At 43.4% G+C, this 288,358-nt stretch overlaps 4 protein-coding genes across 9 annotated transcripts; 3 read left to right on the top strand and 1 right to left on the bottom strand.

The window, feature by feature from the left end:
- Positions 1-903: 903 nt before the first annotated feature.
- Positions 904-29,494, top strand: LOC121533715 (protein FAM163A-like). The gene is made up of 5 exons (XM_041839887.2): positions 904-1,544; positions 26,543-26,632; positions 26,944-26,967; positions 27,207-27,321; positions 27,446-29,494. Exons 4-5 carry the CDS (start codon positions 27,229-27,231, stop codon positions 27,827-27,829), a joined length of 477 nt encoding a protein of 158 aa, XP_041695821.1. The 5' UTR covers positions 904-1,544; positions 26,543-26,632; positions 26,944-26,967; positions 27,207-27,228; the 3' UTR covers positions 27,830-29,494.
- A 9,718-nt stretch (positions 29,495-39,212) lies between these two features.
- LOC121533712 (rab GTPase-activating protein 1-like) lies at positions 39,213-209,559 on the top strand. 6 transcript variants are annotated; one of them, XM_041839880.2, is made up of 25 exons: positions 39,213-39,299; positions 46,080-46,318; positions 46,542-46,731; positions 53,828-54,044; positions 55,632-55,806; positions 57,749-57,909; positions 58,055-58,165; positions 63,260-63,326; positions 63,585-63,687; positions 66,508-66,674; positions 82,574-82,700; positions 96,380-96,473; positions 97,216-97,366; positions 159,350-159,463; positions 164,936-165,010; positions 168,091-168,216; positions 170,741-170,884; positions 173,417-173,458; positions 186,326-186,454; positions 198,663-198,755; positions 201,574-201,789; positions 202,637-202,720; positions 203,281-203,352; positions 203,746-203,943; positions 206,821-209,559. In XM_041839880.2, the coding sequence occupies exons 2-25, from the start codon at positions 46,181-46,183 to the stop codon at positions 206,968-206,970; spliced, it is 3,144 nt and encodes a 1,047-aa protein (XP_041695814.2). In that variant the 5' UTR covers positions 39,213-39,299; positions 46,080-46,180; the 3' UTR covers positions 206,971-209,559. The 6 variants fall into 6 exon arrangements, with proteins under 6 accessions (XP_041695814.2, XP_041695816.2, XP_041695817.2 ...); XM_041839881.2 differs by lacking the exon at positions 39,213-39,299 and adding an exon at positions 44,390-44,483; XM_041839882.2 differs by lacking the exons at positions 201,574-201,789; positions 202,637-202,720; positions 203,281-203,352; positions 203,746-203,943; positions 206,821-209,559 and adding an exon at positions 199,044-200,298.
- Positions 125,080-130,124, top strand: LOC121533714 (G-protein coupled receptor 52). The gene has a single exon (XM_041839886.1). The coding sequence runs from the start codon at positions 126,916-126,918 to the stop codon at positions 128,032-128,034; it is 1,119 nt and encodes a 372-aa protein (XP_041695820.1). The 5' UTR covers positions 125,080-126,915; the 3' UTR covers positions 128,035-130,124.
- An 876-nt stretch (positions 209,560-210,435) lies between the features above and the next one.
- Positions 210,436-234,850, bottom strand: LOC121533711 (calcium/calmodulin-dependent protein kinase type IV). The gene is made up of 11 exons (XM_041839879.2): positions 233,859-234,850; positions 230,867-230,945; positions 230,723-230,785; positions 230,334-230,416; positions 229,420-229,492; positions 216,093-216,183; positions 215,411-215,485; positions 213,963-214,038; positions 213,558-213,684; positions 212,647-212,799; positions 210,436-212,199 (listed from the first exon to the last, which is right to left on the bottom strand). The coding sequence occupies exons 1-11, from the start codon at positions 233,963-233,965 to the stop codon at positions 211,687-211,689; spliced, it is 1,440 nt and encodes a 479-aa protein (XP_041695813.1). The 5' UTR covers positions 233,966-234,850; the 3' UTR covers positions 210,436-211,686.
- Positions 234,851-288,358: the final 53,508 nt, after the last annotated feature.

Here is a 288,358-nt window from a genome sequence, read left to right on the forward strand (position 1 = left end):
AGGGGACTCTCCAAATAAAGTGTCACCCTAGATCTACCTCTTTCAATATCGCCCATGTGCACTGTAGATTTTGTGGCCTATTATGGTTTAGGTCAGGGGAATGTAGTCTATAAGTGACAAACTCCAGGATGGATCCATTCCAAACCTAATCAGGACGTCTGTGCACATATGCCATCTCCAGGGCCATATTTAGTGAACTATGAAATTACTATAATGGGGAATGGAAGGGACATTGAACTGGAAATCGTATGTCATCAGAGAGTGTGTGGGGGAGTTTAACTCTTGATTTGATATGGTTGACCATTAGGTTTCCCATCAACTCAATCTAAAGGTAGTTGGGCACTGGCGCATATGCCTATTGGCCGATCTGCCTATTATATCACTCCTGTATCATGCAATGGTCGTGTATCATACAATTATTGCAAGTAAAAACAGTATAGGCCTATATCTACTCTGTGGCTGCATGTTGCTTACACAAAGTGAATTGCTGTCCAAGGCACCATTCATTGCTGGGCTCTTCAGGACCTTGGACAGCTGCCCCCACAGTCTCTTAACCACAACACCATCTCCGGTTTCAAATAAAGAGGAGGGTTGATAGCTCTGTCGATGTTTGCTGTGCCTTTATTTTGATTGAGTAGCCTAGATTAGCCTAATTAGTGCAGATGATTGATGGCAAATCAATCATGATTAGCCTCTTTTTGTAATTAAAGTTACTGGCATTACTTTAATTTATTGCTGAAAACTGCATTCCTGAGATGAATTGCAATTATCTCGCAATGCATGACTGTATATTTTGTCTCCAATGGGCATGGCACCAATACTACAATTTATGTGGTAGATACATTTGAAACAACTGTGGCCAGGGACATCATTTAAACAAAACCTCATGGCCACTAGGGCAGGGACTCAAATTTGCCCCCTCAATTCGTGACGATTCCTCTTTTACTTGCACCTAGGTTGGCTAATTTAAGTGGCATTGCACATTCATAGGTTGGCTAATTTAAGTGGCATTGCACATTCAATCTCTCTCTCACCAACCTAACCATTCACTCATCCACTCCTAATTTGTTGGATATGGATTTCCTTTTTGCGCAGAGAAGACAAGAGGTTCTCATGCATGACAAAAGGGGCGCAATATTGTAAGTTCCATCATTCTTTCCAAACAATAATTTGATGCGCATTCATTATTTGCTTTTCACTACAAGCCTGATCGCGTGCATTTCTGCCATATCCTTTTCGTGAGTGGGCTACATAATCGTGACGATACCTCTTTCTCACCGGATGATAGTGGCTATTATTGTACTCTGACCTCTGTTGAAATTACTATCCAGCACCAAGACGGTTGCGTTCTTCCAGAGACACCGCGCGCGCAGGCTACTCATTGGATGAACTTCTGCCGCAATCTGTAGCCTATTCAAGTGCCCTTTCCTTCTCTTCTTCTCGGAAATGCAATAACATTTGGGTTGGCTTTTGTCGTGGTAAAACTCAAGAGGAATACTGCAAGTTGAGGAAACGAACAATGTAACACTTACAGTGCCCGACAAGTAAGTATAGCCTGTTTTGTGATGTGGACTCAATTATAGGACGACGCGAAACGACACAACCTCGCTCAATTATTATATCTGTTCTGGAAAACCTTAACAACATTCCTACTTGGTCAAATAAATCCAGACGTTCGATTCAGGTAGGACCGCATTGTTTATGAACGGGTCTGGGTTTGCTTTTGTTTATTGACTTGACAGGTCGATAGAATATAGATAGATTATGAAAATGATTAATGCGGCGATGGGTAAAGAATTTCACTTTAATGTGTGCCACAGGGCTAGATAAAACAGTAGGTTATAATCTGGCTCTCTTGAGTCTATTCTTGCAGTTATTTGAACGTGAAATGCGCCTGTCATGGGTATCAGTAGTGGTTAATGGAGTCCAGGGCGCATAAAATCTACTGATTGTAGAATGTATCTGAGAATAATCTGAATCCATCACACAGGCAGCACAAATCTGAACTTTTTTTCAGTAATTGTTTTTTTTGACCAATCAGGTCAACTCTGAACAAGAGCTGACGTGAAAAGATCTGATGTGATTGGTCAAAAGACCAATTAGTGGAAGAAAGATCAGAATTGGGGTACCAGTGTAAACAGCCTATGCAGTGCTTGACTTGGACTGAAATAGGTGCCAGTATTCATTTTGGGTGCCAGTACTGTTTATATTTAGGTGCAGGAGCTCCACAATACTTTTGAGCTAATATTCTATAAGAGTTACAGGCGCTCAAGCAGTAGAACATTTCAGGTGCAGGTACTCCGATTCGGTGAGCTCCTGCCCAAGTCAAGCACTGAGCCTATGTGTAGGCTATCATTTCCCTTTATACCTCACACTCCCTTTATACCTCACACTCCACTTAAGTATTTCTGTGGTCGATTGTATGATGGGATAGCCTAACAGCACTAGCCTGTATTCTCTCCCCCCTAAAATTAGAAACATTTGTGTATTTTGGGTGTGCTGCTTCCATGACTGTTATATTGAAGAGGAAATCAGTTATGCACACACACACACACACATACACACACACACACACACCACACCACACCATACCATACCACACACACAGAGCCAAATGACGTGGTAATGCTGCAGGTTCGGATGTTGAGCCCACTGACCCATGCACACAGAGAGGGGGAAAAAGACAACTCAGTAAGAATAAGATTGATAAGGTCTCTGACTATCTCTCCATCTCTCCCTAATTCTTTCACCTCCAGCAGAGGCAATGCTGCAATAGACTGATTTCCCATGGGACTCTGCAGTGTGTCCATACTTGGCTAACATAATATGGAGATCAAAAGACCACATCCACAACAGAGAGAGAGGATGTGCCATGTGATACTGTACTTACAGTGCAAGCCCAGAGGCTTCTGTTGATGGAGCAGATAGCCCATGTCTTGACTGAGGGTTTATTTCCATTTTACCCGTCTTATATGGCACACTGCATCGCTGAGCTTTTTCACTATGTACCAATCAGTGTTTAAAGTTCAAGCAAGAACTTGATGCTGCAGTATTTATCCATGTAGAAACTCTCAAATTAGAAATGTAGTGAGGCGACCAGTAATTAGATCTTAATAACGATAATGTTTGAATACTGAGATTAAGGTAATTTTCTACTCCTCATATGAGAATTAATCACTGCCACTACTCACCAAATTCATGACATAAGCTGTCCTTCTTCTAAAAGTTTTATATCGCTCATATCAATAAATATCTCTTGCATTTTAAGTTCTGAGATCTCAGTGATGATTAAAAATACATACAGCACTTCAAGTAAAGTGAAAAGGCAGTCGAGTTAAAATGTCTCATTCACTAGAAGAGGAAACTCCAACACCAGGAGAGGGCTTCATTGACCACTGAAGCAGCTAGCTAGCTGAACTAATATGCACACAGAAATGCACCACCTTTTATCATACTCAGAAACCAAAGAGTGGAAAATCCTTTATTGCTGCTTTCAGTTGTCAATTTAATCAAGAAGTGTTTAATGCTGTATTTTGCCCAAGGAAATCTACATTATTTAAACTTGATGTTATCCCCTTCTGGTTTGGTATCAGCTATCCCCTATACTTGGCATAGAAAAGATATCGCCCTCTCACCTTGCATTTTGGTCATGTTTCCAAGCCACCTCTGGACGGTGCCATAGATGTATTCTCTCTGAGAACATGCAGAGATGAGTGCTTTTTCAGGGAAATGGAGGAGGGGAGAATCTCAGCTCGAATACCTGGCTAAAACTACCATGTGATGGACAAATATTGTTGCAGAAATTATATTTAAATGATTTAAAAGCCACATTTTTACAGTTGCAGGATCCTGGCGTTTCCAAGTGCAAAGTTAGAGGCGGCTCTATCAAAAGATGAATGTGATTATCTAACAGAGGAGAGAGGGAGACCTGGAGAGCTGAGGAGGAGCATTCAACACTCCAAAGACCATGATGAAACCATGTTTTAATGTAATTGGACAAAGAGTAACAATCCACTGTTATAGCTGGAGGGCTGCATGAAGGCAGAGGTGAATGGAAACAGAGTACTCCTGCAAATCAGTTCTGCGCTGTCTATTCCAACATTGCCACGACATGCAAAGTGCACTTAAGATTTGCCCCATCTCTATACGATGTAAACCATATAGAATATTTAACGATCAATCAACCATAGCTAACTGTAGTTTTTCTGCATTCGGGGTGAGGAGGTAGATCTTACCCATGGGAATGCACTTTGTGGGTTTTTCTTTTTCTGTTTGCACAGCAGCTTTTCGGGTTGGTGAACGTACCATGCTGCTCAGCCGAGTGCTTGGGGCGATGCGCAGTGTGAGGAGAGCAGCAGCACATTGAAACACGGCCAAGGCGAATGAAGCCTGTGAGGCCAGAGTTGGAGGCAACCTGGAGGTAGAGCTGGGGGCAGATCCCTGGCACAGCACCTCACTGGGACCTGCATTGCTCTTGGAACAGTTCTACTGTACTTGGGAGTTGCGCTTTTCTGCTAAAATAGGGTGACGTGACTCATCGGCCACACTCTCCAGTTCTGTTGCTGTTTTTACTTAGGAACAAGGAAGCCTTTTCAGAAACACTTCATTTGATCTATTGCAACGTTCAGTTGTCCTTAGCTGGTTTCAAACGTGCAACCCCCTGCTTTCCACATAGCTGATGTCTTGTGAGTGTTTGGGTGCAGAATAGCTGCCTATTTGTGCACCCAGTTACTGTACTGTGGGTGCTGGCTCCACATTTGTGGTAGTGGAGTAGGGGTGAGTTATCCACATGTAATCATATGTGATTTGAGAACTAGTGAAGCGCTATATCAATGCAATCCACCAAACGATGAATTTGTACCAAATGCCCAGGCTGTTGGTAGGGTTGTAATGTTCTAACTTAGCCATTTTGGTCGCTACACTATCCCCTTTTTCAGAACACTCCCTCTAGCTCACGTACCTCCCCATGGTAACGCCATCCCACTTCTGACACCAATAGGGGAGAGTGGGGTAAGTTGAGAAATGTTTTACATTCAGCATCACTCCATCAAGTGAAATATAGTAACCTTTCTAACAAAGATATCTACATATATTTCAGGATGTTGTATATCCCTGGAAATAATCAGAATTCATGTAAACATTACAGTTTTGAAAACATAGCTTGTCCAAAAAAAATGGTCTCTTGGCACAATTTACCCCGTGTATGAGGTAAGTTGAACTGCAGGACAGGGTAAGTTAAGCTACCTATAAATGTCTGTACTGAATGAAATATTACCATTATCTTTTTAAAACCATGTCTATCACAATCACTTTGTCTTTGGATAATTTTAAGTATATTTTAACACAGGCGTAACACCTAACAACACACTGTACTTTTAAAAACATTTTAAACATATTCCAGGCCCTCATATCCCAGCAATAAAGCCTTGCATTATGCCAGGGAAGAAAACACTACAATTTGCTCACTTTGCCATCGGCTCAACTTACCTCAAGGCAAACAGTTTGACTATATTAGCCCACACAGCTACAAGGATGCACTTTCATGCTAGGTTTAGGGCATCATATTGAAGCTTATAGAGACCCCAACTGATGTACAGAACAATCTTTAAATTATCTACTTTGGTTTAAATATAAGATACAAGCGTCATGAAACCTCTAACACAATAATTTAATTTGACTTGGTAAAAATCTGTTTTTTGGACCTTACTTGCGTACCACTTTTTCCATGTGGTTTCTTCTTTCACAGACTCCATGAAATGATGACCTCTTCCTAAATAGTTGGTCAAATGATACATTTTGTGTATGGTTTCAACTTGGCTCAATTTATCCCACTCTCCCCTATGCTGCAAAGTAAGGGGCTAGTTCTTGTCCCTAGATGGTACACTTTAGCTTTCTCACACATTAGTCATTCAATGTTTTGAAGATGTGGCCTCTAGAATCTTGATTTAAAGTCCAGGATATTGGCATAGTTTCAAGAGAAGACACTAATTCATGATGAACAATGTCCGTTCATTTTAAAGATCCTGCAACGTGCTAAGTCGTAGTTTACTCTTACTGCTGTTTACACCGTCAAGCTACAAGTGCATGCATATTTAGCTAGGGGCTGATTTAGCGAACTGCAGTACTTTGTGTGGAGATCTTTATAATAATAATAATATAATAATAATAATACCAGCCAGGATGTGTCCTATAAGCATTCCCATCTCATGGAACCTCACCGAGTTAAGCCCTCGAACCAGTCCTCTTCTTGGGGGCTCTTTGAGTAAACAAATGTGAATTAGGATGCTCTCAGGCGTGTGCTGAATAAGGGCTGAGCACTGCTTCGCTGCTGTACTGCCTGTGCTAGGCCCGACATCTGAAGCCGTCTGCTCGGCTAGTCGGCTGTCCTTGGAGTGAGAGAGAGAGACAGACAGACAGATGAGACGTGCACGCTGAGCAGAAGAAAGTCAAAACCAGCAGGGCAGAAAAACATTTAAACCCATTCTGGGATGGTTGCCGTCATGTAATTATTGGGACATCTCCCATCAGCATTACTGTAACATGGTCTGAGAATACCAACAGAATACCAATACTATTACAGTAGCAGTGGTTATCAAAATTGTTAAAAGGTTTTTAAAACAATTGTAATAAATGCAACAGTTGGACAATGGATGAAGATATTCCAAACTTTTTAGTATTTTTTAAAATCCATTAGATATTGACTGAATTATAGCACATAAAACATTTTATGTTCAGGAATTTTGGTGGGAATTCAGGTGTTTTTTCATAGAATGCACTCATACATTTTGTCATGGTATCAGGTATTTTATTTAAATATTTTGTGTTAAAATAAAGACCATTATATGTGCCTAATCTGCATAAATACAATGGGTGTATTTGCATATATGAATACATTTAACATAACGGTGTGGAACAGGGCTGCAACCACCAAAAACTTGTCTAGGCCTACCTGTACTCACCTGCGCTGTCTAAACTGCCTCGTACTGTTGTTGTCATGTTCTGTTGCATAATTCAACAAGTGTGTCAATAGCAGTATACCCTCGAATAAAAAATCAACACACTTGGCTCTAGATTACACCTATCTATACATACTTTACATTGTTTGCGAGATCAAACATGTTATTTAACCTTTAAAGTCATACTGAGACCAAGGTCTATTTTACAGATGAGCCATGAATTACATACATTACTGAAAATACAAAAGTCAAGCAGAAAGAAAAACAAGGTCATAAAAAACAAACACATTCATCACTAAAAACGTCCTCAATCAGCATTCTGAATTGCCCTAGAGGCACCAAAACATCAAAATTTAAGAACATTTGGAAGATTGTTCCACAAATTAGGTGCAAGAAAACTCAAATCAATCCAGCTAGATTTAAGTGACAAGTGGTTTTGCACCCATCAAACATAGGAAATAGATGGTTGAAAAAGACAGATCCTCAGCTGGGCGGGGCATGCACATTGCTAATTACAGTGGCAATAGAACCATTTGAAGCAGAACTCGGTAACGGGCTAGCATACAGCAGTGAGGAATCAAGGGTAGAGCCCAACAAAACAGAATGGAGTGTAGTAGAGAATAGCTTTACAGCGAGGCATAGAGCGGTCATAAATCTCTCTCCAGTGCCCTGTCGGCACATACAGCCTCAGCTGAGGCCTCATTTATAAACGTTGCATACACACAAAATATGCCCCAAAACATGTGAGCGACAGTTTTCACGCAAAAGTTGGCATTTATATAAACTGAACTTGACATGAGAATGTGCTTATCCTCCCGCAAACTTTAGACCATGTGTTTGCACAGTTTCTATTGGTTGAAGAATTGCATTGCAAGAAAGCAAAAGTAGCCTCAGAACAGCCTCAATTCATCGGGGCATGGACTCCACAAGGTGTGGAAAACGTTCCACAGGGATTTTGACCCATGTTGACTCCAATGCTTCCCACAGTTGTGTCAAGTTGGCTGGATGTCCTTTGGGTGGTGGACCCTTCTTGATACACACAACAAACTGTGAAACACCCAGCAGCGTTGCAGTTCTTGACACAAACCGGTGCGCCTGGCACCTACTACCATACCCCGTTCAAAGGAACTTCAATGTTTTGTCTTGCCAATTCAACCCTCTGAATGGCATGCACACAATCCATGACTCAATTGTCTCTAGGCTTAAAAATCCTTCTTTAACCTGTCTCCTCCCCTTCATCTATACTGATTGAAGTGGATTTAACAAGTGACATCAATAAGGGATCATAGCTTTCACCTGGATTCACCTGGTCAGTCTATGTCATGGAAAGAGCAGGTGTTCCTAATGTTTTGTACACTCAGTGTATGATGAATTATTCCTAACAAAAAAACTGGTATCTAAATATAATAACAAGGTGCAATCATTTGCTGTTAGTGAGAAGAGTGAAAATCAATTTATTTTATCTTTGCATTCTAAAATAATTATTTTCTATCTCCGATTTACAGTATTTATTTAATTTCTATGATCATTGCAGAATACATTCCTCACCTTTTCTGACTGTGATGGTTTCATACTCGTGAAATAGCCTATAGGCCAATAACAAGTTAGGATAGGCTACCATTCGTCCCATCTCTCATTTAGTTGGACCCACTTCACAGTAGTAAATAGATAAGCTACCGGCATTTAAAATATTTTGCTCTATGCGATCCGAAGCGCAGTTTAACAGTAGAACAGACGGTTCAGCTTTTCCATTGACATTTGTAGGCTACGTCTGAATACTGTAATGTCAAATTTCTCGAGTAGCCTAGACAATATTTCATTGATAAACATAATACATACAGTATATCATTACCATTGCACCTTTTCTGGTCATGATGAGTTCATATTCCCGAAGTAGCCATATAACAAATTACCATGCGTATCGCTTTTAATTGGGCCTATTAGATAGGCTATTATAATTTCAAGTTTTTGCTCTATTCATCCAAAAGGAAGCGTGTTTATAACATACCGTAGAATTGAACAGGTGAACACGCAGTTTATATTTTGCATTGAAGTGTGTAGGCTACCACCAAGTATGCCTACTGTAGTTTTAATTTCTTTCAGAGTAGACGTTTCAGAATTCGCGATCAGTGCAGCATATTTAGGTTCGGGAGGAAGTAAATGTAAAACATTATTAAATTCAAACGATCTGTTTAGAGGTCGACAACAATTTGCAATTGTTTTTATGTTTCAGAAATGGTCAGATACAACAAATGTCACTGAAACACCTCCAAAGACATTTGATCAAGTTCCCCATTGATATTTCCTTTAGATATACTGTGTCGGTCTAATTCCAATACTTCCAAAGTATACAGCAAATAAGGGCGTTATTGTCATTATAAAAGGTGAATGATGGGCGTTATTCAGACGGAGTTATAATCCTTGTTCACGCACGCATAGTTTTACGACAGGACTCATTTATAACAGGAAACAGCGCATGCAGATATTTAGTGTAAATGTATTTAGTCTACCTTTATTTGTGGTTAGCTGCCAATTACCTTTTGTCCTGTAAGATCAGCTCAGTCAATGTATCAGATGGGTCTTTATACAAAATAGATACCGTTAAACTGATGTTTACTGATGTCCACAAACTGAAACCTATTCAATTCACAGTGTTTGCTCCCTATCTCCTGGTGGTAGAATTGAATCCCAGGTTTACCAGTAGACTACCAGAAAATCTGTTACTACAGTAGTATGGCCTGCCCACACGAAAAAATACTACAGTTTACTATAGAATACTAAAGTACTTACTATAGAATTCTATAGTATACTGTAGAATACTATACTACACACTGTAGTATCCTTTGATCATGTGTAGTACTTACTATAGAATGTAGAATAATACTACAGTAAATACTACAGCATTATCCCCCCAAAAACACTAGTAAATACTACAGTAATGTCCGCAAAAACACTACAGTATACTACAATCCACAAACGCACTACATTAAATAGTAAATACTACAGTTTTCTTTGACTACAGTATTTTTATATAGTTAACTGTAAATACTACATTATAAACTGGGTGGTTCGAGCCCTGAATGCTGATTGGCTGAAAGCCGTGGTATATCAGACCGTATACCACATGTATGACAAAACATTTATTTTTACTGCTCTAATTACATTTGTAACCCGTTCATAATAGCATTAAGGCACCTCTGGGGTTTGTGGTATATGGCCAATATACCACGGCTAAGGTAGTGTTGTGTCGTGCCTACGAACAGCCCTTAGCCGTGGTATATTGGCCATATACCACACCCCCTCGGGCCTTGTTGCTTAAGTATACTACAGTAAATACTTCAATATTCACTGTAGTGTTTTTGCAGACTCGCAAACATACTTTAACACAAAGAAGTTAGAAGGAAGACGTGCAAAGAGAAAAGCCTACTGTAGCTCCTGATAACAGAATTACAGAAATTACATTAACTCTGTGACCATGAATCCCATTTGGGTTGTGTTTTTTTGTGTGAGATATCAAGCTCAGGCATCCAATACAGCGGCAAGGCTTGGAGGCTTCCACAATATAATGTGCTCCCAGCACCCACTGAGGGATTTAGGGGGATGCCACATGGTAAGTGGATTTTAGTTTGGCTCTAAAAAATGAAGCTGTTCGTTCGTAACACATTCCAGTCAGCTGTTTGAAGTAACAATTGAGGCCTATAAGAAGACAAGTCTCTGTCAATTAGTTAGGATTTGTAATGAAGATATTTATAACCCAGAGATGGATGCCAAGGTTTCTTTGATTGTGTCATCCCGCTAATGGTTAAACATTGATTGAAGAATAGTATGCAGAGCATTAAGTCGATCCATGGTTATTACAATTATGAAAGTATTGCGTTATTTTTTTTTTTTTTTTTTTTTTTGATGCTAGCTTTAGTGTGCTATGGTTGGAAGACTGGTAGGCTACCTTCTAAGGCCAAATAACCATAAGGATGTAGTTACGGTGATGGCCCAGAGAGAGGTTTGACTGACAGTCAAAGATATGGCAATATTCCCAGGGGGGAGCGCGAGAGACAGACAGACACAGAGAGAGAGGTTGTGTGTCTGTGTGTAAGAGAGATAGAGGTAGTGTGTGTTTGTGTGTCTGTGTGTGCCTGTGTGTGCGTGCATGTATGTGTGTGCGTGCGCTTGTGAGAGAGAGAGCGAGAGGTAATGTATGAGTGTGAGGGGGAGAGAGGGGTAATGTATAAGTGTGAGTGTGAGAGAGGTAATGTGTGAGTATGATTGCGAGAGAGAGGTAATGTATGAGTGAGAGAGAGAGGTAATGTATGGTGTAAGTGGGAGAGAGGTCATGTGTGAGTGACAGAGGGGTAATGTATGGTGTGAGTGAGGGAGCGAGGTAATGTATGAGTGTGATTGAGAGAGAGCGGTAATGTATGAGTGTGCGTGAGAGAGAGAGAGAGCGAGAGAGAGAGAGAGAGAGTGGTAATGTATGCATGTGAGTGAGATAGAGAGAGAGGTAATGTATGAGTGAGTGAGAGAGGTAATGTATGAGTGAGAGAGAGAGGTAATGTATGGTGTGAGTGGGAGAGAGAGGTCATGTGTGAGTGAGAGAGGGGTAATGTATGGTGTGAGTGAGAGAACGAGGTAATGTATGAGTGTGATTGAGAGAGAGCGGTAATGTATGAGAGTGAGAGAGTGAGAGAGAGGTAATGTGTGAGTGAGAGAGAGTGGTAATGTATGAGTGTGAGTGAGAGCGAGAGCGAGCACTACAGCACAATTGTGTATCAGCTCACAGATGCCCTTCTGCCCAGAGGCCTGGAGGAAGGCAGGGCTCCATTCACTGGTGTGGTAGTCAGGCATATGTCTCTCCTAGGAGATTAATGCTGTACCCTCATCTTCACTCCCTCACCATACAGCATACTGATGACAAAGTGATGGCCAGAGTACAGCACAGAGGTGCTCAGTGGTTCAGTTACACTGTTCCTACCAGGGGTATCATTGTAATTTCCATGCAAAAGACAAAATGTTAAACGGTATGGTATTATAGATGGCTATAGTAGAGAACACTGCTTGACTGCGCGGTGTAGGACTGTCGATATTGATCAGTGTCCTGTAAAAATGGCTTAGGATAAGGTTATCTTATCCTGCCTCGGTGGGCAGTTACCCCGGGGGGCTAGTTACCCCACGTTACCCCCCTATCTGGAAAATTCAGAAATATTCTACATGTACTTTAAGGCCAAAATGTAAATGACTTAACCAAGGTAGGAGCCTGCTTGGTTGTTACAGGAGTGGGTCGCAGTTCCGGAGCGACCCACTAGGTGTCATCCTCGACAACCATAGGCACCTCCTCACTCACAGTCGGGACTAATTACTGCCTATTGGTGTCACCTGTGGCTATCTGATTCACCTGTGTATTTATGCCCTCACTTCCCTGTGTTCCCTTGCTCAGTTTTCTCTGCTAGTTCCTTAATGTCAAGCAGTACGTATCAGTGTTGGATCACGTGACGGAGTTACAGGTACTCGAGAAGTGTTCTCTCCCTGTGTCATTGTGTTTTTCCAGTCAGAGTTAGTATTTCGTATTGTTGGCTGTCAGCCTGTTTTTTGGAGACCTATGTGCTCCTCATTTGTTTTCGTGTATAGTCCGTTGTTTTGTATCCTGGCTTTTGGACCACCAGTAAAGATCCTTGATTCACCATCTCTGCCTACTGCCTACTGTCTATCCTGCACCGCACCTGGGTCACACCTCACACCAGCCCTTACACTTGGTGAAACAAGTATATGAATGAGTTTGAATAGAGATTCACTCCAAACCCTGAAATGATAAACTTCCAGTTTCAGGTGGTTGTTATAAGAAAATACTAATATGTTGTAAGCTATTGGCTTTGGCCACTGATACGGTGTGATAATGTATGCCAAGACTGCTTTGTTGAAGGTGTGAGGGTGTGTTAGGGGCTGCAGATAACATCCTAGTGAAAGAGGAATTAATCTATACCAAAGTATGAACCCTTATCTGAGTGCATCTGTGCCGGTAGCCCAGCGTACCGGCTCGGTATGTGGTAATGTGATTATATCAGTGGAGGCTGCTGAGGGGAGGACGGCTCATAATAATGTCTGGAATGGAGTGAATGGAATGGCATCAGACATATGGAAACCATGTATTGGATACCATTCCACCCATTTCGCTCCAGCCATTATTATGAGCCGTCCTCCTCAATTGAGGTGCCACTAACCTCCTGTGGATTGTATGTGTCATGTGTTGATGTCCATGACCACTGCACTGTCATGTGATAATGTTCAGTGACAGTGTAACACCGCTAGGCCTATGTGGATGTGATGTTTTGTCATGTGATCTGGAAGTGATGCGCTTTTCTGTATCAAGTTTGCACATAGGGTCCGATTCCGACCTGAGTTAAGCATGCGTAAATGTAACGTCATTCCCATTTTATGCACTTTTATCTATATGGGTATTCTAACCTTGAACTTAAGCATGAGCATAGCATGCTATTCACCCGCTATTCGTTTGGGGTGGTGATCTAATAAATGAAGGTGTGGCGGAGGTGTGTCTACAGATACATCGTATTCTGACCTTGACTCAATTCCCTAGTAATTCCACCACCTTAATGCACAAGGAAACCATGAATAAGGTCTAGCGAACCTACCGGTTCCGAGTGGAAAATAATCGACTTTATTTTTTCAGATAGAAATAACACCATTCTCCATGCACTGTAATTTACATATTGATAAGAGCTATTGATAAGTGTTAGGTAATGAGTAATCCGTTTGGATAAGGGAATTGTAAATATAAATGACACTTGTTTTAGATCATTTTACCTTATAAACGCTGGAGACAAATGTGAAACCAGTCATATGGCAGCAAACTGAAGCATATCAACTTTCCCACAGTTCATGAAATGCTATGCCATTATGAAGAATTTAAATTGTACAGACTTTTAACTTGCAGGGATGGGCACTCTCAAATGTCTTAATTATAGGCTACCCCAACTTTCTGTTTCCTATTTCTATCATGTTAAATATTAGCCAATATCAGTATCGACCGTCAGTAAGCCTAATAACAACACATTTTCAACTGCCAATGTACTGTTAGTTCCCTTCAGTTGGTACAGACTACATTATCATTACATTTAATTACATTGTGTCGTTTACCTGCATTACCATGGGTTAAATAACTGAATGTGGCCATTTTCAGAATGAATCAAACCACCGTTTTGTTTCTTTTGTGCATAAATGTCTCCAAACCAGTTTTTTTTATGATTCATAAATACTTTCCTAAACCTAAATAATCTACAAGACAGAGTATTTTTAAATCTACCAATTTGTGCTGAAACGGAGATGAATATGCATATATTTAGATGACTTTCTTTGATCCCTAATATTCTGAACCCTTCCTCTCGATATATTCTATATAGACAAAATTAAGAGACAAAATTATAACTAAAAGGTACACCATATTTAAAGGGATGGCTTAACATAAATGTACTGAAAACCCTATTGAATGAAAACTCCACGAGAAAATATGTTGGCCAGCAAGTGGAAGGGTTTTCAGCGATTAAATGAAATGTATTCAGAGCGCACAAGGTAGCGCCTTTCACTAGGTCTTCAAGTGCTCTTATTGTTTTATAGGGGGAACACACCCCATCCACCATCAATGTGTAGGCCTAATACCTTAGCATGAATTGCTGAATAGGAAAGATGGGACATATCAGAAACTTTATTGGCTTGTTGGTTGTCTTAACCTTCAGTGTCTTATCCAATTAAATTCTACAGTTGGCTTGGGAGAGGACAGTTAGGTTTGTGCATCCCAAATGGCACCCTATTCCTTATATACTGTAGTGCACTACCTTTGGGTCTTGGTCAAAAGTACTGCACTAAAAAGGGAATAGGGTGCCATTTGTGACTCAGTCAGTCTCTTCTGCAGATAGTCTCTATAAAGAACAATAGAGACCATTGCTGTTAGTGTTCACCATAGAATGACATATAGAACTTATTTATAGGATCTCTGGGCTATTAACAGTATAAAACACATGATGTCACGTGAGAGATGTAAAGAGTGGGAAAACGATGGAGGAGGTGGAGGTGAGAGCAAGGGAACAGTGCTGAATGAAGAAACAAAAGGTTGATGGGATGAAAGATGGCGTAGGAGTGGGTGGGAGGATGGTGATGGAGGTGAAGAGGATGATGGGACTAAATTATAGGAGTGTGTGTGTGTGTGTGTGTGCGTGCGTGTGTGTGTGTGCGTGCGTGTGGCTGTTTAAGGAAGCTAGGCTTGGTCAGGGTCGAGGGAACATCTCCCCAGTGTCATCGCAACAGAAACGTGTGCGTGTCAGCTCATCGATCTGCAGACTCATAGTAGTGATAGAGGGAGAAAGATGGAGGGCTGTGTTGGCAGGGACCGAACCACACTGCCACACACACAAACACACACCAACATTAGCGTTATTATACTCTATCTAGGTTTTATTCACTCATGATCAATAATATAGAGACCTCCAGACATACAGGATTCCAAACGTGTAACCATGTCAACGTTCATATCCGTAATTGTCTCACATAATGACTAATGAACGCATTGGCAATGTTATTCCTCAATGGCTGCAGTGTGCATAGGCACTTATTCCATCCCAGCATTAACACATTGGAAAACTGTTCTAGCTCGAAGACATTGAAGATGTGTTAGTGCTGGGCTGGAACAAAAAACGACACACACTGCATCTCTCCAGGATCTGAGTTCTAAGCCCTTTCAATCTTTCATTGACACAAGACTTCCAGACGAGCTAAACCACTTCTATGCTCGCTTTGAGGCAAGCAACACTGAAGCATGCATGAGAGCACCAGCTGTTCCGGATGACTATGTGATCACGCTCTCCGTAGCCAATGTGAGTAAGACTTTTAAGCAGGTCAACATTCACAAGGCCGCAGGGCCAGACGGATTACCAGGACGTGTACTCCGAGCATGTGCTGACCAACTGGCAAGTGTCTTCACTGACATTTTCAACATGTCCCTGACTGAGTCTGTAAAACCAACATGTTTCAAGCAGACCACCATAGTCCCCGTGCCCAAGGACTCTAAGATAACCTGCCTAAATGACTACCGACCCGTAGCACTGACGTCTGTAGCCATGAAGTGCTTTGAAAGGCTGGTCATGGCTCACATCAACAGCATTATCCCAGAAACCCTAGACCCACTCCAATTTGCATACCGCCCCAACAGATCCACAGATGATGCAATCTCTATTGCACTCCACACTGCCCTTTCCCACCTGGACAAGAGGAACACCTACGTGAGAATGCTATTCATTGACTACAGCTCAGCATTCAACACCATAGTGCCCTCAAAGCTCATCACTAAGCTAAGGATCATGGGACTAAACACCTCCCTCTGCAACTGGATCCTGGACTTCCTGACAGGCCGCCCCCAAGTGGTAAGGGTAGGTAACAACACATCTGCAACACTGATCCTCAACACGGGGGCCTCTCAGGGATGCGTGCTCAGTCCCCTCCTGTACTCCCTGTTCACCCATGACTGCATGGCCAGGCACGACTCCAACACCATCATTAAGTTTGCCGACGACACAACAGTGGTAGACCTGATCACCGACAACGATGAGACAGCCTATAGGGAGGAAGTCAGAGACCTGGCCGTGTAGTGCCAGGACAACAACCTCTCCCTCAATGTGACCAAGACAAAGGAGATGATTGTGGACTACAGGAAAAAAAAGAGGACTGAGCACGCCCCCATTCTCATCGACGGGGCTGTAGTGGAACAGGTTGAGAGCTTCAAGTTCCTTGGTGTCCACATCACCAACTAACTATCATGGTCCAAACACACCAAGACAGTCGTGAAGAGGGCACGACAAAGCCTATTCCCCCTCAGGAGACTGAAAAGATTTGGCATGGGTCCTCAGATCCTCAAAAAATTCTACAGCTGCACCATCGAGAGCATCCTGACTGGTTGCATCACCGCCTGGTATGGCAACTGCTTGGCCCCCGACCGCAAGGCACTACAGAGGGTAGTGCGTACGGCCCAGTACATCACTGGGGCCAAGCTTCCTGCCATCCAGGACCTCTATACCAGGCGGTGTCAGAGGAAAGCCCTCAAAATTGTCAAAGACTACAGCCACCCTAGTCATAGACTGTTCTCTCTGCTACCGCACAGCAAGCGGTACCGGAGTGCCAAGTCTAGGTCCAAAAGACTTCTCAACAGCTTCTACCCCCAAGCCATAAGACTCCTGAACAGCTAATCATGGCTACCCGGACTATTTGCACTGCCCCCCCACCCCATCCTTTTACGCTGCTGCTACTCTGTTAATTATTTATGCATAGTCACTTTAACTCTGCCCACATGTACATATTACTTCAACTACCTCAACTAGCCGGTGCCCCCGCACATTGACTCTGCACCGGTACCCCCCTGTATATATACATTGAGGGAAAAAAGTATTTAATCCCCTGCTGATTTTGTATGTTTGCCCACTGACAAAGAAATGATCAGTCTATAATTGTATTGGTAGGTTTATTTGAACAGTGAGAGACAGAATAACAACAAAAAAATCTAGAAAAACGCATGTCAGAAATGTTATAAATTGATTTATTCATTTTATTGAGGGAAATAAGTATTTGACCCCCTCTCAATCAGAAAGATTTCTGGCTCCCAGGTGTCTTTTATACAGGTAACGAGCTGAGATTAGGAGCACACTCTTAAAGGGAGTTCTCCTAATCTCAGTTTGTTATTTGTATAAAAGACACCTGTCCACAGAAGCAATCAATCAATCAGATTCCAAACTTTCCACCATGGCCAAGACCAGAGCTCTCCAAGGATGTCAGGGTCAAGATTGTAGACCTACACAAGGCTGGAATGGGCTACAAGACCATCGCCAAGCAGCTTGGTAAGAAGGTGACAACAGTTGGTGCGATAATTCGCAAATGGAAGAAACACAAAATAACTGTCAATCTCCCTTGGCCTGGGGCTCCATGCAAGATCTCACCTCGTGGAGTTGCAACGGTGAGGAATCAGCCCAGAACTACACGGGAGGATCTTGTCAATGATCTCAAGGCAGCTGGGACCATAGTCACCAAGAAAACAATTGGTAACACACTACGCCGTGAAGGACTGAAATCCTGCAGCGCCCGCAAGGTCCCCCTGCTCAAGAAAGCACATATACAGGGCCGTCTGAAGTTTGCCAATGAACATCTGAATGATTAAGAGGAGAACTGCGTGAAAGTGTTGCGGTCAGATGAGACCAAAATTGAGCTCTTTGGCATCAACTCAACTCGCCATGTTTGGAGGAGGAGGAATGCTGCCTATGACCCCAAGAACACCATCCCCACCGTCAAACATGGAGGTGGAAACATTATGCTTTGGAGGTGTTTTTCTGCTAAGGGGACAGGACAACTTCACCGCATCAAAGGGACGATGGACGGGGCCATGTACCATCAAATCTTGGGTGAGAACCTCCTTCCGTCAGCCAGGGCATTGAAAATGGGTTGTGGATGGGTATTCCAGCATGACAATGACCCAAAACACACGGCCAAGGCAACAAAGGAGTGGCTCAAGAAGAAGCACATTAAGGTCCTGGAGTGGTCTCCAGACCTTAATCCCATAGAAAATCTGTAGAGGGAGCTGAAGGTTCGAATTGCCAAAAGTCAGCCTCGAAACCTTAATGACTTGGAGAAGATCTGCAAAGAGGAGTGGGACAAAATCCCTCCTGAGATGTGTGCAAACCTCGTGATTGCCAACAAGGGTTTTGCCACCAAGTACTAAGTCATGTTTAGCAGAGGGTTCAAATACTTATTTCCCTCATTAAAATGGAAATCAATTTATAACATTTTTGACATGCGTCTTTCAGGATTATTTTGTTGTTATTCTGTCTCTCACTGTTGAAATAAACCTACCATTAAAAGTATAGACTGATCATGTCTTTGTCAGTGGGCAAATGTACAAAATCAGCAGGGGATCAAATACTTTTTTCCCTCACTGTAGCCTCCCTACTGTTATTTTATTTTACTTCTGCTCTTTTTTTCTCAACACTTTTTTTGTTGTTGTTTTATTTTGACTTTTTTGTAAAAAAATAAATGCACTGTTGGTTAAGGGCTGTAAGTAAGCATTTCACTGTAATGTCTGCACCTGTTGTATTCGGCGCATGTGGCCAATAAAATTTAATTTTATTTTATTTGAAATGAAATCAGCATTCTTCAATGTTACGTAATTCTGCCTATCTGAGGAAATTTGGAACGGCTCACGTAAAGTCCTTACAATAGGTCCTTCCAGAAAAGTGTCCCCAAATGTACTCGGCCCATTGACAGAGACAGTGTGACTTGGTGCAGAAGCCTGTTTGTGTACTGCAGTCTTATCAGTGTATGGGCTCTTCAGGCAGTGTAAGGGGATTGAAGGCTGCGACGGGCCATGGCATTGTTTCTCTAATCTGGGCCCAGCAGTGGTGTGTGTGAGCAGTTCATCCAGCTCTCTCTCCCTCCCTCTCTCTTTCTATGTGTGTGTGTGAGAGAGAGTGCTTGTGTGTGTGCCTCTGTATTTGCCTCTGTGTGTGTGTGTGTGTGTGTGTGTGTGTATGTGTGTGCGCGTGTGCAAACACGTGTTGAATCTCAAACAGAACACCAATGTCCCATGAAATAAATACATGGTGAACTAGCCAGGATTAGCTCTGCAAATATTGAAAGGATGACAATGATGACATCATCAGATGGAAAGGATTGTTGCATACTGATGCAATGGTAAATGACTAAGTGGTCTCAGAATGACAACCCATATCTGTCTCCTTCATCCACCTTTATTGAGGTTGAGCAGCAATAACCTGGTGTCATGAAACTGTGTCTCAAATAGTCTAATATTCTTGTCTGAGATCATTCATCACCACTGATTTGTACCGATGCACCAAGTCTGGAACCAACAGGACCTTGGACAGCTTCTACCCCCGAGCCATAAGACTGCTAAATAGTTAACCAAATATAGCTACCCGGACTATCTGCATTGACCCCCTCTTTGCAATACCTCTTTTGACTCCACATACGCTGCTGCTACTGCTTATTATCTATCCTGTTGCCTAGTCACTTTACCCCTACCCGTATGTACATATCTACCTCAATTACCTCGTACCCCTGCACATCGACTCGGTACTGGTACTCCGTGTTTTTTTATTTGAAAGGAAAGAAAGTGATATGATGGCATGCATAGGAGCTAACTAAATGGGTGAATATCTTGCCTTAATATAGTTATATTATGTAGAGGAGGCATATTAAAAAGATTACCGACATCCCTTTTTGCTTCAATTAGCCAACTATTAGACACAGACACAGAGTTGTACACAAAAAAAGACGTTGCATCACCATCTGAGCAACTCATTGCCCCACAGCTTGAGAGACTATGAGGAAAAAATGCAAGTGGACAAAAACAGACATGACTGGGCACTTCCTGTTCCTGCCTCTGACAGGAAGTGAGTGTGCCCCGCGGAGCCTAGGACTCCTGCTGTGGCGGCGCAGCTTCCACCTGCTGCCGCCTGATTATATCTCATTAGACTGACTCCCTTAATCGAATCTGCCTTGCTGCTCAAACTCAATTCTGTCTGCCTGACTGGAGGCCCACACTTCCCCTGTTGGCACTCACTGCACGCACACACACACACGTATATGCGCACATGCACATGCACTGCACATACACAAACAAACACCTGCATTATGCACATGCGCAAGCACAGATGCGCAAGTGCACACACACACACACTGGAAGAGTGACAGTTTGTGTAAGTATGAGCAGTGTGTGAGACGGATTGTGTGTTTGAGAGATTCAGCGAGTGAGCATGTGACAGGTTGTGTGAGAAAATGTGTGTGTGAGTGTGTGTCACGCTGTGTGTGTCAGATTGTGTGACATGTTTATGTCACACTGTGTGTTGGAGTGTTTGATATTCTGCCTATGTCAGAATGTGCTTTAAGGTGTGATGGGATGTGTGTGAGTGAGTATGTTCATCAGCCTGTGCTCATGCACTGCATGTCAGCTTCTGCAGAATACTATTTTGTCTGTCAATGTCCTATGTTATCCTGTGCCCCGTTAAGAGTTTATCAGACAGTGTGTTTGTGTATGCCCATACGAAAAAAATATACATTTCAATATATTTAAACAATGTATTTCAAATATACTGAACAAAAATATAAACGCAACATGCAACAATTTCAAAGTTTTTACTGAGTTACAGTTCATATAAGGAAATCAGTCAATTGAAATCAATTCATTAGGCCCTAATCTATGGATTTCACATGACTGGGAATACAGATATGCATCTGTTGGTCACAGATACCTTAAAAAAAAGGTAGGAGCGTGGATCAGAAAACCAGTCAGTATCTGGTGTGACCTCCATTTGCCTCGTGCAGCGCGACACATCTCCTTCGCATCGAGTTGATCAGGCTGTTGATTGTGGAGTTGGAGTGTTGTCCCACTCCTCTTCAATTGCTGTGCGAAGTTGCTGGATATTGCAGAGAACTGGAACATGCTGTCGTACACGTCGATCCAGAGCATCCCAAACATGCTCAATGGCTGACATGTCTGGTGAGTATGCAGGCCATGGAAGAACTGGGAAATGTTCAGCTTCCAGGAATTGTGTACAGATCCTTGTGACATGGGGCCATGCATTATCATGCTGAAACATGAGGTGATGGCGGCAGATAAATGGCACGACAATGGGCCTCAGGATCTCGTCTCTGTGCATTCAAATTGCCATTGATAAAATGCAATTGTGTTCGTTGTCCGTAGCTTATGCCTGCCCATACCATAACCCCACCGCCACCATAGGGCACTCTGTTCACAACGTTGACATCAGCCAACTGATCGCCCCCACAATGCCATACTTGGTCTGCGGTTGTGAGGCCGGTTGGACATACTGCCAAATTCTCTAAAACAACATGGTAGAGAAATGAACATTAAATTATCTGGCACCAGCTCTGGTGGACATTCCTGCAGTCAGCATGCCAATTGCACGCTCCCTCAAAACTTGATACATTTGTGGCATTGTGTTGTGACACAACTGCACATTTTAGAGTGGTCTTTTATTGTCCCCAGCACAAGGTGCACCTGTGTAATGATCATGCTGTTTAGTCAGCTTCTTGATATGCCACACCTGTCAGGTGGATGGATTATCTTGGCAAAGGAGAAATGCTCACTAACAGAGATGTAACCAAATTTGTGCACAAAATTAGAGAGAAATAAGCTTATTGTGTGTATGGATAATTTCAGGGATCTTTTATTTTAGCTCATGAAACATGAGACCAACACTTTATATGTTGCGTTTATATTTTTGTTCAGTGTACATGTAGAGACATTTGCATCTTTGCTCAAATGCATGAAATGCCTGACAATATTCCAGAAATGCATGGCTATGACATCTAGTCTACTGGGTGGCCAAAGTGGTTCCTGGCTGCCAAGTGGGTGTGGTTATGCCCTCCCAGACCAACCCATGGCTGCACCCCGGCCCAGTCGTGAAATCCATAGATTAGGGCCTAATGAATTTATTTTAATTGACTGATTTCCTTATATGAACTATAACTCAGTAAAAGCTTTGAAATTGTTGCATGTGGCATTTCTATTTTCATTCATTGTAGTGGCGGCAGCCTATTAAAATACTTGGAGGCGTGGCTTGTTGGGGGCGATAGCCCTATTTAGTAAAATACCAAGTCCATATTATGGCAAGAACAGCTCAAATAAGCAAAGAGAAACGACAGTCCATCATTACTTTAAGACATGGTCTGACAAGGTCAGTCAATATGGAACATTTGGCAGTCGCAAAAACCATCTAGCGCTATGATGAAATGGGCTCTCATGAGGACCACCACAGGAATGGAAGACCCAGATTTACCTCTGCTGCAGAGGATAAGTTCATTAGAGTTACCAGCCTCAGAAATTGCAGCCCAAATAAATGCTTCACAGAGTTCAAGTCACAGACACATCTCAACATCAATTGTTCAGAGGGGACTGTGTGAATCGGGCCTTCATGGTCGAATTGCTACAAAGAAACCACTACTAAAGGACACCAATAAGAAGAAGAGACCTGCTTGGGCCAAGAAACACGAGCAATGGACATTAGACTGGTGGAAATTTGTCCTTTGGTCTGGAGTCCAAATTGGAGATTTTTGGTTTTTGTGAGACGCGGTGTGGGTGAACGGATGATCTCCGCATGTGTAGTTCCCACCGTAAAGCATGGAGGAGGAGGTGTTATGGTGTGGGGATGCTTTGCTGGTGACACTGTCTGTGATTGATTTATTTAGAATTCAAGGCACACTTAACCAGCATGGCTACCACAGCATTCTGCAGCAATACTCCATCCCATCTGGTTTGGGCTTAGTTAGACTATCATTTGTTTTCAACAGGACAATGACCCAACACACCTCCAGGCTGTGTAAGGGCTATTTGACCAAGGAGAGTGATGGAGTGCTGCATCAGATGACCTGGCCTCCACAATCCCAATTGAGATGGTTTGGGATGAGTCGGACGGCAGAGTGAAGGAAAAGCAGCCAGCAAGTGCTCAGCATATGTGGGAACTCCTTCAAGACTGTTGGAAAAGCATTCCAGGTGAAGCTGGCTGAGAGAATGCCAAATGTGTGCAAAGCTGTCATCAAGTTCAAGGGTGGCTATATGAAGAATCTCAAATATAAAATATATTTTGATTTGTTTAACACTTTTGGGTTACTACATGATTCCATGTGTTATTTCATAGTTTTGATGTCTTCACTATTATTCTACAATGTAGAAAATAGTAAAAATAAATGAAAAACCCTTGAATGAGTAGGTTTGTCCAAACTTTTGACTGGTACTGTATACACTGCTCAAAAAAATAAAGGGAACACAAAAATAACACATCCTAGATCTGAATGAATGAAATAATCTTATTAAATACTTTTTTCTTTACATAGTTGAATGTGCTGACAACAAAATCACACAAAAATTATCAATGGAAATCAAATTTATCAACCCATGGAGGTCTGGATTTGGAGTCACCCTCAAAATTAAAGTGGAAAACCACACTACAGGCTGATCCAACTTTGATGTAATGTCTTTAAAACAAGTCAAAATTAGGCTCAGTAGTGTGTGTGGCCTCCACGTGCCTGTATGACCTCCCTACAACACCTGGGCATGCTCCTGATGAGGTGGCGGATGGTCTCCTGAGGGATCTCCTCCCAGACCTGGACTAAAGCATCGCCAACTCCTGGACAGTCTGTGGTGCAACGTGGCGTTGGTGGATGGAGCGAGACATGATGTCCCAGATGTGCTCAATTGGATTAAGGTCTGGGGAACGGGCGGGCCAGTCCATAGCATCAATGCCTTCCTCTTGCAGGAACTGCTGACACACTCCAGCCACATGAGGTCTAGCATTGTCTTGCATTAGGAGGAACCCAGGGCCAACCGCACCAGCACATGGTCTCACAAGGGGTCTGAGGATTTCATCTCGGTACCTAATGGCAGTCAGGCTACCTCTGGGGAGCACATGGAGGGCTGTGCGGCCCCCCAAAGAAATGCCACCCCACACCATGACTGACCCACCGCCAAACCGTTCATGCTGGAGGATGTTGCAGGCAGCAGAACGTTCTCCACGGCGTCTCCAGACTCTGTCACGTCTATCACGTGCTCAGTGTGAACCTGCTTTCATCTGTGAAGAGCACAGGGCGCCAGTGGCGAATTTGCCAATCTTGGTGTTCTCTGGCAAATGCCAAACGTCCTGCACGGTGTTGGGCTGTAAGCACAACCCCCACCTGTGGACGTCGGGCCCTCATACCACCCTCATGGAGTCTGTTTCTGACCGTTTGAGCAGACACATGCACATTTGTGGCCTGCTGGAGGTCATTTTGCAGGGCTCTGGCAGTGCTCCTCCTGCTCCTCCTTGCACAAAGGCGGAGGTAGCAGTCCTGCTGCTGGGTTGTTGCCCTCCTACGGCCTCCTCCACGTCTCCTGATGTACTGGCCTGTCTCCTGGTAGCGCCTCCATGCTCTGGACACTACGCTGACAGACACAGCAAACCTTCTTGCCACAGCTCGCATTGATGTGCCATCCTGGATGAGCTGCACTACCTGAGCCACTTGTGTGGATTGTAGACTCCGTCTCATGCTACCACTAGAGTGAAAGCACTGCCAGCATTCAAAAGTGACCAAAACATCAGCCAGGAAGCATAGGAACTGAGAAGTGATCTGTGGTCACCACCTGCAAAACCAGTCCTTTATTGGGGGTGTCTTGCTAATTGCCTATAATTTCCACCTGTTGTCTATTCCATTTACACAACAGCATGTGACATTTATTGTCAATCAGTGTTGCTTCCTAAGTGGACAGTTTGATTTCACAGAAGTGTGATTGACTTGGAGTTACATTGTGTTGTTTAAGTGTTCCCTTTATTTTTTTGAGCAGTGTATATACACACACATTTTAAATACATTCCGTAATATATATATTTTTAAATACATTATTTGGCCAATTTTAAATATGCTGTATCATAATTGTTTTAATTAAAGAATATTTCACATAAAAAATATTCCGTATGGGTGTGTCTGTGTGTTTTCCTCTTCAAAGGGCTGTGTGTCCACATGCCTGGCTGTGCATTTCATTTTCTCTTGAAGTACTTGTGTGTGTGTCAGCTTGCAGTATGTCAGTCAGACTGTGCTAGGCTTTATTAGCCTGTGTGTTTGATATATGTTAGCCCCTGTGACATGCACTCTGTGACTGTAAGTCGCTTTGGATAAAAGCGTCTGCTAAATGGCATATTATATTATTATTATTATATTATGTCAGGCTATTGTGTGTGCTCGTGCGTGTGTGTGTATGTGTATGTGCGTATCACATGGATAGGTTGATCCCTAGTTATATCTCAACTCCTTTCATCCCTCTGATTAAAAGTCATTGCTGCTGTGAAATACACCCATGAGACCAGAGAGACAGACCACTAAATCACTTTTAAAGCCCCACTCTGTATTATAGTACTCCTAGTTAGACCATGGTCATAGACACTGCATGGCTGTTGAGACGTTGACCTAATGTCTGCGATTCTATCTTGGTTTGTGTGTGTGTGTGTGTTTACACACCCTTTTTTGTGTCCAGGCCCCCCTTGTTTCAGGATTGTAGTGTGAGTAATGCTTGGTGTGATGTCTGTGTTTCACCATGACATTGTGATAGAAATAATCTGAATTATTTGGACTTGAGTTTAGTGTTGGTTAAATAAAATGACAAAGCATGACTCAGAGTGAGAGCTCATCATTTGGATGTGAATTGGTCAATTGGCTGAATTTGACCAGATAATTCAAGACACATCTAAAGAAGATGGAGTAATGTGCTGCCTCTCTCCCGGGTCTAAACCACCTTCAGGGTATATATGTCTGCACTTGCACTTTCAAAAACTGTGTAATGACGTGAGCTACAGATTTTTTGGGATAAATGTTTTTTTCCCCTCTCCAGTTTTTTATTCTGTAGCCCCATCTTGTGGCAAGGATGTGTAGTTCAAGAGGAAGTGTAGCCAGGATACAGTAACACGGAGATTAAAAAAGATATATGTTTTACATATTACATGATATGACATGATATTGGATTCTGTATCTTGTTTGGTCAGAGAACGACGAGGCTGTGTATCTGTCCATCAGTGTCTCCTCCCACCTGTGACCTGGGTTTTCCTCTCCTGCCCTCCGAACACTCTTCTGATGTGAGTAGCCTACTTACAGGGGTCACTCTTTCACTATTTCTTATTCTCCCCCACATATATTATTGTATCAAAATTAGATGTCTTGAGCTGTCAGGCCAAACAGACAGAGTTAATCTCATTGAGAAAGTTGTCAGAAGAGGACACAATTTCATAGCATATAACAGTATACAAATCATCTATGAGGAAATTGCTTTGAACATTAAAATGATTGAAGCCCTAATTGTAAATATGGTAATTTGGATCAAAGTAAGTGGTTAATCCATCCAGAATTTCGCTGTTCATTGTACTGCCCATGGTCTTCTCTCTTGCAGGTGTTAAAGCACACTTTGCTGAACGTGAGTTCCATTTTATTCACTAGAACAATATATTACTGTTTTATGTTATAGTGCTTCTGGGTCATGTTCTGTTGTCAGAAAATGTTTTGAAGAGGAATGAAACGGGGAGGTAATACCTGAACTTGTCCAATTAGAACACACATTCTCAGTTTCCGCTACATTGTGTCCTACTGAAAACAACCCACGTTTCTGTTAGCCCAGTGGCCATGTGATGATGATGCCACTTCCTGTGCCTCCAGAGTTTGATGGAGAGCTGGTCGGATGACAGCTGGAACTGTTGTCATAACCGGAGGAATTCTCGCCACGGTGATTCTCTTGGTTATCATAGCAGTGCTCTGTTACTGTAGACTCCAGGTAGGTGTGTACGTGTGTGTGTCTGTGTATGAGAGATCTACTTAGACTCACTACAGTCTCTATTCACTAATTAATTGTCACAAATCACAACCTCTCTCCCTCTCTCTCCCCCCCTTTCCATCAGTATTACTGCTGTAAGAAGAATGGGTCAGAAGGGGACACCGGCTCCATCACGCAGCCCCACTTTGCCTGCAACGCATGCAGTGCACCCGGGGTGGATGGGGCGGCCGTCACCCCCCTCTTCACAGAGCCCCCTGCCTCCCATGCCACAGGGCCTCCCCGCAACTACTGCCCCACCTGCTCGCCCTACGAATCACCCTTCTACATCCGCACCACCGACGAGATGCGCAACGGCGGCGAGCGCATCACCTACATGCCCACGCACTATGAGAACCCAGCTCTCGCCCTGCCCTCCCTGCACGGCTCCCTGCTGAGCACCGGACAGCATCGCAGCAACCCAGCACCGGACTTCTATACCAACACTCGCGCTATAAGTACAGAGGTGTGAACCACTTCGTATGTGGTCCTGGTGGCTCAGTTGGTTGGAGCGCGCTACTTGCAACTCCGGTGTTGTGGGTTTGATCCCTGCATAGGCCATTTACTGTACACAGAATATTTGTTCATTTTCGCTTTGGATAAAAGAAACTGTTCAATTACCATATCTCTGCTGACCACTACAGAGGAGATGATGGAAAAGGAGCATTGAGAGACAACATGGAGCGTTGACCACTTGACCTGGTCAAACACTTCCTGGCTCTCTCTCTCTCCCTACACTGTGTCAGCTGGCTTCCAACTGGATTCGAGTAGACAAAAACTGTATTTTTTTTTTTTTATGGATGTTTGTTGTTGTTTAAACACCCCTAGGCTCCTGTAATACAGAGGCAGAGAGCATCCCTTAGTGTTTAATTGACTAAGGGGACAAGACCAAGACCTATACACTGTCTGGCGAGGTAGTGAGTGGGATTCCAATCTTCACTGTTTGAGGGCTATCTTTATTGTGGTTTCACCTGCACCTACTCTTGTCATTTCCCTGTATCTGCCAATAGAGACAAATAAAACGTGTATCTGGTATACTGTATGTTTTATTCTGAACTAGAAATTAAAGCTAACTGCATTTGAGTGATGGTAATCAGAAGATGAACAATCAAGAGTCTCCTAAGAGTAACGCAGCAAAAACAAAGAGACTACTTCAGAGCTTTCTCTATGCAAGTTCTATGCACTCAAACCCGAAACAGCTGGAGAGAAAAGCCTAACAATGCAGATGTCAATCGTGTATGTTTTTCTTTATCCAAATGTTTATCATATGTAACTGGAACTATTGAAAGACTGTTTGTTGTTTTCTGTTATTGAAAGATGTACTATGGCTACTTTTGAGACCATGGAATTTGATTCCATAATATAATGACTCGAATATTACAGTTAAAAGATAGTTTTAAAGTAAGGACAGAGGCATTTTGTAAGTGGGTGATGCAGAATTGCAGTTAATGATGATTTGGCACTTTGTCTCTGTAGCTGTGTTATTGAGTAGACTACCACTCTTTGCTCAGAGGACTGAAGCTACAGTACAGTTGAAATGAACATATTGTGTTTCTCTTTATTGACAGTGATGCAACAACTTGGAAATGTATATATTACCAAATGCATTGAAAGCATTTATATTTATTTGTTTGTCTCCTTGATTGACTGGCTGATGACTTTTGGGATTCGGCCACAATGTATTTTTAATTGGGACGTGCAAGTCTCGTATAATTTAGATGTAGTTTGTGCCATTTGGTGTCCACACTCTTCGGATCTCCTGATTGTTGATTCTATGAACTGTAAACATCCATGTCTTTACACATTTTAGTGTTTCTTTCAACTTGTGAAATATAATATTTATGTAATTGGTAACAAAATACATAATTATTAGCCCATTTATCTTATATGGCACTCATTTTAAACTAATATTAGACAACATTACTGGCCATGTATACTATTATTTTGCCCTCGCTGGTGTCTTTTTATGTTTTAGAGTGAAAAATATGTAAAAATTAGATTGGTTGAAACAGCAAAGCAAAAAACAAAGGACATCTATGATAGAGGTGATACTAATTTTGCTATATTTTTCTGAAACCGACCACATTTACTACTACTGTATTGAGCAGAAATGCCCTATGCCACATCATACATGTGACAACAGCAATGCTCATTAGATACAACAATACCAAGGTAAGCAGCCTTGGTATTAGGTCCCTACGCTGTTCCAATTCTTTGCACCAGTGCTAGTATTGTACTTGTTTTTTTGTCCAACATTGAATAAAGTAATACATATATTGAATACATACTAAAAGCAGAGGAGGTTGGTGGGAGGAGCTATAGGAGGACGGGCTCATTCTAATGTCTGGAATGGAATGAATGGAATGGATTCAAACGTGATTTCCATATGTTTGATGTGTTTGATACCGTTCCATAAATTCCATTCCAGCCATTACAATGAGCACGTCCTCCTATAACTCCTCCCACCAGCCTCCTCTGAGTAAGCTGTAGATTGAATCAGGAAGCTGTTATACAATTATTGGCCGTAAAAAAGCAGTTGTGTTAGGGTGTTGTTTCTGGTGTTTATGTATTCCCACGGGGGGTATGAAAAAAAATATATATAATGTATGCACTCACTAACTGTAAGTCGCTCTGGAAAAGAGCGTCTGCTAAATGACTAAAATGTAAAATGTAATGTAAATGTATTTGCTCCTTAAAAAGGGGTGAAATGTGTGTGTCTGTTCAAAAGCTTCTATAAATCCAAACAAAGACCTTGAATTAGACAATACATTTCAATTGAGAATATCTACAGAATTACATGCCCCATAAGGACACATTTTCATTCTTAATTTTTGTTGGTTTAGGTTATTCATAAAATAATGGATTTTTAGAAAATGCTTAAACAAAAGGATGCTGTATGAAAAGAGAAACAAACAAACAAAATATTTCACAGTGTTAACTTTTGACAATTAAAGATTTATAACTGCTTGAAATGCCTTTGTTGTCCATATTGTGCACACACACACACCAGTTTCCCTGCACATTGTATTTATGGTATTGGCACTGACCCTGGAACTTGCACCCTGTATATAGTTTACTTACTTTCTCATGTTCTTCTTATTTCTATTTGTTGTGTGTTTTTGTTCAACTTTTTTATTAATTTGTCTACAGCTACTGCATTGTTGGTTAAGAGCATGCAAGAAAGACATTTCACTGTACTAGTTAGTGCACATGCCAATATAAAATAGAAAACATGGAATACACACACACACACACACACAAGGCCTCCTCAAAGGCAAATAGCTCAAACAAGCCCATATAGGCGACATCCAACTTACCAGTAGCTCTGGTGCCACGGTGCCAGAACCGGTTGGTAACCTAGAACACACTGGAAAGGCGTTAGGTTAGTGGAACCCAGAGGTCAGGCTGACCGAGACTCCCAGACGTTCCATCCAGACCTTGGACGTGAACTGGGGACCTCAGTCAGAGTCTATCCTCTGGTACCCCGTAGTGCCGGAAGACGTGTGTAAATAGGGCCTCCGCAGTTTGCAGAGCCATGGGGAGACCGGGCAGTGGAAGGAGGCGGCAGGCTTTAGAAAAGCGGTCCACAACGACCAGGATGGTGGTGTTACCTTGGGAGAGGGGAAGATCAGTTAGAAAATCAACACTTAGGTGAGACCATGGTCGTTGTGGAACTGGTAAAGGTTGTAACTTACCAGCTGGGAGGTGCCTAGGTGCCTTACTCTGGGCGCACACTGAGCAGGAGGAGACATACACCCTCACGTCCTTAGCCAAGGTAGGCCACCAGTACGTTCCGGTCAGGCAGCACACTGTATGACCGATACCTGGGTGACCAGAGGAGGGTGACTTGTGTGCCCAGTAGATCAGATGATCACGGACAAGAGCAGGCACGTACTGTAGCCCATCTGGACACTGAGGTGGAGAGGGATCTGTGTGTAATGCCTGCTCTATATCCGAGTTCATCGCCCATACTACCGGCGCCACAATGCAGGAGGCCGGCAGTTGTCGCTGGGCCTCTCCTCTGTGTCATACAGCCGGGACAGTGCGTCTGCCTTCACGTTCTTCGTACCCGGGATGTATGATAGAGTGAAATCAAACCGGGTGAAGAATAGGGCCCACCTGGCCTGGCGAGGATTCAGCCTCTTCGCTGCCCGGATGTACTCCAGGTTACGGTGGTCCGTCCAGACGAGGAAAGGGTGTTTTGCCCCCTCGAGCCAATGCCTCCACACGGTCAAGGCTCGGACAACAGCCAACAGCTCCCGATCACCAACGCCGTAGTTTTGCTCCGCCGGGCTGAGCTTCTTTGAGAAGAACGCACAGGGGCGGAGCTTGGGTGGTGTACCCGAGCATTGAGACAGGACAGCTCCTATCCCAACCTCGGAAGCATCCACCTCCACTACGAACGGTAGTGATGAATCGGGGTGTGCCAGTACTGGGGCTGAGGTGAACAGACCCCGCAGTTTGCTGAAGGCCAGGTCAGCCTCAGCAGACCAGCGGAGCCGGGACGGCCCACCCTTCAACAGGGAGGTAATGGGAGCTGCGACCTGGCCAAAGCCCCGGATAAACCTCAGATAGTAGTTGGCAAAGCCAAGGAAGCGCTGCACCTCCTTAACCGTGGTTGGATTCGGCCAATTACGCATGGCTGAAATGCGATCTCCCGCCATCTCCACACCTGAGGTGGAAATGCGGTATCCAAGGAAGGAGATGGACTGCTAGAAAAACATACACTTCTCTGCTTTAGCATAAAGGTCATTTTCCAACAGTCGGGCCAGCACCTTGCGAACCAGGGACACATGCTTGGCGCACGTAGCGGAATACACCAGGATGTCATCGATGTAGACCACTACACCGCGACCAAGCATGTCCCGAAACACCTCTTTCACAAAGGACTGGAAAACTGAGGGAGCATTCATCAAACCATAGGGCATCACCAGGTATTCATAATGCCCCGTGGTTGTGCTGAATGCTGTCTTCCACTCATCTCCTTCTCGGATACGTACCAGGTTGTACGCACTCCTGAGATCTAATTTGGTGAAGAAGCGCGCCCCATGCATTGATTCAATCACTGAAGGAATGAGGGGGAGAGGATAACTAAATCTTATCGCCTCCCTGTTCAGTGGTCGTTAATCAATGCACGGGCGCAGACCTCCGTCCTTCTTCTTCACAAAGAAGAAACTCGAGGAGGCGGGTGAAGCGAAGGGACATATATACCCCTGGCGCAGGGACTCGTGACATATGTCTCCATAGCCACCATTTCAGCCTGTGACAGGGGGTATATATGACTCCTGGGAGGTACAGCGTCTACCCGGAGGTTTATCGCGCAATCCCCCGCCCGATGAGATGGTAACTTAGTCGCCTGCGTTTTAGAGAACGCTTGCGCCAGATCGAGGTATTCAGGGGGAATACGCACGGTGGAGGTACTGTCTGGACTTTCCACCGTGGTTGCACCAACGGAAACACCTAGACACCTACACTGACACTCTCGCGACCACCCCGTGAGAACCGTCTGTGGCCATGAGAAGGTGGGGTTGTGGAGTGCTAGCCAAGGGATACCTAATAACACAAGCAGGAGACTCAATAATGGAAAACGTAACGTGCTCACAATGAGTCTCCTGGGTAATCATGGTGACTGGTGCAGTAACTTCCTTAACCAACCCGGACCCTAATGGTCGACTATCAAGTGCTCTGATGGGGCGTGGAATTAATAGGGGAATCAATGGAATGCCTATACGGTGTGCGATAAAGTCCATAAAGTTCCCAGCTGCGCCTGAATCGACTAGCGCCTTACACTGGGGAACTACCATGTGCTCAGGAAAGGAGATGTGTATTTTACAGTGCGCAGCAGAGGGCTCTGAACGAGTGTGGGTGTTCGATACCTGGGGTGATGCGAGAGTGCCCTGCCTGCCGCCTCCAAACCCAGAAGAGCGTTGATGAAAACGTGTGGTGAAATGTCCCTTTGCGCCACCAGTGTGGCACTGGCGCTGTCGTCCTCCGCTCTCTCGGCTAGCGGTTCCACCCATCTCCATCGGTTCTGGATTCGAGTCGGCCGGGATGGAAACGGGCAGACTGTCACGATCGTCTGAAGAAGCGGACCAATACGCAGCGCGTGGAGTGAACATGATGACTTTATTTAATAAAGCAACCACAAAAAACAACAAATGACGATAGTGAAGTCCTCTGTAACACTGACAGAAACATGGAACAAAAACCCACAAATACAATGTGAAAACACACAGTTTAAATATGGCTCCCAATCAGAGATAACGAGCCGACAGCTGACACTCGTTACCTCCGATTGGTAGTCATATGACTAATAAAGAACAATTAACCCCAAACATAGAAATGAACAACCAGAAATCCCCAACATAGAAATACACCCAAACAATGAAAATGAACAACCCTGGCTCAAATAACAACGTCCATGGAGCCAGAGTGTCACAGTACCCCCCCCTAAAGGTGCGACCTCCGGGCGCACCAGCATACAGTCTAGGGGAGGGTCTGGGTGGGCGTCTGTCCATGGTGGCGGCTCTGGCCCAGGTCGTGGTCCCCACCCCACCTTAGTCACTATCCGCTTCCGTATCCCCCTCCACATGACCACCCCCAACTAAACCCCCACTGGATTAAGGGGCGGCACCGGACTAAGGGGCAGCACCGGACTAAGGGGCAGCACTGGACTAAGGGGCAGCACCGGACTAAGGGGCAGCACCGGACTAAGGGACAGTACCTGACTAACTGGCGGATCCTGGCTGGCTGGCTCTGGCGGATCCTGGCTGGACGGCTCTGGCGGATCCTGGCTGGCAGAAGGCTCTGGCTGATCCTGTCTGGCAGAAGGCTCTGGCTGATCCTGTCTGGCGGAAGGCTCTGGCTGATCCTGTCTGGCGGAAGGCTCTGGCTGATCCGGTCTGGCGGAAGGCTCTGGCTGATCCTGTCTGGCGGAAGGCTCTGGCTGATCCTGTCTGGCGGAAGGCTCTGGCTGATCCTGTCTGGCGGAAGGCTCTGGCTGATCCTGTCTGGCGGAAGGCTCTGGCTGCTCCTGTCTGGCGGAGAGCTCTAGCGGCTCCGGTCTGGCGGACGGCTCTGAAGGCTCATGGCAGACGGGGCGGCTTTGCAGGCTCAGTACAGACGGGCAGTTCCTGCGGCGCTTGGCAGACGGACAGTTCAGACGGCGTTGGGCAGACGGGCAGTTCAGGCGCCGTTGGGCAGACGGGCAGTTCAGACGGCGTTGGGCAGACGGACAGTTCAGACAGCGTTAGGCAGACGGGCAGTTCAGACGGCGTTGGGCAGACGGACAGTTCAGGCCCCGTTGGGCAGACGGCAGACTCTGGCCGTCTGAGGCGCATCGTAGGCCTGGTGCGTGGTGCCGGAACAGGAGGTACCGGGCTGAGGACACGCATCTCAGTGCTAGTGCGGGGAGAAGCAACAGGGCATGCTGGACCCTGGGGACGCACCGTAGGCCTGATGCGTGGTGCCGGAACTGGAGGTACCGGGCTGAGGACACGCATCTCAGGGCTAGTGCGGGGAGAAGCAACAGGGCATGCTGGACCCTGGGGACGCACCGTAGGCCTGATGCGTGGTGCCGGAACTGGAGGTACCGGGCTGAGGACACGCATCTCAGGGCTAGTGCGGGAAGCAGCAACAGGGCATGCTTGGCCCTGGGGACGCACCGTAGGCCTGATGCGTGGTGCCGGAACTGGAGGTACCGGGCTGAGGACACGCATCTCAGGGCTAGTGCGGGAGAAGCAACAGGGCATGCTGGACCCTGGGAACGCACATAAGGGCTAGTGCGGAGAGCCGGAACAGGGCATGCTGGACCCTGGGGACTCACATTAAGCCTAGTGCGGAGAGCAGCAACAGGACGCACAGGACTCGGGAGACACACAGGAGGCTTGGGGCGTGGTGTAGGCACTGGTGGGAAAGGGCTGGCGACGCGCACCGTATCCCTGGTGCGAGTGGCCGGAACAGGCCGGGCTGGGCTGGCGAAGCGCACCGTATCCCTGGTGCGAGTGGCCGGAACAGGCCGGGCCGGGCTGGCGCGAGCGCACCGTATCCTTGGTGCGAGGGGTCGTAACAGGCCGGACCGTACTGGAGGCACACACCACTGGCTCTACCCGGGAACTGGAACGGGCCGGACCGGACTGGATACACACCTCAGTCTCTCACGCCGTGCCTCTACATCTCCTTTCCCTACTTTTGCCAGTGACCCCGTAACCTGGTTGCCTCTTGAATTCGCCCCTTCTCTGCCTCCGTCAGTCCTGTGGCAGCCTCCCGCTGCCCAGCCGCTAAAGCCATGTGCCCCCCAAAAACTTTTTGGGGTTGCCTCTCGACCTTCCGACGATGGCCCTGCTGACGCCGTTGCTCCTCTCGCCGTCGCCTCTCCACCGTTTCGCTCCATGGACGGCGATCCATCCCATCCAGGATCTCCTCCCAAGTCCAGGACCCCTTTCCGTCCAAAATCTCCTCCCATGTCCAGGAAGCCTTTGGAGCTGGGTCCTGTTGCCGCTTGACACGCTGCTTGGTCCTTTGATGGTGGGTTTTTCTGTCACGATCGTCTGAAGAAGCGGACCAATACGCAGCGCGTGGAGTGAACATGATGACTTTATTTAATAAAGCAACCACAAAAAACAACAAATGACGATAGTGAAGTCCTCTGTAACACTGACAGAAACATGGAACAAAAACCCACAAATACAATGTGAAAACACACAGTTTAAATATGGCTCCCAATCAGAGATAACGAGCCGACAGCTGACACTCGTTACCTCCGATTGGTAGTCATATGACTAATAAAGAACAATTAACCCCAAACATAGAAATGAACAACCAGAAATCCCCAACATAGAAATACACCCAAACAATGAAAATGAACAACCCTGGCTCAAATAACAACGTCCATGGAGCCAGAGTGTCACACAGACCTCCTCCAGGACGTCCTCTGGTTGCCAGCAGGTTGTCCAAACGAATGGCCATGTCCACCAGTTGCGAAAAGGACAACATGGTGTCACGGCAGGCTAGCTCCCGTCGGACGTCCTCTCGCAGATGGCACCGGAAATGGTCGATCAGGGCCCACTCGTTCCACCCGGACCCAGCTGCCAGAGTTCGAAACTCCAATGCGAAGTCCTGTGCAGTCCTCGTCCCCTGCCTCAGGTGGACCAGCCGCTCGCCGGCCTCTCGACCCTCGGGCGGGTGATCGAAGAATGCCCGGAAGAGGCGAGCGAACTCCCCGTAGTTCTCCAATGCGGCTCCTCCTTCGTTCCACACCGCGTTGGCCCACTCCAGGGCTTTCCCTGAGAGGCAGGAGACGAGGGCGGACACCCTCTCCCACTCCGATGGGACCGGCCGGATGCTGGAGTAGTAGAGCTCCAGTTGGAGAAGGAATCCTTGGCACAGCGCCGCTGTCCCGTCGAACTCCCGTGGTCGGGATATCTGGATCCCTCCGGGTGGTGGCGGGATCCGGTTGGCCAGCTGGTCTCGATGGATCGGGCTCTCTCCTCTCCAGGTGTTGGACAACCTGAAGAACCCCATCCATCGCTTCACCCAAGCTGGCTAGCATAGTTGAATGCTCCTGGAGTCGTGGAACGGGTCAAATTACAGGTTTACGCAGAAATGCGTCAAACACACTCCAGGGCACAAAACAGGCGCACTGGAAAATACAAGGCACACGGGAAATAATCCCGTCGATACAAAATACACGAGCTCCACCGAGCTTCACTAACCTCCACAATAAACAATCAACCACACAGACAAGGAAGCAGAGGGAACATTTATACAATGACTAATGAGGGAATAAGGACCAGGTGTGTGTGATTAAAGACAAGACAAATGGAGTGATGATAAATGGATCGGCAGTAGCTAGTAAGCCTGTGATGCCGAACGCCGAAACCTGCCCGAACAAGGAGTGGAGGCAGCCTCGGTGGAAGTCGTGACAGATACCCCATTTCATGGGTGCAACATCCGTAGGCTAGGCTATACAGTGTAATATCAATGTCCAATACACACAATAGACTGACTGGAAAAGTGATTTCCCACAGTTAAAGTCCTGCAATAAGAGCTAAGACGCTAATATTTGTGTAAACTCTACACAGTTGTGCTCTGTGAGTGTCACTGAGTAGGCTGATACCCCATTTCATGGGTGAAACATCCATAGGTTAGGCTGTGCAGTGCATATACAGTGCATTCGGAAAGTATTCAGACCCCTTGACTTTTTCCACATTTTGTTACATTACAGCCTTATACTAAAATGTATTAAATAGTTTATTTCCCTCATCAATCTACACACAGCCTCGTGTCTTCTTGGGTATGACGGCACAAGCTTGGCACACCTGTATTTGGGGAGTTTCTCCCATTCTCCTCTACAGATCCTCTCAAGCTCTGTCAGGTTGGATTGGGAGCGTCGCTGCACAGCTATTTACAGGTCTCTCCAGAGATGTTCGATCGGGTTCAAGTCCGGGCTCTGGCTGGGCCACTCAAGGACATTCAGAGACTTGTGCCGAAGCCACTCCTGCGTTGTCTTGGCTGTGTGCTTAGGGTCATTGTCCTGTTGGAAGGTGAACCTTCGACCAGTCTGAGGTCCTGAGTGCTCTGGAGCAGGTTTTCATCAAGGATCTCTCTGTACTTTGCTCCGTTCATCTTTCCCTCGATCCTGACTAGTCTCCCAGTCCCTGCCGCTGAAAAACATCCCCACAGCATGATGCTGCAACCACCATGCTTCACAGTAGGGATGGTGCCAGGTTTCCTCCAGACGTGACACTTGGCATTCAGGCCAAAGAGTTCAATCTTGGTTTCATCAGACCAGAGAATCTGCTCATGGTCTGATTCTTTAGGTGCCTTTTGGCAAACTCCAAGTGGGCTGTCAGGTGCCTTTTACTGAGGAGTGGCTTCCGTCTGGCCACGCTACCATAAAGGCCTGATTGGTGGAGTGCTGTAGAGATGGTTGTCCTTTTGGAAGGTTCTCCCATCTCCACAGAGGAACTCTGGAGCACCGTCAGAGTGACCATTGGGTTCTTGGTCAACTCCCTGACCAAGGCCCGTCTCCCCCGATGCCTCAGTTTGCGGCCAGCTTTAGGAAGAGTCTTGGTGGTTCCAAACTTCTTCCATTTAACAATGATGGAGGCCACTGTGTTCTTGGGGACCTTCAATGCTGCAGACATTTTTTGGTACCCTTCCCCAGATCTGTGCCTCGACACAATCCTGTCTCGGCGCTCTACGGACAATTCCTTCGACCTCATGGCTTGGTTTTTGCTCTGACAAGCACTGTCAACTGTGGGACCTTATATAGACAGGTGTGTGCCTTTCCAAATAATGTCCAATCAATTGAATTTACCACAGGTGGACTCCAATCAAGTTGTAGAAACATCTCAAGGATGATCAATGGAAACAGGATGGACCTGAGCTCAATTTCGAGTCTCACAGCAAAGAGTCTGAATACTTATGTAAATAAGGTCTTTCTGTTTTTTATTTTTATACATTTCTAAAAACCTGTGTTCACTGTGTCATTATGGGGTATTGTGTGTAGATTAATGAGAAATCGTTTTTATTTTATCAATTTTAGAATAAGGCTATAACGTAACAAAATGTGGAAAAAGTCAAGGGGTCTGAATACTTTATGAATGCACTGTAAGTATGCCCCCTATACAATTCTAAAGTCTAATACATCCACAGTGCGATTTCAATAGATTTGTACTTTTATTGTGTTAAATGAACTAATTTTTGTCTTTTTTTTTATTCATATAACAACATTCCGACATTGTTTAGCATTATGTAGTCCAAATATGGCATGATTTCACTATTTGTATCCGTTTGAATCACTTTCAAATTGGGACTTTTATTTTGAAGGCAAACCGCTAATTCTTATCGTGGCAAGCTTCACACAGGTGTGCCTCACAGTGCTTGTCTTGCTGCTGCAACTTGACAGCTACTCATCCGGAGGCGGTCACTCTAAACAAGTAAGTTGTTATGTACATTCTGAAGACATTTAGCTTCGGCAATTGCGTGTGATGAAAAGGGCAATTTGATATTCTTACTTACATTTTAGTTACGTGACTTTGTTCTGACTTTTTCCCCCCGCGAGCATTCACCACTTAAATCTGGTGGGTGAACTGTTTTGAGTCATTTGCAGGCTAGCTAGCGTTAGCCAAACCATTAGCATGGCTAGCTAGTTCTTTATACCTCCTCAGTGGTTGGCACAGATAGCCAGCAGGCACCTCCTGTTGCCCAGTATGTGTGCTTTGACAAATGACGCTAACGTTAGTTCTGTTGTGACAGCCCTGGTTTTACATTCACGTTACATGGTATCTTAAGTGTTAAACAATTTCCCCCCAAATACATCATTTTGATGCAAACTCGCTCGCTAGCTTGCAACCTCACCATTTTGGCATGCTTTTCTACAAAGTATCTGCCAGCTAAGCTAGCCAACTGACTACTTTATTAGTTTTGAGAGGCTAACGTTAGCAAGCTAGTTGTCTAACTTAGTAGCTAGCTAGTTTCCTTAACCCATTCATAGACGCTAACTAGCTACCTTTAGCGCCTATTGATGAAGGTATATTATTCCCGGGGGACGTTTAAGAGCCCCCACGCTTGCTCTAAACGTTGACATAAATCGCTTGCGGTACGGTTTTGGGAACATAGAATGCTATCTTTTAATATCTGCGAGAAATCATTTAAAAAAGGTTAAATTACTACACACCTTTTTATAGGGTTAGTGTTCCCACACGGCCATATCTTCACGTTACAGCGCTTGTTTACGGAAGACCGAGGTGACCACCTGTGCTAATTAGCTATCTATATTTTGCTCAGAACACCTGTGTGTAACATGAAGCATAACTGGGGAGGAAGTGTAGTGTCATCTGGAGGCACACACAGAATATGGATCTGTGCAAATCTGCTACAGTAGCTAGCTAAGTGTATATATTTTTTATTTGTAAGATTATTTAATATATTTCTCGCTGATATGAAAGATAAGGGGCATATCAGCATATGTTTCGAAACCCGTTTTTCAAGCAATGATTATTGACGTTCCTAAACTGTTAAAACGCAGTCGGAATTGTAGTTCACATGCAGCCAACCCTGGGCAAAACTAACTTCTACGGGTTTTCGAGAGCTGGTAGGGTACATTAGTTTGTAAACATCCATTGTACTCAAGGTAACTAGCTAGCGAACGTTTGATATTAACTACAATACATGTCCTAATGTTATAGCTAGCTTGTCCTGCTAGCTTATGTAACACTGTTTGTGAGGGTATTGTAGAGGTGGGGAAAGTGTAGAACCTGACCAACACATAACCATTGACTAACTTAATAGCAAGCTAGCTAACCAGCAATTTGCTTTGCAGCTGCTTCAACTCAGAGTTGGACCTTATCATCCATTCATGTGACATTCAGGCTCATTATAAGTTGGTGTGAAATTGATCCTGGACTATCAGGCCTAGTGTGAAATGAACAAACTGGACACCTGATGTTGACTACTGGTATGTTAAAAAGTTTGGATTTTGGCCACACCTATACTTAGCTTAGTTTCACTGAAATTCACTTGCATGATCCATTTCTAGACATTGATGTTAACTGTCTACATTGTCCGTCTGTCTGCTGGTAGCTAGCTCATGGGAGGAGAGTGGTCATACACAGCTGAGAATGCACTATAACCTGCAAAAACAGTCTGTAGTGTAGGCATGTCATTTAAGATGACATTTATGAGATCATTCAATCCAAAGATATACAGCACCTAGCCCAGTTTTCTAGACTGGAGTGGAACTCGGGTCTGGTAACATATAACAACCTTGCAAGTAATTTGCCGCCCTGTGCCTGTGGTTGCTTGGCGACACTTTTCCCACATCCGAGCCTATATCCGTAATCGGTAGATGGTTCTGTGTTTCACACCTGTTTGTCCTAGCTAATCAGCCTCGCAATATGGGCAGTGTGGAGCGTTTGTGCGCAAACATTGACATCATGTTTGTTTTTGATTTTGAGGGGGGTGGTAGCATCTAACAATTTGGATTTAATTATTTATTGTGCACTGCTCGGCGCCGCAAACGAGGACCTCCTAATCAGAACAGTCTACAGATTACGTACATACCTTCCAATGCTAAACAGGTAGTCATTTGCCGCATCCTTAACTAGAACGCTTTTCCAATGTTATGAGATAAGACAGAATGTTACTGTATAATAACTGTACTTACTGTTATTAACTGTATACATGAGGATGGCGAGCTCTGTAGGACTACCTCAGCACCCTGACTGTATCAGGTAGTGCAAACAACAACGTTATTTCACAAGTCTTACAGTGACCTTATACCAGAAGAACAAATACAGTGGAGTTGTTTACTCTACTGAACACAAGCGACATTTAGCTACATATTTACTGTAGTTTCACACTTATTAAAAATGTTATTTACATTTCATTCATTTAGCAGACGCTCTTATCCAGAGCGACTTACATGAGCAATTAGGGTTAAGTGCCTTGCTTAAGGGCACATCGACAGATTTTCCACCTAGTCGGCTCGGGGATTAGAACCAGCGACCTTTCGGTTACTGGCACAACGCTCTTAACCACTAAGCTACACTTCTGCAGCAACTGATGTGTTTGCATTTTAAAGGGTTACTTCGGGATTTTGGCAATGAAGCCCTTTATCTACTTCCCCAGAGTCAGATGAACTCATGGATACTATTTTTATGTATCTGAATCTAGTATAAAGGAAGTTGGAGGTAGTTTTGTGAGCCAACGCTAACTAACATTAGCGCAATGCTTTGAAGTCTATGGTATCTACTAGCATTCTAGCAGTTACCATAGACTTCCAGTTACTGCACTAACGCTAGTTAGCAAATGCGTTACTGCTAGTTAGCAACTTCCTTCAAACGCAGAGACATAAAAATGGTAATGAGTTCATCTGACTCTGGGGAAGTAGATAGTGTGGTCGTCTGTAGCTCAGCTGGTAGAGCACGGCGCTTGTAACGCCAAGGTAGTGGGTTCGATCCCCGGGACCACCCATACACAAAAATGTATGCACGCATGACTGTAAGTCGCTTTGGATAAAAGCGTCTGCTAAATGGCATATTATTATTATTATTATTATTATTAAAGGGCTTAATTGCCAACATTCTGAAGTATCACTTTAAGTGATAACCACATTTGCAAAGTGTGTATCTCTCTCACACTCACAGACAGACAACTCAAGTTTAGGCTTAAATAACCTCACTTGGGTCAAGGAATATAGGATAAAGTCATGAGCAGACAAAGACTGAACAATGTTGTGCAAACCAGCTTAAAAGTTATTATTAGGGGAGGTCTCAACATTATGTAACCTAACCTAAAATAAAGAAAATATGGTACCCTAATATTCAGCTATTTATAAGTACATGGTCCTAGTAGAAGTAGTTCGCTATGCTTTGGAGGACCAAAAAAGTTTTCAGCATTGCTTGGAGAAAAGCTACATGCAGGGCTCATACTTAGTCAGTCTGCCTACCCTCTTCCTTTCCTTCTGAGGTTTCTGTTTCTCACCCTGTTTTCTAGCTAGAGGATGCACCCTTAGTCAAAACTGGCAGTGACAGGCCTGTGTGTACCCCACTGCACTGCAACCTATTTGCTAGAGGCAGGAAAGTTGCTGTCACCAGTTGCTGTAACCAAGCAGCTAGCCTCGCTCTCCACAGGAACTCAGGATGATGTCATAGCCCCGGGCTGTAGGGCTTTAGACATACATTCACCCATCATTAGATCACAACTGGAAGGAGATGCAAGGCCAAGGAGAAGTTGTTGCCCTACCTAAAATGATTCAGACTTGCCTTGAGTGACCTAGATGGGTCAGCTCAATCATTTTAGACGGAAGCCACATTTTGCTCTGATAACCAAAACAGAGTGAAATGTTTAGGCTAGATGACTAATCTTTGTATAATTTGTCCCTGTACGTGCAACAAGTTTAAGGAAGAAACCTGTAAGGCAGAAACTAAAGGCCAACCTCTGCCCACACAACCAGTTAGACTAGTTAAATGGCTCAAGTATTGTCTTATGTTGTAAGGTCTATTGATGCCAATTGCTTTCACCACTCCCTAGCCTAAACTGTAGTGTAAGATGGGTAGTTGGCCTACAGTAGCATGGGCTAGAAACAGTTTGCCGTTACTTCAGTTAACCACACACAGACGAGTCAGCAAGAATAAAGCTACTAGACTAGTTGGAAATGTTTAAAACTAGGCCCACAGAGGAAACCAACTGTCTGACAAGCCTAATATCTAGCCTGTCTTCTGTGCAGACAGATACAGCATATTAAACGCATCAGGGATTTATGCTGACCTTTTTTACAAGGAGCACGTTTGCACCTAAGTTGAAAAATGTAGGCGCACAAAAATAAATGTAGGAGCACAATGAAAGATGTTTGAGGTAATAAAGGTAAAACCCTTAATTTTTCTAGGCGCACCGGTGCTCCTAAATTAAAATTCCATATCGCACAGCAAAATATGAAGGCGCATATGCAAGTAAAATGGTCACACTGTAGAGCCCTGCACATACAATCCAGTCTTTAAAATTGTGTAAGTGAGTAGCCTTGACAGATCATGTAAAAGTGAATTGTTTGCTAAAGCTTCCAGGGCAAAATGTAGGACTGGTCAATAGCAATGCCCAAACCCTTTCACTTTCTAGAAGTGTGCTCGGCATAATAAGTGCAGCAGTCAGTCACAGATAAGAGGCAGGCCTACAGGTTAAATTGCTTGGAACTGTTCCTAATGTCCTATAAGAGGAAATAGTTTGTCCTAACCTGTCACACTGCTGTAACAGTTGAGTGCTGAACACCTACAGCATTTTGATATAGGTTAGGCCTAGTAAAATCTTTAAAAATCTTGGTACTTTAATTGCTTATCACTGGGAACATTCATCCTTTTACCCCTCTGCAGTTTGTAATGGATGTAATTGAATGAGTGTGATGGGAGCACATGACTCTGCAGCCACAGCGAGACAGTGGTGTATGTGTGCGCGCACGCTCTTTCACCAGTAAGGGTCAAGGACCCACTCACTTCACATAGGCTAGCCTATTCCACACGTCACACTTGGTTGGCCTGGGTGGCTACTGGCTAGCAAACTTGTGTTAGCAAACAAGCAACCAAGTAGCCTCACTCACCTGGCTGTCGCTGTGTCTGCTGAATTTCAAGGTAAATATGTCTTCAGAAGAAGGTCTTTGTATTAGAACAGCACTGCTATTCATTCAACAGTCACCGTAACAGGTCTTTGAGTTGAACAACCAGCCTAAGGTCATGACTACAGCGTGAGACCACGGCTTGTAGTCTTGATAGGCTTCATATGAGATTTTGTTCTCCAGTTAGGCTGTGTAAGGTTTCGGTTCAGCATTTTATCTAAAGGCCTAGCCTATTCCTGTCTGGTCTTTGGAATTCCTGTAAAGCAAGTTACAGACTTGAAATAGCTTTTTACTCCATCAGTGCACTGACTCTCGGCAGCCTATTCAGGTCAAAGTGATGACTCTTGTGGCGATACTACTGACGCTCAGCCAAAACCTTGGTCACCCAAAACAGGTTTGATTTGATCTTGTCAAGATATGAGAGTCAGGATAAACAACTAGGCTATCACATGCTAGGTTTTGCCTACAGCTCTTGTAAGAGCAGAAAAAACTGCAGTCCTCAAACAGGAATCGTGCGTAACAGTGTCTAAAATTGGTATATCATCCTCTAAATCTTCAAAACAAAGTGAAGAGCCAAGGCCTGTTTTGTTAAACTGATAGGCTTACTTCAGTGAGTTTTGAGTTGTTCAGCAAACGTTAGACCTAAGTGTAATTTGACTGATGAATCGACAATATCCATTTCAGATGACATAGGGCTTTGAGGCACAGTGAAATGTAAGGCTTGTGTACTCTTGTCAGCTAGGTGACTCCTGAGTGGCCACTAGAGATCCTGGTTCGAATCCAGGCTCTGTCGCAGCTGGCCGCGACCGGGAGACTCATGGGCGGCGCACAATTGGCCCAGCGTCGTCCAGGGTAGGGGAGGGAATGGCCGGCAGGGATGTAGCTCAGTTGATAGAGCATGGCGTTTGCAACGCCAGGGTTGTGGGTTCGATTCCCACGGGGGGCCAGTATATATAAAAAAATATGTATTCACTAACTGTAAGTCACTCTGGATAAGAGCGTCTGCTAAATGACTTAAATGTAAATGTGACTAGCGATTGTGGGATAACTTGGCAAATAGGGCTGTTCACTTTTAATATGATCCAGTGAGTCTGGATTTCTAGCGTCTTGGTTAGTCCTGAAAGGTGATAATTGGCAATTAATCTGATAATGCTTCTTCACTAGATACTGGGTCTCCCGAGTGGCGCAGTTGTCTAAGGCTGTACCACTAGAGATCCTGGTTCGAATCCAGGCTCTGTCGTAGTCTGCCGCGACCGGGAGACCCATGGGTCGGTGCACAATTGGCCCAGCGTCATCCAGGGTAGGGGAGGGAATGGCCGGCAGGGATGTAGCTCAGTAGAGCATGGCGTTTGCAACGCCAGGGTTGTGGGTTCGATTCCCACGGGGGGGCCAGTATAAAAAAGAATGTATGCGCTCACTAACTGTAAGTCGCTCGGGATAAGAGCGTCTGCTAAATGACTTAAATGAAATAAATAAATTAAATGAAATAAATGAAAGTTACCCCCTTCTTAAATGCAGAATGTTAGGCCTATGTAGGCTAGGCCTAGGCTATATGCTTCTATACCATAATGACAATCCAACTGTACTGAAATGCATTTGTTGTTTCATCCAGGGCTGCAGCAGCAGGAGGCTGAGCAGAAGACTACACTGCACTGTGAGGCGAAGCAGTGGACAGAGGGGCAGAGCGCTGGCCCCTGGGGCTCCTGGCTAACCATGGATGACACCTCCTCTCTGGGCAAAGTGAGCGGCTCCACTGAATCCGTGGCCACCGTCACCAGTGAGGAGTTTGTGCTGGTGCAGCCGTCAGCCGGAGGATCCCCCTCGGGCTCAGAGGGCAAGCCCAGACTCAAGGTGGGCCTCAGACACTCAAGACATACACACACATATCTATTCATTTGATCAGTCACACAGACAAAACACGCACGCACACACACATGTAATTGTAACAAACGGATTACTTCTATTGATTATTCCTATATAATTAATTGCTCTAGAAAGCAACTGTCCATTCTGAAAGCCAAACTAGTTCACACACTACACAGGGTTTCACCTCTCATACACTTCCTTTCCTTAGATGTCCTGCAATGGGAACGAACAGCTTGAGAGAGCCATGGAGGAGGTGCTGGATGACGACGTGGTGAAAGAGGAGAGGAGTGGAGGAGCAGCAGAGGAGAGAACAGAGACTTTTCAGGACTCATTGACCTCCACAGCCCCCGGGCCACAGACATGTCCCCAGGGCTTTGTGCTGGACCCCACACCTGCAGGTACTGTCTGCACTGAACCTCTCACCCCTTAGGGCAATGAATCAGTTCATGATGTATGGAAAAGTTAACGCATGAGCATCTCAATGTACAGAGTCAGACACGTCATATCGAAACATCTATGTAGATTTTATATATATATATATATATATATATATATATATATATATTTTACAAACTCAGCAAAAAAAGAAACGTCCCTTTTTCAGGACCCTGTCTTTCAAAGATAATTTGTAAAAATCCAAATAACTTCACAGATCTTCATTGTAAAGGGTTTAAACACTGTTTCCCATGCTTGTTCAATTAAACATAAACAATTAATGAACATGCACCTGTGGAACGGTCGTTAAGACACGCTAACAGCTTACAGACGGTAGGCAATTAAGGTCACAGTTATGAAAACATAGGACACTAAAGAGGCCTTTCTACTGACTCTGAAAAACACCAAAAGAAAGATGCCCAGGGTCCCTGCTCATCAGCGTGAACGTGCCTTAGCCATGCTGCAAGGAGGCATGAGGACTGCAGATGTGGCCAGGGCAATAAATTGCAATATCCGTACTGTGAGACGCCTAAGACAGCGCTACAGGGAGACAGGACGAACAGCTGATCGTCCTCACAGTGGCAGACCACGTGTAACAACACCTGCACAGGATCTGTACATCCGAACATCACACCTGCGGGACAGGAACAGGATGGCAACAACAACTGCCCGAGTTACACCAGGAACGTACAATCCCTCCATCACTGCTCAGACTGTCCACAATAGGCTGAGAGAGGCTGGACTGAGGGCTTGTAGGCCTGTTGTAAGGCAGGTCCTCACCAGACATCACCGGCAACAACGTCGGCTATGGGCACAAACCCACCGTCGCAGGACCAGACAGGACTGGCAAAAAGTGCTCTTAACTGACGAGTCGCGGTTTTGTCTCACCAGGGGTGATGGTCGGATTCGAGTTTATCGTCGAAGGAATGAGCATTACACCGAGGCCTGTACTCTGGAGCGGGATCGATTTGGAGGTGGAGGGTCCATCATGGTCTGGGGCGGTGTATCACAGCGTCACCGGACTGTGCTTGTTGTCATTGCAGGCGATCTCAACGCTGTGCGTTACAGGGAAGACATCCTCCTCCCTCATGTGGTACCCTTCCTGCAGGCTCATCCTGACTTGACCCTCCAGCATGACAATGCCACCAGCCATACTGCTCGTTCTGTGCGTGATTTCCTGCAAGACAGGAATGTCAGTGTTCTGCCATGGCCAGCGAAGAGCCTGGATCTCAATCCCATTGAGCACGACTGGGACCTGTTGGATCGGAGGGTGAGGGCTAGGGCCATCCCGCCCCAGAAATGTCCGGGAACTTGCAGGTGCCTTGGTGGAAGAGTGGGGTAACATCTCACAGCAAGAACTGGCAAATCTGGTGCAGTCCATGAGGAGGAGATGCACTGCAGTACTTAATGCAGCTGGTGGCCACACCAGATACTGACTGTTACTTTTGATTTTGACCCCCCCTTTGTTCAGGGACACATTATTCAATTTCTGTTAGTCACATGTCTGTGGAACTTTCTCAGTTTGTCTCAGTTGTTGAATCTTATGTTCATACAAATATTTACACATGTTAAGTTTGCTGAAAATAAACGCAGTTGACAGTGAGAGGATGTTTCTTTTTTTGATTAGTTTATATATATACATACGGTGGGGAGAACAAGTATTTGATACACTGCCAATTTTTCAGGTTTTCCTACTTACAAAACATGTAGAGGTCTGTAATTTTTATCATAGGTACACTTCAACTGTGAGAGACGGAATCTAAAACAAAAATCCAGAAAATCACATTGTATGATTTTTAAGTAATTAATTTGCATTTTATTGCATGACATAAGTATTTGATACATCAGAAAAGCAGAACTTAATATTTGGTACAGAAACCTTTGTTTGCAATTACAGAGATCATACGTTTCCTGTAGGTCTTGACCAGGTTTTCACACACTGCAGCAGGGATTTTGGCCCACTCCTCCATACAGACCTTCTCCAGATCCTTCAGGTTTCGGGGCTGTCGCTGGGCAATACGGACTTTCAGCTCCCTCGAAATATTTTCTATTGGGTTCAGGTCTGGAGACTGGCTAGGCCACTCCAGGACCTTGAGATGCTTCTTACGGAGCCACTCCTTAGTTGCCCTGGCTGTGTGTTTCGGGTCGTTGTCATGCTGGAAGACCCAGCCACGACCCATCTTCAATGCTCTTACTGAGGGAAAGATGGCCAAGATCTCGCGATACATGGCCCCATCCATCCTCCCCTCAATACGGTGCAGTCGTCCTGTCCCCTTTGCAGAAAAGCATCCCCAAAGAATGATGTTTCCACCTCCATGCTTCACGGTTGGGATGGTGTTCTTGGGGTTGTACTCATCCTTCTTCTTCCTCCAAACACGGCGAGTGGAGTTTAGACCAAAAAGCTCTATTTTTGTCTCATCAGACCACATGACCTTCTCCCATTCCTCCTCTGGATCATCCAGATGGTCATTGGCAAACTTCAGACGGGCCTGGACATGCGCTGGCTTGAGCAGGGGGACCTTGCGTGCGCTGCAGGATATTAATCCATGACGGCGTAGTGTGTTACTAATGGTTTTCTTTGAGACTGTGGTCCCAGCTCTCTTCAGGTCATAGACCAGGTCCTGCCGTGTAGTTCTGGGCTGATCCCTCACCTTTATACAGGTAACGAGTTCAAACAGGTGCAGTTAATACAGGTAATGAGTGGAGAACAGGAGGGCTTCTTAAAGAAAAACTAACAGGTCTGTGAGAGCAGGAATTCTTACTGGTTGGTAGGTGATCAAATACTTATGTCATGCAATAAAATGCAAATTATTTATTTAAAAATCATACAATGTGATTTTCTGGATTTTTGTTTTAGATTCCGTCTCTCACAGTTGAAGTGTACCTATGATAAAAATTACAGACCTCTACATGCTTTGTAAGTAGGAAAACCTGCAAAATCGGCAGTGTATCAAATACTTGTTCTCCCCACTGTATATAGGCTTTTGCTGGCTGTTCTGGTGACCTCAATGTAGAATAACATTTTATCATAACTACATGATTTGAAGAATAGTTTCACATGCTTTATGTACAGTAGGTGAAATCAGTAGAAAAGATACGCAATGTCATCCTATCATCAATTGTTACTGAGTAGTATCATAGTGTACTGTACTGGCCATACAGACTAGGCGATGTCAATGTGCCCTGGTACTGTATGTCACAGGGCTGGCTAACCAAAACACAGGCTACAAAATACAGTTACATTATCAGTGATGCATGTCATGTATTTATCTATTTGAGAACAAATTAACTTCTTCAGTCCAACCTGGTTGTAAGTAGTCTGCAAGTGTGGCACAAACATTTTTGGCCATGACTGTGCAAGTCAGCAGTTCACATCCAGGTGCTGCGGTTCTGTCCTCATTGTTTCACATCCTGTTGTTGAGTGTGAAAGTACAGGTTAGACATTACTTCCTCTCTCCACAAGTGGCTTCCTCAACTACAGAGGACTATCGTTGTGTTTTGTCCTCTGTATAAAAGTAACTTTGTTTTATGTTTGTTTTTACTGGTATTTTGTTACATTAACATTTTACATACATGGTACTTTTATACACAGTATGACATAACAGAAAAATAGTTTTTTGATATACACATTAAACATTACATTAGATGTGACAGATTACAGAAAGGGGGAGGAGTGGCTATATAGGTCAAATCTAATTTCATAGCGTTCCAATCTCTAAATATCTCTGTTCCCAAGAAATTTGAGCTCCTGGTTATAGATGTGTCCATAAACCAGATAACACATTTATTTGTTGCTGGGATTTACCGCCCCCCTGCTGCCATGGCGGATGCTATTGGTGCTGTATCTGAGTGTTTAAAGCCTTTTCTGTTTTATGTCCTCGGAGTTGGTCATTTTAGGGGATTTGAAACTGGATTGGCTATCCCCGGCCTCAGATCAATTTTAGAGTATATGCATTGATTTTAAACTTACTCAATTGATATCAAAACACACATGGCGAAATGTGAAAAACCCTGTTAACTCATCATTGATTGATTTAATTCTTACTAGTAACCCCCATAAATGTTTGTCTAGTGGTGTATTTGCATATTATCTGTGATCATTGTCCCATAGTATTAGAGATAAGAAACAGCAAAATACTAATCCTTGTTTAATTAAGAAGATACATTTAAAAAAGTTTTCTCCTCAAGGGTTTTTACATGACATGTGATTTAGCTTTTGTCTCCTGTATTCCTTACCCTAGAAAAATTATCCTCCATATTTATTTATCTGGCAGATAAATACGCCCCTTTTTAAACAATTCAGAGTCTAAGATGGATCTAACCCTTGGTTTTCTTCGGAGTTATCTGAACTGATTCAGATGCGAAATAAGGCCTGGGCCAAAGCAAGAAAAACTGACTCTGTAGTGGACTGGCAATCTTTCAGACAATTGAGAAACAGATGTACTATCTCGATTTTAAGAAAGCTAAATCAAGCTACTTTTTAAGCTCCATCTTTGACTCTGCTGGTGATCCTTTTTAAATTTTGGAAAACAGTAAATGCACTGAAGCGTACAAGTTCCTCTTCTTCCCTGCCTAAGCAAGTTCTGTCTGACTCTGGCGTAATAACTGAGAAGAATGGGAAAAGTGATGCTTTTAATCATCATTTAATCTCGGCAGGCTTTTTATTTGAGAGAAAGAGTGGTTTAATTGATCATGGTCAGTCAATCGACTAAACATTCTTGCCTAGCTAAAATATTAGAATCCTTGATTAATTCTCAGCTAAAAACGTTCTTATCTTTGAAATGTATTCTAAATGTACATCAGTTGGATTTTAGACCAGGTCGTAGCACTATCTCTGTTGAATCTGGTAATGAATGGTGTGGCTGTTGAACAAGTTGAGGAGACTAAATTACTTGGTATTACCTTAGATTGTGAGCTGTCATGGTCAAGACATATAGATTCAGTGGTTGTAAAGATGGGGAGCAGTTTGTCCATGATAAAGAGATGCTCTGCTTTTTTGACACAACACTCCACAAAGCAAGTCCTGCAGGCTCTAGTTTTATCTTGATTATAGTCCAGTCATATGGTCAAGTGCTGCAAAGAAAGACCTGGTTAATCTGCAGCTGGTCTTGCTCTTCATTGTAATCAGAGGGCTAATATTAATACTATCCATGCCAATCTCTCTTGGCTAAGAGTTGAGGAAAGACTGTGTCACTTCTTGTTTTTAAAAGAAACAATGTGTTGGAAATTCCTAATTGTTTGCGCAGTCACAGGCACTGACACACACTTACCCCACCAGACATGCCACCAGGGGTCTTTTCACAGTCCCAAGGTCCAGAACAAATTCAAGGAAACGGACAGTATTATACAGAGCCATGAGTGCATGGAACTCCCATCTTATATTGCGCAAGTAAACAGCAAACCTGGTTTAAAACAACAAATAAAACAACTCCTCATGGCACAACGCCTCTCCTCATGTGACCTACTTGTTGTGTGTATGTACTGACATGTACAGTGCATTTGGAAAGTATTCAGACCCCTTGACCTTTTCCACATTTTGTTACGTTACAGCCTGTTTTTTCCCCTCATCAATCTACACACAAAACCCCATAATGACAAAGCGAAAAGTTTTTTTTGAAATTTTAGCAAATGTATTAAAAAACCCTCAACTGAAATCACATTTACATAAGTGTTCAGACCGTTTACTCAGTACTTTGTTGAAGTACCTTTGTCAGTGATTAAAGCCTAGAGTCTTCTTGGGTATGACGCTACAAGCTTGGCATACCTGTATTTGAGGACTTTCTCCTATTCTTCTCTGCAGATCCTCTCAAGCTCTGTCAGGTTGGATGGGAACGTCGCTGCACAGTTATTTTCAGGTCTCTCCAGAGATGTTAGATCGGGTTCATTTCCGGCCTCTGGCTGGGCCACTCAACGACATTCAGAGACATGTCCCGAAGCCACTCCTGCGTTCTCTTGGCTGTGTCCTTATGCTTCCTGGTCACCTCCCTGACCAAGGCCCTTCTCCCCTGATTGCTCAGTTTGGCCGGGCGGCCAGCTCTAGGAAGAGTCTTGGTGGTTCCAAACTTCTTCCATTTAACAATGATGAAGGCCACTGTGTTCTTGGAGACCTTCAATGCTGCAGAAATGTTTTTGGTACCCTTCCCAAGATCTGTGCCTTGACACAATCCTGTCTCAGAGCTCTACAGACAATTCCTTCGACGTCATGGCTTGGTTTTTGCTCTGACATGCACTGTCAACTGTGGGACCTTATGTAGACAGGTGTGTGCCTTTCCAAAACATGTCCAATCAATTTAATTTACCACAGGTAATCAAGTTATAGAAACATCTCAAGGATGATCAATGGAAACATGATGCACCTGAGCTCAATTTCGAGTGTCATATCGAAGGGTCTGAATACTTATGTAAGTAAGGTCTTTCTGTTTTTTACTTTTAATAATTTTGCAATAATCTCTAAAAACCTGTTTTCGCTTTGTCATTATGGGGTATTGTGTGTATATTGATGAGGAAGTTGTTTTTATTTAATCCATTTTAGAATAATGCTGTAACAAAATGTGGGGAAGGGGTCTGAATACTTCTCGAATGCACTGTATGTAATTCCGGGCTCATCTATAAAAGAGTACAACTCAGTATTATCCCTGATAAAATAAAAGTTAAATAAAAAAAATTACCTCGTAATTTACCCGGTATACATACCCGGTATACATGATTAAATAGTGTTTTTTGGTCATAACTATTACAGATCATGAGCTTTAATCCCAGCCCTCAGCTACTCTCAGCCCATCCCACCTATCTCCGTAGACCACCCTCTCTTGATTTCCATTATCCTCTGTACTACTTTAGCAGTAAACTTTGCATCAGATTACTCTTATCATCAAAGGCTAAATCATAATAGCATCAAATAATCAATTAGTAAATTCTATCCCATTTCAGTTCAGGTACCATTTTACTGAGGATTTACCCAGGATTAGGCAACCTGTTTATTCCACAGAGCTACCCTTGTCTGCCCTATCATTCTAAACAATAAGTAACCTTTGACCTATTGTCTGTCTGCTCCCTCAGTGGAGTCAGTGTGTCTTCCCGCAGGGCAGGGCAGCCCTCCAGTCCAGGAGGAGGACAGTGTTCAGTTCAGTAAGCTGTCCTACCTGGGCTGTACGTGGGTGAAGGCCCCTCGCAGTGAGCCCGAGGCCCTGAGAGCCATGACTACGCTGCGGGCAGAGAGTGCCGTCCCCATTCCCATCACCCTCCATGTGCCCAATGTACCAGAGGGCTGCGTCAGGTCAGTCATATCGAGACTATAGTATGTGAAATGTGTGTGTGTGTGTGTGTGGTCTCTGTGGGTAGAGAGAAGCATCTCCATCATGTGACACCCTTTGTGCCCAACGTGCGTCAGATCAGTCATATACACACCAATGTACTGCACCAATGCACTGCAGTGTATATATGAATGTGATATATTTTTTCAGCTCTGGGTCATTTCTCCCTCAGTGGAGTCCGTGTGTCCTCCCGCAGGGCAGCCCTCCAGTCCAGGAGGAGGACAGTGTTCAGTTCAGTAAGCTGTCCTACCTGCTAGAGCGCGATGGGACAAGGAAATCCCGGCCGGCCAAACCCTCCTCTAACCCGGACGACGCTGGGCCAATTGTGAGCCGCCTCATGGGTCTTCCGGTCACGGCCGGCTATGACACAGCCTGGGAACGAACCCGGGGCTGTAGTGATGCTTCAAGTACTGCGATGCAGTGCCTTAGACCGCTGCGCCACTCGGTAGGCCCCAAATAAATAGTTTTGACGGTATTGAAAAACCATCCAGTGGCTTTTTCCAAATCTCCCGCTATACGGTATATACAGTATACTGCCCAAGATTTCTTGCAACATGTACTTGCTATTGTGTGTATGACTCCTGTCCAAGTCTATGCAACAAGTAGGCTAAACCTTTATTCATCTGAAATGGGCATCATTAATATTGCACCAACAACCAGATTGTCTTCATTGAAGCAAAAGTTGAAAGATTGAATATGCCCATCCTGGCAGTGTCATTTATAGACGTGAGCACCTGCTCTGTGGTTAAAGCAGTTTGACGAATATTTAAACATAGACACAACCACCACACAAGCCTGTAGTTAACCATGGAAAAAAGATAATGACATGAACTATGAAAATAAACTTTAATGTGTACACTAATAGATATTTCTCTACACCTAACCTTTCAAGGTTACAGAAAGAGAAAATTTAATGATGAACCATGTCTCATTGCGTTTGCCAGATGAGAAGCTCACACGTCGTTTGTGGGAAATAACATGACTGATAACAACAGAGGTAATTAGTGGAGCGTGTTGATGCGCCCTAAGAAAAAGTTGAATCAAAAACACTAACGTCAGGCCTCCCGAGTGGCGTAGCGGTCTAAGGCACTGCATCGCAGTGCTAGAGGCGTCACTACAGACCCGGGTTCGATCCCAGGCTGTGTCGCAGCCGGCAGAGACCCATGAGGCGGCACACAATTGGCCCAGCATCGTCCGGGGTAGGGGAGTGTCTGGCCGGCCGGGATGTCCTTGTCCCATCGTGCTTTAGCGACTCTAGCGGCTCTTGCGACTAGCGGCTGGCTTCCGGGTTAAGCGAGCAGTGTGTCAAGAAGCAGTGCGGCTTCACGAAATTGGGGAGAAAAAGGGGTAAAAAGTACAAAAATTGACAAATACCCTAACGTCAATGTGTATGAGTCTTAGGTGGCCTAGGCCTAACTAAACAATTTCTAACTCATAACTTACACACCTATGGAGAGTTGAGAGATTTGGATTGTTGCAAGACACATATCAATAGGATTTGCCAGGCTTATGTCTTGAAATCCTCTCCCCTGTCGTCTCCCCTGCCTCAGGATCGTGGACCAGGCGTCAGGCACGGAGATAGCTTCCTTCCCCATCTACAAGGTGCTGTTCTGCTCCCGGGGTCGCGAGGGCTCCATCGAGAGTGACTGCTTCTCCTTCACTGAGAGCTACCGTAGCTCTGAGGATTTCCAGATCCACGTCTTCTCCTGCCATATCAAGGAAGCTGTGAGTCACTTCTATTCTATTGAATTTCATTCTATTCTATTTATTGTTTGGATAATCATTATTGGTACAGCAGTAATGGAGTAAACATACACTTGATTTGGAGGTAGTCAAGATGGCGACCATGAGGTAGTCAGGTGAAGGTGATCCGTTTGGCATTCCCTCTCTTTATTAAAATATGCCTCTTAATAAGGAAAGAACTCTACTCAAAAGTCCCCTGTAGCTCAGTTGGTAGAGCATGGCGCTTGCAACGCCAGGGTTGTGGGTTCGTTTCCCACGGGGGGCCAGTATGAAAAATGTATGCACTCACTAACTGTAAGCCGCTCTGGATAAGAGCGTCTGCTAAATGACAAAAATGTCAATGTAAGAAATAACTGAAATGTTATGTATGCAACTGCATGTTATGGCAAATACTAGATAGAGAAATTAAGATAAACATACACAGCGAAACAACGCGACCAAGTAGCTGCCGACTTGACTAAAGTGAGTTTGTAGACACTACTCACAGAAATTCTCACTGGCAATGAGAAACTGTCACGAGAAGATCTCCAGAAAACCGTGGCTGAACAAAAAGGAATCATACCGGGGCTTACTGAAAGATTAAACGGGATGGAGGACCTCAGTCGCCGTTCAAGTCTTCGTTTCACAAATTTCCCCAAGAGCTGTGGAGCATCCGGAATGGAGGAATTCCTGGAGGGGTTAATACCACAACTACTGGTCCAGGAGAGCATCACACGGGCTCCCACAATCGAACGAGCGGCCCGAGAGGGGACACAAGCAGCAAACCAAGGGACATCATCGCAAAGTTCCTTAACTATAGGGACAAAGATTAAGTTATACGACAGGTCATCAAAGCCAAAAAGTCAGGAGTCTGACCTTTTTTGTATGAGGTTCATCGGATTTATGTGAACACCGACATGTGCAGAGACCTCTACATGAAACTGAGTGAATTCAACCCAATAAGAAAAAGTTGCATGAAGAACTAATCCCTTTCTCTCTGGTGTACCACACATAACTACGGGTCAAATGGAAGGAAAGGGACATCTCACTGAATAATCGAATTAGACTCCCAACATACAAATAACTCTATTAGAATGGTACGGGACTACAATACAGTTTTAAGTATGTCAGTGAACCGTGAAGACAATCATACTACCAACTATCACCATCTGGCGCTCAAAGAGATAATGAATATTATGGACACGTTGGATTTGACGACGAGGCTTAAAAACCCGGATCTCGTAAAATATACTTAAGCTAATTGGATTGATTATTTTCTGGTATCCGTTTCTATGGTGCCAAAAGTGAAAAAAATATGGATTTGAAGGTCAAACTGTATTGTTAGGGGATCTGAAAAACCATGATCAGTCAATGGGAAATATCATTATACTCTTGGGTGAAGTATTTATTTTTAGGGCAATAGCAGTAGAAGTGTTACAAATAGGGAGGTTCAAGACCCTCGTAAGACATAGTAAAATTATTGCAAAAGGAAATGGCAAAATGGCGTTCTACTGGGAAAGATGGGTTAATCTGTGGACATCGGAGGGTTGGAGATCAGAATGAATGGGTGAAAATCCAGCACTTGAAGAAAGAGGCAATTAGGATATGTATAATAATTTAACTACCTGAATCGTAGATGTGAGCGAAATATTGTAGATGTAAGTAGAAGTCTGTTAGTTTACTCCAAGTAGGGTAGGGGGAAAGTATAGAAGGAAAAAACATATTTAAAAAAATAAGAGGGATTAGAAATTATGCAAACAATGAAATTGATAATTGTAGGTTCTATCTGTAATATTAAAGCTGATCTACCATACACTTTATTTTATTTGAATTAATCAAGGATCAATTGGCTGGCTGTCTACCAGCCTTTAAACTTTCAATTCTAACAGACTATAAAGTACAATTCTATTCTCTCTTTTCCCCTCCTCTCCCCCTCTTCCTACAGGTGAGCCGGATCCTGTACAGTTTCTCCACAGCGTTCCGCCGCTCCTCCAAGCCAGCCCCTGACGTGAGGGACTCGGCCCTGCCCCTCTCCCTCGACAGTGACCTCTTCAACTTCACAGTCTCACTGGAGGTGCGGGAGGATGACAGCAAGGGAAACTACAGGTCAGCATGTAGCCACTAAACGCGCACACACACACTTATGCATGCTATGGGGTGGAGTCACTCACTCACTTTAACAGACCTTTAAGCCAACAACTTACTTTTTGTGTCTTTCCATCTTTATCTTCCCCCGTTCTCCTCTCCTCAGCCCAGTTCCCAAGGACCGGGACAAGTTCTACTTCAAGCTGCGGCAGGGCGTGCAGAAGAAGGTGGTGGTCACGGTCCAGCAGATGAGCAACCAAGAGCTGGGCATTGAGAGGTGAGGGGCTGCTGCCCACTTGATCCTTCTGTAAGGGCTTCTGAGCTGCATACACTAGACGGCACCACTGTCCTATACTGTAGCATGCTGTTCTTGTTATGAACAAGAACACACAACCCCTCTGGTTCATATAGGTAAATACAAGATGGAGACCGTGGGAAAGCTTGACATAAGGAAATATTATACAATAGACAAATATTTTTTTGTGCGATTTGACTTAAATGTATTTTTCATGCACAGTCATTGGAAATGAAACAATGAAGATAAGATTAGCCAACACAAATAGTCAATATAGAATTGCGCAGCGAGGAACCAGAAGAGCGAGTGTCCTCATTTCATGCTAGTCTATGCTGAAGTCATTGTGATGTGTGTTGAGTGTGTTTGTTTACAGTTTTAGACAGTGCAGCAGTTTAGCTAGTTGAATTAAGTCAGGTTTCTCACATAGCCTTCCTTCTTGTCACTCTGTTTTGTGTTTTCTGAAAGGCATTTAATAACCTTTTAGTTACAGTGCATTCGGAAAGTATTCAGACCCCTTGACCGTTTACACATTTTGTACATTACTGCCTTATTCTAAAATGGATTAAATAAAAAATAAAAATCCTCATCAAGCTACACACAATACCCCATAATGACAAAGCAAAAACAGTTTTTTTTGAAATTGTTGCTAATTTATAAAAATAAAAGAAAATAAATAACTTGTCCTACTGAAATTACTCAGCAGTAGCTGATGCATCTGCAGTGTGCACAGTGTGTGTCCTGATAATCGAAACCTAAACCTACAAATAGTCTATCTGAGCTGAAGGCTATGTCTAACGGTATCTGCCGGTAAACCATGAGAGAGAATAAATGACCTGATAACGAGAGAAATAGACGCCATAGATTACTAGAATAATCCTATATAAAATAGTCTGAAATAAACTCTTAAGAGACCTTCCCAAAAGAGACAATGAACGCTTGATCACTAACACTGATCGCCATGTGGGTGTTTAGCAATCCCACCACATGCTAGTATAAACAGCCCATCCAACACGGTGGACACTATAGCAGCCTTGATTAGTCATCGCATAGCTATACGACGTCAGCTTCCCCACTAATGTCCAGGGTGATAACTTAAAATCTGAGGAAGAAAGGTTAGGATTAGGTAGAAGTATCCATTTAAAATGAGGCTGTACTCCTGTGTGTATATACAGTGCATTCGGAAAGTATTCAGACCCCTTCCCCTTTTCTACGTTTTGTTACGTTACAGCCTTATTCTAAAATTGATTAAAAATAAAAATCCTCATCAATCTACACACAGATTCTTTAGCAAATGTATTACAAATAAAAAACAAAAATACCTTATTTACATGAGTATTCAGACCATTTGCTATGAGACTCGAAATTGAGCTCAGGTGCATCCTGTTTCCATTGATCATCCTTGAGCTGTTTCTACAACTTGATTGGAGTCCACCTGTGGTAGATTCAATTGATTGGACATGATTTGGAAAGGCACACACCTGTCTACATAATGTCCCACAGTTGACAGTGCATGTCAGAGCAAAAACCAAGCCATGAGGTCGAAGGAATTGTCCGTAGAGCTCTGAGACAGGATTGTGTCGAGGCACAGATCTGGGGATGGGTACCAAAAAATGTCTGCAGCATTAAAGGTCCCCAAGAACACAGTGGCCTCCATCATTCTTAAATGGAAGAAGTTTGGAACCACCAAGACTCTTCCTTGAGCTGGCCGCTTGACAGCCTGTTTGGAGTTTGCCAAAAGGCACCTAAAAGACTCAGACCATGAGAAACACGATTCTCTGGTCTGATGAAACCAAGATTGAACTCTTTGGCCTGAATACCAAGCGTAACGTCTGGAGGAAACCTGGCACCATCCCTATGGTGAAGCATGGTGGTGGCAGCATCATGCTGTGGGGATGTTGAGGTAGATATGTACACTGAACAAAAATATAAACGCAATATGTAAATGTTTGTCTGTTTCATGAGCTGAAATAAAAGATCCCAGAAATTTTCCATACTCACAAAAAGCTTATTTCTCTGAAATGTTGTGTACAAATTTGTTTACATCCCTTTTAGTGAGCATTTCTACGTTGCCAAGATAATCCATCCACCTGACGTGTGGCATATCAAGAAGCTGATTTAAACAGCATTATCATTACACAGGTGCACCTTGTGCTAGGGACAATAAAAGGCCTCTCTAAAATGTGCAATTTTGTCACATAACACAATGCAACAAATGTCTGATGTTTTGAGGGAGTGTGCAATTGGCATGCTGACTGCAGGAATGTCCACCAGAGCTGTTGCCAGAGAATGTTATGTTAATTTCTCTGCCATAAGCCTCTTCCAACGTTGTTTTAGAGAATTTGGCAGCACGTCCAACCGGCCTCACAACCGCAGACCACGTGTATGGCGTTGTGTGGGCGAGCGGTTGGCTGATGTAATCGTTGTGAACAGAGTGCCCCGTGGTGGTGGTGGGGTTATGGTATGGGCAGGCATTAGCTATGGACAACGAATACAATTCGTTTTTTAGAATGCAATTTCAATACACCGAAATGCTGTGACTAGATCTTGAGGCACATATTTTTTATAAATATTATCTGTGACCAACAGATGCATATCTGTGTTCCCAGTCATGTGAAATCCATAGATTAGGGCCTAATTAATTTATTTCAATTGACTGATTTCCTCATATGAACTGTAACTCTGTAAAATCTTTGAAATTGTTGCATGTTGCGTTTTATATTTTAGTTCAGTATACATATAAGTAAGGATAAAGTTACTAAGTAAAATGATAGACAATCAGTAACAGCAGTGCATGTGATGAGTCAAAGGAGTTAGTGCAAAAAGGGTCAATGCAGATTAAAAGTTAACCAATAGTTGCTGACTAACTATTTAGCAGTCTTATGGCTTGGGGGTAGAAGCTGTTCAGGGTCCTTTTGGTTCCAGACTTGGTGCATCGGTATGGCTTGCCATGCGGTAGCCGAGAGAACAGTCTATGACTTGGGTGGCAGGAGTTTTTGACAATTTTTAGGGCCTTCCTCTGACACTACCTGGTATAGAGGTCCTGGATGGCAGTGATGGACTGGGCTGCATGCACTACCCTGTGTAGCGCCTTGCGGTCGGATGCCAAGCCAATGCCATACCAAGCGGTGATGCAGCCAGTAAAGATGCTCTCAATGGTGCAGCTGTAGAACCTTTTGAGGATCTGAGGGCCCATGACAAATCTTTTTGGTGTTGTCGTGCCCTCTTCACAACTGTGTTGGTGTGTATGGACCATGATAATTCCTTAGTGATATGGACACAGAGTAACTTGAAGCTCTCGACCTGCTCCACTATGGCCCCGTGGCTGGGGGCGTGCTCAGCCCTCTTTTTCCTGTAGTCCACGTTCAGCTCCTTTGTCTTGCTGACGTTGAGGGAGAGGTTCCTGTCCTGGCACCACACGGCCAGGTCTCTGACGACCTCGAAAACATACTGATGGTGTTGGAGTCGTGCACAGCCACGCAGTCGTGGGTGAACAGGGAGTACAGGAGGGGACTAAGCACGCACCTTTGAGGGGCCCCCCGTGTTGAGGGTCAGCGTGGCAGATGGTGTCATTGCCTACCCTCACCACCTGGGGGCGCCCGTCAGGAAGTTCAGGATCCAGTTGAAGAGGGAGGTGTTCAATCCCAGGGTCCTTAGCTTAGTGATGAGTTTGGAGGGCACTATGGTGTTGAACGCTGAGCTGTAGTCAATGAACAGCATTTTTTTTATTTGTCATTTAGCAGACACTCTTATCCAGAGTGACTTACAGTGGTGAATGCATACATTTTCCATACTGGTTCCCTGTGGGAATCGAACCCACAAGCGCCATGCTCTACCAACTGAGCCACACAGGACCCAAACATTTTGCGAAGCCCATCAAGTCCCTGATTGGTGAACCACTGATCCATTCACAGCTCTTTGTCTATGGCAAGGTTAGGGATACTCACACACAGTGCTGATAACATACAGTGTTTTCAAACTACATATTTGACACATGTTTACATTGTGCATTTTCATAGTAATTATTATTCAACTTGTCCTCACCTGGGTTTTGAACTCACAACCTCTTGGTTCATGGCATTCAGATCTTCCTGCTACGCCACCATGTCTGTGTTCTCACGTAGGTGTTCCTTTTGTTCAAGTGGGAAAGGGCAGTGTGGAGTGCAATAGAGATTGCATCATCTGTGGATCTGTTGGGGCATTATGCAAATTGGTGTGGGTCCAGGGTGTCCGGGATGATGGCGTTGATGTGAGCCATGACCAGCCTTTTAAAGCATTTAATGGCTACATATGTGAGTGCTACGGGGCGATAGTCATTTAGACAGGTTACCATGGCATTCTTGGACACAGGGACTATGGTGGTCTGTTTGAAACATGTAGGTTTTAGACTGGGTAAGGGAGAGGTTGAAAATGTCAGTGAAGACACTTGCCAGGTGGTCAACACATGCTCTGAGTACGCGTCCTGGTAATCCGTCTGGCCCTGCAGCCTTGTGAATAATAGTAGCTTGCACGAGTATATCATGCCTTCTTATTACATCAGTAAGGTCATGTTTATGAAAGGTCAACCTTACGAAGGAGGGAGGGGTGAAATCAAAGCTCTTCCGATGAGTATCTTTATTCTATGGAAGCATAATAAATGGTTTATATTATGAAGTAGTGATTCTCACTGCAACCACTTGATGGCACACCTATCATAAGAAACAGGCACATAGTGGTCTCTGTTTCCAAGTGATATTACCACTGCTTTGCTGTAGTTCAATTTGGATTCTTTGAATTTATAAATAGAGCCATGCATATTCACCCAAACGAGCATTCGACTAGAGTACAGGATTCAGAATTGGGTCACTGTGTAACAAAATGTACCTGTAGCTTTGCTAATGCCATACTGATGGAGAAACGTTGAATTAACATTTTGATTATTATATTTTACAGCCACTGAGTCGCTCAGGAAATACCATTTTTCTTTATAATGAAACCAAATGCTGCCGAAACCCAAACTTTGGGTTTTATGAAATGATGAAAGGTGAGTTGCAGTGCCCCCTTTATCCATTGGCCCTGACCTGTGTTCCTGTCCCTCAGGTGTTTTGGGATGTTGCTGAGCCCAGGGCAGAAGGTTCGGAACAGTGACATGCATCTTCTAGACATGGTGAGCAGCAATCTGTGTGGTTTCCTTTATTCACATAACCAGGTTATAGAACAGCACTCAATTTCTATGTACTGAATTGAACTATCGCTATGAGACGTCATTGTGTCTTTTGTTGACTTTAGTATACTCTTTATTGGACAGGTTGAACAGAGTTGAATTGAAAATCGATTCTTTGGCTTTTGATTGGAATGGCTTTGGTCTTTGAGGCCTGTTGACCATGATTGTATATAATTTCTCAATATTTGTGCCTATGTGAAGGAGTCCATGGGGAAGAGCTTGGATGGAAAGTCATATGTGATCACGGGTACATGGAACCCCAACATGGCTGCCTTCCAAGTGCTGAATGAAGACACACCTAAAGGTGAGAATCATCCCCCAATCCCTCAACCCTGTCACCAGCCTATTTTACTTACGCATGGTATTGTCAACCAGCCTGACACATTAGCATACTGAAGCATGTCATTGTCAACCAGCCTAGCATACTGAAGCATGTCATTGTCAATCAGCCTAACACACCAGCGTACTGAAGATTGCCATTGCCAACCAGCCTAGCTGTCGCATTCGTAGCTGGCCAGACAGATTCATATGATTTTATGACTTCATCAATTCTAATGGACCTCTGCCTAATAAGCAGAAAACAACACAAATGAAAGCTCCTATACTATTATATTGTTTATCTTACGATTTTCATCTGAGGAGATGGATAGCTGAGATGGCAAATTAAAGTTTCATTTATGATAATGACAGGGGGAAGGCACTTATTTGCTTCTTTTTATGCCAGGCACTGTTTTCTCCACAGTAGAACAATAATGAGTCGTTAGGATGTCCCCGGGACGTCACAAAACGGTCGCCTGAAGTCGTCAGGACGTTGTAATGGTCCCCTGGAGGTTTTGTGTAGTTCCCGTCGCTTGATGGTCCCAAGAGAACGTTCTCTTGGGGTCCTTTGTGTAGTTCCCTGTAAGTTCCCAGGACATCACTGAGGGCCATGTCAGGACCTTTTTAGGACGTTTTCAGGACCGTCATGCCACGTCGTAAGGACTAGTAAAATGAAAGTCCTGAGAACGTCCTAAAAAGGTCCTGACATGGTTCTCAGTGACGTCCTGGGAACGTACATGGAACTAGACAAGGGTCCCCCAGAGAACGTTCCCTTGGGACTAACACTCGACTTTCTTAGAACCTTCTGATAACGTTGCGCCGAAACCCTTAAGGGACCTAATGGGAACATCACAGAATGTCCTCAGGATGTCCCATGTTTGCTGGGGAAAGCCTATTAGAATAGCAATATTGTTGTTGTGCTCTATCTATGATGGGTTTAGAGCGCTAGCAGCGTTCAACCTCAGTGGTTATCAGGGTCAGAGACTGAGGAAAGGGGATGTGGTAGACTTTACTGGTGCTGAGCTTTTCATTTGTGCTAATTGTAGCTAATGGTCCTGTCCAGGTGGTTCCAGACTTGACCTATATAGCTAGCACCTTTTTAAAAATGATTTATTTTGGCACTCAACCAACACTGGACATTATTTTAAAGGCATTTCAAGTGAAATGATGTAGTTGCCTAAAATTGTGGTAACATTTCTTACTTTGAACAGTCACAAAATAGTCACTGCCTCTAACATTTGATACCACCAATTCCCTACGAGGGCCTGCAAAATAAATAATATATGTCCCAAACCAAATAGGCTGTCTGAAAACGTGGGTGGTTTGGACACCTTTTCATATATCGGGTCCCAGTGTAATGCAATGTAAGATGCTGCCGAGCGGTGCAAGTGCAAGACCTCAACTCAATGAACTCATTATATCAAACAAATTAGCAGCGCTGCTGAGTTGCTGACTCGGAAGTCAGGAGAGTTTGACTTAAACCTATATGGCAGCTTGTCAAAGCAACCCAGCTCAGGGGAGTTAGGTAGTGTAAAGCCACACTTCCTCCACAAAGAAAACAGACCATTCGTGTGAATGATTCCACTCTAGGAGAAAAGGAAGTAGGTAATTACGATAACTGGCTTGCAGAACATGTATGTAAACATTGGATAATAACGTGTTTCTGTATGAATAATAAACCAGAGCCAGAACATTTAGGAATTATCCATATAGATTTTAACTGATTTACTGTAGCTAATGGTTTTTGAAATATGAAGCTATATGCACTGGAAGATTTCCCACAAAACATGAACATAATTTTTTTGTTATACAAAACAGCCTTCTACCATAGACGCAAGGCCATAAACCACACAGCTTACTTCATGTCAAAACTGGGAGAGACTAGACTTCTAAAAACAATGGCCTTAGCGGTCTCAACTAAACAAATCCTTCTTTGTTGTCAGCGATTCGGCACGCAGGAAAAGGTATTCCTGTGGTATCTGAAGCTTGAAGGGATGCCGTTTCCTAAAACATATTTCTAAACCAACATTTTATGCTTGACTTTTATCGTAATTGGAATCTATTTTTAGGCCATTCTTTACAAGGCAGTGTTGAAAACTTTTTTTTTTCTGGTTAATTACAATAATAAAACCTTCTCACTGTGAAATGGGTTATTTTTCCCTCTGTTTCATAGCTCGGCGATTGCTATCTGTTGTTGTTTATTTTTCTCACAATTGTTTTTTGAACGAAAACAATGGGATGTGGCAAGATCTGTTTTCCCAGACGTCACTTTTTCACTTGGATGAAGCTGGGGACACTAGAGGATAGCTTAGATTTACGCTGCACTACATACATATCACACACAGCTTGTCTCATGCTGTGATTTGGAATGCAGTTTCCTTAGATTCTAAATAATTAATAGATATTTAAAGATACTGAGTTTCTTGTTTGTAGTAATAGGATTCTAGTTTTTAAATGGGTCCATAGTCTCTTTCTCTGGGAATGGTGAGGTCAGAGAATAGGTGTGCTGCTGTCACTAGTTTGACAGTTGGTGGCAGTTGTGGGATCCAAGCCCTCTGAGGAAAACACGTTTGGTCTACCTAATAAAAACAGCAGGCAATATATTTTCTCTGTGTTCTATAAACATACAATTTAAAGCAAGTTAATAGCCTACCATTTCACTATATCCACTTAGTGTGTCAACCCGCAACGCCCACTTTTAATCCAGGCAGGTACAGATGCAGTATACATTCTGAAACTGATGTTGGCACTACAAACACGCCCTCCAGTGTGTGACCTTGTCCTCTCTGTGGTGGTCTCTCTCCAGATAAGCAGGTGTACATGACCGTTGCGGTGGACCTGGTGGTGTCTGAGGTGGTGGAGCCGGTGCGCTTCCTGCTGGAGACCCTGGTGCGCGTCTACCCGGCCAATGAACGGTTCTGGTACTTCAGCCGCAAGGCCTTTAGCGAGACCTTCTACCTGAAACTCAAACAGGTAAATAAATGGTCAGTTAATAAATATCCCAAATATCCCAACCTTTACCTCATCACATACGTAATAAATATCCCAACCTTTAACTCATCACACGCGTAATAAATATCCCAACCTTTACCTCATCACACATGTAATACATATCCCAACCTTTACCTCATCACACACGTAATACATACAGTGGGGAGAACAAGTATTTGATACACTGCCGATTTTGCAGGTTTTCCTACTTACAAAGCATGTAGAGGTCTGTCATTTTTATCATAGGTACACTTCAACTGTGAGAGATGGAATCTAAAACAAAAATCCAGAAAATCACATTGGATGATAAAAAAAAAAAAAAAATTTGCATTTTATTGCATGACATAAGTATTTGATCACCTACCAACCAGTAAGAATTCCGGCTCTCACAGACCTGTTAGTTTTTCTTTAAGAAGCCCTCCTGTTCTCCACTCATTACCTGTATTAACTGCACCTGTTTGAACTCGTTACCTGTATAAAAGACACCTGTCCACACACTCAATCAAACAGACTCCAACCTCTCCACAATGGCCAAGACAAGAGAGCTGTGTAAGGACATCAGGGATAAAATTGTAGACCTGCACAATGCTGGGATGGGTTACAGGACAATGGGCAAGCAGCTTGGTGAGAAGGCAACAACTGTTGGCGCAATTATTAGAAAATGGAAGAAGTTCACGATGACGGTCAATCACCCTCGGTCTGGGGCTCCATGCAAGATCTCACCTCGTGGGGCATCAATGATCATAAAGAAGGTGAGGGATCAGCCCAGAACTACACGGCAGGACCTGGTCAATGACCTGAAGAGAGCTGGGACCACAGTCTCAAAGAAAACCATTAGTAACATGCTACGCCGTCATGGATAAAAATCCTGCAGCGCACGCAAGGTCCCCCTGCTCAAGCCAGCGCATGTCCAGGCCCGTCTGAAGTTTGCCAATGACCATCTGGATGATCCAGAGGAGGAATGGGAGAAGGTCATGTGGTCTGATGAGACAAAAATAGAGCTTTTTGGTCTAAACTCCACTCGCCGTGTTTGGAGGAAGAAGAAGGATGAGTACAACTCCAAGAACACCATCCCAACCGTGAAGCATGGAGGTGGAAACATCATTCTTTGGGGATGCTTTTCTGCAAAGGGGACAGGACGACAGCACCCTATTGAGGGGAGGATGGATGGGGCCATGTATCGCGAGATCTTGGCCAACAACCTCCTTCCCTCAGTAAGAGCATTGAAGATGGGTCGTGGCTGGGTCTTCCAGCATGACAACGACCCGAAACACACAGCCAGGGCAACTAAGGAGTGGCTCCGTAAGAAGCATCTCAAGGTCCTGGAGTGGCCTAGCCAGTCTCCAGACCTGAACCCAATAGAACATCTTTGGAGGGAGCTGAAAGTCCGTATTGCCCAGCGACAGCCCCGAAACCTGAAGGATCTGGAGAAGGTCTGTATGGAGGAGTGGGCCAAAATACCTGCTGCAGTGTGTGCAAACCTTGTTAAGACCTACAGGAAACGTATGATCTCTGTAATTGCAAACAAAGGTTTCTGTACCAAATATTAAGTTCTGCTTTTCTGATGTATCAAATACTTATGTCATGCAAAAAAATGCAAATTAATTACTTAAAAATCATACAATGTGATTTTCTGGATTTTTGTTTTAGATTGCGTCTCTCACAGTTGAAGTGTACCTATGATAAAAATGACAGACCTCTACATGCTTTGTAAGTAGGAAAACCTGCAAAATCGGCAGTGTATCAAATACTTGTTCTTCCCACTGTATCCCAACCTTTACCTCATCACACACGTAATACATATCCCAACCTTTACCTCATCACACACGTAATAAATATCCCAACCTTTATCTCATCACACACGTAATAAATATCTCAACCTTTACCTCATCAGGACAATACAAAAGGGGATTTTGGTTCTTTATAGGAAGGATGTTGTATGTTCTGCTTACTAGCCCTTAGGGATTTGGACTCAAAAGATTAAAGCAATAGGACGCTTACTTACAACCAAAGTGGAGGTATCTGTCCTATTGTTTTTTTCTGTGTAGTCCTCTATGTTAAGTGAGCATTAGGTGACCCTGGGAAGACACAGGAAACAAAACCACTTAGAAGTACTCCCCTCTTCATTATCTAATCAGATAGCTACACTACAACCGAGCCTGTCTGTGTACACACACAACCAGGCCTGGAATTTCATGACTTTAGGGGCATGGCCATTTGGCCTTCAAGAGGTGCCCAATCTGCCAGGGCACCAAGGCCATTAACCAAAATAGGCAATTACATTGATTTGAAAACTGGAAAACAGTAGCTATTCTGTTAAGAAAAACAAAAGTGTATGTAAATGTACATGAATAATTAGCCTAAATGTCGAATTGTAGGTGATTGCCTATGCGTATTGTCGACAGTCTGTCATGTCCAGACCTATGCTGACATGAGGCGCCTGAAAATGTAGGCAAACTTTAATGAGTTTTAATTTTATATACAGTTGAAGTTGGAAGTTTACATAATGACAGGTTTGAGTCATTAAAACTTGTTTTTCAACCACTCCACAAATTTCTTGTTAACAAACTATAGTTTTGGCAAGTCGGTTAGGACTTCTACTTTGTGCATGACAAGTAATTTTTCCAACAATTGTTTACAGACAGATTATTTCACTTATAATTCACTGTATCACAATTCCAGTGGGGCAGAAGATTACATACACTAAGTTGACTGTGCCTTTAAACAGCTTGGAAAATTCCAGAAAATTATGTCATGGCTTTAGAAGCTTCTGATAGGCTAATTGACATCATTTGAGTCCCCTGTAGCTCAGTTGGTAGAGCATGGCGTTTGCAACGCCAGGGTTGTGGGTTTGTTTGGGGGCAGTATGAAATTTTTTTATTCACTCACTAACTGTAAGTCGCTCTGGATAAGAGTGTCTGCTAAATGACTAAAATGTAAATTGGAGGTGTAACTGTGGATGTATTTCAAGGCCTACCTTCAAACTCAGTGCATCTTTGCTTGACATCATAGGAAAATCAAAAGAAATCAGCCAAGACCTCAGAATAAAAATTGTAGACCTCCACAAGTCTGGTTCATCCTTGGGAGCAATTTCCAAAACGCCTGAAGGTACCACGTTCATCTGTACAAACAATAGTACGCAGGTATAAACACCATTGGACCACGCAGCCGTCATACCACTCAGGAAGGAGACGTGTTCTGTCTCCTAGAGATGAACGTACTTTGGTGCGAAAAGTGCAAATCAATGCCAGAACAACAGCAAAGGACCTTGTGAAGATGCTGGAGGAAATGGGTACAAAAGTATCTACAGTGGGGAAAAAAAGTATTTAGTCAGCCACCAATTGTGCAAGTTCTCCCACTTAAAAAGATGAGAGAGGCCTGTAATTTTCATCATAGGTACAAGTCAACTATGACAGACAAAATGAGAAAATAAATCCAGAAAATCACATTGTAGGATTATTAATGAATTTATTTGCAAATTATGGTGGAAAATAGGTATTTGGTCAATAACAAAAGTTTCTCAATACTTTGTTATATACCCTTTGTTGGCAATGACATAGGTCAAACGTTTTCTGTAAGTCTTCACAAGGTTTTCACACACTGTTGCTGGTATTTTGGCCCATTCCTCCATGCAGATGTCCTCTAGAGCAGTGATGTTTTGGGGCTGTCGCTGGGCAACACAGACTTTCAACTCCCTCCAAAGATTTTCTATGGGGTTGAGATCTGGAGACTGGCTAGGCCACTCCAGGGCCTTGAAATGCTTCTTACGAAGCCACTCCTTCATTGCCCGGGCGGTGTGTTTGGGATCATTGTCATGCTGAAAGACCCAGCCACGTTTCATCTTCAATGCCCTTGCTGATGGAAGGAGGTTTTCACTCAAAATCTCACGATACATGGCCCCATTCATTCTTTCCTTTACACGGATCAGTCGTCCTGGTCCCTTTGCAGAAAAACAGCCCCAAAGCATGATGTTTCCACCCCCATGCTTCACAGTAGGTATGGTGTTCTTTGGATGCAACTCAGCATTCTTTGTCCTCCAAACACGACGAGTTGAGTTTTTACCAAAAAGTTATATTTTGGTTTCATCTGACCATATGACATTCTCCCAATCCTCTTCTGGATCATCCAAATGCACTCTAGCAAACTTCAGACGGGCCTGGACATGTACTGGCTTAAGCAGGGGGACACGTCTGGCACTGCAGGATTTGAGTCCCTGGCGGCGTAGTGTGTTACTGATGGTAGGCTTTGTTACTTTGGTCCCAGCTCTCTGCAGGTCATTCACTAGGTCCCCCGTGTGGTTCTGGGATTTTTGCTCACCGTTCTTGTGATCATTTTGACCCCACGGGGTGAGATCTTGCGTGGAGCCCCAGATCGAGGGAGATTATCAGTGGTCTTGTATGTCTTCCATTTCCTAATAATTGCTCCCACAGTTGATTTCTTCAAACCAAGCTGCTTACCTATTGCAGATTCAGTCTTCCCAGCCTGGTGCAGGTCTACAATTTTGTTTCTGGTGTCCTTTGACAGCTCTTTGGTCTTGGCCATAGTGGAATTTGGAGTGTGACTGTTTGAGGTTGTGGACAGGTGTCTTTTATACTGATAACAAGTTCAAACAGGTGCCATTAATACAGTTAACGAGTGGATGACAGAGGAGCCTATTAAAGAAGAAGTTACAGGTCTGTGAGAGCCAGAAATCTTGCTTGTTTGTAGGTGACCAAATACTTATTTTCCACCATAATTTGCAAATAAATTCATAAAAAATCCTACAATGTGATTTTCTGGATTTTTTCCCCTCAATTTGACTGTCATAGTTGACGTGTACATATGATGAAAATTACAGGCCTCTCATCTTTTTAAGTGGGAGAACCTGCACAATTGGTGAAATACCTTTTTTCCCCACTGTATATCCACAGTAAAACGAGTCCTATATCGTCAACCTGAAAGGCCGCTCAGCAAGGAAGAAGCCACTGCTCCAAAACCGCTATAAAAAAGCCAGACTACGGTTTGCAACTGCACATGGGGACAAAGATCGTACTTTTTGAAGAAATGTCCTCTGGTCTGATGAAACAAAAATAGAACTGTTAGCCCATGATGACCATCGTTATGTTTGGAGGAAAAAGGGGAACGCTTGCAAGCCGAAGAACACCATCCCAACCGTGAAGCACGGGGGTGGCAGCATCATGCTGTGGGGGTGCTTTGCTGCAGGAGGGACTGGTGCACTTCACAAAATAGATGGCATCATGAGGAAGGAAAATTATGTGGATATATTGAAGCAAGATCTCAAGACATCAGTCAGGAAGTTAAAGCTTGGTCGCAAATGGGTCTTCCAAATGGACAATGTCCCCAAGCATACTTCCAAAGTTGTGGCAAAATGGCTTAAGGACAACAAAGTCAAGGTATTGGAGTGGCCATCACAAAGCCCTGACCTCAATCCTATAGAAAATCTGTGGGCAGAACTGAAAAAGCGTGTGCGAGCAAGGAGGCCTACAAACCTGACTCAGTTACACCATCTCTGTCAGGAGGAATGGGCCAAAATTCACCCAACTTATTGTGGGAAGCTTGTGGAAGGCTACCCGTAACGTTTGACCCAAGTTTAACAATTTAAAGGCAATGTTACCAAATAGTAATTGAGTGTATGTAAACTTCTGACCCATTGGGAATGTGATGAAAGAAATAAAAGCTGAAATAAATAATTCTCTCTACTATTATTCTGACATTTCACATTCTTAAAATAAAGTTGTGATCCTAAGTGATCTAAGACAGGGAATTTTTACTAGGATTAAATGTCAGGAATTGTGAAAAACTGGGTGTAAATGTATTTGGCTAAGGTGTATGTAAACTTCCGACTTCAACTGTGTGTATATACAGTGGGGAGAACAAGTATTTGATACACTGCCGATTTTGCAGGTTTTCCTACTTACAAAGCATGTAGAGGTCTGTAATTTTTATCATAGGTACACTTCAACTGTGAGAGACGCAATCTAAAACAAAAATCCAGAAAATCACATTGTATGATCTTTAAGTAATTAATTTGCATTTTATTGCATGACATAAGTATTTGATACATCAGAAAAGCAGAACTTAATATTTGGTACAGAAACCTTTGTCTGCAATTACAGAGATTATACGTTTCCTGTAGGTCTTGACCAGGTTTGCACACACTGCAGCAGGGATTTTGGCCCACTCCTCCATACAGACCTTCTCCAGATCCTTCAGGTTTCGGGGCTGTCGCTGGGCAATACGGACTTTCAGCTCCCTCCAAAAATGTTCTATTGGGTTCAGGTCTGGAGACTGGCTAGGCCACTCCAGGACCTTGAGATTCTTCTTACGGAGCCACTCCTTAGTTGCCCTGGCTGTGTGTTTCGGGTCGTTGTCATGCTGGAAGACCCAGCCACGACTCATCTTCAATGCTCTTACTGGGGGAAGGAGGTTGTTGGCCAAGATCTCGCGATACACGGCCCCATCCATCCTCCCCTCAATATGGTGCAGTCGTCCTGTCCTCTTTGCAGAAAAGCATCCCCAAAGATTGATGTTTCCACCTCCATGCTTCACGGTTGGGATGGTGTTCTTGGGGTTGTACTCATCCTTCTTCTTCCTCCAAACACGGCGAGTGGAGTTTAGACCAAAAAGCTCTATTTTTGTCTCATCAGACCACATGACCTTCTCCCATTCCTCCTCTGGATCATCCAGATGGTCATTGGCAAACTTCAGACGGGCCTGGACATGCGCTGGCTTGAGCAGGGGGACCTTGCGTGCGCTGCAGGATTTTAATCCATGACGGCGTAGTGTGTTACTAATGTTTTTCTTTGAGACTGTGGTCCCAGCTCTCTTCAGGTCATTGACCAGGTCCTGCCGTGTAGTTCTGGGCTGATCCCTCGCCTTCCTCATGATCATTGATGCCCCACGAGGTGAGATCTTGCATGGAGCCTCAGACTGAGGATGATTGACCGTCATCTTGAACTTCTTCCATTTTCTAATAATTGCGCCAACAGTTGTTGCCTTCTCATCAAGCTGCTTGCCTATTGTCCTGTAGCCCATCCCAGCCTTGTGCAGGGCTACAATTTTATCCCTGATGTCCTTACACAGCTCTCTGGTCTTGGCCATTGTGGAGAGGTTGGAGTCTGTTTGATTGAGTGTGTGGACAGGTGTCTTTTATACAGGTAACGAGTTCAAACAGGTGCAGTTAATACAGGTAATGAGTGGAGAACAGGAGGGCTTCTTAAAGAAAATCTAACAGGTCTGTGAGAGCCGGAATTCTTACTGGTTGGTAGGTGATCAAATACTTATATCATGCAATATAATGCAAATTAATTACTTAAAAATCATACAGTGTGATTTTCTCTGGCTTTACTATTTATAGGTATGTGTTTGGGTAAAAATAACATTTTTGTTTTATTCTATAAACTACTGACATTTCTCCCAAATTCCAAATAAAAATATTGTCATTTAGAGCATTTATTTGCAGAAAATGACAACTGGTCAAAATAACAAAAAAGATGCAGTGTTGTCAGACCTCGAATAATGCTAAGAAAAGAAAGTTTATGTTCAGAAATGAATATTTGGTCGAATAACCCTGATTTTCAATCATAGCTTTCATGCGTCTTGGCATGCTCTCCACCAGTCTTTCACATTGATGTTGGGTGACTTTATGCCACTCCTGGCGCAAAAATTAAAGCAGCTCGGCTTTGTTTGATGGCTTGTGACCATCCATCTTCCTCTTGATCACATTCCAGAAGTTTTCAATGGGGTTCAGGTCTGGAGATTGGGCTGGCCATGACAGGGTCTTGATCTGGTGGTCCTCCATCCACACCTTGATTGACCTGGCTGTGTGGCATGGTGCATTTCCTGCTGGAAAAACCAATCCTCAGAGTTGGGGAACAATGTCAGAGCAAAAGGAAGCAAGTTTTCTTCCAGGACAACCTTGTTCGTGACTTGATTCATGTGTCCTTCACAAAGACAAATCTGACCGATTCCAGCCTTGCTGAAGCACCCCCAGATCATCACCGATCCTCCACCAAATGTCACAGTGGGTGCGAGACACTGTGGCTTGTAGGCCTCTCCAGGTCTTCGTCTAACCATTAGACGACCAGGTGTTGGGCAAAGCTGAAAATTGGACCTTACTCCAGTCCTCTACGGTCCAATCCTTATGGTCTTTTGCAAACCTCAGCCTGCTTCTCATTGATGAAGGGCTTTTTTCTAGCTTTGCACGACTTCAGCCCTGCCCCTAGGAGCCTGTTTCGAACCATCCTCGCCGTGCACTTCACCCCAGCTGCCGTTTGCCATTCTTTTTGTAGGTCACTTGATGTCATCCTACGGTTGTTGAGTGACATTCAAATTAGTTGGCGGTCATCCCGGTCAGTAGAGTTGTTTTCGCCCTCTGCCGGGCTGTAGCTTTGTTGTCCCCATTGTCTGCTGCTTGACCTTGTTCTTATGAACCGCCGTCTTTGAAATTTTAAGGATGGAAGCAACCTGACGCTCACTGTATCCCTCTGCCAGTAAAGCCAGAATTGAACCCTTCTTTTCCTCACTCAAAACTTTCCTTTTCAACTCTTTTGGCATGGTCAATAGTATTTTTTTTATTCATATTACTTTTGAGGTACTATTAGCACTGTTTTTGCCATCCAGCTGGTCCTTATTGCAAGAGGATAGTGATGACCACAGCAGTGGTTTTTATACTTTTCCTCGTTAAAAAAGATTTGGTTCATGTGATCACCTAATCAGTACCTAATTCAGTAGAATGAGGTGTGCCTGTGTTGGAATTCAACAGACACTGGAATGGAATGGCTGTCATACATGTAGGTTTAGGAAAAATTTGCAGTGGCCTCTTAATTTTTTTCCACAGCTATGTCTGTCTGTCTGTCTGTCTGTCTGTCTGTCTGTCTGTCTGTCTGTCTGTCTGTCTGTCTGTCTGTCTGTCTGTCTGTCTGTCTGTCTGTCTGTCTGTCTGTCTGTCTGTCTGTCTGTCTGTCTGTCTGTCTGTCTGTCTGTCTGTCTGTCTGTCTGTCTGTCTGTCTGTCTGTCTGTCTGTCTGTCTGTCTGTCTGTCTGTCTGTCTGTCTGTCTGTCTGTCTGGCTGGCTGGCTGGCTGGCTGGCTGGCTGGCTGGCTGGCTGGCTGGCTGGCTGGCTGGCTGGCTGGCTGGCTGGCTGGCTGGCTGGCTGGCTGGCTGGCTGGCTGGCTGGCTGGCTGGCTGGCTGGCTGGCTGGCTGGCTGGCTGGCTGGCTGGCTGGCTGGCTGGCTGGCTGGCTGGCTGGCTGGCTGGCTGGCTGGCTGGCTGGCTGGCTGGCTGGCTGGCTGGCTGGCTGGCTGGCTGGCTGGCTGGCTGGCTGGCTGGCTGGCTGGCTGGCTGGCTGGCTGGCTGGCTGGCTGGCTGGCTGGCTGGCTGGCTGGCTGGCTGGCTGGCTGGCTGGCTGGCTGGCTGGCTGGCTGGCTGGCTGGCTGGCTGGCTGGCTGGCTGGCTGGCTGGCTGGCTGGCTGGCTGGCTGGCTGGCTGGCTGGCTGGCTGGCTGGCTGGCTGGCTGGCTGGCTGGCTGGCTGGCTGGCTGGCTGGCTGGCTGGCTGGCTGGCTGTGGCTGGCTGGCTGGCTGGCTGGCTGGCTGGCTGGCTGGCTGGCTGGCTGGCTGGCTGGCTGGCTGGCTGGCTGGCTGGCTGGCTGGCTGGCTGGCTGGCGGCTGGCTGGCTGGCTGGCTGGCTGGCTGGCTGGCTGGCTGGCTGGCTGGCTGGCTGGCTGGCTGGCTGGCTGGCTGGCTGGCTGGCTGTGCTGGCTGGCTGGCTGGCTGGCTGGCTGGCTGGCTGGCTGGCTGGCTGGCTGGCTGGCTGGCTGGCTAGCTGGCTCTAGGCTGGCTGGCTGGCTGGCTGGCTGGCTGGCTGGCTGGCTGGCTGGCTGGCTGGCTGGCTGGCTGGCTGGCTGGCTGGCTGGCTGGCTGGCTGGCTGGCTGGCTGGCTGGCTGGCTGGCTGGCTGGCTGGCTGGCTGGCTGGCTGGCTGGCTGGCTGGCTGGCTGGCTGGCTGGCTGGCTGGCTGGCTGGCTGGCTGGCTGGCTGGCTGGCTGGCTGGCTGGCTGGCTGGCTGGCTGGCTGGCTGGCTGGCTGGCTGGCTGGCTGGCTGGCTGGCTGGCTGGCTGGCTGGCTGGCTGGCTGGCTGGCTGGCTGGCTGGCTGGCTGGCTGGCTGGCTGCGCTGGCTGGCGCTGGCTGGCTGGCTGGCTGGCTGGCTGGCTGGCTGGCTGGCTGGCTGGCTGGCTGGCTGGCTGGCTGGCTGGCTGGCTGGCTGGCTGGCTGGCTGGCTGGCTGGCTGGCTGGCTGGCTGGCTGGCTGGCTGGCTGGCTGGCTGGCTGGCTGGCTGGCTGGCTGGCTGGCTGGCTGGCTGGCTGGCTGGCTGGCTCACACCTACTCATTCCAGGGTTTTTCTTTATTATTACTATTTTTTACATTGTAGAATAATAGTGAAGACATCAAAACTATGAAATAACACACATGGAATCATGTAGTAACCAAATAAGTCTTAAACAAATCAAAATATATTTGACATTCTTACAATAGCCACCCTTTGGCTTGATGACAGCTTTGCACACTCTTGGCATTCTCTCAACCAGCTTCATGAGGTATTCACCTGGGATGCATTTCAATTAACAGGTGTGCCTTAAAAGTTAATTTGTGGAATTTCTTTCCTTTTTAATGCGTTTGAGCCAATCAGTTTTATTGTGACAAGGTAGGGGGGGTATACAGAAGATTGCCCTATTTGGTAAAAGACCAAGTCCATATTATGGCAAGAACAGCTCAAATAAGCAAAGAGAAACGACAGTCCATCATTTCTTTAAGACATGAAGGTCAGTCAATACGGAATATTTCAAGAACTTTGAAAGTTTCTTCAATTGCAGTCGCAAAAACCATCAAGCGCTATGATGAAACTGGCTCTCATGAGGACTGCCACAGGAAAGGAAGACCCAGAGTTACCTCTGCTGCAGAGGACAAGTTCATTAGAGTTAACTGCACCTCATATTGCAGCCCAAATAAATGCTTCACAGAGTTCAAGTCACAGACACATCTCAACGTCAACTGTTCAGAGGGGACTCTGTGAATCAGGCCTTCATGGTCGAATTGCTGCAAATAATCCACTACTAAAGGACACCAATGATAAGAGACCTGCTTGGGCCAAGAAACACGAACAATGGACATTAGACTGGTGGAAATTTGTTCTTTGCTCTGGAGTCCAAATTTGACATTTTTGGTTCCAACCGCCATGTCTTTGTGAGACGCGTTGTAAGTGAACGCATGTGTAGTTCCCACCGTAAAGCATGGAGGAGGAGGTGTTATGGTGTGGGGGTGCTTTGCTATTGACACTGTCTGTGATTTATTTAGAATTCAAGGCGCACTTAACCAGCATTGCTACTACTGCATTCTGCAGTGATACGCCATCCCATCTGGTTTGGGCTTAGTGGGACTATCATTTGTTTTTCAACAGGACAATGACCCAACACACCTCCAGGCTGTGTAAGGGCTATTTTACCAAGAAGGAGAGTGATGGAGTGCTGCATCAGATGATCTGGCCTCCACAATCTCCCAACCTCAGCCCAATTGAGATGGTTTGGGATGAGTCGGACGGCAGAGTGAAGGAAAATCAGCCAACAAGTGCTCAGCATATGTGGGAACTCCTTCAAGACTGTTGGAAAAGCATTCCAGGTGAAGCTGGTTGAGAGAATGCCAAGAGTGTGCAAAGCTGTCATCAAGGCAAGGGTGGCTATTTGAAGAATCTCAAATATAACATATAATTTGATTAGTTTAACACTTTTTTTTTTTGGGATACTACATGATTCCTTATGTGTTATTTCATAGTTTTGGTGTCTTCACTATTATTCTACAATTTATCAAATAGTAAAAATAAAGAAAAACCCTTGAATGAGTAGGTGTGTCCAAACTTTTGACTGGTACTATATACAGTATCTGGTACTATATACAGTATCCCCTCAAAATAACTCAACATACAGCCATTAATGTCTAAACCGCTGGCAACAAAAGTGAGTACACCCCTAAGTGAAAATGTCCAAATTGGGCCCAATTAGCCATTTTCCCTCCCAGGTGTCATGTGACTCGTTAGTGTTACAAGGTCTCAGGTGTGAATGTGGAGCAGGTGTGTTAAATGTGGTGTCATCGCTCTCACACTCCCTCATACTGGTCACTGGAATTTCAACATGGCACCTCATGGCAAAGAACTCTCTGAGGATCTGAAAAAAAGAATTGTTGCTCTACATAAAGATGGCCTGGGCTATAAGAAGATTGCCAAGACCCTGAAACTGAGCTGCAGCACAATTGCCAAGACCATACAGCGGTTTAACAGGACAGGTTCCACTCAGAACAGGCCTCGCCATGGTCGAACCAAAGAAGTTGAGTGTACGTGCTCAGCGTCATATCCAGAGGTTGTCTTTGGGGAAATAGACGTATGAGTGCTGCCAGCATTGCTGCAGAGGTTGAAGGGGTGGGGGTCAGCCTGTCAGTGCTCAGACCATATGCCGCACACTGTATCAAATTGGTCTGCATGGCTGTCGTCCCAGAAGGAAGCCTCTTCTAAAGATGATGCACAAGAAAGCCTGCAAACAGTTTGCTGAAGACAAGCAAACTAAGGACATGGATTACTGGAACCATGTCCTTTGGTCTGATGAGACCAAGACAAACTTATTTTGTTCAGATGGTGTCAAGTGTGTGGCGGCAACCAGGTGAGAGTACAAAGACAAGTGTGTCTTGCCTACAGTCAAGCATGGTGGTGGGAGTGTCATGGTCTGGGGCTGCATGAGTGCTGCCGGCACTGGGGAGCTACAGTTCATTGAGGGAACTATGAATGCCAACATATACTGAAGCAGAGCATGATCCCCTCCCTTTGGAGACTGGGCCGCAGGGCAGTATTCCAGCATGATAACGACCCCAAACACACCTCCAAGACGACCACTGCCTTGCTAAAGAAGCTGAGGGTAAAGGTGATGGACTGGCCAAGCATGTCTCCAGACCTAAACCCTATTGAGCATCTGTGGGGCATCCTCAAACGGAAGGTGGAGGAGTGCAAGGTCTCTAACATCCACCAGCTCCGTGATGTCGTCATGGAGGAGTGGAAGAGGACTCCAGTGGCAACCTGTGAAGCTCTGGTGAACTCCATGCCCAAGATGGTTAAGGCAGTGCTGGAAAATTATGGGGATTTGTTGCCAGCGGTTTAGACATGAATGGCTGTGAGTTGAGTTATTTTGAGGGGACAGCAAATTTACACTGTTATACAAGCTGTACACTCAATACTTTACATTGCAGCAAAGTGTCATTTCTTCAGTGTTGTCACATGAAAAGATATACTCAAATATTTAAGGGGTGTACTCACTTTTGTGAGATACTGTATATATATGCTAAATGGCTGTCATTTTTGACAAATCTAATGTAGGATCATTATTAATATCTAAAGGCTTGATTCTGTCGACATACTTGAGGCACTGTTTGTTCAGATAGGAGAGAAAGGCACTACAATGTTACCAACCTTGCAATCTGAGCGGAGGCAGTCAAGATTTTGAAAGTATTTAACTGTAAAGAAAATTGTTTAAAACCTGGATGTTTTTTGTCATTTTATGAGACATGTCTTACCTTGTTCTGACCATAGGAATGTTAAGGGGATTATTTTATAAACACTTATTCATAGTCATATGCAATTGAAACAAGTATCTCGCTCATGTTCTCAACTTTCTTTCATTGTCCAGCAGCCAAAGACACAATCCTAGTCACCGATTGCATTTGCAGTGCACTTTTGAGAAGTGTTTTTCCGCTAATTGCATTTTTGAACATTCACGTTTATAGCCTACTGCAGTGTGCGCATTACTGCACTTATAATGTGAAGAAATGGCCTATTAGTTTATAAACGTTTTCAATTAGCGGGAAAACATCGGATAGTAGATTGACATAGTCTAGTGCTTTTGCTGTTCGTTACTCATCTTGTTGGCTGACTAAAAGTAAATGTGGACAGTTCTTACATCTTCAATATGCGAATTCGATAAGGACGAGCGCCGTTGAATCCCCGATGTGTTCGTCTTCACTTGTAGCCGACTTCGGAGCTGCGATGCCTGTAAAAAGGACACGATCACGTGACGGGCATTGGCTAATAAGAATTGAGATATCTGAGAGAGTCGTGAGTGAGAGGTGCTTCGGCGCAAGGCAATTGGCAGCCGGGAGAAGGGAATTATAATTATTATATTCAGCCCAAGGGCACAACGGTCACCTTGGCCGAAATGGCATGGATTTTTTTAGGGGCATTACGGCAACACAAGGGGGCATCGACGGCCATGACTGTCAATGCTGCCGGGAAATTCGAGGCCTGCACTTAACCACACCCAATCCATTTGGGCCGTGCCCCCCCCTCCGAACTCCTCCAATTAAAATGCATGAGAGCGACGTTGTTCTCGAAGCATTCAATTACCGCATCCAGCACACAAGTGCATCCCCGTCCGGTCCTTCCGCAGGTGTTTATAAAACCAAAACAAGCCCCTAAGTTGGAAACATAAGCCCCTTGCCCCCTTGTTTGAAAGGCAAATCTCCTCTCCACTCTGCTTCGGGGAGCCTGCAAGGCAGCAAAAGGAGGCTTTGGCTGCGTCCCAAATGGCAGCCTGTTCCCTATATAGGGCCCTGGTCAAAAAAGTGCACTATATAGGGAATAGGCTGCCATTTGGGACGTAGCCTTTGTATCATTGGGAGCTCTAATACGAGGCAGCCACTCATTATCACACTGTAGTAATTAGGGCCCTGCCTGAGTGTCTCTCTCTCTAGTTGTCTCATCAGCAGGCAGGAAAGAATGGCAGCTGCTGTAGTTAAAAGTTAATTAAAAGATAACCATTCTAGTGTTTACACGTGATTCTAATCCCAGCCACTAGCTCCAGTATTATTTGAGTACGATTTGTATTTGTTCCGGGGGCCTCTCATTAAGGCGTTGAGGAATTAGAGGAGTCATTGTTGTCGCCCTCTCTGAACATATTTTGTTCCTTGCCTCACGAGGAAATAGAAGGGTTTGGTGATTTGTTAGTGGAGGGTCCTACACAAGGGCTAAGTGGTATTATTGCAAACATTGCTTATTGTGACCCCCTTATTTGTGCTACCTTAATCTTAGTAAATGCCAATGTTGTCGTATATGTCATGTATGACTGTTGATAGCACTAGCCAGCTATGTTAATGTATTACCTATAAATGTGTTAGATGTATAGTCTTCAAATATGGCCATTGCGCTAAAATGTTAGCTTGGATCCACATGTGCTCACAGAGCAAGGGCTACATGTATAGTCCTTATATAGGGCCCTTGCGTTAGTGTTATCTTGGATCCACCTCTCACCACAAGTGCTGAGACCAAATAACCCCAGTAGCAACAACAGTGATACAAAACCCCCAATGTGCAATGTGACAAAGCCCAACTTTAGAAGTGACCTGCATAGGTGAGTGAGCCCAATCTCTCTGTGCTCTGATTGCAGCAGGCTCCCTGTGAACCCTATTACCAGACACTCTGGCCAAAACACGTCTGGTGCGATCCTTGGCGCAATCTGCCGCAGCTCGATTTAATTTCCTCCTGTACGTGTAATTATATTTTTCAGGCGTTCCCCTCGGGTGGTGGCAAAGGTGAGGCTAACTTTAGACAGTTTGTTTCAAAGGGAGGCACTCTGAAAATATTGAGGATACCCAAAGAGAGACTGTTGCAACAGCTCTCACTCTGAACAAATTCGTATTTTTTTCAGCATGTAGAATTGGCTCGTCAATGCTTCTGCGTTAGTAATAAGCTATGTATCACTCTGTGTTTCTTGGTATTGTGTCAAAATGAATCCTCCCACTGTATTATGTCTGCACCATATGTGACTTCGGTGTGTGTGTGTGTGTGTGTGTAGGGTGGTGAGAAGGGTGGCCAGGGTGATGCCATGTTGGAGGTGGTGAGCCTGCAGAGGGAGACTGAGAGGAGCAACGGGGGACGCGGCCGCCTGGCCTCTCCGGCTGAGGAAGAGGAGCCTGAGGAAGGTATAGAACTCTCCCTCTCTCTCTGTTTTAATCCTCTCTCCCCTCGTATCTCTCTCTTTCCATCTCTGACCTTCTCTTTTTCTCTCTTAAACCTCTCGCACTCTCTATCCATCGATCCATCCATCCATATACGTTGCCCTGAAGACTTATTAAGATTGCGTTGTTGTTGATTTGTTGGCTAGCCTTTCAATCACAGTCCAAGGTCAACATCAGAACTTGCACAGCTCCCCAGGTAAAATGCCTTGGCACATTGAATTCCATCCGCCTCGGCACATTGAATTCCATCCGCCTCGGCACATTGAATTCCATCCGCCTCAGTCACACGGACGACATAATTGTATTACCTAATATCGCTTGATTGAAAAATACACTACACCCACCCCCGAAATGCTGGAAAACTTGCTATGTTCAATTTCAAAGAAAAACGACCTGAGTCTTGGAGCTTACTTAGATTGCCTTTAGAAAGAGTGTGTACAAGGTGAGAGAGAAAAAGAAATAGATTGCTTTGGCACAAATGGCTTGTTGGAGGAGCATTTGTTTTATTTATATATTTCGGGCAATTGTTTCTCCTCGGTGGCGGGAACACCTCATACAAATGAGATCATCTGTCCAGATATTCCCCCTGAATTGAACGTTATCAACACGTTGGCTCACTTTGCATTTTCCTGAGGCTCGCCCCCCTCCTCGTATTTGGCGGCCATGAATCAACTGTGAAGTTTAATTTAGTTTGGGGGTGTGTGTGTGTGAACCGCTGTGAGGGGGAGGTGTTGCCAGGCGTGTTTGTGTGGGTGAACGTTTGTGTGTGTTTGCGCTTTTGTGTCTGTGTGTTTCAGAGGCGTGTCTGTGTGTGTGTACAATGTGTGTGTCTCAGACAGTGGGGAGGTTTTTTTTGGGCGGCGAGCGAGGCTGAGGCGAGACTGAAACTTCCAGAGGCTTTGGATGGGTTCTGGAGGGCTCACTGTTTTCACTGGAGCACAGTCCAATCCAGTTAAGTGGGGTTGGCTCATTGGTACCGCCGCACTGCTGCTGTGGCATAAGACCACCTGGTACCCATCTCGCCCTCCCTCCCCCTGGCTCTCCCTGCCTGGCTTGACTCAACACTACACAGCTCTGGAAGGAACACACTGCCTGCCACTGGTTTACTTACCGAAAGGATTTCACTGCTCATTTTAGGAATGATCATTGTGTTTTCCTATTTCCACCATCCTATTGAAAATATGAATATTGAATGAGTAAGGTTTTTAGTTTGGAAACTTAGGTCATATTGCAGTCAGATGCAAATAGAGGAGTAAGAAAACCAAGGGTTTTACATGGCATAGATACAGGACACGAAATGCATCCTCAGACTTTTAATGACTAGTGAAAGTAAACAAACATAAACAAACCCCCTTCTTATTACAGGACTCTGTAAGTACACTGCGTACATATCAAACCAGAGCCGCCAGAAAATGTGTAGCGAGCTGTCATTTCCCCCAGTACTTTTCAATCTGGCGTGGCGCCGCCACATTACTTTCAAAGCAGCAGCACAGAACACGTTTACCAGACATATTCATTAGTTAATGTAATAGAAAAACTTAGAAAAAATCAAGGAATTCTCTGCAGATCCTCTCAAGCTCTGTCAGGTTGGATGGGGGACCTGCACAGCTATTTTCAGGTCTCTCCAGAGATGTCGGGTTCAAGTCTGGGCTCTTGCTGGGCCACTCAAGGACATTCCGAGACTTGTCCCGAGGCCACTCCTGTGTTGTTTTGGCTGTGTGCTTAGGGTCGTTGTCCGGTTGGAAGGTGAACCTTCGGCCCCAGTCTAAGGTCCTGAGTGCTCTGGAGCAGGTTTTCATCAAGGATCTCTCTGTACTTTGCTCCGTTAATCTTTGCCTCGATCCTGCCTAGTCTCCCAGTCCCTGCCGCTGAAAAACATCCCCACAGCATGATGCTTCCACCACCATGCTTCACAGTAGGGATGGTGCCAGGTTTCCTCCAGATGTGACGCTTGGCATTCAGGCCAAAGAGTTCAATCTTGGTTTCATCAGACAAGAGAATCTTGTTCCTCATGGTCTGAGTCTTTAGGTGCCTTTTGGCAAACTGTCATGTGCCTTTTACTGAGGAGTGGCTTCTGTCTGGCCACTCTACCATAAAGGCCTGATTGGTGGAGTGCTGCAGAGATAGCTGTCCTTCTGGAAGGTTCTCCCATCTCCACAGAAGAACTCTAGAGCTCTGTAAGAGTGACCATCGGATTCTTGGTCACCTCCCTGACCAAGGCCCTTCTCCCCCGATTGCTCAGTTTGGCCGGGCGGCCAACTCTTGGAAGAGTCTTGGTGGTTCCAAATTTCTTCCATTTAAGAATAATGGAGGCCACTGTGTTCTTGGAGATTTTCAATTCTGCAGACATTTTTTGTTACCCTTCCCCAGATCTGTGCCTCTCTCCACCAGCTTCATGAGGTAGTCACCTGCATTTCAATTAACAGGTGTGCCTTATGTTAATTTATGGAATTTCTTTCCTCCTTAATGCGTTTGAGCCAATCAGTTGTATTGTGACAAGGTAGGGGGGGTATACAGAAGATTGCCCTATTTGTTAAAAGACCAAGTCCATATTATGGCAAGAACAGCTCAAAATAAGCAAAGAGAAACGACAGTCCATCATTACTTTAAGACATGAAGGTCAGTCAATGCGGAACATTTCAAGAACTTTGAAAGTTTCTTCAAGTGCAGTCGCAAAAACCATCAAGCGCTATGATGAAACTGGCTCCCATGAGGACCACCACAGGAATGAAGACCCAGAGTTACCTTTGCTGCAGAGGATAAGTTCATTAGAGATACCAGCCTCAGAAATTGCAGCCCAAATAAATGCTTCACAGAGTTCAAGTAACAGACATCTCAACATCAACTGTTCAGAGGGGACTGTGTGAATCAGGCCTTCATGGTCGAACTGCTGCAAAGAAACCACTATTAAAGGACACCAATAATAAGAAGAGACCTGTTTGGGCCAAGAAACACGAGCAATGGACATTAGACCAGTGGAAATGTGTCCTTTGGTCTGGAGTCCAAATTTGAGATTTTTGGTTCCAACCGCTGTGTCTTTGTGAGACGTGGTGTGGGTGAACGGATGATCTCCGCATGTGTATTTCCCACTGTAAAGCATGGAGGAGGAGGTGTTATGGTGTGGGGGTGCTTTGCTATTGACACTGTCTGTGATTTATTTAGAATTCAAGGCACACTTAACCATCATGGCTACCACAGCATTCTACAGCGATACGCCATTCCGCCTGGTTTGGGCTTAGTGGTACTATCATTTGTTTTTCAACAGAACAATGACCCAACACACCTCCAGGCTGTGTAAGGGCTATTTTACCAAGAAGGAGAGTGATGGAGTGCTGCATCAGATGACCTGGCCTCCACAATCCCCTGACCTCAACCCAATTGAGATGGTTTGGGATGAGTCAGACAGCAGAGTGAAGAAAAATCAGCCAACAAGTGCTCAGCATATGTGGGAACTCCTTCAAGACTGTTGGAAAAGCATTCCAGGTGAAGCTGGTTGAGAGAATGCCAAGAGTGTGTAAAGCTGTCATCAAGGTAAAGGTGGCTATTTGGTTACTACATGATTCCATATGTGTTATTTCATATTTTTGATGTCTTCACTATTCTACAATGTAAAAAATAGTAAAAATAAAGAAAAACCCTTGAATGAGTAGGTGTGTCCAAACTTTTGACTGGTAGTGTATGTTAATAAGATATTTACGTTTTTTTATTTTTAAGAAATATGCAAAAAATAAATCTAAACCTGTTTTCGCTTTGTCACTATGGGGTATTGTTTGTAGATTGCTGAGGATAAAAAAAAAACATTTTAGAATAAGGCTGTAACGTCACAAAATGTGGAAAAAGTCAATGGGTCTGAATACTTTCCGAAGGCACTGTAAACGCAACACGATTGCCTTAACGTGAACTCAAGCTACTTTGCCTGACTGAATTTGGAATAGAAAAGACATACATGGTTATATAATAGAATACATTGTACAGAGAGCAGACCATACAGTCGACTGCTGCAGAGTGGCACAGCTCAGCCATGACATAGCAGAAAACATGCAGTTTTACTAAAACGCAAAACGCGACTAAACGTTAGCTACGTACCCACCTTATCTAAATAGCAAAAAACATGCAGTATTACTAAAACCCAAATGCAAAACCACAACTAAATGTTAGCTACGTACCCACCTCATCTAAATAGCCTAATGTCCTACTGAAATTGCTCAGCAGTAGCTGATGCATCTGCAGTGTGCACAGTGAGAGTGACCTGATAATCGAAACCTACAAATAGTCTATCTGAGCTGAAGGCTATGTCTAACGGTATCTGCCGGTAAACCATGAGAGAGAATAAATGACCTGATAATGAGAGAAATAGACGCCATAGATTACTAGAATAATCCTATATAAAAGAGTCTGAAATAAACTCTTAAGAGACCTTCCCAAAAGAGACAATGAACGCTTGATCACTAACACTGATCGCCATGTGGGTGTTTAGCAATCCCACCACATGCTAGTATAAACAGCCCATCCAACACGGTGGACACTATAGCAGCCTTGATTAGTCATCGCATAGCTATACGACGTCAGCTTCCCCACTAAGGTCCAGGGTGATAACTTAAAATCTGAGGAAGAAAGGTTAGGATTAGGTAGAAGTATCCATTTAAAATGAGGCTGTACTCCTGTGAATATACAGTGCATTCGGAAAGTATTCAGACCCCTTCCCTTTTTCTACATTTTTTTTACGTTACAGCCTTATTCTAAAATGGATTTTTTTTTAAAATAATCCTCATCAATCTACACACAGATTCTTTAGCAAATGTATTACAAATAAAATACAGATACCTTATTTACATAAGTATTCAGACCCTTTGCTGTGAGACTCAAAATTGAGCTCAGGTGCATCCTGTTTCCATTAATCGTCTTTGAGATGTTTCTACAACTTGATTGGAGTCCACCTGTGGTAAATTCAATTGATTGGACATGATTTGGAAAGGCACACACCTGTCTATATAAGGTCCCACAGTTGACAGTGCATGTCAGAGCAAAACCAAGCCATGAGATCGAAGGAATTGTCCGTAGAGCTCAGAGACAGGATTGTCGAGGCACAGATCTGGGGAAGGGCGCAAAAACAATTATGCAGGGTATAAGATGCCTGCTTACGCACTATGTACAAACATGTATGAGAAAGCACATAACCTTGCTTACTACTATCCTGAAGGAACAATAGAGGAGCAATAGAGAACTTGTGCCCACACCCAACTTGTGCCATGTCTTGAGGATACCTGGATCACCTATTGAGATGTATTGTATTCTCCCGAGTGGCGCAGTGGTCTAAGGCACTGCATCGCAGTGCTAGCTGTGTCACTAGAGATCCTGGTTCGAATCCAGGCTCTGTCGTAGCCGGCCGCGACCGGGAGACCCATGGGGCGGCGCACAATTGGCCCAGCGTTGTCCAGGGTAGGGGAGGGAATGGCCGGCAGGGATGTAGCTCAGTTGGTAGAGCATGGCGTTTGCAACGCCAGGGTTGTGTGTTCGATTCCCACGGGGGGTATAAAAAATAATGTATGCACTAACTGTAAGTCGCTCTGGATAAGAGCGTCTGCTAAATTACTAAAATGTAAATGTAAATGTATTGAGAGGTGTTTAATAAGGTGAAAAGGAGACCGGAATAGGAATAATTACAGAAGAACACTGATGAAATAATATATTTTATAATTTACACATTAAAAAAAATTCTGTGTATAGTGTTGAATTAATCATTACAGAATAACACTGTAATCAGATGAACAAATAGGTTTTATGACAGCAAATGGAAAAAAATAATGTTCAACTTTCTTTTTTGTCCACTGCTTAAAGGGCAATTCCACCAATTTTCAACTGCATTTTCAGTATCTCCAGCACAATACCAGTGTCTACATATGTGAAAACTGTATGTTTTGTAGAAAAAAATAGAATGTTAAGTTCTACCTGATGCCATTGCTCAACAAAAAAAAATAGTCGTTTTTAAACACTGTGATATTCACTGTGACTTGGGGAGCAAGAAAATACCCCATCTCTGGCTACCCCATCTCAGTTTTTCTTACTTTTAATCAGTGGTGGGAACATAAATTATTTTTCAATCGTTTCATTCTGAACAGAAACATATATATTTTTTATTCCGTTCCACTGTTCTGACCAGCAAAATAAAATTCTGAACCGGTTCAAACCCACCAAAAAGTAATGGTTCATATTGTTCCATTCAGTTCCTTTTTAAACCTCTGAAATAAAAAATATTTAGCTCGACATTAAATTACTTCACCAATGGATAGAGCAGCTTGTTACGGAGCGGGAAAGTTATGTATGCATGCATTGGACAGACAATTGTAGTGTAGGGTGCGAGATGCGACTGACATTTCTCGGGTGAGGACAGCGCTGGGCATGAAGCGCTGGGCATCTTGTTGTTATGACATGCATTAGCTATCTGAATTAAGCCCACAGAATTATACCTACAGAGGAGCGGCTTCTATGAAGGAAATTTGAATGTTGTTGAACTTCAGAGAGTTGGCTTAACTAACGTTGGACCAGAGCTAGCCCTTGATCATGACTCTCACTTCAATTACATTACACATAATGCCGCCTAGAGTTTGAGAGCTAGACCAGCGCTAGCTAGCTAACAAGCTTGTGTGTTGTCCATTTGAAGTTGTTGTCTCTGGCTCTTTTGATATCATATTCAGAATGAATAACAACAAGGTTTGTGGTAGTTTGTAAGGGTTTGATCCACCTTAGGCCATGAGTGTTTCAAATTCATATGAGCCGACAAGAAAAAACCCAGCCGTATAGTCATAGCACAGATGAAAAGAGAAGCTTTATTTTTATTGTTATTATTATTATTGTTATTATTGTTATTATTATATTTTGTCATGAGATCAGGAAAAACTCCAGGCCCCAGAAAAGACACGTGAATTTTGCGGCACCACTTGAACATGTGGTTCCACCTCTGTATCAAACACCTTTAACCCCAAAAGGCTCGCTGTTGATGGCCACTGCAGGTTATAAGTTAGAACCAAATATTTTTTTGCCATAATTGGGCCTTTTTGAATGCGGGAAAAACAGGAGAAATAACATCACCATTTGGACTCCAAAGGTGCCCAGAACACACATTCCAATGATCCAACAATGTAAACAGAGGTGGCTTTTCTGGCTTCCCGCAAGCTCATCTTTTCCAACACGGCATTTCTCCATTTTTTCCGTGACAGCAAGCCGATTCTTACTTGATGGGTTCTTGATTGTAAGAGGTTGGAATCCTCTTTAAACAAGTTTTTTGTTAGCAAGCCTTGTTATCCAGGGAAACCTACAATAAGTACATTTACAGCGCATCAATACAGTCGGTTACAGCTTGCAAGTGCTCTGGGTACATTTTCTACATTCTACTGTACCTAACTCTGCTCTGCTGAAGTGGTACCATTCCATTGCAACTCCAAAAAGAATAATAGTCGCTTTTGAGTGAGAAGTCCGCCCACACCTGTCTTTTGAACCGTGTTGTCACCTCCTTGGCGGTAGAGAGGCGCTCTCCAAGGCCGGCGCTGTGTTAAAAAAGCCTTGCCAGGGAGGAGAAGCCATTCATATTAAATGTACAGGCATTTCTAAATGCTCTGCTGCGTTGCAGCTGTCGGTGGAGGCGGCGTGAAAAGAAAGCCATTCAGGGCTTTCTAGCTGGAGGTCAGCCGCCATTGTAGACTGGACTGAATGCTTTCCCAGTGTGTGTGAGGATGCTTCTGCCTGCACATTTCTCCCCAGTCACACGTGCACATGCATTTTCTTGTGTTCATGTAAATTACAATGTGCAGCAATGTGACCCGGAATGTCTCCCAACTGTTGCCATTTTGAACCATTTCATGTGTCTGAAGGTACAGATTCTGCCTTCCCGGTGGTCCCGGGAATCATGTGCACTATAGCCCTATCGTTCGCCAATCGGATGGCTTAGATGACCGTGTCTGCAGTAAAGTAGCAGGCATAAAAGAAAGCAACAGCAAAGTTGAGACTGTGTGAGATTTGAAAACGTTTAAAACCATGACTAGAGAGAGACTTTCAACGAATACAGCAAAGAGATGCTGTTTTTAGGAGTGAGTTCATGTTTAAGTTCTTACTCAGCACTGTCAACACTTTGTATTCAACACTTTTATAAGCCTTAAAATGTGCTTTCTTCCTATTTCCACTCAGTGCTACTACAAGCACTGCAGCAGAATAAAATCGATAGGCTTGCGTTGTTATTATTAGCAGCTTGCGTCTTTTTGAATATCGAGGAATATTTCACTTTCTCTGTTCATATGAGTAACGACATGAATTTGTGCATGATGCAGAAATAATGCGGTGCGACTTGAGTATTGCCGTTAGCTGGAAGACTGTGTCCCTTTTTGGTCAGTGTCAGTGGAGGAAATCGAGAGCGGACCCTTAGTCTGCTGCTCTCTCTCTCCGCTGAGACTGACCGTCCGATGTAGGCACCATCAGCCCAGTAAAATCAAAAGCAAATTATTTAAATGTATGGTCACTCAGCTGTGCCTCACAAGTAGTACAACAACGGATCTATTACCGGTGTGATCATATAGCCTACCTCAAGTTTTGAAATATAATTGGGGAAAAATGGCCCGAACAACAATACATTGGCAGGGCAATTCAAGCAAAGCCAATATGCAGTGATAATGTATTGGGCCTTTAGCTTACTGCGCAAACCTCATTGCTACAGTACTGTTTTAATTGGTTAATGTTGCATTGGCTTACGTTTTTTAAGTCATGTTTAAAAAAATCTGAGCGGTAGATCTCGGCTTGCATTTTGACTCAAAGTGATCTTGACTCAAAAGGTTGGTGACCACTGTTCTACAGTTTTCCCTGTTAACACTATCAACGTTTCCCTTTGCAACATACTAAAACAAAACTATGCAAGAGATTTTATTGTAGGCAGAACACATCAGAGTAGGATTTTATTGCATTGACACGCACGACTCAGCCCATACTCTACACAGACCGGTGTGGCATAACCAATCAGAACTGCAGTAGGCCTATATGCAAATAGACCATTGCCATATATGGATCTGTGCCGTTTACTTTGAACTGGACTGTGTTTACAGTATGAGCGGTCGTGAGTAGCTCTCGCTTGTTTTGAAGTTAAAGCGAGAGCTGCATGTAGCCACGTGTGCACATTTTGTTCATATCCTTTGCTAGTTAGTGAGTTGTTAGCCCAGTTATAGAACATTTGTAGGCAGCAATAGGGGAATGATTGATTCCTAGAAGAGCACAAAACGTGTACATTTCTAGACATCTTTGAAAAGAGAGTCAGGTAAATAGCTTTTTTTTTTGTCTTAAAGGGGCAGTGTTGCATTTTGAGACAGGCTTGTAGTAGCCAATAGGCAGAGGATAGCATAATTTGTCTTATTCTCTGTAATAATGGTATGGGAATAATAATGCATTTTATTTTGTAAATAGGTTTCTTGCATCAAACAACACAACAACATTTTCAGTCACCTCCTTGTCTGAATGACAAGTGGATAAACAGGTTAAGGTCAAGCCCTGCATGTTTTCTTCAAATGTCTCATGGAATGTAGGACTACATTGAGCACCACACATTGGCTGCTACTGTAGGCTGAATGATAGAAGAGCTATTTCCATGTTAAAATGTAATAGGATGCATTTTCTCCATTGTTTTTGATGGTAGACCACTCTGGTAGGCCCACATAATGATCAAATAGCCACAGTAGCCTACTTGGCCACTGTTAAAACTATAATTTAAAGCGGGTAGAGCCTCAGTGTTCACAGTAAACGCGTGCTTGAAGTTGCATGTTTGCGCTCAGCAGACCAGAAATTTGCTCAGTACCAAACAAATTAGAGGGAACATTGCTGACCAGGTGAATCCAGGTGAAAGCGATGATCTCTTATTGATGTCACTTGTTAAATCCACTTCAATTAGTGTAGATGAAAGGGATGAGACAGGTTAAAGAAATACTTTTAAGCTTTGAGACAATTGAGACATGGATTGTGTATTGTGTGCCATTTAGAGGGTGAATGGGCAAGACAAAATATTTCAGTGCCTTTGAACGGGATACGGTAGTAGGTGCCAGGCGCACCGGTTTTTGTCAAGAACTGCAACACTGCTGTGTTTTTCACGCTTATCAAGAATGGTCCACCACCCAAAGGACATCCAGCCAACTTCACACAACTGTGGGAAGCATTAGAGTCAACATGGGCCATCGTACCTGTTTTCGACACCTTGTAGTCCATGCCCCGACGAATTAAAGCTTTTCTGAGGGCGAAAGGGCGTGCAACTCAATATTAGGAAGGTGTTCCTAATGTTTTGTGCTCTCAGTGTAGTTTGTGAGATATATATAGGCTTTCTATGCATTTGAGTAAGACAATATACTCTGCATATTGTTTGAGATATACATTAGTGTATGTAGTCTGAGATACAGTACCTATAGAAAGTCTACACCCACCTTAGATTTCTCAACATTTTGTTGCAAAGTGAGATTAAAACGTATTTAATTCTCATTTTTTGTCAACGATCTACACAAAATACTCTGTCAAAGTGGAAGAAAAATAGTTTTTCTTTAACGATGAATGGAAAATAACACTCATATACCTTGATTAGATAAGTATTCATCCCCCTGAGTCAAAACATGTTAAATATATTTGTGAGTCTTCTTGGGTAAGTCTCTTAAGAGCTTTGCACACCTGTATTGTGCAATATTTGCCCATTATTCTTTTCGAAGTTCTTGATGCTCTATCAACGTGTTTGGTATCAGAACTAGATAGCAATTTAAGTCTTGCCATAGATTTTCAATCAGATTTGTCAATACTGTAACTTGGCCGCTCAGGGTCTTCTTGCTAAGCAACTCCAGTGTAGGTTTGGCTTTGTGTTGTAGGTTATTGTCCTGCTGAAAGATGAATTCCTCTCCCGGTGTCTGGTGTTAAGCAGATTGAAGCAGGTTTTCCTCCTAGGATTTTGCCTGTGCTTAGCTCCATCCTGTTTTTCATCCCAGTCTTTGGTAGATGTCAAACATACCCATACCTTGATGCAGCCACTACCATGCTTGAAAATAAGGAGGCAGTTACTCAGTGATGTGTTGTGTTGGATTTACCCCAAACATAAGGCTTTGCATTTAGGCCAAAAAGTGTGTTCCTTTGCAGTATTACTTTAGTGCCTTGTTGCATACATATGCATGTTTTTTGTATATTTTTTTTATTCTGTATATTTTTTATATGTATCTCTGAGACAATATGGGCTTCATGACCTGTGTAAACCTAATGGTCTACACACATTTTTCCATTGACTTGAGTCGTAACATGAAGCTTAACACCAGTGGTGTCACACTCTAGACTAGAGCCATACTCAATGTCCCAACAGACCTCTCACTGCTTAGAGCAGATCCAGTGCAACCATGCTGAGGGCTGCTTGATACTACAAACATAGGCCTGTTACTTAAAAAAACGAAACATAGCAGTACTGGAAGTCTCTTTGGCTAACTTTCTATAGCGATGCTAGCGGTTATAGTGGATACTGTGCCTTCAGAAAGTATTCACACCCCTTGACCTTTTGCACATTTTGTTAGCCTGCATTTCAAATGGATTAAATTGAGATTTTGTGTCACTGATCAACACACAATACCCCATAATGTCAAAGTGGAATTATGTTTTTAGAAATGTTTACAAATTAATTTAAAATGAAAAGCTGAAATTTCTTGAGTCAATAGGTATTCAACCCTTTTGTTATGGCAAGCCTAAAATAAGTTCAGGAGTAAAAATGTGCTTAATAAGTCACATAAGTGGCATGGATTCACTCTGGGTGCAATAATAGTGTTTAACATGATTTTTTTAATGACTACCTCATCTCTGTACCCCACACATACAATTATCTGTAAGTCCCTAAGTCGAGCAGTGAATTTCAAGCACAGATTCAACCACAAAGACCAGGGAGGTTTTCCAATCGTAGATGGGTAAAAATAAAAGAAGCAGACATTGAATATCCATTTGAGCATGGTGTAGTTGTTAATTACACTTTGGATGGTCTATCAATACACCACGTCACTACAAAGATACAGGCATCCTTCCTAACTTAGTTGCCGGAGAGGAAGGAAACCGCTAAGGGATTTCACCATGAAGCCAATGGTGATTTTAAAACTGTTACAGAGTTCAATGGCTGTGATAGGAGAAAACTGAGGATGAATCAACAACATTGTAGTTACTCCACAATACTAACCTAAATGACAGTGTAAAGAAGAAAGCCTTTACAGAATACAAATATTCAAAAGCATACTGTTTGCTATAAGGCACTAAAGTAATAATGCAAAAGATGTGGCAAAGAAATTAACTTTTTGTCCTGAATACAAAGCGTTATGTTTGGGGCAAATACAAAACACAACACATTACTGAGTACCGCTCTTGATATTTTCAAGCATGGTGGTAGCTGCATCGTGTTATGGTTATGGTTGTCATCGGCAAGGACTACAGAGGTTTTTTTTTTATAAAAAGAAACGGAATAGAGCTAAGCACAGGCAAAATCCTACAGGAAAACTTGGTTCAGTCTGCTTTCCAACAGACACTGGAAGACAAATCCACCTTTCACCAGGACAATAACCTAAAACTCAAGGCCAAATATACACTGGAGTTGCTTACCAAGACGACGTTGAATGTTCCTGACCTAGTTACAGTTTTGACTTAAATCTGCTTGAAAATCTATGGCAAAACTTGAAAATGGCTGTCTAGCAATGAGCAACTTGACAGAGCTAGAATATTTATTTTGAAGAATAATGGGAAAATATTGTACAATTCAGGTATGCAAAGCTCTTAGACTTACCCAGAAAGACTCACAGCTGTAATCGTGCCAAATTATTTTCCAATAATAAAACATTTCCACTTTGACGTTAGAGTATTTTGTGTTAGCTCGTTGACAACAAATTACAATTAAATCCATTTTAATCCTACTTTGTAACACAACAAAATGTGGAAAAAGTCAAGGGTGTGAATACTTTCGGAAGGCACTGTATGATGTTTTTTCCTGTGTAGCCCGTCACCCTGCCCGCATGGAGCTGTCTGCTCCACAGCCACTCAGTGTGTGAGACAGCCAGATCTGCTTCAGACCCCATCACACTCGAGTGTGTGAGCCAGACTGAGGTCTGTGTGTGTGTTTAAAATACAATCAGGGGTACTTCTCTCAGCTGTTATTGGGAATCACAGCTCATCACATCCACCAGCCTCTCCATCATGAGAGGAGAGCAGTAGTCAGCTCAGTTCACAGCAGCTCTGGCTAACACTGTACTAATGTAGCGGCGTCACGTTTTATAATTTTATAACTTCCATTTCAGTTTGATTTCAAATTAGAAATGGATACATCTAATTGTTAGTTTAACAATAATAGCAGTGTTCAAATGATACATTGACTCTGAAATGTCCGAAGTCTCTATGGGTTGCCCCATGTTGTTATCTTTGATTGTGGGTGGGGCTCATATTGATATTTCAATTCTTATACAGAACCTCCTAGCCCTGCTGTAATTCAAACCCTGAATAATAGCATATACATTCAGTATTGTTCACGAATCACAAACCTCTAATAATACAAGACTGGTTGTTTCTGATGAGCCAGAGATGACAAACTGGGCTCTGATATTAAACTGTAGTCCTTGTGTCTTCTGCAGATAGTGACAGTGAGATCTCCAGTGGGACCGGTGATGTGTCCAAGGACTGCCCTGAGAAGATTCTGGAGTCCTGGGGTGGAATCCTCAACAGATGGTAAGACTCACAGGGAGTGGCAGTCATGATGACCACAGTTCAGTTGGGCAGTTGTACTGAAAATGTACGCAATCATCAGAATCATTGAGCTGAGGAGGATGATGATGATGATGGATTGCATGCATGGGAACACTTTACCTACAGTAGTGATATGTAGCATTCATAAAACATTCATAAAGCCTTCATATGCATGACATAAAAAGTTATACTGTATGTACTATATGGCTGCATCTTTCGCAAGGTCTCAAAGCGCTTTGAAGTGAAAGTGTTCAACTCAAATTAATCGGTTATTGATGTACAACGACACTCTTTATGTGACTGTCATATACACGTCATTATCTTCTCTATATGCTTTGTAACTGTAACCATATGAGTACCTCACAAGAGACCAAATGTAAGTCTAACAGAAAGATGTAGATAACTGCTTAATTATTTGATTGAAACACATTCAATGTATACATTTTCTGAAGCGCCCCGTTTTTCCTCCACTACATGAAGATAATAATGTGAAATTGTTTGCATTACCACACGTTGCTTTCATATGGTCACATAATAATAACATTAAGGGGCCTCCATTTCAATCCTCATAAAAACAGATCCCCGGAACGCAACGTTGATAATGGATATCCCATGCCTGTACTGTAGATGGCCTTACCCCGATACGTTTTGCTGTTGTATGAAGAATAGAACCCAATTTCTTAATGTATATCAGATTCTTAACTACCTCTGTGTTGTGTGTCAGGCATGGGAACCTGTCTGTGCGGCCGAAGGGCCTGACGGCGCTGGTGAAGCCTGGGGTCCCCGAGGCCCTCAGGGCTGAGGTCTGGCAGCTTCTCTCAGGCTGCCAAAGTGACCAGGCCCTGCTGGAGAAATACCGCATCCTCATCACCAAGGTAAGGAGAGAAAGACACACGCATGCTTGAACACTGATACACACACACATACGATGGTACACACACAAGCCCACACCTATTTATCGACATAATCTCACACACAAAGATGTTTACAGATACACTAACACCTCACTCACACACACATGCTGTGCTCAATGACTCACATGCTCAAACACACGCACTCGCACACAATTATTGATTCCCACATGTATTTGAATGTACACTCTCTCCAGTTCTGTTGTCTGAAGTGTAGAGGTTGTGAAGTTGCCTTCAAAATGGCTGCATGTTGGCTGTGATGAGAATGTAAGTGTTGCAGAAATGAACAGAAGTTAGTCAAATACGTGTACTATATAACCATCATGCAAATTGTCATTTCGAGTGTAGAGATTGAGACAATCCTTAGACGTTGGTGTGAAAAACATGCTCTTCAACTTGTTGTCGTGAAAGTGTAGTAATGATTTAAATGCATGTGCCCTGCAGGGAATCTCTTATAACTATTGCAGTAGATGTCACCTTGCAGTTGTCCCTCGTTCCACTGGAGAGACTGAAGGACTGTCACAACTGGCCAGTAAATTAGCTCCATAAAGAGCCTGCCATTTTAGAATTGGAAAAACTTCATTGTCCACACAATTTGGAAATGACATAGAAACAGCATTGAAACATCATAATTTCAGTTCAACTTGAATTTGCTAGATAATTTCAGTTCAACTTGAATTGCCAGATCATTTCAGTTCAACTTGAATTTGCCAGATCATTTCAGTTCAACTTGAATGTGGATGGTCTGATCCCACAGCGAGCAGAGTTGGTGTGCATTTAGCTAATTCTCTTATGTTGCTCTTGGAGGTATGCTGGTTCTGATGCCAAGTATGGGTGATGGCAGGAATTTTCCCACAGTAAAAAGGGACTATTGTTGACACTGGCACAATTTAACACAGTCCTCGTGGTGAAATAATTATTTTTTAGATTTGGTTTGACAAGGGGATAGGGAAGGGACATGGGGACACTCAGATTTGGGTGTCTGACAACAACCCGTAGAGAGCATCAAATCTAGACTTTAGAAAAGGTTCAAACTCAAATGTAGGACCTACTGCATGCTAGAATTTAAATGCAATTCAGTTTACTATTAGCTTTAGATAAATATAAAATTGTCAAGCTCTTGCTGCAGAAGTACAAAATGTATGTCTATAGTATGTGGTAGAACAAAAGTAATATAATGATACGTTTATTTCTCCAGCATTCAGAGATGTACAGTAGTGTATCTCTGGCATCCTAACCCTAACATGTTCTAGCGAGGTGTGCTACTAGGCAGTAGCCCTGTCAGTGTGTGACCTCCTTTACTTCACAGATCACTGTTCTATCACCCAGTGTGGGGCTTGTGGAGACGATGTGTCAGACAGAGAGGCCCCACTGTCGTCCTAGCACTAAAATGCCACAACTAATGTAAAGCATCCTTCCCTGTAAGCTGTCCGACAGCTAACACCCACATAACCCATAGCTGTAGGCTAACCCCCAGCCAGGCTTACCCACAGCCCCTTGACTGGTCTCTCCTCAGTCTCTTATCCAACGGCTGGTATATAATGGCACAAAATCTATTTTGGAGCAGCCAGGATTTTACTACCTCAGAGCTAATTCTAAAGTGACTAATATGTTGATGTTTTTTTTGCATGAGGACATGTGAGGAGAATAACTAGGCGACAGCCCCTCACTTTTATGTATAAAACAATACTCATTCCTTTCAGGAGAAGAAAGGGCTTAAAATACAACACACTCAGTAATAATTAGCCTGAAATAGAGGGATTGACGAGAGATGGGTAAAGAGAGGTAAAATGGATCCATAAACTAAAGGTTACCGCTCGCGCATGGGGCATAAAAAAATAAAACGATAGAAAGTCGAAGAGGCGATTCGGACGAAATGAAAGAATGGAACGGAACAGGCTTCTCCTTTGACATGTATTTATGCTGGGCTGTCGTTGTCTCTTGCCTGGCAGTGTACATTTACCCAGAGCCTCAGTTCTCTCTCTCTCTTTCTCTCTCTCTGCCCGCCCCAGCCGCCTTACCTTGCCTCCCATGGAGGCAGAAAATAGCAGCAGTCTAGATGAGCTGCTAAATATACCACTACACTAGCTTACGTAAGGCAGGTTATGTGACAGAAAATGTCCTGGTGAGCGCTCACTCATTCATTGTAATTCTTTGAGTGGGCTCCCTTCCTTATTGGATGTAATGATATTGATAGACTGGTTGGCCGGTGCTATTAATAGCCAGCGAATATCCCAGGGTGGGGGGAGGGGGGACGTAGTGTCGTAGGGCTCGATGTCTGCGTTATTAATGGGCCGGTCTCCAGTCGATGATGATTCTAATGCTGATTTGAATCCCAAGTAATTGTGCCGTGGTTGGTTATGGGGGTATAAATCAGGGCACATTTCACTCTGCTTTCTGACGGTGACACTCATAATTGACAGTGACACATAATTGCATGTGGCACTAGACAAGAAGATACAATGCTGGGTTCTAATGCAGGAAAAGGGATTTCTTGGAAGGAGAGAGGGCTGTTCTCTGCTGTTGTGTATGTGATGCGTAGAGTAATTCGTTGAGGCTCACAGTGAATGTTTCTGGTAGGACATGTACAGTATAAGAAACATTATCTGGCAAGTTGCCATTGACTTAATCAAAGCTAATACTCAGGTGTCTGGGGTACTGAGACAGACAAATCATGCCTTTTGCTCTGCAACAATTCATGTTTGAATTTTAAAAAACGTTTTGCTATATATATATTTTTTGGCAAAAAGACACTTGGCTGAATGTCCTTTCAAACAAGCATTTTCTCAGAACAGGATTTTTGTGTATATTTTTTTGTGTTTCCCTGGTTGCCTAACTCCTGGATATCAGTTTTGATATGGTTAAGTGTCATACCCTCTTTACTTTAACATTACATGCAGTCTGCACACATTCACACACGCACACACTCGTCCTAGGTGTCGGTCTTCAGATTATTGCTAAATTGCAAATAACTCAGTTCCCAGTCTGTGTGGCACTGTGCTGGGAGTATGCGTGAAACGTACATTTTCACAACCTTTTACTCTCCCTGTGTGATCTTTCAAAGGTGTGCTGCTGTCGAACCATGGCTTAAAAAAGATTGAAAGCTATTTGGAGTCTGCTCCTCAGAAAGGCACTTACGCTGTAGTGCTGCCAATTCACATTAGAGTTAGAGTTCCTCTGTCTGGATCAATCAAAACCAATGACAAAAGTTGGATGGAGGTTCAAATTGGAGGTCTCAAACATTGTGGTGTTGGCCTGTCTCTGAGATTGGAAGTCACTGATGTCTGTGGAAAGAAATGATTGTTTTGCCAGAATGAAGATTGATTTTTCGTCTCTGTGATTGAGGTATTTCACGATTCACAAAACTTAAATTGACATCATTATCAATATTTCAATTATTTGCTTACTAGGCCTATTTTATATCTCAAATGTACTATGAGAAGAATAAAACATTTGATAATTACTATTTTTACAATTGCAGTGATGCACTATACTGTATTTTTTTTTGTAAAGAGCCTGTATGAATGTATGAAACATGAAAAACTTATACTACAGCTCAAGCCACAGTTGGTACTAACAGACTGTCCCCTTTCAGGGGTAAAACTGTTATCTTCAGAGGCTGTGCCACTTTCAATTCTCACCTGGATCCCACTAACGCATTCTCTTCCACTCAGACCCGTAATGAACAACAGTTCAGTCTTTATGAAGCATGTAATTAAGTCTTCGATGAGGGATCTTTGTCTTTCTCAAAGTGCTTCAGCTCCATTTTTGTCACATTTGGCCCACACTCCAGCTAGCTTTGCAGTGGTATTTAGTGAGTCTCTGCAATCAAAGGTAGCATCAGCAGTGTAGAGAGTCGGACTAGAATGAATCAGACCCACAGACAATGCTGTACAAATGTTCACTGGGATGAGCTGCCATGGAAACATGCTTGGAGTTGAGTTCGTTCTACTTGTGATGCTCTTCCGTGCCCATATTCTGTTCTGTCTGATTTAGATCCTTCTAATATGATGCTCCCGGATACTGGCTTGGCTTTGCTGCTCTTTGAACTAATTGATCATTTTGTTGTTACTATGGTAATAAGATATTATTCATGATTAACTTTGTCAGGCTGTACTAATTTGTCCATACAAATATTTACATCTTTCGACTATCACATTGCCACAACTTGGTTTGAAGGCTGACAGAGCTAAGCTCCCATTGATTGGCCTCAAAAATGCTAATCCTAAAATGCTATGTAAATAAACAGATCTCAAGTCGCCTACTTCCCTGGTCAATAGACTACTTGCTAGATTAGGTGTTAAGATAATTTCATTAAGATGGAATTTTGGTAACATATCTATTTAAATGGTTACTGTGCTCAATTGCACCAAGAGCAGTGTTCGTACGGTTATGAAAATCCAGGAATGTCATGGAAGTTTTAAATTGTGTTTCCAGGCCTGTACAAGTTTTGGAAAATGATCAAATCTGAAAAGTTTTGGAAAAGTCATGGAAATTAATTTAATAATTTCTGTCAATGTAATTTATTTAGGGACAGGTTTTAAATATTTTATCAATCAGATAAAAATCAACATATCAGCCAGGATCATAATGACACTAGCACATCTGTGTTTGTGCGCATCACCTGCGTAGTGCGAGACGAGTGGGCTTAGCTCAAGGAAAGAGAGACAGTCGGACATTGCAACAGCAGGTAAGCCTATAACATATGATAGAGAACAGATTAACTAGGTACCCAATTCAAAACGTATCTTGTGCCCTTTAGTTAACGGTTTAGCTATTATTAACATGTATTAGTGTTTTTGTCTTGTCCCAAAATAGTTTTCAACCGACATTCGACCATACAAAGTTGATTTACTTTTTTTGAATGATTCATTTTTATTTATTTTTATGACGAAACGAACAATTCACTTTGCCATTGTATTAGTTGGGATTCGTTTCAATCGTGGTGAATCAAAATAATAATTTATGAATCGTGAACATTCATTTTAGGAATAAAGATTAGATGTAGCCTTTCTTTTGGATTAGGCTATGTGGCTTCAAAACTTGTTTTGTAGATACTTCCAGTTGAGTTGGGCGTCCAACATATGGGACATTGCAACTCAATAGATGCTAGTCAGCCTGCAAAGTAAACACTTCTAATGTAGCGAAGATAAATATGACTAAACTAGAAAAGGTACATTTCCTGAACATTTGTGGGCTTGCTTCAACTCAATAAAATTATTTGGTGCCTACCATAGCCATTTGATCTTTGATATATTGAATGAGCAAATTATTTCAAAAGGTATAAAACGTTTGGTTGTAAGTTGCAATGTTTTATATCAAGGGTGGTCAACCATCCTCCAGGAGAGCTAATGGGTGTGCAGGCTTTTATTCCAGTCCCGCTCTAACAAACCACATTTTAGGAATGAGCTGCTCAACCGAGCCTTGATAAACTGGCTCTGACGTGTGACAAGCCTGCACACCCAGTAGCTCTCCAGTCTGATTGTTGACCACATGTTTTATACAGTTGCCTAACAGGTATTCTACTTTTTGGGGGGTTAATTGCCTTGCTCAACGACAGGAGATGGTACATGAGAGAGCCGCCTCCCAGTGTCGATACGAAATCATTCCTGTTCTGAGAAAATGCTTACTTTTTTATACGTACATAGAGACGCTGCCAATTGTTGGTAATGGAAATTGGGTTCAAAGTCATGAAATTCCATCTGTCAAAATGTGTATGAACCCTGCAAGAGGCAATCCTGAATTGTTGCATGTCTCTTGCGTTAGACTCTTTCAGCCTGTGCAGGTGATACGGTTATGTAAATCTCTTTTTCATTTCACATATTCAAATAGATAATCTACACTTCTCCTTCCATCAAATTCATCTCTGGAATTCCTCTGGGTTTCAGCCCTGTCTTCTCTGTCATTGTTCCAGCCATAGCTACCTCTGTGTTCAGTTTCCGAGCTGTCATCCCTTTCTGCATGAGAAGTGCCCTTGGGCTCAGTGAGTATCTGTCACTCACAATACCCCCCTCAGTGTCTCCAGGCCAGCTGCACTGCTGGGCCACAGCCCACCCACCAGGCCCCCAACCCCCCCTCCTCACAATGCAGTCCTGTTCACATCCCCCCCCTCCAGCACTACATGGACTTTAATGCAACCCACCACCTTCATTTACTCAACTCCCATTCACACAGACCAGTAGCCTCCATTAACAGTGCATGCCATGCTTTGTCTTCAACCCCTGAAGAATCACTAACCTGAAAAACAAGAGATTTGATTTCTCGTCTGAGAAACACATGCTTCGTTTTGCCGTTTGACACCAAATAACACAATGGAGAAGGTGGGGAAGGAATGGCTGTAGATTTTTTCACGTGTTGTTCATCTGGGATATAGGATGGATGTTGCATTTTTAGCCCCCGCCGAACAGATCTTTTCGCTCTTCATAAGATCAGTGTGTTGTATTTGTACGGGCGCGGAGCCATGCTGTGCTCAGTGCTGCTGACACATAAATTACAGTTTGTATTAGGGAGAAACACGCCAAAGCCCAAAACTGAGTGTGAAGGCCACATCACAACAGCTCTCTGACTGTCTTCGGATCAGACTGAGGCCCAAGCAAAAGCCAAGGGCGCAACTGGGAATCCAATGAGCTTTCCCTGACACATAATAATATAAGCTAAGAGCTTAATGGAAAAAGAAAGTTGTATAAAACAGTAGTAAAAAAGGTAAATATAGCTACAATTTTCACAGTATTATGTAGTAGTGGATAAAGTAGAATTCAATTACAACCATTTAAATTACATAATTATCCTTATTGTATTTTTTCACTACACAGTACACTCTTTATTTGTTGAATGACCTCAGTACCCTGGGTTTAACTGTATCACTCTCTTGACATTTAACCTTAATTTCTATGTAGGGATGGGCATGAGTAATCGAGTACTCGAACGGACATCAAAACTCGATCTTTAACCTGAGATAGTTTTACAGTTTAAAAAATGTATCTATTTTGTGGAATGTGCCTGTAAGGCAAGTGAAGTGTTGTCCAGATTTTTGTTTATTTATTTGTATTTAAGACAACTTTAATTTGCGTTGAATCTAGTGTTCCATTTGTACATGTGCATTTGCGGGGCACAAAAAAACCAACAAGCCAAGCATCACACAGTGTTTCTCCCTAAATTCCTTTTGCCGTCAGTGTCTCAATCACTCAATTGCGTTCCGACCACTCCCTCACACACGCGTGCTTAGTGCGCACACAAGCTCCCGTTAGGCCTACAGAAATAAATGCCTCTAGAAAACGTATCTAACTGATGGGATACACAAGCTACATTCCTTGCTAAATGACGACAGTTTTATCACAAAATCGAAATGGTCTGGTTGATTAATGTACGGAAATGTGTGTTCCAACCATGAGCTGCAGTTTTGGAATAATTGCATGTAGGCTACTTTGCGAACTAGTGCAATTTTATAATTGGTTAGCCTAGGCTATAACCCCCTAAACATAGACAGGTTCCACTCTGAAAATATGCAAAAATTACCAACTGTGGCTCAGTTGGTAGAGCATGGCACTTGCAACGCCAGGGTTGTGGGTTCGATTCCCATGGGGGACCAGTACAAACAAATATGAAAATGTATGCACTCACTGCTGTAAGTCGCTCTGGATAAGAGTGTCTGCTAAATGACAAAAAATTAAATAAAGCGTATTTTCATCAGAATCATTATGCCTAGGCCTACTCACCAAACAGATGTCGTGGCCATAATTCATCACCATGCAGTGTTCAATGTGGAATTGTTAATCCATTTAGAAAATTCTAAAGACAGGCAGAATAAACTAAATCGAACGCCTGTATATCGAAAATAAGAACATTAGTTTGCAACCCTGAAAGAACTCGCCAAATTGAGCCATTTCAAATGATCACTTATAATTACTTTTCCAGATGCGAGATAAGCATCACTTCGCACTGGGAGCTTTTTTCATTTGGATTTTTCATTTTATTTTTACTGTAAAATAGATGCGTCTTGAATGTGATAAGGGCTCAGGAAATAAGAGCTTCTTGTCTGCTAATTTAACAAAGGCCATAGGCTATGCACCTATGCAATATTAAGCTTTTCTTTCACATCACAACTAGCTCCATGAGAAATCATATGCTTATTAAGTACACAATGCTTATCTTGGAGGGGGACAAGCAGCACCAATCTCGCATCACATCTTTTGCCACTGCAAAGCACCATTGTGACTCCGCCAGAGCCGAGCAGGTAACGCAGGTAACGCAGCTCATCAGATCAAATCAAATCAGATTGTATTTGTCACATGGACCAAATACAGCAGGTGTAGATCTTACAGTGAAATGCTTACTTACAAGCCCTTAACCAACAATGCAGCATTTTTTAAATAAAATATTTGCACAAATAAATAAATAAAATGAAATAAACTAAAGTAAGAAAAAAAGTAACACAATAAAATAACAATTACGGGGCTATATACAGGGGATACTGGTACTGAGTCAATGTGCGGGGATACAGGTTACTCGAGGTAATTGAGTTAATATGTGACCGACCACCTGTATTCGGTCCTATGTACAGTGGGGAAAAAAAGTATTTAGTCAGCCACCAATTGTGCAAGTTCTCCCACTTAAAAAGATGAGAGAGGCCTGTAATTTTCATCATAGGTACACGTCAACTATGACAGACAAACTGAGAAAAAAATATCCAGAAAATCACATTGTAGGATTTTTTATGAATTTATTTGCAAATTATGGTGGAAAATAAGTATTTGGTCAATAACAAAAGTTTCTCAATACTTTGTTATATACCCTTTGTTGGCAATGACACAGGTCAAACGTTTTCTGTAAGTCTTCACAAGGTTTTCACACACTGTTGCTGGTATTTTGGCCCATTCCTCCATGCAGATCTCCTCTAGAGCAGTGATGTTTTGGGGCTGTCGCTGGGCAACACGGACTTTCAACTCCCTCCAAAGATTTTCTATGGGGTAGAGATCTGGAGACTGGCTAGGCCACTCCAGGACCTTGAAATGCTTCTTACGAAGCCACTCCTTCGTTTCCCGGGCAGTGTGTTTGGGATCATTGTCATGCTGAAAGACCCAGCCACGTTTCATCTTCAATGCCCTTGCTGATGGAAGGAGGTTTTCACTCAAAATCTCACGATACATGGCCCCATTCATTCTTTCCTTTACACGGATCAGTCATCCTGGTCCCTTTGCAGAAAAACAGCCCCAAAGCATGATGTTTCCACCCCCATGCTTCACAGTAGGTATGGTGTTCTTTGGATGCAACTCAGCATTCTTTGTCCTCCAAACACGACGAGTTGAGTTTTTACCAAAAAGTTATTTTGGTTTCATCTGACCATATGACATTCTCCCAATCCTCTTCTGGATCATCCAAATGCACTCTAGCAAACTTCAGACGGGCCTGGACATGTACTGGCTTAAGCAGGGGGACAAGTCTTGCACTGCAGGATTTGAGTCCCTGGCGGCGTAGTGTGTTACTGATGGTAGGCTTTGTTACTTTGGTCCCAGCTCTCTGCAGGTCATTCACTAGGTCCCCCCGTGTGGTTCTGGGATTTTTGCTCACCGTTCTTGTGATCATTTTGACCCCACGGGGTGAGATCTTGCGTGGAGCCCCAGATCGAGGGAGATTATCAGTGGTCTTGTATGTCTTCCATTTCCTAATAATTGCTCCCACAGTTGATTTCTTCAAACCAAGCTGCTTACCTATTGCAGATTCAGTCTTCCCAGCCTGGTGCAGGTCTACAATTTTGTTTCTGGTGTCCTTTGACAGCTCTTTGGTCTTGGCCATAGTGGAGTTTGGAGTGTGACTGTTTGAGGTTGTGGACAGGTGTCTTTTATACTGATAACAAGTTCAAACAGGTGCCATTAATACAGGTAACGAGTGGAGGACAGAGGAGCCTATTAAAGAAGAAGTTACAGGTCTGTGAGAGCCAGAAATCTTGCTTGTTTGTAGGTGACCAAATACTTATTTTCCACCATAATTTGCAAATAAATTCATTAAAAATCCTACAATGTGATTTTCTGGATTTTTTTCCCTCAATTTGTCTGTCATAGTTGACGTGTACCTATGATGAATATTACAGGCCTCTCACATCTTTCTAAGTGGGAGAACTTGCACAATTGGTGGCTGACTAAATACTTTTTTCCCCCACTGTAGCAATTGAAATTGTGTTTTTTACTTTGGATGAAAGTAGTCTCAGAGCTAGAAAATTGTATATCATACACTACAGTTGAGGAACAATGGGAAAGTAATTCTGATTTGGAAAGTTAATAAACTTGTAACCCCACTGACTAAAAATGTAAAAAAAAATGTAAATGAATGTTTTGGTACACTTATTGGAGAGCCCTTTGTCTACACCCATTCAGCATCGTTCCCACCCTCTTAAGCCTTAGCCCCACCACTCTCTTTAAAGATTCACGTGAGGCCATGTGCTAAACAACCAAAGATTTAAAGACTAAAGGCTGGTTTATACTACGTCTATCGACATGTCTGTAGACAGTTGTTGCAGTGACATGAACATTATATTGTCGTCCGACATCAAACTTGTCGTTATGAAAAAGTATAAACACAAAAATGACAGGCTGCATGACATCAGTAGCCTGGTGGTCCAAAATAGCATAACTGGTGTATTTTAACACCAACAAACCCATCTGTTTTTAAAAATGAATTTAGAATATGTCAATCTATCAAACCAGGCAACTAAAAGCAACTTTCTAGTTTCTAGCTTGTTGGCTAGCTAGCTAACGTTAAGTTAGCTGGCTAGCCATTTCAAATAATGACTATATTATAGCTGACAACGTCTTAACCTTAGCTAATTTTGATTAATTATTACAGGTTAATAAACTCACAACAAGATCATTATTTACAAGTTAATGGCGATCTAATTACATAAAATCGCTTAGGTCCTAGATGGCAGGTAGCTTGGCCCCAGTGATGTACTGGGCCATACGCACTGCCCTCTGTAGCGCCTTGCGGTCGGATGCCGAGCAGTTACTATACCAAGCAGTGATGCAACCAGTCAGGATGCTCTCAATGGTGCAATGGTGTGGAAAAATAAGTGTATAGGAGCAAGCTTTGCATGAGAATTATGTGCCAAACAGTTGCTGTTAATAATTACAATATTATACTTTTTTCTGACCATTTGAAAGTGTAAACAACACTAAATAAATAAGTGTAGCAGAGAGTATGTTCTAATATTTTCTTTTAATATAAAGCCTTTATTACAGCAGACTAAAAACAGCATGCATTCGTGAATTGCGTTTTATTTGTTGTTTAGTCTAATTATTCAAAGCTCCCTTATTTAATTAAAAAACTAAAATGCTTGATTGCATTTCAAAGCATTCATGTCTCATATGCTGTGTGATGGTATGAATGAATGGTTGATTGATTGATTGATACAGTAGCCTATATATTGAAATATAATCCTAAGTAAATTACGGTATTAAGACTGAACAGGACGCGCACTTAGGCCTACAGCTCGATGGTGGTTATACAAGGCTGCTGTACAAAGCCTACAAATGATAATGACCTTACTTATTATTATAATGATGATCATAATAATAATTGTAACAAGAAGGAGATCAAGAAAATTGAGGGTATAGTAGCGATAGCTGCGTGCATATTTTGTGACAAATAGGAGCTCGGCCCCCCTTTTCTGTAGTCCACGATGAGCTCTTTTGTCTTGCTCACGTTGAGGGAGAGGTTGTTGTCATGGCACCACACTGCCAGATCTCTGACCTCCCTGTGGGCTGTCTCATCGTTGTAGGTGATCAGGCCTACCACCGTTGTGTCGTTGGCAAACTTAATGATGGTGTTTGAGTTGTGCGTGTCCATGCAGTCGTGGGTGAACAGGGAGTATAGGAGGGGACTAAGCACGCACCCCTGAGGGGCCCTCGTGTTGAGGATTAGCTTGGCAATGGGTTGTTGCCTACCCTTACCACCTGGGGATGGCCTGCCAGGAAGTCCAGGATCAAATTGCAGAGGGAGGTGTTTAGTCCCAGGGTTCTTAGCTTAGTGATGAGCTTTGAGGGCACTATGGTGTTGAACGCTGAGCTGTAGTCAACGAACAGCATTCTCACGTAGGTGTTGCTTTTGTCCAGGTGGGAAAAGGCAGTGTGGAGTGCAATAGAGATTGCGTAATCTTTGGATCTGTTGGGTCGGTATGCGAATTGTAGTGGGTCTAGGGTTTCTGGGATGATGGTGTTGATGTGAGCCATGACCAGCCTTTCAAAGCACTTCATGGCTACCGACGTGAGTGCTACGAGGCGGTAGTCATTTTGGCAGGTTACCTTGGCGTTCTTGGGCACAGGGACTATGGTGGTCTGCTTGAAACATAGGAATTACAGACTCGGTCAGTGTGAGGTTGAAAATGTCAGTGAAGACACTTGCCAGTTGGTCAGCGCATGCTCTGAGTACGTGTCCTGGTAATCCGTCTGGCCCTGCGGCCTTCTGAATACTCACATCGGCTACGGAGAGCGTGATCACACAGTCGTCCGGAACAGCTGTTGCTCTCATGCATGGTTCAGTGTTGCTTGCCTCGAAGCGAGCATTGAAGGCATTTAGCTCGTCTGGTAGGGTCGCGTCATTGGGCAGCTCGCGGCTGGGTTTCCCTTTGTAATCATAACAGTTTCCAGGCCCTGCCACATCTGACAAGCGTCAGAGCCGGTGTTGTAGGATTCAATCTTAGTCCTGTATTGATGCTTTGCCTGTTTGATGGTTCGTCGGAGGGCAAAGCTGTATTTCTTATAAGCGTCCGGATTAGTGTCCCGCTCCTTGAAAGCGGAAGCTCTAGCCTTTAGCTCAGAGCAGATGTTGCCTGTAATCCATGGCTTCTTGTTGGGATATGTACGTACGGTCACTGTGGGGATGAAATCATTGATGCACTTATTGATGAAGCTGGTGACTGATGTGGTATACTCCTCAATGCCATCGAATGAATACCGGAACATATTCCAGTCTGTACTAGCAAGGCTGTAGCTTGGCATCCACGTCATCAGACCACTTCTGTATTGAGCGAGTCACTAGTACTTCCTGCTTGAGTTTTTGCTTGTAAGCAGGAATCAGGAGGATAGAATTATGGTCAGATTTGCCAAATGGAGTGTGAGGGAGAGCTTTGTACATGTTTCTGTGTGTGGAGTAAAGGTGGTCTAGAGTTATTTTATTTTTCTCTTTGGTTGTACATGTAACATGCTGGTAGAAATTAGGTAAAATGGATTTAAGTTTTCCTGCATTAAAGTCCCCGGCCACTAGGAGCGCCGCATCTGGATGAGCATTCTCTTGTTTTTTTGTTTTTTTTTCATTTTTTTTTTTTTCATTTTTTTTTTGTATTTTTATTTTTATTTTTTTTCATTTTTTTCGGGGGGATGGATCAGCTTAATATTGCAGATAGATTGTATCTTCTATCAATGTAATTGTCTGCATCACTTCCAATCCCCCATGTTTTTTTTATTTTTTATATATATATTCCCCTTTATTACTTTTCAACCCCACCATCCTTTCCCTACTTGGAGTAAATTAGTGAACAACAACGCCCAGGCCTCTACTTCCGGTCTATACTTACTATCTACACCTTATAGACAGAGTTAATTTTACAATAATTCTATATCTATCTATATCTATATCTATATATATATATATATTTATTTTTTTGCTCCTAAACTTCTTCTACTCTCAACCTCTCCGATCATTTTCATGATGTCCATCCGGTTTGCTTCTAAATGCCATATCTTTCTAACTGTGCTCTTTCCCAAAAGCTCCCAACATACAACCTATATACTTATTATGGACACAGTATGCTTACATTATTAGCTATCTTTGTTATTATTTGTTGTTATTTGTTATTAGTCCCATCCTTCAACTCTATTCAATACCTCCCATCTATCTCTTAACACCATCCATATAGGATTTCTATTTGCCATATATATTTCAACCATACTGTGATGTTTTACAAAAGTTCTGAACCTTTCTATTCTCATTGCTTCTACAGATTGTGAATTAAAAATAAACATTTTTGCTAAAAGTATTATTATATTATTGATTGATTGACTATGACTTTTCAGATCACCCAGTAATGCTATCTGCAAGGTTAGTTCCAGGTAAATATTGCAATCCTTTAGCCATTCCTGGACCTGTGTCCAAAAACAAGCTACAAATGGACAGAACCAAAACAAATGATCTAATGATTCTATCTCTTCACAGCAAAATCTGCAGAGCTGGGAAGATTGTATCCCCCATATAAATAACATTCTATTGGTAGCAAGAATTTTATATAATAATTTAAATTGAAAGATTCTAATTTTTGAATCCGGTGTCGTTTTTCGTGTCAGTTCATAAACACTATGCCATGGGATCGGTACGTCAAAGATCTCTTCCCAACTATTTTGCAATCTATATGGGACTGCTGTCAATCCTTTGGTCCTTAAGTGAAACTGATATACTTTTTTTATTTATCACAGTTTTCCTTAACCAATTATGTTCTTTAATGCAAGGCCGACAGACAAGTTCCTTACTTTCTCCCCCCTTCAACTTTCCTCTTCCACTTTTGCGGTAAGGCTGCAATTATTTGGTTGTAATTTTGGGTAGAGCAGACATTTCCATATGTTTTTGTTAGCTGCATGTGCGACATAACTCCACCAGTCCTACCGATGATATCATTTACGAAGATTATACCTTTTTTAAACATTCTGTCAAAAAATAAAGGTTTTTTGTCAATTAGTATATTTGAATTTAACCACAATATTTGTTGCATTATTTGTTCTGTCGTTTCTGGAGGATTAAATTGAAATTGCAACCAACTTTCTATGGCTTGTTTTAGAAATAGTGACATTTGGGAGATTATTTCCTTTTCAAATAACTGAAAGTGAGAGGTTGTAATCTGAATAAAGGGAAAAAGGCCTTTCTTGAACAGTGGGTGAGACAATCTTACTAATTTGCTTGAGAACCAGTTCGGATTTAAGTATAACTTTTGGATGACTGAAGATTTTAGTGATAGGTCTAATGCTTTAATATTTAATAATTTCTGTCCTCCGAATTCATATTCATTATATAAATATGCTCTTTTAATTTTGTCTGGCTTGCCGTTCCAAATAAAATTGAATATTTTTTTCTCATATAATTTAAAAAACTGTTTGCTAGGCGTAGGCAAGACCATAAGCAAATAGGTAAACTGGGATAATACTAAAGAGTTAATCAGGGTGATTTTTCCACAAATTGACAGGTATTTTCCTTTCCATGGTAGTAAGATCTTATCTATTTTTGCTAACTTTCTATTAAAATGTATTGAAGTGAGATCATTTATTTCCTTTGGGATATGTATTCCGAGTATATCCACATCACCATCAGACCATTTTATTGGTAAACTACATGGTAATGTAAAAATTGTATTTTTTAGTGATCCAATACGTAATATAGTACTTTTGTCATAATTTGGTTTTAATCCAGAGAGGTTAGAAAATGTATCTAGATCCTCTATGAGGCTGTGGAGGGATTCTAGTTGTGGATCTAAAAGAAAACATGAATCATCTGCGTACAATGACACCTTTGTTTTTAAGCCCTGTATTTCTAATCCTCTGATATTATTATTGGATCTGATTTTAATAGCTAACATCTCGATGGCCACAATAAATAGATATGCCGATAGTGGACAACCTTGTTTCACTCCTCTTGACAGTTTGAAACTTTCTGAGAAATAGCCATTATTTACTATTTTACACCTAGGGTTACTATACATGATTTTGACCCATTTTATAAGAGATTCTCCAAAATTGAAATGCTCCAGGCATTTATATATAAATTCCAGTCGAACTTTATCAAATGCCTTTTCAAGTCTGCTATGAATAGCAGGCCTGGTTTCCCATATTTTCCATAGTGTTCTATTGTTTCCAATACTTGCCTTATATTATCTCCAATGTATCTTCCTTGTAAAAAACCTGTCTGATTAGAATGAATAATATCCGACAATACCTTTTTAATTCTATGCGCTATACATTTTGCTAGGATTTTTGCATCACAACACTGAAGTGTAAGGGGCCTCCAATTTTGTAAATGGACTGGATCTTTATATTTTCCACTTGTATCCTGTTTCAGTAATAATGAGATCAGACCTTCTTCTTGAGTGTCAGATAATCTACCATTTACATAGGAGTGGTTAAAACATGCTAATAACGGTCCTCTTAGTATATCAAAAAAGGTTTGGTATACCTCGATTGGTATGCCATCCAACCCTGGAGTTTTCCCGGACTTAAAGTCTTTAATTGCATCCAGAAGTTCCTCCTCTGTAATTTCACCTTCACATGAGTCTTTCTGTACAATTAGCTTCAGTTAGAGGAGATGGAGGCGACTGAAAAGAAAACATATGCTTAAAATACTTTGTTTCTTCCTTCAAAATATCATTAGGTGAATTATGGGTGACTCCGTCAATTGTAACCAGTTTCATTAAGTTCTTTTTGGTAGCATTCCTATGTTGAAGATTAAAAAAGAATTTTGTGCATTTTTCCCCATATTCCATCCAGTTTGCTTTATTTTTATAATATATTACACTTGATCTTTCTTGAATAAGTTTTTCCATTTCTTTTTGTTTTTCCTCTAATTTATTCTGAGCCTCTATGTTACAGTTTTTATTGCCATCTATCTGTTCTGTTAGACTTTCTATTTCCTTTCTTAGTATAAACTCTTTTGACCTAAATTGCTTTTGTTTTCGAGATGAGTACTGAATTGCATGGCCTCTAAAGGCACATTTAAAGGTGTCCCATACAATGAGGGGATTCGCTGTACCTATGTTATGTTGGAAAAAGTCAGTTATAAATTCCTTTGTTCTAATTATAAATAAATTATCATCTAATAGGCTTTGATTAAATTTCCAATATCCTCGCCCACGTGGAAATTCAGTCAGAGTAATGTATATGCCTATTATATGATGGTCCGACCGCATTCTGTCCCCTATCAACACTTTTTTTTTACTTTTGGTGCCAACGAATGAGATAAGAAAGAAGTCAAGACGACTAGCTTGATTCAGTCTCCGCCATGTATATCTCACTAGATCAGCATATTTAAGCCTCCATATATCTACTAGTTCTAATGTATCCATGACATTCACAATTTCCTTAAGAGCATGTGGGTGATTGTTTGTGGTGTGATTTCCTTTTCGGTCCATTGAGCTATTTAAAACAGTATTATAATCCCCCACCATAATAATATTGTCTTGAGTTGCTTGCAGGCTTGATAATTTATTATATATATTGTCAAAGAATTGTGGATCATCATTATTTGGTCCGTAAAGGTTAATGAGCCATATCTGTTTATGGTCCAATACCATATTTAAAATAATCCATCTACCTTGCGTATCTATTTGGACAATTTGCACATTCGGATCGAAATTACTATTAATTAATATCATCACCCCTTTTGAATTTCTTTGCCCATGGGAGAAGTATATTTCCCCCCATTCTTTTTTCCACGCTACTTCATCTCGAATTGTTGAATGAGTTTCCTGTATACAATAGATATTATATTCCTTCTCTTTGAGCCATATAAATATTGTTCTTCTTTTGTTATTATCAGCTAAGCCATTACAATTATAACTGGCTATACTTATTTCACCATACACCATAATGAGATACAAGTTTCAAGTCTATTTATCATTATATATGTTTGTAAATTTACCAATAAAAAATAGCGTAATGATTGAGTGTCCATATAGCTGTACCGTGATATTTGCATTGCTACGGAGTAACCCTTCAATTGTTCTCCACTAATTCCCCCGCTAAAGCCCCTCCCCATCCCAAGTTGAGCCGTCATCCCAGTGATCAGCATCCCCCCCACGTCCCTCCGTATCCCTAAGGCCCCGAGAGGCCAGGACCCATCCATCGAAAACAGCACACAGTGCCACCCACAAAACAGAAGCAGGTTAACCGCCAAAAGCATTTCCAATGCTTTCACCTCTATATATATATATATCTATATAACTATTTTTTTATTTTTTATTATGCATATCCTATTTTCCATCATTATCAATTAATATGCATTCTCTTGTTTGCATTCTCTTGTTTGCTTATGGCCTTATACAGCTCGTTGAGTGCGGTCTTAGTGCCTGCATCGGTTTGTGGTGGTAAATAGATGGCTAAGAAAAATATAGATGAAGAATCTCTTGGTAAATAGTGTGATCTACAGCTTATCATGAGGTACTCTATCTCAGGCTTGCAAATCCTCAAGACTTCCTTAATATTAGAGATCGCGCATCAATTCGTTTTTCTTGATTTTTTTGTTGTTATTCTGTCTCTCACTGTTCAAATAAATCTACCATTAAAATTATAGACTGATAATGTCTTTGTCAGTGGGCAAACGTACAAAATCATCAGGGAATCAAATACTTTTTTCCCTCACTGTATAGACATATACATACACATACATATACAGTGGGGAGAACAAGTATTTGATACACTGCCGATTTTGTAGGTTTTCCTACTTACAAAGCATGTAGAGGTCTGTCATTTTTATCATAGGTACACTTCAACTGTGAGAGACGGAATCTAAAACAAAAATCCAGAAAATCACATTGTATGATTTTTAAGTAATTAATTTGCATTTTATTGCATGACATAAGTATTTGATACATCAGAAAAGCAGAACTTAATATTTGGTACAGAAACCTTTGTTTGCAATTACAGAGATCATACGTTTCCTGTAGGTCTTGACCAGGTTTGCACACACTTCAGCAGGGATTTTGGCCCACTCCTCCATACAGACCTTCTCCAGATCCTTCAGGTTTCAGGGCTGTCGCTGGGCAATACGGACTTTCAGCTCCCTCCAAAGATGTTTTATTGGGTTCAGGTCTGGAGACTGGCTAGGCCACTCCAGGACCTTGAGATGCTTCTTACGGAGCCACTCCTTAGTTGCCCTGGCTGTGTGTTTCGAGTCGTTGTCATGTTGGAAGACCCAGCCACGACCCATCTTCAATGCTCTTACTGAGGGAAGGAGGTTGTTGGCCAAGATCTCGAGATACATGGCCCCATCCATCCTCCCCTCAATACGGTGCAGTCGTCCTGTCCCCTTTGCAGAAAAGCATCCCCAAAGAATGATGTTTCCACCTCCATGCTTCACGGTTGGGATGGTGTTCTTGGGGTTGTACTCATCATTCTTCTTCCTCCAAACACGGCGAGTGGAGTTTAGACCAAAAAGCTCTATTTTTGTCTCATCAGACCACATGACCTTCTCCCATTCCTCCTCTGGATCATCCAGATGGTCATTGGCAAACTTCAGATGGGCCTGGACATGCGCTGGCTTGAGCAGGGGGACTTGCGTGCGCTGCAGGATTTTAATCCATGATGGCGTAGTGTGTTGCTAATGGTTTTCTTTGAGACTGTGGTCCCAGCTCTCTTCAGGTCATTGACCAGGTCCTGCCGTGTAGTTATGGGCTGATCCCTCACCTTCCTCATGATCGTTGATGCCCCACAAAGTGAGATCTTGCATGGAGCCCCAGACCGAGGGTGATTGACCATCATCTTGAACTTCTTCCATTTTCTAATAATTGCGCCAACAGTTGTTGCCTTCTCACCAAGCTGCTTGCCTATTGTCCTGTAGCCCATCCCAACCTTGTGTAGGTCTACAATTGTATCCCTGATGTCCTTACACAGCTCTCTGGTCTTGGCCATTGTGGAGAGGTTGGAGTCTGTTTGATTGAGTGTGTGGACAGGTGTCTTTTATACAGGTAACGAGTTCAAACAGGTGCAGTTAATACAGGTAATGGGTAGAGAACAGGAGGTCTTCTTAAAGAAAAACTAACAGGTCTGTGAGTCCCGGAATTCTTACTGGTTGGTAGGTGATCAAATACTTATGTCATGCAATAAAATGCAAATTAATTACTTAAAAATCATACAATGTGATTTTCTGGATTTTTGTTTTAGATTCCGTCTCTCACAGTTGAAGTGTACCTATGATAAAAATGACAGACCTCTACATGCTTTGTAAGTAGGAAAACCTGCAAAATCGGCAGTGTATCAAATACTTGTTCTCCTCACTGTACATACAGTTGAAGTTGGAAGTTTACATACACCTTAGCCAAATACATTTAAACTCAGTTTTTCACAATTCCTGACATTTAATCCTAGTATATATTCCCTGTTTTAGGTCAGTTAGGATCACCACTTTATTTTAAGAATGTGAAATGTCAGAATAATAGTAGAGAGAATGATTTATTTCAGCTTTTTATTTATTTCATCACATTCCCAATGGGTCAGAAGTTTACATACACTCAATTAGTATTTGGTAGCATTGCCTTTAAATTGTTTAACTTGGGTCAAACGTTTCAGGTAGCCTTGCACAAGCTTCCCACAATAAGTTGGGTGCATTTTGGCCGTTCCTGCTGACAGAGCTGGTGTAACTGAGTCAGGTTTGTAGGCCTCCTTGCTCGCACACGCTTTTTCAGTTCTGCCCACAAATGTTCTATAGGATTGAGGTCAGGGCTTTGTGACGGCCACTCCAATACCTTGACTTTGTTGTCCTTAAGCCATTTTGCCACAACTTTGGAAGTATGCTTGGGGTCATTGTCCATTTGGAAGACCCATTTGCGACCAAGCTTTAACTTCCTGACTGATGTCTTGAGATCTTGCTTCAATATATCCACATAATTTTCCTTCCTCATGATGCCATCTATTTTGTGAAGTGCACCAGTCCCTCCTGCAGCAAAGCACGATGCTGCCACACCTGTGCTTGACGGTTGGGATGGTGTTCTTCAGCTTGCAAGCATTCCCCTTTTTCCTCCAAACATAACGATGGTCATTATGGCCAAACAGTTCAATTTTTGTTTCATCAGACCAGAGAACATTTCTCCAAAAAGTACGATCTTTGTCCCCATGTGCAGTTGCAAACCGTAGTCTGGCTTTTTTTTGGAGCAGTGGCTTCTTCCTTGCTGAGCGGCCTTTCAGGTTATGTCGATATAGCACTCGTTTTACTGTGGATATACAGTGAGGGAAAGAAGTATTTGATCCCCTGCTGATTTTGTACGTTTGCCCACTGACGAAATGATCAGTCTATAATTTTAATGGTAGGTTTATTTGAACAGTGAGAGACAGAATATCAACAAAAAAATCCAGAAAAACGCATGTCAAAAATGTTATAAATTGATTTGCATTTTAATGAGGGAAATAAGATTTTGACCCCCTCTCAATCAGAAAGATTTCTGGCTCCCAGGTGTCTTTTATACAGGTAACGAGCTGAGATTAGGAGCACACTCTTAAAGGGAGTGCTCCTAATCTCAGTTTGTTACCTGTATAAAAGACACCTGTCCACATAAGCAATCAATCAATCAGATTCCAAACTCTCCACCATGGCCAAGACCAAAGAGCTCTCCAAGGATGTCAGGGACAAGATTGTAGACCTACACAAGGCTGGAATGGGCTACAAGACCATCGCCAAGCAGCTTGGTGAGAAGGTGGCAACAGTTGGTGCGATTATTCGCAAGATTTGACGGTACATGGCCCCGTCCATCGTCCCTTTGATGCGGTGAAGTTGTCCTGTCCCCTTAGCAGAAAAACACCCCCAAAGCATAATGTTTCCACCTCCATGTTTGACAGTGGGGATTTTGTTCTTGGGGTCATAGGCAGCATTCCTCCTCCTCCAAACACGGCGAGTTGAGTTGAAGCCAAAGAGCTCAATTTTGGTCTCATCTGACCACAACACTTTCACCCAGTTCTCCACTGAATCATTCAGATGTTCATTGGCAAACTTCAGACGGCCCTGTATATGTGCTTTCTTGAGCAGGGGGACCTTGCGGGCGCTGCATGATTTCAGTCCTTCACGGCGTAGTGTGTTACCAATTGTTTTCTTGGTGACAATGGTCCCAGCTGCCTTGATCATTGACAAGATCCTCCCGTGTAGTTTTGGGCTGATTCCTCACCGTTCTCATGATCATTGCAACTCCACGAGGTGAGATCTTGCATGGAGCCCCAGGCCGAGGGAGATTGACAGTTCTTTTGTGTTTCTTCCATTTGCGAATAATCATAACTGTTGTCACCTTCTCACCAAACTGCTTGGCGGTGGTCTTTGTAGCCCATTCCAGCCTTGTGTAGGTCTACAATCTTGTCCCTGACATCCTTGGAGAGCTCTTTGGTCTTGGCCATGGTGGAGAGTTTGGAATCTGATTGATTGATTGCTTCTGTGGACAGGTGTCTTTTATACAGGTAACAAACTGAGATTAGGAGCACTCCCTTTAAGAGTGTGCTCCTAATCTCAGCTCGTTACCTGTATAAAAGACACCTGGGAGCCAGAAATCTTTCTGATTGAGAGGGGGTCAAATACTAATTTCCCTCATTAAAATGCAAATCAATTTATAACATTTTTGACATGCGTTTTTCTGGATTTTTTTGTTTTTTCTCTCACTGTTCAAATAAACCTACCATTAAAACTATAGACTGATCATTTCTTTGTCAGTGGGCAAACGTACAAAATCAGCAGGGGATCAAATATTTTTTTCCCTCACTGTATGTGTGTGTATATATATGTGTGTATATATATATGTGTATATATATGTGTATATGTATATGTGGCAATTTATACCTACCTGTAATTACCTACATGTTTCAAGCAAACCACCATAGTCCCTGTGCCTAAGAACGCCAAGGTAACCTGCCTCGTAGCACTCCATGAAATGCTTTGAAACCCTGGACGCACTCCAATTCACATACCGCCCCAACATATCTACAGATGACAAATTCTCGATTGCACTCCACACTGCCTTTTCCCACCTGGACAAAAGGACCACCTACGTGAGAATGCTGTACATTGACTACAGCTCAGCGTTCAACAGCTCGGTGCCTTACAAGCTCATTCCAATGCTAAGAACCCTGGGACTGAACACCTCCCTCTGCAACTGGATCCTGGACTTCCTGATGGGCTGCCCCCAGGTGGTGAGGGTAGGCATCAACACATCTGCCACGCTGACCCTCAACACATGGGCCCCTCAGGGGTGTGTGCTCACTCCTGTACTCCCTGTTCACCCACGACTGCGTGGCTGCACACAACTCCAACACAACCATTAAGTTTGCCGACAACACAACAGTGGGACAGCCTATAGGGAGGAGGTCAGAGACCTGGCAGTGTGGTGCCAGGACAACAACCTCCTGTCCCTCAACGTGGGCAAGACAAAGGAGCTCATCGTGGACTACAGGAAACAAAGGGCTGAACACGCCCCCATTCACATCAACGGGACTGTGGTAGAGCAGGTCCTGAGCTTCCTCTGTGTCCACATCACTAAGGATCTATCATGGTCCAAACACACCAACACAGTTGTGAAGAGGGCACGACAACGCCTCTTCCCCCTCAGGAGGTTGAAAAGATTTGTCATGGGCCCCCAAATCCTCAAAAGGGTCTACAGCTGCACCATTGAGAGCATATTTTCTGGCTGTATCAGTGCTTGGTATGGCAACTGCTCGGCATCCAACCGCTAGGCTCTACAGAGGGTAGTGCGTACGGCCCTGTGCATCACTGGGGCCGAACTCCCTGCCATCCAGGATCTCTATACCAGGCGGTGTCAGAGGAAGGCCCAAAATATGGTCAAAGACTCCAGCCACCCAAGTCATAGACTGTTGTCTTTGCTACCTCACGGCAAGCGGTACCGGAACACCAAGTCTGTGACCAAAAGGCACCTGAACAGCTTCTACCCCAAAGCCATAAGACCGCTGAAAAGTTAATCAAATGGCTACCCAGACAATTTACATTGACCCCCTTTATTATTTATCTTAATTGTTTTACCCTCGAACTGACTCTATTCACACACTACACTGACACTCCAACACACACACACTACATACGCTCACACACACATGCATATTGACGACACACTTTCACTCTTCACATATGTTGCTGCTACTCTGTTTATTGTATATCTTGATTGCCTAGTCACTTTTACCCCTACCCGCATGTACATACTGTATTACCTCAATTACCTCAACTACCTGGTACCCCTGCACGTTGACTCGGTACTGGTACTCCTTGTATATAGCCTCGTTATTGTTTTTGTGTTACTATTTCCTTTTTTCTTTATAAAATATTTGTGTTGCTTCTTAACTCTGCACGGTTGGGAATGGGCTCGTAAGTAAGCATTTCACTGTTAAGTCTACACCTGTTGTATTTGTCGCATGTGACCAATAAAATTAGATTTCAGTTCATGTTTAATTACTAAACCTTCCTTTACGTGGTCCTTTTGATTCCTAACATAAGGCATATACAGTGGGGGAAAAAAGTATTTAGTCAGCCACCAATTGTGCAAGTTCTCCCACTTAAAAAGATGAGAGAGGCCTGTAATTTTCATCATAGGTACACGTCAACTATGACAGACAAAATGAGGGAAAAAAATCCAAAAAATCACATTGTAGGATTTTTAATGATTTTATTTGCAAATTATGGTGGAAAATAAGTATTTGGTCAATAACAAAAGTTTCTCAATACTTTGTTATATGCCCTTTGTTGTCAATGACACAGGTCAAACGTTTTCTGTAAGTCTTCACAAGGTTTTCACACACTGTTGCTGGTATTTTGGCCCATTCCTCCATGCAGGTCTCCTCTAGAGCAGTGATGTTTTGGGGCTGTCGCTGGGCAACACAGACTTTCAACTCCCTCCAAAGATTTTCTATGGGTTTGAGATCTGGAGACTGGCTAGGCCACTCCAGGACCTTGAAATGCTTCTTACGAAGCCACTCCTTCGTTGCCCGGGCGGTGTGTTTGGGATCATTGTCATGCTGAAAGACCCAGCCACGTTTCATCTTCAATGCCCTTGCTGATGGAAGGAGGTTTTCACTCAAAATCTCACGATACATGGCCCCATTCATTCTTTCCTTTACACGGATCAGTCGTCCTGGTCCCTTGGCAGAAAAACAGCCCCAAAGCATGATGTTTCCACCCCCATACTTCACAGTAGGTATGGTGTTCTTTGGATGCAACTCAGCATTCTTTGTCCTCCAAACACGACGAGTTGAGTTTTTACCAAAAAGTTCTATTTTGGTTTCATCTGACCATATGACATTCTCTCGATCCTCTTCTGGATCATCCAAATGCACTCTAGCAAACTTCAGACAGGCCTGGACATGTACTGGCTTAAGCAGGGGGACACGTCTGGCACTGCAGGATTTGAGTCCCTGGCGGCGTAGTGTGTTACTGATGGTAGGCTTTGTTACTTTGGTCCCAGCTCTCTGCAGGTCATTCACTAGGTCCCCCGTGTGGTTCTGGGATTTTTGCTCACCGTTCTTGTGATCATTTTGACCCCACGGGGTGAGATCTTGCGTGGAGCTCCAGATCGAGGGAGATTATCAGTGGTCTTGTATGTCTTCCATTTCCTAATAATTGCTCCCACAGTTGATTTCTTCAAACCAAGCTGCTTACCTATTGCAGATTCAGTCTTCCCAGCCTGGCGCAGGTCTAAAATTTTGTTTCTGGTGTCCTTTGACAACTCTTTGGTCTTGGCCATAGTGGAGTTTGGAGTGTGACTGTTTGAGGTTGTGGACAGGTGTCTTTTATACTGATAACAAGTTCAAACAGGTGCCATTAATACAGGTAACGAGTGGAGGACAGGGGAGCCTCTTAAAGAAGAAGTTACAGGTCTGTGAGAGCCAGAAGTCTTGCTTGTTTGTCGATGACCAAATACTTATTTTCCACCATAATTTGCAAATAAATTCATTAAAAATCCTACAATGTGATTTTCTGGATTTTTTTTTCTTAATTTGTCTGTTATAGTTGATGTGTACCTATGATGAAAATTACAGGCCTCTCTCATCTTTTTAAGTGGGAGAACTTGCACAATTGGTGGCTGACTAAATACTTTTTTCCCCCACTGTACAAGCAAGCACCACTGCTGAGGCCTTTTTGAAGATTGTGTTCCACGATATAATATAACCAGTTGATAATACGGTTTCAATTAATGAATCTTAAATGGCACTTTTTTTTATTGACTGAATATACACTGAGTGCACAAAACATTAGGAACGTGTTCCTAATGTTGAGTTGCACCCCCTTTTGCCCTCAGAACAGCCTCAATTCATCAGGGCATGGACTCTACAAGGTGTTGATACAAACAGGAAACTGTGAGCGTAGTAGGTGAGCCTAGCACCTACTACAATACCCTGTTCAAAGTCACTTAAATCTTTTGTCTTGCCCATTCACCCTCTGAATGGCACACATACACAATCCATGTCTCAATTGTCTCAAGGCTTAAAAATCCTTCTTTAACCTGTATCCTCCCCTTCGTCTGCACTGATTTGAAGTGCTTTTGACAAGTGACATCAATAAGGGATCATAGCTTTTACCTGGATTCACTTTGTCAGTCTGTCATGGAAAGAGCAGGTTTTCCTAATGTTTTGTACATTCTATATTGGGCAATTTAGCTCAGTTGGTAGAGCATGGCGCTTGCAACGCCAGGGTTGTGGGTTCGTTTCCCACGGGGGGCCAGTATGAAAAATGTATACACTCATTAACTAAGTCACTCTGGATAAGAGCGTCTCCTAAAATGAAGAATAATTTTTCTTAAATAAAATGTTATCTGTAATGGTTATAGCAAGTTAAGCATGGTTGTGCACACGTGGCATATAGGTAAATGCACATATTACGTTTTCGTTCGAGGACTCAAAGAAAAATAAAACATGCGAATACTCGAACAGTCAAAAAAGGTCTAATGCCCATCCCTAATTCTATGTAACCTTTTGTAGAGAGTATATGGTAATTTCTCATTAAAATCTCCTTTTCACATAACGCCTATTGTGAAGCATCAGCACTGGGTCAACCTTGACTTTTTCTCCCGTGTGTCACTCCAGGTTTGTTTTTGTAATGCGTCGATGATTATACAAGTATTGAGCAGCTCGAAGCTGATATCCCTACTCTCAGGCCCACTTACCTCCGGCTCTCTCTGAGTGTTAGTCAGTTGGTGTGAGCTACTGTACACTACAATGGCCCTTATTTACCCAGCCGTAACAAAGAGCTGGACAGCGGCTGCCTGCTTGTCCCAACACAATAGCCATAGTGGCTGGGATCAAAAGGCTCAGAGGGGGTGGGACAGGGAAGGGGATTACTACCATTGTTTTTACAGCCCTCCCTTTTTCTCCCTCTCTGCGAAATAATTAACGTACAATAGCCTTCTGGTTGTGACCGTTTTTCACCAGTAGTCTAAAAGGTGAAGGACAGCAGGTTATCCACTTCACCATGCCACTTTCTCTTCTGTTCTTTTCTTGGGAATCTCTGCTTTCAGTTTTCTAGAGCTTGTGCAATTTGCTTTAAAAGCTTTGTTGTGTGTCCTAGTGTTTCAGTATTGAAGAGGTTATTAGACCCTGAACTCTGCAATGGTATACAGACCAGCTACCTCTGAAACTGACCTCCTGCCTCCCCAATTTTCTGCCACTTGTTACACTGTCTGCCGGTGAAGGATGATCCCAACTAACTGAAATGCCTGGCAACTGTAACTAAGGGGCAGGCATGGCTGGGCTTGGTCATTGGTCGGAGCAACGGACTGGGAGCAGAGAGTCAGAGGGAAAACAATATGGGGGAGGGGGCTAGTTAATAGAAAATGGACTGATAGATTAGCCTAGTAATTTCAGATTAGGAAACGATCCAAATTTAGCTCTCGGGGGGAGAGAGAGGAGAGAGAGAGAGAGAATCAGTGTGAGGGGTAGAGCGCGGTTCAGAGGGAACGGGAGAGAGTGAGAGCGAGCGTGTGTGCGTGCAGGGTAGAGTGAGTGAGCGGGAGACCGAGAGAGAGCGAAGGGAAAAGGAACTGTAAGCCAGTCACAGCATCTCTTTCCCACTGCACCAGTGATGAGGGACAGCTCCTCTCTTCAAAAGGTTCCTATTTATTTTCGGTAGTCGCACTAGCTTTTTCTTTTGTACTTCACTCCAGGACTGCTTTGCTGAATGAAATTGTTTTTTGTCTCTTCAGTTATTCGTTTGGCGAAAGCTTAGTTCAGCTGGGGGAATGGAAATAAGAGGAGACGCACAGAGGACAGCACTGGAACTGGAACTGTCTTTCTCTGTACTGGTGGAGTGGTATCTCTTTTGTTGTGGCTTGTTTTTTTGTAACAAGGAGCAGACGTACTGAGTTGAAGAAAGTCCAGACAGCCATGCCTCCCCTAAACAAAAACACATTTAAATGGACCCGGGCATGTATAAGTAATAATATATCAATAGTAGAAACAAGCACTTAAGAGGCGAGGCTGATGTAAAGAGCTTTCACCCTAGGCTATAAACAAGCGGAATGCCGATTGATCCCACATCCATCGCAGCTGGCACCCTGAACAGAATTTCTAAGGAGACAGTCCGAGGAGCTCTCAGACACCCAGATGACTTCTACCGGCTCCAGTATCTATTGATCCGATTGTGTGTAAGTCTCCTGGCAACTCCTACATTCTTTGCCTGAAAAATCCTCTTTACAACCAGCTTTTGCCTCTCATAACCTGGAGGACGAAAGTTTCAGAGAAGTGCGTGTATTGGGATTCCAGAGACCCAAAGCCTGATCTGTGGCTACACACATACATACACGCTCATAACAGGATCCAGATTACTATTCGCCTCGTTTGGTTTCTCTCTGACTGGGGAACATTGTAAACATCATTTCCCCCAGCGCTCTGTGGAACGAGAGCTCTGACATTAACCACCGCAGAGAGCCCTGTGTTTTTCTAGCGTGTCTGTGTTTTGATTCAGACAATAGCGGGGCATACATGAGGTCCAGACACTGACCACGGGACGACTCACTACTCCAAAATAAGAGGATGCATACTACAAGACTGAGAAACAATTGCTACCAGTCTAACAGCGTTTTGGAACTTTAGAGGGGTCTTTGGAGGTATAAAGCAAACACAATGGCGAATGTGGATGTAATTACTTGTGTGACTTTGGGGTTTTTTGAGCAGCTCTTTCTCTGTGACAGTAAACAAGCTATTTGAAAGTCAAAATTGCACCGATACGGTAAATGTTTTAATACTATTTTCTCTTGTCTATAGTCTCAAAATAGGAGTCACACGCTCCCTGTCTTATTTAATCTGCAGTAGGATCTGCACCGGAGCGCCCTGCCTGCCTGCGTCATGTTTCTCCCCCACATGCTGACTACCCTGCGCCTCCTGTGCTTTTTGCCCTTGTGAGGACAGCACCTGCTCTCCGCCCCCAGTCTCCCAGTGGCAGTCCTCTTATGAATCAGGAGATGTGGCCGCAGACTGTCAGGGAGAGCAATGGGGATCCCTGCAGCCGGGATAAATGCCTGGCATAGTATCAGCAGACCTTTTTCTGTTTTTGGAGGGAATATATTTTTTATTTTGTCAATTACCCCACTGCCTCTAAGCATGACTGATCGAAAAAGTAGAGCCGAGCCGGCAGTCATGCTTTCCTATGGGCTGTATTGATTTTAGTCAGTGAGTGTTCATTTAATTGAGACCCAGCTATGTGAGAGCCGAGGTGAAAGAGGAAGTGAGAGAGGCTAGTTACAGTCCATCTGCATCGCGGGTGGCACAGCACAAACCTGACCCACCTGGACCGAGCCCAGAACAATGAACCAGTCCGCACTGACGACAGACCTGGTGCCCACTGCCAACAGCAGCCTTGTGGGCCCGGACCCCAACCACTCCTGTCCCCTGGGCTGGGGCCAGAACGAGGGCCTGGAGGCCTGTGTCTTGGAGACTGCAGTCATCGTGCTGCTCACGGTGCTCATCATTGCCGGGAACCTGACGGTGATCTTCGTGTTCCACTGCGCCCCCCTGCTGCACCACTACACCACCAGCTACTTCATCCAGACCATGGCCTACGCCGACCTGCTGGTGGGCCTCAGCTGCCTGGTGCCCACCCTGTCCCTGCTGCACTACCCGGCCGGTGTCCAGGAGCCTATCACCTGCCAGGTCTTCAGCTACGTCATCTCGGTGCTCAAGAGCGTCTCAATGGCTTGTCTGGCCTGCATCAGTGTGGATCGCTACCTGGCCATCACCAAACCCCTGTCCTACAACCAGCTGGTGACGCCGTGCCGGCTCCGCGGTTGCATTGCTCTCATCTGGGTCTACTCCAGTCTGGTGTTTCTGCCCTCCTTCTTTGGCTGGGGCAAGCCGGGCTACCACGGGGACATCTTTGAGTGGTGCGCCCACTCCTGGCCCACCTCGGCGCTCTTCACAGGCTTTGTGGTGTGCCTACTGTACGCGCCTGCCGCCCTGGTGGTCTGCTTCACCTACTTCCACATCTTCCGCATCTGCCAGCAGCACAACCGGGAGATCAGTGAGAGGCGGGCACGCTTCCCCAGCCAGGAGATGGAGGCCGGGGAGGGTGATGGCGGTGGCAGCAGCGGGGGGCACCACGCGGGTCAAGGGCCTGACAGGCGCTACGCCATGGTGCTATTCCGCATCACCAGCGTCTTCTACATGCTCTGGCTGCCCTACATAATCTATTTCCTGTTGGAGAGCTCCCACGTGCTGGACAGTCCCGCCCTGTCCTTTGTAACCACCTGGCTGGCCATCAGCAACAGCTTCTGCAACTGCGTCATCTACAGCCTGTCCAACAGTGTGTTCCGCCTGGGCATGCGCCGCCTCTCGCAGACGCTCTGCTCCTTCAGCCACTGTGCAGCCGACGACAGGGACTTTGGAGAACCCAAACCCAGGAAGAGGCCAAAGTCCTGCTCCATCTGAGGCGTTGGAGGCTATTGTTAGAAAAGCCACGAATTTCAAAGGTTACGTCTTTACAAAGCTGCTTACCATTTATTTGACAGGGCTGTCCCAAAGAGAGAGGATTTAGGCTCAGACGGTTTGTTTGAAGGATTCCAATGACTTTGCCGCAGTCATGCCAAGCCATGATTTACAGGCAAACATTAGATTGCTGAGAGAGGCTACGTTGTTTTAAAGGTCTACTTTCTGAACAACTAAATGGCTTTAAACCTGTGTAGTGGAGTTTAGCTGGTAAGCTGCTGTATGTACATCCTTATATAAAACATAATTTGACCATGGTTCTCAGGCTTTGATGTTCAATTTTTTTGTTTCTCGACAGTCGGGTTAAGTGCTTGTAAAAATACAAAGTTAGAGGTCCTCAAAATGGATAAACACTTTTCTCAAACATGAATGGTGACGTCATGATTTAAGCATCTCTGATTTCACAGTAATGTGGACTAAAATGGATTGAATTTGAATACCAATATTGGTGTGCTACTATAGGTCTGTGTTCTTGGTCGGCTGAATTAGCATAGACACCATCAACATGTAAACCCATTTGCATACACTCCCTTTAGGAGTTCACATGGGGTATGTGCGTGCAAATGGCTGACTATTCACTTGCTGTACATGCTCCTTGACAATGGTGTAAAAAACAGCAGATGTATATTGCCCTTGACCTGTTATGACAAAGGTTTGCAGAAGGTTTGTTAGCTAACAGTCTGAGTGTTCAAAGACTTTCGGTCAGCCCTAAACAGAGAGATGAGGCACTCAATTTGACGAGTTACTCAATCTCCTAAAAAAACACACTGATAGTTTAGTTATTTCTTTTTTTTTTTAAATCTTTGTGTCAATGCCTCTGAAACAGTAGCTGTTTAGGAAGCAGAACGAGGGAATGGTTCTGTCCACTAGTGCATACTTCTCTCTCTTTATCTTTGGTTGCTCATTAGAGTTTAGAAAAATCTGCTCCACTCTACATAAGGATCAGCATCATATGTATGACTCTGTTCCCTCTGCTTTTCCATGCTATGTGCAGAGACTCTTCCCTTTGTCAGGGCCTTATTGTACAAAATACAGTGGGGATGTGCAGTAAATGAAGACATAAAGACTGCCTTTAGTTATGTATTATACTGTTTGATACAGCACAGGTGAAGTCATTCCAAGTTTTTCTTGTACATTCCCAGAATGGTCAGTTTTTATAGATAATGTTGAAAAATCCATAAAGTGCACATTTTCAGTAATACCCGAGACTATTGTGAAATCCCTCTCTATTCTTATGGTGTAGGTCATTTGAAGTTAGACCTGTGTTCTTGTTGTCAGTGTATCTTTGACCCTGTGAAAAACAAGCAACACAGCAAACTGAACCCTCGATATCATGACTGTTTATGTGCAACATTATGCTACTTAACCTGTGTAGTCATTCCCCTCTTTCCATTACAGATTGTTCTGTATATGTGCCTAAACATATATTTTTTGGTAAATATATCAGAGATTTACTTTCTGTTTGTCTATACAGTTACACACTCCAAGGACACACTCCACTTTTTTGACACTGTCCTGGCTGCATGCCATTGCGTTTTGTAACGTGACCTTCATTTGACGTGACTTAAGATCCATCAAGCTTACATTTGCCGATACAGTAGTACCATCTTGTTTCAACACCTTTCATGAGCTTATGATGAGGTCAGAAGCTTTTCTATTTGTGGCATGATTCATTATCATTTTAGGGGGCATATATAATCATAGGGGTTCTGAATTCTGCCACAAAGACTTAAAAACATACCCTCCCCAATGGTTGCTTGATGTCTAGAAGATGAAATCTTCACTTTACTGTATTTTATTTATTTTATGTTGTGAAGTGCATTTTATTTTCTTACCAAATGGACCATATACAGTGGGGTCTGAAATTATTGACACCCTTGATAAAGATGAGCAGAAATGACTATAAAATAAATAATTGAAATACTGAGCTATATTGGATGCTCAACAGAAATTGGGAAATTACATTATTTTATATGACTGAGATGGCCATTAGAAAATGTTGATTTTGTGGCCAATATATTTTTTGGGTGGATTTTTGTGTGTGCTTGGGATTATTGTCTTGCTGGAAGATCCACTTGCGGCCAAGTTTCAGCCTCTTGGCAGCGGCAATTAGTTTTTTTGCCAAAATGTCCTGGTACCGGGTGAAGTTCATGATGATGTTGACCTTAACAAGGGCCCCAGGACCAGTGGAAGCAAAATAGCCCCATAACATCAAAGATCCACCACCAAATTTTACATTAGGTAGTGCTGAGCGATTAGTACTTTTTGAGGTCGGTTCGGTTTTGTTTCGATTATTTAAAGTTATCACAGTTTTCAAATAAATAAAAAAGACATTAAATGCACTATGCATTGTGGGTTGAATGGTGTAACAAAACAGAATAAAACAAACGTCCCATGATGGTAGTGTCTGCCCATTACTGCTTATCACTTATTAACTGTCATTTATTCACATTACTTTAATAAAATATTTCAGTTCTTGTGTATATTACATTTGTTTTATTTGATGACTTTATTATTTCATTCCAAGTCATCTCTATAGAGCTGCTGTCTAAAATAGTGATTTGTCAGTAGTTCTTCAAATTAGAAAAGGCATACTTTTAATGACTGCTGAATACCACATATCAATCACTTAGATCATGTATTTTCAGGTAGAGATACATCGCGAAGCAACTGCTTTCTATCCCTCTTGATTGCATGTTCTGTGTTCACTCGATCTCCGTGTCTGCTCCACATAGACCGGACAAGTAGGTGTGCGAGAAATTGATTATGGTCATTGTATTTAATTACCATGTTTTCTGCGCTAAACTATGGAGAATATTGGGCTGTTGGAAAATACAAATCCCTACTACATTGCAGAGTTCGGGCTTGATCTGATTTATCTCTAAAGAAACTGCACATTGTGCTCACAGAAAAACGTGATCAAAATGGAATTCAAAAAATTGAACCGACGTTGGTCAATTAGTTTAAAAAAAGAAAAATAACCAACATTTTGGTTAAATTGCTCAGCACTAACATTAGTTATGGGGTTCTTTTCTGCTTATGCATTCTCATTTCAACGCCAAACCCACCACTGGTGTGCGAGGTCAAAGAGCTATATTTTCATGTCATCTGACCAAAGCACCGGTTCCAATCCAAGTGCCAATGCCATTTAGCAAACTCCAGGCGTTTACATTTGTTGGATGACATGAAAATAGAGCTCTTTGGCCATGCACACCAGTGGTGGGTTTGGCGTCAAAATGAGAATGCATAAGCAGAAAAGAACCCCATACCTACTGTAAAATATGGTGGTGGATCTTTGATGATATGGGGCTATTTTGCTTCCACTGGTCCTGGGGCCCTTGTTAAGGTTAGCGATAGGAGGCAGAAATTTGACCGCAAGTGGATCTTCCAGCAAGACGACAACCACGGGCACACATCAAAATCCACAAAGAAATTGTTAATTGGCCACAAAATCAACATTTTGCAAGTCTCCGGACTTGAACCCCATCGAAAACTTGTTTGAATTGAAGATAAGCGCAGACGATGGATATCAAGGATCTGGAAGGATAGTGTGTGGCAGGAATGATCTAAGAACCCCCCCCTACCTTTTTGAGAAAAAAATGACTTGTTAAACAATATCTTTCTCTGAGCAATTGTATTAGTATAAAGTCATTTAATTTAGCAATTTTTTATAGCATACAATATACAGTAGCTGTCATGTTTGCTCTTTATTAAGGGTGTCAATCATTTTGCACCCCACTGTATGAACACGCAGATACAGTATGAATACATCTGCGTTATCACAACTTAATCAACTATCCCCCATATATACAAAATCCCCCCCCCCCCCCAATTGTCTCTTAACCCATAAGCGTCTAAGCCCTGTGTCTAAGCCAAGGGAGGGGGTTCTGCTAAGCTATATGGAATTGTTTTAAGGTCATAACAAGGATAATTTTGTTATTTGATATTGAATTTTAAGACCCCTTGAAGTATCCCCCAAATTTTTTTCAAATGATTTTATGAAAATGTTTATTTGGCTTTACTGCTGTTAGCCCATACAAACGCATTGAATAACAGATTCACTACATGGAACAACAGATGGTCCCCCCAAAAAATCTAAAGGAAGTTTGTTCTGAAGTGTCTGTCCTATATCTGAGAGATATACAGTGGGGAAAAAAAGTATTTAGTCAGCCACCAATTGTGCAAGTTCTCCCACTTAAAAAGATGAGAGAGGCCTGTAATTTTCATCATAGGTACACGTCAACTATGACAGACAAAATGAGATTTTTTTTTCCAGAAAGTCACGTTGTAGGATTTTTAATGAATTTATTTGCAAAGTTTCTCAATACTTTGTTACAGTGGGGAAAAAAAGTATTTAGTCAGCCACCAATTGTGCAAGTTCTCCCACTTAAAAAGATGAGAGAGGCCTGTAATTTTCATCATAGGTACACGTCAACTATGACAGACAAATTGAGAAAAGAAAATCCAGAAAATCACATTGTAGGATTTTTAATGATTTTATTTGCAAATTATGGTGGAAAATAAGTATTTGGTCACCTACAAACAAGCAAGATTTCTGGCTCTCACAGACCTGTAACTTCTTCTTTAAGAGGCTCCTCTGTCCTCCACTCGTTACCTGTATTAATGGCACCTGTTTGAACTTGTTATCAGTATAAACGACACCTGTCCACAACCTCAAACAGTCACACTCCAAACTCCACTATGGCCAAGACCAAAGAGCTGTCAAAGGACACCAGAAACAAAATTGTAGACCTGCACCAGGCTGGGAAGACTGAATCTGCAATAGGTAAGCAGCTTGGTTTGAAGAAATCAACTGTGGGAGCAATTATTAGGAAATGGAAGACATACAAGACCAATGATAATCTCCCTCGATCTGGGGCTCCACGCAAGATCTCACCCCGTGGGGTCAAAATGATCACAAGAACGGTGAGCAAAAATCCCAGAACCACACGGGGGGACCTAGTGAATGACCTGCAGAGAGCTGGGACCAAAGTAACAAAGCCTACCATCAGTAACACACTACGCCGCCAGGGACTCAAATCCTGCAGTGCCAGACGTGTCCCCCTGCTTAAGCCAGTACATGTCCAGGCCCGTCTGAAGTTTGCTAGAGTGCATTAAGATGATCCAGAAGAGGATTGGGAGAATGTCATATGGTCAGATGAAACCAAAATAGAACTTTTGGTAAAAACTCAACTCGTCGTGTTTGGAGGACAAAGAATGCTGAGTTGCATCCAAAGAACACCATACCTACTGTGAAGCATGGGGGTGGAAACATCATGCTTTGGGGCTGTTTTTCTGCAAAGGGACCAGGACGACTGATCCGTGTAAAGGAAAGAATGAATGGGGCCATGTATCGTGAGATTTTGAGTGAAAACCTCCTTCCATCAGCAAGGGCATTGAAGATTAAACGTGGCTGGGTCTTTCAGCATGACAATGATCCCAAACACACCGCCTGGGCAACGAAGGAGTGGCTTCGTAAGAAGCATTTCAAGGTCCTGGAGTGGCCTAGCCAGTCTCCAGATCTCAACCCCATAGAACATCTTTGGAGGGAGTTGAAAGTCTGTGTTGCCCAGTGACAGCCCTAAAACATCACTGCTCTAGAGGAGATCTGCATGGAGGAATGGGCCAAAATACCAGCAACAGTGTGTGAAAACCTTGTGAAGACTTACAGAAAACGTTTGACCTGTGTCATTGCCAACAAAGGGTATATAACAAAGTATTGAGAAACTTTTGTTATTGACCAAATACTTATTTTCCACCATAATTTGCAAATAAATTCATAAAAAATCCTACAATGTGATTTTCTGGAAAAAAAAATCTCATTTTGTCTGTCATAGTTGACGTGTACCTATGATGAAAATTACAGGCCTCTCTCAAATTTTTAAGTGGGAGAACTTGCACAATTGGTGGCTGACTAAATACTTTTTTCCCCCACTGTATATACCCTTTGTTGGCAATGACACAGGTCAAACGTTTTCTGTCAGTCTTCACAAGGTTTTCACACACTGTTGCTGGTATTTTGGCCCATTCCTCCATGCAGATCTCCTCTAGAGGAGTGATGTTTTGGGGCTGTCGCTGGGCAACACGGACTTTCAACTCCCTCCAAAGATTTTCTATGGGGTTGAGATCTGGAGACTGGCTAGGCCACTCCAGGACCTTGAAATGCTTCTTACGAAGCCACTCCTTCGTTGCCCGGGTGGTGTGTTTGGGATCATTGTCATGCTGAAAGACCCAGCCATGTTTCATCTTCAATGCCCTTGCTGATGGAAGGAGGTTTTCACTCAAAATCTCACGATACATGGCCCCATTCATTCTTTCCTTTACACGGATCAGTCGTCCTGGTCCCTTTGCAGAAAAACAGCCCCAAAGCATGATGTTTCCACCCCAATGCTTCACAGTAGGTATGGTGTTCTTTGGATGCAACTCAGCATTCTTTGTCCTCCAAACACGACGAGTTGAGTTTTTACCAAAAAGTTATATTTTGGTTTCATCTGACCATATGACATTCTCCCAATCCTCTTCTGGATCATCCAAATGCACTCTAGCAAACTTCAGACGGGCCTGGACATGTACTGGCTTAAGCAAGGGGACACATCTGGCACTGCAGGATTTGAGTCCCTGGCGGCGTAGTGTGTTACTGATGGTAGGCTTTGTTACTTTGGTCCCAGCTCTCTGCAGGTCATTCACTAGGTCATCCCGTGTGGTTCTGGGATTTTTGCTCACCGTTCTTGTGATCATTTTGACCCCACGGGGTGAGATCTTGCGTGGAGCCCCAGATCGAGGGAGATTATCAGTGGTCTTGTATGTCTTCCATTTCCGAATAATTGCTCCCACAGTTGATTTCTTCAAACCAAGCTGCTTACCTATTGCAGATTCAGTCTTCCCAGCCTGGTGCAGGTTTACAATGTTGTTTCTGGTGTCCTTTTGACAGCTCTTTGGTCTTGGCCATAGTGGAGTTTGGAGTGTGACTGTTTGAGGTTGTGGACAGGTGTCTTTTATACTGATAACAAGTTCAAACAGGTGCCATTAATACAGGTAACGAGTGGAGGACAGAGGAGCCTCTTAAAGAAGTTGTTACAGGTCTGTGAGAGCCAGAAATCTTGCTTGTTTGTAGGTGACCAAATACTTATTTTCCACCATAATTTGCAAATAAATTCATAAAAAATCCTACAATGTGATTTTCTGGATTTATTTTTCTCAATTTGTCTGTCATAGTTGACGTGTACCTATGATGAAAATTACAGGCCTCTCTCATCTTTTTAAGTGGGAGAACTTGCACAATTGGTGGCTGACTAATTACTTTTTTTCCCCACTGTAAGAAAGATCAGGAAATGTATTTAACCCTTTATTTCTGTCACTAAACAGTCTCCATATATACTCCCATTCATTTTTTTCAATTGGTACCGGGGGACTTTCAGACGAGTCATATGAGGCCTGTGGGCGTCCTAGAGCAAAACCGACATGTATGTGTTCGTGAGAGTCTCACCTTTCCACGGAGGGTTCATATTAGTGTGTAGCCCAAACTGTTCGGACGCTACAGACAGAAGTTGGCAGATCAGCTGTACCGACTTCAGACACCATCGTGTTCGTGAGAGTCTCATATTTCCATAGAGGGTGTTTGCGAGAAGACTGATTTTCTGGATGTCTCATGGTCTGCCAAACACCGCTCTAGCTCTGTCACCTTTCACCACAGATGCGGAAGTGCAACATAGGCGGATGCGGTTGATTGAGATGCATCCAATGCAAAAAAAAACATAAGATGGATTTTTATGGGGATTTTTTTATTATGCTAATTAGATTTCAGTGGGGGTGCGGACATCGACCGTGGGGGGTTAAGAAATCTACCTTCATAGAGCTGAGACGATAAACAGAAATTCACCTACATTGCCTTCCTCTTACTGAAGCATTTTGCTTACGTTGGTAATTTTCGGTGATTTTGCTACACAACGTTCCAGTAATAGCCTATGCATTATGCTGATTCCTGCTATGAAAAGTACAGTGTCTGCTTGTCCCGGTTTTGCTGTCGTCTGCTCTCACTCTCTCTTCCCACTGTGTGCACGGAGGGAGAGATGCATTCTGAGAAGCACAATCAAAATACAGTTTTCAAAGCAAGTATTGTTCTAGTTACAGAGAGGAGAGTTACAGCTTTCTGTGAGTATATAATGTATTTCTCACCTCTTAATATTGAGTTCATGGCACCACTTTACAACCGGAGTAGGCGCGCCATTTACAGTGAATAGGCCTACATTAAGTAGCCTAGGCCTAGCACTGGAAAGTTTGTGTAGGCTAATTGATTAACCTATCTAGCAACAATATCATATTTAGAGTTAGCAATCTAGCTAAGTGTTTTGAGTTCCTCCTTCTTCAGGTGGTGAATAATATAGCCTATAGGCCAATATGCACAAAGATGCCGGAAAATTCTCTGAAAAGCGAAAAATAAATCTAATCATTGTGGATCCTATTTTGACAGGTGTCACATCAAAAATATCAATCATGCAAGTCATGGATATATTAGATGAAATATCGTACTTTTTGAATCATAGACTACCATCTGAATTATCTTACTTTTCCCTGGAAACAAAATTGTCTACAGCCCTACTGCTAATGTAAAGTAACTGTCCGTTGGAGAGAAAAAATATATTGTTGTATTTGTTATTGAGCAAAATAGTTACATTTATCACAATATTACTTTTTGTCCATATCTCCCAGCTGTAGTACCTCCCTGAAAAATAATTTGCGTAATTTATAGCTGATTTAGCATTATTGTAACAAAAATATATCTATCTATCGTGGTATGGATGTTTTTCCATATCGCCGAGCTCTACATCATGCCATTTAAGGAATTAACACCCAAATTGTTATTTTAGTTGACTTGGATTCTCTATAGAATTACCCACAGATGACTTCGTCTACACACTAAAGCAAGTCACTTGTGGTCTAGAGCAGCGTTTCCCAAAATCGGTCCTCGGGTCCCCAAGGGGTCCACGTTTTGCTTTTTGCCCTAACACTCCTAACACTACACAGCTGATACATATAATCCAAGGTTGATGATGAGTAGATTTTTTTGAATCAGCTGTGTAGTGCTAGGGCAAAAACTCAAAAAACGTGAACCGAGTTGGGAAACCCTGTTCTTTGTGATACATGGTAAATCAATATTGTTGTCAAGCTAAATTCTATCTAGGTATTGCTTTACATCAGTGTCTTGTACTGATGGTTTCATGAGAATCAATTGGTTACACACCACAGTAACACTAGTGGATTATAGTTTCATTCTAACAAGCAAGTTATTGTACTTATTGAGAGTGTACCACTTTTACTCTACTTTTTGTATTTAGAAAACAGTTTGTTGTACTCGGTACTGTGTAATTACCTAACTGTTATACAATTATATTGACACTGCAAATAAGTGTTACCCAATTAATTTAGTTTCTTCTCTGCCAGTAGTTGTTAGGGTTTTTATACTCATGTGCCACTGAATAGGCTATTCACCTTTCCATGTGTATTATAATGACCAAACTAGTTTTGAAAAATCTTTCTGAAGTGATGGAAATGCAAAACTGTCAAAAACAACTGATTTTCAAGTGCATTCATTAGGGTGTTGTATCTTAAAGATTTGATTAATAGAGTACAAAGTATATTTATTTTATTATTTCAAAATGGATACGCTACTTGTTAAATAGAATATGTATAGTGTGTGTATCTGTTTTACCCTGCTGTACATATGTGTTCAGGCAACAAAAAAAACCACAAAAACAAATCTTATGACAATCTCGACCAGTGATGACTCATACCTTTTGTTAATTCAACTAGGCTGCTGTAGCTATACTGTAGCTATATGAAGTAAGATGTTTTTGATTAGAAGACAAATCGAGAAATTACAAAAAAAAAAATATTTCTGAGATTTTGTCAAAGGCTGTGGTTTTGCTGTTGATGCCAATCCAATAAAACTGATAAAAAATGGAAGACAAAAAATCCAGTAATGTTGCCTTTGTGAACACTGCCTTGAGTTCTTGACATGTCCAGTAACATTTTACTGGTGGTGAGTTTGACTGTACTGTACTTTTGTAAAGTGATTTAAAAAGCAGGCAATGATTGAAAGGCTGATTCGCCTGGCCAGTTTCTGGGATATATACATAAGTGAAAAACATTATTTTATTTTTTATAATTAATTCACATGGCGTATTTAGCATGCTTATGCCATAGCAAACGCCAAACGTAGCAAACTCCAAACGGGCTGTCGTGCTTTTTACTGAGGAGTGGCTTCCGTCTGGCTGCTCTACCATAAAGGCCTGATTGGTGGAGTGCTGCAGAGAAGATTGTCCTTCTGGAAGGTTCTCCCATCTCCACAGAGGAACTCTGGAGCTCTGTCAGTGACTATCGGGTTCTTGGTCACCTCCCTGACCAAGGCCCGTCTCCCCCGATTGCTCAGTTTGACCGGGCGGCCAGCTCTAGGAAGAGTCTTGGTGGTTCCAAACTTCTTCCGTGTAAGAATGATGGAGGCCACTGTGTTCTTGGGGACCTTCAATGCTGCAGAATAATTTTGGTACCCTTCCCCAGAACTGAGCCTCAACACAATCCTGTCTCGGAGCGCTACGGACAGTTCCTTCAACCTCATGGCTTGGTTTTTGCTCTGACATGCACCGTCAACTGTGGGACCTTATATAGACAGGTGTGTGCCTTTCCAAATCATGTCCAATCAATTGAATTTACCACAGGTGGACTCCAATCCAGTTGTAGAAACATCTCAAGGATGATCAATGGAAACAGGATGCACCTGAGCTCAATTTCGAGTCTCCTAGCAAAGGGTCTGAATACTTATGTAAATAAGGTATTTCTGCTTTTTATTTGTAATACATTTGCAACAATTTCAAAAAACCTATTTTTGCTTTGTCATTATGGGGTATTGTGTGTAGATTGAGGAAAAATGTGTATTTAATTATAGAATAAGGTTGTAACATAACAAAATGTGGAAAAAGTCAAGGGGTCTGAATACTTCCCGAATGCAATGTATATCTGGTCTGTAGGGTTGTTTGTAGCCATTCAACTCCAAGGCGAACAGAGTTTAGACCGAGGGTTAGCCAGCCTTGTAATGCACCGCATTGCACACACAGCAAGTCGTGCTCTCTCTCTGGGGCTGGATTTCAAAAGGTTACTGCCTGCAGCCTCTGAAAGGAAATGAGATATGTGCAGTTAGAGAGGGGAAATAATGTGACCTTTTTTACCTTCATCTAATGAGCACATCAAATGTTTGTCTGATCAGAGGTCTTTGGACTTTCGGCAGTCATGAATAAACAAGGAACCAATTCACCCTTACAATGACCACTTCTCTACATTTTTATATTTACCTTTTAGTCGTTTAGTGGATGCTCTTATCCAGAGCGACTTACAGTTAGTAAGAGGGGATGCATGCACAGGTTAAGTGGTGTGTATCATGCGTATACTACTGGTTCCCTTCTCATTGAAGACCGCAGGGGGTTGACCGCAATGTACCTTTTTTAGTGGGCAATGCGGGCTGAGGCTATGCAGATACTTTGCCCTTTCCTGTCATTGGAGCTAATGCACACCGTGTCACTGGCGCTCACACCATAGAAAGGCGCTCGTTATTTGGCAGCTCCTTCATTATCGCTTCACCATCGCTGCCGCCGGGTCTTATTTCACTGAAGAAAGCTGGAGGCCAGACACAATTTGCCTGGTGAAATCCATACATTCAACTCTTAAATATCAGTCAAGTGGCTCACGCTCACTCCTTTCCCCTGGCGGAGGATGTTTTGATTAGCCAGAAGTTGAACCAATTCAGATGGTTTAGGGAAATGGTTTTCTATGGCTACACTGGGTAACACTGATATTTTTTCTTCTTTTAAATCAGTCCCTTCTCAGATTGGTGTTGAGCATGTGGAGAGCTGTGGCAGACATTTTGACATGCTCTCAGATGACTGTGTATTTGTTACTGGTGGCATTTTGCTCTGCCTCTCTCGCTCTCTCTCTCTCTGACAGCCCTGCTGTACTAGACTTTCTCTTAAATGGCAGAAAGCTGAGGAAGGAGTCTGGTGTCTCTGAGGTGCTTGTCGTTTGATCACCTTCAATGTAAGGTGGCGCTCGCCCTCACCTGGCTCTCGACACGGCGGCTCTCAGTGGGTGGCGGTTGCTTAGCTGCTGATATAGCCTTCACACACAGCCTTCAGTAAAAAACGACACACCACACACACACACGGCTAAAGTTAGCAAGGTGCTGACCTGCCGGGTTGAGTTGAGGCTAACTGTGAGTGAAGTTGCACTCTGGTTATTATTCCATGGAGGGTATTTTTAGGCTATTTGTTACAGCACCTTTAAGCTTTTTCTTCCAGGAGGTCACGTTGTCAACAGCCATGTGTTTTCCTGGATTATCCTGGAAGTCTGATCTTATTAGCTCAACCTCTTGCTGTGGTTTATGTTCCTCAGTTGTCTCTTCGACATATGCTGCCCCTCGCTCGCTTCAATCATATTGGAAACCTACCGGCATCCTTCTTTACTATTGCGTTACACGGCTGAGGTTTGTTGTGTTAAGTCAACACATATCAGAGTTTCCCTTAAACCATGCTTTGCCCTTTCTCATCCCTCCCTTTTCCTGCATATAGCATTCGGCATTTGTTCTTGCTGCCAGCCTTTCATCCATATTCATGAAGCCCAAACCAAGAGGACCTTACAGTCCGGGCTGCTGAATATTTATGGCCAAATCCTCTCTATGCCGACTGTATTATGAATTCCCTTTTAATATTAATCTGTGCAGCTGCACCACTGCTGCCGAGGAGGGGCGCCTCGCCCTCCCATCAAACGCCGGCAGTCCTGGAGAGCGGCAAGGACGGTGTGCTCGCAAGGATGAACACCTGCACCCCTCAGAGAAGAGGCGAGGCGGAGATGCTCTCTAATAAAAGATGAGCTATTCACACCCCTCCTCAGAGACCATGGGTCTTTTCCATGCCTACCAAACAGCTTTAATGGCTGCTCTGCATAAGGGTTTGGGAGTATCATCCCTCACACACACACACACTACTACCACCACCACACCCAGCCCCATGCATGGAGCAGCTCTGCCTCTTTTGAAAGGCTTGGAGTGTGTTTAACCAAACAGGTGCTCGACCCCCCCCCCCCCACCTAGACCACTGTGTTAAAATACGATTGCTTCACGAAAAACCATCACTGCTTCACCTTGATCCTTGAATGTCTCCGCCACGCCAAACTATCGTAACCCTACGATATCTGCGAAGTTGCGGCACACTCAGAGGATCCTCCCGTGTGTGTCTCTGCGTGTGTGTGTACGCTAGTGTGTGTGTTTGCATGCCGTCCCTTCCTACTGCTCCAGAGCGCTGCTGACGATGGCAGATGAATGGCCTGCGGTCTGTTGACGCTAACGTACACCGACAGCTGCCCACTCGTTTCTATTAGGCTGGTCGCATGCCCGCCTCGCCAACTAGCACCATCTGGATGCCCGTGTGGGTTATATCAGAGATATGTGGGGGGGCGGGGAGGGGGGTTGTGTTGGTGTGAAAGCCTACCACCATGTATACTACATGTATAACATAGTAGATGGGGATAGGTTACTGTTGTACCCGGCTGGGAGGCTTTTGAACAGTGTTTCAATGGTCATTTGTTAAGAAGGAACGTGGAGATCTGGAGAGACCGAAAGAAAGACGGAGAGAGATGCTGAGAGACACTAAGCAAAAAAGAAAGACACATTGATAGAGAGAGAGCACAGCATTTGTAAACCGCAATATTCATAATTCGCTATGTTCAAGCACTGCTTTGTGAGGTATAGTGGTGGTTGAGTGATTGATTGACTGATTGTCTCAGTGATTGATAGATTGTGACAGGAGAATAAGCTTTATTTCTTTCTCTCCCTCCTTCATTCCCTCGTGTTCTTCACGCCAACCCAGCATACTGCTAAACCTCAGGTTGACTAAGCCCGGACAGACAGACGCACCGATAGACAGAGTCTGTGTCCACCCTCCTAAGGGCATCTAGCAGAATTAAATATGAATGTAATTATTGCATGAAATAACCTATTAACAATATATAAATCCCATAAGACTGGAGCACAACCCTAAGACAGCCCTCATGTGTCCCCCTCTGTAGTCCCATGGCAGTGTTTCACATGCTAATATGACCAGCACACGGTATTATGCAGTTGATTTGCGTCCTCAAGCCGTCGTCAGTATGGCCACAGTCACGGCGGTGGCATTTACACAGTGGATAGGGAATGTGGGACGTGCTCCCTGGCTGTTTTGTCTCCCAGATTGGCTTGAAAAAAGAATTTTTCCCCCAAAGCGCTGTGTTCTGTCTTTTGTTCTCACATGAGCATGCGTGCACACTTAAACACACAGGTCCCACCGCACACTTCTCTTCTCAAACACTTTTCTCTACCACACATGGCAATTCTGTCCAGGTTAGCACTAGAGGACAACCAGGAAATGGAATTAGCCATTAGCACGTGCTGTATCCGATCGCCACACTCCTATAATATAATACTCACCACACAGTCAAAATAGCTTAAATACATACAGGCTTTCTTGGTACATGCCCATCTTTTGTATATTTTGTATATATATTGTGTATTTTGCTGCCGGTAGCGTTGGGCCAGTAACCGATAGGTTGCTGGTTCGAATCACCAAGCCGGCAATGTGGAAAGATCGCCCGTTCTGCCCTTGGGCACGGCAGTTAACCCCCAACACGCCGATGACGTGTACGTCGATTAAGGCAGCCCCCCGCACCTCTCTGATTCAGAGGGGTTGGGTTAAATACAGAAGACACATTTCCGTTGAATGCATTCAGTTGTGCAACTGACAATGTACCCCATTTCCCTTTTCCTATACAGCATAGTCTCACCTCTCCACACAAAATAACAAGGCACAGTGAGCCCACTGTGGTTAGAAATGGAGCAGGGTCATTGAGGTGGAGAGTGTTTATCATTGTGGTCTACCTCTCCTCTCTCAGGTGGCTACGTGTCCACTATTAGACCAGCTGGAGACAGAGGAGCAAAATGAGCTCCAGATGTTATCCTCTCCTGCTGGAGGGAGGGAAGGAGATGGGGAGGGATCAGGAGAGTGAGGGGAAGGAGAGAGAGGGAGGGGGCACAGGAGGGAGGGATGAGAGGAAGGAAGGAAGGAAGGAAGGAAGGAAGGAAGGAAGGAAGGAAGGAAGGAAGGAAGGAAGGAAGGAAGGAAGGAAGGAAGGGAGGGAGGGAGGGAGGGAGGGAGGGAATAAGATAAATAGAGATGGAGAGAAGAGCGGAAGGAAGATGGGCATTGCTACTGTGCCTTTTCTATCAGAAGCTTAGAACTGTGGTCTAGAGGACAACACATGGTGTAATTAGTTGTGTTAATGTCGTTCATTTCATTGCCATTGCATTATTTTGATGAGGGCTGTTGAGCACGACTATCAAAGCCTCGGTCTGATTTAGTTCAGAGAAAAAATCTCTTCCCTTTGCATTTTCATGTAAACCAAGAGAGGATCATCAACACCTGTGATGATTGTTTTGTAATTAGTTAGGATCATGCAGCTACATGTTCTACTTTGTGTGTGTGCGTGCCTATCTGCAGCAGTGTATCGCCATATCTGCAGCAGTGTATCGCCATATCTGCAGCAGTGTTAATCCTCCTATCTGCAGCAGTGTATCGCCATATCTGCAGCAGTGTTAATCCTCCTATCTGCAGCAGTGTTAATCCTCCTATCTGCAGCAGTGTTAATCTTCCTATCTGCAGCAGTGTTAATCTTCCTATCTGCAGCAGTGTTTTTTCACTAGCTGCAGCAGTGTGTTTTTTTCACTAGCTGCAGCAGTGTGTTTTTTCACTAGCTGCAGCAGTGTGTTTTTAACTAGCTGCAGCAGTGTGTTTTTAACTAGCTGCAGCAGTGTTTTTTTTCACTAGCTGCAGCAGTGTGTTTTTTCACTAGCTGCAGCAGTGTTTTTTCACTAGCTGCAGCAGTGTGTTTTTTCACTAGCTGCAGCAGTGTGTTTTTTCCACTAGCTGCAGCAGTGTGTTTTTTCACTAGCTGCAGCAGTGTGTGTTTTTTCACTAGCTGCAGCAGTGTGTTTTTTTTCTACTAGCTGCAGCAGTGTGTTTTATACTAGCTGCAGCAGTGTGTTTTTTTTTCACTAGCTGCAGCAGTGTGTTTTTTTTCACTAGCTGCAGCAATGTTTTTTCACCTCTCTGCAGCCCCACATTGCTCTCCCTTAGTAGCCAGCCAGCCTCGCGTCATCCGACTCTCTGGCCATTGTTTTCCTGTGAGAAGTCCAGCCAAGGGGATCATGTGTCCCAGGGCCCGAAATAGCCCCCAGCCATGGAATAACCAACTAATGTCATTAGGAAGCTGAACAAACAGGTTATGAAGGCCTGCAGGAGGGAGAGAGGGATGGAGAAAGAGAGGAAGAGAAAGTGAAAATTCAGTGGCTGCCTCTCTAAGGAGCCGGCTTCGAGTTTTGCCGTCGTTTAGTCAGCCAACAAGTGGCCGCTTTGGAGGAGTGTGGTAACAGCCTCCCCAGGGGGTAGAGCGAGGGAGAGAGCATGTGTGTCTAGACTTGTGTGGCTAGTAAAGAGGGAACATTCACTGCAGCCTTTGAGCACATAAGAGGATGGTCTGTGTGGGTTTGTCTGTCAGTGTGTATGAGTAGTACACGTGTACCTGTGTGTGTGGGCAACTGAACATGCATGTGTGTGTAAGTGATTACATCAATAATAATGTGACAGCAGCGGCTGCACAGATTGGGTGTTTGTATGTCTGTGTGATATCTTCCCTTTTTTAACTTAGCTGGTAGGTTTCACTGCCGGCATGTTTGTATGTCTGTGTGATATCTTCCCTTTTTTAACTTAGCTGGTAGGTTTCACTGCCGGATGCTTGTATAGAGATCATATAAGGCTTGCCAAGTCAATCCTTCGGCACTGTTTACTACAGTAATATATTGTGTCTGTGTCCTTTGGTGTTTAAACATAACACATCATTTGAGCATAATGCTTTTTGTCTCTGCAGGTGTGAGAAGTTGGCCATATGAGCAATATGAGTGTGTATTTCCACACACATTAACTCCATGCTCCACAACATGTGCTCACATGTACCTGAAACGGGGTATATGTGTGGTTGTGTGTGTGTCCACCCGCCTTCATGCGATCATACCTAACATGCATGCACAATTCACATGCATTATACTTTAATAATTTAACGTAGCACCTCTACTCCAGTTGTTTGAGCACAAAACCCAATTTCTCACAATTCACATGCATGCCAGCTACTGCTCAAATCAGGGCAGAAGAAGTCAGCTTTGGTTTGGTCACATCTGGGGCTGTGCAATGAGCAAAACAGATGAGTACAGGACAAGATGAATGGAGCCCGCCTTGTGTCCCAAGTGGTGCCCTATTCAACTATATTGTGCAGTACTTTTGACCAGAGCCCTGGTCAAAACTAGTACACTATACAGGGAACAGGGTGCCATTTTGGACACAAGCAGTGTTTTTCAGGAACTCATTTCACACCTAATGACACCCAGCACAGAAAGGAGGTCACTGAAGTATAGGGAGAGGCACCAGACCATGATCTCCACTGCTCTACCTCTACAATTATACCAAAGGCTGCTGTGTGTGTGTGAGTGTGTGAGTGTGTGAGTGTGTGAGTGTGTGAGTGTGTGAGTGTGTGAGTGTGTGTGTGTGTGTGTGTGTGTGTGTGAGTGAGTGAGTGAGAGCACTTCTGCATCTATCTAGCTACCAAAGCCCACTCTACCTGGAGCTGGGCCAGGGCGGTGGATTGTTATTGCAGACTGCCTTTTGAAGTAGGTGTTTGTCATTGAATGTGGTGGTGGTCAGTTTGCATTATGGTCCACTATATTAGGTGACTGGTGTTTGGATGCACGTTAGGTTGTGATTTAGATCTAGGTTTTTTTTAGGATGCAAACTCTCCCAAATCACGATCCAGTGTTTTAGATTAAATGTATTAGAATATTTTCAAATGACCAATTGATTCCCCCAGAAATGATGTGCTTGTGTTGGTGTTTGTGACATACTGTGCATGCAGGCATGTGTGTACTGTCTTTTTGTAAGTGTGTGTTTACATGTTTACATGCACATTTGTGTTGGTTTCTGTTCACATATGCATGCCTGTGTATAAGGGAGAATTTACATATTTCAGCATTTAGTCTCTAGTGTCTCCCTACCGCAGCCCAAGACTTCATTGAAGTAGCGTAGCTATGGCAACGTGGAGCCGCACTCTGCAAGGGAGGAGGTTTCTGAGAGTTTATTTGAAGTTTAAAAATAGGGAGTAATTAATATGGGTGTTTGTGCCGATCAGAAATAGCTGTGCTATTCATTCATGTATGCATATTTGGAGGATGTTTGGCTGCTATGCGCAAATAAATAGAAAAAATCGGTACAGTGTAGTGTAGAAAGTGGTCCACTAACTGTACATTTAAATGACACTATTATGCCAATAAGGAAGAATTACCACTTGCCATTTTAGAACGCAGCATAAGGGTTGTGGATGTTGTCTGTCCAATCAGAGCCAGTCTCTTCCTGAACTACAGGTTCAGAGTGCATTCAAACGCAGAACCAGGAAATGGTGTTGTACAAACAATTCTATGGAAACAATACCTATCTACACAAACACTTCTAGAGAAACGATACCTACGCTATATATACAAAAGTATGTGGACACCCCTTTTAAATTTGTGAATTCAGCTCTTTTAGCACACAGCCATGCAATCTCCATAGACAAACATTGGCAGTAGAATGGCCTTAATGAAGACCTCAGTGACTTTCAACGTGGCACCGTCATAGGATGACACCTTTCCAACAAGTCAGTTCGTCAAATTTCTGCCCTTCTAGAGCTGCCCCGGTCAACTGTAAGTGCTGTTATTGAGAAGTGGAAACGTCTAGGAGCAACAACGGCTCAGCCGTGTAGTGGTAGGCCACACAAGCTCACAGGAGGGGACCGCCAAGTGCTGAAGTGCGAGAAATCGTCTGTCCTCGGTTGCAACATTCACTACCAAGTTCCAAACTGCCTCTGGAAGCCTCCGCACAAGAACTGTTAGTCGGGAGCTTCATAAAATGGGTTTTCATGGCCAAGCAGCCACATACAAGCCTAAGATCACCATGCACAATGCAAAGCGTTGGCTGGAGTGGTGTAAAGCTTGCCGCCATTGGACTCTGGAGCAGTAGAAACGCATTCTCTGGAGTGATGAATCACGCTTCACCATCTGGCAGTCCGACGGACAAATCTGGGTTCGGCAGATGCCAGGAGAACGCTACCTGCCACAATGCATAGTGCCAACTGTAAAGTTTGGTGGAGGAGGACTAATGGTTTGGGGCTGTTTTTCATGATTTGGGCAAGGCCCCTTAGTTCCAGTGAAGGGAAATCTTTAACGCTACAGCATACAATTACATTCTAGACGATTCTGTGTTTCCAACTTTGTGGCAAAAGTTTTGGGAATGCCCTTTCCTGTTTCAGCATGACAATGCCCCCGTGCACAAAGCGAGGTCCACACAAAAATGGTTTTTCGAGATCGGTGTGGAAGAACTTGACTGGCCTACACAGAGCCCTGACCTCAACCCCATCAAACACCTTTGGGATGAATTGGAAGGCCTACTGCGGGCCAGGCCTAATTGCCCAACATCAGTGCCCAACCTCACTAATGCTCTTGTGGCTGAATGGAAGCAAGTCCCCGCAGCAATGTTCCAACATCTAGTGGCTGTTATAGCAGCAAAGGGGGGACCAACTCCATATTAATGCCCATGAATTTGGAATGAGATGTTAGACAAGCAGGTGTCAACTGGGAGAAAACTCAAAGCTGTCCTGTCTGGTGTCCCTGGCCTCATACTATAAGACTCACCTCCAGCCTCACTATGAATCTCCTGCCTTTAAGAAGCACAAGCTGGTCAAAGCCTCCACACAACTACAGGAGAAGATCTGCTGTCATCATGACAAATTGTTAGAGGTTTACTGCCGCACAGATCAGCAGTGTATCTGTAATCAGTGTTTGTCAGATGAACATAAAGGCCATGATACAGTCTCTGTTGCAGCAGAATGGACTGAGAAACAGAGGAAATTGGGGGCGGAATCCCAACAGAGAATCTAGAAGAGCGAGAAGGAGATGCAGGAGGTAAGACAGGCTGTGGAGTCACTCAAACTCTGTGTCCAGGCAGTAGTGGATGACTGGGAGAGGATATTTACTGAGCTGATACGCTCCATTGAGAGAAGATGCTCTGAGGGGAAGGAGCTGATCAGAGCCCAAGAAAAAGCTGAATTTATTCAGGCTGCGGTGTGACTGGAGCAGGAGGTGGTTGACCTGAGGAGATACAGCTCTCATACACAGAGGATTGCATCTATCTCCTCCAGAATGTCCAGCCTCTCTGTGTCCCTCCTGGATCTGAGGCCTTACCCAGCATCACTGTCACCCAACAAGTCTCCTTTGAGGATGTGAATAAATCAGTGTTGGGAATAAAAGAGCAACTGGAGGGTGTATTGAAGGAGGGAATGGCCATGGTAACTTGAAGGGTTCAGATCAAATTGGAGCACAATGCAGCACATTTCCATCTGTTTCTATCTGAGGGGGATACAAAGGTGACTGGCAGTTATGGGGTCCAGTCCTATCCTGACCATCCAGAAATATGTACCTATTATCAGGTGCTCTGTAGATATGGTCTGTATGGAGCCTTCTGGGAGGTCGAGTGGAGTGGGAAAGGGGCTTATATATACTGAACAAAAATATAAACGCAACAGAAACCATCTCAAGGAAGCTCTTCTGCGTGCTTTACCTGGCTGCAGTTCGGTTTCGTAACCGACTTCAGTGGGCAAATTATGCTAACCTTCGATGGCCACTGGCACGCTGGCGAAGTGTGCTCTTCACGGATTAATCCCAGTTTCAACTATACCGGGCAGATGGCAGACAGCGTATATAGCATCATGTGGGCGAGCGGTTTGCTGACGTCATCGTTGTGAACAGAGTGCCCCATGGTGGAGGTGGGGTTATGGTTTGGGCAGGCATAAGGTACGGACAAGGAACACAATTGCATTTTTTCGATGGCAATTTGAATGCACAGAGATATCATGACAAGATCCTGAGGCCGTTGTCGTGCCATTCATCCGCCGCCATCACCTCATGTTTCAGAATGATCATGTATGGCCCCATGTCGCAAGGATCTGTACACAATTCCTGGAAGCTGAATATGTCAGTTCTTCCATGGTCTGCATACTCACCAGACATACAGTGGGGAAAAAAAGTATTTAGTCAGCCACCAATTGTGCAAGTTCTCCCACTTAAAAAGACGAGAGAGGCCTGTAATTTTCATCATAGGTACACGTCAACTATGACAGACAAATTGAGAAAGAAAATCCAGAAAATCACATTGTAGGATTTTTAATGAATTTATTTGCAAATTATGGTGGAAAATAAGTATTTGGTCACCTACAAACAAGCAAGATTTCTGGCTCTCACAGACCTGTAACTTCTTCTTTAAGAGGCTCCTCTGTCCTCCACTCGTTACCTGTATTAATGGCACCTGTTTGAACTTGTTATCAGTATAAAAGACACCTGTCCACAACCTCAAACAGTCACACTCCAAACTCCACTATGGCCAAGACCAAAGAGCTGTCAAAGGACACCAGAAACAAAATTGTAGACCTGCACCAGGCTGGGAAGACTGAATCTGCAATAGGTAAGCAGCTTGGTTTGAAGAAATCAACTGTGGGAGCAATTATTAGGAAATGGAAGACATACAAGACCACTGATAATCTCCCTCGATCTGGGGCTCCACGCAAGATCTCACCCCGTGGGGTCAAAATGATCACAAGAACGGTGAGCAAAAATCCCAGAACCACACGGGGGGACCTAGTGAATGACCTGCAAAGAGCTGGGACCAAAGTAACAAAGCCTACCATCAGTAACACACTACGCCGCCAGGGACTCAAATCCTGCAGTGCCAGACGTGTCCCCCTGCTTAAGCCAGTACATGTCCAGGCCCGTCTGAAGTTTGCTAGAGTGCATTTGGATGATCCAGAAGAGGATTGGGAACTCGTCGTGTTTGGAGGACAAAGAATGCTGAGTTGCATCCAATGAAAACCATACCTACTGTGAAGCATGGGGGTGGAAACATCATGCTTTGGGACTGTTTTTCTGCAAAGGGACCAGGACGACTGATTCGTGTAAAGGAAAGAATGAATGGGGCCATGTATCGTGAGATTTTGAGTGAAAACCTCCTTCCATCAGCAAGGGCATTGAAGATGAAACGTGGCTGGGTCTTTCAGCATGACAATGATCCCAAACACACCGCCCGGGCAACGAAGGAGTGGCTTCGTAAGAAGCATTTCAAGGTCCTGGAGTGGCCTAGCCAGTCTCCAGATCTCAACCCCATAGAACATCTTTGGAGGGAGTTGAAAGTGTGTGTTGCCCAGCGACAGCCCCAAAACATCACTGCTCTAGAGGAGATCTGCATGGAGGAATGGGCCAAAATACCAGCAACAGTGTGTGAAAACCTTGTGAAGACTTACAGAAAACGTTTGACCTGTGTCATTGCCAACAAAGGGTATATAACAAAGTATTGAGAAACTTTTGTTATTGACCAAATACTTATTTTCCACCATAATTTGCAAATAAATTCATAAAAAATCCTACAATGTGATTTTCTGGATTTTTTTTCTCAATTTGTCTGTCATAGTTGACGTGTACCTATGATGAAAATTACAGGCCTCTCTCATCTTTTTAAGTGGGAGAACTTGCACAATTGGTGGCTGACTAAATAATTTTTTTCCCCACTGTATGTCACCCATTGAGTATGTTTGGGATGCTCTGGTTCGACATGTACGACTAGGTGTTCAGTTCCCACCAAAATCAAGCAACTTCACACAGCCATTGAAGAAGAATGGGACAACATTCCACAGGCCACAATCAACTCTATGCGAAGTATCTGGTCACACCAGATACTGACTGGTTTTCTGATCCACGCCCCTACCTTTAAAAAGTATTCCCAGTCATGTGAAATCCATAGATTAGGGCCAAATGAATTTATTTCAGTTGACTGATTTCCTTATGAACTGTAACATAAATCTTTGCATGTTGCATTTATAATTTTGTTCAATGTAGTTTATTCAGTGCACTTATTGCCTTTCTCTCTCTAGGTAAATATATTTTAGCTTTTGAAACTAATATCATGTCCTGTAAATAATTAAGATTATTATATTATATTATATTATATTGTCTCCTGAGTGGCGCAGTGGTCTAAGGCACTGCATCGCAGTGCTAACTGTGCCACTAGAGATCCTGGTTCGAATCCAGGCTCTGTCGCAGCCGGCCGTGACCGGGAGACTCATGGGCGGCGCACAATTGGCCCAGCGTCGTCCAGGGTAGGGGAGGGAATGGCCGGCAGGGATGTAGCTTAGTTGATAGAGCATGGCATTTGCAATGCCAGGGTTGTGGGTTCGATTCCCACGGGGGGCCAGTATAAAAAAAAAATGTATTCACTAACTGTAAGTCGCTCTGGATAAGAGCGTCTGCTAAATGACTAAAATGTAAATGTAATTATACTTCAGCACAGCAGGGTCTCCTTCGGTCTTTGTGTCGAGGGTTCTTTGAAACCATCGCTGTGTGTGTGTGTGCCTGTACTGGAGCATGTCTGAGTACACTGTGTTCTCATGTTGGCTGCCATGCCGGTTCAGAGAGGTGAACTGAGACACTGACACCAGATGCTCTCACACATACACATACACACACACACTAATCAACCCATCCAACCTCGCAGCTTTACCCCCAGCTCACCAGAAGTGCTGTCCAGCTCGCTCAATTAGCCTGCCCCCAGACTGTCCCTCGCCAGGGCAAAGCTCAGTCCGAGCCTGAAGGGGAGGGGAAAAAGAACACAATCCATGTCCTCCGGTATAAACACAAATATAGAAATGTCAGGAGCCGGGGGATGCACTTTATCCGGTGCCCTATACCACCAGGCTGGCCACACGCCTATCCTGCTCCAGCACCCTGCTTCACTCTACGGAGTCGGCGCCAAGTGCACTCCACTTGGAATAAGCCTACAGTCCCGGACAAATTAGAATGCATCGCCACTCATTGGCCATTAAAACCACAATGACAACACTGCGACAGATGAGTTTGCAATCTGTCAAGACCACCAGCTGTTGTACCCCCTGAGGGACATCCCCAAAAATTCCTATCCTCGACAAAAGGACAAAGGTCGCTGAGGGACTTGATTTTTAATTAACGGACTGCCATCGTCTGAATATTAGTGGAATATATTACGGTGGCCTGGGGATGACAAATGAGACATGGTGGCGATCCAGGTGTCTCAAGAGCGATGTTACGTGTTGGCGTATGGTTTGTTATGGCTGGGGCACACTTTAGTCACAACTCTTCAGCCACTGCCTAGAGTGCCAAGCAGTGAAGAATGCAATCTCTCTCTCTCTCTCTCTCTCTCTCTCTCTCTCAATGCTAGTAATGCCGAAGTTCGAGGCAGTTGCGTGTGAGCGTGTGTGAGGTCTGTTGACGCGCCGTGTTTTCTCCCCACGTCACACTTAATAACAAGCAGTCAGCATGATCACACGGAGCGCCACACATGCATAATGCATAAACGAAATGAATCTGTCTACTCTGGCAAGGCTTAAAAGGCACCCAACCCCACCTCTCCTCCCCTCCCTCCCCTCTTTCTTCCTCTTCTCTCACCCACCTCCATCCCCCTCTCTCACCTTTTATTTGGTTTCTCCTCCGCAAGGTTGGACTGTGTGATCAGGCTAATAATGCAGCTGTTTTTCAATTTCAATTATGGGCTGCTTTGAAGTGCTAGATTTCACCCAGGGGAGAAATGGGCCCGATAATATCCTTTGTCAATCACCTGGCTCTACTCTTCTCTCTCAGCCTCGGTCTCTCTCTCCCTGTCTGCCCTGAGCACAGTGGCAGCCTCCCTCAGTCTCTCTATGCTGCAGGTCTCCTCCAGAGGTTTGGCCAGAGGTAAAAGCCTACCATAGTATTCAGTATCGCATTGTCCTTGGTTATTTTCCATTTGACAGTGTGATTAACCAAAACAGTATTGCCAGCCTTTATAGCGGGGAAAGAAAATGGGACGCCTTCATTTCACACTGTTGACACACAACCCCTAAAGGGACAGTTGATGAACTGAAAAGAGGGGAGTGAGTAAGGGAGAATGAGAGAACATAGATGCACACTTAACATGATTGAACGTTTTCACTCATGGTTGTGCCATTCATTGTGATGGTAATAAGTATGACGGTACCCCATGACTTCCCACAACCAGTTTTGGATCAATGGCTGCTTTAAATCCATCCCCTCCGTCACGACCATGACCCAGAAGGGTCTTTTCCTTGGAGGCGTACCAAGATGCTCTCTGACACGCCATGCTGCCTGTTCATCTGAACCGCTGCTCTCCAGCATTGTGCACTACATCGCGCTTGCTCTCTCTCCATCGGGGGGGAGAGAGTGAGATGAGCACTTTGGCATCTCCAGTGATCTGGGTCACGGCGCAGCAGGGTGGGCTGCTGGTGACAGCGCTGATCCCCTCAGCCGGGATGAGGATGGGTGAAGACATGCCCGTCTGTCTGCCTCAGTCACACATGTCGGCCAGGCTCCGGGAGACTCCATCCGATGCACCATTAGGATACAACACTACTGAGAACTTTCTGGGAAGTTCTAGAAACAAGCTTGGTTAAATGGAACATGCGTTGGGCGGGGAAGACCTTACTGCACCCATCAGCACAGTGCAGCTAGCTGCCTGGCTTACTGTTGCTCTCTCCGAGTCTCTAGGCAGGATGCTAGCAGCAGGATCTCTTGCCGCAATGATTGGACTGGCTGTCACGTCGGGCTTAATGGGCTCTGACTGCTTGCTCTCCTGTCTGAGCCTCCACACGCATCCCAGCAGCCCCGGCTCTGAGGTTTAGAGGCATCGCTGCCTCCCAGCAGTGGATCTGAAACCCTTATTACATAAACCTTGTTTAAGGGGCTGCTCGACCAAGGTTCTGACGGCTCTGTTTGCAAACACGCTTTCCTGAACATGGTCCCGTGTGGCCACATGTAAGGGTGTAAGCAGGTCCATGCTTAAGTAATTCTCATTGTCTTCTCCACTGATGCGAACATGTTTACTCTCAGATGAGTACCTATTTAATAGTTTTGTGAATTTGACATGATATTTGCATAAAACCATCCCTACCAACTCATATGGGTCTTTCTATGATGTTCATTTTTGAGGGCCATACACTACAGAATTTAACCTCTATTTCCATTACCTCGGGAACCCTCAACCGTTGCACATTTTTGTTGTATTTCAGTACTAGCATACTTTTGCTTAGGAGAATCACATATGCTAGTGCTAGAATAGAACGTCATATGTGCAACGACTGGAACGGTTATCCAGAGAAGGGATTGGGCTTTAAACTAGACGAGAGCATAGCAACACATACCTCTGTCCCACATGTGGCAGAATTATCCCCAACCAGCCTGTGTGGAACCTTCCAGCAGCGCTCGAAGCGATCCCCCAGTGTGCCACAGAGGTGAGCCCGCCTCAGATCAATGGGCTTGAAGGTCATCGGTTTTATCTTTCTCTTGTGACTGGGGAAATCTGACAGGGGCCAGCGGTGGCTTGTTAACCAGGTCTCGGCCAACGGAAACAGCAGGGCTTGAGCCATTCAACCAGTAGAGCAAACAAGAGGGCCAGCGTCGAATTAGCCTTAGCAATTACACCAGTGAAATAAATATTTTTCGTCTTCTTCTTCGCCTGTTTGCCCAAGGCAGGCTTCTTTCAAAGATGTTTGTCACTAAATGACCATTTAGAGCCTCCCTGCTCCCTAAGCTTATTTATGAAGCCTATTTGTCAGGAACCGTGGGGTTTACGATGCCTTGCACAGATGAGATTCATTTTCATAAACGCAGAAAGAGAGAAAAGGAGTATTGTAGTAAAATATGGACTAAAAGAGAGAGCTGGAGAGATGGAGGGGGGCAGAACAAGGTCCCAGTTATTGTATAATTAACTAGTGACTGTGCCAGGATCGCAGCTTCGATTGCTGTCCTTCCCAGACACACAACCCAGCCGTCCTCAGGGCAGCATTTGGCTCGTATTTATTTAACGCGTTTTAATCGTGTTTGAGTTTAGCATAATTCCCTGCCTTTATCTCGCGTAGAACACATTGTTCACACACTATAAGTAACAGCATCGCCTTTTACTGGTGCTGACCTTAGTTTAGCCTGCTGTGTAGTACCCATTTCCCCGGCGCATCTTGCCTGAGGCGTGAGTGGCACTTGAGTTTTGCACCTGACTGACTTAACACCAGCTCTGGTTACAGAGTGAGCTTGTTAGGGAATGAGGCGATGGGTGTGGAGGTGTTAGCTGCGAGGCAGAGGGAGGTGCTTGACTTGGCAAAATCAGCACTTTTTTATTTTGGGGTGGTAAATGGGTTACCTGCCTGGGTTGCTGGGTGAGGCTGAGTAATGCCTTGTCTTGCCAACAGGCCCCCGAGCTGCAATTAGAAGAACTCTTCCTCTCTCTCTGTCTGTTTTTTGTTTCTCCCAGTCTCCTTTTCTGTCACTGTCTACCCCACACTCCAGACAGTTACTCCAAAGGGACTTGCAAGACAGCATGAGTCTCTCTCTCTCTCACACACACACACACACACACACACACACACACACACACACACACACACACACACCGCCTCAGTTAATGATTTTTAAATTCCTGCGTATTTATTATGTCATCTAGCATAACATGGTTCATGGGGATTCTGACCTTGTGAAATGTTATGACGAGTGGGTAGAAGGGTGTGTTAGTGTTTGTGTGTGTAGAGAAAGACAGAGATTCCTGAATGTTGTCTTTATGATAAGATTGTGTGGGGAGGATGGTCATTGAGCCCCTGGTAAATCTAGGTCACCCATAGTGCAACAAAGTGTTCCTACCATAACCATCCAGTACAGTATCCAGTACAAGTATGATGGTAGTGAATCGGTAGCACCACCACCTGCATTCTACTGTACATTCAGCCACTCTATGGATCATCTTGGCCAGGTCGCAGTTGTAAATGAGAACTTGTTCTCAACTGGCTTACCTGGTTAAATAAAGGTGAAATAAAAAAATAAAAAATAATTTGGACAAAGGCCGACTCCAAGCCCCTGAATCGACTGATGAAATAAGTTGTGCACTAAGCAGCTTGAGAAAAATAGCCCCCTCTTTTGAAATGATGAGGAACACCAATGATGTATATAAACCCTGGATTTCTGATGCTATGTATTGGACAGTGAGAGGCTTTGAAGCCACCGGTCGGCCATATTGGCACTCCTCAGAAGAAGCAGTCCTTCATAGGAATGAATGGAATTCTACAGTATTTCAATAAAATGTTTCAATTACAAAATTACATATATTTAAGTATTTTTGTTATAGTGGGGACAGTAATATTAGAACTTTGAAAATATTATATTTTAAGGAATTTTCTTTATATTTTTAATTTATTTTTATGTTTAGCTCACATAATATAATTTAAAAGTATGCATTAAGGTGTCTGTAATATAATAAACGTGGCAAAAATAAATATATACATTAATACATGCATTTCTATAGCTTCCCAAAAAAATCTACAATGGTGAGGTAGTGCCAAGATGGAGGCGCACTGCCTTCAAAACAGGGCCCCCTGTCAGTCATTTACATTTTATTCATTTAGTAGACGCTCTTATCCAGAGCGATTAACAGGAGCAATTATGGTTAAGGTGCCTTGCTCAAGGGCACCGACAGATTTTTCACCTAGTAGGCTCAGGGATTCGAACCAGCGACCTTTCGGTTACTGGCCCAACGCTCTTAACCCCTATCTAGTGTATATATAAATCCTACGTGCGCACACTCGTGTATGCTCTCATGTGAGCATACACGTATGCATACACATACATAATATATGCCCACACATCTCACATATATACTGTACGCAGACAAACACACATTGCCAATACCATTGACCAATGCACAAGTGTACATGCACCCAAATCCAACCTCAGACATCCTGTCTTCTCTCCCTTTCTTCGTATGCAGTGTGATGACAAGCCAGTGGCACGGATCAGAGACACCAAGGACTTTGTATCAGAGTAGTAGCTCATCTGAAGAGAGAATTAGAGAGAGGAGACCTAGCCTTATTTACTGCCGTTAGTTGACTAATGACGCCTTTAATTAGTAGTGACATGCGCCGTTAATTTAATCAAACTGTTTACAACTGGGCCTGTCAACAAGATTCCTCCAGACCCAGATTGATGTTACCATGGTAGTGCACTTTGTTTAATTATTGGACTACTTAAATAGCGGTGTGGGAGGGTGGATTGTTGAGCGAGAGAATGTGTGTATGTTTCATGTGTGTGCATGCATGCGAGTACATGTGCATGCTAGTATCTATGATATTATTATGCTAATATTATTTTCATCTCTTTGGTGTTTGCTCTTGTAATGAAAGCATATGAAATGTTTAGTTCCAACCTACCCATAATGCATTTTCATACCTCCCCCTCGTTTCCAATCTCGTTAAAGCATTACAGGTTGTTGTGTGCCAGGCTGGCAGCGACAGTCAAACCCTTCAACTGTCTGTCGTTGTTTGCCACCTTAAATTAAATTAATCAGTTGCCCCCTAAACTGTTCTTAGCGTATTGGCACGATATGGAGAAAGCTACTAGCTACACACCTCCAATTAGCATTAGCAGAACAACAGCGGTGTCCTAACCTGGTCTTCTTTGAGCAACACTTTACTTAAAGCCTGCAGGTATCATACAATACTTTAGGACTTGAAATATACTTTAGTCTTATGAAATCCAGCCCTGCTGTGACTGGGTCTCCGAGATGGGTCTGAAATAAAATTATTTTCCCACTGGAAGAAGGAGTTATTGAATTCATGTACTCAGCTAAACAGTGAGAAACAAAAGGAAACTCAAGGGTATATTAATATAAAATTGCTCTTTAATCAGATCATTTGGGAAAATTTGACCTCATCCTTGAAATGCTGGTGACCGGCTTTGATTGAAAAGGGCCCCCGATTCCCCACCTAACAAAGAGCTAAAGAGGGAGGGAGAGAGAGAGAGAGATCAAGCCCAAATAAATAAGCCTTCTGTTGGAGAGGGAGAACGAGGGAACAGGCGCAGTCAGCAGTGCATCCCTCCACTTCACTTTAACTCCATTACACACAATTGAGTGTCATTTACTTCAGTGCGTTTTGTTGCAGGGTGGCATTTATTGAGATGACTCGTACCGGAGGCAGCTCTGCAGAGTGGTCACTAGCTGGCACAGCCATAAAGTCATGAAATCTGATGTTAAACCTAACATACTGCTAACCCTAATGCCTAACCCTAACCTTAAATTAAGACCAAAAAGCCACACCAAAAAAAAAAAAACATGAATTTGTACGATATTGACTTTGCAGCTGGCACATCTAGTGGAAACCGCTCAGTTCTGCCTCCGGTGCATTGACTCATGACAATGAACGTCAACCTGCACGTTTGTTTTGACTCGCACGCCTCTCAAACCTGCAAAGGCTGGCATGCCTGGCAGTCCCGCTTCTGTGGTACACAAGTGAGCTACAGAGGGCGAATGAGAACTACAGTGTATTTTCTCGTTCTTTCTCGCGCGCACTGTCACACGCACTTGTATAAACACAGACACACACACACACACACACACACACAGCAGTCAGAGCCGTCAGGGTGCCGGGGCCTGTTTTATCTGCAGCTCACAGTGGGTAGTGTGAAAATGCCAGGCCGCCAGTCATCCTAGAGGAAGTGCTGCGCTGCAGATTAGAAGCCCAAGCAGCAGCAGCTGAGTGGAATGGGACACCACTGGGCGACGCTCATACAGCAAATGTTCTGAAAACCAGAAAATATCATTATCTCTCTCTTTCTCCTCCTTGGCCCGCTCGCTCTCTCTCGCTCGCTCCGTTGTTTCTCTGAGGATGTTTTCCTTGTGCATACTGTAGATATTTGAATAACAGAAGTGGTATGGTTTATTGATAAATTGTGTAAAATAGTCAAAGTTCCTCTTGACTATGATTCCGGTTGTCTGTATTGAATGACTGGAATAGCTCTTTAGAGTCTGTTGGAAATGAAAATGATCTGCTTTGACACCAATGGGAGTCATGCCTTTCTTCGTACATGCGAATGTGTGTACATGTGCATCTGTAAAGTGGTTTGTGCGGGCACACAGAATTCTATTTCTTATTTGTAGTTCAATGTAGCCTAAAGCGGTCATATAAAGGTCTAATACAGTCCTTGTGTTGTGTGTTGCAGGACTCTGCCCAGGACGGAGTGATCACCAGAGACATCCACCGGACGTTCCCCGCTCACGACTACTTCAAAGACACTGACGGAGACGGGCAGGACTCCCTTTACAAGATCTGTAAGGTAAGGATGGATGGCACTCTTTTTTTCTTATTTGTTTGTGGCTCTTTTTTGTATTTTTGTGTGGTTTTCTTGGGGTATGGTAGTGAAGAGGAGACAGGAAAGGTAGAAGACGAGTTAGGCCAGTGGGTGGGATACATGATTTGACGTTTCTGTGTCTTTAAAACTATCCAGGATCGCTTCCAGGAGCAGTTAACAGCTTACCTTGTATGTAAAACTTGGATATAAATAAATAAGTACAAAGAACCAGATCTGGGTTCTAATACTATTGAAAATCATTGCAAAAACCTTGTCTGTGCTTGATTGAGCTTGACTTGCTTAATGGACCAATAGAATAGTCCCAAAACTACAAACCCCATTCATTCAGCACTCCAAGCAGGCTAGATCTTACTCTCAATGTTTTTGAAAAATTTAAAATAGTATTTGAACCCAGGTCTGCGCAGGACTATAAATTATAAACAGAAACATACAAGCAAACACAAACCACACAATACTGTGCACACCAAGTTGCCATAGTAACATATTGGGATGCACAGATACAGTAGCTGACTTTGACTTGCTTTTAGAGTTTGGAAACAAGCTACACAAATAAAATGTATATTTTTATGAGTCCAGAATGATGCTACATGTTCTTACATGTCGTTTTTCAGACAACACAGAAGCATGCTGTGGTGAGGCAATAGAGTGAAATGAATGTTGAGTGTCAGAAAACCTTAACATCCTCTGTTACCATCTAGGTCAGTTGAGTGCCAGGCTCTCATTTGTATGCAAATACATGTAGATTGCCTCTTGATAAGGTTGGCTACTTCCTGAAGAGCCACACTTTTGTCTCGCATTTTCTTCCTACAGTGTTTTATTTTAGGTAAGTTCAATGTATCTGTGATGTCCTTGTGAAGGAATTGGGTCAGGGCCAGTATAAAAAAAATAAAAAACACTGCTGGCTGTTGTAGGATCAGGTCCCGAAAAATGTCATTCAATACGATCTAAAAGGCAAAAACTGATCCAAGATAAGCACTCCAACTCTTAGACGTTTCGTGAATACAGGCCCAGAAGTAGAGGAAACAATAGGGCGACAATGTGAACATTAGGTCAAATTCTCCAGTATTCTCCCCGGCAAGTGATTGGTTGTACTCCAAACGGTCATCATCACACACAACAGCCAGTCACAGTTCATCTGTACCTAAGCAAATTAAATGGGTCCGACTGACAAATAAGGTGTGGTCTCACGGACCCCCATCCATCTAGCACTGTACATCCTTCAAGCCACGGCAAAGCGGGCTGAATGGCAACACTCCATCAAACATTTGTCAGTCTCAAGACAGCTCCGGGGGAGGCAGGTAGCCTAGCGGTTAAGAGCGTTGGGCCAGTAACCGAAAGGTTGCTGGTTCAAATCCCCGAGCTGACAAGGTGAAAAATCTGTCCATATGCCCTTGAGCAAGGCACTTAGCCCTAATTGATCCTCTAACTCGCTCTGGATAAGAGCATCTGCTAAATGACTAAAATGTAAATGTAATTACTCTTCCATGTGAATTCCTTGCCAAGTAGGAAACCAATTGAATAGGTGAAATGCCCATATTTCATTTTCATATTAAAAGCAATGCAAGGGGATTCAAGATACACCTGTAAAGCTTGTTACAGCAATCAAGATGCATGGAAATGTGGATTTCAATCCATTTTGTTAAGGTTAGCCGTTAACACCAATAATTATGCCACTAGATGGCATAAACATTCATGATGACAACTGACGGGAACCCTTTATACACTACGAGCGGTATTCTGACTTGAAAAATAAATGCACTGTTGGTTAAGGGCTGTAAGTAAGCATTTCACTGTAATGTCTGCACCTGTTGTATTCGGCGCATGTGGCCAATAAAATTTTATTTGATTTGAGATAGGTATGCAAAGCTCCAATTGACATCAATGAATGCTTATCTCAACGCTTGCATATCTCAATTCTGAATCGGCCCTATGAAGGTATGAATCACAAGCCAGGTAGTTACATAGCAGCTTATGTATTCCATTATGTCACGCTTAGGATATGGTTATGTAGACCCCTAGGACAAAGGGTTTGAGTGAAGTCAAATGTATGCACTAGTAGTGCAGAAGGGTCTGGTCAAATGTCATATGAGATGTAACCTAAATTCATATTATTGTCGTCTTTCCCTACAGTAGAGTGATTCCCCAAACTGTAGATTTTGAGGAAGGTGTTACGCCAACTGCTTACCGACTGCTGTTCTTTTAAGAGGACTTGTGCAGGGAGCCATCTCTCTCTCTCTCTGCCTCCCTCGCTCTCCCTCTGTTGTTAAATCTGCTCTTTGAAAACAGGGCTTTGCGAAGCTTTCCATCTCTTGATTGGCACATACAGATTAAAGTCGCTCAGACAAAGACAGTCCCGAAAGGGCTTTCAGCAAGAAACGAAGGGCCGAGTCAGTCTCCTCAGGAAATATGCTTTCGATGCTGTTTGAGGCGTGCAAATGTTCATCTCCCAACTCAACATGTACTATCAGTGTGACAGCTGGTTATACTTTATAGTCTAGGCCAGAGGTTTTCAAACTGGGTACTTCATGGGGGCTGATTTTATATCAAAAAAATAATTATTTTATATTATTAATATCGCTAGCTGCAACATAATACCATCTTGGATAACATTTTTATGTATCTTTCTCTGCGTCCAGTAAGTAAAAGGTAGTTTCACGAACCAATGCTAACTAGTGTTAGCGCAATGACTGGAAGTCTAAAGGAACAGTTGGCATGCTAGCTGTTCGTGTTCATCTGACTCTGGGGGAAAAAGATAAGACTTCATTGCCAAAATCTAACTATTAGGTTAATATGGAGGAAATTACGGTCAATGGAGCTAATTACAGTTTTTTTCTGTATATAAAATTCTTAGGCGGGCCGTCTAAGTGGTAAATTTCGAGATGGAAAAACAGTTTCACTCAACTTAAATGACCAAAACCAGATAGAAAGCATGCAGAAAATATACACTACCAGTTAAAAGTTTGGACACACCTACTCATTGAAAGGTTTTTATTTATTTTTACTATTTTTTACATTGTAGAATAATAGTGAAGACATCAAAACTATGAAATAGCACATATGGAATCATATAGTAACCAAAAATGTGTTAAACAAATCAAAATATATTTTGTATTTGAGATTCTTCAAATAGCCACCCTTTGCTTTAATGACAGCTTTGCACACTCTTGGCATTCTCTCAACCAGCTTCATGAGGTAGTCACCTGGAATGCATTTCAATTAACATGTGTGCCTTCTTAAAAGTTAATTTGTGGAATTTCATTCCTTCTTAATGCGTTTGAGCCAATTAGTTGTGTTGTGATAAGGTAGGGGTGGTATACAGAAGATAGCCCCGTTTGGTAAAAGAGCAAGTCCATATTATGGCAAGAACAGCTCAAATAAGAAAGAGAAACGACAGTCCATCATTACTTTAAGACATGAAGGTCAGTCAATATGAAAAATGTCAAGAACTTTGAAAGTGCAGTCGCAAAAACCATCAAGCGCTATGATGAAACTGGCTCTCATGAGGACCGCCACAGGAATGGAAGACCCAGAGTTCCCTCTGCTGCAGAGGATAAGTTCATTAGAATTACCAGCCTCAGAAATTGCAGCCCAAATAAATTCTTCACAGAGTTCAAGTCACAGACACATCTCAACATCAATTGTTCGGAGGGGACTGTGTGAATCAGGCCTTCATGGTCGAATTGCTGCAAAGAAACCACGACTAAATGATACCTATTTGAAGAAGAGACCTGCTTGGGCCAAGAAACACGAGCAATGGACATTAGACTGGTGGAAATGTGTCCTTTGGTCTAAATTGGAGATTTTTGGTTCCAACCGCCGTGTCTTTGTGAGATGCGGTGTGGGTGAACGGATGATCTCTGCATGTGTAGTTCCCACCATAAAGTGTGGAGGAGGAGGTGTTATGGTGTGGGGGTGCTTTGCTGGTGACACTGTCTGTGATTTATTTAGAATTCAAGGCACACTTAACCAGCATGGCTACCACAGCATTCTGCAGCGATACACCAGCCCATCTGGTTTGGGCTTAGTGGGACTATCATTTGTTTTTCAACAGGACAATGACCCAACACACCTCCAGGCTGTGTAAGGGCTATTTTACCAAGAAGGAGAGTGATGGAGTGCTGCATCAGATGACCTGGCCTCCACAATCCCAATTGAGATGGTTTGGGATGAGTCGGACCGCAGAGTGAAGGAAAAGCAGCCAAGTGCTCAGCATATGTGGGAACTCCTTCAAGACTGTTGGAAAAGCATTCCAGGTGAAGCTGGTTGAGAGAATGCCAAGACACTGCAAAGCTGTCATCAATGCAAAGGGTGGCTATTTGAAGAATCTCAAATATAAAATATATTTTTGATTTGTTTAACACTTTTTTTTGGTTACTACATGATTCCATATGTGTTATTTCATAGTTTTGATGTCTTCACTATTATTCTACAATGTAGAAAATTGTACAAATAAAGAAAAACCCTTGAATGACTAGGTGTTCTAAAACTTTTGACCGGTAGTGTATATTAGTGTTTTTATTTTTGTTTTAGTTTTACAAATGTTAGTATTGTGTGTAGATCATTGAAAAATAAAGACACATACGTTTTAATCCCACGTTGTAACACAAAAAAAATGTGGAGAAAGTCAAGGGGTGTGAATACTTTTTGAAGGCACTGTATGTTACTTTACACTTCCTCTTCCAATGAACTGTGGAGAGGTCAAAATAATGCCAATCTCTACCAAATCTATTAATTTTATAATGTTGATTACTTCTATCAGTGTAGATGAAGGGGAGGAGGCAGGTTAAAAATGATTTTTAAGCCTTGAGACATGGATTGTGTATGTGTGCCATTCAGTGGTTGAGTAGGAAGACAAAAGATTTAAGTGCCTTTGAACGGGGTATGGTAGTAGGTGTCAAGAACTGCAATGCTGCTGGGTTTTTCACGTTCAACAGTTTCCTGTGTGTATCAAGAATGGTCCACCACCCAAAGGACATCCAGCCAACTTGACACAACATGTTAAGCAATGGAGTCAACATGGGCCAGCATCCCTCTGGAACGCTTTCGACATCTTGTAGAGTCCGTGCCCCGGCAAATTGAGGCTGTTCTGAAGGCAAAAGGAGGGGGGTGTGTTCCTAATGTTTTGTATACTCAGTTTTTGTCTAAAACTGTGAAACTGCAGAGGTTGAGCAAGTTGAAACCACAAATAACAAACGGAACACCTTAGCATGTCAAAAGCACTTTCTCTCTGAAACACTTAGAGACCTGTTGAATGTCAGAGATTTGGGAATTTACAGTGAATATTTAGTGTCACACTTTAACAAACAACTTGTTCAATATGTTACATGCATGCTACACAAACACACGCACGCACACACACACACACAGTTTCTTGTTCATTGTTTGGTATGAAGTACCTATTGCCTAACGTTGTCCCCTCTCCGCTCTGTGTTCCAGGCCTATTCAGTCTACGATGAGGAGATTGGCTACTGTCAGGGACAGTCCTTCCTGGCTGCTGTGCTACTACTGCATGTACGTGGGGATCAAACGTCAATACAACGTCTATGGAACCACAGAGAGGAGTTGAGACTAAAGTCTACCCAAACAAACCGAACAGTTCTACAAAATACAATTCTAACAAAAATCTACACTGACAATGAAATAGAAAAAATGTGTTGAATTGGCTCTGGGAAAATATTGCACTTATCCTGAGTGCACTTATTAACAGCCTGTTGTATTAGGACTGAGAGTGAGAACGATGGAGAGGGAATGAAGGAAAGTTAAGGTTGAGCAGAGGGAGGAGAGTGCAGCCAGAATGGAGTGAATAAGTGAACAGGCCAGTAAATCTGACAGGAGGATGACTGGGAACAAGAGAGAATGAAGGAGAGACGACGTGAGAGAGGGAGGTGGGAAGGAGGGATAGAAAGAGATGGCGTGAGAATTGTGGAGAGGGAACAGTGCAGAGAGGATGAGTAATAAAGAATAAATGGAGGGAGAGGAGAGGAGGAGAGAAAAGAGAGGGTGAGAGAAAGAGAGATCCCCTTTGGAAGGCAGGGGAAGTGTCAGGAATATTAATGGCTGCGTCTGTCTCAGCCCAGGACACACACACTGTCACCCTGATTAAATACCCTCTGCTCTGTGTGTGTGTGGGTGTATCTCTCTCTTTCGCGCTCGCTCTCTCACACATTAAAGAGGGGGGTGGACATAATCACACCCCGTGTATTTCACACTGACACTCCCACCTTCTGGCTTTCTTTCAAACACACCAGATTCTCACCTTGCTTCTCTTACTCACACACCTCATCCTCCTTTCTCTTTTAGTCCCTCTCTCACCTTCCTCTTTTGCTCCAACTGTTTCCCAACTCTTCCCCAGTGGGACAAAGAATGTTTGGAGGAAACGTCCCTCTCAATCTACAGACAGACAACACTTTCAAGTGACAATAAATTCCACCAAGAATTTATCCTACTTATGTTTGTGGCAGTGCATTGTCTATTGAGAAAAGCCTTAGAGATTAAATGTCGACATTATATACTACTGGTCAAAAGTTTTAGAACACCTACTCATTCAAGGGTTTTTCTTTATTTTTACTATTTTCTACATTGTAGAATAATAGTGAAGACATCAAAACTATGAAATAACACATATGGAATCATCTAGTACCCAAAAAAGTGTTAAACAAATCAAAATATATTTTGAGATTCTTCAAATAGCCACCCTTTGCCTTGATGACAGCTTTGCACACTCTTGCCATTCTCTCAACCAGCTTCACCTGGAATGCTTTTCCAACAGTCTTGAAGGAGTTCCCACATATGCTGAGCACTTGTTGGCTGCTTTTCCTTCACTCTGCGGTCCGACTCATCCCAAACCATCTCAATTGGGTTGAGGTCGGGGGATTGTGGAGGCCAGGTCATCTGATGCAGCACTCCATCACTCTCCTTCTTGGTAACATAGCCCTTACACAGCCTGGAGGTGTGTTGGGTCATTGTCCTGTTGAAAAACAAATGATAGTCCCACTAAGCCCAAACCAGATGGGATGGCGTATCGCTGCAGAATGCTGTGGTAGCCATGCTGGTTAAGTGTGCCTTGAATTCTAAATAAATCACAGACAGTGTCACCAGCAAAGCACCCCCACACCATAACACCACCTCCTCCATGCTTTACGGTGGGAAATACACATGCAGAGATCATCCGTTCACCCACACCGCATCTCACAAAGACACGGCGGTTGGAACCTTAATAGATTATTTAACTAGGCAAGTCAGTTAAGAATACATTCTTATTTACAATGACGGCCTACACCGGCCAAACCCGGACGACGCTGGGCCAATTGTGCGCCGCCCTATGGGACTCCCAATCACTGCCGGTTGTGATACAGCCTGGAATCGAACCAGGGGGTCTGTTGTGACGCCTCAAGCACTGAGATGCAGTGCCTTAGACCGCTGGGCTCCCTTGAACTCTGTGAAGCATTTATTTGGGCTGCAATTTCTGAGGTTGGTAACTCTGATTAACTTATCCTCTGCAGCAGAAGGAACTCTGGGTCTTTCATTCCTGTGGCGGTCCTCATGAGAGCCAGTTTCAGCAACTGCACTTGAAGAAACGTTCAAAGTTCTTGAAATGTTCAGTATTGACTGACCTTCATATCTTAAATTAATGATGGACTGTCGTTTCTCTTTGCTTATTTGATCTGTTCTTGCCATAATATGGAGTTGGTATTTTACCAAATAGGGCTATTACATTTTACATTTTAGTCATTTAGCAGACACTCTTATCCAGAGCGACTTACAGTAGTGAGTGCATACATTTTCATACTAATCCCCCGTGGGAATCGAACCCACAACCCTGGCATTGCAACCGCCATGCTCTACCAACTGAGCTACACGGGACTATCTTCTGTATACCCCCTCTACCTTGTCACAACACAACTGATTGGCTCAAACGCATTAAGAAGGTAAGAAATTCCACAAATTAACTTTTAAAAAGGCACACCTGTTAATTGAAATGCATTCCTCATGAAGCTGGTTGAGAGAATGCCAAGAGTGTGCAAAGCTGTCATCAAGGCAAAGGGTGGCTATTTGAAGAATATATAAAATATATTTTGATTTGTTTAACACTTTACTGCATACTACATGATTCCATATGTGTTATTTCATAGTTTTGATGTCTTCACTATTATTCTACAATGTAGAAAATAGTAAAAATAAAGAAAAACCCTTGAATGAGTAGGTGTTCTAAAACTTTTGACCGGTAGTGTATATATCTTAACTATATCCTGTTTTATGTTGACATTTGTAAAATCAAATAAGTCAAGGAATAGAAGGAAACAACTTGACTTGCTATAATTAAATAAATTGGTCATTTAGCAGACGCTCTTATCCAGAGCGACTTACAGAAGCAATTAGGGTTAAGTGCCTTGCTCAAGGGCACATCGACAGATTTTTCACCTAGTCGGCTTGGGGATTAGAACCAGCGACCTTTCGGTTACTGGTACAACGCTCTTAACCACTAAGCTACCTGCCGCCCCTACCTTCCTGTTTCCCACACATCTTCTGTCATCCCTCCGTTCGTATTCTATCTAACCCTCTTCTGGTTCTGTTCCGTCCTGTGGATGTAGATGCCTGAGGAGCAGGCATTCTGTGTGCTGGTGAAGATCATGTATGAGTACGGCCTGAGGGAGCTCTACAAGAAGAACTTTGAGGACCTGCACTGCAAGTTCTTCCAGCTAGAACGACTGCTTCAGGTTAGCTTTCTTATCTTAGTGTGTGTGTACATACGCACATCATCAGCGCAGTGGTGTAAAGTACTTAAGTAAAAATACTTTCAAGTACAACTTAAGTAGTTTTTGGTGGTATCTGTACTTTACAATTTTTTTGGGACTACTTTTGCTTTTACTTCCCTACATTCCAAAATAAAATAATGTACTTTTTACTCCATACATTTTCCCTGACACCCATGTCTGAGAGTAGGAGTGTTCACCTGGCTATCCGAAAAAATTAAAATAAAAACAATGGTGCCATCTGGTTTGCTTATTATAAGGAATTTGAAATGATTCATACTTTTACTTTTACTACTTAAGTATATTTTAGCAATTACATTTACTTTTGAGACTTCAGTATATTTAAAACCAAATACTTTTAGACTTTTACTCAAGTACTATTTTACTGGGTGACTTTCACTTTTACTTGAATCATTTTCTATTAAGGTATCTTTACTTTTACTCAAGTATGACAATTGGGTATTTTTCCACCACTGGATCAGCATGTGTGTGTATCTGCAGACTCTCACCCATGGTCCATGCACCTTATAAAGAACACTGACTGACTATTCATGTAAGTGCCAGTGGTAGGTTAGATATTAGGATGAATCCATTCCAAATTGGAGTTTAATTTTGTACGGAAATCCTCGTTAGCCTCCTAAGTCGGCTTTTTTTCAGCACCAAGCTGCACTGGGTTAGTATTGACAAGCTCCCGAAGCTAAGGAGTATGAGCATTGATAGCTAAGGGTTGGCATACAGGTGGAAGGAAGCCAGTGTTCACAGCAAAGAATGTCTGCATCCCACTATCTAGGGCAGGGGTAGGCAACCCCGTTCCTGGAGTGCCGTAGGTACCTGCAGGATTTTGTTCCAACTAGGAACAACTAGGACTGTTCCACCACACAAGACCAACTGAGCTAATTAATCAGTTTAGTGACTGCCTAAATTCAACAAACAAAGCCTGCGGCCCTCCAGGACCAGGGTTGCCTACCCCGATCTAGGGAATAGGGTGCCATTTGGGACATAGTCACTGTTTCCGCCAACCCTGCTCTTCTTACATTTCCTCACTACATTTCCACACTACATTTCCACACTGGGCTGGGTGCCGAAGTGTTATTAGTATGATTAGCATGCTGAACGTTTCTGATCCGTGATAGATGAGCAAACAGAGGTGCACCGCCAATTATTTACCCAGCCAGAGATCAATTAACCAAATATACAGACGGAGATTCAGTGAAACAAAATCCCATTGATTGATTATCCGACAAGTCACAGGCTTTTGGTCGGGGAGTAGGCCTAGGCTACTATGCGAGTGAAGAGCAAAATAATCGACTACTACGCTACATAACATGCTAGCAAAATGTTCTGATCAGTCCTGCTAATAGATGAACAAACTCGACTAATGATGATGAATACTCACCTCAACTTAGCTAGCTAGCATTTTCCCAGTCTAATTGTAACCAAATATCTAAATGGAGATTCAGTGAAAACAAAAATCTGACATTGATTTATCAAGACAAGTCCCCATGCTTGTCTCAAAGCAGCGCGATGGCGCTGTCCCAATCAAAACGGTGCTGAAATTATCTCGTTGACCACACTATTATTGGATATTATTGCTTAGCATGTACGGTTGGATAACTTTGGGACTTTCTGTAAGCAACCATTTAGAATATGTCTTGAATTGCATTAGCCTATTATTGCAATATTTTTTTAATTCAGTGATATTTATTCCCGCAATAATTATTTATGGATCCATCCAGTTAATTCTTTATGGATCCATCCAGTTGTGGTTAAGAAAATGTGCATGCGTAGTGATTGACCGTGGTCTTTGCGACGTGATGGTCGAAGTGACATGCCTCGCAAACTGCCACGAGGATGGTAACAGCCTAGTAACTGGCGCTGCCTAGCAACCATCATTATGAAGTATCAAATCTCAAGAATGAGCATTGCTTACGCCGGACATAGCTACAACTAGTCTTATTATTTTGTTGGTGCAACAGGTTTCAAATCTGATCCCAAAGTCGGATGTAGCTACGCTCGGCATGGCATTTAAGACCAACTTTTTCTCTCGCTCTCGCTCTCTCTCCCTCTCTTACTCTCACTCACTCTTCTCTCTCGATTGGTTGACTGCCTGACATATAGTACTGTGAAATGAACGCTCTCCCCTCTGTGTGATGCACTCTTACTTAGAGTTCTTGATACAAACCGGTGCGCTTGGCACCTACCATACCCCCTTCAAAGGCACTTAAATCTTTTGTCTTGCCCATTCACCCTATGAATGGCACACATACACAATCCATGTCTCAATTGTCCCAAGGCTTAAAAATCCTTCTTTAACCTGTCTCCTCCCCTTCATCTACACTGATTCAAGTGGATTTAACAAGTGACATCAATAAGGGATCATAGCTTTCACCTGGTCAGCCTATGTCATGTTCTTAATGTTTTCTATACTCAGTGTATAGTACGTGAAATGAACTCTTTCCTCTCCTCTCTCCTGTCCTCCCATCTCTAGGAGCAGCTCCCAGAGCTGTGGTCCCACTTCCAGGAGCTGAACCTGGAGGCCCACATGTACGCATCTCAGTGGTTCCTCACACTCTTCACTGCCAAGTTCCCCCTCTGCATGGTCTTCCACATCACTGACCTGCTACTGTGTGAGGTAAGAAGTTTGACAACATTGAATATCATTTTAGCACTACTCCTAACCCCAACACTTACCCAATACTGGTCCTACTCCTAGTCCTAACCTCAACACTGGCTCTTACCTTAACCCTACTGTTAACCCCAACACTGGGCCTCACCCTAACCCTACTCCTAACCCAAACTGCTGTTGGTAAGCACTAATCTTAACCTTACTCTCACCCTTCCATCTACCACCCTAGGCTTTGAACAACTCTACACGACTCTTCACTATTCACACACCTTTTTGTACCTCCTTAAAGCTAATGTTTACCTTGGAACAATAACGACAATGAGAAGTGAGAACCATTCTAGCACGATAAACCCATCAAATCCCCAAAGGCCCTTCAAGATAGTAGTATACCCTCTGCCTATTTCTCTTCTCAGCCCTCCTTTAGACCTGGTACCACAGGAGAGAAGGGAAACTTGGGCCTTTGTCTCTTTCTCTGTGCTTTTCTCACTTCCTCTCCTCCTCCCTTTTTCTTCACCCTCTCTCTCTCCTTACCTCTCTCTCTCTGTGATTCTCTCTCTTCTTCCTCTCCTCCTCTCTCCTTTCATCCCCCTCTCCCACCCTCTCTCGTCCCCCGGGCAGAACAATTAATAGTTTCCTTGGCGTTTCTCAGCCATTGAGCCGTGTGATGAGAATCTGCTTCTCTCTCCTCTGCCTCCTTCTAATATATCTCTCTTTCTCTACTTCTCTCCTTCTCCATACCTCTGTCTCTCTTTCTTATTGTTCTGGGCTTTACCCATGCCTCAATCTGATTTCTATGTTGTCATTGTCACTCCTCTCTCTCTCTCTCTCTCTCTCTCTCTCTCTCTCTCTCTCTCTCTCTCTCTCTCTCTCTCTCTCTCTCTCTCTCTCTCTCTCTCTCTCTCTCTCTCTCTCTCTCTCTCTCTCTCTCTCTCTCTCTCTCTCTCTCTCTCTCTCTCTCTCTCTCTCTCTCTCTCTCTTCTCCTTTGATTGTGTGCTCCTGTGTTGTCTTCCCTTTCATTTCTCCACACCTCTCTCTCTCTCGCTCTCTGTGTATCCGTGCCAGTGTATGTGTGTGGTGCGAGGTTTGTGTGTGTGCCGCAAGGTGTGTCTGTGTGGTGCGAGGTGTGTGTGCAAGTGCGCCTGACTGTGTGTTTCTCCTCAACAATAAAACCTCCTCTCACACTTGCTGACTCTGTTTGGCTCCAGCTTAGTATGGCACGCTGCATGTGAAAGTTTGTCGGTAGACTGTGTTCAAACACACACTCACTCACTCCACACACACACACACACACTCACTCACATACTCACTCCACACACACACTCACTCAGTCTACACACACACACCACCCTCCCTCTCTCTCGCTCTCTGACTCCCCGACACCCCAGCGCCATCTAGAGCCTTTTGAGAAAGAAAGTGAGAGATGGAGGGAGGAAGGGGAGGGGAAGAGGGGGAGAAAGAGAGGCCCTTTCCTCAGTTATTTATAGAGATGGGGAGATATTTTTAGCACAGTTGCCATGTGAACGGGGTGTCGGAGCGATGGAGACAGGTGTTCCCATGCGGAGTTGACTTCAGCATCCACGCTCTCTCCTTCCCTCTCTCTCTCTCTCACTCGCTCCCTCTCTCATCCTCTCTCACCCTCTCTCGCTCTGTTTCGCTTGCTCTCCCTCACGCCTCTCTTTCGCTAGCTCTCCCTCTGTTTTTCTCTCTCTTTGTCGCTCTCTCTCTTTGTCGCCCTCTCTCTTTGTCGCTCTCTCTCTTTGTCGCTCTCTCTTGCTTTCTCCTTTTGGTGTTCTCCCTCTATCTGTTAGTCTATGACCCTTGTCCCTTACTCCTTCTTACAATTTCTCTCTCTCCCCTCTCGCTCTATCTCTGTGTGTGTATGTGTGTGTGTGTGTCATTCATTCATTCGTCACTCTGTGGCCATGATGCAGCCCCACCTGTCTGTGAGAGGGACTGTCTGTTTCACTTCAAGATGATTATGTCACTCGGTACTGGCAGTCGGGGTGCCTTTGCATCCTCAGAGGTGGGCGTTCCATTAACATGAGTGTAATGTTACCATAACGTTTCCTAAGGAGTCCTCTTTATCCCCAAAGGACAGTTTATTTTCCAGCGCGTATGCATACAGATGATGTCATGAATGAACGTACAACATTAGATGGGTTGATAGCCACACATGCATTCCACCGGTACAACAAGGATCATTACGTCATTTTTTTTAAGTGGGTTTTTTCTTAGCCCTAACACGAATGCTGCACAGCACTTTCATAAGTATTTATTAGAAGGAGTCTTTCATTTTGAAGATCATTTTAACCTTATTAAGCCTATAGCAAGAAAACATTAACATTTACTACATGGTTTATTGGCATGACTTTTAAATGGTAAAGCCGTTGATATGAAGACAGTTGGTGAGAACAATTGATCCATGCCTTATCTAACACCACTGTATGACAGATGTGTTTAGGTGATGGTCTGAGCTGTGTGTGTGTGAAGACTATGTCCAGTGACAATTGACAATATAATAATCTTCTCTTCCTTAGGGTCTGAACATCATCTTCAACGTGGCCCTGGCCCTCCTCAAGGTATGATTGACTTCCTTTACTTTGATTAATTTACTGGGGTTCCAATCAATTCCTTAGATTTGAAATTACAGACAAATCCTGTAATGGTGTTAGACGAAGCACACACACATCAGAGACCTAGACCAGGGCCTGTATTCACAAAGAGTCTCTGGAGTCAGGCTTTTGAGTCAGGGCTCTAAACTGCGACCAAAACACTCGCATTTGTGACCAATGTCCCCTCAAAATTCTGGGGGCATTGAGCAAGGCTTAGGTATTGTGAGCGGAAACTTGAATGTTGTAAGAATTGTGTTCAACTTCCGGCGCATGTTTACAGTGAACACTGAGGCTGTACCCTTACAGTTTTAGACGGTAGCCAATAATAGGCTATTGTGGCTATTTGAGCATAATGTAGGCCTACCAACAAAACCAGTGAAGCAAATCCCATAACATTTTCACATGGAAATAGCTTTTGATTTCTATGATATAGCCTACAGTAGCCTATATGTGGTGTTCAATGCAGGCCTACATTGCATGAGACTTTTAAAAATGTTTTTATATTATAAAGGACTTTTTATTTGGTCTGTAACACCATGGGCCAAATAGGTGACTGTAAATTGCATTGTATTGCGTTGAATGATGCAAGAAACCATTTTACAAAAGAAAAGAAAATTGTATAATTCTCTGTATGGTAATAATATAAGCTACCCCTCTGCCTATTGGCTTATTTGCATTTTCAAGCCCGTTTCAAAATACAACACTGCCCCTTTAATTAAGTTTGACCTGACTGGCTTTTCAAAGACAGCTTGAAATGTAGCCTACACGTTTTACAGTAATTCCCCATTGCTGACCTATACTTATCTATAACTGGGCTAATAACTTGCTAACTAGCAAAGAATATCAACAAATGTGCACACGCGCTGCTCTGCACTCATTACGTTTACTGACGACACAACAGTGGTAGGCCTGATCAACGACAACGATGAGACAGCCTATAGGGAAGAGGTCAGAGACCTGGCAGTGTGGTGCCAAGACAACAACCTCTCCCTCAATGTGAGCAAGACAAAGGAGCTGATCATGGACTACAGGAAATGGCTGGCCAAACAGGCCCCCATTAACATCGACGGTGTTGTAGTGGAGCGGGTGGAGAGTTTCAAGTTCGTTGTTGTCCACATCACCAACGAACTATCATGGTCCAAACACATCAAGACAGTCGTGAAGAGGGCACGACAACACCTTTTCCCCCTCAGGAGACTGAAAAGATTTGGCATGGGTCCCCAGATCCTCAAAAAGTTCTACAACTGCCCTATCGAGAGCATCCTTACGGGTTGAATCACCGCTTGCTATGGCAACTGCTCGGCATCTGACCGTAAGGCGCTACAGAGGGTAGTGCGTATGGCCCAGTACATCACTGGGGCCAAGCTTCCTGCCATCCAGGACCTACAGTGGGGAGAACAAGTATTTGATACACTGCTGATTTTGCAGGTTTTCCTACTTACAAAGCATGTAGAGGTCTGTAATTTTTATCATAGGTACACTTCAACTGTGAGAGACGGAATCTAAAACAAAAATCCAGAAAATCACATTGTATGATTTTTAAGTAATTAATTTGCATTTTATTGCATGACATAAGTATTTGATCACCTACCAACCAGTAAGAATGTCGGCTCTCACAGACCTGTTCGTTTTTCTTTAAGAAGCCCTCCTGTTCTCCACTCATTACCTGTATTAACTGCACCTGTTTGAACTCGTTACCTGTATAAAAGACACCTGTCCACACACTCAATCAAACAGACTCCAACCTCTCCACAATGGCCAAGACCAGAGAGCTGTGTAATGACATCAAGGATAAAATTGTAGACCTGCACAAGGCTGGGATGGGCTACATGACAATAGGCAAGCAGCTTGGTGAGAAGGCAACAACTGTTGGCGCAATTATTAGAAAATGGAAGAAGTTTAAGATGACGGTCAATCACCCTCGGTCTGGGGCTCCATGCAAGATCTCACCTCGTGGGGCATTAATGATCATGAGGAAGGTGAGGGATCAGCCCAGAACTACACGGCAGGACCTGGTCAATGACCTGAAGAGAGCTGGGACCACAGTCTCAAAGAAAACCATTAGTAACACACTACGCTGTCATGGATTAAAATCCTGCAGCGCACGCAAGGTCCCCCTGCTCAAGCCAGCGCATGGAGGTGGAAACATCATTCTTTGGGGATGCTTTTCTGCAAAGGGGACAGGACGACTGCACTGTATTGAGGGGAGGATGGATGGGGCCATGTATCGTGAGATCTTGGCCAACAACCTCCTTCCCTCAGTAAGAGCATTGAAGATGGGTCGTGGCTGGGTCTTCCAGCATGACAACGACCCGAAACACACAGCCAGGGCAACTAAGGAGTGGCTCCGTAAGAAGCATCTCAAGGTCCTGGAGTGGCCTAGCCAGTCTCCAGACCTGAACCCAATAGAACATCTTTGGAGGGAACTGAAAGTCTGTATTGCCCAGCGACAGCTCCGAAACCTGAAGGATCTGGAGAAGGTCTGTATGGAGGAGTGGGCCAAAATCCCTGCTGCAGTGTGTGCAAACCTGGTCAAGAACTACAGGAAACGTATGATCTCTGTAATTGCAAACAAAGGTTTCTGTACCAAATATTAAGTTCTGCTTTTCTGATGTATCAAATACTTATGTCATGCAATAAAATGCATATTAATTACTTAAAAATCTTTGTTTTAGATTCCGTCTCTCACAGTTGAAGTGTACCTATGATAAAAATTACAGACCTCTACATGCTTTGTAAGTAGGAAAACCTGCAGAATCGGCAGTGTATCAAATACTTGTGTATATATATATATATATATATGAGATCAAGATGTATTCAAACAGCAATGGGTATGCAGACCAGGTATTCAAAAAGTTTGGTCCGAAGTCTTGGTTGAATCTTTGATGCACAATTCAGCCATCATGCCCTGTTTGAATTAACATTTCTAAAGGCTTTCCCAAAAAATCTTCCCAATTAAATGTTGACTGCAAAGTAGGCCTACCTGGCAGAAAGATATCATGATGATTTGTATCAATCGTGGGCCATTTGTGTGCATACTCTGCCATCACATGTAGCCTACATTGTACAGTACAAAAACACTGCTAGCCAAACACAACGGTCTCTTGCTAGGCGCACAATTGAATTAAAGGGCAACGACACCCTCCTTTTTTTTAATGTTTATTGTTCCTATACCTCAAAAGTGGTCTCTTGATGTGGTTTAAGCATTGTTGTGGGCTTAGAACATCACATTTTTGCTTTTTTATATAAAAAAATAAAACCTGGAAAACGGAATTTACCAAAAGATAAAACTGATTTTAAAAGGCCCTACAACAGGCTGTTGAAAATCGCTACCAAAAATACCCTTTTTGATGTTGCGCAAATGTTTTTTCCGCTTCCAAACAATCAATAATGATATTGGCAAGTTAAAATGTAATTATTTGTATATGGAGGGTAGGTCATTATAGGCTACTTGCTCAGCCTGCAAATTAAAGATGACATTTAAATGATGCACGCATCATCTGCTTTCACGTGCCAGTATTCTTTTCATTCGGGCCAGTAGCTTTCAGTTGGCACTGGCCCGGTGTCCCACTGGTAAATATACCTGAATGTCAAGCCCTGCAAGGGCATGCTAATTTGAAAGATTATTAGCCTGGTTCTGTATGGAATGTAGGTACATTATGGGACACAGTATTCATCCCCCTTCGCGTTTTTCCTATTTTGTTGCATTACAACCTGTAATTTAAATTGATTTTTATTTGGATTTCATGTAATGGACATACACAAAATAGTCCAAATTGGTGAAGTGAAATGAAAAAAATAACTTGTTTCAAAAAATGCTAAAACATAAATAACGGAGAAGTGGTGCGTGCATATGTATTCACCCCCTTTGCTATGAAGCCCCTAAATAAGATCTGGTGCAACCAATTACCTTCAGAAGTCACAAAATTAGTTAAATAAAGTCCACCTGTGTACAATCTAACTGTCACATGATCTGTCACATGATCTCAGTATATATACACCTGTTCTGAGAGGCCCCAGAGTCTGCAACACCACTAAGCAAGCGGCACCATGAAGACCAAGGAGCTCTCCAAACAGGTCAGGGACAAAGTTGTGGAAAAGTACAGATCAGGGTTGGGTTATAAAAAAATATCTGAAACTTTGAACATCCCACGGAGCACAATTTAAATCCATTATTAAAAAATTGAAAGAATATGGCACCACAACAAACATGCCAAGAGAGGGCCGCCCACCAAAACTCACAGACAAGGCAAGGAGGGCATTAATCAGAGAGGCAACAAAGAGACCAAAGATAACCCTGAAGGAGCTGCAAAGCTCCACAGAGGATATTGGATTATCTGTCCATAGAACCACTTTAAGCCGTACACTCCACAGAGCTGGGCTTTACGGAAGAGTGGCCAGAAAAAAAGCCATTGCTTAAAGAAAAAAATAAGCAAACACGTTTGGTGTTCGCCAAAAGCCATGTGGGAGACTCCCCAAACATATTGAAGAAGGTACTCTGGTCAGATGAGACTAAAATGTAGCTTTTTGGCCATCAAGGAAAACGCTATGTCTGGCGCAAGCCCAACACCTCTCATCACCCTGAGAACACCATCCCCACAGTGAAGCATGGTGGTGGCAGCATCATGCTGTGGGAATGTTTTTCATCGGCAGGGACTAGGAAACTGGTCAGAATTGAAGGAATGACGGATGCGCTAAATACAGGGAAATTCTTGAGGGAGACCGGATTCAGTCTTCCAGAGATTTGAGACTGGGACGGAGGTTCCCCTTCCAGCAGGACAATGACCCTAAGCATACTGCTAAAGCAACACTTGAGTGGTTTAAGGGGAAACATTTAAATGTCTTGGAATGGCCTAGTCAAAGCCCAGACCTCAATCCAACTGAGAATCTGTGGTATGACTTAAAGATTGCAGTACACCAGCGGAACCCATCCAACTTGAAGGAGCTGGAGCAGTTTTGCCTTGAAGAATGGGCAAAAATCCCAGTGGCTAGATGTGCCAAGCTTATAGAGACATACCCCAAGAGACTTGCAGCTGTAATTGCTGCAAAAGGTGGCTCTACAAAGTATTGACTTTGGGGAGATGAATAGTTATGCACGCTCAAGTTTTCTGTTTTTTTGTCTTATTTCTTGTCTGTTTCACAAGAAAAAATATTTTGCATCTTCAAAGTGGTAGGCATGTTGTGTAAATCAAATGATACAAACCCCCATAAAATCCATTTTTATTCCAGGTTGTAAGGCAACAAAATAGGAAAAATGCCAAGGGGGGTGAATACTTTCGCAAGCCACGTTATCATTGACTTGGTACTGGTACCCTGTGTATATAGCCACGTTATCGTTGACTCAGTTACTGGAACCCTATGACTATAGCCACGTTATCGTTGACTCAGTTACTGGTACCCTGTGAATATAGCCACGTTATCGTTGACTCGGTACTGGTACCCTGTGAATATAGCCATGTTATTATTGACTCTGTCCTGGTACCCTGTGTATGTAGCCACGTTATCATTGACTCTGTACTGGTACCCTGTGTATGTAGCCACGTTATCATTGACTCTGTACTGGTACCCTGTGTATATAGCCACGTTATCGTTGACGCGGTACTGGTACCCTGTGTATATAGCCACGTTATCGTTGACTGGGTACTGGTACCCTGTGAATATAGCCTCGTTATCATTGACTCGGTACTGGTACCCTGTGAATATAGCCATGTTATTAATGACTCTGTACTGGTACCCTGTGTATGTAGCCACGTTATCGTTGACTCAGTACTGGTACCCTGTGTATGTAGCCACGTTATCGTTGACTCAGTACTGGGACCCTGTGTATATAGCCACGTTATCATTGACTCTTTTTTAATTTTTTTATTTCACCTTTATTTAACCAGGTAAGCCAGTTGATAACAAGTTCTCATTTACAACTGTGACCTGGCCAAGATAAAGCAAAGCAGTGCGATTTAAAAACAACAACAACATTGACTCTGTACTGGTACCCTGTGTATGTAGCCACGTTATCATTGACTCTGTACTGGTACCCTGTGTATATAGCCACGTTATCGTTCGACTCATTGTGCATTTATTCCTCACTATTGTTTCTCAATTTTTCTCTCTGCATTGTTGGGAAGGGCATGTTAGTTTATGAAGCATGTGACAAATAACATTTTATTTCATATAAGATCTGTTTAGCCTTTTAGATCGCATTGAATAAGATTATATGGATAGGGGGACCTGATCTTACCTCAGCACTCTGAGAAGCTTTTTGACCTCCAAGATTGACACTGTGCTAAGGTTCATATGGAGGTAGAAGTTGCTCTTAACTACAGATCTAGGATCAGTTCATCCACCCCAAATTCTAACTAATTTGAGAAAATTAAAAAATATATATTTTCCTTTTGTTTTTTTTTACCAGACTCAAGATACGGACCCCCATCCTCTCTCTTATTTAGTAACCTTTTCACTGAAACACTTTTCTGCAGTGTTGAGTAATACAGAGTAAATGCATGGGAAGAGTGTCTGCTATGTCAGTCAGTATATGATGTATATGGAGGAATGTGGTGTGAGAGTGGAATAGTTGCATATGTCTCCCTCTGCAGTCCATAGACAGAACTGCTGGGCGAGATGAGACACATATACCTAATTCAGACTGAATTGTGACAGTATGTTTCCTGTAAAAAACAATTGGCCATCGTTTATGACCACCTTTCAAACAGTCCCATTTTTACCACATTCTTGCTGGCATAAGCCTTTTATACATCCTGTGCGCATGCCGGCACCGGTGACGAGTGGGAGTAGGGATGTGCCGATGTGGGTGGGCGTCTATTTTAATCAATCCATTGAATATACACATCACAAAGAAATCCAATATTAATTCATTTAAGCAGGTTTTAAGAAACATTCAAAGACTAAGACATTTTATTTTCAAAAGAATTGAATAGCATATTTTGAGTTTAATTATGTTACTGGTCTGTGCAGCCAAGAAATCAGTAGTTAGTTACAGACAAGACACAAAAAGTAAAATTTTGAAACAGAGCCCATGCCCTCATTTATTTTGTTTGTAGGTCCTTGTATGTGCTTTAGAAAACATAGAATCTGCTCCCTCGGATCATTGGTCCCCCTGTAGCTCAGTTGGTAGAGCATGGCGCTTGCAACGCCAGGGTTGTGGGTTTGTTTCCCACGGGGGGCCAGTATGAAAATGTATGCACTCACTTAACTGTAAGTCGCTCTGGATAAGAGCGTCTGCTAAATGACTAAAATGTAAAAAATGTAAAGAAATTACACCCTCTTTGAAAATGTCGCTTTTTTTAATCCACGTTTCATTTTATTTTACTCTCACTCCTCTTTGTTAGATAGCATGCACATTGATAGCTTGCTAGCAAACGTCCTCGCCAACTGTTTTTTATTTATTTATAGAAGCAGCAGACAGTTATCTAAATCGGACTAATCGTAGCAAAACATAAATGCACAACAAGATATTGTAGCCTATAGCTTTTTGCCACTCCAGTATTAAAGGAAAAGCTGAGCGGCTTGCTTAATTGCGCACAGGCTCCCACCATTAATTAGCTAAATATTAGGTCTAATACTGCAGTAAATGTATCATCACCAGCCAATGTGATCACACCATAGCACACGTTCTCTCCTTTCAAACTCCCCACCAGTTATTTTGGTTGAAGACAGATGGCCTTCTAGCAATTTGTAGTTTAAGTTAGAAACGTATGCATATTAACCCATCATTTATTAGCTAAATATAAGGTCCTTTTAAATATTTACCTGTTAGTCAAGAAAAAAAATATGAAATGGAAGATGCACAGTCTGCCTTCCCCCAAGCGGAATGCCAAAGCATTTCTATGACAATAGACAAGAACAGCTCAAGGACAGAACTACATACATTTAAATTGAGAATTCTGTGAAGCTTTTTGAATGACGAGGACGAGTTTTATGTCGGACCACAATAGAATGTTCATGATTTAATGCGTTGGCGGAAATAAAAGTACATGCTTTGTTACCGGCAATACTTTTCAGATATAACGAAAAGGCGTCAATAAGTTGACGGCATGGTAAAGTTGGCAGCTTTTCATCTTGGAATGAATGGGATAATGGTTGCCCAAGGTCAGGAGGTAACAAAAATACAGCTATTTTGTTACATAAACATTATTCATATATTTCACATACATGGTACTTTTATACACAGTATGACATGACATAAATGTTGTTTGATATACACATTACACATTAAAAGGTACTCAGACATATACGATATACATGATATATGGTGTTTTCAGTCATAACTATTACAGATGAGCTTTCAATCCCAGCTACTCTCAGCCCATCCCATCTAGCTCCGTAGACCACCCTCTCTTGATTTCCATGTGCCATATATTTTTCAGCTGTGCTGTGATTCATGAATACATCTTACATTAATTCTGAACCTTTTATAATCTCATAGTATCCATATTGTAAATTAAATATGAATATTTTTGCTAAGAGTTTCATTATATTGTTAATTGATTGACTATGGCTTTCCAAATCGCCCAACATTGCTATTTGTAGGTTTAGTTTTAGATTCATGTTGTTATTTTTCAGCCTCTCCTGAACCTGTGACCAGAAACGAGCTACATACCAGTATAAGTTACCTAATGATTGTTTCTTTGCAGCAAAATCTGCAGAGCTGAGATGGTTGTATGCCCCATATATACAGTATAACATTCTGTTGGTGGCAAGAGTTTTGTATAATAATTTACATTGAAAAATCAACCATTTTGTGTGTTGAAAAATCGATTCCCAGCTATTTTGTAACCTGTATTGTGCGGCTGTCAACATTTTGGTCCTCAAAATAAACTGGTATATTTGCCTATTTATGCAATTTTTTCAGTCTGGTTTTTAATATAGGCCAAATAAACAAATCCCCTACCCTCTCCCCCTTTCACTCCTCCATTTCTGTGGTAATACTGCAATCAGACGTTGTTCCGTTTTTTAAATCTATACATTTTTTAAGAGAGACTATGTAATTGATTTTGGAATGTACAAAGGTCTCTATTTGAAAACCTTGCAATTAGACCTGTGTATAAAGTTAGAGTGGCTTGTTTCAATTCAGTTGTTTAGTTTGTCATGATTGCACTGCGAATGTGACTTTTCCATGTCATTTCGTTGAATCACTCCGAGGGGAAATGGGTTACAGTGAGGATAACAGGACCATATGGAGTGTGTCATGTCCACAGAAACCTACTGTGTCCTTCTCTTCACACTACATCAGACCCTCGGGTGGAAAGGGAAATGAAGAGAGAGAGAGAGCGAGAGAGAGTGATTGAGAGGTGGATGTCTTTGCTATTAATGAAAGCGATGAGAGAGAGAGAGAGGGAGATGGTTATAAAGAGAAAAATACATCAGAAGAGAGCGAGGGAGAGGAAAGAGAAAGTGCTTTGTGGGAAGAAACCATGTGTGATGTGAACTAGCAGCTACTGGGAGGGCGATAGCTCCTTCTGTTTGAGCTGATACACTGTCTCTACACAGTGTCTCCTCGGGGATGATACACCTACTACGGTTTGTTGTTAGATTTTAAAAAGCCTCCGGCAACAACAGAGTAGTGCTTTCATGCCAATGAAGTGTGTGTGTCTGTCTGTGTGTGTGAGAGATTGTATATTAAAAGGGAGATACCATGAGGATGGCGATAAACGTGTATGTTTGAGGGATGGGGAGTGGGTAGAGTAAAGGGGTTCCACTGCCTCTCTTCTATTGGTCAGTTATGACGGCATTCTCCCCCCTGAGGTTCCCGCTCCTCTCTCTCTCTCTCTCTCTCTCTCTCTCTCTCTCTCTCTCTCTCTCTCTCTCTCTCTCTCTCTCTCTCTCTCTCTCTCTCTCTCTCTCTCTCTCTCTCTCTCTCTCTCTCTCTCTCTCTCTCTCTCTCTCTCTCTCTCTCTCTCTCTCTCTCTCTCTCTCTCTCTCCCCTCCCCCCCCACCTCCCTCCCTCTGTGCACTTGCCCTCCCCTGCCTGTCTGCAGTAGTCCATTTGGAGCGCACAGCAGCGGCAGTAGCATCCGTTAGCCATTAACAGCAGTGCAGAAAAGGGGGGAGGCCCCGTTTTAAATTTGTTTTCAGCAATGTCTACCACGAACGCATCAACCCACGGACCCCCCTCTCACTCTCCTTCCCTCCCCCCTCCTCCTGTCCTCCTTCCCTCTGTACTCCTCCTCGTCTTCTAGCACCTCTCAGTCTTTCGGTCACATGCTCTCTGTCTCTCTCCCTCTGCGTTTTGCGCGCATGCTCAGCCGTCCTCCCGCCCAGCCCCAGACCAGACTTCTGCATTGGAGCAGCACGAGCAGTAGGCTTAGCCATTAGCTGTTAGCATCGCAGGGCCTTTTAGGTGGTGAGTGCTGTAGGAGGGAGGAGGGAGCACCGATGTGCTTTGCTTCTCCTCCTGCCTCGCCTATCCGTGACCCGACCTGTGGCTCCAGGGGTCCCCTGCTCTCCTTTTTGGCAGAGGCTTTGGACCATCATTGTTAGACACAGCAAAGGACCCTCCTGTTCTGCAAAGGACCTGGAAGGAAACCTTTACTTTGACTGGAAGGATTTCTACCCTAGCTGTGTTTTTGTTATGGAAGTCTGCTCTGCTGGAGTCTTAGGTGAAGGAGTCCCTTTTTGAAGCCTTGCTGTTTCTGTGAACAAAGGGCAGTGGCTGTTTCAGTGCTCCTCTGTTGAAGTGAAGGATTTCCTGAAGAAGAGAGATGCACGCATACACAAGCACATACAGGCTTGTGTGCCCAGTGTCCTGCTAAAGCTCACTGCCAGAGCCATCCTCTCTCCTCTGCCTCTCCCTGATCTAATGTGATCTCCAGCACCACGTCTGTTTCCTCTCTGACTCTGATTCACCATCGACTGTAAGGACCGGTCAGCTGTAAACAAACACGTCTCCAAGACGTCACATTTGGGACGGAAGCAGCTTTTAGCTAAGGCTGTGTGGCTGATCGAAACACACGCAAACATAACAAGCTTTAGTCACTTCCTCCCCTCAGCTTCCAAAGTGTTTTACATCAGAAAGGACCACTCGTGTGTGTGTAAAGGGACTACATCATTTGGAAGGGATTTTTATAGATGGACTTTCTGAAGCAAACTCAATCCATCTACTTTGCCTGCTGTGGCCTATATGTCTATATCATTACAACAGGACTGGTGATATAAAAGTACCTTGCTTTCTTTTCTCATTTATGCGAAGTCCTGGGAATAGGGGCTTGGTTGTGAAAGAGGGATTCTCTCTCTTTTGAAGGAGGAGAGTGGAGGATAGAAAGTGGAAGACTTATTACCTGTCCTCTGTTTAAACCGCCGAACCATGTGCCGTCTGTTTTGCTGCTAGGCAACGGCGTGCCCGTTTTTTTTTTAGAATTTTGGAAAAAAGCAGTGTGAAACAGGATCAGTATCTTTTCAGAACCGTGACTGTGTAAAATTTCTCTGGCTGAATCACAGTGATAGCACCCCGTATCTACACTATGCTGGATGCTCTGGTCAGTTGTGAGGTAGGGACTATAGTGTTATCAGGCCTAGGGGCTGTGTCGTCTCTTTGACAGTGGGGCTTACTGAATGGACATGATGAACCCAACGAACTCACTGATTCTCTATGCTGCTCAAACCCGCTGGATCCTCTCTACCTTTGAAAGTCATTATAATTATGGTCTATTTTTGCCGAGTTTGTATTATCATCGGGGATGACAGTCTTGAGAGAAGCTCCCATCCGATACCTCACTGTGTTGTGTGTGTCACCGCCCAGAACTATCGACCTGTTCTTTCCCCCAAAAGGTCACTGCTGTCATTTGTAAAGACCGTCTGTAAAGTGTGCATTGCTAAACAGCCAAAGAAAAACATCTCTGCTGGACCCTGACCTCAAGTTTTGGCCCGGGTTCGCAGACCCTGATACGAACTTAGCTTGGACGTAGCCGGGACTTCGGACTGCACGCTGGCCACCCTGGCCCCAGAGCGGGACCCTCCCTCCCCCTCTCGCTCTCCACCCTCCTCTCCCTCCATTTCCCCCACCACCCCACCCTCACCCCCGGTGATGACCCCAGCGGTGCGGAAGGGCAGCTGGGGGGCAGAGGAAGGGGGTTCAGCGGAGGAGAAGGCTGGGGAGACAGACTCTGTCTGTAAGGTGATGGGGCTCTTGGGGATGGGCCACCGCCTCTTCGTTCCCCGACTTCTGGCGGTGAGACTAGGACAGGGACTGAGACTGGATAGGAGGGGTTGGCCAATCTTACCCTGCGAGGGCCACTGCGGGCGTTAGATTTTTCCTTAGTGAAAATCATGTTTCAACATGTTTTTGTAATGTAGTTATGTTGTTGAATAGCTTGGGCTGTTAATGTTGTGTTTTGTGTGAGTCTAATTTTGGATCATCATTATGACAATGCATTGTATGCCTTCGGGTGGCGCTATTGCAGTTATTGCCATGGTAGTCAACCTGTTCTAACTCTGTTGGCATGTGACACTAACAGATATGTAGTATTATTGCAGAATACTACTATTCCCGACGAAGTTTGACGATGTAGTGTCATGTTTTCAGACTTTCTTATGTCAAGGGAGCTAAAATGCTACTTCTACGCTTTCTGTAACAGCCCTGCAAATATAAGCACTCTGGTTGTGATTTACTAAGCGCTTGTTCTAGGTGCAAAACAAAAAAGGCTGCAACATACTTAACCGTAATATCTTATTCTTTCTTCAAGCCTTTGCTTTGCATTTTTAATACCCTCTATAAAAAACAGGTGCAAAGTTTGGGCCAAACACAAAGCAGATTTAATTGAATGGATACTATATATACCCTATTCTATTGGCTGAGCTTCTCTTGTTGTCTTTTCCCCACAGACATCTAAGGAAGACTTGCTCCAGGCTGACTTCGAGGGAGCACTGAAGTTCTTCCGGGTCCAGCTGCCCAAACGCTACCGGGCTGCAGAGAACGCTCGCAGGCTCATGGAACAGGCCTGTAACATCAAGGTAGGAACATTTATTCGGTTTTCTGTTCCCCTGCAATGCACACACTGCACCGACCACTGGTCCAAAAGTGAGCTCTGCTCAGATGCTTATGCCTCCGACTGGGCGAAATCCGGTTTTATTTTCATAGATGTGGAATTGTCAGTCTAGTTGAATTGGCTAGATGACTTCTCAGCCAGGTTTTCCATCAGAGCCGAACGGCGGATGATGATGATTCCTTGTGAACTTTTTTCCTTTATTGGTCTCTCAATATCTCTCAGCCTGTCTGTGTGTGGTTGTAGATGTAAACTGTACCTACATCCTCCCACATGGAGAATATAATGAGGTCTGTGGTATTTGGGGAATGTGCTGAGGTCAGAAGAAGGCCCCAGTAGCCCAAGGCTGCCTGCCTGCACACAGAGATGACACCGGAGCATCAAGGCTCAAGACACACACACACACACACACACACACAAAACACACATGCATATTGACGCCACACACACACATACGTTCACCTTCCTTCACACTCTTCACATACGCTGCTGCTACTCTCTGTTTATTATCTATGCATAGTCACTTTACCCCTACCTACATGTTACATATTACCTCAATTACCTTGACTAACCCGTACCCCTGCACATTGAATTGGTACCGGTACCCCCTGCATATAGCCTCGTTATTGTTATTTTGTGTTACAATTTTTCCTTTAGTTTATTTAGCAAATGTTTCTTACTTTTTTCAACTCTGCGTTGTTGGTTAAGGGCTCGTAAGAAAGGATTTCACGGTAAGGTCTACACCTGTTGTATTCGGCACATGTGACAAATAAAATGTCATTTGATTTACCCAGCAGCTCCCGTGTTTGTGTGTGTGTGCGTTTTTCTAGCTCGCTTCACAACTGTGTATAGGTGGCAAAGCAGAAGGCAACAGTATTCCTAGTGTCACAGGAAGGAAGAAGAGAGAAATGGAAGAGAGAATTCTCTCCATCCCCACCCATCCCTGCTCTCTGTGTGTGTGTATATATATATATACTCTCTCCCACCCCCTCTCCCCTGTGTATTTCTAACCACAGGATATCCTGAGTGTAGACACTGCATACATTATTATGCAATTATTGTCTTGTACAAGCTTATCTCTGAAAGTTCCAGGAAGAAAATCATGTGCTAAATGTTCTGCTTTCAACTAAATGTTTGAGTGGTATTATTTCACCTTCTCACATACTGACATAATGTAAAACACGCGCACCACAGGATGCTGCTGAGAAGAGGACATTTTACATTACATTTTAGTCATTTAGCAGACGCTCTTATCCAGAGCGACTTACAGTTAGTGAGTGCATACATTTGAGTGAGTGCAGGACAACTCATAACAATAGCTGGAATGGAGTGAATGGTATCAAACACGTTTGAGTTAAATTACCATTCCATTTATTCCGTTCCAGCCATTACTATGAGCCCGTCCTCCGACACCGTCAGGTGAGTCCAGAGGATGACTTGAGGGGCAGGCTCTAGGACCATGAGGGAGAGAGTCTGGGAGAGAGCTAGAGCAGGAAGGAGGGCCTTACAATGACAGAAGTGTACAAGGTGAGCTGAACAGGTGACTGCGTGCCACACAGTGAGTCAGCAGGAGAAGGAAATGGAGGAAAACGCCTAATCTCTTTTGTTTGATTCGGGCCAGAGAGGCTTTCACTGCTCTTTTTCGACCAGCAGCAGTGTTTGATTCTGGATGAACTGTGCAACGAGAGAGAGACTTTACCTAGCTCTGGCTACTCCTATGTTCTGTGACTGTCTTTCACAAACGTTCACACACACACACACACACACACAACCCTTGAGAGTGGAGTGTCTCTGTGTTCCCATTTCACATTAGCAGTCGCTGGTAGAGATTCCAATCACCTTGGATTGGAAACACACACTGCAGCAAGACTGAAGACAATGTGAAACCAGCCTGCACTCTGAGCTTGCAAGGCTGTATGTTTTGGTTTAGCTTCGACCATTTGAACCAAAATACATTTTTGACTGTGATTGTGGTGGCCGTCAAGTCTCTTGGGAGCTAAAACGTGTAATAGGACCCTCTGATTGACTGGCTGTTAGGACTGACCTGGAAACTGCTTTGGAATACAAGGGACTTTCCGAGACCCTGGGGCATGAATGAATTGCCTGATCAAAACCCATCCAGCAAGAGATAATTAACTTACTGAGTGTGAGAGAGAAACGAGCCACAGCAGCAGCCCTCTCATCCTGGGATTTCAATTCTCCCTTCAATTTCCTCTGAAGTGACATTGTGCCTGAGGTGTTTTGACAGAGAAGAGCCTAGTCTCCAGAAATAGCCACTCTATTTTTGCATCTTGTCCTTTTTTAACATGTTTTTTCATACCTATTTAATCTTTTGGTGGAACTAAAAAAAGATTCTGTTGGAGGTGTGTGTCTCTGTGTGTCTGTCCTGTGCCCGTGTGTGTTCACTTCTTTCAGGAGACAAGCTCATGGAGTGAGTGAGAGTGAAAGAAAAGAGACTTACATCACAGAATTTGGTGTCATTAGAAGCAATGAAGCACAGTGTCTACCGGCGACCACAACCATCATGCCCTGTCAATGGAACTGCACTTCATCAAGCTCGGCATTGAGTCCGTTGATGATATACCTCATATGTCCACGAGAGCCAAAAAAGGAAAGCTAGCTAGCCTGTTCAATTTACTTTGTCCTTTAATTTTTTCGTTGATGTCTAAAGCGGATCAACTTGACTCCTAAGCAGCTTAGGGGAGTACAAGAATTCACTGGCACCTGCTAGTTGGGGAGCAAAGCTTTCTACGAGTAACAACCCACAGGATTATGGGAAGGAATTTGAATTTCACAGCCCTTAAACACCCCAAGGACAACGTTGAGGAAACTTCAAGACATTTCCAGGACAAAAAGAATACACAACAAGGCTTTGAAACTTTTAGCATTTAAAGTCCATTCAAAACCAACTCAGGATTCCCACTGAAGGCGCTTGATTTGATTGATTAATCTAGTTGCAGTTATTACATTTCTTCTGCCTGCTTTCAAAATCCCTCTGGGAGAAGTTTCAAGCTCAGCGGTTTCACCAGTGGAAGAAGAGAGAGGGAGAGAGGGGAACAGAAGGAGCGGTTACTCAGAATGCTGCTACCTTGAGAGAAGGAAGGAGGAAGAGAAGGAAGGAGGAGAACGTATACACCAGGGAGATTTCCTGAAGTTAGCTAGGCTAGGCAAAGCCCCAGGAGGATCTGAAGTGAACAGTTGGGTCCTGAGGAGCCTGGCTGCAGGCAATGTAACCTAAACCTTGGGAGTTTATTTGAATTACAGCCACCAGATTAGCTGTGTTTAGTCATTTAGTTTTATTTGGATTCTATTTTTTTGGAGGACACAAACTCTGTGTGTGATGTGTGCAGACTGCAGTGGTACTTAACATGTCGAGTCATTGTGATCGGTCTGACAGTTCCAACACTTTCTCACAGACAGACATGCTAAAACATACAGTTGAAGTGTATGTGTAGCTTAGTAGGAGTGCGACTAAACCAGACTTTATCTTACCAAGACCGAAGGGAGGTGAAAATAATACCCGGAGCGCAACCTGAGAAGAGCGGGAAATACGTCACGGATCGCAGGACAAACAAATGGAGAAAAGGAAGAAAGAAGGAGGAGAAATAGCAGCCTGGCAGTTCTGAAACGAAAGACACTATCATCCTCTCAACACGCTTGAGAACACCAAGCATCAGAGAGGGAGAGGGAAACAGAGAGAGACGGGTGTGTTGCAGGGATCCTCCCTTACTCCCTCCTACCTCACGCTGTCCCGCCCTCCTTTAGGGGTGTGTCTTGTACCCTGAGGGACAGTGAAAGAGGCCAGTCACTCCTCAGGCTGTCTGACCGACCTGTTGCCCCTACTGTCTCCTCCACTTCTCCACCCGTCCACTCCTCGTCTTCTTCCCCCACCTGTGGAGCTGACACTATCCTGTGTCAAGATGATGGAAGAGATCTCCATCACGGTGGCGTATGATGCCCACGTCATCAACCAGATCTGTGAGGAGGATATCCTGGTTAGCCTGGTGGCCCACTCTAAGCCTCCCAAACCTGTGGTAGGTGTAAGTCTAGGTTAAGTCTGAAGTCACTCCTCAGTCCTGGCTACTTCTGGCAGCCTCAATTCTCTTCACTTCTGTCTGCACTCTGACTGTCTAAGAACCGCTGAAGGAAACACTGCTTGTTTGTGCAACAGTGAACACTTTGTATCTTTTTTTTCTGCTGGCTTGTAGGAGACAGTATAGATTGTAGTGTGTGTCTGTCAGTCAGTCAAAAAATTTTTACCACGCAAGTGACCTGGAAGATTGTATTTTATCAGACATTTGAGAAATGTACCGGTCATCCATATGCATTGGGTGCGTAATCCATTAGGGCGTCCGCCATCGCCATCAATAAACAAGGGATATTTGGCAAATGAGCCAAATTTACGTGTCCTTAGAAACAACCTGTAACAAATGACAAAAACACTTCCTTGTGTTTCGATGTGTAGCATATGAAAAACTTTATAGCCTACTGTTTTGTTGGTTTTTAATTTCCTAAAACAATAATTGTCCACCTCATGGTTCAGCTGTCGGAGATTTCAGCACAAAATGCATCAGGGCATTGCATTCATAGGCCTATAGGCTTAGGTGGCCACTGTATGATATTAATATTTTAAGAAATGTATATAAAGGAAGAGAAGCTTAGGCCTAGCCCCAGAGAGAGAGTAATAGAAATATGCCTATGGCATGCTACGACACTAACATACATTTCTTTATCCTTGTAAGATAGGCTACTGCGTCTGCTAGAGAGATATAGGCGTACAGGAGGTTCATTTGTAAATTTTCGATCCTAATATTTTTTGTCAAGCTAAGCATTATTTTGTTACATTATAGGAGTAACTCTAGTAGGCCTAAAACGTTCTTCCTCACCTCAAGTTCAAATGTCGGAGTCAGTTGGAGCGCCGGTGCGCACTGCCTTTATGTCATAGGCCTGCAGTATAATGGGCTAATAGCCACACCACACCAAACCTTCACAAATGTTTCTGAACTTTATTAGGGTAATATCAAAAGTAAGTCAAGCCACTAGGGAAATACAAACAGGTTATTATATTGTGGCAGACACAACAGTACAGTTTAAACTTAATTTGGCCAAAGAAAATGGCTCAACAGAATGAAACAAAACACTTGTGAACTGGTTTAAATATTCCCAAAAGTGTTGATTAAGCTATATTGCAGCAATTACAAATCAAGGCTAGTGTCTACCGTATCTATCACATGACAGCAATAGGATAAGGATATTTATTTAACTTAAACAAAATAAGGCTATAAAGATCACATTTTTAATTTAGCCAATGAAAATGTAAACAGAATTAATCAAAATAGGTTTTGCATATTTAAAGAACTGGTTTAGATTAATAAATAGGCTAACAATGATTACAATCATATACAATAATAATGATAAAACAAATGTTTATAAATATGAAAAAATTAATAACTTCAAGTTCCAAAATTGCATCCTACCTGAATAGCAAGTTACACAGTAGCCTGCATTTGGCCGCACCAATGTTCTTCTCATCTTTGTCCACTACAATAGTAAGACTTGTCCATATGGAGGACATTCCCCTTTTAGGCTTTTCACTATAGGCATACTCTCTAACTTTTGTTTTACATTAAAAAGGCATCCATTTTCGCAATCAACAGTAGCCTAGGCCAAGGCTCCTCTCGCTCTCTCTCTCCCTCTCTCACCTTAGCAGCAGGCGCATGCACATAAGGCAGCGCACAAGGACTGAGAGAATGGAGCTGGAGCGCGAAATCGGGGTGTATGATAGGCAGCCTTGGACAATTTGGCCGGCTACAATTTTATTATCGGCTCTTTAATTAATTTTATCGTCCCAAAACCGGCAATTACCAGCTAACGGAAACCATGGTATGAGTTGATACACTGAAATGCAGTTTGAATTTGCATTGTAATTGTAGATATACACTGAGTATACAAAACATTAAGAACACCTGCTCTTTCCATGACATAGACTGACCAGTTGAATCCAGGTGAAGGCTATGATCCCTTACTGATGTCACTTGTTAAATCCACTTCAATCAGTGTAGACTAAGGGGAGGAGACAGGTTAAAGAAGGATTGTAAAGCCCTGAGACAATTGAGACATGGATTGTGTGTGTGCCATTCAGAGGGTGAATTGGCAAGACAAAATATTTAAGTACCTTTGAGTGGGTTATGGTACTATGTGCCAGACGCACCTGTTTGTGTCAAGAACTGCAACGCTGCTGGGTTTTTCACGCTCAACAGTTTTCCGTGTGTATAAAGAATGGTCAACCACCCAAAGGACATCCAGCCAAATTCACAGAACTGCTGGAAGCATTGGAGTCAACATAGGCCAGCATCCCTGTGGAACACTTTGGACACCTTGTAGAGTCCATTCCTGACGAATTGAGGCTGTTCTGGGGGCAAAAGGGGGTGCAACTCAATATTAGGAAGGTGTCCCTAATGTTTGGTATACTCAGTGTATTTCAGTGGTTCAGTGTGTACTCCTAGTAGTCTTTTCCCTTTCTCTAGTCAGCTAAATGTCAGGATGCTAACCAAATTACAACTGTCAGATTGTTTCAATTACAGAGTTATTTTCGGACACAAAGGAGACCTTATTCTTCACCCAGCATGTATGAGCGTGTGTGTATACGTGTTGATGCTTGTGTGCATGTCTGGTCATCGACGTCAAACACAACCCAGTTTTCCTGAATTGGCCATTTTGAATCCTAAGATATGTGCCGTGACAGTCATTTAGATATTAACATGTTTTCAGCCAGGAAAGGCACCATTATGCAACAGAGAGTAAGCCTATTTTCCCCAGTGCACAAAGTCTGTCAGGCCTATAGCAGAGAATACTGTGCTTGGCTCAGATAAAGAGCATGTGTTTCACATCGACTGGGGTCAGTTCATCAACTAAAATCCAAATCAAGGGTGATTTTACAATTGTCTGAATTGAATTTCAATGCATTTTAAATACTCGGAATTGGAATTTACCCCAACTCTGGCGTGTCAATGAATGTGCCCACGTGTACTACATAAGGCATATGGTGCCATTGACCCAGCCCTAGTTTATTTTGGTTCTCATTGCTCTAAATAGCCCCAGCTGCCACCAATAGGGTCTGGTTCCAGCAGATACTTTCTCACGCCACAGATGCTGTGAGATATACAAGATGAGACAGGATGTCAAATGGTCCCAGAGAGGATGGTGCGTTACCACCACCAATCGCATGGGTGGTGAAATTGCATTTAGAATTAGAAGCTATTAGCTAGCGGCTAGCTAGTAGTGCTAGCTAGTAGCGCAGACAAAAGGGGTTAGTTATCAATATCTTTGCTAGTAGTACTAGCCACTAGCTAGCGCTACTTACTAGCTGCTACTAGCTAGCCGCTACTAGCTAGCCGCTACCTACAGTGCCTTCAGAAAGTATTCACATCACTGATCTACACACAGTACCCCCTAATGTCAAAATGGAATTATGTTTCTAGAAATGTTTACAAATTAATTAAAAATGAAAAGCTGAAATGTCTTGAGTCAGTAAGTATTCAAACCTTTTGTATTGGCAAGCCTAAATAAATTGAGAAGTAAAAATCTGCTTAACAAGTCACATAATAAGTTGCATGGACTCTCTGTGTGCAATAATAGTGTTTAACATGATATTTAATGACTACCCCATCTATGTACCCCACACATACAATTATTTGGAAGGTCTCTCAGTCCAGCAGTGAATTTCAAGCACAGATTCAACCACAAAGGCAGGTTATCCAATGCCTCGCAAAGAAGGGCACCTATTGGTAGATGGGTAATAAAAAGCAGACATTGTATATCCCTTTTGAGCATGGTGCAGTTATTAATTACACTTTGGATGGTTTATCAATACAACCAGTCACTACAAAGATACAGGAACCCTTCCTAACTCAGTTGCTGGAGAGGAAGGAAACTGCTCAGGGATTTCACCATGAGGCCAATGGTGACTTTAAAACAGTTTAATTTCTGTGATAGGAAAACTGAGGATGGATCAACAACATTGTAGTTACTCCATAATACTAACATAAATGACAGAGTGAAAAGAAGGAAGCCTGAACAGAATAAAAAATATACCAAAGCATGCATCCTGTTTGCAATAAGGCACTAAAGTAATACTGGAAAAATGTGGCAAATAAATGATATTTTTGTCCTCAATACACAGTGTTATGTTTGGGGCAAATCCAACACAACACATCACTGAGTACCACTTCATGTATTTTCAAGCATTGTGGTGGCTGCATCATGTTATGTGTGTGCTTGTCATTGGCAAGGACTAGGGAGTTTTTTAGGATAAATGAAACCAAATAGAGCTAAGCACAGGCAAAATCCTAGTGGAAAATATGGATAGTCTGCTTTCCAACAGACTCTGGGAGACAAATTCACCTTTCAGCAGGACAATTACCTAAAACACAAGGCCAAATATATGATGGAGTTGCTTACCAAGACTACATTGAATGTTCCCAAGTGGCCTAGTTACAGTTTTGACTTAAATTGTCTTGAAAATCTATGTCAAGGCTTGAAAATGGCAGACTAGCAATGATCAACAACCAACCTGACAGAGCCTGAAGAAAATATTGTACAATCCAGGTGTGCAAAGCTCCTAGAGATTCACCCAGAAAGACTCACAGCTGTAATCACTGCCAAAGGTGATTCTAACATGTATTGACTCAGGGGATTGAATATTTATCTAATCAAGATATATTTGTTTTATTTTCTGTACATTTAAAATAAATGTTAGAATTATTGTTCCACTTTGAAATTAGAGTATTTTGTGTAGATCATTGACAAAAAATGACAAATAAATCTATTTGAATCTGACTTTGTAACACAACAAATTGTGGAAAAGGTTAAGGGGTATGAATACTTTGAAGTCACTGGAGCTAGCGCTACTAGCTAGCCACTAGCCTGCTAGCATTAGTAGCTAGCCGGTGACAGCTAAAGCACAAGCAACACTGGTTGTTTGGTTGTAGTGATTTTTGGCATTAACATTGTATCAAACAATTATCAAAACTAAATTCATCGAGAACACGTAGCTAGCTAGCTTACTTTTCCAACTTCGACCACTATGATACTAACATAACGCCCTGGACCAGAGCCAATGCGTCGACTGGTATGTGCGTAGCACACTGATGCCCTGGAACACATCGAGAGTTCAGGTTGCTCCTAAACATACCAACAGCTGGATTTTTCTCGCTTTCCCTGCCGCCAATATATTTAGCTTGGCATCATTTTGAATTGGAAATATTTGATGTATGGCATATTTTAGCCTTGGGAATGTATTTTGTATGGCATATTTTAGCATTAGGAGTGTATTTTAGCATTGGGAATATAATTATGCATTGTAAAAATACATTTTGTATGGCTCATGGATAAATTACTAGACAGAAAGCTACTTCAGAGATGGCGAAATGAGTCTGGAATTATCTATAGTAAGCAACAGAGGGTTATTAGCTGTGTTTTGTGGGTCTGATGTTAGTCATGTAGACCCACATGTATGCTGAAGGCTTATATGCAACTTGAATGGAAAAAGTGAGGGTGAAATAGTGTCTTCTGCCACTTTCAAGGCTGTCTGTGGTCAGATATGACTGTTCGAGAGAGGGGAGGCATGAGTGTGAGAGAAAAGGATGGGTGAGAGAGGTTTTTAGGGGTTCCATATTATGTTGGTGTGTGTCGTCTAAAGATCCCATGGCAAATATGTAGGGGTGTACGGAAGCTTTTAGTATGGATTAGTTTTTTGGCTAGTGCTCTTTCTGCAAGGAACTTCACTCCCCCCCAATAATCAGATAAGCTTTAATGTCATGAATGACAAGGCCGCTATTGCAAAAGCGAAGTGAGATAACGGCATCAAAAATAACAGTAAAACATTTATAGAAATAAAATAAATACCTAAATATTCATGTGATAATCTAAAAAGCATTTTGCGTGTGTAGGACATCCAGACAAGCCTCTGTGGCATATTCTTTTTCAGATTTAAGCTCTGTCCTTTCATCAGTAGCTGGCTCTACATCTCTCTTTATTTCTCTCTCTCTTTCTCTCTCTCTCTTTCTCTTTCCTATTCATATTGTTTTCAGATAATGTCTCCCCTTTCTCTACTTTTCTCTCTTCTCTCTGTGCTGGTCTCTGTCTTATCTTTCCAGGACATCACACCTGAACCCCTTTACACACACACACACTCTCTAGTGTTCAGTCGTCAGGAACAGAAGGGCTGAGGGGGGTGGAGAGTCCTCTCATAAAGTTCCTATTGTTCACTGGGTAGAACCAAAGCCAGTGGAGCATTAACAATGCTGACGTGCTGTCTTATCAACCACACACATTCAGTACCCATTTTAAGCTACCAAATACAGTATAGAACAGGTTTGCCTGCTTAGATCTTTCTGTGGATTCCTTTCTTGTTTCTTACCTGTCTGTCAGGTAATGGGTCATATTATATTATATGAGAACCGGTGTGTGAGTCCTCTTAAGACACTGGGCCTAACATTTTATCAGGCTTAGAACAAACACAGGACGAAAACAATGTCTGTAATAGAGAATAGGATGGCAATAAGGCAATAGGATGTAATGTCGTATTGTGTAACTGAGAGCACTTGAGAACCACTTGACAACTCCAGTCACTGAGTAACTATGGTAAACTCATGCAACCCCTACTCTCTCTGTCTCTCAAATTCTCTCTTGCCCTCCTCCCCCATCTCTCTCTCTCTCTACTGTACTTGCCCTTTCTCTTTTGCTCATCCTTATTTGTCTTCTCTTTCTCAGCCAGTGAGCTCCTATCTCTTCCTCTCGTCTGTCTCTCTGCTCTCTTTCTCAGCCAGTGAGCTCCTATCTCTTCCTCTCGTCTGTCTCTCTGCTCTCTTTCTCAGCCAGTGAGCTCCTATCTCTTCCTCTCGTCTCTCTCTGCTCTCTTTCTCAGCCAGTGAGCTCCTATCTCTTCCTCTCGTCTGTCTCTCTGCTCTCTTTCTCAGACAGTGAGCTCCCATTTCTCTCTCGCTCTTTCTTTTCTCCTTTTCTCCCTCTCATCCAGTGAGCTCCTATCTTTGGCGGTCTCAGCCGGTGAGCTGTGCCCCCCTTCTGTAATGGCCTCTGGTGGCCCTATCCATTAACAAAGTCCCTCCCCTCTGTGACTCGTTACGCCCCAGACCTGTAATCCACATCCTAGCAGCAGCTACCATGGAAACGCCAAGGGCTGAGCAACCCTTGTCCCTGCACTCCAAACAGCGGAGAGAAACAATTTCCTTAGAAACTGACCTGGCTGGCAGAGACCAAATGTGTTGCCGTGTTATGGAGTGTTCTCTTGTGTGCACTGTGCAGGTGTATAATGTATCCTACCTTAAAAACAGTGTTTAGGTGTTGCAATTAGGGTGAGGGCAGTTATTACTTTCTGCTTTTTGAAGAAATGTGTTTATGATACTTGTATGTTACTCTGTTGTTCATCTCCTTTGTTGGTTGTGCTTCTGCTGGTAAATAGAGGCTGAAGTGGTTTAACATGTAAATGAACAGGTGTACACAAAGCAAATGTACGCTGCACAGAGTAGTATGGTCATTAGGTATGCCTCAGAGGGTAACTTGTCACAGCCATTTTGTGCCTAGGCTAAAAGCACCTTACAGTTGATAAAGTTCCCTAGAAAAAAGCAGTGAATAGGAGTGCATTGATTCAGTTCAAAGAAAAATGTTTCAACTGGGCCCACTGTTCTTTTCCATGTTGAAACAAAAAAGAACAAATGAAGCAAATCTAGTTTGGTGTTCTTTCTGTCCCTGGATCAGCAGCTCACCCAGCTCTGCATTGTATCTAGTCGGAGACGCAGAACCGTACCCAGTTTGAATTCCTTTAAAATACCCTTGCTTCCTTTGTTCCTTGAAGGAATTGGATGGCAGGAAGTAATGTAATGTAAACATATCCTTTATATATGCCATCACTTACATATCAGTGATTAGCCTACCTCGGGTAAGGGAGAAAAATATGCATTTTAAGTAATTGTAACAGAACCCAGGCTCAAACCCTATTCTTTAGTCTTGTTAGTGTCACCATCTTGTGGTCGAAAACATTACACTTTAAACACTTCAATAAAGTTGATTCAATTCAACGCCATTCATTTCAATTCAAAACAACCCCATCTACCAACACTCAATTTCCCACTCCGCCTCTCCTGTCACCCCTCCAGGTGCCCACCAAGAAGCTGAAGAAGTTTGAGAAGGAGTACCAGACCCTGAGAGAGAGCCAGCTGCAGCAGGAGGACCCCATCGACCGCTACCAGGTAAGAAACAGACTGTGCTCTGTTATGTCTTAACTACTGCTCCAGGATCAGATTACTCTTACCTCCCATTCTAACGTCACCTGCTAGGCAGATATCTGACCCTGTATGAGTGGTTAGGGGCCTTACTTCCACTACAATTACCCCAGTGTTTCCCATAGCTAGTGTTGAGTGTTACAGTATACCTCCTAAAAAATTGGACCTCAGAAAACGGGTTGTTTGTAGGTATAGATGATGCTTCGGAAGTCTGTGGTATCCTACCTAAGAAACATCTGATATCCTTCCCTGTAGACCCCAGTCCCACCCTCTCTCTCCCCCTCCCTCCCTCTCTCCCTCCAGTCTCGGCTCAGGTCTATGTAGAACACTGCGCTGATCATGGCAGACTACGCAGGGCGTACACAGACTCAGTGGAGAGAAAGAATGAAACAAATAGAGACTTTTGTTATGAGTGGAGGCCATAGACTTGTGCTGGTCAAAGATAAGGAAAAGGAAAGATATGTCTCAGGGCTTTCCTCTGTTCATAGGAATGATTCTGAATAACGAAACCAAATAGCCTACAACCTCATCTAGTTGTAAAGTGACTGTGACGTGTGAATGAAACTGACGTCTCATTGTTTGTCAGGAAAACCTGTAGAATTTTATCCATGTGGGATTGATTTTAGTATTACTGTTCATGAGAAAAAAACTGACATTAAAGTTATAATTAGGCTGTGGCTGTTACGACCGAGCTTGGATGTATTTTCGACCAGGCTAATGTTTTGTTCATGTGCTGTGCAAAAACCTTACCCCCAATGGCCTGCTGCCCTGGACTATTCGTATGGGCTAACGCCACAAAGGCAGTATCAAGGGCAGTTTTTAAATTGTATTTATTTAATCTTTATTTATACAGGTTTGTCTAGTTGACATAAAAATCTATCTGAAAGAGAGACCTGTTCTTATATTTTGAATGCTTGAATAGATGGGCCTGGCCTGTAGTTTTCAGGTCTCTGTCATGTAGGCTAGATTACGTTTCACCTCTACTTCAGCCCCTGATTCAGCTTTTTCACCAACTTTGCAATGTTCACCCATACGAAAGGACAGCAGGGCATTTCAGCAAGGGATTTGTGTGGCACATATGCAGAAAGTTACACTGCCATTACAATTATTACTGACAAACGTTTAAAAGAGAAGCTAGTTTTCAAGTTCATTGTTGTTTGGGACCATGTTCCTAAGTGTTTTTTTTATTTTTTTTTTATGTTCTATAAATTTTTCTTAAACGCTTTTATATTTTAGTTTTTTACGATACATTACAATTTCATTTTGTTGTACCTACTGCAAGACTCACATTGTGTTTGTATTCATGCCATTCTGATTTTAAATATGTAATGCCTAAAGCAATGCACAGAATTTTTATTAGTTCTTAACTGACACAAATACAATACATTTTATTTTGTAACAGAACATGCAGGTTGTTGGATGAGATTCTAAGCCATCTTTCTACAGAGCCTGAGTTACATGAGTTTGAGTATCCTCATTCCTTATAAAGAAAGACATTTAATGAAATCAATTATGATCCGTTTGAAGTCTGTTGCTATTTTAGATCAAATGAGGCCACTGATCCTTTTTAAAATGTATCCTTTCCTTCCTGAAAACAACAAATTCCACCATGTCAGATCAGAAATGACCTCAAAGAAAGAATAAGTAGGGAATGCATTTTAAAAGTATTTGGACAGGCCCCAACTGTTCAGTTCGGTGTTAAAACTTAGTGGAGGTCTCATAACATTTCCTATGTGTCCTCCATCCCCTTCTCACACCACTAAACTCATCAGCCCCTGTGAAACACAGAGAGAACGAATACAGGGAAGGGTGTGATGGAGGGAAGTGAGAGGAGGAGAGGGAGACCAGTGGGAGGGGTGTCATGTGGAATGAAATAACTGACCTGTGAGTGTGAGAGAGTGAGAGAACTGACCTGTGAGTGTGAGTGTGTTGCTGTAGTATTTGTTCCCAGCATCATCATTGTTGTGACTCTGGATAGACCACTGTAAGAGAAAAGGTAAGCAGACTCCCAAGTCTGAGTTTATGCAGCTTAGCTCAGTCTCCTGTCTGCTTTCTGCCTGTTGTCGGGTTTTCTGTGCGCAAACAGAGCAGCATTCTTGTTTAACATAGATGCGTCAAATCGTGAATGGTGTGAAACACGTGACACAGGTCACACACACACTGCATTGTGTGTGTGAGCGTGTGTGTGCCAGTGGCCCAGACATTGGTCTAGGGGGGCAGGATGGGGTTCGGTCAGGTGACCCAGCTTGGTCTCCATGACAACTGGAACATCCCCACCATTGTCATGTGAGACCACTTACAGGCAGACAATCAGACAAGATGGTCCTGGTCATAAGATCTTGTTTATGGACAACAATTACTTTCTGTGCCTGCCTGCGTGTGTGTGTGCCTGCGATATTTGAAATGGCGTTAAATGTGTGCCAGTTTGTTCCATAGAATAACTGGTAATACGGTTACTTGATTATTGTATATCGATGTTGTTGGTCCTTCTCAGTTCTATTTGAAGGACCTTTGAACAAACCTTCATTCAAATACTAAAGCATCAGGGGAAATAGCAATACACCTAGTCAAACAGTACAACATGGATGTGGTTGTTATTGTACAATAACAGAGGCAGGAAGTTCAAATGATGGTGAAACATTAACTGTATGTGGTGTGCCTGCTTGCTGTGTGTGTGCAGCAAATGAACTGTCGCTACATTTGCAGAAAGAACAAGTTGTGTAAGTGTTTCTCCACATACTGTGCATAGTCTTATTGTGTGTGTGTGTGTGTGTGTTGGCCACAGAGAGAGAACCGTCGTCTACAGGAGGCCAGCATGCGTCTGGAGCAAGAGAACGATGACCTGGCCCACGAGCTGGTCACCAGTAAGATCGCCCTGCGGACCGACCTGGACCAGGCGGAGGACAAGGCAGACGTGCTGAACAAGGAGCTGCTCTGCACCAAACAACGCCTGGTGGAGACAGAGGAGGAGAAGAGGAGGCAGGCGGAGGAAACTGCACAGGTAACATAGCTCACATTCACACAGTTAACCAGTTTGCCAGATCTATCTCTGCTTAAGCCAGCAGTATCACAATATCATGGTCATATTTGCGTTGACAATGGAAAATAACTTGGCTATAGCAGAAACAGATCTGACAACCAGGCTAAATGAAGATATAGAATTGAATTAAATTAAATTGATAAGCCTAGAGTTGCAAAATTCCGGGGACTTTCAATAAATTACCTGGTTTCCCGAAATCCCAGTCGGAAGTTCCCGGAATCAGGAGGGAATGAGCAGAAAATCCGGTCTCCTCCAACCAGGAATTCTGGAAAACCTGGGAATTTATTGAAAGTTCCTGAAATTTTGCAACCCTTGATAAGCCACCAAGTGTACAGACTGTTGTTCCAGCTTCAGCGCTGCTCATCAGGACAACCATTGGCTGTATCTGGTGTGTTAGTGCTGGGTTGTAACAAAACCCTGTTGCTTCCCAGGACCAGGGCTTGGTGACCACTACTGGAGAGCTGTGGAGGCTTCCTGTGAAACCTGCAGGCCTTATTTTTTTTCTCCCATGTCTTAATAGTGGTGATAAGGATGATCAATGTTACCGTTTTTATTTTTTTTCAACAATATAAATCGACATGCTTTTTCATATAGACATTAAATCAGTATGATACCGTCCTATCATTTTCCTGCGCTATAAAAGATGAGGCACATCACACAAAGGTTACTCTCGTTTGTCTTGGTTTATGTCACATTCTTTATTGTGAACTACCGCCAGATAGTTGTATTGCAGTCTCCCAATATCAGTCTCCAGTGTCTGCAGACCGTAAAGTAGCAAGTGTTTTGCCTTCTTACCCTGTCTGTCCAGATCAAAGAGGTGTTCAGGAGAGAGCTAGAGAAAGCTGAGTCGGAGATCAAGAAGACCACGGCCATCATCGCTGAATACAAACAGGTAGGATCCAGAGTCACGGAAGAGAGGGGAGCATCGCGTATAGCCATCATTCTAACCACATTGACCTTAACTTTTAGACCCAGATAAATCCATAAGACTAGTTTATAGTTACTCGTATGATTTCATGGTTTTACATTTTGTCGTTACCTTTAGCACATTGACTCATCTTGTGGAACTGACCACCAAGTCACAGCCTTGCCATATGAACTAATCGACTTTGTGTGTGGGTGGGCAGGCGGTTGCTTGTATGTTGTGTGGTGATGTCTGTTTAACCTGTGATATTCTATGTGGAAGCAGCAGCACTTTTGAATGTCCAAGACACATTTCCCCTCGGGGACAATACAATGAATCCTAATCCTACAGTGTCTCAATGATGGTGTATCTGAAAGGTCAACGAACCTGTCCAGTTAATGTGTAATTGCTTTGTAAACAACAAGTAATGCCCTCAAAGTCAACTCTGGACAGGTATCAGGTAGAACACAAAACCAGCAGGCTCCTGACCTTGTAGGGTAAGAGTTGAATACCCCTGTAGTAAAGGTTGTCCTCCTGTGTCCCCCCAGATCTGTTCTCAGCTCAGCACCCGGCTAGAGAAGCAGCAGACTGCCACCAAGGAGGAGCTGGACATCATCAAGGTAGTACAGAGCAACGATGTACAGTATTTTTATATCTTGTGTGTTTTTGTTGTGCCTTGTTATTTTTTAGTATTACATTGTTATTGATTACTGCATTGTTGGGGTTAAAGCTGTCAAGAAAGGCATTTCACTGTACTTGTGCATGTGACATTAAAACTATGTCATTATTTGTGTTATTGGAATGCTGTGCTTTTTTTATCTGTGTTTTTGTTGAGCTGCCGCCTTGGTCGTCTCCCTCGTAAAAGTTGTCTTCTGACCTTAACAATGGAATTCCTGGTATAATTTTTTAAAAATACAAATAAATGATTGTGAGATGACAAACACCGTAGGCATTATGATGACAATGCAACGTGTTGCTTTTAGTACATTGATGTTCCTCCTCTCTCCCTGCAGAGCAAGGTGATGGCGTGTGAGCGCTGCAGGGAGGTGTTCAGTAAAGAAGGGCCTCTCCAGATGCCCCCTCCCAGCAGAGACAACAGGGACAGTGAGCTGGATGAGGAGAAGGACTCCCTGAAGACCCAGCTCAGAGAACTGGAGCTAGAGCTGGCCCAGACCAAACTACAGCTGGTGGAGGCCAAGTGCAAGATACAGGTCAGATGCTATGCAGGCAGCGCTGCGATATCGCACTCAATGTAGGGGTCATTCCATGTCATTCCAGCAAGCCATGACACCCACCATCTCAGATTGTTCTGAAATCGTTTCTGTAGTTAAACTGATCAAATTAGCATTCCTGAAACATTATTTTGTTGAAATATTTTGATTTGTAGGATTCATATAATCTTCAATAAATGTAGTACCTAACATCTGATTTGGACCATAATTCTTCCTAACAATGAGTAAGACGTAAGGAATCCAATAAAATGATCAATAGCCACCCACAGACCCTCACATCAATCCCACCCCAACAACCAGTATACAGTATCAGGCTTAACAACACAATTGGCCACACAATTTATTTTCATCATGAGCAAAAGCTATTTGTTTTCTGCCCAAGGTCGCAAACAAAATGTAGTGATCCATTTAATAAACACGAGAGACCAGCAAAATGGATAGAAGGGTGTGGTGGCAATAGTAGGAACAGCAGCATCTAGTGGGCAGAACTTGGTACCTTCGCACAGATTTATGGTAAAGAATGCAATAGACTTCAATGGCTAATTTCTCTGAACAGGGGAAAAGAAACATCACCAAATTAACAGGGAATACATTACAAAGGATGAAGAAGCAATACCCCAAGCAGCTGCTCCATAATACTTGTCAGACATAGAGAACTGAAACTGTATACTGGTTATTGGGTGGTATTAGTGTGAGGGTCTGTGGGTGGCTATTCATCATTTTATTGGATTCCTTACGTCTTACTCATTGTTGGGAAGAATTATGGTCCAAATCGGATGTTAAATACTATATTTATTGAAGATTATATGAATCCTATAAATTAAAAGGCCAATTTGGGTGCGATCAGTTAGCTTAATTTCTCAGAGATATTATAGTTCAACAAAAGAATGTTTCAGGAATGCTAATCTTATCTGTTTCTAACTACAGAAACGATTTCAGAACAATCTGAGATGCTGGTGTCTCAATCCTCTTTCTTGTGCTTTTTGAGGTGGAATGACTGTAGTACGATAAAGCAATATACAGTGAGGGAAAAAAGTATTTGATCCCCTGCTGATTTTGTACGTTTGCCCACTGACAAAGACATGATCAGTCTATAATTTTAATGGTAGGTTTATTTGAACAGTGAGAGACAGAATAACAACACAAATATCCAGAAAAACGCATGTCAAAAATGTTATGAATTGATTTGCATTTTAATGAGGGAAATAAGTATTTGACCCCTCTGCAAAACATGACTTAGTACTTGGTGGCAAAACCCTTGTTGGCAATCACAGAGGTCAGACGCTTCTTGTAGTTGGCCACCAGGTTTGCACACATCTCAGGAGGGATTTTGTCCCACTCCTCTTTGCAGATCTTCTCCAAGTCATTAAGGTTTCGAGGCTGACGTTTGGCAAGTCGAACCTTCAACTCCCTCCACAGATTTTCTATGGGATTAAGGCTGGAGACTCCAGGACCTTAATGTGCTTCTTCTTGAGCCACTCCTTTGTTGCCTTGGCCGTGTGTTTTGGGTCATTGTCATGCTGGAATACCCATCCACGACCCATTTTCAATGCCCTGGCTGAGGGAAGGACGTTCTCACCCAAGATTTGACGGTACATGGCCCCGTCCATCGTCCCTTTAATGCAGTGAAGTTGTTCTGTCCCCATAGAAGAAACCCCCCCCCCAAAGCATAATATTTCCACCTCCATGTTTGACGGTGGGGATGGTGTTCTTGAGGTCATAGGCAGCATTCCTCCTCTTCCAAACACGGCGAGTTGAGTTGATGCCAAAGAGCTCGATTCTGGTCTCATCTGACCACAACATTTTCACCCAGTTCTCCTCTGAATCATTCAGATGTTCATTGGCAAACTTCAGACGGGCCTGTATATGTGCTTTCTTGCGCAGGGGGACCTTGCGGGCGCTGCAGGATTTCAGTCCTTCACGGCATAGTGTGTTACCAATTGCTTTCTTGGTGACTATGGTCCCAGCTGCCTTGAGATTATTGACAATATCCTCCCGTGTAGTTCTGGGCTGATTCCTCACCGTTCTCATGATCATTGCAACTCCACGAGGTGAGATCTTGCATGGAGCCCCAGGCCGAGGGAGATTGACAGTTATTTTGTGTTTCTTCCATTTGCGAATAATCGCACCAACTGTTGTCACCTTCTCACCAAGCTGCTTGGCGATGGTTTTGTAGCCCATTCCAGCCTTGTGTAGGTCTACAATCTTGTCCCTGACATCCTTGGAGAGCTCTTTGGTCTTGGCCATGGTGGAGAGTTTGGAATCTGATTGATTGATTGATTGCTTCTGTGGACAGGTGTCTTTTATACAGGTAACAAGCTGAGATTAGGAGCACTCCCTTTAAGAGTGTGCTCCTAATCTCAGCTCGTTACCTGTATAAAAGACACCTGGGAGCCAGAAATCTTTCTGATTGAGGGGGGGTCAAATAGTTATTTCCCTAAATAAAATGCAAATCAATTTATAACATTTTTGACATGCGTTTTTCTGGATTTTTTTGTTGTTATTCTGTCTCTCACTGTTCAAATAAATCTACCATTAAAATTATAGACTGATCATTTCTTTGTCAGTGGGCAAACGTACAAAATCAGCAGGGGATCAAATACTTTTTTCCCTCACTGTACATACACGCCTTCTGACAATTGGTGATTTGATATCCAATACCTGTTCGAAGCCATTGGATGTGCGTGCTCTATTTTCTATCCCTTTTGACTCTTCATGATTACGAAGATGACTATTCATGATGTATTATGGTGGCTGACTCATGCTTGCTGTGATGACTAATATTCATGCTTGCTATAATGACTGTTCATGATTATTATGCTGACTATTTTATTCCTTTATTCTGTCCATCCTCAGGAGTTGGAGCACCAGAGGGGCATCCTGATGAACGAGATCCAAGCGGCCAAAAACTCCTGGTTCAGCAAGACCCTGGGCTCCCTGAAAAGCTCCGGGGGCAGCACCTCCCAGTCCCAGCCCCCCTCCTCCCCCAAAGAGGGGCCGCCGTAAGCCCCTACAGAGACCAGAGGGGGGGGTGGGGGGGGGGGTCTGGAGGTCGTCTACTACAGTATGCACAGGAGAGCTTATGAACACTAGCTGAAAAACACCTGAGACAATGCAGTATTTCCTTTCCAGGGGGAGTGATAGCCGCAAAACAAAGTTCGTCCTCTACAGATCTTCCTCTCTCTCAAGATACTCCACTGGACCAGCCACCCTCAGTCACTTCTTCAATTCAGCTTTGATGAGACTTGACTGTCACGTGTCGTCCTTCGTGGTGTGTGGAACCAAGATGTAGAAAGACTGATAAATTTAGTGGGTTGTCATTTACACTGTTGGCCGGGCTCCGAATTCTCTTCAGCAAAATGGTGTCTTTGAAGTGAGAGGATAGCGGAGTACTATAGGAACTCTGTAGGTCCTTAGCATCGTCATAGTGGCCATGCAATACAACATCGCCACCTAGTGGTTATATATAGCTACTGCTGAGTATAGCTTATCAGCAGGATATGTGGCTAACTGATATGCTGAGAACTTTAACAAATCTAAACGCTCTAGCAGTCTTGATCCCGACTTGCAAGGATTGCGCAGCAGTTACCGGCAATAGTTTACCGTCTTAATTTTAAGAATTGTATTCGCTGCTTAAAAAAGGAAATTACTACAGGCATCTTCAGCCTAACATATCTTTACCGCTTTCCAAAAGGGGATACTGCATTCAGAATCTAAAAACAAAATCTTGTTTGTTCTTAATAGTAATATTACATAAACTATGTTTTCATATAAATATGTGTAACTAATTATTGGTCATTTTTAATCTTGTACAGTTCTAAAACAAAAAAGGAAGAAGTGCTCTGTAAATTTTTTTACCGTTTAGAATTTGAATGTCATCTTTGTAAATGTTGACGTAATTAAGCACATTTTTTAAAGGTCTAAGTCAAGTTAATCTCTGTTAACCCAGAGGTAAAATCTGTGTTCATACGTGTTGGAAATTGAGCGTTCCGGCAAAACTAGGTCTCCATCCTCGCTTAAGGAAACTCTCAGCCAAAGAGTTTATTTGAAAAAAACGGAGGTAACCTAACTAATGTGATGGCTACGTTTTATGAATGACTCCCCCATCTCTTCTTTTGGCAGCAGTAATTTGACTCTACTTTGCTGCTTTAACTGGACTCAAATCTCAATTTAAACTCAGCCCAACAGCTACTTTACAAAGCCTAGCACTCACCTAACCATGGCCTGTGAATTGGGCCAGTATAATATAGTACAGACATGGCTTCCCATTTCATATAAAACCTCATGACGATCAAATTAAATCGCACAATAGTATTTCATACTTCTGATCATTTTTATGATAAAGCACTGACCATGATGAGGTGAACAACAAGTAATTGAACATTCCAAAACGTCTATCCAAAGAGACTCAGTAGCAATGGCCATGCAGTTAGAATACATTGAAAGACTCAATAGCAATGGCCATGTGGTTTAGCATATGTTGGAAACACTCTCTCAATAGCAATGCCCATGTGGTTTAGCATATGTTGGAAACACTCTCTCAATAGCAATGCCCGGTCATTACACTCAGTTTCTAGAGCCAAATAAATTGATGTTTTTGCAGTCTCATACCACTGCTTTGACCTCCCTATTTGAAGCACCATAGCCTGTGGCGTTGGATTCACCCTTTGGACGAAGGCCGAGACATTGTGTGTACATGTATGTGTGTCCAACACTGACTAGTTCCGGTTGAAATGGTTCCCTTCCTTTTTTCGACTAAGCAGTGACTGTTCTTTTCTAATGCCCAGATCCATGTAAATGAAAGAATCAGAAGAAAGCCATCTCAATATATTATACTCTCAAAGGATCGTCACCTGTGCCATGATGACATACCTGTCCGCCATTTTAAGAGCAGGATGCGAGTTGACAAGGATACTACTACAGAGGGATCCGGGTCACGTCTCATTTGTCTTAACATGCTTCCTTTCCTCATCTCCATTCCTTTGTGAACACTGATCTGAAAAATCTTGAAAAATCTTGACAGTTGATTGAAAGTAATATGATGCTTTCAAGGCGTTTCACCTATTAGTGATTACAATGAAAAGGCATAAGGAAGCCAGTTAAGAGTATTTTAGGACACAGACATGTTTTTCAGTGTGTTATATAGACAGTCAGTCAGTTTGTCTTTCATATGTGTAACGTGATGGATTTCAAGGCGCTTCAGCCAGTGTCATATCAAGTTTAACGGGGTCTAGGCCTCAGTGTATGTTATGTGCACTAACATTGCATCAATATCTTAAACACTATTTTAAATGTTAATTTGTACTCAAGTTATTCAGAGAACAAACCTACTTTCTTTTATAATTCCTATTTTTTGTTGTTGAGAAGACAGCGGTCAAATTATAATCCAACTACAACGATGCAAAAAATAACTTCAGATTCACAATATTGTACAGTAAACTATACTTCAACAGTTGTTCTGCTTTAGTTTCCAACATGGTGGATTTGTCCCTCCATGTTCCTCGTCATTCCCACGTGAATCAGTGACTTTAACTCTAATGGTATTTTCTGTACTGTAATCGTCTGACGTACATCAATAAAATTCCGTTCTCTGTCCACCGATTGATTGTTCTTTCATTGTTTATCTTTTATCTCCAGTTCAAACAAAAACAAAGCGGACACCCTGCCACTGTTTTGCTAAACAGCTGAGGGATGGTTAGGATAGTTTTAACCATATTTTGAGGAAATAGTATAATTTTTTATTACATTGTTTACAAAGAATGGAGTAAAACAAGCATATTTTGGGCTCTGATTGGGTTCGACTGTTGAACTAATAAGCTCATGAGGCATTTCTAAGTTATATTCTTCAAGAATCAATAGGTATACACTTGAGTGTACAAAACATTAGGAACACCTGCTCTTTCCATGGCAGACTGACCAGGTGAAAGCTATTATCCCTTATTGATCCACTTCAATCAATTGATCCTGCAACTCAATATTAGGAAGGTGTTCTTAATGTTTTGTACGCTGTGTATATCGTTCATGTTAAAGTCAAAAAATCGATGAACCAATGGCAGATTGCTTCTTTAATCAAATAAAATGTGTCAGATACTCATATTAGCAGTTTGTTATACAACTGATGTAACGCTCCCAAGCCAATATTGGACTTCAAAATCAACGTTTTATTCCTTTTATATCAGCACACAGCAACTACCATCGTTAACAGATGCTGTGATAAATATTTCTGTAGAATACAAGAATCAAATCCAATTAATTTAGATTATTGTGATATGATCAAACATCAAAAATGTATAGAACTGTACACCTCCAATACACTCCCCCTCTTATGACTGATGTTAAATCATCTCATGTTTCTTAAATATGTCATCTTCAAAAAAAATATTAAAATGTAGGCTACATTTATTTTTAGAAATGAAAAACGGGAAACTGAGAAACTACAAAACAAACACAATTGCTAACTACACCCCCCAACCCCAAAATAAAGCATTTGTAAGCAATAATAATTATAAGTAAAATATCCATACTTTATACATCATTTCATAGGTGTAAATAAATGCTTTATACACGTTAACATGTCATCAATATAATGCAAGGCTTCTTACTATTTGGCAATGAAAGCATTAGTGAGAATACATGTTAGCAGGTGAAGGTTGGCCCTTGAAATTGACTATTTTAATTAGACCCTTTCATTTGATCCGTTATTTGAGTTCCATCGAGAAAAGATTCACCTTTCAGGTTTTTACCTGGCACTGACAATATCATTCTAATGTTGCAGAAAGGCTCTGCTTCGCCTGATACAGTACCTCACTCACCTCATCCAATCGTTTCTTTACAGATTTAGCTATTACTGGGTTGGAAGCCCCTGTACAAAAAGAGGTAGACAGTGGTAGCTCCAGTGAGGTTGATGAGATGATTACGATGTATGTTCCTTCATCAGATAACTACCACAGAATTAGGTTTTACAACCACTGTTTGGGTAAACAACTGAATGAGAAAATTGGTTTCAGCCTCAAACAAGCTTCAGCACTATAGCCATATATTTTCCCAAAGGAATAAAAGTGCAGTTTGACTTAGATAGTAAACAATTAGCAGTGTGAATGCTTTTTTGTGATCTGTATAGATTAATATAATAATATACAGTGCAAACATTAGATCACCATTACAATTATTGCAAAATACATATAACTATATTCATAAGCTCACAAATACAATATATTTACTACCTGAATGCTATGCAAGAAGGAGAGGGTTATGTGTATATATATCCACGTATTTGCATATGAAGTCAGTAGATTCCAACATTGAATAGTAGAAAGGTGTAGAGTATACAAAGTACGAAATCCAGTTGTCTTTTCAAGTGGCCTTTGAAGAACAGTAAGTACCGTTCAGAGAGGCCTTAAAGTCGAGAAGTTACAGCAAGTTGGCAACAGTTGAAACCAAAGTTAAAAGCTCATTTGCAAATTCATTATGAGTCTCCAAACTCGTTGCGTACAGCAAGGAAAAATAAATATCAAGTTATGTATAGTACTAGTCTTTTGTCCCGGCTCAAAACGGATATGAGGCGAGATCTGAACAAAGACATCCGTTCCTCCATCCGTCCTCCTCCATGTTGTCATCTATCATCTCTCACTACAGCAACAACGGCATCAGCCATTTTAGGACTACAGTAGGAGCTCCTAGGTGAGTGTCGCCACCCTCTTTCTCTTTGGTACCTGCTACTCACTAACACTGGGCCGTTTTGCTGCCAGACTCCACCCCGATGGCGAATCCATTGCCGAGGCTCTTGGGGCTTGGGGGAGTGGTCTGGACCGGGGAGGAGGTCTCCCGCTTGGTGGAGGCAGAGTCCACCGAGGAGCAGCTCTTCTTGGGCACCCTGGGCCGTACCACGGCCGTCTTGGGGATGACCGACATCTGTCTCTGCCCATCAACTCCCCTTAGTGGGGGCCTGGTGGGCAGACAGGTGGGGGAGGAAGCCCCAGCCAGTAGAGGAGGGGTGGGTCTGGGGTTGCGTGGCGGCAGGGGCGGGGGGCACTGGTCCTCATCATCCTGGGTCAGGGTGGTGTCTGTGCCCTGGTTGGCCTGGCCCTCCTGGGGGTCCTGATCTGGGGGAGGGTCCTGCTGCATGCTGCTCTGCCTGGAGGTGGTCTTGTCGGAGCCGGGCATATCGCAGCTGTCCGTGCGCCGCCGGGAGCCCTCGTGCATGCGGCTGGTGGCCACCACGGCCTTCATGATAGCCTGCAGTCAGAGAAACATGGCACACCACTGTCAGTCACCAAGCCTGCCACAGGAATCATCTTAGTGCAATGTAATATTGGCAATAGAGAAGAATATTCCTTGAGGCATAGATCCCAATCAAGACAGTGGTAGTGCCACAAGTTTACATTTCCAGAGACGACCAAAGCAACATCCAACCATTCAAACTGCGATGTTTGTCGTTGACTATTGTCGTCTAAAGTGCATTACTCTGACGGGGTAAATTCATTTTCTTTTGAAAAATATTTTCCCCTTCAAATCAACGGAACAGCTGGGATGGGATCTACATTCGCTCCTATGCTAATTTATACATTGTAATTTTTTGATCATAGGTTTGTCGATGATTCCAGCACTGCTTTTGCTTTCACAAAAAACGTACTTGATTCTACATTGCCCTATTTGGGATCCAATATTAAGCGCATTGCTCACCTTGAGTTTGCGCCGAGCGTTGAACTCCTGTAGCTTCCTTTGAGTGGTGTCCATGTGGGAGAAGCGGGCAGCCTTGCCCAGTACCCAGGGGTGCTCCAGGGCCTCCTTCACTGTCAGCCTCTTGTGAGGGTCCTGCACTATCAGCTTACTGACCTGAGGGGGACAGGCAATGGGACAGGTTATTAAACATTATTCAAAACCGGGGTGCACGATTGGTTACATGAATATGCATAACCATGCTAATATACAGTATAACCAGGTTTGCTTGAATCTGGCCCTGAACAAGTGGTTTACAGAGAAACAGTGAAGATAATTTTTAATTGGGAGTTTTATGCTTTGTTTTTATTCATCTAAGTAAAATAGTTGTGGAGAATTAAACAGAACATAGTGCAGGGGTCGGCGACTCGCGTGACTTTTATTTGGTATGAAGTGATTGTTATTTAAAAATAAAATCTATTTTTGGGCTTAGTTGTGGTCAATTTGCAGTGTACAAATTATTAGAATTATGTTCCGGCTCCCGATCATCCTCTCTGACAGAAATCGTCCCTCGGCTGAATCTAGTTGCCTACCCGAGAATAGCTGTAACACAACATATGCTGAGCAGTAATGCATTTTTTACCATATGGGTTTTCCTCTGGCCATGATGAAGCCCGAGACAAATTGCATTCTCCTCTAATTTTACAAACCAATATATTGTATTTGTCAAACCAGTTGTGTAAAACATGCATTAAGGAACTGCAATCAAATAAAAATAACACAGACCTTGTACATATACAGTATTTACATAATTCAAACATTAACAAAGAAAGAAATAAAGTTTATTAGCAATTTATTTGAACAACTTCATACACAAGTAAATTTTTATCCATAATAAAAGCCTCAGTTTGAAGTGCTTAGATGGTGGAACTCACCAAGTCCTTAGCGTTGAGGGAGACCTCATCCCACCAGGGGGAGACAAACTCATAGTCGCAGTTGAGGATGCGGCTATACATATACTGGTCTCCCCTCGGATCGAAGAATGGTTCGAACCCACACAGCCTGAGGGGAAAGGCAACATTTCCCTCTGTTTATTTGTTTTGCCACTTTCACTACTTGTTTTAAAGACAGATATGGGATCTTTTCAGATAAGACCCCCCTCTAATAGACTTGCAACGGCGTACTAAATAGGAAATCCATATGACACGGGGAAAGAGGAAAGGGCGTGATTAGCTGCGATACTGTAATGAGAGGGCTTCAATTTGTCATCAAATTGCCAGCTACCCACTCTGAGTACATGCAGATCTTTGGACAGATTTTAAAGTTTTTTTTTTACTCACAAGATGTACAGGATGACTCCCACAGACCACATGTCCACTTCAGGGCCATAGGCATTGCCTCTGAGGATCTCTGGAGCTGCAGGGAGAGAGTGAGGTATGGAGAGATGAAGGGCCAGCTGTCAGCTCCCACACAGGCACAGGACGATTTATTTTGACTCATATCAGTCCCTCGAAAACACTATGTATTAAAAATGTTATTTCCGTTAAAACTGTACTCTATAATCTCCATTAAACCATGCACTATATCTGTCAATAAAATAAAACAATGATATAGTACTGCCCAACAATTTGTTTTGTTGTGGTTGAGGATGATTTATTTTACTGATAGCAATCCCACAATGTATGTAATATATCTACAGTGCCTTCAGGAAGTATTCATACCCCTTGACTTCCACATTTTGTTGTGTTACAGCCTGAATTCAAAATGGATTAACAAGTCAATTTCAAGTCTCACACATCCATCTACACACAATACCCCATAATGACAAAGTGAAAACATGCAAATTAGATATTTCTGTATTTCATTTTCAAAAATGTCTAAAAACATATTTATTCACACCCCTGAGTGTAGCAGCACATTTGGCAGCGATTACAGCTGTGAGTCTTTCTGGTTAAGTCTCTAAGACCTTTGCACAACTGGATTTTCTTTCTCCCATCTACCAATAGGTACACTTCTGATTTGAGCATTAAGGCCTGCAGTTTGAACAAGGCTTTAGAAACTTACCCAGAAAGACTTACAGCTGTAATCGCTGCCAAAGGTGATTCTAACATGTATTGACTCAGGGGGTTATTTATCAAGATAGAGTATCTTAGTGTTTTAGTATATATATATATTTTTTTTTACAAATGTTAGACATTTTCTTCCACTTTGATAGAGTATTTAGTGTAGACCGTTGACAAAAATGTACAATTAAATCAACTTTAATCCCACTTTGTAACACAACAAAATGTGGAAAAAGATAAGGGGTGTTAATACTTTCTGAAGGCACTGTATATAATATTGTAATGAAACAGGCAGGGAGAGTGGCGTGAACCCTCAACCTTCTGGCCCGAAGCCCTGTGCCATCGACTTGCTACAGAGGGGTAGTGCGTACGGCCCAGAACATCACTGGGGCCGAGCTTCCTGCCATCCAGGAACTCTATACCAGGCGGTGTCAGAGGAAGGCCCTAAAAATTGTCAAAGACTCCAGCCACCCAAGTCATAGACTGTTCTCTCTGCTATTGACCCCCTTATTTTATTTGTAATGTATTTATTTATAAAATAAAATACATTCAATTTGAAGTGGCAGTCGATATCTGATATATGGTTCAATGGTAAGCACCGAACAATAACCACTGTGGTAGTGTGACTCATCTGTAGCACACGACACAGTACACAACAACACGACAGGATGAGCCTGATCCTACATTTGTATTCTCATTAGGATAACTGTCAATCCATAACTCACCGCAGTATCCAGGCGTGCCACACACTGTCTTCATGGTCACTTGCTCATCTATTATCTTCGAGAGGCCAAAGTCAGCTGTGAAGATCACATAATGGTTTTGTCTCATTGGCCTTAACTTATTTTATTATGTATCATTAAGGTACTGTATGCTACAGAGGAATAGTTGATCTTTACAAGACCACTACTTGTGAATTATTGGCAGGAGTTACAAAAGAAAACAAAGTAACACATGCCATATCACAGTACTGTCTGGTCCTGCGTGGCTCAGTTGGTAGAGCATGACGCTTGCAACGACAGGATTTAGGGTTCGATTCCTGTTGTGGCCAACCATACAAAAAATGTATGCATGCACTACCAGAAGTCACTTTGGATAAAGGAGTCTGCTAAATGGCATATACACTGTGTTTTTATTATTATATTAAAGTCCAGATCCCGGACGAGCCCCTGTAGGGCCATATTCCTGCGAGAACTCCTACCAGTAATGAGTGAATGCCAATAAATATATTTTCTCATCTAAATATGAGAATCATTTAATAAATAAAACATTTGGCATTTTCATATTTTACCAAACTGCAAACGGTGGCACTCCCATCAGTGCCAACACATATTTAGCTAGGAAATTGTCTGTTTATCTGGGAAGGTGTCAGTTCTGTAGCCTTAGTCTACAGGTGCATGTAGTTACCTATCTTAAGCCGAGCGTCCAAGGAGAGGTCAGCGTAGAGAAGGTTTTCCGGTTTCAGGTCACGATGCACCACCCCATTCTCATGTAAATACTGTGACACAAACACAAAAGAACAAAACAGTTGCAACATTAGTTGAATCCACTGACTGTAAGTCGACCTGAATAAGAGCGTTTGTTAAATGACCAAAATGTAAAATGAAGTGCGTCGCTGGAGCATGTGTCGATACTGATAGGATCTAAAGATAGTGGGTGCTGCGCACTGATCAGCTTTCTCCATTCAAATCTTTCCTTAACATTCTAATTATTTCACAATACTGATGACGGATCAGCTCCTAGAGAGATATTACCACCTACGGCTGCAAATATTGAGGCAACTTATTATTTCCTGAACCAGTATCTGTACATTAGAGACCAGAAAACTCCGATTCAAACTCCCATTCACCCAGAGGTGGCACCACAGATCCCAGTGGTTTAGCGGGGGAAAAAACTATTCTGGGGCCTGTAGTTTTTCCTGATCGGGTAACCTAACCTGGTAAAACTCTTAACGTTATACGGTATGACGTGATTACTCTGTTTAACATGGGCTATGATGTGACCAGAGTTTTTCTAATCAGGGATTAGGGCCTGGTCCGGAATGAGCAGTATGTCCCGAGCTGCCGACTCGTTTTAGTAGAAATCGAGGTTAGTGATCGCTGTTCTGATGTCCAGAAGCTCTTTTCTGTCATAGGAAATTATGGCGGAAATATTATGTACAAGCTAAGAGCTGCGTAAAAAAACACACAAAATAGCAGAATTGGTCAGGAGCCAGTAAAACGGCAGCTATCCACTGCAGCGCCATCTTCATAAAAACCACAGATACTGGTTCAATGCACTAAATCACCGATTTGGCACATCATTGTGCACATGTTAGGCTATACACATCATGAAATGTATTGAGACAAATTACAGACAGTAGCCTACAAGTAGCAAAATAGAACTCAATTGATTGAACATGAAATGTATTTCAATATGATTGAAATAGGCCTATTGCCTACTGTTTATATTTGCAGTTATCTCGGTTTTCATTTGTATATGTCGCTTGTTTGTATCAATTGCAAAGACATTGGCAACTTTCTAAATGTAGTCAATTTTGTTCTGAAGTTATCAGTGGTCACAGAAAGATTGATAAACCATGTGATTTTACGTTTAGCGGAGATCTTCTGTGTATGAAGTTACGTGGGAGGGCATAAAAAAGCAGCATCTAACGACGCACTTAGCTGTTCTATGAGTGGTCTGAGGCAGGCGTTCGATTACGTGCGTTTTCAAGTGCAACGTTAATAACGATGGTTTTGGGAAACGGCTCTAAGATTTAACAATGATCCTACGAAGGTTCTAACAATGAACTTAACCTTTAAGATACTTTTGGGAAACCGGGCCCTGTACTGTTGTCAAACAAGAACTGCGCCCGGTTTCCCAGAACCATCTTAAGGCTAAGTTCTTTATTTGAATTTCCTTTTTTTCTTTGATCAGGGTTTACACAGACAACAAAAAAAGTGCACCACACAGACATGGAGTTAAGTAAAAATACAGTAAAAAACATTACAAAAAATGTACAATCATAAAATAAAAAGACAGCAGTATCATTTATATGGGGCATTTATGGGAGGCTTTCTACATAATGGTGACCATATTTTCCAGAACTTTTCAGTCCTCTGGTGCAGGTCAAAAGTTAGTTTTTCTAGGGGTAGAATAGCAGAAGGCTGAGAAAGCCACATCCTCGCAGACGGTATTTCAGGTGTGGAACACAACAACAAAATAGATTTTGGGGCTAAATAGACAAGAGTATTAAACAGACGTTCAGGGTCAAATACAATGTTACAGTCAAAATAAAGTAGGTATAGGTTCTGTGAAAGAGCAAATTGTTTATCTAAGATCTTCTGAATGTGTAAATGAACCTCATTCCAATAAGACTGGATTCTGTTACAGTCCCAAAATACGTGCATAAAGGTGCCAGTATCTTGTTGACATTTGAAACATAAATGTGATGCATTGGGGAACATTCTGTGAATGTTGAACATGTCTAAGTTCATCGTTTAGTGCATTTTTATTGGGTAAGCATTAGAATAAGCTGCCTCAATATTTGCAGAAGTAGGTGGTACTATCTCTCTAGGAGCTGATCCTTCGTCAGTATTGTGAAATAATTATAATGTTAAGGTACGATTTGAATGGAGAAAGCTGATCCGAGAGCAGCGCTCCCTTTCTTTCGATCCTATCAATATAGACACATGCTCCAACAACGCAACTTAGCGACTGTTCTCTCTGCGTGGTGTTTTGGGAAACGCATGTTACATCTTCGGCCATTGTAGGAAAGATGCATCGTTAAAACACTTGTAAGCCTAGGTTCCATCGCTATCGGGAAACCGGGCCCTGATCAGTTCAAATCCACAAGTCGGTGTGGCACTTGTTTCAAAATAAGTTTGGAATAACGCTTTGAAATGCCACAACAACAATTAATATAAATTGTCTCTTTTCACATTAGCATTTCGTTTTCATTTTTTGGTATTTCAAAATAGGGTCCTTCCAACCTTTTTGGTCATGTATTACAATATGTGAGATCCTAAGCGGTCACCTTCTCTGACCCTCCCCCACAGTACAGGCCAGCAGAGCTCAGGGACATTGATTAATGTTTAACCGAGCCAAGCCTGGAGTGATTGAAAATCAATAGTAATCATCTGACAGAACTATGATTCAATACTGGATCGATACTCAAGGATACAACATGATTCATCTCTGAATGAGTCACAATGTTTTGGTTGGAGCCTGCCCCCACACCAGTCCTTTACAAATACGATTGGATAGCCTTACCGTAGATGTTATAAATGTATTGCTATAGCCCTGCCCAGCAGCATACCACACTGCATCCCACTGCTGGCTTGCCTCTGAAGCTAAGCAGGCTCAGTCCTGGTCAGTACCTGGAAGGGAGACCAGATGCTGCTGGAAGTGGTGTTGGAGGTTCCCTCTGGTCTAAGGAGATCCCAGGGCAGTGAAGGGGACATTGACCTGCATTTGGTTCCGTCTTTCGGGTTGGAACGTTAAAACTGGTATCCTGACTCTCTGTGGTCACTAAAGATCCCATGGCACTTATCGTAAGCGTAGGTGTGTTAACCCCGATGTCCTGGCTAAATTCCCAATCTGGCCTTCATACCATCATGGCCACCTAATTCATCCCCTCTCATCCCCCCTGTAACTCTACCCCAGGTCGTTGCTGTAAAAGATAATATGTTCTCAGTTATCTTAGCTGGTAAAATAAAGGTCAGTAAATAAATAATACAATGCCTGCCTATGTATTGTTATAGCCCTAGTAATCAAGGGCACCCCAACCCAGAAGCTGCCACATGTAGCTGGAAGTGAGTTCTGTCACCTTTAGATACGCAGTTAGAGGTAGTTGAGTAGGAAAAAAAAGAGAACAAATCAGTTTATGTTAAAGTCAATGATCACATCTGTGTGGACTAGAGGACAGATCTGTACAGGCGTTGACACTTGAAGAACAGAGAGAATGTCAAACAGAGGCAGCAGAGTAGCTTAAAGAGAAAATTCAGGATTTTGGCAATGAAGCCCTTTATATACAATACTTCCCCAGAGTCAGATGAAGTCATGGATACCATTTTTATCATTGTGAGACCTGAGGGATTCAGCCCAATCAGGGCTTCACTTGGCAGGATTAATTGAAGCTGTAAATGAGCAGCCCCTGATCTAAAATAGACTCAACAGATGGGGCCCATTGCTGCAGCAGCTCAGAGGCTCTATGACTGCTCTTACCATCCTCCTATTACTCAAGAGTCAAGAGCGTTCCGACTCTGACTACCGGATCAGTTGCCGTGTTGTAACGTTACCATGAAAGCATAAAGTGAAAATAAAAGGAAACATTGCTCTTAAATGGTGGAACTATGAAAATAATGTGTTCAAGAGCAACTGAAGGACAACTTCTCCGGTAGAAAACGGCCTATTTCACTTCCTTAAAATACCCAGAATGAATCTAAGAGAACAAGAAATCTGTAATTAATTTTGGCCGAGGATGTTTTAGTTGCGCAATTTTACATCTAACTAAGGTGTTTGGTGCAGTATTTCTCAAATAAAAGAAATTGCGACATGTTGTCTTATGTAAACAGTCAGAGCTGCCGGGAAGATCTGTCTCACTGTCTATGCTATTGGATAGAGAGCAATCACCGCAGCTTGATTACCCCATGTTAGTGGGCAAATGGTCAAATCAAAACCCAACCTTCATTTACCCAGTGTGACGCACAGATGTTCCAAACTCCGTTTTAGACGAGACTGACTTTATGACCAAAATTATCCTATTTACAATTTGTAGTCAATTATGACACTAGAATAACTGTTTCTGACTCATATCGATGCCACACAGGCCGTTTTCAAAGGGATTTGTCGCTTTTTAAAGGCAGTCGCTCTTTAAGGCTGCAGGTATGGGTGTGGTTGGAGGTGTGTCACAGGTGCCATCTTGAATTAGGCTGCGGTCCCATTGAGGGGATTTGATTATTAATGCCCCAGGCCTGATTATATTCATTTTGGAACTGGGCTGCCTCCCGGGTGTGAGCCAGATGCCCCGTTTTAGCTGACGGCGAAGTGGGCTCAAAACAATAGTGACGTAGGTTAAGCACGTGGAGTAATGAGTAGGATTCTGTGATTTCACATGCAAAAGTAATTGCTTTTGATAAAAAAAGGTTTTATCTACCTTCCCAATAAAAACTAGTTTGAAAATTCGAACATAAAGTATTTTTATGGAGAAGAGATGTTGTATGTTTCTGAAAGATGCATCATGCTGCCTTGTTGACAACATGACCAAGCGGCGCAGATTGCTGTTTGATTTGAGAAGGACGCTCCTCCCTCACCGCTTTTGCCTAGCATTGTTTTATCCCAGGTTCATAGAGCCACCTGTTTCCATTGAACCTTTAGTATTTATGTTGGATTATTAATGTATTGACTTGAATTATATATTTTATTTATTTATTGAGGGTTTTCCATTGGATTACACATTTCCTTGGACTTGCAATTCCGGTAGGACTAAGGTTTTCAGTTATTTCGATTTTGCTCTCTGGAGTGTTGACCCTGACAGGACTATTATTTTGTTAATGATTGATTTAGTCTTTTGTTCCTTATGTTGAACCCCCACGACAGCGGCATACCTGTGCTAATTAGCGATCTGCGTCTCTGAACACTTGTGTGTAAATAGAAGATGGACAGCACAAACTGTAAAGTACTACTTAGTAGTTTTTGGGGTATCTGTACTTTACTTTACTATTTATATTTTTGACAACTTTTACTTTTACTTCACTACATTCCTAAAGAAAATAATGTACTTTTTACTCCATACATTTTCCCTGACACCGAAAAGTACTCGTCACATTTTGAATGCTTAGCAGGACAGGAAAATATTCCATTCACGCACTTATCAAGAGAATATCCCTGGTCATCCCTACTGCCTCTAATCTGGCAGACTCACTAAACACACATGCTTCGTTTCTAAATGATGTCTGAGTGTTGGAGTATGCCCCTGGCTATCTATGAAAATATATATTATTTTTTTTGCCGTCTGGTTTGCTTAATATAAGGAATTTAAAATGATTTATACTTTTACTTTTAATTTTGATACTTAAGTATATTTTAGCAATTACATTTACTTTTGATACTTACGTATATTTAAAACCAAAGACTTTTAGACTTTTACTCAAGTAGTATTTCACTGGGTGACTTTCACTTTTACTTGAGTCATTTTCTATTAAGGTATCTTTACTTTTACTCAAGGTACTTTTTCCACCACTGGCCTCAACATGATTGTAATAAGGACAGGACCTCTCTAGTAACCTATACCACTGGGTCTCGTCAGCCACACACAGAGGCCCTGGGAGGAGACCTATAATGACCTAGTCAACATTTTTGCCCGGTTTCCACGGCGAGTCCCCGCTGAGGCCTACCGGGGTGGCTAACAACACCCACGCAGCACCACGCTCTCTTGTCATTACCGCACACTTCCCTTCCAGGCTGCGAACGCCCAGACTCATTCCGGCAAATTAACCACCGACGTCTCCGAGAAAGCCTGTGGTTAAGCCCCAGGTCAGCCATTAGCTAGTTAGCATGGGCACTAAGTGCTCAGCCTGACTGCTATTAGTTCTAATGGAAAACTCTTCTCTCCCCTGCCAGGCTGGCTATTGATGGGCCTCCACGCGGAACCTTTTGAACCCATCTCTCCTGAGATGATCTGGCTCTCTGTCTGCCTGGGGAAAAGGTTGTACATTTGAGACTCTGCGCTAGCCGGGCTGGGATGGCTGGGGAGGGCCCAAAGTGAACGCATGAGTCATGGCGGTGTCGAGAGGGTTATACTAAGTTTGTGTGCCGGGGCTTTGGACAGATGACAAAAAAACAGAATTGGAGCAGTCTGCTAGATACAGCATGCACAGAAAGATGAGGGGGAGTTTTCACCTCTCTATAATGATTAGTTTCACACAGACTCAAGGATAAATGATGTTGAGAAATTTCTAGGCTCATTTTGAAAGATATGAGGGGAAAATGCCATAGTCAGTCAGGGCTGGCTCTAGTCCCCCACCGCACCCTCTTGACGGCGGAGAGAAAAATGTACGTTTTTAAAGTGAATGTCCTGCCATTCTACACATTTTGCCATGGGGCAGAGATAAAAATAAATAAATAAAACTGTGTTACAGCTAATTTCCTGCAATTCTTCCAATTCTGTCATGGTGGAAATACATTTCTCAGTTTTAAAGCAAATTTCCTGCAATTCTATACATTTTTACATGACTGATGCCATGATATCTGTGTGAGAGTGACTAACAAAATCAATGGGGCCCCCTGGAGGTCAGGGGTCCTGGGCACATGCCATGTGTGACCGGTCGGTATTCGGCCATGATTACTACAGGTTAAGATAGCTGGCTAGACTAATTTACCAATCTAAAAATTGTTAGCTGACATGGCTAATTGAGTGACTGTCAGTGACTGACATAACTAGAGAAAAATTGCTGACTCACAACCAAAATTCTAACTTGCACCTTCTACTTGTATTCTACTATTATAACTATCAACAGTAAGTTGAGACCCCGACTAAGTTCCCACTTATGTCGCTTATGCCTGCATGGTTTCATGAAGTATTGATTAAATTGGCCTATTTCATCTACAGAAAAGTATGAAATCAAAATTGATTTATAGGAGGTATTTAAAAAGTGCTGGGTCTCTATCTCTGCTTGTTGTCATAAAAAATGATCCTGCATAGGTGTTTATGACTCACAACCTATTGTCTCTGCTTTATAACCCTACAAAATGCCCTATGCACGGAGGCTAAATGCCAAATAGAGAAATCATGTCATTACACAATATGAAGCAATAAACTGTATTGGTTCTGTGCAAGAGAGCAGCTTTATCATAAGATTGTCTTGCGTGGCAGGTATGATGTATACATGCAGTGCATATACACTCAGCAATCATAAATGTAAACATTCTGATAGTAAAAGTAGCTCTGAGGTGATGAACTATGAGACGGAGCACTGAAGCAAAAAAAAAAAACAGGAAGACGGTATGAGTGGTGTTGTTCGTTCACCCACACATAAACAAAACTCCAAACTCTGCATTTCCCCTTATCTCTGTCATACACACACACACACACACACACACACACACACACACACACACACACTCATAAATAGATGGTGCACAGACACTCACTCACTCCAGATTAAAAACCTGGAGCAAGCACACATGGATTAAATGTATCCCACCACACAGCCACCAGTGCTAAGCATGCTTTAGAAGGGGTGTGAACGTTTAATTGGGATTGTTAATGTTAAGGAAAAATCCCTAAGCAAATAACTATGTTATTCATAGAGAGTTGTTCTATGGGAGGTCCTTCACATGTGAGATATGTCAGATTTGTGAAAAAGTCAAACACCTTTTGAACGTGGTGCTATAAGGTTCTATCTGCAATCCAATCACACAATGCTGGGTTGTCAATAAAAATGCTGGGTTGTCAATAGAAATGCTGGGTTGTCAATAAAAAATAATTTTATGTAAGGTGATGCACTTTTTGAGTCATGAAAGAGGAAGACATCACAAATCAGTTCTGAGATCTGGGACTTGAAAAATACTCATTATCTCAAAACCATACATTTTGCAGATAGAACCAGGGGCGTTTCTAGGACTTGAAGACATTTGGGCTTAGCCCAAAGCCAGCATGGGGGTAAAAGTAAACAATTGTTTTACAGGCTTTTTCACCTCACCTGCAAATTATTTGTAAACCATGTTTTACTTTTTCACTGTTTGTATTTCAACTCTTATATTTTGTGCAAATAAATATGAATTACAACCTATAGAGAAGCCTGAAGTGTGACAGTCTTCTGTGTGCTCAACCCACCTCTGTTCTCTTTCCATCTGCCCTCTTCTGTCACTTTCTCTGTGTCTTGTCTGTTGCTGTCTCAGGTTCTTGTTCGTTACTGTCTCTTTTGTCTATCCTCTCCTGTTATGGCCTGTTCTGTTCTTCTGGTGTCTCTCTCCATCATATCCTGCTCTTCTGTTGCTGTCTATGTGTCTTGTCTGGTGTCTCTCTCCATTGTCTACTCTTCTTTTGCTGTTTCTGTGTCGTGTCTGGTGTGCCTCTAGTCAAGGGGATCCTGGGGTAGCTTAACTTGTTTTGGGCCTGTGTTTGGGTCACCTAAATCATCCTCTTCCCTACCATTTGCCCCTGGCTGCTGCTGTTCTAAGTGATCCAGTGACCTGCTGTTCTCATCTGTCCTCCTCCTTTGCTCATCTGAAAGCTAGCAAGGTAGGGGTGCAACATGTCATTAGTTCGTTGTAAAGGGCGACTGCACTTCCTGATTTGGCCTCGTTTCAGATTTGGTTCATTAAGAAAGGCTAGCTGCCATGACTGAATTTAAACGTGAGTTGGTTTCGGGGTTGTGATTTGATTGTGTGTGTGTGTGTGTGTGTGTGTTCGCAGGTGGGAAGAGTTAGCAAAAAAAAATCACTTTGACTTTGGATAGCCTATCTCTGGGGCTAGTTAGGGGCCGTCAATAAATGACACAATGTAAATTAGACAATATTTTCATGTTGCACGCCTTTTAGTTTTCATTAAATGCTTTCAATATTTGTATATGAATTTCTACAATTTATAGTTGGTTTTAGGTTTTTCAGTCACTTTATACTGACACGACCAGGGAAACTCATCTGTAAAGAAAAATTCAAGTGTCTGCATAACAGTGCAACACAACTCCAAACATGACAGATAAAAAGCTACATAGCCCCTAGGCTATATGAATATAAAGAGACATGAGCACAACAAATGTACCTGTACAATTTAATAAGTTATAAGACCTCTATGATTCATTTCACTTGGTCAGTTCTACCAGCTAATGTGAGCTGTTTAGATTACATAACATTTGATGACACAACTTAAGGGCCTATGTATTTTTCAATGTTTTGTTCACCTACAGTCTAACCACACAGCTGGCCATCTTTTCCTCTCTCTTTATTGCTGCCCTTCCCCTTCCCCTTCCCTTCTAAGTTAAAGTTTGTTTTTTTGTTATATACACATGATATTCATGGAGTAAATGAAATGCTTACTTGCAGGTTCACCTCTCGACAATTCAACAACAACAGAAAAAGTAAGTAGCTAAGTGAATAAAAAGAGGAATAAAAATAAAAGCTCAATGAAATATTTTTTTACAAATAGTTACATAGCCTACATGGAAAAAGCAGACATAAGCTAAGCATGTTTACCTGTAGAATGGAATAGGTTATCCGACTTGTGTGATTCTTTTAATTTGGTCAGTTCTACCACCTCAACATTGCTAACTTTAAACAGGGTTAAATATAATGTTGTCGTAAAGTTCAGCTTCAGTCCACACAGGGGCACTGTGACACTGTCAGAAGACGTGCTTCAGTCCAAAATAAATTATCTAATCTCTTCGGTCTCAGCTAGCCAAGAGCTACAGAAATGAAACCCATCAAATACACTTGCTGGAAATAAACACTTTTCCTAATATCATGACTTACAGTGCATTCGGAAAGTATTCAGATCCCTTGACTTTTTCCAAATTTTGATACGTTAAAGCCTTATTCTAAAATTGATTAAATTGTTTTTTCCTCTCATCAATCTACACACAATACCCCATAATTACAAAGCAAAAAAAGATTTTTTTTGTGCAAATGTATTAAAAATAAAAACGGAAATATGACATTTACATAAGTATTCAGACCCTTTACTCAGTACTTTGTTGAAGCACCTTTGGCAGCGATTACAGCCTCGACTCTTCTTGGGTATGACTCTACAAGCTTGGCACACCTGTATTTGGAGAGTTTCTCCCATTCTTCTCTGCAGATCCTCTCAAGCTCTGTCAGGTTGGATGGGGAGCGTCGCTGCACAGCTATTTTCAGGTCTCTCCAGAGATGTTAGATCGGGTTCAAGTCCGGGATCTGGCTGGGCCACTCAAGGACATTCTGAGACTTGTCCCGGAGGAACTCCTGCGTTGTCTTGGCTGTGTGCTTAGGGTCGTTGTCCTGTTGGAAGGGGAACCTTCACCCCAGTCTGAGGTCCTGAGCGCTCTGGAGCAGGTTTTCATCAAGAACCTCTCTGTATTTTGCTCTGTTCATCTTTCCCTCGATCCTGACTAGTCTCCCAGTCCCTGCTGCTGAAAAACATCCCCACAGCATGATGCTGCCACCACCATGATTCACCGTAGGGATGTGCCAGGTTTCCTCCAGATGTAACGCTTGGCATTCAGGCCAAAGAGTTCAATCTTGGTTTCATCAGACCAGAGAATCTTGTTTCTCATGGTCTGAGAGTCTTTAGGTACCTTTTGGCAAACTCCAAGCGGGCTTTCATGTGCCTTTTACTGAGGAGTGGCTTCCGTCTGGCCACTCTACCATAAAGGCCTGATTGGTGGAGTGCTACAGAGATGGTTGTCCTTCTGGAAGGTTCTCCCATCTCTACAGAGGAACTCTGGAGCTCTATCAAAGTGACCATCGGCTTCTTGGTCACCTCCCTAACCAAGGCCCTTCTCCCCTGATTGCTCAGTTTGGCCAGGCGGCCAGCTCTAGGAAGAGTCTTGGTGGTTCCAAACTTCTTCCATTTAAGAATGATGGAGGGCACTGTGTTCTTGGGGACCTTCAATGCTGCAGACATTTTTTGGTACCCTTCCCCAGATCTGTGCCTCGACACAATCCTGTCTCAGAGCTCTACGGACAATTCCTTCGACCTCATGGCTTCATTTTTGCTCTGACATTTACTGTCAACTGTGGGACCTTATATAGACAGGTGTGTGCCTTTCCAAATCATGTCCAATCAATTGAATTTACCACAGGTGGACTCCAATCAAGTTGTAGAAACATCTCAAGGATGATCAATGGAAACAGGATGCACCTGAGCTCAATTTCGAGTCTCATAGCAAAGGGTCTGAATACTTATGTAAATAAGGTATTTCAGTTTTTTATTTTTGATACATTTGCAAACATTTCTAAAAACCTGTTTTCACTTTGTCATTATGGGGTATTGTGTGTAGATTGATGAGGCATTTAAAAAAACATTTTTTTTTTTAGAAGGCTGTAATGTAACAAAATGTGGAAAAAGTAAGGGGTCTAAATACTTGTATAGGCAAGCCAACAAGATTAAACTTTTCTAAATACCTAGACCGTTCAAGGGCAGGCAAAGACTTGAAGTAGTTACGCGACATATCTAAGACTAGCGAATTAGATCGAGATGTACTTCTCTCGCTAGCCAGCCAGCTAACGTCAGCTAACCGGCGAAAAAGCTAGGGGTAAACAAACAGTGACGTTTACTGTCAGTGTTAGCAGGTTGGGTAAAACATTAGAGTGGCAGAATAAGTATCATGCAAATCATTTGTTGTTGTGACAGCCAAGTATGTTAATAACGACACGTGAGGCTGCTGAAAACGTTTATTGAAACGACCAAAAAGTGTCACTCATTATTTTAGGATGACGCCAACGTTAGGCTAATTACATGGGAGTAACGGGAGTAACGGGAGTACCCTACAGCTGTACCCTACTCGGGGGCATGGTCATATTAAGCCACGCCTCGCCGTGTGTATCTATAAGGTGAGCGCTGTTGTCTAGTAGATCGAACTTCATTGCCCCCTAGCGGTCATACGCAATAGGATGCAATAGGACCATATTTAGCATTGTGAATTCACATAGAAATATAAGACAAATTAATAAAATTATAACGAAAAACCGATAACAAAAATAGCTTTTTAAATGTTGTTGTTTTTTCATTTGTCACATCCTTATTTAGAAAACAAAAGCAGTGGGCATATGGGCCGCACAGCAGCGGCTTGGTTCATTGTCACACAGGCACGCACTCGCTAGCACTGTTACATAACAGGCAGCCCACATCCCTGCTGCCTGCTGCCTCTCTTGGTCAGAAGATTAAGGGCACGGGGAAAAAATTGCTATGGCTTTCTGAGAGGATTATTTCACACTTGCAGCTCACCAAGCACACATACGCACGGATACACACACACACACACACGTAGTCACTCAAACACATGTACGCTCACACGCACATCCATCATTCCTCCAGCTGAGACCGATGCCACATCTGACCCACATCTACCACATTGTGTGTGTGTCCAGCCAAGCCCTTAGCTGCTTGTATTTTGGGATTACAATACATTTGTATTTCTAAATAAAGGCTCTCACACTAATCTTCTGGTTGACATTCATTGGTGCCATTGCCAAGTCCTAAACCCCAAAACATTGTTTAGTGGTATTTTCCACTGGCTAAATAATCATCCTCTATTTTTGGGTTCAGATATAATTCTGCCTGAAACAGGGCTCAGCACTGCCTGCAATAGAGCGCAGTGACTAACTGCACATAGTAGCTCACTGGAAATACGAAATCTGATTCAAGCTAAAATGTGATTATGACATTAGAAGTATGTGCAGTGACTGGACACAGAAGGCCACAGATAAGACCAAACCTGAAACAAATTGAACTTTAAGCCTAAAAGTATGTGTATTTTCCTATTCAAAGTATGGATAAGAGACCTGTCTCAACTGAAGCTCAAGCTTTGTCAAAATGACAACACTGAAAAGTCTCTCAGCTCCATGTTGACCTGTTTTCTATTGAAGCTACTGTAGATGATGCAACCATAGTGAAAGACAAAACACATAGCCGCAACAGTATCTCTACTCTCTCTTCTCTGCATAGAGGGGTGCTGTGCATCTCAGAATTCATTGCAAATTACAAAGCATTTGGTGAAATAAGGCACATTCCTACTCAATAGCCCATCAGTGGCAATTAAATCACATCTCTTACTGCCACTGCCTCCAGAATCTGCTTGATGACATGGGCAGCATCTCTCTCACTGTAGTACCCTCTCTCCACGATCCTGAAAGGGCAGAAAGAGACCAAAGGTCAAACACAGTCAAAACGTTACACAGAGTTCAAATACCCACTTTGGAAGAGAGTGGTCCCTCCTTAACTCTGTTAAAGTCAGAAACGTGAGGGAAAATAATAGGGCCGGGACGATACCAGTATCGCGATACTCGTTAGTATCGTGGCAAAGAAACAAAACACGAAGCAGGTTTAACTTATTTAGGAAAACAGCCCTAATGTTGGGAACAAACATCATTATGTTGTCATCCAGAGTCACGTTTATTTATTTTCCAAGCTATAGCACACAATATTTTACAAACAGCAGGTTTTTAAAGGACCAAATAGTTAGGTGTTCTTTGTGTTTTCATTTTTGCCATGGAAGAAATATTGTGATACTGGTATCGTCACAGCCCTTATAATAGGTAGTTGTTACTGTCAAACATTCCTAAACCTATAAGGTGATAGGAGGATAACGTGATTAACAGACAATTTAATTTGGCTATTATACCAAAACAATTAAACAATAGAGAAACAGGTGACTCATATTGAGTAATCTTCATGATGGGTTTTACAGATAGGGTGGGGCATTTGCTCCAACCACAGTCTTCTAATCGGTTTCCTGGCAACAGTGCTGGTGAGGGCCATTACAAATTTAATTTTCTATTCCTTTTATGCTCTGCATCTCAATAACGCCTGTGTCATAAATTGCTGCTAATGACAAAGCAGGCAAATGGAACAGGGGGACTGAGTGAGGCCACTGATTCCACCTCTGGCCCTGCCGAAGGGAAACCAATTTCAGCAGGGATATGGTTTGAGACAGGGTCGTGAGGGTGGTATATTTTGGGCGTAAGCACCTGTCAAAGAGTTCCCCTCCGGTTACCAGCTCCAAGATGAGGGCGATGTCTGTCTCTGTCTCAAAGATCTCCTTCAGGCGGATCTGAGGTACAAAACCACAGGTAGAGGGGAAGATGATATTGAGAACGCTCCAAAATGTTGACAAAAACATAATAAAAAACATTAATGTTCCTAATATCTTCAAAGAAGTCACCATTAATGTTCATTTCAATCACGTTCTTAGAAACATCTTCTTCTTTTGTTTTTATAATACAACATATCAAAAACATTGAAGTTGCTAGTATCCTACAACAAGTCACCACTATTGTTCATGTCCATCATGGTCTGAGAAAAGTAAAAATGTTGATGTTTGAAGTGGTGTCTTGGATAAAATAAAGTGAACTCTTACAATATTCGGGTGGGAAAGTCGCAGCAGAACACCAATTTCAGTCCGCACTATTTTCTTGTCGATCTGAAATGGAAAGAATGAGAGCACCAATATGATACTGTTACTGTCAGTATACTGTATATATAAAATGGCTGAAGGACTCACAGTCTTCTTGAGGACCTTTGCAGCATAGGGCTTCTGTGTCTGCTTCTCCTCAGTGCGAAACACCACTGACGTGGCCCCCCTGGGAAGAAGATCAATCAGTCAACATCAACGACTATGATCATATGGTTGTCTCTCCATAGTGCAATCATTCAGCATTTTATCTCAAGTTCTACTCAACTATAATGTAATTTGCTCATCAACATAACATTTATAAACATTTCATAAGCTGACCTCCATCTAAAGCATTTCAATAACAACTCCATGGTGAACCATTAGATACAGTATCCATCTACATGCTTATTGCTAAGATTGATAAATAAAACCCATTGTAGAGGAAAACATGCAGGAAAAGAAAGCTATTCAAAGCCATGACACGATTACATGAGAGGGCAGAGGGTAGCACTAAGTATGAGCTGAAACCGTGAGTCATCTGTTAATACGTGATTGGGCTGTGTCGTGTTGTCTGTTGCTTTTAAATCTACTTGGAAATCTAGAGATAATGCCCTGGCCGAATGTATATCTTTATTATTTTGAACTAGTGAAAGCAGTAGCAGCAGCAGACACAGCAGCAGCTTAGCTGTGGGTTGCCTAGGAGAACTGGAGCACCACATGTATGTTACTTCTCTTGAACAGTCTATATGACCTCCCACATACAGATGGTTATGTGTTTTGGTGCTCTATCTATGTGATATACGTGTATCAGAAGAGTCCCACTGTTTCACATCTGTAGTTGGTATAGCTCAACAGTCAAAGATGTCTTTTTTAATCAATGTGTCCTCAAATTCAATTGAGCCGTTGAAGAAATAGAGGCCTTTGTAGCAATAGTATTGCTCTGGATTTACTAATCCCTTCAATACCGGTATACCATCTTCAAGTGAACTATCAATATGTACATGTGTACAATCATTACTATTCAATAGCATCACCACAACTGGTATTTTGGTTAATTAGAATCGGAAGTCGATTGTGTAAAACTGAACTAGGTCGTTATTAAGAGGGAGGTCAGAGTAAAACCACACAGTGGAATAATGAGGGAGTACTGGCAGCAGCCAGCCGCCATCTAATCTGGGACTTCCCCTCAGTTGTATCCCTATGGAGGGCACTCAGCGTTTGCCCTGCTTAGGAAATTAGTCCCTGTTTCTCCAGCAGTCCTGCTCCTGCTAATACAATCCAGGCATCATCATCACCCAGCCCTCTCAACACCACTCTCATAGCTGTAGGGTCTCCTTGGCAACCAGGGCAACTCTCCTCGAAAAGTAGACCCCTAACGACTGTGCACACCCTTATATGTGGAGGCTGGGGGAAGCTGAGTGTAGGTTGTGTATGTTTCCGTGCAAGAAGCAGGTACTAGTGGCTGAACTGGGCTATTGTTTACGATTGATCTACCGACTGTAGATAGATCATCAAATGTCGATCACAGATGATGATTAATTCAGTAAACGTCCGTATCTGAGTCAATATGCGCTGTTGGTGTTAAATTGTTACTGCTAATTCTAGCAAACAGTGGCCTACTTTAAGTAATGACCATATCATTTGATTTGGATCTAGTGTTATGTATTTGAGTCCTATAAAGGGACGTATGGCCAGCTTTTTGAAAGCTTGGTATACGGTTTGTTATACCACTGACAGTGAGATCTCTCCTTTCAGTCTCACACAGAATTCTGAAGTGACAAAATGGGTGCCTGTCCGTTACACATGCAGTTGCAGGTGAGGAGAAGAGAACTATTAATACAGTAAAGTGTGGTGTGAAATGAGGTTTAATATAAAGGCACAGGTGCATTGGAGCTGCATTCTGAGGCATTCACCTGTTCCACACTATGTCCAATGGAAATATTACACTTAATTCACATTATATGGCCAACCCTAACTGCACTGTGCTGTTTCAGATATTCTCTCTTTCACATTGTCCTTTCCAGCACGGTTCCAGCAACTACGGTGGATGTGTAACCATGCCAGCCCAGTACAACTCTGCTTGGCTTGGACTGTTTTTTCCCTATAGTGTGAATTAGCAATTACAGTGTGCCGTTTTTTTGAGTCAAGACCACCTGTGTCTTTGACATGGTGGGATACCGTTGTTTATGCCTGCTGGCAGATGTCCTCATCAAATGCAATGGCCACTCCATCTGTCAGTCAGACCCCCAAACTTCAACAGTCCACTGACACCCACTCCAAGTGACAAATATTGACAAGTTGACATTGTCAATCTGGATGTGATGTAAGAGTGTACTTAAGCCAGAATCATGATGATGGCGGGGAGGGGAGGGGAGTGGAGTGGAGGGGTCAGAGGTAGTGGGAAATTCCATATAAAGCCTCTGAAAATGGTCCGTAACACCTGTTTTCTCCATACTTGCACTAATCCCTTAACGTTTCACTGTTGTCCAGTGCTAAGCCATGTGTTGCCCCCTTTACAATGAGAGCCCATTTCTGTAGCAAACACAGTGGGCTGTTTACTCTGACTGAGTGAAGATCGTGTTTTGACACGTTGATTGCGTCTTGGCATAATATTAGTAGGCTTCTTATGAGGTGAGATGATAGGAGAGAAATTGTCACTTGTTAATCGTTCAAAAAAAAATGTATGCACTCACTAACTGTAAGTCGCTCTGGATAAGGGCGTCTGCTAAATGACTAAAATGTAAATCATTGTACATGGACAGGAGGAGCTGTCTGTGGTGCTGAACTATGCATGAAATTGATTAATTTGACAGAACTGGTCTAAAATATGTGTTCTGTCTGTCTTGTCAGAGTATCAAACCTAATCCATTTGATAGACACAGTAGATACATACTATAATTGTAAACATCGTAATTCAAAATGAACACTTTAGCTATAGCCATACTGTGATGAAAAACTACATCCCATTGGATGAAATTCCACTGATTTGTTTTTCTACAGTACATGACCATAAACAACCCCTTTTGATAGTTATGAAGGTGATGATGCTGTTGGTATTTACGCATTGGTGTCAATAAAGGTACACACTACAGTACTCTACCTTCCCAGTTCTGGGCCCATGGTGTAAAACTCATCTATGGAGACATCTCGGCGCGAGCCATCTACCCAGTATTCCACAGAGCTGGCACCAGACCGTGAGGTTGGCATGTTGATGTTGGCCAATCACACAACACACAGGATTCCTGAGGAGCGCAAAGCCCAAACGCACACTACTTGCCCTCTTTTTAAGATTAAAACGTAATAACGTTACTCAGTTTAAGTAAAAGGAAGAGAAGGCATTAGGCCTGCGTTATTGAATTCCCCCAAGCCAAAGCATAAGAGAGATAACTAGTCTTTGGTTAACTACTCTCACCGTTATGTTGAGTCAAAGATCAAAGATGATCCAGATGTTTCCGTTTCCAGTAAAGCGCCGAAATATATAGTCAGCTCCGATATCAAAATCGTGCAGGCTTCGCATTACATCTTAAGCTTAGTCACTATGCTATGTACCACATTACAAAAAACATCCATTATTGTTCTACTATTGCAATATATCGACACAATTTCATTCGCGCATTCAGGACTATCCTTTACTTGAAGTTTACTGTGTCATATCCAAATGTGTCGCAGCTTCCATCAGGCCTCCCTGTGTGAGTGCCCGAATCCATAAACCTAGTAGCCTACGCTTTGATCTTCTGCAGCACAATCCCACCAACGACAGCTCACTCATTAAAACATTACTATATCATGCAACGAAGCACCTCAATTGTCCATGATATCAGCAAAAGCGTCTGAGGTCCGTGACAAAGAACATTCCATGGTCCGAGATAGAAAGCTTTATGGTGCTAATTAAATCATGATCCGTCAATATGTTTATGTAGATGCTGTCCCATAATATTTACAAATATAGATTTCGTCTCGGGGCTGATGCAGGCTTCACTATTGGTCTTTATGAACGCCCATCCAATGATCTGCACCTATCTCGCTATACAATATTTGGTCCTTCTTTCATCCTCGGTTTGGGGTGGGTAGGTGGTGGCGGTTAGGCTGGTGTTTTCGGTGTTGGGGGGCGAGAGGGAATCTGTAATCTCAGCTCCACGCCCTCCACGGATTTCTTCCAATCGGTTGCATTCACAGCAACCACAATCTGCGCTGCAATTGGAAGTCAAACAGTCAATCAAACCCATGTTTATTACGCGTGTATCCCACCTGTAAAGCCTTGGTCCACATATGGCATTGTATAGGGTATATGCAACCTACATTTCAACGAGCAGACCATTCTGAAAATACTCTACTTGGATGTCAACAATACTGGCAATGTCTTTTAACTGATGTGTGTGGAGGAACCCCATGCCTAATATTTTGATTCAGTATCTTTATTAGAAAGGGATGAAATTATAGCATAATAGTCTGATTGTTTCATGTGAAAATCATGTTCTGCTGTGTATGCATGCTGAGTTCAGCGACATGGACACTTCCCCGCTTCAACTCGGTGGTTATTATAGGTCGTTATCAATACGGTGCAGAGCGTTCGATTTGACTGCTGGGGGGCAAGGATACCTCCAGCTCCGCTAAAGCCATTGACAACTACGTGCTGACAGGTAAAAAAAATATTTTTGTCAGCATCCTGGAGCCAAAATACCCGGGTTTTAATAGTTAATGATTAACACTTGACCACTAACCACGAGCGCGTCCTCCCTAACGAAAGTGCCACCAACCTCCCTTGGTGTCCTTTGCATGTCTGTCACAATGCTTCCTTGTGGATCAAAACAAGGATTGAAGTGTGTGTGTGAGAGAGAGAGGGGGATATAAAGAGGGTATGCTACTTTCAAGTTGCAAAATATCATTTAATGCCACTTAACAACGCCAGTTAAGGGTTCCGCAGAGTCAAAATCATGTTTTTCATCAAATTGGATGATAGAAACAAAAGTAGGATGACCAAAGTATGAAAAATGACTGTTGCTGGTACGTTGCTGGTACAGTCCTGTGTGGATCAGTTGGTAGAGCATGGCGCTTGCAACGCCAGGGTTGTGGATAAGAGCGTCTGCTAAATGACTAAAATGTAAAAACGTTTTAAAAAAGTGTGTGCCTTGTTAAAAGTTAATTTGTGGGATTTATTTCCTTCTTAATGCATTTGAGCCAAGGTAGGTGGTGGTATACAGAAGATAGCCCTATTTGGTAAAAGACCAAGTCCATATTATGACAAGAACAGCTCAAATAAGCAAAGAGAAACGACAGTCCATCATTACTTTAAGACATGAAGGTCAGTCAATACGGAAAATTTCAAGAACTTTGAAAGTTTCTTCAAGTGCAGTCGTAAAAACCATCAAGCGCTATGATGAAACTAGCTCTCATGAGGACCGCCACAGGAAAGGAAGACCCAGAGTTACCTCTGCTGCAGAGGATAAGTTCATTAGAGTTAACTGCACCTCAGATTGCAGCCCAAATAAATGCTTCACAGAGTTCAAGTAACAGACATATCTCAACATCAACTGTTCAGAGGAGACTGCGTGAATCAGGCCTTCATGGTCAAATTGCTGCAAAGAAACCACTACTAAAGGACACCAATAATAAGAAGAGACTTGCTTGGGTCAAGAAACACGAGCAATGGACATTAGACCGGAGGAAATCTGTCCTTTGGTCTGATGAGTCCAAATTTGTGAGACGCAGAGTAGGTTAACGGATGATCTCTGCATGTGTGGTTCCCACCGTGAAGCATGGAGGAGGAGGTGTGATGGTGTGGGGGTGCTTTGCTGGTGACACTGTCTGTGATTTATTTAGAATTCAAGGCACACTTAACCAGCATGGCTACCACAGCCTTCTGCAGCGATACGCCATCCCATCTAGTTTGCGCTTAGTGGGACTATCATTTGTTTTTCAACAGGACAATGACCCAACACACCTCCAGGCTGTGTAAGGGCTATTTGACCAAGAAGGAGAATGATGGTCTTGTAGCCCATTCCAGCCTTGTGTAGGTCTACAATCTTGTCCCTGACATCCTTGGAGAGCTCTTTGGTCTTGGCCATGGTGGAGAGTTTGGAATCTGATTGATTGATTGCTTCTGTGGACAGGTGTCTTTTATACAGGTAACAAGCTGGCATTAGGAGCACTCCCTTTAAGAGTGTGCTCCTAATCTCAGCTCGTTACCTGTATAAAAGACACCTGGGAGCCAGAAATCTTTCTGATTGATAGGGGGTCAAATACTTATTTCCCTCATTAAAATGCAAATCATTTTATAACATTTTTGACATGTGTTTTTCTGGATTTTGTTGTTGTTATTCTGTCTCTCACTGTTCAAATAAACCTACCATTAAAATTATAGACTGATCATTTCTTTGTCAGTGGGCAAACGTACAAAATCAGCAGGGGATCAAATACTTTTTTCTTTCACTGTATATATACTGAACCAAAATATAAACGCAACATGCAACAATTTCAATGATTTTATTCAGTTACATTTCATATATGGAAATCAGTCAATTCAAAAAAATTCATTAGGCCCTAAACTATGGATTTCACATGACTGGGCAGGGGCACAGCCATGGGTGGGCCTGGAAGGGCATAGGCCCACCCACTTTGGAGCCAGGCCCAGCCAATCAGAACAAGTTTTTCCACACAAAAGGGCTTTATTACAGACAGAAATACTCCTCAACACCCCTGCTTTGAGACATCTGTGGCATTGTGTTGTGTGACAAAACTGCACATTTTAAAGTGGCCTTTTATTGTCCCAAGCACAAGGTGCTCCTGTGTAATGATCATGCTGTTTAATCAGCTTCTTGATATGCTTTTTGTGCGCATGGAAACTTTCTGGGATCTTTTATATCAATAGCAGGTTTTGGTCACTCAGAATACTATTTTACAGGAATCAGGATGACTGTGTGGGACCTTCAACACTTCCAGCAATATAACCCTAAGAACTCTAACCAACCATTTTCACACATTTACAGTTTTACATTTACATTTTAGTCATCCAGCAGACGCTCTTATCCAGAGCAACTTACAGTTAGTTGCATTCATCTTAAGATAGTTAGGTGAGACAACCACATATCACAGTCATAGTAAGTACATTTTTCCTCAATAATGAAGTTACAGTATTAGCAAAGTCAGTGCTGGTAGGAAAAGACAAGTGCAAGGTAAGTAAAGCAAGGACTCTGCTGTCTTAGCATCAGGGGCAAGCTGGTTCCGCTATTGGGGTGCCAGGACAGAGAAGAGCTTTGACTGGGCTGAGCGGGAGCCAAGAGACCAGAGGTGATAGAACGAAGTGCTCGGGTTGGGATGTAGGGTTTGAGCATAGCCGGAAGGTAGGGAGGGGCTGTTCCCCTTGCGGCCCCATAGGGAAGCACCATTGTCTTGTAGTGGGTGCGAGCTTCGACTGGAAGCCAGCGGAATGTATGAAGGAGTGGGGTGACATTGGAGAACACAGGAAGAGAGCATGGGAAGTTTGAACACCAGACAGGCTGCAGCATTCTGGATAAGTTGCAGGGGTTTGATGGGACAAGTGGGGAGCCCAGACAACAGAGAGATGCAGTTGTCCAGACGGGAAATGACGATTGCCTAGATTAAGACCTGCACAGCTTCCTGTGTGAGAAAAGGTCATACTCTACGGATGTTGTAGCGCATGAACCTATTGTAGAGCATGAACCTTAGAGGATATAACGGAGCTGAGTGACTTGGTGTATAGAGAAAAGACTAGCGGGCCTAGAACCCAACCCTGGGGGACACCAGTAGTGAGAGTATGCGGTGCAGACACAGATCCTCTCAACGCCACCTGATAGGAGCGACCTGCCAGGTAGGATGCAATCCAGGAGTGTGCAGAGCCTGAGATGCCCAGCCCTGAGAGGGTGAGAGGAGGATCTTATGGTTCATGGTGTCAAAAGCAGCGGACAGATCTAAGAGGATGAGAACAGAGTCGGAGAGCCTCCGTGAACCAGAAGAGAGCAGTCTCAGTTGAGTGACCCGTCTTGAAGCCTGACTGGTTAAGGTCAAGAAGATTGTTCTGAGAGAGATAAAGAGAGAGTTGGTCAGAGACAGCACACTCAAGTGTTCTGGAAAGAAAAGAAAGAAGGGATACCGGTCTGTTGTTTTTGACATCAGAGGGGTCGAGTGTTAGGGGAGTGACTCTGGACATCTTGAAGTGGGGACATAGCCAGTGGTCAGAGATGAGGTGATGAGGGAAGTGAGGAATGGGAGAAGGTCTCCAGAGATAGTCTGGAGAAGGGAAGAGGGGATGGGGTCCAGTGGGCAGGTTGTCGGGCGGTTAGACATCACTAGTTGCAGGATTTCATCTGGAGAGAAAGAGGTCAAAGCGTAGGGTAGTTCTGTGTGAGTGGGACCAGTGGACTCAGTAGACTGAGTGACTGAGTAGCGGATGTCGCCACAAAAAAATTCTAAGTGGTTGACAAAGTCATCTGCAGAGAGGGAGGGGGAGGAGGATTAAGGAGGTAGGAGAAGGTGGAAAAGAGACTTGAGAGACTTTGAATTTAGAGTGATAGAAAGCGGCTTTAGCAGCAGACACAGAAGAAGAGAAGGTAGCGAGTAAGAAGTGGCTGGATGATGGTTCCTCCAGATGTTTAGTTTCCCTCCATTTTCACTCAGCTGCCCGCAGCCCTGTTCTCTGAGCATGCAGTGAGTCACTGGTCGTGTCCGAAATCTGGCTACATACTTAATCTGCAAACTGTGTACTAATCGTACTACAAACTATTTAGAATGTACAATTTAGTAAAAACATTTGCAGTAAGCAACAAATATCAACATACTACTCATTCATACTAAGAAGGTGTCATGAAATGTGCAATCATGCTTGTTCCCCGCCATTCATTCATTTTTGTAGAGCGCATCCCCTATTCTGATTATCAGCTGTTGTCGAACATGTGGGTGTGAAAAACTATTATCTTCCTCAATAGTGTGCAGGGAATTCTACTAGATGAATAGCTGAAATTAGTATGACATCTGGGCATTTAAAATATACAAGATTTTCAAAATGTCACATACTATAAAACTAAATGTTTTCGCATACTCAAACGGCCTACTATTTAGGACGCAAGTATGGGTATCTGGACACGGCCACTCAGCCAAGGTGCAGTAGGGGAGGTTTGAGCCGGCCGGGAGGAAAGGGGACAGTGGGAGTCAAAGCAGGCAGAGTCGGGAGACAGGGGAGAGAAGGATTTAGCAGAAGGACGAGATGATAGGATAGAAGAGGAGAGAGTAGTGGGAGAGAGAGCGAAGATTGCAACGGTACATGACCATGTGGGTAGGGTTGCTGGACAGTTGCTATCAGCTGTCCAGATGTTCCTTCGCCAGCACACATCTCCAAAGCCCGGGGGCTTCCGGTTGTTTGCAGCAGCAGAAGCAGGTGCACAGATGCTGCCACACTGAGGCTCTTCGGATTAAACCCTAGCATTAAATCCTCTGAGAATCTTGAGGGGAGACAGAAAGGAATAATGGCCTCGTTTGTGCTCAGAGGATATTTTTTTTAACAAGGATTTTGTGAGGTCATCTGATCAGGAGTACTATTACTGTATCCTCTTTATAAATAGTTTTGCTTGAAATATTATAATATGATGCCAAATACTTTGTATAACGACTTTGTCAGTGTGTATAGGGCCCCAATCAAAGACCAAAGAAATGTGACTCAACAAGGTTAATGAGGCTCAACTTCAGATTTGTTGATTTTCTATTTATATATTTAATAAAAGTACAGATTCAGAGCTTCAAAATCACGTATCAAACTCTGCAATTGGCGTAATTTCCAGGATGTAATGCTGCTTTGAAAGTTGAACTCACTTTTGATAAAATGGTCTTCAAAGATTCTGTAATCGTTTTCACACTTGCCCATCAGAACCCTATGGCAACCATGTATTTAGAAAAAGGGCTTATTGAGATTGTAGATTCTGTGATGGTTGCAGTCCTCAAAGATGAGGTTGCGTTCAATCTGATTAATCAGATCCATTGATTTACTCAACACAAGGGTGGGGTGCTGCTAGTACATTGCCTTCAGAAAATATTCACACCCTTTTACTTTTTTAAACATTTTGTTTTGTTACAAAGTGGGATTCAAATGGATTTAATTGTCATTTTTTGTCAAGGTCTATACAAAATGTTGAAGTGGAAGAAAAATTCCAACATTTGTAAAAAAATGAATGAAAAATAAACACTAATATATCTTGATTAGATAAGTATTGAAGCCCCTGAGTCAATACATGTTAGAATCACCTTTGGCAGCGATTACAGCTGTGAGTCTTTCTGGGTATGTCTCTAAGAGATTTCCACACCTGGATTGTGCAACATTTTTATTTTCAAAATTCTTCAAGCTCTGTCAAATTGGTTGTTGATCCTTGCTAGACAACCATTTTCAGGTCTTGCCATATATATTCAAGCAGATTAAAGTCAAAACTGTAACTCGGACACTCAGGAACATTTACTGTCTTCCTGGTAAGCAACTTCAGTGTAGATTTGACCTTGTGTTTTAGGTTATTGTCCTGCTGAAAGGAGAATTAATCTCCCAGTGTCTGGTGGAAAGCAGACTAAACCAGGTTTTCCTCTAGGATTTTGCCTGTGCTGAGCTCCATTCTGTTTCTTTTTTATCCTGAAAAACTCCCCAGTCCTTAACGATTACAAGCATACCCATAACATGATTGTCACGAATACAGCCGAGGCTGCCCCTCCTCCTTGCTCGGGCAGGCTCCGGCGTTCGTCGTCACCGGAGTACTAGCTGCCACCGATCGATGTTTCTGTGTTACAATAGTCTTGTCTTTATTAATCACACTTGTTACCCATTATGCTTATTTGTGTCCAAATAATTACCTCTGTTTTCCCTCCTGAGTTTGTGCGTGATTGTCCGTTGTTTTACGTCGTTTGGTGAGCTGTTGTTCTGCTCTTCCCTGCGTGGAGGGTTTGTTATGGTTTACTTTTGTTTAGTAAATCCATTCATTTTCTCAGTTCTGTGTCCTGCGCCGGATTCTGTTTCACCACTTCACCCAGACGTTGACAGAATCACGCACCACCTATGGAGTCAGCAGGCACGTCCGATCCCAGCGCCTCGGTGGAGGAACGCATCCAGCAGCACTCGACCATGCTGCAGGCTTTAGGGTCGGCTATGGATAGAGTGGTGAACACCATGGATCGATGGGAGAGAAGTGGGTTTCCTACACTTCCTCCTCCTCCGATTTCTCCCCCATCAAGACCATCAAACCCTGGATCCAGTGGAATTCGGCTCTCGCTCCCGAGGGAATATGATGGGACAGCTGCTGGGTGTAAGGATTTCCTGCTCCAGGTGGAGCTCTACCTGGCAACCATCCACCCGGCTCTCTCGGGATACGAGAGCGTGTCCGCCCTCATCTCCTGTCTGTCGGGCAGAGCGCTGGAATGGGCCAATGCGGAGTGGGGTGGAATAGACGCTGAGTCCGTACGTTTCGAGGATTTCACCCGCCGTTTCCGGGCAGTATTCTATCATCCGCCGGAGGGGAGAGCGGCGGGGGAGCGTCTGTTTCACCTCAGACAGGGGAGAAGGAGCGCACAGGACTTCGCCCTGGATTTCAAGACACTGGCAGCCAGCGCGGGATGGAATGAGAGGGCCCTGATTGACCACTACCGATGCAGTCTACGGGAGGATGTTCATAGGGAGCTGGCCTGCAGGGACACGAACCTAAACCTGGACCAGCTGGTAGATTTATCGATCCGGCTGGATAACCTGTTGGCCACCCGCGGACGTCCGGATCAGGGTCCGTCCAGTCCATCCCCCAGCACTTCCGACTCCACTCCTATGGAGCTTGGAGGTGCTGATGTGGAGAGACCCGGCAAGGGGGTGGTCTCCTGCACCAACTGTGGCCGCAGAGGACACACTGCGGGCCGGTGCAGGAGAGAACCCTCATGGAATCGAGGAAGCAGGCAGGGCCCTGGTGGACCATCCCAGGTGAGAAGGCACCCACCTCACCCAGAGCTCCCTGTTGCTCACATGACGGTCAATGTAAATTGCCCCACATTACCAGCATAAGGCGCTCGTAGATTCCGGCGCAGCTGGGAATTTCATGGATAGGCTGGTTGCGCATAAATGAGGGATTCCTATATTGCCTGTAGATGTGCCCTTCCCCATACGTGCGCTAGATAGTCGCCCTTTAGGGTCGGGTATGGTTAGGGAGGTCACAGTTCCACTCCGGATGGAGACGCAGGGGGTCATGAGGAGAGAATTAGTCTCTTCCTTATCGATTCTCCTGCGTTTCCCGTGGTGCTGGGGCTTCCCTGGCTAGCCAACCATGACCCCAGGATTTCGTGGCAACAGAGGGCTCTTAAGGGATGGTCAACTCAGTGCTCGGGAAGGTGTGTAGGTGTTTCCGTAGGGGCAACTACGGTGGAGAGTCCAAACCATGTCTCCTCAATGCACATTCCCTCAGAATATGCCGATTTGGCTCTCTCCTTCTGTAAAAAGAAGGCGACTCAATTACCACCCCATCGACGAGGGGATTGTGCGATAGATCTCCGGGAGGGCCCTGCACTTCCCAGGAGTCACGTGTATCATCTGTCACAGGAGGAGACAGTGGCTATGGAGACATATGTCACCGAATCTCTGGGACAGGGATACATTCGGCCCTCCACTTCCCCTGCCTCCTCTAGTTTCTTTTTTGTGAAGAAGAAGAATGGAGGTTTACGCCCGTGCATTGACTATCGAGGTCTAAATCAGATAACCGTACAGCTATCCTCTACCTCTCATAGCTAGTATGACAGAGTCATTGCACGGGGCGCGCTTCTTCACAAAATTGGACCTCAGGAGCGCGTACAATCTGGTTCGTATCTGGGAAGGGGACGAGTGGAAGACGGCATTTAGTACCACCTCTGGTCACTATGAGTACCTCGTCATGCCGTATGGGTTGATGAATGCTCCCTCAGTCTTTCAATCCTTTGTCGATGAGATTTTCAGGGATCTGCACGGACAGGGTGTAGTGGTGTATATAGATTATATTCTCATCTACTCCGCTACACGCGAGGAGCATGTGTCCCTGGTGCGCATGGTGCTTGGTAGACTGTTGGAGCATGACCTGTACGTTAAGGCTGAGAAATGTCTGTTCTTCAAACAGTCCGTCTCTTTCTTAGGATACCGCCTGTCAGAGTCAGGGGTCGAGATGGAGTGTGACCGCATTTCAGCCGTGCGTAATTGGCCGACTCCTACCACGGTAAAGGAGGTTCAGCGATTTTTGGGGTTTGCCAACTACTACCGGAGATTTATCCGGGGCTTTGGTCAGGTAGCAGCTCCCATAACCTCTTTGCTGAAGGGCGGACTGGTGCGCCTGCAGTGGTCAGCTGAGGCGGACAGGGCTTTTGGTCAGCTGAAGGCGCTGTTCAGCTCGGCTCCAATGCTGGCTCATCCGGATCCTTCCTTGCAATTCACAGTCGAGGTGGACGCGTCCGAGGCTGGAATAGGAGCTGTACTGTCTCAGCGCTTGGGTACGCCTCCCAAACTCCGCCCCTGTGCTTTCTTTTCGAAGAAGCTCAGCCCGGCGGAGCAAAACTATGATGTGGGGGACCGGGAGCTGTTAGCTGTTGTGAAAGCTCTTAAGGTGTGGAGACATTGGCTTGAGGGGGCAAAACACCCTTTTCTCATTTTTACTGACCACCGCAATCTGGAGTACATACGGGCAGCAAGGTGACTGAACCCTCGTCAGGCAAGGTGGGCCATGTTTTTCACGCGTTTCATGTTCACCCTATCGTACAGACCAGGTTCCCAGAATGCTAAGGCAGACGCTCTGTCCCGGCTGTATGACTCAGAGGAGCGGACCAGGGAGCCCACTCCCATATTTCCGGATTCTTGTCTGGTGGCACCGGTGGTATAGGAGGTTGACGCGGACATCGAGCGGGCGTTACGCACAGAGCCCACTCCCCCCAAATGTCCAGTGGGTCGTGTTTACGTTCCGTCTGAGGTTCGCGATCGTCTGATCTATTGGGCTCACACGTCACCCTCTTCTGGCCATCCTGGCATCGGTCGGACAGTGCGCTGTCTTAGTGGGAAGTACTGGTGGCCTACCTTAGCTCAGGATGTGAGGGTTTATGTTTCTTCCTGTTTGGTGTGCGCCCAGTGCAAGGCACCTAGACACCTGCCCAGAAGGAAATTACAACCTCTCCCTGTTCCGCAACGGCCGTGGTCACACCTATCGGTGGACTTTGTTACGGCTCTTCCTCCGTCACAAGGTAACACCACGATCCTGGTCGTTTTGGATTGGTTTTCTAAGTCCTGTCGTCTCATTCCTTTGCCCGGTCTCCCTACTGCCCTACAGACCGCGGAGGCCCTGTTTACACACGTCTTCCGGCACTACGGGGTACCTGAGGAAATAGTGTCTGATTGGGGTCCCCAGATTACATCAAGGGTCTGGAAGGCGTTCATGGACCATCTGGGGGTCTCGGTCAGCCTGACCTCAGGGTTTCACCCCGAGAGTAATGGGCAGGTGGAGAGAGTAAACCAGGATGTGGGTAGGTTTCTGAGGTCATATTGCCAGGACCAGCAGGGGGATTGGTCAGTTTACATCCCCTGGGCAGAGATGGCACAAAATTCCCTCTGCCACAGCTCATCTAACCTGTCTCCCTTTCAGTGTGTACTAGGTTACCAGCCGGTCCTGGCACCATGGCATCAGAGCCAGATCGAGGCACCTGCGGTGGACGAATGGTTTCGGCACTCGGAGGAGACATGGAACGCTGCCCATGTACGCCTGCAATGGGCTATTAGGAGACAGAAGGTAAGTGCCGACCGCCACCGCAGTGAGGCTCCGGTGTATGCACCGGGGGACCGGGTCTGGCTCTCGACCCGAAACCTGCCCCTTCGCCTGCCCTGCTGGAAGCTGGGTCGGCGGTTTGTTGGGCCCTTTAAAGTCCTGAGGAGGTTGAACGAGGTTTGTTATAGGTTACAACTCCCCCCTGATTACCGTATTAACCCCTCGTTCCATGTGTCTCTCCTCAGGCCGGTGGTAGCTGGTCCGCTCCAGGAGTCTGAGGTGCGGGAGGTTCCTCCACCCCCATTGGACATCGAGGGGGCACCGGCGTACTCGGTCCGTTCCATTCTGGATTCGAGGCTTCGGGTGGGAGGCCTGCAGTATCTCGTGGAGTGGGAGGGGTACGGTCCGGAGGAACAGGGCTGGGTTCCCAGGGAAATCCTCGACCCCTCCTTGTTATGGGATTTCCATCGTTGTCATCCAACTCGACCTGCTCCGCGTCCTCTTGGCCGTCCCCGAGGCTGGTGTCGACGCGCGGCTCGGGTACTGTCACGAATACAGCCGAGGCTGTCCCTCCTCCTTGCTCGGGCAGGCTTCGGCGTTCGTCGTCACCGGAGTACTAGCTGCGACCGATCGATGTTTCTGTGTTTCACTAGTCTTGTCTTTATTAATCACACCTGTTACCCATTATGCTTATTTGTGTCCCTATAATTACCTCTGTTTTCCCTCCTGAGTTTGTGCGTGATTGTCCGTTGTTTTACGTCGTTTGGTGAGCTGTTGTTCTGCTCTTCCCTGCGTGGAGGGTTTGTTATGGTTTACTCTTGTTTAGTAAATCCATTCATTTTCTCAGTTCTGTGTCCTGCGCCTGTGTCACGCCTTGACTCTGAGGACTTGTATTTGTTGAGTCAGGGTGTGTATTTTCCGTGTTGTGTGTTGCTATGTAGATTTCTATGTTTTAGATCTAGCATGTGCAGATCTATGTTGGCCGGGGTGGTTCCCAATCAGAGGCAGCTGTAGCTCGTTGTCTCTGATTGGGGACCATACTTAGGCAGTCTTTTGGCACCTGTTAGTTGTGGGATCTTGTTCCGTGTAAGGTATGTTGTTTGTATGCTACCTTGGACTTCACGTTTCGTTTGTTGTTTTGTTGTGTGTTTAGTCATTAATAAATATGAATGCAAATCACGCTGCGCCTTGGTCCTTCTCGTCCGTAAATGAGTGTGATAGAAGATCCCACCAATCCTGGATCAAGCAGCGTGACGAGGAGAGAGGATGGACTTGGGAGGAGATGAGCGAGAGTCTGGCAAGAGGGATGGAGGCCATGATCACGGGGGAGAGACAATCCCCAAAAATATTTAGGGGGGGGCTCACGCCGTGGACGACGAGGCAGCAGGAGGCCGCGATAGAGCGGTTCCGCTGTTTAGCAGAGGAGGCCACCAGATTAGGGGGGTCATTGGTTCAGAGGGAGCAGAAGGAAAGTGTAGAGGCACGGCGAGAGGAGCTGGTTAGGCAGCAGAAGGAGCGGGGGTTAATGAAGGAACCCAGTCCCGCTCCTCGCACCAATCAAGTGGTGCGTGTCGCCAGTCCGGTCCGGCCCGTTCCTGCTTCCCGCACTAAGCCAGTGGTGCGTGTTCCCAGTACGGTTCGGCCCGTTCCTGCTCCTCGCATCAAGCCAGTGGTGCGCGTCGCCAGCCCGGTCCGGCCTGTTCCTGTCCCTCGCACCAAGTCAGTGGTGCGCGTCGCCAGCCCGGCCCGGCCTGTTCCTGCCCCTCGCACCAAGCCAGTGGTGCGCGTCGCCAGCCTGGTCCGACCTGTTCCTGTCCCTCGCACCAAGCCAGTGGTGCGCGTCGCCAGCCCGGCCCGGCCTGTTCCTGCTCCCCGCACCAGGCCAGTGGTGCGCGTCGCCAGTCCGGTACGGCCCGTTCCTGCTCCCCGCACCAAGCCAGTGGTGCGCGTCGTCAGCCCAGTCCGGCCCGTTCCTGCTCCCAGCACCAAGCCAGTGGTGCGTGTGTCCTGTCCGGCACGGCCCGTGCCTGTTCCACCGGTTGCTGCTCCACTCCGTAGCCAGAGCAATCCGTTCCACCGGGGTCCAGTCCAGCTCCGGTCAGCGGCTCCACTCCGGAGCCAGAGCAGTTCGATCCACCGTCGTCGGGTCCAGCTCCAGTCAGCGGTTCCAGTCCAGACCCAGACGTCAGCCCCTCTCCAGGTTCGGGGTCTCCCACACCAGGGTCCAGACAGGGCTTGGTACTTTGTGGGAGGAAGGAGAGGGGAAGCAGCGCGCCGAGGTCCAGACCAGACCAGGGGCACAACGGGGAGGTGGAGAGTAAGTGGTGGTCACACCCGGAGCCGGATCCGCCTCCGAGGCGGAATGCCCACCCGGCCCCTACCCTGTTATGTTTATGTGGCGTGGTCGGAGTCCGCACCTTTGGGGGGGTACTGTCACGCCCTGACTCTGAGGACTTGTATTTGTTGAGTCAGGGTGTGTATTTTCCGTGTTGTGTGTTGCTATGTAGATTTCTATGTTTTAGATCTAGCATGTGCAGGTCTATGTTGGCCGGGGTGGTTCCCAATCAGAGGCAGCTGTAGCTCGTTGTCTCTGATTGGGGACCATACTTAGGCAGTCTTTTGGCACCTGTTAGTTGTGGGATCTTGTTCCGTGTAAGGTATGTTGTTTGTATGCTACCTTGGACTTCACGTTTCATTTGTTGTTTTGTCGTGTGTTTAGTCGTTAATAAATATGAATGCATATCACGCTGCGCCTTGGTCCTTCTCGTCCGTAAACGAGCGTGATAGCCTGATTCCGTTTCACCACTTCACCCAGACGTTAACAATGATGCAGCCACCACTATGCTTGAAAATATGGAGAGTGGTACTCAGTAATGTGTTGTATTGGATTTGCCCCAAACATAACACTTTGTATCCAGACCAAAAAGTGAATTGCTTTGCCACATGTTTTGCAGTATTACTTTAGTGCGTTGTTGCAAACAGGATGAATGTTTTGGAATATTTATATTCTGTACAAGCTTCCTTCTTTTCACTCTGTCAATTGGGTTAGTATTGTTCACCAATCAGCAGGGCCTTGATGGGCTTGGCAACAGTAACAAGGGGTGGTGTGGGACCATCAAGCGACGTCCTAAAAACTTATTTAGGGATGTCCCCGGAACTAGACAAAAATCTCCAGGGGACTATGACAGAACTTCATATGTTTTAAACGTCATTGGACACAGGAAGTTTCTTGCAACATTCCCATGAAACGTGCCTGGAAGATTATCATCTTATATTCTTATATACAGGCCTCCTGTAGCTCAGTTGGTATAGCATGGCGCTTGCAATGCCAGGGTTGTGGGTTCGATTCCCATGGGGGGCCAGTATGAAAAATGTATGCACTCACTAACTGTAAGTCGCTCTGGATAAGAGCGTCTACTAAATGACTAAAATGTAAATGAGAACATGGCAACCATGTTCTGTTTATGTTTGGTGTGACATTGATGGAATATTTTCCTAACCCTCAGAAAACTGGACACATGAATGTTCTTGCAATGTCCCATGAAACGTGTCTAGAACATGAATGTCTAATATTCGGAGAACATGACAACCTGTTACAGGAGTCGTTCCGGAGTGACCCACTAGGTGTCATCCTCCGACATTCTTAGGCACCTCCTCACGCACAGTCAGGACTAATCATCTTCCTATTGGTGTCACCTGTGTTTATCTGATTCACCTGTGTATTTATGCCATCACTTCCCTGTGTTCCCTTGTTCAGTTTAATCTGCTAGTTTCACTATGCCAAGCAGTACTAATTTACATTTACATTTTAGTCAGTTAGCAGACGCTCTTATCCAGAGCGACTTACATGAGCAATTAGGGTTAAGTGCTTTGCTCAAGGGCACATCGACAGATTTTTCACCTAGTCAGCTCAGGATTAGAACCAGCGACCTTTCGGTTACTGGCACAACGCTCTTAACCACTAAGCTACCTGCCGCCCCAATCAGTGTCTAATTGCGGGACGTATGGACAGGTACGTGAGAAGTGTTCTCCCTGTTTATTTATTATTTCAGTCATAGTTAGCATTTCCTATTTTTGGCTGTCTGCCTGTTTTTTGGAGTCTTATTTGCTCCGCCTTTCTTTTCTGTATAAAGTCCGTTATTTTGTATCCTGGCTTCGGGACCATCAGTAAAGTTCCTTGTTTTACCATCTCTGCCTACTGCCTACTGTCTAACCTGCACCGCACCTGGGTCACAATTCACACCAACCCTTACAGAAAGCTGAGCCACTATGGACCCAACGGAGAATGCACAGTATCATAGCGCATTGGCAACGCAGAGAGCCATGCTGAACCAGCACGACCGCAGCCTGCAGCAGATCACCGAGAATCTCCGCCAGCTGACGATCGCTGTGCAGAGCCGGGTGGACACCCAACCAGCACCGGCAGCCGGCGGAGCGGAAGCCGCGGCAGCGGCGCCTCCAGTCTCGCCTGCGACATCGCGGGAACCCCGTCTACCACCTCCGGAGAGGTACGATGGACGTTCAGAGGGCTGCAGGGAATTCCTCACCCAGTGTTCCCTGATATTCAGTCTACAACCCTCCTCCTTCCCGAAGGAGCAGGGCCGGGTGGCCTACATTATCACTCTGTTGATGGGTCGGGCCCTTTCCTGGGCTACCGCGGAGTGGGAGAGCCAAACTCTGGCGTGCTCCGATTCCTACCTATTCACCCGGGAGCTATGCAAGTTGTTCGACACCTCTCGGGTGGCCTCAACATCAGGCCAACCGCAGGCGTCGCCCGGCCCCGGTCTTTCGCCCGGGAAAGAGGGTGTGGCTCTCCACGCGGGATCTTCCCCTCCACGTGGAGTCCAGGAATCTGTCCCCCCGGTTCGTCGGGCCATTCAGAGTCCGGCGAGTCAACACAGTGGCCTACTGCCTGCAACTTCTCCCCACCATGCGGGTGCATCCCACATTTCATGTGTCCCTCCTCAAGCCCATCGCCACCTGTCCCCTGGCTCGCACTCCTCGTCCCATTCCCCCGCTGCACCTCGTCGGAGGGAAGCCGGATTTTACTGTGGACTGTATCCTGGACTGCCGGCGGGTGTGGAGGGGTCTCCAATTTCTGGTGGACTGGGAGGGTTATGGGTGCCCAGGAGGGTCATTCTGGTCCGATGGAGATGCCCCACGCTGACGCGCCAGATACAGTGAAACCTGTAGCAGGAAGCGTCTACATTTCGTCATTTTCCCGTCATAGCGCTCTGGCAGGGCGAGGGGTCCCTCAGACGTTGGTGATAGCACGGTAGGAGGTGGACTGGGTGCACTCACCGCTCTCTGAGGTGTAAACGGAACGATGGTCAGTTTATGCAGCGTTGGAGCACTTCCTGCATGGCGGCGTTCAGCTGGGCAATCTGCTGCTGGTGCTGGTCGAGGCACTGGGAAACTCCAGGAGGATTGCCTGCTGCATCCATCTTCGTGATTGGTGTGTGATTCTGTGACGAGTACTGAGGATACGAAGAGGCAGGATGCAGACACAGGAATCAACAATGTAAAGGTTTACTTAACACTGAGCAAGAGAACAACAAAGAGCGAGTACACGACAAGACACTAACAATCACACTCAAAACAACACTGAACAGTCCAGGGCTATATAGGGGTGATGATGAGGTGCAGGTGCACTGGAGGTGATTAGGGTGCGTTGGGTTTCCATTCCGGTGTTGCCGAGGTGGTGCGCTCAGACCGGTGGCTCAGTAGACTGGCGAATCAGAGCGCCGGAGGGGAGCAATGGGAGGAGACATGACAATATCCCATATGTGTTATTTCATAGTTTTGATGTCTTCACTATTATTCTACAATGTAGAAAATAGTAAAAATAAAGAAAAACCCTTGAATGAGTAGGTGTGTCCAAACTTTTGTCTGGTACTGTATATTGCGTCTCTAGTGCGGACCCCCACATAAACAATTTTTTGGGACATAAATACACATTTAAACGCAGCACCCGCACCCCCAAACTACTTCCCACGGCTATGGATTAGACACTGTATTCTAAAGCAACATTCTGTTCCCGTTACCGTGAAAATTACTATTAGATTTATTACTACTTTCATCATAGTTTCTTTGTACCTTATTGTTTCTTCCTGAATAGTTTCACAATTGCTTCAGTGTACCTTGGTTAGTAGCATGGGGCATGTTCCTCTGCTCAGGCGAGTAGTGTACTGTACTGAACTCTACTCTACTGTGCTGTGCTGTGCTGTACTATACTGTGCTCTACTGTGATGTACTACGATGTCCAGACTTGTGAAACAAAGACGTCTATGATTGGTTCAGATTTGGTCTGGACTAACCAAATGTGGTCTTGTTTTGGGGCTCATTACAATAATAACCAGTGTGTAGAATAATACCCAAATATGCAAAAGAAGAAGGATATTGCATATTTCTACCTTTGTGTACCTACAGTGAGGGAAAAAAGTATTTGATCCCCTGCTGATTTTGTACGTTTGCCCACTGACAAAGAAATGATCAGTCTATAATTTTAATGGTAGGTTTATTTGAACAGTGAGAGACAGAATAACAAAACAAAAATCCAGAAAAACGCATGTCAAAAATGTTATAAATTGATTTGCATTTTAATGAGGGAAATAAGTATTTGACCCCTCTGCAAAACATGACTTAGTACTTGGTGGCAAAACCCTTGTTGGCAATCACAGAGGTCAGACTTTTCTTGTAGTTGGCCACCAGGTTTGCACACATCTCAGGAGGGATTTTGTCCCACTCCTCTTTGCAGATCTTCTCCAAGTCATTAAGGTTTTGAGGCTGACGTTTGGCAACTCGAACATTCAGCTCCCTCCACAGATTTTCTATGGGATTAAGGTCTGGAGACTGGCTAGGCCACTCCAGGACCTTAATGTGCTTCTTCTTGAGCCACTCCTTTGTTGCCTTGGCCGTGTGTTTTGGGTCATTGTCATGCTGGAATACCTATCCACAACCCATTTTCAATGCCCAAGATTTGACGGTACATGGCCCCCAAAGCATGCGGTGAAGTTGTCCTGTCCCCTTAGCAGAAAAACACCCCCAAAGCATAATGTTTCCACCTCCATGTTTGACGGTGGGGATGGTGTTCTTGGGGTCATAGGCAGCATTCCTCCTCCTCCAAACACGGCGAGTTGAGTTGATGCCAAAGAGCTCGATTTTGGTCTCATCTGACCACAACACTTTCACCCAGTTCTCCTCTGAATCCTTCAGATGTTCATTGGCAAACTTCAGACGGCCCTGTATTTGTGCTTTCTTGAGCAGGGGGACCTTGCGGGCGCTGCAGGATTTCAGTCCTTCACGGCGTAGTGTGTTACCAATTGTTTTCTTGGTGACTATGGTCCCAGCTGCCTTGAGATCATTGACAAGATTCTCCCGTGTAGTTCTGGGCTGATTCCTCACCGTTCTCATGATCATTGCAACTCCACGAGGTGAGATCTTGCATGGAGCCCCAGGCCGAGGGAGATTGACAGGTCTTTTGTGTTTCTTCCATTTGCGAATAATCGCACCAACTGTTGTCACCTTCTCACCAAGCTGCTTGGCGATGGTCTTGTAGCCCATTCCAGCCTTGTGTAGGTCTACAATCTTGTCCCTGACATCCTTGGAGAGCTCTTTGGCTTGGCCATGGTGGAGAGTTTGGAATCTGATTGCTTCTGTGGACAGGTGTCTTTTATGCAGGTAACAAGCTGAGATTAGGAGCACTCCCTTTAAGAGTGTGCTCCTAATCTCAGCTCATTACCTGTATAAAAGACACCTGGGAGCCAGAAATCTTTCTGATTGAGAGGGGGTCAAATACTTATTTCCCTCATTAAAATGCAAATCAATTTATAACATTTTTGACATGCGTTTTTCAGGATTTTGTTGTTGTTATTCTGTCTCTCACTGTTCAAATAAACCCACCATTAAAAATTATAGATTGATCATTTCTTTGTCAGTGGGCAAACGTACAAAATCAGCAGGGGATCAACTACTTTTTTCCCTCACTGTATGATATGTTAATAACATATTAATCAACATTTAAAGTGAAATAGAGCAGCGGTGACATTTCCCTTTAAATGACATACAAAGAGCACACATCACCAGCCTGATCTCATAACGTAACATAGTAACTGTAAATCCTGAACACTCAAATTAGTATGATATGTTACATTTGGTATGGTTACACAAGACAGAAAGTTACTTAAAGGGATACTTCGGGATTTTTTAGTCACAACAAATTGGAATTCGTAACATATCATACGTTTTGTAAATCCGTAACATATTGTACTCATGGCAATTCGTAACATATTGTATCAATTGCAATTCGTAACATATCATACAAAATTGTAATTCGCAACATACGAAATGGATGATGGACATCCACAAATGAACACATACCACACGAAATGTAACATATCATAATAATTGAAGTGTCTCGGATTTAAATTTACTATGTTAAGTCTACCCCTGAGTCCAGGTTGACACCTCAGATCAAACATTTTCTTCAACTGTAGTTGCACCTGACTGTGCCTCTGCTGCCTTGCACTTCACAACGAAAAGTTTCCTTTTGATTTCAAGACCTTGCTGCTCCCGCTTCAAGAGGTGGGGCTGTTCAAGGAACAAGGTTACAGGTTATAACAAGGTTATAAGACTGTGCATGTCACACTGCTTGAGTTTGTAAACAAATTAACAAAATGGTGTAATGTATTTTAACAGTAAATTGATGTCAATGGTAAACATTCAACAGTCAATTTATTGTGTACAGGATGTTATAAGTAGGAACTGATATTGCATATCTGTTATATTCCCTTTAGAGCAAAAGTTGACAGTGTTTTGAAATGTGAAGTAAGCTTGAGAAATTCCACTCTTGTTCAGGATCAATTCAACATAACTTTGGATAACTGTTAGAAACTGACAAATACCTGTGGAATCATGGCCACTAGATGCCAGCAAATACTAAGAGAATGTTTCATTTTTGGAAAGGTACCTAGAACTTTTCTTTCTTTAAAAAGGAACACATACCTCATTTGTCGATATTACAGCAGTCCGAAGACATACAATTCATTTATTTCATTGCCAACGTTATTGTTTAAAAATATTAAACCCTGTCCCCTTTGTTGATGGACAAGCCATTCCACCACTTAAGATTACAGTTATGTCCTGTAATAATGTAATTCATAAATGTGGATTTCTTCAAAGCCCTTCTCTCTGACCTGTGCATCAAAACATCTCTTCATCAACAACATCAACTTAAAACAGGGCAAATATACTCTTCCCATTTTGAAAAAAATAAATCAGCTATCATAATCATGAAGACCATGGGAAAATGAACTGAAACACAAAAGTGTACAGTACGAATCAAAGCATTCAGACATCCAGGACTTCCAAACACATGTGTTCCTGAAAACATGTTTGGAAAATGTCTCCCCCCACGGTTTGACAGCTGATTTCGATTTTGTAGGCTACGGTGAGCCTTAAAAGTGTTCCACAAGGAGAGAGGGGGAGGGCTGGGCATGTTCCCCATTATCTCCCCACCACACTCTCCTTCTCTCACTTACCAATATGTTATACTTAACAGGATTTTACTGCTTCATAAAGCCGGGCCTGAAAAATATTGATACCTCTAATTGACTCCAATGTATTAGAGAGGCGCACTCCCGATTAGACGCTCACAGGCTTACTGGAACTATCTAGTGCAATTATCCATCTGGTCCGGATTCTGTGAATCAAATGACTGCATTTTTCAGACCGCTGGAAGCCCCTGAAATTGCGCCAGCTAATTTGACATAATAAGGGGGCAAGCCTATTAGGCACATAGCCAGTCTGCTAACATGGGGTCATCATGGCTATACAGAGCTATTTTCTGGGCCCAGACAATAGTGTCATGGCTATTTTCTCCTATTTTTGCTTGTGACAGCAAAATGTATGTCTGTACCTGCCTGTGTGGGTTAGGGACAGTGAGGATTTATTATGAATTCCTACATTTGGTAACTTTTGTAAAAAAAAAAAAATACTTGTACTTTCGAGGACTCAATTGTAGATTTTTTAATCCAAATGATCATAGGATTCCTTCCGTTGATCGACTTTGGGATATATTTTCTGGCCAAAGTTATATGAAAGCCTTTTGAAACATACCTGGCAAGAGCGATTTGAATAATATTCAGATTTAAAGTACAAGCAAAAAATCTCAACAATTTATTCTCTCAAATCAGCTAGTTTTATAAAGTGTAAATTCCAAGTCACCTTGATAATAATTACATTGACCTCTAACCTGTGTTACACAAACCCACCATGAGATAATTTAGGGGAGACTATGTTTTATATTTATTTATAAGGTGTCACAGCTATAGAATTCTACACAAGGAATAAATAATATATTTATATGCAAATCCTACCACTCTCATAAGCACAGCATAAAAATAATTAGCTAATGTCAGTTTATCACGTTTACAGTGGGGGAAAAAGAGTATTTAGTCAGCCACCAATTGTGCAAGTTCTCCCACTTAAAAAGATGAGAGAGGCCTGTAATTTTCATCATAGGTACACGTCAACTATGACAGACAAATTGAGAATTGTTTTTCCTGAAAATCACATTGTAGGATTTTTAATGAATTTATTTGCAAATTATGGTGGAAAATAAGTATTTGTTCACCTACAAACAAGCAAGATTTCTGGCTCTCACAGACCTGTAACTTCTTCTTTAAGAGGCTCCTCTGTCCTCCACTCGTTACCTGTATTAATGGCACCTGTTTGAACTTGTTATCAGTATAAAAGACACCTGTCCACAACCTCAAACAGTCACACTCCAAACTCCACTATGGCCAAGACCAAAGAGCTGTCAAAGGACACCAGAAACACAATTGTAGACCTGCCCCAGGCTGGGAAGACTGAATCTGCAATAGGTAAGCAGCTTGGTTTGAAGAAATCAACTGTGGGAGCAATTATTAGGAAATGGAAGACATACAAGACCACTGATAATCTCCCTCGATCTGGGGCTCCACGCAAGATCTCACCCCGTGGGGTCAAAATGATCACAAGAACGGTGAGCAAAAATCCCAGAACCACACGGGGGGACCTAGTGAATGACCTGCAGAGAGCTGGGACCAAAGTAACAAAGCCTACCATCAGTAACACACTACGCCGCCAGGGACTCAAATCCTGCAGTGCCAGACGTGTCCCCCCTGCTTAAGCCAGTACATGTCCAGGCCCATCTGAAGTTTGCTAGAGTGCATTTGGATGATCCAGAAGAGGATTGGGAGAATGTCATATGGTCAGATGAAACCAAAATATAACTTTTTGGTAAAAACTAAACTCGTCGTGTTTGGAGGACAAAGAATGCTGAGTTGCATCCAAAGAACACCATACCTACTGTGAAGCATGGGGGTGGAAGCAACATGCTTTAGGGCTGTTTTTCTGCAAAGGGACCAGGACGACTGATCCGTGTAAAGGAAAGAATGAATGGGGCCATGTATCGTGAGATTTTGAGTGAAAACCTCCTTCCATCAGCAAGGGCATTGAAGATGAAACGTGGCTGGGTCTGAAAATGATCCCAAACACACCGCCCGGGCAACGAAGGAGTGGCTTCGTAAGAAGCATTTCAAGGTCCTGGAGTGGCCTAGCCAGTCTCCAGATCTCAACCCCATAGAAAATCTTTGGAGGGAGTTGAAAGTCCGTGTTGCCCAGCTACAGCCCCAAAACATCACTGCTCTAGAGGAGATCTGCATGGAGGAATGGGCCAAAATACCAGCAACAGTGTGTGAAAACCTTGTGAAGACTTACAGAAAACGTTTGACCTGTGTCATTGCCAACAAAGGGTATATAACAAAGTATTGAGAAACTTTTGTTATTGACCAAATACTTATTTTCCACCATAATTTGAAAATAAATTCATAAAAAAAATCCTACAATGTGATTTTCTGGAAAAAAAATTCTCATTTTGTCTGTCATAGTTGACGTGTACCTATGATGAAAATTACAGGCCTCTCTCATCTTTTTAAGTGGGAGAACTTGCACAATTGGTGGCTGACTAAATACTTTTTTCCCCACTGTATATGCAATATGTTGTGACTTACAAAACTTGAGTTTCTGACTTATTCATAAATGCCCTACTTAGGAAAATTGTACTTTTGTGTAGTTCTTGTGTACATTTTGTTGTGGGAGAGCAGTTACTCCTAAATTTCAGGAATAGATTATGGTTTTCTTCCAAGATGAGCCATCCAGCAAAACAGAATGGACAAGCAACAAGAAAAACATTATGAGGTCCATAATGATCTCTGTGTGTGTGTATGTGTGCGTGTGCACATGCATGTGCACATGTGTGTGTGTGTATGGGCTAGCATACCTCTCTTCTCCTACAGATGATTAAGGTTAATCTAAAGGAAACACTTGGCTGCGGACATATTTTTATTCATTGTTGATTTTACAGTGACTGCCGCAAAAATAAACAGGTAATGACACCCAACACTACACCATCGGTTCCTGTGTGCCAACCAGAGGGCATATTCCTACCCCATATGACACTAATGGTTGACTGAACAAGTAACTGGAGGAAAATGAGCTTGTATTTGTTTTCTGTGCAACTCACAATAGGGCAATTATCTAATGAATTATCAAAACATTTCGACCATTAATTATATTGTGTAGAGGTTAAGTGGTGTGGCAGACAAAGTATTGCATCGAGGCTTCCAGGCCTCTTGGGGCGTTGAACCCAGACTGAAGCTCATCCTTGATTGGTGCTTTTTACATTAGGAGCAAGGCATATGATGCACTTAACTTGGGGACAAGCATATATATATATATTGAATGAGTAGGAATAATAGTGAAGACATCAAAACTATTAAATAACACATATGGAATCATGTAGTAACCAAAAAAGTGTTAAACAAATCATAATATATTTTTATATTTGAGATGCTTCAAATAGCCACCCTTTGCCTTGATGACAGCTTTGCACACTCTTGGCATTTTCTCAACCAGCTTCATGAGATAGTCACCTGGAATGCATTTCAATTAACAGGTGTGCCTTGTTAAAAGTTAATTTGTGGAATGAGTAGGTGTGTCCAAACCTTTGACTGGTACTGTATATATAGATAAACACAGAGTGTATAAAACATTAGAAACACCTTCCTAATATTGAGTTGCACCCCTTTTGCCCTCAAAACAGTCTCAATTCGTCAGGGCATGGACTCTACAAGGTGTTGAAAGCGTTCCATAAGGATGCTAGCCCATGTTGACTCCAATGCTTTCCACAGTTGTGTCATGTTGGCTGGATGTCCTTTGGGTGGTGGACCATTCTTGACACACACAGGAAACTGTTGAGCATGAAAACCCAGCACCGTTACAGATCTTGACACACTCAAACCAGTGCGACTGGCACCTACTACCGTACCTCGTTCAAAGGCACTTAAATATTTTGTCTTGCCCATTCACCCTCTGAATGGCACACAAAATCCTTTAAAAAAATGTGTCATCAATAAGGGATTACAGCTTTCACTTGGATTCACCTGGTCAGTCTATGTCATGGAAAGAGGAGGTGTTCCTAATGTTTTATGCAGTACAATAGTGCCTTCAGAAAGTATTCACACCCCTTGACTTTTTCCACATTTTGTTGTGTTACAGCCTGAATTTAAAATAGATTAAATGTAGATTTTTTTGTTTGTTACTGGCCTACACACAATACCTCATAATGTCAAAGTGGAATTATGTTTTTAGAATTTGTTACTAATTCATAAAAAATGAAAAGCTGAAATGTCTTCAGTCAATAAGTATTCAACCCCTTTGTTATGGCAAGCCTAAATAAGTTTAGGAATAAAAATGTGCTTAACAAGTCACATAATAAGTTGCATGGACTCACTCTGGATGCAATTATAATGTTTAACATGATTTTTGAATGACTACCTTATCTCTGTACCCCACACATACAACAAATTATCTGTAAGGTCCCTCAGTCAAGCAGTGAATTTCAAACACAGATTCAACCACAAAGACCAGGGAGGTTTTCCAATGCTTCACAAAGAAGGGCAACTATTGGTAGATGGGTAAAAATATAAATAGCAGACATTGAATATCCCTTTGAGCATGGTGAAGCTATGAATTACACTTTGGATGGTGTATCAATACACCCAGTCCCTACAAAGATACAGGTGTCCTTCCTATCTCAGTTGCCAGAGAGGAAGGAAACCTCTCAGGGATTTCACCATGAGGCCAATAGTGACCTTAAAACAATTATAGAGTTTAATGGCTGTGATAGGAGAAAACTGAAGATGGAACAACATCATTGTAGTTACTCCACAATACTAACCCAATTGACAGAGTGAAAAGAAGGAAGCCTGTAAAGAATACAAATATTCCAAAACATGCATCCTGTTTGCAACAGGGAACCTTTTGTCCTGAATACAAATGTTATGTTTGGGTCAAATCCAAAACAACACATTACTGAGTTCCACTCTTCATATTTTCAAGCATAGTGGTGGCTGCATTATGTTATGGGTATGCTTGTAATTGTTAAGGACTGGGGAGTTTTTCAGGATAAAAAAGAAACGGAATGGAGCTAAGCACAGGCAAAATCCTAGAGGAAAACCTATGTTCAGTCTGCTTTCCAACAGACACTGGGATATGAATTCACCTTTCAGCGGGACAATAACCTAAAACACAAGGCCAAATCTACACTGGAGTTGCTTACTAAGAAGACAGTGAATGTTCCTTAGTAGCCGAGTTACAGTTTGACTTAAATCTACTTCAAAATCTATGGCAAGACCTGAAAATGGTTGTCTAGCAATGATCAACAACCAATTTGACAGAGCTTGAAGAAATGTACAACCCAAGTGTGGAAAGCACTTAGAGACTTACCCAGAAAGACACACAGCTGTAATCACTTCCTAAGGTGCTTCTACTTTGTCATCATGGGGTAGATGGGTGAGGGGGGAAAAAAACAATTTAATCAATTTTGAATTCAGGCTGTAACACAACAAAATGTGGAATAAGTCAAGGGGCATGAATACTTTCTGAAGGCACTGTATATATACAAAATATACATTATTATGTATAATATACAGTTGAAGTCAGAAGTTTACATACACTTAGGTTGGAGTCATTAAAACTAGTTTTTCAACCACTCCACAAATCTCTTGTTAACAAACTATAGTTTTGGCAAGTCGGTTAGGACATCTACTTTGTGCATGACACAAGTCATTTTTCCAACAATTGTTTACAGACAGATTATTTCACCTATAATTCACTGTATCACAATTCCAGTGGGTCAGAAGTTTACATACACTAATTTGACTGTGCCTTTAAACAGCTTGGAAAATTCCAGAAAATGATGTCATGGCTTTAGAAGCTTCTGATAAGCTAATTTACATAATTTGAGTCAATTGGAGGTGTACCTGTGGATGTATTTCAAGGCCTACCTTCAAACTCATGGGAAAATTAAATTAAATCAGCCAAGACCTCAGAAAAAGAATTGTAGACCTCCACAAGTCTGGTTCATCCTTGGGAGCAATTTCCAAACGCCTGAAGGTACCACGTTCATCTGTACAAACAATAGTATGCAAGTATAAACATCATGGGACCACGCAGCCGTCATACCGCTCAGGAAGGAGACGCGTTCTGTCTCCTAGAGATGAACGTACTTTGGTGCGAAAAGTGCAAATCAATCCCAGAACAACAGCAAAGGACCTTGTGAAGATGCTGGAGGAAACAGGTATAAAAGTATCTATATCCACAGTAAAACAAGTCCTATATCGACATAGCCTGAAAGGCTGCTCAGCAAGGAAGAAGCCACTGCTCCAAAACCGCCATAAAAAAGCCAGACTATGGTTTGCAACTGCACATGGGGACAAAGATCGTACTTTTTGGAGAAATGTCCTCTGGTCTGATGAAAGAAAAATATAACTGTTTGGCCATAATGACCATCGTTATGTTTGGAGGAAAAATGGTGGAGCTTGCAAGCCGAAGAACACCATCCCAACCGTGAAGCACGGGGGTGGCAGCATAATGCTGTGGGGGTGCTTTGCTGCAGGAGGGACTGGTGCACTTCACAAAATAGATGGCATCATGAGGAAGGAAAATTATGTGGAAATATTGAAGCAACATCTCAAGACATCAGTCAGGAAGTTAAAGCTTGGTCGCAAATGGGTCTTCCAAATGGACAATGACCCCAGGCATACTTCCAAAGTTGTGACAAAATGGCTTAAGGACAACAAAGTCAAGGTATTTGACTGGCCACCACAAAGCCCTGACTTCAATCCTATAGAAGATTTGTGGGCAGAACTGAAAAATCGTGTGCGAGCAAGGAGGCCTACAAACCTGACTCAGTTACACCAGCTCTGTCAGGAGGAATGGGCCAAAATTCACCCAACTTATTGTGGGAAGCTTGTGGAAGGCTAACTGAAACGTTTGACCCAAGTTAAACAATTTAAAGGCAATGCTACCAAATACTAATTGAGTGTATGTAAACTTCTGACCCACTGGGAATGTGATGAAAGAAATAAAAGCTGAAATAAATCATTCTCTCTACTATTATTCTGACATTTCACATTCTTAGAATAAAGTGGTGATCCTAACTGACCTAAGAGAGCGAATTTTTACTAAGATTAAATGTCAGGAATTGTGAAAAACTGAGTTTAAATGTATTTGGCTAAGACATATGTAAACTTCCGACTTCAACTGTATATATAATTGGAATAAGTAAACAATCATATCTGAAGAAGATATATACTTCAACTACAGTGAGTAAGGGGCAGCTCATATGCTTACTGTAGCATACAGTATTTAAATTTAGAGCTCCCATAAAAGATCAAGGCTTCCACTGTGACCGTGTTCAAAAATGAAAGGGCAAAGTGGGTTTGTTTAGAAACGCAGTGACAATGACCCTGAAAGTCAGAGCGCCACAGCATGCTTTGCTGATAAGCCCCTTTGAATCATACAACACCATTGTACCAGGCTTTATGAATTATATATAGGCTTCTATCTACTGATTCATGAAGAGAGCCCCCCTCAGTTTGTGTGCGGAAGCAAATTTAGCGAAAGCTAATTAAAGCCCACAAGTGTTTCATGTTTTATTTCCATGCATTTAGGCTCGTTGGCTGGTGAATAATGAGCAACGCAAAGCGAGGAAATCAATTTTCCAGTTACAGAGGCAGGATAAATAGAGCCGGTGTGGTAAACAAAATTAAACACACTCACACCTGAGACCCGCTGGATAATAGGAGTGCAGGCCCCATTAGGAATGAATTGTGAGTACTTGCTGCCACTGAAGGAGTCGGTCAGTGTGCCACAGACCTGGGTTCAAATACTATTTGAAATAATTTCAAATACTTAATCTGTACTTGATTGAGATTGCCTGGCTTAATGGACCCAAAAACATCAAAACCCTACCTACCAATCCCAAAATGGCAAAACCCCACCTACCTGTCACTCCAGGCAGGCTAGAGCAACACTCAAAGTTTTTGAAAGATTTCGCAAAGTATTTGAAACCAGGTCTGGTATGCCACGACTACCTCGCTCACAGCTCATAACATGCTATTTCATCTTCATTCCATTACACATGACACACACCTCGGTATGTAAGGTGAACGTGAAGTCTTGTATAGGCTTAGAGGCATCAAATGGAGAGGGGGAATGTATTGTACTCAATCAATGTCAGGTACAAGAAGCGTGGTTGTACATGGTTGGAGAAAGGTTGATGAATGACCTTTTTTCAACCATGGTTCATATACCCCCTGACATCAACTGAGTTGGAGCCTTTCAGGATCACAATCAATCAATAATATAAATGTTACAAACAGTGATAAAAAATATATATATATGGCACTCAATTACATTGACTGTTGAAGGCCAAGAAAAGCATGTTTTGACATCCGTGACTCATTTGAGGACCTACACTTGATGCCTATGAAATATTGTTGTATCCAGATCAAGCCTCTCTCATCATTCTAAGAAAATCAAAAGGAGGTGTGTTATATATTCGTGTTAATCTATGATGGCACAGTGGCTAGAGTGCACAGTGACATTTGAGTCTGCCATTAGTATGGTGCTCCTACGGATCTGCTTTCTACTGTCCTCATAAAAACATTGCACGTTTCGCCAAATACAAATCTGAAAGCGATTCTTCTAGCCTTTGAGCCTATTGTTACTACAACAACTAAATAAATCTAGTTTCCGATAAGTGTCTGTGTATTATCTCGATGGTATCTGAAGATAAATGCTGATATTACAAACATCAACTTCCTATCTGGAGTATCCTACTAAACCATGGGTGTCTAGTGTAATACAGTTAAATCATTAGAAAAAAAAAAAGAAAAGGGAAAGAGGGTGAAAAATCAATTTGGTCCTTTAAATAGTTTACAAATCTCCTAGCGACAGGCAGCCCTTACTAAAGCCGCCCGTTTAGGAAGAGAGAGAGCGGGGCAAAACAGTCCCTAGGCGCATTTGCATTTATATAGTTTCCGCATAAAAATCACACAACACATTTTTATCTTCATTAGGACCTAATAAAGACTGGCTATCAACGCCAATCCGGAATATTAATAACGTCCCGGCCGAAGCACCACACACACACACACACACACACACACACACACACACACACACACACACAGTATTTTATGCTTCAGGACGCTGTAGAGCCCAGGCAGTACAGTACACCCGCACACACTGAACGCTCTCCTCTCTTTGTCCTTTCACTCTCTTTTCTTTTCTTCCCCACGTCCTTTATTTCCTTCCCCCTTTTCCAGACCACCGGTGCCACTCCTTCCATCCTATATGTCGGGGAAGATGACAGATATTTTCTTATGCTATCATCGGTTCTCTTTCCCTCCATGTATCTTATTTATGTGACCACGTTGCTCTCTCGCTGGCATGGAAAGAGCTTACTTCAGTGGGAGAGAATCGAAGTCACGCAAGACGCCTGGGCCCAACTGCTCGAAGCAGTCAATCACGATGGGTCGAGCCTGACAGGCTGCCCTTTCTCCTTATAGTCCTGGTAATGTTCATAAATTGCCAATCATGTCGTCACGGGCTGAGTGCACAGATGCACACATGAGCCGCTGGACTGGATTTTTTCCTGACGAGTATCAGATATATGGCGCATGCACTCACTCTGAAGTCCTTTTCCTTTTTATTAGCTACCTAGCATATATTACTTTTCATGTCTATCAGCAAAAGCAACACTTGTTGTGTGGGAATCGATAGTCGTATATGAGTGGTCGACGCATATTGTGTTTATAGAACTCCAAAAGCCCCATAGCTTCGAAGCCGGAGTAAGGCAACCTGTTTCTGTCATGCTGCCAGCTGTTCAACAGGTGCTAACCAGAGGCCAGGGACTTACTCCGGCACTGTAGGATTATATTATATGATGGATTTCTCTTTACGAGGAGAATTACTCAGACTCGTTGTCTTGCTTTGCAGGTAACAGATGGAGCTAGCGTCGTTCTCTCTATAAACTGTATTTCATTTCTACAAGTGTTTGAAATGGATGCTTTTAAAAGCCCGAAAAGGTGGAGTGCTATAGATGTTTTGGTTTGATGCTATAAAGTTCATATTTCAAAGATATCGTAACTCAACACTCTGGGTGAATTTTACAAGATCCCCAAGTAGGCCAACACTGACAAATGTGCCATACTTAAGACCTGTAAAGTTAAACTAACATTAAAGAAAATTATCTTAGGGTCCATAACATCTTGTCCACACTGAATTAAAAGTCTGCTTGCATCTCTGCTGGTGTAATATGTCAATAATTAGCAGGCACTTTTATCCAAAGCAACTTGCAGTTACCACATACTGTATCTCCAGCATACTGTATGGCCCGTGCTGGAATCAAACTCATAACCCTGTTGTTGCAAGCACTGCGCTTTAACCAACAGAACCATCGGTAGGCCACCTCCCATTGCTAATTCTGAGGGAGAGAAACCATAAGGGGCATGTAATGCAACACCATTCATTCTGTCAGACATATCCTCAGCCTTGTTGTCTGGGCCCCATGGGGATGTGTAAAGGTGGAGACAACATGATCAGCCTAGCAAGACAATGGACTGTGTAACACTGCCTGTTGTCTGGGATAATGAACGCCCCACCCAGGGGAACCAACCACTGAGCTGTAGCAGAGGTCACCACCTCCCCACAGATTACAACACTAATGACGCTTACCTGACAAGTAATTTTTTCTAGCAGTAATACGGGAACATGGTGTGGGTTGGATATTTGTGTTTGCGTTCTAGACTTTCTAATTTGTCTGATGCTAAAATAAATACAGTGGCATAGAATTTAGAAAGCTGTCATGATATTCTCTACAGATAATCCTGCAGCAACAGGAAATGTGAATGATTATGTAAATTATAATGAATGGACATTTTTGTAGGGGTTGATACATTTTTCATTAGGGCAAATCAAGTCAGACATTTTAAAGTGGAAATGACAAGCTTCAGAAGCATTTAAAAAACTAAAATACACTACAAGTTAGCATTTCCTGCAAATTCTCAGCAACAAAAAAAAAGATCAAATTAAGATCCTGTATCTAATTACTTTGTTTGGGTGGGTGGCCATGGCAATCCCTGTCAATATTAATAATCTCCAATTCACATAATGATATTGTCCTTGTCCTTCTGTTATTCTCCCTTGTCATTATCTTCATCTCCATTGCTGAGTCACTGGCTATTTGGCCATTTTGTTTTTTCAGCAGTAGGTTCTAATAAATAGGCACATAATTTTATTTGATGTTTTTTTGTTCTGAACCTCCAGACAGACAAAACATACACATGACCAGACATAATAGATGGGACGTGCGAGACGGTCCTCGGCCATCTTGGCAAACAGTCCTCCGTCCAGACAGTTAATTTCTCTGTCAATTTATAATTTATTTTCTGTAAGTGCAGTCTCGTCTAGCACTTTGAGTGGCAGACAGACAGACAGGCTGGTGAGGAAAGGGTGCTCCGAGGTCTCCGTCGAGGCCTTTGGTTTTACAGCTCGTTTAAACAAATTAAGCTGACAGGACAAAGAAGGAAAGCTGTTGAAAATGCAATTTCTGCTGGGTTACGAGACCATTTGCAGAGTGAAAATGACATTGATTGGCCTGATGGTGGATGGAAAGTACCTCAGAAAAAGTACCTCAGAGAGATATTACCTAGCCTAAACGAGAGATGGGAAACTTGGATAGCTGCAGGAGGCAGGTTGTTGTCATCTTATAGCCCGGTCACAATTTCGGAATTTACGATTCTAACTCTACATTTTTTGCATGGTGAGAATGCTAGTTCTTCCTCATTCCGAACTAATCCTCTGCACAGGGCCTCCCAAAAGCCATTGCAGCAGCAAAATGTTTTTTGTCCATATTAAGTAGGGCTCTGAACTTTTTTATGACCATCCCTTTGTAGTGCGATGGGGGGAAACATCATATAATCACCCCTACTTTGCATCAGGCGCTCCAGGGTAAATGGTGTTCAAATGGAGCTCCCCTCCATAAAACAGTTGGGTCACATCCCCCGTCTCTTCTCTCAGTCCTCTGGCACTTTTCCCCTCCAGGATTGTACAGCTTTGTATTGATTGGCACATTTGGTGGAGTTCTTAGGATGGCAGAAGGCAGAATCCCATTGGCATCCACGCCACATCCCTAATACACTAACAATGGTATTGATTATTCTGGATGCACACATAGCAAAGGGAAGGTTTTACATTAGACAAACTCATTTCCAATTTAGCTGATTATTCAGAGAAAGAGAAGCACAGGGCCCGCTTAGACAAGATAGATAGAAAATGACTATATTGTTGTTTCTCCCACAGTAAGTTCTCAAGGCATTGAGGGATTAATGAAATTGCAATGAAGCCTCCAAACGCAACAGACTTTGTAGATAATGAATAGAATTTCACTTGTGAGGCACAGTGGGATGCTTTTGAAGAAACGTGGAAAAAAAGCTTTGACAGTTTTTTGTTAGCGCTGAGAAGAGGCAATATGCATTCAATATGAGGTATAAAGTACAGCAAATTTTCTGCGACCGATAAACATCAACCAGAGCTGACGCAAATCTGCTCAATATGGGAAAAGTAGATCAGCGGGACTGCGCATTTCCTGTTGTCATTGTTTTCCGAAATGAGGTAAAAGTTGTTTTCACAGAAAATAAAACATGAAAGGATCTTCATTTGTGTCATTTCAGAGTCGTTCCTGTTCTCTTAAGTGTCCTATGAATGTAATGTATGACTCTCCTGATACCTGCCCCCTCCTCTCTCTGCTGCATCATCAGTAATTATTTCCACTGTGGCCAAAAGATTATCATCACCCCATTTAAGATAAATGTGAGGAACATGAAGAACAGGGAGAAAAAACATTTGGCCCCAAATACAGTTAATGCAGGAAAATAACCTCCACTTGGAACAGCTCCAAATCTGATTGCTTGGCAGTGGATTTTATTGGCGAAGCGTTACAAAGACGCGTTTCCTTGTGGGGTCTTTGAAGAGGCCTTATTCATTCACCACCGAGAGTAAAATCGTAAGGCAATGGAGTGTTCCAGGTTGGACCAAACAAAAGAGCAGGACGGAGACAAAAGATGATTACGGGCATGTGGGAGAAGGTCTGTGGAGTACACTGATGACGAGATGGTCTGTTTCCTGTCAGGAGTGTGTGTGTGTGTGTGTGTGTGTGTGTGTGTGTTGCGTTTGTTGTGTGTGTGTTTGTGTGTGTGTGTGTGTGTGTGTGTGTGTGTGTGTGTGTGTGTGTGTGTGTGTGTGTGTGTCTGTGTGTCTCAGAAGTCCGCTAGAGCATGTAGGCTCTGTCTGATTAAAGTCGAGATACAGCCAGGGGAAACTGTTTACGACACTCATTATGCACCCAACAGCAGGCGATTAGCCATCAGGTCAAGGTAGTTACGTGTGTATTTGAGGCAACTCTACCGATATTGCATCACATATGCACAGCTGCTTGTTCGCCCAGTAGTTATTACCAATACCATAGAATCCTGCTGCCCTTGATTGCATGGATAGATGAAATCTAAGGGGTGAGATCAGGGCACTCTGACCGCTGCCAAAAGGCACAATGGCAGGAAGGCTGAGGCATGTATTGTACTTCTCCCATGAACACAAGCCCCCCACGTCTCTCTCTCCCCCACTCTCTCTCTTTCTTTCTCTCTTTCTTCCTGTTCTCCCTCTCTCCTCCTGGAGCACTTTGTTTTCATGGGCTTCCTCCTGTGTGGCTTTCACATGCAAAAGAGGCCCGGGCCGAGAGCACGCCAGGATGTAAAGCGGAGAGAGACTGGTGGCTCCAACAGCAACCATGGAAGAGAAAGAGCCTCCGTTCCCACACTGTGGAGAGACTAACCCCCTCCTCCTCCTCCCCCGATCCCCCCGCTGCCACCACCCCACCCCACCCATCCCCTCTCCCCTAGAAAAAAATACAACCTTGGCACCAGAAGGCCTTCATAAAGTTATGCTTTTGTTTATGTAACTTGTTCAACTTGCTCCTCACTGAAATACGGCCCGGCTCGGAGCCTGGCTAAAACAACAACGAGTCCGATTAGAGGGGAGGACATGGACGGATTCAAACAGCATATATTGTTACCTCTCCTCGGAGGATCCCGTGTTTTTCTATCCTCTGCTGGTGCGCCTAGGAGTCATAACATGATGGATTTTCAATTCAGCAAGAGGTTCCTTTCACTGAGACAAAGGATACACATATCAGTAGACGTGACTGTGATGTGAAGCCCACCAGCAAAGTCCCAGAAGGAAGTACGTGGGCTGGTGGGTGGGTGACAACATATGTGTGTGAGTGTGTGTGTGTTTGTACATGCTTGCGTGGTTGTGTGTGTATGTGTGTGTGTGTACATACATGCATGTGGTTGTGTGTGTCGTGTGTGTGTGTACATGTGTGCATGCATGTGTGCATGCATGGGTGTGTGTTTGTGTGTGGCTGGGAGAAGGCACATGTCTCCACAGAACTTTCTTCAGTGGGGGATTGGACGGTTTATCACCTCCATAGGCCTCGCTGGTTCCTCTCCATGCTTCTAGAAGAAAATGTCTTGGGGGGGATCGTCCTCTCGCAGGGTCTCCCGAGGCCCAAATTGTATTCCATTGTAATGCATTCTGTCAACCGAAACGGGGCACTCTCCGAGATATATCGACCGCACGGGCCTGTTTTCCCCTGTAGACATCATCTTTTTTATTACATTTGTCCCAAATGGGAGTGGGGCTCAACGCTGTTGTGTACAGTCGCTGTCTCACGAACCAATATGGCTGTGCGGTTGCATGAGGTAATTGTTCTGGAGGCCTCTGGGACACTATGTGGAGACAGGGTTGGAGAATTGGAATCATTTTTCTTCATCTTTTTTTGCTTGAGACCTCTTTCCCCTGACACGGGGGCAGGTTTCTGTTCTCTGTTTCTTCTTTTTTGGGGGAAAGGGAGGGGTAAGCGTATTAACAGTGTACAAGTGTCTCTGTCTGTGTTTTCACTTGAGGCACCATCATATATTCCAAAACTTGTAATGGCATGGATTCACAATTTCACACAAGCACAAGCATGGCCCATCAAGCGTTATGGGCAGAGTGAGAAAAGCTTTCTTACATTTACATTTGAGTCATTTAGCAGACGCTTTTATTCAGAGAGCTTTACAGGAGCAATTATGGTTAAGTGCCTTGCTCAAGGGCACATCGACAGACAATTACTTGAAATCTATTTATATGTCGTTTTTTTTTTTTGTGAGCCCAACGCGCTGTTTCTCTAGAGATAAATCATATCAAGAACTATGTGGGACGCTGGGCTGAAGGGAGTTCTAGTTGTCATTAAGCACATTTTCAACCTAGTTCAGCTACAATTAGCTACAATGACCATAATCCATTGTGCCTGTTTTTTCTGCCTCGACCCAGATGGATACACTTTTATGCCTACTATGTTAGGCTAGATACACACAGACCGCAAAATAAATAGTATAACTAAAAACAGTACAGTATGGGGAGCTCAAATAACATTGTCTGGCTGTTTGGCTGCTACTGCTTGAGCAGAGATGAGATGATGACTTTAAGGATTGAAAAATAATAAAGTCAGAAAATAAAAACTAAGTAATATACACAACTGAAATATTGTATTATTTCATAGTCTACCCAATGTGGACCTGACAGAGACAATTTAATATTTTCAATGTTTTGGCAATTGAATGGTCACTATTTTGGGCTTTGGAATTTCCATTAAAAAGCTGCAATAATTTGAATGTAATTATTTCATAATGCATTTAATATATATACAGTATACCATTTTTTTGGTGATCAAACTGAAACCGAACCCACTTCAAAAAGCACTGATCACTCCACACTGGGTTCAAATGCCTTCTGTTTCATTTTTCTGTATTTATTTATCTGTATATGTTATGTATGTATGCATGTATGTATATGTGTATATATACAGTGTGTGTGTATGTGTATATGTATGTATATATGTATATTATTTTACTGCTCTAGAGATATAATTATTGTTTGGATAACCTTCTTTACTATTATTTATTGATTTTTACCTTTAATTTTTTTCTCTTTATGCGATGCGCACTGCAGAGAACACTGGAAGAAGAATTGTCACTGAATTATCACAGTGAATTATTGTAATGTTTGTTTATGTGTCAATTAATCCCATAAGGGATGGGTTGACAATTGATGATTTGACACGAAAATAAAATGTCCTTCATTTTCATTCATTCATTCATAGTTACTGGCCCAACGCTCTTAACCGCTAGGCTACCTGCCGCTCTCTCCCTTTTCTCCATCCTTTTTGACGATTTCATTTGGTTTGAAGGTAGATGTCTGCAGTGGGTACGAGGGATATTCTATGGCCCTCTTTGAGCAAAGACAATTGGCCTACCTTTTAAAAAAGGAGAGGGCAACATTTATAAAGAAGAAAAATAACCTGTGCCATCTCTAACCTGCGCTTTGTGGCGGCACTGTTGCAGTTTTTTTCAGAGCAATGGAGAAACTGTGTAAGTGACTCAAGGCTATACTAGCAAAGAGTTGAGGGTATGAGAGCAAGCAAAAGCGGGGGGCGGACGGACGGACGGACGGGGGGGGGGGGGACACGGGTAGTGCTCTTTTCGGTTGGATTTGTATATGCGCTGAGGTAGGGTCACCCAAAGTTCAGAGACAGTTTTCAAGTGGAAATAATATGTCTGCCTGTGTGCGTGTGACTGCATGTGTGTCTGTGTGCGCATGGATGTGTGTGCATGCGTGCGGATGTGTGTGTTTCTGTCTGGTTATCACTGGTGACCTCCATCCCTCGTCCTTTTGAAATTATTTTGTTGACACACGTGGTAGACTAAGACAACAATAGACTCTCTCCTACATTATAAAACATTTGGAAAAAAGCATGAAAAGGTTACTTGCCCATTTCATTTATGTAATACAGTGGGGGGAAAAAGTACTTAGTCAGCCACCAATTGTGCAAGTTCTCCCACTTAAAAAGATGAGAGAGGCCTGTAATTTTCATCATAGGTACACGTCATCTATGACAGACAAATTGAGATTTTTTTTCTCCAGAAAATCACATTGTAGGATTTTTAATGAATTTATTTGCAAATTATGGTGGAAAATAAGTATTTGGTCACCTACAAACAAGCAAGATTTCTGGCTCTCACAGACCTGTAACTTATTCTTTAAGAGGCTCCTCTGTCCTCCACTCGTTACCTGTATTAATGGCACAACCTCAAACAGTCACACTCCAAACTCCACTATGGCCAAGACCAAAGAGCTGTCAAAGGACACCAGAAACAAAATTGTAGACCTGCACCAGGCTGGGAAGACTGAATCTGCAATAGGTAAGCAGCTTGGTTTGAATAAATCAACTGTGGGAGCAATTATTAGGAAATGGAAGACATACAAGACCACTGATAATCTCCCTCGATCTGGGGCTCCACGCAAGATCTCACCCCGTGGGGTCAAAATGATCACAAGAACGGTGAGCAAAAATCCCAGAACCACACGGGGGGACCTAGTGAATGACCTGCAGAGAGCTGGGACCAAAGTAACAAAGCCTACCATCAGTAACACACTACGCCGCCAGGGACTCAAATCCTGCAGTGCCAGACGTGTCCCCCTGCTTAAGCCAGTACATGTCCAGGCCCGTCTGAAGTTTGCTAGAGTGCATTTGGATGATCCAGAAGAGGATTGGGAGAATGTCATATGGTCAGATGAAACCAAAATAGAACTTTTTGGTAAAAACTCAACTCGTCGTGTTTGGAGGACAAAGAATGCTGAGTTGCATCCAAAGAACACCATACCTACTGTGAAGCATGGGGGTGGAAACATCATGCTTTGGGGCTGTTTTTCTGCAAAGGGACCAGGACGACTGATCCGTGTAAAGGAAAGAATGAATGGGGCCATGTATCGTGAGATTTTGAGTGAAAACCTCCTTCCATCAGCAAGGGCATTGAAGATGAAACGTGGCTGGGTCTTTCAGCATGAGAATGATCCCAAACACACCGCCCGGGCAACGAAGGAGTGGCTTCGTGAGAAGCATTTAAATGTCCTGGAGTGGCCTAGCCAGTCTCCAGATCTCAACCCCATAGAAAATCTTTGGAGGGAGTTGAAAGTCTGTGTTGCCCAGCGACAGCCCCAAAACATCACTGCTCTAGAGGAGATCTGCATGGAGTAATGGGCCAAAATACCAGCAACAGTGTGTGAAAACCTTGTGAAGACTTACAGAAAACGTTTGACCTGTGTCATTGCCAACAAAGGGTATAAAACAAAGTATTATTATAATTTGCAAATAAATTCATAAAAAATCCTACAATGTGATTTTCAGGATTTTTTTTTCTCATTTTGTCTGTCATAGTTGATGTGTACCTATGATGAAAATTACAGGCCTCTCTCATCTTTTTAAGTGGGAGAACTTGCACAATTGGTGGCTGACTAAATACTTTTTCCCCCAACTGTATGTCTGCATGTGTACATGCACAATCAATTCAACAATTGTTCCCTTGCCAGAATAACAATTTATGTATTTTCTTTGGGGTTATTTGTTTCCTATTAGAAAAATATACTATTTTTTGTCTACAGTGTTAAAACTGTATAATGTGTTTCCTAGCTATAGGAGTGTGTCCAGGTTAAATTGGTTCATGACAGGTCATGGGTTAAAAGGATGAATATGCTTATCAATTTACGAAATCACTGCACCCACACAGCCACAGCAGCTAGTGAGAGGCAAAACACAGGAACCAGCCAGGCCTGTGGAGGTGATAAAGCATCCAATCCCCCAATTAAGAAACTTCCCCACAAGAACCGGCCTGCCTCCCTCCCTCCCTCCCTCCCTGCCTGCCTGCCTGCTTCCTGCTTGCCTGCCTGGCCGAGCGTTGCCCCAGGCCTCCCCAGCCCAGCGATCTTGCATAATGCATTGTCTACATTGCATTAATAATGCAGAAGGTACATCCAGATTTGCTGGGGCCCCACGGGAGCCACAGACCCTGTTCCTTTAGTTGAGTGAACATTCAGGGCAGAGCCTTGATCACACCTTTTCTGGGGTGTGTGTGTTGGGGGAGGTGGGGTGGGGGATATATGTTTCTGCAGTTGGAGGCTTATTTCCATTTCTGTGGACTTGATTTGCGTGCAATTATGCATACAATCACAGACTCTATTTCATTCATGGTTTTGTCAGTTCATTCAGTGTTTTGTTCATCAACACTTTTTTATATATTTGACGTTTTCTTGCTAAAACAAGTTTATTTGAGGGCAAACCTTTGAGACTTTGAGTGGCCCTGTCATGCCAAATAATGTCCCCCAGTCAAAAAGTGTCCACCCCTGCGTTACAATGGGATTCAATAAACTATTAGCGCCCATTGCTATATCAACGGTGTGATGACCTAATTATTTGAATTTTGGAGATCATTACAGCCTAAATTACATTCTTTTCATCCCCGCTATGCAAACAAGGCTGATATTGGCGGGTTATGCAAACAAGGCTGCTCTTCGACCTGTTGTTTTGGCCTGTTGTTTCCAAAGTTTTATTTTGTTTTATTTTTATTTTGTTCATAAGAGTTTGTGTCAACACCTGCTACCAACTAGTCAGCTAGCTAGCTAGCTAGCTAGCTATGTTGCTATGGAGCCTGTTTCGCCTGGAATAGCTAACAAACCTTTCCAGCACTGTAGAAGCTGTATTTATTACGCTCTTGTCCGGGACAATATTGACAATGCGGAGTTCCAATGTGTCAATTGTTTGCTTGCGGAGGATTACAGGAATGAGGTGGCTATCCTTAGCAAGCAAATTTCAATTCTGAGTGAACTTATGGGGAAAACGCAAATTGGAACTTTCTCATTCTCAACTCCTGTGGCCGCACGGCCTTGATGAATGTATCCCCGCCTTGTCATCATGAAGTCGTCTCCATCTACTTCTCCTCCTCCATCTTGTAGTGGAGTAGACAGAAAACAGCAAGAGGATTGTTCCAATCAGAGCTGGTCCCATGTCACAAGTCGTGAAAACCGACGGCAGCGGCATGCTGCTAAGCGGACTGGAGTGTCTGTGAGAGGTCCAGAGCAGATTGACATATGAGGAATAGCTTCGCTGCCCTGGTGCCTGATCTACCTGCGCCATCATCGCTGGGACTACCTGTGTCTGTGACGGCTGTGCTGACTCCAACTACACTGACTCCAGCAGCGTCGTCGTTGAATTTGGCTAATTTCCCTCCCTCTGGATCTGACGGGGCACTGCCTACTGTGGGAGGTCTGGACCTATCGCTGGGAGCTGTGAGCGTATGCTATCTTGCTTCTCGTGGGCCCGTGAAAGGTTCCACGAAATTGTGTGAGGGGTAAGAATGGGCGGATTTCTCCATCCCCTTCTCCTGCCGTTGTATTGGGCAGTGCAGTAGTGAACAAGAAGGCCATTGAAGGCCGAAACGTCAATCTTTTAAACTTGTCTAATAAAACTACATATTTATAATGGTGAGTGAGCATTGCGCCTTTTCCTGTCCAATACCGTTCAATGGTGAAAAATGTCTCAGCCCCGGAGCAAAAACTTTGTGCTATACAGTAGAACGAGTACAGGACATCAATAAGCTGCTACCAAACATTTTAAACCTGCATCAGGAAATTGAGTCTATCATAGTTCATGTGAGATTCAATGACATTATGAAGGCCAGCTCAGAACAGCTGAAGATGGATTTTAAAGAACTGATTGGTTCTCTGCTTGACACCAACAAACGTCCCATAATATCTGTCCCTGTGCCCTCCCTAAATCGTGGCATTGATAGTTTCAGCAGACTTTTAGCCCTCCATAACTGGCTACGTGACTATTGCAGCTCTGTGGGTGTAACATTTATTGACAATTTTGATACTTTCTGGAAACAAAGCTTGTTTTACAAGGAGGATTGGATCACCCAAATCATTTGGGTTCCTGGATCCTTTCAACGCATTATAAGGCTGCGTTGAGACAATGACTTATCAATGACCCAAGCCCAGCTCAATTAATCCCTAACATTGTGTTGCTGAGTTGTCATTATGCTTCAGCAAATGTACACTATCCCAGGGGCGTTGAAGACACAATGTAAGTCACCTAATTTATGTCCCTCTAATTGCCCTGGATGCCTCTGCTGATCCTACAGCTATTGTATGCAGTAATCATGTGCCTATGAACCAGAGTTATACTGTTAGCATTGAGGCAGTGTGCCCGAGTAGGAAGTCCACTGTGTGCAGCTCACCCTGCACTAACATAAATACACTGCTCAAAAAAATAAAGGGAACACTAAAATAACACATCCTAGATCTGAATGAATGAAATAATCTTATTAAATACTTTTTTCTTTACATAGTTGAATGTGCTGACAACAAAAGCACACAAAAATTATCAATGGAAATCAAATGTATCAACCCATGGAGGTCTGGATTTGGAGTCACCCTCAAAATTAAAGTGGAAAACCACACTACAGGCTGATCCAACTTTGATGTAATGTCAAAATGAGGCTCAGTAGTGTGTGTGGCCTCCACGTGCCTGTATGACCTCCCTACAATGCCTGGGCATGCTCCTGATGAGGTGGCAGATGGTCTCCTGAGGGATCTCCTCCCAGACCTGGAGCGAGACATGATGTCCCAGATGTGCTCAATTGGATTCAGGTCTGGGGAACGGGTGGGCCAGTCCATAGCATCAATGCCTTCCTCTTGCAGGAACTGCTGACACACTCCAGCCACATGAGGTCTAGCATTGTCTTGCATTAGGAGGAACCCAGGGCCAACCGCACCAGCATATGGTCTCACAAGGGGTCTGAGGATCTCATCTCGGTACCTAATGGCAGTCAGGCTACCTCTGGCGAGCACATGGAGGGCTGTGCGGCCCCCCAAAGAAATGCCACCCCACACCATGACTGACCCACCGCCAAACCGGTCATGCTGGAGGATGTTGCAGGCAGCAGAATGTTCTCCACGGCATCTCCAGACTCTATCACGTCTGTCACATGTGCTCAGTGTGAACCTGCTTTCATCTGTGAAGAGCACAGGGCGCCAGTGGCGAATTTGCCAATCTTGGTGTTCTCTGGCGAATGCCAAACGTCCTGCACGGTGTTGGGCTGTAAGCACAACCCCCACCTGTGGACGTCGGGCCCTCATACCACCCTCATGGAGTCTGTTTCTGACCGTTTGAGCAGACACATGCACATTTGTGACCTGCTGGAGGTCATTTTGCAGGGCTCTGGCAGTGCTCCTCCTGCTCCTCCTTGCACAAAGGCGGAGGTAGCAGTCCTGCTGCTGGGTTGTTGCCCTCCTACGGCCTCCTACACGTCTCCTGATGTACTGGCCTGTCTCCTGGTAGCGCCTCCCTGCTCTGGACACTACGCTGACAGACACAGCAAACCTTCTTGCCACAGCTCGCATTGATGTGCCATCCTGGATGAGCTGCACTACCTGAGCCACTTGTGTGGGTTGTAGACTCCGTCTCATGCTACCACTAGAGTGAAAGCACCGCCAGCATTCAAAAGTGACCAAAACATCAGCCAGGAAGCATAGGAACTGAGAAGTGGTCTGTGGTCACCACCTGCAAAACCAGTCCTTTATTGGGGGTGTCTTGCTAATTGCCTATAATTTCCACCTATTGTCTATTCCATTTGCACAACCGCATGTGAAATGTATTGTCAATCAGTGTTGCTTCCTAAGTGGACAGTTTGATTTCACAGAAGTGTGATTGACTTGGAGTTACATTGTGTTGTTTAAGTGTTCCCTTTATTTTTTTGAGCAGTGTAACATGAACATGTCTACTTCTGCTAAGATTCCCAGTAAAGCAATGAAAACAATCAAGCATCCCAGAAAAGTAGCTTAAGAAACAAGGTTCATGAAATCAATAATTTGCTAGTAACAGATGACATTCATATTCTGACAATCTCTGAAACTCACTTAGATAATACCTTTGATGATACAGTGGTAGCAATAAATGGTTATTACATCTACAGAAAAGACAGAAATGCCAATTATGGAGGTGTTGCCTTTTATATTCAAAACGACATTCCTGTAAAGCTTAGAGACGATCTCATGATAAATACTGTTGAAGTAATAACTGTTGAAGTAATATGGCTACAGGTTAATCTGCCTCACCTAAAGCCCATGCTAACAGTCAGTATCTGGATAACGTGTGAAATGCTTGATAATGTATGCGATATCAACAGAGAGGTATATTTTCTGAGTTATTTAAATATTGACTGGCTTTCGTCAAGCTGCCCACTAAAGAAAAAGCTTCAAACTGTAACTAGTGCCTGCAACCTGGTTCAGGTTATCAGTCAACCTACCTGGGTAGGTACAAACAGCACATGAATGAAATCATCAACATGTATTGATCACATCTTTACTAATGCTGCAGTAATGTGCTTTAAAGCAGTATCCAAATCCATCGGATGTAGTGATATAGTAACCATATCTAGGAAAACCAAAGTTCCAAAGGCTGGGCCTAATATAGTGTATAAGAGGTCATACAATACGTTTTGCATTGATTCCTATGTTGTTGATGTAAAGAGTATTTGTGGTCTGTGGTGTGTAATGAGGAACAACCAGAAGCTGCACTTGACACATTATTTAAATTGCTTATTCCAGTTACTAATAAGCATGCCCTCATTAAGAAAATGACGGTAAAAACAGTTCAATCCCTGTGGATTGATGAGGAATTGAAAAATTGTATGGTTGAGGGGGATGAGGCAAAAGGAATGGCAAATAAGTCTGGCTGCACAACTGATTGGCAAACGACTGCAAATTGAAAAATCATGTGACTAAACTGAATAAAAAGAAGAAGAAACCATACTATGAATCAAAGATAAATAATAAAAGAATGATAGTAAAAAGCTTTGGAGCACCTTAAATGAAATCTTCATTGAATCAGATGGCTCATTCATCACAAAACCCACTGATATTGCCAAATACCTTCATGATTTTGTTCAATGGCAAGATTAGCAAATTTAGGCATGACATGCCAGCAACAAACGCTGACACTACACATCCAAGTATAAATGATCAAATTATGAAAGACAAGCATTGTCATTTTGAATTCCGTAAAGTGAGCGTGGAAGAGGTGAAAAAATAATTGACAAGCCACTGGGGTCTGACAACTTCGATGGAAAAATACGGAGGATAATAGCAGACGATATTGCCACTCCTACAGTGAGGGAAAAAAGTTTTTGATCCCCTGCTGATTTTGTATGTTTGCCCACTGACAAAGAAATGATCAGTCTATAATTTTAATGGTAGGTTTATTTGAACAGTGAGAGACAGAATAACAACAACAAAATCCAGAAAAACGCATGTCAAAAATGTTATAAATTGATTTGCATTTTAATGAGGGAAATAAGTATTTGACCCCCTTTCAATCAGAAAGATTTCTGGCTCCCAGGTGTCTTTTATACAGGTAACGAGCTGAGATTAGGAGCACACTCTTAAAGGGAGTGCTCCTCATCTCAGCTTGTTACCTGTATAAAAGACACCTGTCCACAGAAGCAATCAATCAATCAAATTCCAAACTCTCCACCATGGCCAAGACCAAAGAGCTCTCCAAGGATGTCAGGGACAAAATTGTAGACCTACACAAGGCTGGAATGGGCTACAAGACCATCGCCAAGCAGCTTGGTGAGAAGGTGACAACAGTTGGTGCGATTATTCGCAAATGGAAGAAACACAAAAGACCTGTCAATCTCCCTCTGCCTGGGGCTCCATGCAAGATCTCACCTCGTGGAGTTGCAATGATCATGAGAACGGTGAGGAATCAGCCCAGAACTACACGGGAGGATCTTGTCAATGATCTCAAGGCAGCTGGGACCATAGTCACCAAGAAAACAATTGGTAACACACTACGCCGTGAAGGACTGAAAACCTGCAGCGCCCGCAAGGTCCCCCTGCTCAAGAAAGCACATATACAGGCCCGTCTGAAGTTTGCCAATGAACATCTGAATGATTCAGAGGAGAACTGGGTGAAAGTGTTGTGGTCAGATGAGACCAAAATTGAGCTCTTTGGCATCAACTCAACTCGCCGTTTTTGGAGGAGGAGGAATGCTGCCTATGACCCAAAGAACACCATCCCCACCGTCAAACATGGAGGTGGAAACATTATGCTTTGGGGGTGTTTTTCTGCTAAGGGGACAGGACAACTTCACCGCATCAAAGGGACGATGGACGGGGCCATGTATTGTCAAATCTTGGGTGAGAACCTCCTTCCCTCAGCCAGGGCATTGAAAATGGGTCGTGGATGGATATTCCAGCATGACAATGACCCAAAACACACGGCCAAGGCTCCAAAGGAGTGGCTCAAGAAGAAGCATATTAAGGTCATGGAGTGGCCTAGCCAGTCTCCAGACCTTAATCCCATAGAAAATCTGTGGAGGGAGCTGAAGGTTCGAGTTGCAAGATATTTGAATAGATATATATTTTTAAATAGTTATATATAGAGAGAGAGGTGACAGCATTGGAAATGCTTTTGGCGGTTAATCTGCTTCTGTTTTGTGGGTGGCACTGTGTGCTGTTTTTGATGGATGGGTCCTGTCCTCTCGGGGCCCTAGGGATCCGGAGGGATGTGGGTGGGATGCCGATCACTGGGATGACGGCTCAACTTGGGATGGGGAGGGGCTTTAGCGGGGGAATTAGTGGAGAACAATTGAAGGGTTACTTAGTAGCAATGCAAATATCACGGTACAGCTATATGGACACTCAATCATTACGGTATTTTTTATTGGTAAATTTACAAACATATATAAGGATAAATAGACTTGAAACTTGTATCTCATTATGGTGTATGGTGAAATACGTATAACCAGTTATAATTGTAATGGCTTAGCTGATAGTAACAAAAGAAGAACAATATTTACATGGCTCAAAGAGAAGGAATATAATATCTATTGTTTACAGGAAACTCATTCAATAATTCTAGATTAAGTTGCATGGAAAAAGGAATGGGGGAGGCGAAATATACTTCTCCCATGGGCAAAGAAATTCAAAAGGGGTGATGATATTAATTAATAGTAATTTCGATCTGAATGTGCAAATTGTCCAAATAGATACGCAAGGTAGATGGATTATTTTAAATATGTTATTGAACCATAAACAGATATGGCTCATTAACCTTTACGGACCGAATAATGATGATCCACACTTCTTTGACAATATATATAAGAAATGATCAACCCTGCAAGCAATTCAAAACAATATTATTATGGTGGGGGATTATAATACTGTTTTAAATAGCTCAATGGACCATAAAGAAAATCACACCACAAACAATCACCCACATCCTCTTAAGGAAATCGTGAATGTCATGGATACATTAGAACTAGTAGATATATGGAGGCTTAAATATCCTGATCTAGTGAGATATACATGGCGGAGACTCAATCAAGCTAGTCGTCTTGACTTCTTTCTTATCTCATTCTCGTTAGCACCAAAAGTTTAAAAAGTGTTGATAGGGGACAGAATGCGGTCGGACCATCATATAATTGGCATATACATTACTCTTACTGAATTTCCACGTGGGCGAGGATATTGGAAATTTAATCAAAGCCTATTGGATGATAATTTATTTTTAACTAGGACAAAGGAATTTATAACTGACTTTTTCCGACATAACATAGGTACAGCAAATCCCCTTATTGTATGGGACACCTTTAAATGTGCCTTTAGAGGCCATGCAATTCAGTACTCATCTCGAAAACAAAAGCAATTTAGGTCAAAAGAGTTTATACTAACAAAGGAAATAGAAAGTCTAACAGAACAGATAGATGGCAATAAAAACTGTAACATAGAGGCTCAGAATAAATTAGAGGAAAAACAAAAAGAAATGGAGAAACTTATTCAAGAAAGATCAAGTGTAATATATTATAAAAAATAAAGCAAACTGGATGGAATATGGGGGAAATGCACCAAATTCTTTTTTAATCTTCAACATAGGAATGCTACCAAAAAGATGAAACTGGTTACAATTGACGGAGTCACCCATGATTCACCAAGTGATATTTTGAAGGAGGAAACAAAGTACTTTAAGCATATGCCTCCATCTCCTCTAACTGAAGCTAATTGTAGAGATTTTTTTTCTATTGATAATATAAAATTAACAGCCATACAGAAAGACTCATGTGAAGGTGAAATTACAGAGGAGAAACTTCTGGATGCAATTAAAGACTTTAAGTCCGGGAAAACTCCAGGGTTGGATGGCATACCAGTCGAGGTATACCAAACCTTTTTTGATATACTAAGAGGACCGTTGTTAGCATGTTTTAACCACTCCTATGTAAATGGTAGATTATCTGACACTCAAGAAATAAGGTCTGATCTCATTATTACTGAAACAGGATACAAGTGGAAAATATAAAGATCCAGTCCATTTAAAAAATTGGACGCCCCTTACACTTCAGTGTTGTGATGCAAAAATATATTATTCATTCTAATCAGACAGGTTTTTTACATGGAAGAAACATTGGAGATAATATAAGGCAAGCATTGGAAACAATAGAACACTATGGACAATCTGGGAAACCAGGCCTGCTATTCATAGCAGACTTCGAAAAGGCATTTGATAAAGTCCGACTGGGGTTTATATATAAATGCCTGGAGCATTTCAATTTTGGAGAACCTTTTATAAAATGGGTCAAAATCATGTATAGTAACCCTAGGTGTAAAATAGTAAATAATGGCTATTTCTCAGAATGTTTTAAACTGTCAAGAGGAGTGAAACAAGGTTGTCCACTATCGGCATATCTATTTATTGTGGCCATCGAGATGTTAGCTATTAAAATCAGATCCAACAACAATATCAAGGGATTAGAAATCCAGGGCTTAAAAACAAAGGTGTCATTGTACGCTGATGATTCATGTTTTCTTTTAAATCCACAACTAGAATCCATCCACAGCCTCACAGAGGATCTAGATACATTTTCTAACCTCTCTGGATTACAACCAAATTATGACAAATGTACTATATTATGTATTGGATCACTACAAATTTTACATTACCATGTAGTTTACCAATAAAATGGTCTGATGGTGATGTGGATATACTCGGAATACATATCCCAAAGGAAATAAATGATCTCACTTCAATACATTTTAATAGAAAGTTAGCAAAAATAGATAAGATCTTGCTACCATGGAAAGGTAAATACCTGTCAATTTGTGGAAAAATCACCCCGATTAACTCTTTAGTATTATCCCAGTTTACCTATTTGCTTATGGTCTTTCCTACGCCTAGCGAACAGTTTTTTAAATTATACAGTGGGGAAAAAAAGTATTTAGTCAGCCACCAATTGTGCAAGTTCTCCCACTTAAAAGGATGAGAGAGGCCTGTAATTTTCATCATACAGTGGGGGAAAAAAGTATTTAGTCAGCCACCAATTGTGCAAGTTCTCCCACTTAAAAAGATGAGAGAGGCCTGTAATTTTCATCATAGGTACACGTCAACTATGACAGACAAAATGAGAAAAAAAATTCCAGAAAATCACATTGTAGGATTTTTTATGAATTTATTTGCAAATTATGGTGGAAAATAAGTATTTGGTCAATAACAAAAGTTTCTCAATACTTTGTTATATACCCTTTGTTGGCAATGACACAGGTCAAAGGTTTTCTGTAAGTCTTCACAAGGTTTTCCCACACTGTTGCTGGTATTTTGGCCCATTACTCCATGCAGATCTCCTCTAGAGCAGTGATGTTTTGGGGCTGTCGCTGGGCAACACAGACTTTCAACTCCCTCCAAATATTTTTTAAGGGGTTGAGATCTGGAGACTGGCTAGGCCACTCCAGGACCTTGAAATGCTTCTTACGAAGCTACTCCTTCGTTGCCCGGGTGGTGTGTTTGGGATCATTGTCATGCTGAAAGACCCAGCCACGTTTCATCTTCAATGCCCTTGCTGATGGAAGGAGGTTTTCACTCAAAATCTCACGATACATGGCCCCATTCATTCTTTCCTTTACACGGATCAGTCGTCCTGGTCCCTTTGCAGAAAAACAGCCCTAAAGCATGTTGCTTCCACCCCCATGCTTCACAGTAGGTATGGTGTTCTTTGGATGCAACTCAGCATTCTTTGTCCTCCAAACACGATGTGTTGAGTTTTTACCAAAAAGTTATATTTTGGTTTCATCTGACCATATGACATTCATTCTCCCAATCCTCTTCTGGATCATCCAAATGCACTCTAGCAAACTTCAGACGGGCCTGGACATGTACTGGCTTAAGCAGGGGGACACGTCTGGCACTGCAGGATTTGAGTCCCTGGCGGCGTAGTGTGTTACTGATGGTAGGCTTTGTTACTTTGGTCCCAGCTCTCTGCAGGTCATTCACTAGGCCCCCCCGTGTGGTTCTGGGATTTTTGCTCACCGTTCTTGTGTTCATTTTGACCCCACGGGGTGAGATCTTGCGTGGAGCCCCAGATCGAGGGAGATTATCAGTGGTCTTGTATGTCTTCCATTTCCTAATAATTGCTCCCACAGTTGATTTCTTCAAACCAAGCTGCTTACCTATTGCAGATTCAGTCTTCCCAGCCTGGTGCAGGTCTACTATTTTGTTTCTGGTGTCCTTTGACAGCTCTTTGGTCTTGGCCATAGTGGAGTTTGGAGTGTGACTGTTTGAGGTTGTGGACAGGTGTCTTTTATACTGATAACAAGTTCAAACAGGTGCCATTAATACAGGTAACGAGTGGAGGACAGAGGAGCCTCTTAAAGAAGAAGTTACAGGTCTGTGAGAGCCAGATATTTCCCTCATTAAAATGCAAATCAATTTATAACATTTTTGACATACGTTTTTCTGGATGTTTTTGTTGTTATTCTGTCTCCCACTGTTCAAATAAACCTACCATTAAAATTATAGACTGATCATGTATTTGTCAGTGGGTAAACGTACAAAATCAGCAGGGGATCAAATACTTTTTTCCCTCACTGTATTTGCCATATCTTCAATCTAAGCCTACTAGAAAGTGTGTGCCCTCAGGCCTGGAGGGATGCAAAAGTAATTCCGCTACCCAAGAATAGTAAAGCCCTCTTTATTGGCTCAAATAGCTGACCAATCAGCCTGTTACCAACCCTTAGTAAACTTTTGAAAAAAATTGAGTTTAACCAGGTACAATACTATTTTACTGTAAACAAATTGACAACAGACTTTTAGCACGCTTATAGGGAAGGACATTCAACAAACACGACACTTACACAAATGACTGATGATTGGCTGAGAGAAATTGATGATCAAAATAAGAAAATAAAATACTTGAGTAAAAGTCTAAAAGTATTTGGTAATAAATAATGTGGAAATTGAGCAAGTTGAGGTGCCTAAACTGCTTGGAGTAACCCTGGATTGTAAACTGTCATGGTCAAAACATTTTGATACAACAGTAGCTATGGTGGGGAGAAGTCTGTCCATAATAAAGCTCTGCTCTGCCTTTAGTTTTGGCTCTAGTGTCACACCCTGGCTCTGGGGACTCTATATGTTGAGCCAGGGTGTGTATATTCTATGTGTTTATGTTCTGTGTGGGAGTTCTAGTTGTTGATTTTCTATGTTGGCCAGAGTGGCTCCCAATCAGAGGCAACGAGTGTCAGCTGTTGCTGGTTGTCTCTGATTGGGAGCCATATTTAAACAGTCTGTTTCCCTTAGTGTTTGTGGGATCTTGTTTCCGTTTGGTTGGTTTCCGTGTTAACCGTAGGACTGCACGTTTCGTTTATTGTTTTGTTGTTATATTATCACTAAAGATAATAAAGTTAAGTATGTTCGCAACCAACGCTGCGCATTGGTCTACTCTCTACGACGATCGTGACAGAAGATCCCACCATACCAGGACCAAGCAGCATGTCCAGGAGCAGGCAGCCTGGACATGGGAGGAGATATTGGACGGGAAAGGGTCCTGGACTTGGAAGGAAATCCAGGCCGGGATGGATCGCCGTCCATGGAGTGAGACGGTAGAGGCGCGACGGAGAGAGGAGCAACAGCGTCAACAGTGTCGTCGTCGGACGGACGAGAGGCAACCCCCAACATTTTTTAGGGGGGGGCACATGGCATGGATGACGGGGCTGCTGGAGGCAGATAAGGGGCGAATTCAGAAGGCCACCAGGTTACGGGAGCCATTGGTGAGAAGAGGGAAGGAAGATGTAGAGGCGCGGCGAGAGGTAGTGAGGTGTATTGCCAGTCCGGTCCGGCCCGTTCCTGATCCCCGTTTAAGGCCAGTGATGTGTATTCCCAGTACGGTCCGGCCTATCCCTGCCCCTCGCACCAAGCCTACGGTGTGCGTCGCCAGCCCGGCCCGGCCTGTTCCTGCCCCTCGCACCAAGCCTACGGTGCGCGTCGCCAGCCCAGCCCGGCCTGTTCCTGCTCCCCGCACCAAGCCTACGGTGTGCGTCGCCAGCCCGGCCCGGCCTGTTCCTGCTCCTCGCACCAAGCCTACGGTGCGCGTCGCCAGCCCGGCCCGGCCTGTTCCTGCTCCTCGCACCAGGCCTACGGTGCGCGTCGCCAGCCCAGCCCGGCCTGTTCCTGCCCCTCGCACCAAGCCTACGATGCGCGTCGCCAGCCCGGCCCGGCCTGTTCCTGCCACTCGCACCAAGTCTACGGTGCACGTCGCCAGCCCGGCCCGGCCTGTTCCTGCTCCTCGCACCAAGCCTACGGTGCGCGTCGCCAGCCCGGCCCGGCCTGTTCCTGCCCCTCGCACCAAGCCTACGGTGCGCGTCGCCAGCCCGGCCCGGCCTGTTCCTGCCACTCGCACCAAGTCTACGGTGCGCGTCGCCAGCCCGGCCCGGCCTGTTCCTGCCACTCGCACCAAGCCTACGGTGCGCGTCGCCAGCCCGGCCCGGCCTGTTCCTGCCACTCGCACCAAAGCTACGGTGCGCGTCGCCAGCCCGGCCCGGCCTGTTCCTGCCACTCGCACCAAGCCAGGGGTGCGAGTCGTCAGCCCGGTCCGGCCCGTAGCTGCTCCACGCACCAAGCCAGGGGTGCGCATCGTCAGCCCGGTCCGGCCCGTTTCTGCTCCACGCACCAAGCCAGGGGTGTGCGTTGTCAGTCCGGCACAACCCGTGCCTGGGTCACCGGTGCCTGGTCAGGTATGATACATCAGGTATGATACATTTAAAATTTAAGTAATTTAGCAGACACTCTTATCCAGAGTGACTTACAGATAGTGAGTGCAAACATTTTCATACTGGCCCCCCGTGGGAAACGAACCCACAACCCACAAATTTCTTAGCAGATAATGACAACATGACAATAACAGTAGATTATGTAATGAAAAGTTGGAGGGTGGTTGATAATGGAGGACATCAGGTGGATCCACATCTGGGTGTTAGGCAGAACCCCTAGGTCCTGGAGAACAGGAGCAGAGTTAAAGGGAACAGGGTAGGACACAGAGACGTAAACAAGCAACCACACTTTACTGTGAGAACATTTGATGGATTAGTGCAGTGTTATAAATGGGAGATAAATTATGTAATTTTCAACAGTTTTGGAAGGTATAGCCTACCTCAAGCTGGTCCCCCTCCGACTCAGAGCACAGAGAATCAGACTGATCCGAACTCACTGGCTCTGGTGGATGGGATACTTCCTGGGGGGCTCGGACAGTCGATGGTCCTAAAGCTTAACATACTTTGTCTATTGGATATCACCAAAGTGTAGGGCGTCAGGGCTTTCAGTGGTCGACCCTCCAACTGCGCCAACTAGAGAAGATTGTTGGCTTCCACCGAGGTAACCCTAGGAAGACAAAGAGAAAAATATCAGTGTTAGGGAAACTAAAACTAGCTTCAGGTTATTTTGTGTGCAAATCCAAATAGTTATTATCTGAGATTTGTATATTCACCTTAACCTCTTAACCTCTTAAGGATCGGACCCTTTTTTTTAAAATTTCGCCTAACATGAAATACCCAAATCTAACTGCCTGTTGCTCAGGACCTGAAGCAAGGATATGCATATTCTTGATACCATTTGAAAGGAAACACTTTGAAGTTTGTGGAAATGTGAAATTAATGTAGGAGAATATAACACATTAGATCTGGTAAAAGATAATACAAACAAAAAAACATGCGTTTTTTGTTTGTTTTGTTACATCATCTTTGAAATGCAAGAGAAAGGCCACAATATAATATTGCAGTTTAGGCGCAATTTAGATTTTGGCCACTAGATGGAGGCAGTGTGTGTGCATAGTTTCAGATTGATCCAGTGAAGCATTGCAATACTGGACTATTTTGTATCAAGTCTGCCCAAATGTGCCGAAATGGTCAATTGATACATTTTCAAGTACATAACTATAGAGAACATACAAAAATGATATGGTAATACAAAATGTAAGTTTACACTGCTGTTGTGTGCAAAGACAATTACCTTCAGGTTGTCCTCCCACCGTTCCTGGTACCTGTCAAGGGACTTGCCCATGGCAGTCTTGAGGGTCTGGTTGGTCCGCTCATCCAAACCTGGAGGAGGGGGTAGAAAGGGATATCTATTGACAATGTAAGATATTGAAATATGTCTGATTAT

The sequence above is a fragment of the Coregonus clupeaformis genome, chromosome 20, assembly GCF_020615455.1.
Source record: "Coregonus clupeaformis isolate EN_2021a chromosome 20, ASM2061545v1, whole genome shotgun sequence".
NCBI classification, from domain to species: domain Eukaryota; kingdom Metazoa; phylum Chordata; class Actinopteri; order Salmoniformes; family Salmonidae; genus Coregonus; species Coregonus clupeaformis.

What these genes read in the sequence shown, in the direction of transcription:
- LOC121533715 (XM_041839887.2), top strand. Translation starts at nt 27,229, where the DNA reads ATGACAGCTGGAACTGTTGTCATAACCGGAGGAATTCTCGCCACGGTG. An exon ending in TCTGTTACTGTAGACTCCAG is followed by an intron (nt 27,322 to 27,445) that starts GTAGGTGTGTAC and finishes CCTTTCCATCAG; the next exon opens with TATTACTGCTGTAAGAAGAA.
- LOC121533712 (XM_041839880.2), top strand. Translation starts at nt 46,181, where the DNA reads ATGGATGACACCTCCTCTCTGGGCAAAGTGAGCGGCTCCACTGAATCC. An exon ending in GAATGAAGACACACCTAAAG is followed by an intron (nt 63,688 to 66,507) that starts GTGAGAATCATC and finishes GTCTCTCTCCAG; the next exon opens with ATAAGCAGGTGTACATGACC. An exon ending in ACCCCATCGACCGCTACCAG is followed by an intron (nt 198,756 to 201,573) that starts GTAAGAAACAGA and finishes TGTTGGCCACAG; the next exon opens with AGAGAGAACCGTCGTCTACA.
- LOC121533714 (XM_041839886.1), top strand. Translation starts at nt 126,916, where the DNA reads ATGAACCAGTCCGCACTGACGACAGACCTGGTGCCCACTGCCAACAGC.
- LOC121533711 (XM_041839879.2), bottom strand. Translation starts at nt 233,965, where the DNA reads ATGCCAACCTCACGGTCTGGTGCCAGCTCTGTGGAATACTGGGTAGAT. An exon ending in ATGGGCCCAGAACTGGGAAG is followed by an intron (nt 230,946 to 233,858) that starts GTAGAGTACTGT and finishes TCTTCTTCCCAG; the next exon opens with GGGGGCCACGTCAGTGGTGT. An exon ending in CCCTCAACGCTAAGGACTTG is followed by an intron (nt 212,800 to 213,557) that starts GTGAGTTCCACC and finishes TGTCCCCCTCAG; the next exon opens with GTCAGTAAGCTGATAGTGCA.